The sequence below is a fragment of the Pteronotus mesoamericanus genome, unplaced genomic scaffold (assembly GCF_021234165.1).
Source record: "Pteronotus mesoamericanus isolate MK-2021 breed Mesoamerican mustached bat unplaced genomic scaffold, CSHL_Meso_final scaffold_85, whole genome shotgun sequence".
Lineage (NCBI taxonomy): Eukaryota > Metazoa > Chordata > Mammalia > Chiroptera > Mormoopidae > Pteronotus > Pteronotus mesoamericanus.
This window is the reverse complement of record NW_026555329.1, coordinates 9,802,641-10,090,998: the sequence shown is the minus strand read 5'-3', so window position 1 is coordinate 10,090,998 and position 288,358 is coordinate 9,802,641. Positions and strand designations below refer to the sequence as shown.

At 38.0% G+C, this 288,358-nt stretch overlaps 6 protein-coding genes, 1 long non-coding RNA gene and 1 other non-coding gene across 11 annotated transcripts; 4 read left to right on the top strand and 4 right to left on the bottom strand.

The window, feature by feature from the left end:
• Positions 1-9,832: 9,832 nt before the first annotated feature.
• On the bottom strand, positions 9,833-12,996 carry SOSTDC1 (sclerostin domain containing 1). Its single transcript, XM_054564165.1, has 2 exons — positions 12,699-12,996; positions 9,833-10,317 (listed from the first exon to the last, which is right to left on the bottom strand). Exons 1-2 carry the CDS (start codon positions 12,901-12,903, stop codon positions 9,902-9,904), a joined length of 621 nt encoding a protein of 206 aa, XP_054420140.1. The 5' UTR covers positions 12,904-12,996; the 3' UTR covers positions 9,833-9,901.
• Positions 12,997-58,503: 45,507 nt separating this feature from the next.
• Positions 58,504-96,258, top strand: LRRC72 (leucine rich repeat containing 72). The gene is made up of 9 exons (XM_054564073.1): positions 58,504-58,663; positions 64,020-64,143; positions 67,660-67,729; positions 80,216-80,297; positions 81,413-81,523; positions 90,836-90,925; positions 91,844-91,996; positions 94,979-95,006; positions 95,898-96,258. The coding sequence occupies exons 1-9, from the start codon at positions 58,504-58,506 to the stop codon at positions 96,061-96,063; spliced, it is 984 nt and encodes a 327-aa protein (XP_054420048.1). The 3' UTR covers positions 96,064-96,258.
• A 1,351-nt stretch (positions 96,259-97,609) lies between these two features.
• LOC129063545 (uncharacterized) lies at positions 97,610-109,150 on the top strand. Its single transcript, XR_008528345.1, has 3 exons — positions 97,610-97,770; positions 105,666-105,716; positions 109,062-109,150. It is a non-coding gene; the product is annotated as an uncharacterized LOC129063545 (long non-coding RNA).
• Positions 101,173-133,263, bottom strand: ANKMY2 (ankyrin repeat and MYND domain containing 2). Of its 2 annotated transcripts, none has more exons than XM_054564668.1 (10): positions 133,002-133,263; positions 125,783-125,847; positions 122,781-122,919; positions 120,775-120,873; positions 115,041-115,201; positions 110,506-110,720; positions 109,593-109,728; positions 105,620-105,748; positions 103,733-103,859; positions 101,173-102,320 (listed from the first exon to the last, which is right to left on the bottom strand). In XM_054564668.1, exons 1-10 carry the CDS (start codon positions 133,066-133,068, stop codon positions 102,136-102,138), a joined length of 1,323 nt encoding a protein of 440 aa, XP_054420643.1. In that variant the 5' UTR covers positions 133,069-133,263; the 3' UTR covers positions 101,173-102,135. The 2 variants fall into 2 exon arrangements, with proteins under 2 accessions (XP_054420643.1, XP_054420645.1); XM_054564670.1 differs by lacking the exon at positions 133,002-133,263 and adding an exon at positions 132,124-132,247.
• A 368-nt stretch (positions 133,264-133,631) lies between these two features.
• On the top strand, positions 133,632-190,723 carry BZW2 (basic leucine zipper and W2 domains 2). 2 transcript variants are annotated; one of them, XM_054564337.1, is made up of 12 exons: positions 133,632-133,777; positions 153,976-154,040; positions 161,810-161,986; positions 165,215-165,318; positions 168,211-168,276; positions 171,616-171,751; positions 174,888-174,997; positions 179,167-179,337; positions 181,235-181,381; positions 182,443-182,581; positions 189,456-189,578; positions 190,278-190,723. In XM_054564337.1, the coding sequence occupies exons 2-12, from the start codon at positions 153,983-153,985 to the stop codon at positions 190,304-190,306; spliced, it is 1,260 nt and encodes a 419-aa protein (XP_054420312.1). In that variant the 5' UTR covers positions 133,632-133,777; positions 153,976-153,982; the 3' UTR covers positions 190,307-190,723. The 2 variants fall into 2 exon arrangements, with proteins under 2 accessions (XP_054420312.1, XP_054420311.1); XM_054564336.1 differs by lacking the exon at positions 133,632-133,777 and adding an exon at positions 151,269-151,348.
• Positions 190,724-229,864: 39,141 nt separating this feature from the next.
• TSPAN13 (tetraspanin 13) lies at positions 229,865-263,974 on the top strand. Its single transcript, XM_054564512.1, has 6 exons — positions 229,865-230,111; positions 254,605-254,772; positions 255,425-255,505; positions 256,381-256,494; positions 257,812-257,925; positions 262,891-263,974. Exons 1-6 carry the CDS (start codon positions 230,049-230,051, stop codon positions 262,963-262,965), a joined length of 615 nt encoding a protein of 204 aa, XP_054420487.1. The 5' UTR covers positions 229,865-230,048; the 3' UTR covers positions 262,966-263,974.
• LOC129063572 (small nucleolar RNA SNORA36 family) lies at positions 260,101-260,227 on the bottom strand. The gene has a single exon (XR_008528360.1). It is a non-coding gene; the product is annotated as a small nucleolar RNA SNORA36 family (small nucleolar RNA).
• A 6,117-nt stretch (positions 263,975-270,091) lies between the features above and the next one.
• Positions 270,092-280,754, bottom strand: AGR2 (anterior gradient 2, protein disulphide isomerase family member). Of its 2 annotated transcripts, none has more exons than XM_054564526.1 (8): positions 280,696-280,754; positions 277,858-278,003; positions 277,535-277,598; positions 277,365-277,417; positions 275,938-276,011; positions 273,904-273,967; positions 271,541-271,624; positions 270,092-270,391 (listed from the first exon to the last, which is right to left on the bottom strand). In XM_054564526.1, the coding sequence occupies exons 2-8, from the start codon at positions 277,994-277,996 to the stop codon at positions 270,342-270,344; spliced, it is 528 nt and encodes a 175-aa protein (XP_054420501.1). In that variant the 5' UTR covers positions 277,997-278,003; positions 280,696-280,754; the 3' UTR covers positions 270,092-270,341. The 2 variants fall into 2 exon arrangements, with proteins under 2 accessions (XP_054420501.1, XP_054420500.1); XM_054564525.1 differs by having other exon boundaries at positions 280,714-280,754.
• Positions 280,755-288,358: the final 7,604 nt, after the last annotated feature.

Here is a 288,358-nt window from a genome sequence, read left to right as displayed (position 1 = left end):
CACTCTATTGGAGGCCATGGGATTGGGAACTGGTGAATGTAATCCATATCAGTCAGTTTGGGGCAAAGAACAGGGTGAAGGGTAGAGGCCGGATAAAAAGAGCCAGACATAAGCTGCCTGGCATGACCTCCTTCGGCATGCTTTTCTTTGCAGCATTTGGAACAGTGTATTGCATTGAATAGGCACTGAATTACTACACAACCTCTCTCTTTTTTTGGTTTCTAAAATGTAGACAGATGTTTAAGTTACTCTCAAGGTCCCTTTCAACATTAACCTTCCAATCTCATTATTTTATACTTGAGATGAGAATCCTAAAGAAACATTTGGGAGAAATTCTGAGAGCTTTTCATGTCCTATCTTAAGGTTAGCTATCATGTACCTCAAGAAACAAATCATTGTGTAAATGTATCAAGTTATGCAATGGAATCATGCTGCTCTCTGTGTGAGCAGATCTGAAGCTGCCCTCTTTCATGTGGCACTTTTCCCTATCGCTTCTACCACTTTGCCTTGCCCTACTCCCAACCTCTTGGTCCTCGTTAGCCATGAGGTTGCAAACTTTATTTTGATGTATTTTCTCTTCCAGAGATGTTTGTATATGAGAGAAATAAAAAATGTCAAATAATGGTGGAGTATTAGGCATGGGTAGTTACAAAAAGAGCTGGAGAGGAAATATTTTTTTGCTTGTTTGTTTGTTTGCTGTTTTCACGAAGAAAGGAGGGCAGTAGGGCTTCTCGTAGCCTGGAAGTTACAGTGTTTGAAGGCTCCTATTCTGGGCAGCCGTCCCCAGAGACCATGGCTTTTCAGAACTCATTCCAGAGCTATGCTATGGTGTTGACAGTGTGTCCTTACAAGCCTTTTCTCTCTGTCATCAGCCTTTTCCAGCTCTTCATTTCAGTTCATCATACAGCTGTTCTGGCATTGTGGTCATCTTCCCATTGAACACGCTTATCGTTACTACTGGTAATAAAAGAGGTAATAAAATGCAATAGAAAACCTTTAACCTGGAATGTCCAGGAACCACACCTGTTTCAGTTTAATAATATTACTGAATCATACATGTCTTAATTCTAAAAGAAGACAACGGTCGAAAAAGGGCCTTTTTCCAGCTCCAACATCTGCTGGAGGCATTCTCTTGGGCTTTTCCCATGTTGTATGGGTTAAGAAGTAGGGTTATAACATACACTTACACACATGCAATTTAAGTCTTTTGAAAATCATTAGCCTCAAACATAGGGTATTGACTGAGAACCAACTTAAGTTATGCAATATCAGCATGGGTTGAATGATATCACTGCGATCATCTGGTATAATCCATAAAATTCTCCATATTTCTGGAGAATGCTTTGCTGAAGCACGGCCGTACCCAGCCAGGAAATCACCCAGACACGCGCCCCTCTCCAGAGCAAGTTAATTGCAATGATGTTTTTCAGAAGTGTATAATGATTTTAAAATATCTATATAAACTCTGCATACAAGCAATATTTAGTGTCCTAAATGAAAAAATCTTTACATATTTTGTTTGCTGAAGCTGTCTATGGCTATTTCCTTTACTCATGCTATCATCAACAATAAAATGCTTTTACCTAATATGTTGAAACTCAGGAAACAGGAATCTTTATGTTAAAATCAAGCTTTAGAAGATGGACTGCAAAAAGCAACTGTTAAGTACAAGAATATTTAAATAATTAAATAGAAAAATCTATGTAAAATTTCTAACAACTTTATATAGAAGGTAGGTTCCTCTGAGGAATCTAATGCTAAGGTTATATCCTCTAAAAAAATAAAGGCTTCAGCTCATTTTGGCAGGCCAAAAGATCAGTTTTTTTCTAGTACATTTTTATTTAAAAAAATTTTAAACTTAAGCTGAGATACAATATTACGTTAGCTTTAGGTGTACAACATAGAGATTCAATATTTGTATACCTTATGATGTGATCACTATGTTAAATCTAGTAATTTCCTTTCATCATACAAAATTCTTATGACATTATTGACTCTACTTCCTGTGCTGTACATCATATCCCTGTGACTTATTTATTTTGCAATTGGAAGTTTGTACCTCCTATTTCCCTCTACCTTTTTCACTCATTCCTCTAACCTCTACTTCCTCTGGCAACTGTCATTTTATTCTCTGTATCTGTCTGTTTTCTTTTGTTTGTTAATTTATTTATTTTTTTAGATTTCACATAGAAGTAAAATAACACAGTATTTGCCTTTTCTTTGTCTAACTTATTTCATTTAGTATAATACCCTCTGGGTCTATCCATGTTGTTCTAATTAGCAAGATTTCATTCTTTTTATTCCTAAGTAATATTCCATCATGTATCAACAGCTCGATTTCTTTATCCACTCACCTATCGATGGATCCCTAGATTGCGCCCATATCTTGGTTATTGTAAATAATTGGGCAGTGAACAGAAAGGTCTATATATCTTTTCAAATTAGTGTTTTGTATTTCTTCATATAAATACCCAGAAGTGGAATTGCTGGATTTAATTGATCGTTTCATTTAATTTTTTGAGGAACCTCCATACTGTTTTTCATATTGGCTGCACCAATTTACAGTCCCACCAAAAGTGCTCAAGGGTTCCTTTTTCTTCATATCCTTGCCAATGCTTATTATTTGTTGACTGTTTGATAATAACCATTCTGACTGGAGTGAGGTGGTATCTTGTACTTTTTGTTTGCGTTTCCCTGATGATGAGTGATGATGAGCATGTTTTCTTATGTCTGTTAGCTTTCTGTGTTTATTCTTTGGAGAAATGTTTTGTCAAGTCCTCTGCACAGTTTTTGAGTGGATTATTTATTGACTTATTTTTATTGTTTCCATTTCTTTTTTGATTTTTGTTCAGTTGCAGTTGTCCCCATTTCTCCCCCCGTTGCTCTCCTCTGCCTTGTCTAACCCCTCCCCTTTTTTTTGTTACTGAGTTGTATGAGTTCCTTATATATTTTGGATATCAACCCTTTATTGGATGTACCATTTGTGAATATCTCTCATTCAGTAGGTTCTTTTTCTTTTGTTGATGATTTCCTTTGCTGTGCAAAAGTGTTTTCATTTGATATAGACCCATTTATTTATTTTTGTTTTTGTTATTGTTGCCTGGGGAGACATATCCAAAAATATATTGCTAAGATTAATGTTAAAAAGTTTACTGCTTATGCTTTCTTTTTCCAGTTTAATGGTTTCAGATCTTACACTTAAATCTTCAATACATTTTGAATATATTTTTTCTATATTTTGTTAAAAAGTGTTCCAGTTTTTTTGCATGTATCTGTCCAGTTTCCAGTATTGTTTGTAATAATTCACTTCAAATTTTTATGCCAATATTAACATGCCCTTCTGAGATATATATTTCTTGTTTTATGCCATATAGTACAATTTAGGTAATGTGTCATAGCAGTGATGTTTTTGTTCAAAAGTGAAATTATGTGTAATTACTTTTACATTTAGCAGTAGGGCATTTATTTTCTTAATTGGATTGCCATTTGTTCACTGATACACTCTTAAACATAACAGACACAGGCTTGATTTTCAATGTTACTTTAAAAATGAATAAATTAATAATGAATTTTACATATCATAAAATATTGACTAGAAATATCACTACCCCACTTATATGGCAATGTGTATGGTTATGATTTTCAAAATCATAAGTTATTTGCTTTTCAAATCAAAAGTTTTATTGAAAACTTTCAACAAAAACATTACATCATTACAATAAAATCCAATTCTTATTCTAGATCACAGCTGGTTTTTCTTATCATCTTCTGTAGAAATGAGTAGGTAATAGAGTAATAGTGGTTGGGGTGTTGTTTTTTTTTTGGAGAAAAAGGCATTAGAATTTACCCTGGTCCTTAACATCTTCCTGGTAGTTTCTCAAGTATGGACAAAATGTGGGAAATGGTCCAAAACAGGCTACTGTCTCAGCTCTCCTGGAGCTGGATTTCTAATTTCATTTTATATCATTTGCTTTAACCAGGTATTTGTTATGATGGAATATGTCTATTCCATCATACATCTGGACAAAACCTTATTCTGAAATTTCACGATCGAGTGAACTGGAAACATCATCAGAAGTGGACAGTAGCATTAGTCAGGTCTGCCCCTGTGGGTGTCAATGCGACTGAAAATACGGCCGTATTGCTTGGGATAACAGGACATGAGTATTTTAGTCAGGAAGATATTTTAAATACTATCTAATTCAACTCCCTTATTTCATGGATACAGTAATTGAGCCTTAGGAAGCTTTAGACACAAGTGTAATTGCACCCAAATAATTAGTAGCAGCACAGTCTAAACCATATCTCAGTTCTTGTTTTCAAGTTCATATTTTGAAGTCACTCGTATAAAATTGCTACATAAAAAAATTGCAGATGAGCCCTGGCCGGGTGGCTGAATTGGCTGGAGTGTCATCCTGTACACAAAGGGTTGTGAGTTCGATTCCGTCTCAGGGCACATACCTAGGCTGCAGATTCGATCCCTGGTCAGGGCTTGCCTGTTTGGTCACGGGTTCCAGCGCATTCAGGAGGCAACCGATTGATGTTTCTCTATCACATCAATGTTTCTCTTTCTCTTCCTTCAACTCTATAATCAGTAAACATATCCTCTAGTGAAGATTTAAAAGAAATTGCAGATGAGTCAAATTAAAAACTTTGTTATTACTCTTTTAAAATGTCAACTAAGTCACAAACTAAATATAAAATATTTATTAATTAGTATTCAAAGTGTATGCTAAGAATCAATTCTTAGGAAAGATAGTGTCAACAAGCAGGCACATTATTAAATGCATTTAGCAATTTTTGTCTTTGTTTTGTGATAAGGAAACTAGTGGCAGGAAAGAGTTGGGCGTTTTGTTGTTCTTATTGTTATTTAAGTTCTTGAAGCTTGAGGAACTAAAAAAAAATAACACAAACACACAAAGGAAATATTTTATCAACCACCTATGAAAAGTAAGAAAGCAAACAAATACACAGAAAGCTTCAGTTTGTAAAACTTTTCAACTATTTAATATAGTGTTGATCAAAGACTGTAAAGAGTTGTTAAAAAGACCTGGTTACTGGGCTGCTGGGGTCAGCGTTTTAGGCTGTTTTTGAATCCTGAATATAGGTTAACATCTCATTGAATAAAGGGCTCAAATGATGATTTTGTGAAAATCATCATATTATAATGTAAAAGATTTTTATATCTGTGTAAATTTAAGGGAAAATTTCAAAAAAGGGATATATTGCTACTAAAAAAATGATACATGTATTTTTATAATAAATTATGTTTAAGCCTATCAAACTCTTATTAGGCTTTAACAATAATGAACTTTGGCTTAGTATAGCTTTGTCACTGATTATGTCAATTTAGACATTCTCTCTTAGATTCGAGTACCTAATCCCGCCTCTGAAAAACAAAATCAATAATAATGCAAAGTAACTTTTCATTTGCAGTTACTAATATTCAAAGGAAAATATTTAAGTGCTTTTATAAATCTTACAGACTGTTTCAGTTTTTATTTGTAACAGAAGATAAATTGTTCAGCAGATCTACCTGTGCAAATGATAAACTATCACTCAGTCTAATTTGCACTGGAAATAATTATACAGTCAGCTTGGTATTAATTCATTTTAATCAGTTCTTGAACCTGGAAGTTGAAACATCTTCCCGTTGGGATTTCTATAGTAGTTGTTACTGTGTAGCTGTTACAGACAATTTGCAAACTATGTAGGCAAAAGGACCAATTGCCAAGTTAGCTCAGGAGACAGGAATGAAGAACAAATCAATAAAACTGAAAATGATAATTGGCTGAGACCCACCCAGAGACAGCAAAAAAAGAAAAAGAAAAAAAGTGTTACTGATGAGAAGAATGATTTGAGGGATCTCTATTCTTGTACATCTCTCCTGTGGCTGTAACAAAAATTTCTAGTGGTGAAATGTCTACTCAGTTCACAAATGTAGACTCATTTCAGTTCAACCTAGAGCTGTATTTTAATAGGTTCTGATGAAACCAAGATGGAAGTCGTGTGTATCTGCCCTTGAGGGAAGGAAACATTCAAACAAGAGAATGCACTCCAACACTGAGGGCCTTAAATCATTTCATACTGAACTCCTCCTGGTTTCTATAGGGATTCTGTCAAAGACTTGACATGCATTTCATTTTTATTACACTTATATGACTATAGGAAGCACATAAATGCTGAATGCAGGGTATGCAGTGAATTTCCACCTTACTGCCAAAAACATTTTCGAGAGTTAAGTCTAATCCAAATGATGCTTTAATTCCAAATATAATAAATTAGATTTTGATACCTAAATTTCATGGTGATTGCAAAAAAAAACACCAAAACTATTGCAACATATGAAATTTAAACTTTCAAAAGCCTTAATTTTAGTCAGCAATTTGGAAGTTTCCTGGTTTTGCTTTAGCATAATATTATTCTTTCTACTCATAATTGCCTAATGTACCCAGTCTACTGAGTGTCTATTAAAGTAAATATCATGCTAACTAGATAGATCATGTTATATAATAAAAAGAGAAATACTTCTAGTAGCATAGGGTGAATAAAACAGCTAGACCTTCCGGTAAAACCTTATTAATTTGATACAGACCCAGATTAAGATTGTCTTAATTTAAAAAGACTGAATCTTATTTTTTAAAAAAAACCCTAATTTTCTTTGCTTTTCAAAACTATTCAAAACCAGTAAAATAAACATGGCTAACAGAGTTTTGCCAATTAGTGATTACTTTTTAACTATAATGAATAATTATAAATGATTTGTAATTAAAATATTTTTGCAAAGAGATATTTCTGCAAGCCTCATGTTCATGTTTAGCTTATGTATAGCACATTATATGCACTAGGTATTTGTATACATGCTATTGATTTTTCTTTCATTCTTTTTATTAATATATATATCTATCTATATACCTAATACACCTAATATAGATATGCATATCAATATCTATCTCTATCGATCTATTTTCTATCTGTCAAGCCACTTGAAAAAGTCCTTTATCCATAGTGGCCAAAATAAATTTGATAAACAAATCCTTTATAGATAAATATTATGAATGTGAACTAGAGGTAACCGCTAAAATTATCACAATTCGCCATTTTGAAATGATGTTTACTAAGGTGAAAATAAAATTATGCAGAGTTTAAACAATTGGAACATGTGAGTTAAGCTGAAGAAAAAATGGAAATATCAACAATTCAGACACAAGTGCTTTTTAGAATTTTTAAATAGTAACCACAAAACTACCCTTTCTGTTGATTTTTAATTTATACTTCACTGAGAGCCTGATTTTATTCTAGCCTTTTTTTATTAATTGCTGACCTTTCTCTGTCATTTAATGTTAACTCCCGTGCCATAAATGAATCAGCAATGCAACATGGCCTGAAATAGATTAGTACATTGAGTGTGACCATGAGAAAGAGATCCAATTCTCACCTTCACAGATACTAAAGATGTCTTATTTATGAACTTCCTTTGTTCTTTTTCATTTTTTCTAGTACATTCATTTACTAAAACCACTATTAACAATCAAATCAGTGATGATTTTAACATTTTATTATCACTAAAAACTTTATTTCAATGTATAAGTAAAAGGCAACAAAATAGTCTTCTTGGTTGTGAAAAGCCTTTGGTCAAATCGTTTTTATGCCTCAGATCTTAGAACACGCTAACTTTTGAGATCGTCTCTAAGGCCCTCTATAGGAGGTGATATCTTATGGAGAAGGAACAAATAGCTAAACTGTCTTTAGTTTTCTATGTTATGTTAAACGTATGTATATTGTATTGAGCAATGACGAACAAATAAAATAGACATATGTAATTATATATTTTTGGTATATTCAACCTATGCTATAATTATCACAAATATTCCATGTATTAATATAGTGACATAATATGAAATAGTTTAAGACCTTATTGAGATTTGAAGATAAATCAATAGAAGACTATGAATCATTTTATTTGATGATACAAATAGTCAGCATTATTGTAAAATCTAGAGATATTTGCTTGTCTTTCTACATATTTCTACCTCACATAGCAAAGACAATATCAATGTCCTTATTTAGCTTATATTACCTGTAGTATGCTATAGGTAGTATATGTGTGACTCTTAGACTAGTATTTACAAAAACAATAATCTACTGCCAAAATGTGCGAAGGACTCCTCTATGCTCAGGACCCAAAATGAGAAAACCCAGATCTTATCATCACATAGCCAAGCCTCTTTGGTTGTCTTTATTTGGAGTGATGGGACCAATCATTTGATTTAATTGATACATGCCATTTACCTGTACAATCCACTTCAAGACTGTGATTACGTTACTTAATATAACAGTATATCAAAGTTGAAAAATTAGTTCTTGTTTTCTTTGTTGTTTTTATTTTATATTTTGGTTCGTGGGCCATGCAGTAGCATTCAAAGTTCCTCAACATATGATAGTGATTGCTTCATAATTTCTTTCTCAAACTTAGCTGCATAGTGGAATCACCTGGAAAACTTTAAAAACTGCCAATATTGAGTTTTACCCTCAGAAATTATGATGCATTTTGGATAGCAACCTAGGCATTGGGTCTCATAATATCTTCCCCAGGTGATTATAATGGGCAGCAGACTTGGCATCCCGGAGTGTATATAACTATAATATTCTTATGACAAGTCATTGCTTGATTGCCTCTCAACTTTTTCAATCATTCCATTTACTGAGAAGATGGTCTGCCTTTCCCTCTCTCCTCTCTTACTACAGAACTTTGTCAAAACTTGAATGTGCCTTATCAAAAACATCAATTGCTCTGACACATTTATTCTGTAATTTTTGTAAATATGTATTTTTATATATGTTAGAGACAAGAACAATGATTTTAGCAATGTTTATTTTTGTTAAATGAAACTGATGGAATTGAAGGTCAAATGGCCTTCTAATTGCACAGATTAAATGAGAAGGTATTTAATATTTTAGCTTTACAAAGCATCTTATTGATTTGAAAAGATCCATACTATTGATAAAGTTCATGATGAAACATATATGTAAGAAGACTAAAATATTTATTTTACATATCTACAACATGTATTCTCAAATTTCTAGGTCAACCACAAATCATACAGGAAAATATTTAGGTACAGGAAAAAGCTTCATAACATAAAAAAAATTACATTTTGAAAAAAAATCACATGTGAAAGCTCATTAAATAATAACAATGACAAATAAATAATTAACTTTACTTATTAGCTGCTGCCATGCATTTCTGGCATTCCATTCCAAGCGAGGGTCAGCATGCAGGGTATAATTTCAGACTATGAGACTGTAAAAAGCTACAGGGCTTATTTTTGAAGTGAAATGTCACAAGGTCTTTCACTCTTTCAAAGGAAGATCACTCAGGGCTGCTAAACTGTTCCATGAAGATTACCAAAAAAAAAAAACAAAAAAACAAAAAAACAAAAAAACCACCACCCTTCTGAAGTGTTACTGTCAAGATTCAAGGGAACAATTTTTTTTTAACTTTTCGGTTTTGGAGGAGTTTTATGTGAGAAGGGGGGTTGGGTTGGGGAGTGAAGGGTAACTGAGAAGCCCTTTTCTGTTTCAAAAAGTTAATTACTCAATAGATTGTATGTATATAGTATCCCCAGTCTTTCAGGAACCACAAGGAATTAAAACTACAGGATGCGTGGAATTTAAATACAAATTGCACTCATGGATATGTGTACATCTTTTAAAACCTGTAAAGGAAAAGCTATTCCCAAACACGGTCCTGATACTTAGAACAGATTGCTGAGTTTGATCAAAGCCGAAAGCATATATTTTCAAATAAGAAAATAGCAATGGCAGGCTTGAGTCTTCCAAGCAATCAAATCTGTAAAGCAGATGGTTACCACTCAGTCCAGTTTTGAGAGCCTGAGTTCTAACTCATGCTGTGCTTGCTGGGTTTGCTGGCTCTTTTCCGCTCTCTGTGATGCTGGGCTGGCTCGGCGGGCGACATGCTCTCGAAGTTATGACTGGATTCATTGTGCTGCCGAGTGTACCTCTTGCACTTGCAGGCGGTGACCACGGTGATTTTGTAGGTGCGTGTGCTGCCATCTTGGCACTGCAGCTGGATTCTCTGGGTACGTGTCTTGTCATTGACACACCTCCACTCCTGGGAGCTCCTCCTGCTCCAGTACTTTGTGCCATAGCCTCCTCCGATCCAGTTGGGGAGCAGCGGCAGGGGCAAGCACTCCCCAGCGCACACCAGCTCTTTCAGAGGGCTGATGCTGGTGCACTGGCCGTCAGAGATGTATTTGGTGGAACGCAGTTCCCGGCAACCCACTTGAACCCGAGCTGCAGGAAACAGAAAAGAAGGACTATCAGAGGCATAAGCAAATGGACATTTTTTACAAGTAATCTGCAATGACAAAAATTTGCAAATGATAGCAAATTGCCAAATACAAAAGGAATGCCTATTTTATCTCCACAATGCCAAAATCTGGTTGTAGAGATAATTTGATGAAAATTATCAATTTACATGGCTATAATTTTTTGGAATAAAGTAAAGTAGGCCTTTTTTTTTCATATATAACATTAGCTAATTGCTTACTGGTGTATTTGAAAATATGGTTTAAGCAACTCCTACACTTACGTGTAAAAAAGAGTATATTTCAATGTTCTTTTTCTCACAGATTGTATTTGTTTATGTCTACGATTGTTTTAATTAGTTATTTTAATCTATTGAAAAATATGGAAAGTAAATATTGTATACAATGCATATTATCTCTGTAATATTTTGTTTCAATTATAAAATTAAGCTGTAAAAGATTGTACATGCATATGTGTACAAAGTCTGACATTTTGCATATCAAACTAATAACTACATTTTAAACATAAATTCCCAAGCTATCTTCTAAAAGCACAAATATTAAAATGTTTTAACGCAAAACGTCACTACAACTGAAAATTTAAAGGATATAAAAGCCCCTAAATCAGGAACGTATGGTTGCCATAACAACTTGGCTACATTTCCATGAATTTTATGGCAGAAAAATGCCTAACATGTCTGATTTACAACTGCAAAAGGAACCACGGTGTTCATTTCCTGAATATTGGTCATGGCAAACTTTTTATTTATTTATTTTGAATTTAATAAGTATGTTTTCTAATTGGCTGTTTCTTGTTACCTTTATGTAATTAGAGCAAAAATTAATCTTGAAATATTTGTTTTCCTTTCCATTGCTTTGTTATCTAGACTTGAGGAAAATTGTAATAAGCTTGAAAAGAAAGCAAGGCTTGTTGACTGGGAAAAAATGTTTAAAAGTATAACTGCTGAAATTTAAAACATTAAAAATTACCAAGGACATTGAAGTGGCCTTGCATAAAATAGTGAAAGCTAATTTGAAGTGGAATAGTGAATGAGGAGTTTTATTTCATCTCTGGGCCCCAGCACTGAGGTGAGAGATATAGCCTAAAGGGATGGGGTAGTTGTGACAAATGTAGCTATATATACATATACTTGTATAGCCTTAGAGTGGGAGATTAAAATTAAAGGGTAAACTGGCTGGCTGGTCAGTGTGCACTCCTGTCTGACTCTCATTCCAGGTCACCTTCCTGCAGCTCCCTTAGGAATGCATCTGGAAGCAGCCGGGGATGATTTTGACTTGTCTAGCTTTTTGTTCCTGTATATATAGAGGTTCAGCATTTCTTTCATTGACAGTTCATTGACAATGAATACCCACCACATTGTTCAGTAATCTAATAATAATCAGATATTTCCTGTGTATGCAAAAACAACCATCTTCATGAAAGTTAAAGCACCTTTTTTAGACATTTGCAGTCATATGTGCTTTGACTTTCCAAAGGTCAAAACTACTTTTCACAGTTGAATGGAGTTGAGGAGGAGGAGCAAAAGATTCGTAAGGTTTCCTGGGCACTGTTTTCTCTCGATCCCTCTTAAAACCTGATTATTAGCATGTGAACTCTTCTAAATGAAGCAAAAGTTAGGAAAAGAAATTTAAATCATCCCAACTAGTGGTCAATTAGTGTCAATTAAGTACGCAGAAAAGGAAAATTTGCTCCCTGTATAATGTATTTTTGCATTGTTATTATTCTAAATCTTAGTCTTCCCCAGTCTCTCAGAGAAATATACAGTTACCTAAATTTTGCCCTGGTTAATAAGACATTATCTCTGAAAAATATGGTTCTCCAACATTCTTAGTTTTACTCCTCTTTTACATTGATTGTCATCAAAACTTTCAACTATTTCTCTAGGCATATTTTTGAAATTCACAGCGAGCAATTTTTTTTCCCAGAAAGTGTCTTTTCTTTCCTTGTGATTTCTTATACATACTTTGATTAGTTACCTTTATGCCAGAATTGGACATGTCCTGAAATAAACAGAAAACAGCCTGAATTTAAACTATCTAGAAAAACACCTTTAAAAAATCTCATTGTGCATGATATGAAGAAGCAACAGTTTAATTCCTGGAAACATTTTCTCTTTGGATGTTTGATAAAACTTAAGTCTGTGCCTGCATTATCAAATTACTGTTTCAGTTATGTTAACTTTATAGGAAAGAATGCCAATCTACACAGGCAGCAGATTACTCCCAGACTATGTAGCAAAGTATATACAGTTCAGGTCAGTTAGCAGCGAAACAGTTCTACGGGAATGTGAGCTAATTGCTACCAAAACAGAAAAGACAAAATCCATATAAGTAAAACACACTTACTGTTCCGATCCAGTCCAGTGTTACTGAAATGCCTGCCTCCATTTCTGGCTTGATTCATCGTGCTGTTGCTGCTGGGGTGTGCTGGAACAGGTTTAACCACATGTGAATAAAGGATTTCTGTGGCATCATTTTTAAAAGCCAAACAGCTTTTCATTAGGATGCATGCAAGGGGAATGAGATAGAAATGAATGGCAGGAGGAAGCATGGTGAGTAGAGGATTTGCTTGGCTGGAGAGCTGGTTAATTCCTTTCCTCTGCTTCTGCTCTGTAACTGTGAAATTCTTCCTCAAGGTTCCCTTTATATATCCTGAGGTTTGGCGTTCATTCAGGTGTAAAGTTGTGTAGAGCTTCAGAGTGAAAACACAGAGAAGGGGTGGGATCCCTACATGACCTGCAAAAGAATTTTACCAATGGAAGAGAAGACTACAGAAAAGGAGGAGCTTGATATACAAATTGCCTGAAATTTCAGAGTTGGACTTCATCAGTTGTCTGTGAGCTGAAGCAGCGCGGCACATTCTATAGCAACTACAGACTCTTTCTCTCTCTGCTGTTTCCCTCCCTGAATCTAGTTCACATTCGGGTTTAATTTCAATGAAAATATGCTGCTGTTCACTTGAAAAGATATACATTTCCAGAGTAGTTCTGCACTCCCCTAAGATTTTAGAGTATTTGGGTGGGAGGGGGGTTGTCCCACATAATAGGAGGAATTAAAATGAGTTTAAATGGTGTAAGACTTGCACGAAGCACCTATTTTAGTTAATCATATTTTGTTTCTCAAGAAGCAAAGCAATGTATATATTTTTTCTTTCTTTAAAGTGTAAGGCATGGAGCTAGAATCTGCCCCCTGGACACATTTAAATAATGCAGCTTTGATCTGCATGGACTGCTGCATGGCTAGGTAAATTATTGCCAGGGGTCTGTGCAGAGAATAATGAGCATAGCTCTGTCTGCATTAAAGTAATTAATATCAATTTTCATCTTAAAAATGTCACAAGCATTAACATTCATAGCATCATTTTACATGAAAGAAAGCCATTTCTGACAGTTTATTGTTTGGTAAATTCAAAATAATTTTTCCTAGCGTTCTACCTGTACTCGCTAAACATTTCTTGGTCTCTGCTACCCATGTAAGAAACGTTCTTTTATGAACTTCTCTATCCACACCTGAAACAGTGCACCAATAATTAACACTAGGCCATTTTCCTCCATCCTTAAGAAAAAAATCATGAAATTCCATCTGATTTATGGGACACTTGAATTGGAATAATTACATACTCTGAATCATCTTTCTGATAATAAATCCATTTTCCCCTTTGCATGGCTACTAACATGACCTTCTAGCAGGGACATATTGTATCTCTATAAGATTTTGACCATTTTAACTGCTATTCATATCTATCTATCTATCATCTGTCTGTCTGTCTATCTATCTATCTACCATATTTTTATTTCTCCACAATGATGCTGTTGAGATTTTAGAGTAGATAATTCTTGTTAGGAAGCACTGTTTTGCAGTGTATTTTGCAGCATACCTGGCTTCTACCCACTAGATGCCAGCAGCACCCCCCAGTTATAACCAAAAATGTCTTAAGACATTGACAGTTGTCCCCATGGGTGAAAATCTCCCCAGTTGAAAACTATTAATTATCTATCCATCTACCTACCTCACTATAAAAAGAAAGTTAAATTAAGAACAAAAGACTATTTAATAATACTAAGGAATTATTGTTCTTTTTATTTAGGAGTAAAATGGTACTGTGGTTTTGTTTAAAAACAAAGACTGCTTCTCATTTAAAGTTATATACTGAAATATTCCTAGATGAGATGATATGATATGATGTCTGGAATAAACTTCAAAAATAACATGGGAATGAATGGTTAGAGGTATGAGTGGAGTAAGATTGATTATAGCCTGGATGATAGATATTCTGTTCACTCTCGGTGATGTTCAAAATTACACATAGTCAAAAATTTAAAAACTAGGATAAAAATTTAATGTATACATATGGCCTAATAACAATCATATCCCTATCTGAAGGTTGTATGTAGTCATTTATTCTAATGTTATCCCTGGGAAACAATGCATCAGTTTATTTAGGACAGCAGGAGGTTATATGTCAGACATCCTTCTAAAGCACTAATTATGAAGAATTGTGTATCCTGCTTATCAGGGAAAATGACATTAATTATATGATATGTTAATATTAACCATTGTCCAGTAGATCCAATGCCTAAAGGAAGTAATAGGGTCAAGATAATCTAATCTCTTTCCCAGAACTGTTTCATTTTTGTGCCAGGAAGGGGAGAGATTTTAACTTGAAGTTTAATTATTAGGTTGGGGTAATCACATTGACCAAAATAAGCCATAATTGCTAAATCCGCCCAACACCTAGTATTCTGCAGGCTCAGCCTCAGGATCTTAGCTTAGGCTGAAGCAAAATTAGGAATGAAGGCCATGTCGTTGGTGCATGTGGACAGGAACAATGCTGAGCTCTTAGGCCAAATATATCTGGCAGGGCCAAATGAGAAAACTACTTCGATAAATCAGAAATAATGATAAGTTTGATATTTAATAGTTATTCTGATCAGGTTAAAACTACTTCATTAAGAACAATCACAAACTGTAATACTTTGATAAGATTACAGATACAGATATCTAATATCATAATCGATTTAGGACATATTCCCCTGAACCAGCTGTGTTCTTTTGTATCTCTAGGCCTCTGCATATACGTGTTTCTCCTTCTGCTTGGAACATTCTTCTCTCACCTTTTTCTCATTCCCTTCTTCATGGGCTACCTCCATTTCTCCTTTAACTCTCATTTTTGTGATGACACTAGGACTAAGAAAACTTCCCTTGCTCTCCACCCCCGCAGGTCAGCAGCCCATCCATATGTACCAGAGTGACGAGTTGCCTGATGGCGTTGAAAGCCTTATGATAGAACTATTTTTAGTCAGAGAAAGACAAGTACCATATGATTTCACTCCTATGTGGAATCCAATGAACAAACTGAACTAACAAGCAAAACAGAGGCAGAGTCACAGACAGAGCAGGCTGATAGCCCTGGGGTGAGGGGGTTGGGGGTGGGATTGAGCAAAAAAGAAAAAAGAGAACTTTTTATTGTATGAATATTATTGAATAAGTGAGTAAGTTAATTTAAGAAATATAGAAAGAATCAGAATACAGGTGGTAAATACAAACAAAATGTATTTATAGAATGCAACCATAAGCTGGCTCTCTATGGATTTAAACTATTTTCAGAAAGATCCAGTTAACAAGATAAAAATTGTAACGAGAAACGTAATTAACATTATTATTTTAGATGAAAAGATACTGTACAGCCCTGGCTGGTATGGCTCAGCAGATTGAGAGCCAGCCTGCAAACCCAAGGGTCCCCATTTAGATTCCCAGTCAGGGCACGTGCCCGGGTTGCGGGCCAGGTCCCCGGCAGGGGGCGCGCAAGAGGCAACCACACATTGATGTTTCTCTCCCTCTCTTTCTCCCTCCCTTCGCCTCTCTCTAAAAAACAGTCTTTAAAAAAGAAAAAGTACTATATAGTATCTTCATGCATAACACTACAGAATCTTCGTGCACCAAAATCCTTAAAAAGGGGACGAACTAACATCTTTAATTTATTCTATTTCTTTTCTTTCATCTACTTTATATCAATATATGTTGAGCCCAGTATGTGTCAAAGCTGTAGTCCAGAAACCGAAAAGTTGAATGAGACATGGGGCCTGCATTCTTAACTTTTCCAAATGTTCCTGTTTAGAATTCCACTCAAGGAGCTCCTTTAACCTGACCTTCCTTCATGATTTCCTTTCTCCCTCGAGACATTGATCAGTTGTCCTTTTATTTTTTGTTTAAATGTCTTTTTAATTTTATTTGTATAATAAATGTTCTTTTTATTGTAAGCTGCCTCAACATAGGTAACATTAATTTAAATAATGCTACTTATAATGCCCTGGGTAACCTGATACAACACCCAAGTGGAAAATCCATTCGATATCGTTCTAGACAGAGCGCCTCCTTCTCAGCACTAGCGGCCTGCTGGGCTGGATGGTTCTTTGTTGTGGGAGCCATCCTGTCTGTTGCAGAACCTTCAGCAGCATCCCTGGGCGCTCCCCACTAGATGTGGCCCCTGGGGTGCAAAGTCATCCTGGGTTATAAGTTACTAGTTTAGGCAAATTCTCCAGTAAACCTCCTAAAAATGCCAGCAAACTGCTATTAAGGAAAACCTGGCCTCCAACCCCTAGGGAGCAGGTTAGGACCACAGGGACAAGGCTGTCATCCGATTGCACAAGCTAGGGAGAAGAGGAGGTTGTCTTTTTCACCGGCATTGGCTACCTTGTGTGATAGGAATTGATGTCCTTACTCTGTGTATTCAGCCCACACAAGTTCCTAAACTAAATTTGACCGAGGCTGGCAGCACATTGAATATCCTGTCTCAATGGTGGGTGGGAGCTGGAATTAGTTTTGTTCCGCAAATCTGATAGTTGTCCTAAACCATGTCTTACTTGAGAAGCTTGTTATATCTGTACATTCTGGGCTTGGTAATCAGACCTGACATCAGACCTGAGTCAGGAACCCAGGAACCTGGGTTTTACCAAGCTCTCCACATCACTCTTATGCTTGCTGATGTTTGAGATGCACTGTTCTAGAATACACATGTGCCCTCCTGTGGCCTGTCCCACAGTCCCCATTACATTTGCCTCATTTATCTAACTGGGCCTCTGCTCCACATTCTTCCAGTTTGCATAATCGGCTGAAAGCCCTGCCTTAAGCTCAGCCTAATTGGCCAAAACCCAAACCAATTTCCTTTTTCCTCTATGTATTTCTCCCCAGGGACTGTATACTCTCGGTGCCCCCCTGTGACTGATTAATGCTTTGACCCACAGAAATGACCATAACAATACCTACAGTGGCATCATCACTCACTGGAAATTTAGGCAGCCATATCTGGTTTTCTCAGATATCAGTGTTGATCCAGATTTAGACAAAATGCTTTGGTTGTTGTGGTTTTGATTGTTGTCCACCAGCCTCAGGAGCATCCCACAGCTAAGTCAGGCTCCTAGCCCTGGAGGCACCCGGTCTTGCTTCATGATTTTCTGAAGAGCCTCTTACTCAAGTACAGCCAGTTTCGTCACCAAGACTAAATTTCTTATGAACTTATATCACCAACCGAGTCTTAACAGTTCACAGTTCCCTGGTATGTCAGAAAATTGGAGAACAAAAAGACTTTAGCTGAGGATTTGGCCCAACTATGCCACAGTTTTTTATGGGAAATAAAGTCATTGCAGAAATTTCTAATTACATTTCTGATATCTTTAGTGAAGTAATTTGTTCTAAGTTACATACAGATGGAAGCTGCAGAGAAGGGAACGTGATAGGAACCATGGGAAATAAGTTTGACTACATTGATTGGACAGGTACATTGGAGCAGGTCATTGATTACAATCCTGCTTTGTCGGTTTAGAAATTTGGACATAATTTGGTAGACAATGGAAAGCCATTTAAGGATCTACATGTGTGCCCATGTGTGTTTATTTTTATTTTCCCAAAGTGAAAACACCATGTAACATATACCTAGGTAAAGGGATAGAAAATTTCCAGTATCCAAAAGCTCTCCTTCTATCCTTTCCTGTTAATTACTTCCTCCTCCCTAAAATAACCCAGTATTTTGATTTCTGAAACCAGTTGTTTCACCTGTTTTAGAATTTGATATAAAAATGACTTTTTTCATTGTTATGTACCATTGCATTGCATGGACGCCCACAATTTATTTATCCATTCTAAATAAGATTGATTTCAGCTTTTGGCTTTTATGAATAATGCTGCTTTAAACACTCTTGTACCCGCCTTCTGGTGTGTATGGCATACGTTTTTGTTGGCTATATATGTAGTTGTGAAATGAACAGGATATAAGATGTGCGCTTGTTCAACTTTAGTAGATAATACTGAAGAGTTTTCCAAAGTGATTTTATGAAATGAAATTTCCACCAGCCCTGACAGACTTTAAACAGGGGAAGGACAAGATCAACATTATATTTTAGGGCACTGGATCTAGTTGCAATGTATGAGATGATTTAGATGGGGTTATACTGGAATACAGGAAGGGGGGATATTTTTGCAAGAGCTCAGATCCTGAACTTCAAGGAGAGAGACTAGACTAGGACACATATTAGACATACAATGGAGGTACGTGGGCAGGTGATTGGAAATGAAGGCAAAGGTGAAAATAAAGTTTTAAAATTGGGTAACTGGGGGGACTGAGGTGTCAGGAGATCCAGGGTTGACAGAGTTTAGAATTCATAATGGGTTTAGACTGTTTAGGATGAGGTTAGGATGCTGGTAGGAATCTAAGAGACAACTGGAATCAGAGCTCAGGAAATTTGTCCAGTGACGGACAGCAATTTCACTAGCATGCTTTCTTATGACATTATAATGATAGAGCTTATTTTAGAAACTTTTTGTCGAATAACACTGTCTAAGACTATCATTTGTATATCTTCTGTCATCTAATTGTGCTCCTAGATTTTTAAAAAATAGAACTCCCTACTTTAAGTAATTCCCAAATTGTATTAACTATTGTATAGATATATTTGTACAGTCTTATAAAATGTGTGCCCTTTATTTTATGTGGAACCATAAATAATATATCTCTCTCAATGTCTCTTCTCTTATTATCTATATAGCCAGTAGCTTTGTTCAAGTTTTCATCATTATTTGCCTGAAATGCTGTCATAACATTCTTAACTGATCTCTTGCCTTCCATTCTCATCACTCGAAAATGTATCTCTGCAATTAAATACAAAATGATCTTTTTAAAATGCTTATCTGAACATCTCATTTTAAAATGTCAGTTGTTCCTTTCACTTGCAGAATGAATACCTTCATGAGCAAGCTACCCCCATTTCTTGCCACTCTCCCAGTTATATGTCATGCTTCTATAGTAGTATTTTTTATGCTCACCATTTGATTTAATTGTTTTTATACCTTATATTCCTGTGAATGTTCTTTTCATAATTCAAAATCTGCTCTTTAAAGTCTTTCTTAAATATATAGACTTAATTATACAAACAATGAGAAATAAGAAAAAGGACAACTGGGGCAAAGGGGAGCTTCTCTGAACGCACAGGAGATGGATCTCTGAGAATTATGTACTATGATTTTAAATAATATAAATACCCTTAGTTTAATCTTAATAAATTTTGATATATATCTCCTGCCCCTATATAAAGCAAAACACATTTAGGATCCGTAAAATAATTTAATATGTAATAAAATGAAGTATAAAATAATAGAAAGGATATGCACACATTTTCAATATAAAATATTTACTGAATTGATGAAGCATAAAAAGAATGCTGCTTTAAATTCTCAAATTTTCTGAACAAGTATCCTCTCAATGCTTTCATAGTATTAACAAGAAAATTAACATGATTACTTAATAGTACTTAAGTTTATTTAAAAATGTATGAACAAATACAAAAATGGTTGTATTATGGAAAAGATTTACTCATCAGATATCTACTATTTTTTAAAAAACAGATTATTGGGAAACAAAATAAAATATAAACAAATGGGACTACATCAAACTAAAATGTTTTTGCACAGAAAAGGAAACCATCAACAGAATAAAAAGACAACCCACAAAATGGGAGAATATATTCACCAATGATACATCTGATAAATGGTTAATATCCAAAACTTATAAAGAACTTACAAAACTCAACACCAAAAGAAAACAATACAATAAAAAAATGGGCAAAGAACCTGAATAGACACTTCTCCAAAGAAGACCTACAAATGGCCAATAGACATATGAAAAGATGCTCAATGTCACTAATCATCAGAGAAATTAAAACTACAGTGAGATATTGCTTCACACCTGTCAGAATGGCTATGATCAATAAATCAACAAACAAGTGCTGGTGAGGATGTTATGAAAAGGGAACCCTCATTCACTGTTGGCAGAAATGCAGACTGGAGCAGCCACTGTGGAAAGCAGCATGGGGTTACCTCAAAAAATAAAAAATGGAACTGCCTTATGACCCAGAGATTCCACTTCTGGGTATTTATCCGAAGAAACTTGAAATACTAATTTGAAAGAATATATGCACCGCTATGTTCATTGCACCTAAATTTACAATGGCCAAGATGTGGAAGCAGCCCAAATGCCCATCAGTAAATAAGTGTATAAAACAACTATAGTGCACTTACACAATGAAATACTACTCAGCTGCAGAAAAGAAGAAAATTTTATCCTTTACAGCCACATGGATAGACCTGGAGAACGTTATGCTAAGTGAAATAAGCCAGTCGGAGAAAGACAAGTACCATATGATTTCATTCATATGTGGAATCTAATGAACAAACTGAACTAATAAACAAGATAGAGACAGACTCATAGAGAGCAGGCTGACAGCTCCAAGATGGGGGTGGAGGGGAGCAAAAAAGAAAAGGACCCCATGCACATGGATGTCAGGGTGGTGACTGAGGCAGGGAAGAGAGGGGTGGAAGTGGCAGAGCGTATAATGGAAATAAATGGTAATGGAAAAAATACAATAAAAAAGAAAACAGGTTATTATGAAAATAAAATATACATATTATAAAAATTATTAGTAGTTTACTAAATAGAAGGATAAAATCCACTTCTTCCAATACTTCCTCCAACCTCATTCTCCAGAGACAATCACAGTTAAGTGTTTCTTCGGATGTTTTTCAACACTGTCTGCGTTTACAAGCACAGCTCAGTATATGTGTAAGTGCAATTATGCACACATATATTTTTAAAATTTTTCTGAAGACTGGATCATGCTATACATATGATTTCTCGAATTAAATTTTAGGCTGAACTACCTATCTTGGACATTTTTTATATCAAAATGTACAGATTTACCTGATTGATTTCCATTTTTGCATTGGTCAGGTGAGTTGTACAGCTGTGACAAACTATTCTCCCATTTCTCTGTTCGTGCATACTCATATTGTTTTTAGATTCTCTCCTTTATAAAAGTGGCAGGATATTTGTTTTGAACAGCTGTTCTTAGTCCCCTGTGTTCCCCTTTTATCCCTTTTTGTCCTTCATCCAGGTGGTTGAGGAGAGGATAGGATTGGAAGGAGAAGAGTGAGTTTGGGTATGTGTGCTCCCTGGAAGTCCAGAAGCCAAACCCCACTCCCCTGATAGTACCCTAGACAGGTGGTCAGGCTTCAGAAAGGCATGATAACCACATTCATTAAAGATTCCAATGAGATATGTAACTCCAGAGTCTTTGGACCTGAAGGCACCATGTAGATTAGAAATGGATAGCTTAGTACTAGCCAGTAGGAAATGACTGCTGATGATCAATGCCTGGAGGAACCTCCCCTGGGACCTATAGAAGAAACTTTGTGAGGTCTTTGATGAGGGACAAGGGAAGGAGAGAAGAAAAACAGAGAGTCAGAATACTAAATTAAATTGATTTAAAAACATAAAGAAATGCGTATATATTTTGTGCCCATTTAAACTTCTAGACTAGAATTCATACCATCTTCATAAATATTTGCAGTTTCTAAGGTATCAAGATATTTTACATATCTTGATGTTTAAAGTTGCACTTTAATTTTAGAGCCTTTTTGTACTTAAGAGGATAATTCTTTTTCACTGATTAAAGAGAAAACTTTCATTTGAAATAGTGTTATCTTGACATAGTTACAAGTGGAATTTTGTGGTATCCATTGGTTCTTTTAAAATAGAATTCCAACAAAAATAAATCAATATCTTTACTACAATCTTAAGTTGTTAAGAATTTATTATATCATTCTGATTTTATAGTGACATCAAACATGGCTTGAAACATAATGTGAAGAGACATGATTTAACATTTTATTTTGAAGAGAAAAAATGAAAAACCGATACCTACATTATCACTAATTTTTATTTGCCATTGTCTTTACTTTTAATTGGTTCTTTTGCAGTCTTTATTGAAGGCTTCAGTCTGGTTTAAGGTCGGCATAAAGTTTAAGTCAATTAAAAGTCTCATGGAAACAATTTAAACATTATTCTCTGATTAAGAAGCATTGATTAAAATTGCTTTCAACAAGGAAAGACAGAGTGGATCCTTAAAATGTCTTATAGCTTGGAATTTTATGTCAACTAACAGTTTAGATTGTCTTCAGGCCTAATTCTCTAACATGTTTATATAGCAGTTCGGGGCTGTTGGCCTGACAAGTGCTTGGGGAGGTAAGACTCCACTGACAAACAGCCAAAGAAGAACTTAACACAGACTGAGGAAAGTTCCCTTCTGCCAGGACATTGCAAGCTGTTCAGTGACCATCTAAATGTTCTGCTGGTTTTGTTGCCATACTTGGTAGTCCCAGGAATCTGGCTAGCCTCAGAAGTTAAGCAAAACAAAATACAACTGTGCACAGCCACGCCCTAGGGTGACTGTCTCCAAATACCATACAAGTCCGAGGCTGAAGCACTTGAAAGGCTTGTATCCCTGAAGATCAAATCTTTATAAGATTGAGCCTTTAAAGACAACCCTTAAGCACATAAATGTTGTCATTTACAGCACTGTTTCAGTGCTATTTTACCTTTCCAATTATATAGGTGGCTAATGCACATGATAATTATAGTTCCTTAAAATTTATTCACTCTCAAGCAGATCAGCTCAGAAATGTTGGCAGAGTTTCAGGGTTCCTTAACAACTGCTTGCCAAACCACTCTTTGATCCAGTGAAATCATCATATGATTCAAAACAAGGCCTACAGCCTTTCAAGAATTCACATCTTTAAATCCTCATCTTCATCGCCCAACCTCCCCATGTTCAACCTAAAAACTGATTTTTCCTTATCAATGCCAAAGGAATGTTGTTTTTTTTTCTCTGTGGGATTTATTATGTGCTTTCTTTGTTCCCTCTCTTTTACTCACCATTTTTAACATATATTGAGTATTTACCAAGTACTAGAGATTGTGGCTTGCCCTGCAGTGATAGAACTAAACTACCTCCCCTAAATTCGCTGCATAAGGTGGAGACAGTCAGTTAAAAAGATACTTACAATAAAGGGTTGTAGGTCAGGGCAGGGTAGGAGAAAACTGGGGCTCAAAGACATTGGTAGAGGCCAGAAAGATTCCCAGGGAAAGTGAAGTCTTGAGAAGAGCATTAAGGTTAAATAGAAGTAGACAGATGATAAAAGCAAGAGGGTTAGGGTATCCTAGACAGTAGAAATAGTATGTAGATTGAGGTCTGGCAGTGAGAGGAAGCATGGCATATTTAAGAAACTAGAGGTGTTGCCCTAAGCTTGAAATGACTCATGGCATAGCTAGAAAAGAGGTGGGAGAAATAAGCACTGTGACAGTGTGAATGACCATGTTTTGCCCTCCGAAGGAGTTTTAATTTTATTCTAAAGCTTATAGAAACTAGAAAAATTCTGAGTAAAAAAGTGGTATGAGTAGCTTGGGATTTGGGGGAGATAACTGCAAGATTGTAGAAGACAGTTAAAGTCAGAAATATTTAGTATAACTCATAGAGTGAGCATGTCTCAAATCGAATGAAGGACTGAGGAAAGGATCTGGAACCAAAAACAATGCTGCCCAAGAAGCTAAAGTTTAAACCCTCACTCCTGTGTGTCAGGACTATTAGTAAGAAAGAGAAAACAATGGGGAAAAACTAAAAACTATGGGGAAGAAAAAAAAGTAGGGGACTGGAAAGCCAGAGGGAGAAGAGATAAAGAGAGAAAAAAGGAAAGTGGATGATTTGGAAGCAAGCTTTGCGGCTTAAATGATAGCTTTCCCATCAGGGATAAGAATGGGGCCAGGAGGACAGAGTAGGGATATTTTCAGAACATTCTGTTTCTTCAGAAATAGAGGTAAATCATTTTCTTTTGTTTTTAAAAAAATACTATGTGGAAGCATGTTTGACATACAAAAAGCAGTATATATGTAATGTACACAACTCGATGAATTTGAATATAAGTGCACACCCATGAATCCATCACCGCGATCAAGGCCGTCAACTTACCCATCACCTTCGAACTTTTTTTAAGTTTTTGACAAAACATTTTCTTATTCCCCTTAATATCCTAATAACATTGCCTCAGTCACTCATGGTAATCTGTCCTGTTCTGAGGATAATACAAAAAAATTCATGGAATTTTTTTTAAATCTTCCATTATTATGAATTGAATATCATGCCCAATTGATTTGGTCAAAAACTCCTTAATGGCACTTTTTCTATCACATGTGTTTCCAATTTACTAACAAATATTGTCAGTTCTTCCCTCAAGTTATATCCAGAATCCAGACACCATCTCAACTACAACTGCCTTAATCCAAGCCACCATCTTCTTTCACCAGGACAATTACAGAGCTTCCTGACTCTTTCCTACCAACATCCTGTGGTCATCACTCCTTTACTCATAACTCTGCAGTGGGGTCCATCACCTTATAAGGATCTAGAAACTGTGAGAGATCTGATCCCTTCCTATCTGTGTAGCCCCATCTCCTCCTCCTCTTCCCTCTTCTCACTCTGATCCAGCTACACTGAGCTCCTTTTGTCTCAAATGCAGTGTCGCAGGGCCCTTGAGTTAGCAGTGTCCCTCTGCCCAGAATGTTCCTCCTTCAGTTATCTTTTTCACATGTCACCATAACTGAAAGGGTCACGTAATTATCTTAAATTAACCCAGCACACATCATCACTCACAATTTACTTTGCTTACTTTGTATTATCTCCCCACCCCACTGCCAGAATGTAAGCTCCAGGAGGGGAGGGACTTTATTTTTTTTCGCTTTTGCCTCTCACATGCCTAGACTATACCTGGGACAAAGTTGGTGCTCAATATTTCTTGACTAAATTGATAAATGAATTAATGTGTAATTGTCCCCTGAATAGCGCTTGTTTTTGCTTGATGTTCCGCAACGTAACCGTTATTATTTACAATAGACTTACCACAGAGCTCAGTCTCTTCTCTTTGCCAGAATCCTAGAGTGTAAACATCTCTGGTTTGGAAATGAAAACGGCAGTTATGCGGTACTAGTTTTAAGCTAAAGGTTAGTAAATCGAAACAGAACTTGAAGTCTTTTCAGGATTCCCAAGTAATCTAGGAATGGGCCAAAGTTCTCTTCCACTAAAATGGAAATTTTCAAAGGAAATGACATCTTTGTGATGGGGCAACTTAGAAATATTTTAGGAAAAAGTAAATTTAAAAATCATCCTTACACGCTGAGAGATAGCCACTGTTATCATGTAGGTGCATCATTGATAATTTTATTGATATGATATTGAGTTGATAGATTAATTAGGAAAAGAGTGTTTAACTGGAACATTTACAATATATACTATTTATCCAATATTTTGTCCATGTATTTCACTTATTTTTGTCTTTTAGTCAAGTTTTGTGGTTTTCTTTACATTTGTCTATATTTATTAACTATAATAATAGGTATTTTACATTTTAGACTGCTGTTGAATTGGGATTTTCTTACATCATATTTTCTAAATGTTTATTTAAAGGCTATAGAATTTGATAATTGATCTTTCACTGACCACAGTACTAATACTGTTTAATACTTTTTTAGTTGATAATCTCAGCATTTCCTGGTAATTAGATCATCTGCCAAAAAAAATAACTGTTCCTGTCTTCTCAATGTTTAATATTTTGTTTCCATCATATATTCTTATTTATTTTTCTGACTTAAACTGGCACATCAATGTTAGTTTATAGCAATGATCATGAGAAATCTTGTATTGTTCCTGACTTAAACTGGAGTGATTCTAATACTTCCTTTTTAGCTTTGATGTTTGTACTTGTTTATCAAATAGACACTTTTCAGTTGTCTCTAATCCTGTGATAATTTAAACATATTGGAGCAAACATGTTGTATATAAATATTTGTACTTTTTATCATTTCCTTGAAAAGGATCCCATGATGTTTGATATATGATACCAAATTATTTCTAGAGCTTCGTGTATGAACTTACCTGTAGTCTGTAAGTCCTGCTCTTATCAGCATTTAGTATTGCCAATTTTTAAGATTCTCTCTCTTCACATTTCAGAGTTTTGGGAGAATTATAGATTATACAAGAGACTAATCCTCTTATTCTCATCTTTTCACACATACTATGATTATATCAACAGGCACGAGTAGACGTATCATAGGCAGATGCTCTTTGTTGGTTCCCTAAGTGGACTCCCAGGTGCTGGTGAGCCCACACACAGCGGCTGCCACAGCAGAGTGGACGGCCCGACTCCAGCTTCACCATAAGCCTTAAATGTTTGGGGGTCTGTAGCCTCATTTTGGAACAACTTACACCAACAATCTGTTTTCATTTATGGACTGTTTTATTAATATGAAATTATTCAGGGGACTTTTTTTGACAAACCTAATTATCAGCAAGGCCACAGCCACGCAAGGGTGAGCTGTGAGCTATAAGAACGGACAGTATCCTAGTAGTGCCTTAATCTTCTGAATGTCTTTAAAAGAAAAAAAATGTTGCCACAGTCATGCACTAAATATTTACGTATACAGGAGGTTAATTTTGATGTTCACATTTGTGTCATTGCTCAATCTATTCAGTCTATTCCTATGACAATACTACCAGGCATTAATGGGGCTTTTTAAATATGTTTTAACACCTGGCAGAGCAAATTCCTTTTCATTTTTCTTCTTTCTCAAGAATTTATTGGCTCTTCTTGTTTGCTTATTTTTCCAGTTGTACTTTAACAATTACTTTGTTGAGTTCTTCCAAAAATGTGGCAGACACAGGAATACATCACCCAGATGCCCGTGGCTAGGAATGGTTTGCTGCTCAGCTGCGAGGACTGCATAGACACATTCCAGCTGTCAGATCCTCTGGGGTCTCACTCTCCCAAAGGCCATTTCCATCTGGTAACTGGGATAAATGGTAATGAAAAAATCGGTCACCTCAGCTGTCCTGGGATGACACCGTGGGGTAGCCAGCTCCCAGATGTTTGGCAGAGGCTTTGCTGCATCTACATCCCAGCTCTTTTTTCCTCAGCCCTACTACTTTCCCCTTCTTTCCTCCAACATAAATCCCTAACTGGATGTGTTATACTCTGAATTCCATCTCAACCTCTTTCTTTGAAATACTCAACCTTCAATAAACTTAATTGGAATGTAGTGCCAAAACTGTCAATAAATTGGAAAGAAAAGGGTCTCTTTAACACTCACTTTTCCATTTGGGAACATAAAATGTCTCCAAACTTATTCAAGTCTTCTATATTCTTTACAATCCTCTTTTCATATAGGGTTTACATGTTTCTTTTTAAGGTTTTTCCTTGTTCTCTATTTCTAAACATTATGAATATAACTCTTCCAATATCTTCCATGTGATCCATAAAGTTATAAATTAATTTTTAAATAATCTTATAAATGCTGTAAATCTTCTTAGTTGTAACTTTACTAAATTTACTTATGAAGTATGCTTATTTAAAACATTGTCTACATTTCTCCTGCCAATTTCTCTTTTCACCTATTATAATTTTTACCTGGCTTAATGAAATTATAAGCATATATCAAAAAGATTTCATTTCAGTTTTCCATATGTTAAGAGTAATCTCAATAGTAATAGTATCTACTGAGAGCCTCTAATGTATCTGGTAATGCTACGTGAATGATGTGGTGACATTATCTACAATCCTTACAGCCATCCTACAAGTTTACCTTATAACTGATGCTTTTCAAAGACTCCATGTAACTTACTCATTAACTACTGCTAGCAAGTTATTGAACCAGAAGTCAAACCTAAGGTAAAAAAAAAAAAATCTAGACTTTTTTCCCGAGACAACATAAGCAAACCAAGCTTTCCTGAGTCTTCTCTTACCTTTGTCATATATAAATAGTTAACTACTTAATAAATGTATTTTATATATTCCAATTTCAATAATATATATTTAAATTTTAACATATATACACAGGGTTTCCTAACTTACAATGCTTTGACTTATGATTTTCAACTTTACAATGGTGTGGAAGTCATACATACACATTATAAGTTGCGTGAAATATTGCCATTTGTTGTAAAATAGGCTTTGTGTTAGATGATATTGCCCAACTCTAGGCTAATGTATGTGTTCTGAGCATAATGTTCAGTAGTTTAGATGTATTAAATGTATTTTTGACTTACAGTATTTTATACTTTTGATGGGTTTGTCAGGATGTAACCCTATGATAAGTCCAGAAGCATCTGTATATATAAAACTTCATGAGTAATTTCCGAATGCATATTCTTTATATAGTATTCGAACAGAAAGAAACATATGCACTAAAAAATTAAACTTCGCCTTTCCCTTACTCCCTTCCAAATGCTGCCCTTCCCCAGAGGCAACTGCTGTTAACAACTTTTTCTATATCCTTACAAAAACTTTCTATGAATTTCTACTTTTACATACACACACATAACCCTCACATGAGTTTGCATATATATAAATTTATTTTTTTTATCCTGGTTAATAGAATGGGTTTATGCTGTATGCATTATTTTGGAACTTACTTTTCTTAGCAATGTCTTTAAGTTAAGTATTTCCATGTCAGTACAAAAAAATAAACTTTATTCTCTTTAAGCCTCTCAGGATCACCTGTTCAGCACTCAAGTTCCTGAAAGGACTAGGCAAGCACTTAATACCTGAGAAAAATTGGAGCTCCAAAACCAAGTAGGGAATTGAGGCAAATTATTTCATAAGGTAGATCTTAACTATTATAATTAATATATACACACATGCGTGTGTGTGTGCGCGCATGCGCATGCCAAATATTTCCCCTTTATATTAATTTAGTTCACTGGAAAATTAATGGGTTTTTACCATATTATTGTCTCCAAAAACTTTCTATCCTGGGCATTGTTTTATTAGAATGAAGATTTGGCTCTATAAACTGTACATCTAAAATCACAGTGACTTGCATAAAATTTATTTTTATTCTCCTACCCTCAACAACACAATCTGAATTGTACACATCACTTCTGATCATATCTCGGTGTTTTAAAAATCTAGTCACTTGGCCTCACCTAGCTTCAAAAACGTTTGGGAAATTTAATCTGGGCAACCATGAACCCATCTGATTTTTTTTTCCCTCTGAGGATGAAGGGCAGAACTAGTAGGTTGCGGGTGGCCGTGCTCAATAACCTACTAGCTCAATAACCTCATGATCTAAAAAAAATGTTTGAAAACTAAATTGAAAATGCTAGTAATGCAAAACAGGAAATCTAGTTTTACGAAGTTTCTTTAAATAAATCTATTAGCTATTATAGGATGAGCCAACATCTTCATTAGAATGGTCATAATAATTTACTCATAAAGTCATTCATTCTAATAAATATTTATTGAGCAATTAATGTTTACATCAGTTCTGAAAAACACACGAGAATTAAAGTAACAAAGTCAACTCCCAGTAGTGTTTATCTGTATCATGTAATTTCACCCAAATCATCTTAACTGATAAATATTAATGAAGAAATACAAGCCAGTTTACCAATTTTATTTCTGTCCTGAAGAATTGTGTATTTAACATTTTATTATAAACTTAAGAATACAAGGATTTTACTTTTACAGTAATGAAATGAAACAAAAAGGAAGATTAATATTCCAACAGCCTTGTAGCCAAGAAATTCTTCACTTAGTTTATTTGAGTAATGCATCTGATGGAAATGTGTTAAACACCAAAACTAATCTGTCTTAAAAGTTAAAAACAAATTTTACTTGAAAAAATAACATGAGGCTAAAATAGCATGAACAATGGTTTTTGGAAATGAACTTCAAGAATACTGGATACCCTGTTCATCATGATGAATTTATACATTCCACCCCAACTGTGTAAGGGGGCATCTTTTTTATACTAATTCAGCCCGTGTATGTTGAGAGTGCATATTGATGAGAGGTCCCAGAGATTGTCCCTGGGAACCAGGTGACAAAGTACATCTCTCTATCAAGCTGAGTTTACAGCATAACGCAAATAGATAACTTAGCTCCTGAAAATGTTTCCAATAGAGATTTTTTTTCTTGTTCTGGATCATCATGATACAACATACTATGTCATGTGACTTCTGTCCTTAGGTTCTTTGCACCTAACAGGACAATGATGAATTTATACACGGGTTTCTTCTGCTTAGTCTCATGCAGCCTGCAAGCATGTTTCTTTGTGCATATGCATTTTCTGCTACTAGCGTTTACCTTCTTGGAAAAGAATATCCAGACAGTAAAGTACATGCCTTCCTTAGTTAAAAACAAACTCTTCCAACACATACCTCAACCAGATCATGTGAACTGTAGTAGTTTGCACAACATGCCTGTCTGCCCCATTTTTCCTTCCTCCAGCTGGCACATAGCATTTACTGACCCATGAAGACAGCATTCCAGCAGACCCATGATGTGTGGGAGTTTAGTAAGGCTCAAAGGGAGTACAAAGTGAACATGGCAATGTCTACTACAAGGTAACGGGTGGGGTGGGGGCACCGACAGCCCCTAGGGGCCACGCTTCCTCATTTAACCCAGAACTTGCTTTTAACACATAAAAAAAAGGCAATGTCATGCGAAGAAACACAGTCGTATCATAGCTTCCCTTACTCCTCTTACTCCTCTGTAGTAGCCCATGTCTTACACTGAAAATGATGACACAGAAGGAAAGAGAAAGTCAGGGCATCCTCAGCTTTCCTTCTCAGTTTTTCCCTGCTCATCAGCATACCAAAGGTAGAGAGTGTTGGGAGAATGCCCAAGTATCAAGGAGTGAGATTGAAACAGTGGAGTTAGTTTTGTGTGTTGTTTCTTCTCTCTGGTAAGAACAAAATGCGTAATGTGTGTACAAGCTATGATACATGAATTGTGTGATTTTGGTAATTCTGCATATAAGTTAAGTGGTCTTATATTTATATTTTGGACTGGCATTGTACACCCTAAAGGTGAATGGAAAATTCATACTAAAATGTTTAGATTTTAGTTGTTTACTTAAAATAACATCAAATAGCAAATAAAAAATGCCATATCAAGTTGCGAAAGAGACTGCAGAAAAAAAGGAAAGAGCTCTATATTTTAATTTATTAATGGAAATTTTTCTACTTTTTTAACAAGTAGCCCTATATTTTGATCTTACATTGGGCCCCACAGTTGTAATAGCTCCGGTGTGAGCCTCCAGTTTCTGTGTGCCTCAGCAGTCTCTACAAATGTCATGTGTAGTCACTTTCAAATGTGGTTCTCTGTCCCTTCTACTTCCAGAGTCTATGAACCACCTCATCTCCTTTAAGCAGTTTTGTTTCTGTTTAATCTAACTTAAACAGATGGGTGGGTTCTATTCTATGTATCTAAGCATACCAACTAATACTCATACTAACAATAAATAATAGTAATAGTAAAATTGATAGAGTCATACTCTATGCCTAGCACATATTCTTACAATAGTGAAAAATACTATTATTTATTTTATACAGATGAGAAAATCTAGGGTTAAAAAAATCAAATAAATTGGCTGAGTTCCACCAGCTCACATGGCCAAGGGCCAGGATTCAGACTCAAATAGTCTGATTCCAATTCTGTGTGGAGCCACATTCATATTACCATTTGTCCTTTTAAATATTGTTGATCCCTATGGCAAGAATTTGAGTCAGTTCTAAATAGGCATTGTGCCACCCAAACAAATAGCCATTGTTAGAAACCAAGAGAGTGAGTGTTTCAATCAAATCTTGTTGCTGAAAACATTATTCTTAGGGAAGCTCCAATAGACTGTCTTTTCTGAGAACCACATAGCTGGTGGTCAAGGATGTTCAATGGCTTTTATGTCAATGAGATTTGTTGTCCCTGTGTTTTATTTCCCCAGATTTTTATAATATTTTTCCAGCCTGTAATTACACTAATTAAGAAAGGCAGACAAAGTGAGAAATTTAGATGACTTTAAATATAAATATTCATCTTTTTTCCTGTTTATCAAAGGTGTTAAAATCACTTTCTCAGCAAGTTGTTGTCATCTTGCTGTGCTTGTTGTTCTTACTGAAGTTCACATAGACATCTTGGCAGAATACAACATTTGGCAATTACAACTGATTCTTGGAAGGCTCTGAACAAATCAATGAGGGACTGAAAAGGTTAAGACTGATGGAATTTGGGAGTTTGGGCAATGCCTATCTGTACGCAGTTTATCATTCTTCCAGGAGTCTCTCAGTCTATGAAAATTAAATCACTCTTAAGACGTATGTCATTTCAGTTTTTATATGTTTCCAATTTTTTCTAGTACAAGGTAGCATAGACATGGTACCTTTATAAAAAAGTTACAACTTACCATAAAAAAAAATAACGTAATGTGAGCTGAACTGTGCAAGTTAAAACACTACAAACCACAAAGGTGAGGATCATAGGACAAATATTTCTTTACCAACTATGGGTAGGATGGCATCTTTGTGATTTATTCTAAAATAACAAAACAATATGAAACAATGAGGTGTTTCTCTGTGCCTCATGAATATATATGAATTCAATTCATGACAGAACAAGTCATTGGCTGTTTCTGCCAAGCAGTCAAAGGGGGATGATTGATTGTTTTATGCAGAACCTCTCACAGTCTAAAGGTACTTGAAATCTGTGGTTGATGAAATGCAAAACACTGCCAAAAATGGATGTAAATCTTAAATAGTATCACAATATTTATGCTGATGGCCAGAAGTACTTGAGAGCTAATAATCTCAATCTTCCAAATCCACTGCAGATATCCTTATACAAACTACGTTTTTATTACTTCTTTGAATGAAATTCTTATTACCTTTAAATCATAAATACTAGAAAATAGATTTGATTGGCTTTAATTATTCCCTTCATCATACTTATGGGTTACTGATTTCATAACAAAAAATTTTTTTTACTGTAAGTTAATATGAGCAAGTGGTTTCTTTTGTTCACAAACAAGCAAAATGTCCCTTCCTGAAATGTAAATTACCTACTTTTTTATTTACTTAGAATCTAAAATTATATCTTCATGTAATTAAGGATCCGTTTATTACTTAAAACCAATTTTTGAAATTTCTGCCTATCTAATTATTTAGGGGAAAGGGATTGCTTATACTTGTCTCTATTGATGAAAATGTGGTCGTCATTTAGATTCCCCCAAACGTAGATACTGAGGCACACAACTAGATTTGTGTGAAGGGCAATCACAGGACGCAGGAGTGAAGGAGCAGGAGAGGCATGCATTTATGAGATTACTGCTGTGGGCAATAGACTCCACACGGCAGGGACCCCTGAGAAACAGAGTGCCCGCACTGCCCACTGGAAGAACAGATGCTTGCTGGGTGCTCTGACAGTCCTCCTCTGGTTGAGAGTTACTCTGGCTAAATCTGGCAACCCTACTCCTTGCACGTACTTGAGGTGGTCTGCTGTTGGCCTGAGGCGCGAGTCTGAACTCACCCAGCATGCCTCCGCTGTGCTGCTGCTAAAGTCAGGGGTGGGCTACAGGCTGTGAAGCAGGGCATCTAAAGTGTCTGCTACGTGTCAGTACTCTTCGTTTTGATAAAGAACGTATCTACCTAACTTCATCAGACAGAATGAATATGTCTCCACTTAACCTCCCCACAAATAATATTTTATTTGGTTCTGCACAGCACCAGCTTTTGTTTAACCAAGATTATACGATAGATTGCTTATCTCTTCAATCTTCTCAGGTCCTCTTAGGCTTGCTTATGCTACATTTTTATCACGCTGTGATCTTGGATGCTCCATGTACTACCAGTAAATGTTATCCCAGGACTTCTCAGAGGCAGGTACCAAAACAGGGCTCGCTATGCAAGACATTTATTAGCGGTAGTGGCACCTGTGAGAGGAACATGGGAAGCGACAGGCAGACAGGGATGCTGATTAGACCATGATGTAGGTTAGACCACTGGTAAATAAGAAAGATAAGGAAAAAGGATGGCAGGAGTATCTTAGACTGCAGTGCAGCTTTAAGAAATTTCAGTAGGGCCAATAGAGAGTCATCCTTCAGAAGAGTCCTGCGACCCTCATCAGTGACCCTGCCATACTCAGTCACTGCAGTCACTGACCAAGATCACATGGGACATATGGTCCCAGTGCAGACAGGTATGGCTGTTGGAAGCAAGCAGCTGGGGCCCATGGCAGGCCCTCCATCCAGCCCTTTGCAGTGCTACACCTTGAAGACCCAGTTCTATGGGCAGTTGCTACATAGTAGCTTTCACAGGAGGGAGTTACAACAAGTACCCTGTTTACCAATACTTTTGAAAAATACTTAAGGTGCATAGTCATGAAATTGAAGTTGCTGTAATATCTTATTTGCAGAGATATTTGGGAACAGGGAAATTTTGTGGGGTTTTCCTTTTTTTTTTTTCAAATCACATCTATTTGTGCATCAGCTTATGTCATCAGCTCCTTAAGAGCTTTCTTGCAGTGAGCAGGCAAAATATGATACCAATAGCTACCTGTTAAGGTTATTGTGAGAATTATATGATGATAACTCAGGTGGAGCTATTAGCTTAGTGCTGCCACATAGTAAAAGTTCAGTGACCATTAGCTATTGTTGAATGATCATTAAAAACCAATATGGCATGGAAAAAATAGGGCACATGTCCATGGTATAATGGTAAAACCACCCCGCTTTCACCATTATTCCCAGCTCCACATTCCTGAGGAAAGCCACAGTATCTTCCTTCCCATGGCCAAAGGAAATGAAAGGTTATGGGAGGTGATAGAACATGTTAACTAACATTACTGTGGTAATTGTTTCAGTGTATATGCATATATCAAATCATCATGTTGTACACTTTAATATCACACTTTGTTATATTGTAACTATATCCCAATAAAGCTGGCAAGAAATTTTAAAAGAAACTGAGAGGAGAGGGTGACGAGGGTCAGTTGTTCTGCTCTGCCTAAAGGACAGCAATCTGCCGTACGGACGTGTGGCTCTGAACCGATGGACTATTTGTCATGTCACCCATGCTGCCTAACTAATCACTTCTAAAACTGAGTGGCTTAAAACAATCATAAGTGTTAATTGCATCTCAAGTTTCTGTTGGTCAATAACTCAGGGAGGCCTGCTGAGGGCAGTTCTCAGAGTCTCTCCCTTACGGGCAGTCAGACACTGGCTGGTCTGAGGGCACCCGAAGGCTTGCCTGGGTCTGGAGAATCCATTCCCAAGCTGCCCACTCATTAGACTAGCGGACTGGTGCTGGCTGCTGTTGCAGGCCTTAGATCCCCTGCGCAGTGTTGTTTGCATGTCCTCTCAGCATGGCACTGCCTCCCTCCGGGCAAGTGACACAAGAGACAGAGGCGAATGCTGCAGTGATTTACATGACTTAGCATCAGATGTCACGTGCAATCACTTCACACTGCTGCTCACACAGAGTAACACACAAGGCAAGAACACCAGGAAGCAAGGATCATTAGGAGCCTTTTTGGAGCTAATGTATATGTTAAAACCTACTGCAGAATATATGTGTCCAGAAGAAGTTATTTTAACATAAGAGTTCTTATTGCACTAGAGAATACAGACAAGAAGTATCTTTCATCACAGCTAAACTAAGCTTTGGGTTTTCATTTGTAGACACAGGCAAATGCAACCAGACTATCACGCCCTACCCTTTTAGGAAAGGCCTAAAGCAAGGAGGCAAGTGGGCCCCTAAGTCATATTTGGCTTGGCCTAATCAGTGCATATAATGAATATATAATTAAATGTCTTCAGAGTAGCAGGGGTTCTTCACTTTACAACCTCTTCCTACAGTCTCAAATCCTGCAAGTTATACAAGGTTGGGCAAAAGTAGGCTTACAGTTTTTCGTATGGAAAATAATACAGTAATTAATAAATAACAATCCAAGAATAAACTCTGTATGTTGCATGCTCACAACTGTAAACCTACTTTTACCCCAACCTATATATTATCTGCTTGATCCCAAAAAGCCCATGCAATTCTTCCCTTAAAGGTGTGGAAATTTTAAGTGTGGAGAAAGAGTGCCAAGGGGGAATGAGGACAGACAGAGTTCCTGCAGCAAGCTCATTCGGCTGTCCTCCTCCCCTACAGAGGATATTATAAGAATAAATAAAAGTCTTGGCAGGATTATCAAAGATTTAACATAGGCAAGAGAGCAGTGTGCTTGAAAAGGAAGTCTGTTAAACACTAAAGTAAGGAAATGGAAACTCCTCCTCAGGAGGTCTTTAGAAATAGGAAAGATTCTAATCTGTCTGGAAGAATTTAGGTGTGGTTTTTCTTGGGGGTAAGTGGGTTGGTTTATATAACTCACAACGTTTCTTCTATGATTTTTTGACCCGCTTCTATGACTTTTTAAAAAGTTATTTCCCTTCCCTCCACCCGCCCCACACACAAAGGCCCCTTAGGTGCAGAGCACTCGTGACTTGATCATGAAGCTCAACAATTCCCTCTTCTGGGAAGTGGGAGACCACCCAGGCGAGCAATGATAGGCTGCTGCCTAAAATCTACATATTTGGCTGGCTGTAAATTGTCTGTCATTTCATTCTCCCATTTATAGAATTATTTTCAAAGCCTAGTTATTAGTATTATTAATTTGAAAGTTTCTTTCATATTTTTTATTTTTCCCCAAATAGCCACATGCAAAAATATTCTGATTTTTAGTATATTCAATAATATGTGCATATTTTTAAAGTTCAACACTTAAGTAAAGCAAAAAATAGTCTGTAATATAGGCTTCATCCAAACCTCATCATTTTCAATGTGTGTGTTCTTATGTGAAGAAATCCAATGCTTCCAACATAGTCTTTGAATGTTATGTTTTCTTTTCTAAACAAACAATGTGATGATCAATTTCAACCTTATGCCCAGGCTTCTATACAAGTGTGTTTCCCATTAAAGTCCATCATAACTTTTTCAAATGTGTTTCTCAAACAAATCAAGATTCTTTTATCCCTACATAACTAAATAATCTTGATTTAATTTGAGAACAATGTCACATATCAAAGGTCAACAGAAATTGTAGATGTCTGAGTGCCACTGTTAAAAATGTTATTGCACTAGGGAAATATATAATATATATCACCTTTTATACTCAAAATCTAGAAACTCTTTAACTCTTTTTTTCCCTGTGTGACGCTGTAACTTATAATGTGTTTACTCAGTGAGTCTCTTCTTAACTTTATTGAGGTAGAATTGACAAATAAAACTGTAAAACATTTAAAGTATACATCATGATAATTTGATATAAGTACACCTTTTGAAAGGATCCTTTCAAAAGTTAATTAGCATATTCATTACCTCACATGTTTATCCTTTTTTCCTTCGGTGAGAATATTTAAGTTCTACTCTCAGCAAATTTCAATTAGCATATTCATTACCTCACATGTTTATCTTTTTTAATTAGCATATTCATTACCTCACATGTTTATCTTTTTTTCCTTTGGTAAGAATATTTAAGTTCTACTCTCAGCAAATTTCAATTATACAGTACAATATTATCAACTATAGTCATCATGTTATACATTAAATCTTCAGACCTTATTATCTTATAGCTAAATGTTTACCTACCTTTTCCGATTTCCCCATCCCCTCCCTCAAACCCCAGCTCATGGTAACTATTTTCCTACTCTCTGTTTCTATGCACATATAAGTGATCCTACACAGTGTTTCTTTTTCTATGTCCGGCTTATTTCACTTAGCACAATGCCCTCAGTGTACATCCATGTTGTCACAAATGGCAGGTTTCCTTCTTTCTCATGGTTGAATAATATTTCTGTGTGTGTGTGTGTGTATGTGTACAGATGGATAGATATATGTATATATCATATCTTAATCTATTTTCATCTGTTGACCAACATTTAGGTTTTTTTTTTTTTACCTTGGCCATTGTGATATGAAAGTGCACATCTACCTTCAATGCTCTGTTTTCATTTCCTACAGATATATGCCCAGAAATAGGATTGCAGGATCATATGATAGTCCTATTTTTAATATTTTAAAGAATGTCCATAATGTTTTACATTGTGGCTGTACCAATTTATATTTCCCCAAAATTGCACAAGGGCTTTTTTTCTCCACATCCTTGCCAGCATCTGTTTTCTCCTGTCTTTTTGATGACAGCCATTCCAACAGATGTGAGGTGCTCATTCTGGTTTTGATTTCCATTTCCCTGATGATTAGCAATATTGAGCACCTTTTCATGTTCACTTTGTATCTGTCTTCTTTAGAAAAATTTCTGTTGAGTTCTTCTGCCCACATTTTAATTAGATTGTTTTGTGAGGTTTGTTGTTGTTGTTGTTGTTGTTGTTTGCTATTGGGTATGGTAAGTTCATTATATATTTTGAATAGTGACCCCTTATTGCAGATATAATTTGCAAATATTTTCTACTATTCGGTAGATTGCCTTTTTATTTTGTTCATGGTTTCCATTGCTGAGGAGAAGCTTTTTAGGATTCTACAGTCCCACTTGTTTATTTCAGCAATCTTTTAAAATCCAAGTTCTTTATTAATTGTAAAAAATTTCAAACTTAGCAAAGTTCAAAGAATTTTACAGTAAACATCCATATATACATCAACTTTTACTATAATCTTACCATTAATCTTTCACCATATTCCCAGGCCCATTTCAATAAATATAAAACAACTATCAATTCCTACTCCCCATAGTCTGACACACAGGTCACCTTGAGAATTTCTGCTCTTGTCACTAGACAAGAAAATTTGGAAAAGCTTTATGTTCTGTGATTTTAATTATAATGATAGTAGATTAAAAATAATAACTACAGTAGAATGAATACATGAGAATCTATGATTCATAACAAAACTTGAACAAAAATCCATTGATTGTCCTTGGAGGTTTCTAATACCAATCCACTATCCTGAAAATGAATTTTCCCTGTACAAAATGTATTTCTGGATAACTAAATCATTGACAAAAGATGTTATTTATAGAAGAATTACAGCAAATAAATGCAGAGTGATGGGAAGGAAAGTCACCATTTTGCAGGCCTTAATGAAATAAAGGAACTAGACAAATATCAAAGGCTGCTGAAAATCTTTAAGTGAGCAGAGACTATAAGATGTTATAATGAATAATCAGGCTGAAAACTCCTAAATCCACTGATTAATCTTAGTATCACCAAGGTAGGACAGAAGCTATTGTGGATCCTCTGAATAATGGAATAAGTATTTCTTTATAGTGCCACCTATAAAATATTTCACCCTAAAATAAAAGTGCACTGGAATCTAGATCAGGCCTCTGATTAGCTCTATCCTCCAATTTGTGGGAAAATACAGATGAAAGAAGCACAAGATAAATAATACTATGAGTAAGCAAGCAAACAAATGCAGAAGAGAGGACATTAAACAGGGCTAATGAGCTGGCTTATTCGACTCCTAAGGGATGTTGACATGGGGGAGGGTGATAAGTGGAAATAGATTAAATACATTTACAAAACTGATTGTGGACCTTGCTTAGATCCTGCTTGAAACAAGTTAATGGTAAAAAAAAGTCATTTTTAAGGCAGTTAAGGACACTTGAACATAGAATGAACTTTAGATGATGTTAAGCAATTATTAAAATTAGTTTAAATAGCATTGTGGTTATGTTTAAGTTTTTAAAAATCTTTCTCTCTTACAATTACATACCAAAGATGAAATGAGATCAACTATATCAATGAAATGATATATTTGAGATTTATTTTAGAACTCTAGGAAAAATATAGGAAGAGATAGATAAAACAAGATTAGCAAGATATTCTCTCTACATACACATGTATTTGATTTTTTATTAAAAGAACTCAAGAAAGAAGAGAAAAATGTCATTGGAAGTGGTGATGAGAAAGGAAGGCACAAAAAGAGGACAAATAGGGTGAGCAAAAGTTGATTAGCTTTAAAATACTATACTTAAAGAAATTAAGTCAGTATATAAGAATATGCTGAGAATTATGTTGGAGTCATATTGTGTGAGAGGGTGTCTTTAATAGCACATTAAGGATTTAATAATCTATTTTGCAATAAATGTAAACACAGTTAAGATGTCTATATTTGACAGAAGCATAATTAGCCTTGTTTTGAGGAAAAAAAGGTATCTTTAAATAATTGTGCAGTTAATCAATATGAAGTCACTTGAGCACAGCTTTTAAAAAGAGCAAATTCTTTCATTGTTTACCTTAAAATATACAATTATAATAGTCAAAATGTGTTTTTAAACTATTTCCCACCTTCAGAGATTCTGAGATGTCCTGTACTCCCTCCCACCCCACCCCCAGCATTGAGAGTCTGTGTTTAAAGGGGGTTTGGAGGGAAAGTAGCAGAGGACAGAGAAGCTAGAGGTCCCAGGACATCAAAGGGTGAGAAATGAATAAACGTGGGAGCCACCACCAACCTCCCCCACGCAAACCTTGCCATTTTCCCCCTGCAAGACATAGAAACACAGCATCAAGGGAATCGTGCCCAGACAGATTCCTGGCAGAGTCTGCCTTCAGCTGGAACAGATAGAACAAGGAGATGGTCTATTGGATCCAAAGCAAAAGGATCAAGGAGAGGAAACAATGAAACTCTCAGTTGGGGTTTGCAGACTCCGATTCAGAGCAGGAGCTTTCCCTAAACAGAGGGAGTTCAAGTGACTCATTTCTTGGGAACCCTAAACAAAGCTTTACTGGGTAAGTCGCTGAGAGGAGTCCTGGAGAGATTTGGCAGTAGCTGCTGGCTTCGCAGGGGGTCTTGTGGAGGCAGCAGGGAAATGAGGTCACGCAATTTAGGAAAAGCCTCCTCCTGATAGAGGCGACGACAGAGGCAAGGCAAAGATTAGAGGACGGACACAAGGGGCAAGAAAGGCTGGTGCTGATGAAATGGAATAAATGAGCAGGGCCAAGGGGACTGCCCAGTGCTGATCTGGTGGTGGAAGGGGTTGTGGCAGGCAGGAGATCTGCAGAAAATAAGGGAAATAATGAGAAGAGAAAGAGAGAGAGAGAGAGAAAGTTAGGGGAGAAAGAAAAAGAGAGCAAGCATGGAAGTGGACACTGAACCATCCTGCAGAGTACCTGTGTACAGCTTTTTTAGAAAGGTCTTATTTATTTCTTTTTAGAGAGAGAGGAAGGGAGGGAGAAAGAGAGGGAAAGAATACCAAACCTGCCACCCAGGCGTGCACCCTCACCAGGAATCGAACTGATGACCTTGTGCTTTGCAGGACGACACCCAGCCAACTGAGCCACGTCAGTCAGAGCTACTCCACACAACTTTAATGTGTAAAACATTTACACCTAACACATCTGAAAGAATAATATTGAGGTGCAATAACATGGTGAACCCAGGTTACCTTCTCCCTAAGATGTGGTATTTTTATGAGACATTGAACTACTTGGATTTTTTTGTCTCATAAATGAGCTATATTCTTTGCCTAAAGAAATTGTAATGTAGCCATCATCTATTATTCAAGAAGAATAAATATAAAAACAAGTTTGTTAGAAGTTCCTTTTTAATCACCAAGGCGGGGAAGACTTCCATAGATAAAGGATTCACCAACTGTATTGGGAATGATGTGACACCACTTCCTCAAATTGCTCCACAGGCCTCACCCGAATGAAGATCAAGTACAGATCCAGCCATAGACTATGCCCAATATCACATACTTAACTACAAATAGCCAAGTCAGCCTTAATTTAAAAAAAAAAAAAAAGAAGGGCAAAGAAAATGGACTTGCCCTCTGGGATATTGATCTTAATACATAGACTAATATTTCATGTTCCTGTGCCTGGATGGGAAGGCTTAATCATTTATATTGATCTCAATATTCCCTAAATTAATCCATAAATTTAGTGCAACCCCAATCAAAATTCCAGTTGACTTGTTTTCTCCACAACATTATTTCCATTTTAATTGTATCAAGTCCCTAACTTCCATAGGCCACGAAATTTTACCTGAAAATTCTTTGGCATTTGCTTAATAGCCAGATTAGTTTAGGAAATGCTCAAGACCACTGAAACCCTATGGTCAGTTTGCTAAGAAATAAAACCTCCTGACAATAACCACCATGCCATTTTGGGAGAAGACATGGGGCCCTGTCCTCTCCCACCCTGGAATCTACCCTGAGAGGATAGCAGTAAAGACTCCAAGCATGAGACCTCCCCGCTTTTAGCCCAAGGGTTCTCCTGCCTACGCCCTAGACCTAGTGACCAGTTAGAGAGAGCTGCCCCTGAGGGCCAGGCTGAGTCTTTCCTCTGATCCTGGGCACAGGGTCTGGGCTGCGTGGGGTCAGGATGTGGCCATTGTGCAGTTTGAGTCTAGCAGGGCAGACCAATGATACTGTAGGATAGAAAGTTATGTCATATGGTGACTGGTATGAAAATAGAAGAAGCCTTTACGACAGAAGGGGTTCAAGTCTCCTGGCCTTACCCAGCGGGCTCTGCATTCTGGATATTGGTCCTCATTCCTGGGCAGAGAGAAAACATGGCCTCTCAAATGGAATGACGCAAGGTTCAAAGACAGCAGACTAGCACAGCGACTTTCACCTTTTTCATCCCATGGCACACATAAACTGATTACTAAAATTCTGTAGCACATCAAAAACTTATACATTATAGTTTTTTGCCAATCTGACAAAAAAAAAAAAGAGGCATAATTTTGATTCATTCACACCAGACAGCTATTGTTGTGTTGGCTGTTGTCATGTTTTTATTTGACAATCTAAGGGAAAAGAGATCAGTGCCCCTGACTGAACAGTCAGGTATTACATGTTTTAAAAATTCTTGTGGCACATTGGCTGAACATTGCTGGACTAGCAGGTTAACCCTGGCCACTTACCTCCCCAGCCCAAGAGCTGAGTCTCATTCCTGTGTGCACGCCCAGCATCAGCTCCCTTCCTAGAATGTGATGGAGATGTCTGAGCTTCACCTGAAGGCAGTTAAACGGAAACCAGATTAGGATGTTCTGAGCAGCCCATTCATGACTGAGGGATGCTTAATGACCAACAGAAGCTCCTAAGGGACCTCTGAATCCCTTGGACCCCTTGGAGCTTTTTCTTCTAGTGAAGGACCTTCCATGTACTGAGTTCTGTCCAGCACTTACCTGGCATGAGCTGGTAGTCAGAGGGTACCTGTTAAACCTGAAAAGAAAAGGGCCCCCAGTAAACACACCTGGCCTGGGTGAACCTTACATCACCCTGGAGCTGGCCGGGGCAGCTGACCTTCCTGCCTGGACCTGAGGCGAGAGAGCGCCCGGCCTCTGGTCTCCGGGGTCTGCGGCCGTCCTCTGGGCACCGGGGCCTTCCTGGGCATTTGTCTCCCGCAGTTGGCCCGTCTGGCCTTCTTCTCTTCCTCTTCTGTGCTGACTTACCTCCACCCTCTGAGGTCCCTCTTTTCAAATCCCAAATTCTGCTTTCCTCACCAGACTGACACTGGGGACAACTTGCCTGGAATCTTTCTGGTCCTGCTTTGGGCACTTACAGGTTTATACCACCTCTCTATAATCTCTATGTGGTTCTGACTCAGTGTTTACAGCAAACATTGTATGATAAATTAAATATCACTCCTTATCAGTAAATGTTACTCAGTTGCATCTTTCTTGAACAACTGTTTAACTTCCACAGGACAGGTGATTCATAAATCCTTTCTCCTTTATGCTTATTTCCTAGTTTTCTCCTCCAGTGCTGCAGTTGTGCATGTGTCTCCCCCAGATCAGCACATACTAGGGAGTATAAAGGCATGGGGGGTGGGTCCTGCTTGTCCCTCTTATTAACTCTGTACCCTGGACCAGTTACTTAATTCTTTGCGCCTCAGCCTTGAAATTTGTAAAAGGAGCCAGCTGTGCAAATCCTGGAGCTCATACAGCAACTTAAAAGGTTTATGCCATGTTAAGTTGCCCTGTGGTGGCAAGAGTGGTGCAGTTGTGATAAGGACTGGCCAGAAGTGCCATGACATTGACTCTTACAAGCAACTATTCTACTTTAAATTGATTTCTGGCTAAATAGAGCCAGATTCTTATTTTTATATTTTCTTTGTTTGATTTTTTTTGTGGCAATGATAGCACAATTTTACTAAAATTATCAGATTAGATAGTTACATTGGCGGAATTTTTTTTCTCTCCAACAATTTTTTTATGGTAAATATGTTATATATATTTTTTACTGTTCAGATACATTTGTCGCCATTTTCCCACAAGAACTTTCGCCTGCCCAACCCACCCCTCCTCCCACCCTCAATCCTTCCCCGCTTTGGCTTTGTCCATGGGTCCTTTATACATGTTCCTTGACTTGAACCTTCCCCTTCTTTTCCCTGTTTATTTTTATACTTTCAATTGATAAGTATCACTACACAGTTTTAAAAGTTAAAATGTCATTTGAAATTGCTATTTTGTGTGTCTGTAACTTGACATATTACTGATGGGGTAGGAGAATAGTTACAGATTTTTTTAAATTTATGAAACCACACTTACTAGCTGTATGAACTATAGCAACAGTGTACATGTACCATCATAGCTTTCTACTGAGACAACTCCCTTTCTATGTCAATGTGGGGGGGAATCTCATAGCTTTAAAAAAAATTTTTTGCACATAGCCATATGTATATCAACTTGCTTCTTTAAGTAACTTCTATAAAAATTGCATCTGAACCCATTTTTAACTCTTGATGGAATAGACTGTTGCTGGGTAGGCAGTCAGTCTCCGTGGTGTGAAGGAAGCATGAGGATCAGAGCCTGAGCGGGTAGAGAAGACGTTCATGCATAGAGGGGGCCCCCACTGGGGGCTCAGGGTCTCCAGCACATTTCCAGAGCGTCCCAAGGCTGGTTGCGGGTGGGAGGACAACTGGGTGCCGTATCAGATTTCAAGCCAGGTGAGGACCCTGTCTGTGTGGAAGCCTGTGAGTGGTATAGGAGCTTTAGCAGGCAAAGGACAGCACCCATGAGGGAGTACAGGCAGACACGTGTCGACTGTCAGCTTCCTTGCCAAGTGGGTGAGGCAGTGCCCACCTAGTAGGGCAACCTGGTTTAGCACATCCAAGTGGATCCGGATTGTCTACCAGTCATAGCAGTACCACTCCCTTGCCAGTGAATTGGTCTTAGGTGGGCATGTGACTTCATTCAGGCCACAGATACATGAAGGGACACATTCAGGGAAAGCTTTCCCCTATGGCAGGAGGGAGACAGTGGAAAATAGGCCCTCTTCTTCCTCTCAATAGTGATGTGTCAGAATGTGAAACCTGGAACTGCTACCACTGTTTTGTGCTGGGGAAAGGCAGCCTGGAAAGAAAGCCAACTTAGAGGAGTGTAGGATTCAAAACTAACAGAGATCTAAGCTCTGGCCCCGACTCTGTGGAGCCTACAACTGCTCTCTCTGTGGACTTCTCATTAATGGAGGCAAGATACTTCTCTACTGTTTAAACAACTAGAGCTTAGTATCCTGATAACAACACTTTTACTCCAAAGTTAGCACCTATCATTGCCAATGAGTCTGCTAATGGTTCTGCACATGATGAATCAGATGGACTTATACTCTGGGTTATTGGAAGCAGCAACCAGTATCATTTATAGATAAATAATATATGATCCAGGGCTTAGACGCTGCCCTGGGAAAAAACAGACTTCATTATTCCCCAGCGGGTCTCTCCTCTGCAGAACTGCAGTCAAGAGCCTCAGGGTCATTCCACCAGTTAAGTGAAGTTTCTTAAATGTTCTTAATAAAAGTATGGACTTGTTATGTTACCATAGCTATACAGTTTAGGCGTGATCCATATCTAAGTAACAAAATGAAGTTATTAAGAAATAGTTTATTCAAATAAGAATAGTATATGAAAAAAATGAGGTAAGAGGAAAAATCGCTGTAGGGGAAGAAGTTAATCTATGGAAGCTATAATTTCTTAGCAAGGAAATGTCAAGTTTACCGATCCAATAATGTTTTTGGTAAATTTTCTTGTCAAGGGACTTCCGACAGGCAATTCCTGAATTTTTAGAGAAAATAGAACAAAAAAAATACCAAGAGATCATGTCAAAGAACAGAATAATTTTGATAGTAGAAATCATTTTCAGCATGGGCCACACCAAGATAAACAATTATGGGAGTGCACATGTAATACTTTAAGTCATTAATTTGTAAATAGCAAAGATCGGAAATAAGGGATTTTCTTCTCCCAAAAGACATCCTAGTTACTAAAGCTATGATACAAAATATATCAAAAGTCAACAAAAAAAAATTGAAAAGGAATGTATGTAATTGCTCTAAAGACAGGATGCATAATATTTTTCACCACCTAACATTACAATAGGTAGATGGATTAACTATTAGACCACTATACAAACTGTCTTAGAAAATATAGAAAAGATTATTTAAAGTAATGTCATATAAAGGGCTTAGTTGACTTCCTTTTGTCAAATGATACTCACACTTTAGTGACAGTATTTTAAAAGTTTATGAGGAAAAGTAAGAATGCAGTAAAAATAGTTTTAGACCACCTACATTTATCATACATTAAATTACACAATGCATTCCTTTTAGTAAATGCTCTTTTTGTAACATTCATTCCTGTAACAGATAGAAAATGCAAACAGCGTTATGATGTTTAAATTAATTCACAAAATGCAGCTGTACTTCAAGCTCTTGGCAGCTCTCCAATAATTTTAATGTAAATTTTTAGATAGAAAAGAATTCTACCAGAAATAATTTCAAATATTCCTATTAGTTCTTAGTTTGGGAGTTGGGGGTCAGGCAGGGAGGTCAGTAGACACAAACTCTAGGTAAGTGTTACAGTAAAAATTAGGATCAGCATGGGCAGGATGTAGGTACAAGAAATGATGTGTGTATTTGAAAATGCCACAGGAGTATGGGGTATCCCCTCAATAAAATGTTCTTACAGCAACTGACTTCGTCAGACTCCTGATTTAAAATAGACAGATCTAATGTACACCAGCTTAAACCAAAAAGAAGACATACTGACTTGCATAGCCAGCCTGCAGTGAAAGCCAAGTGTGGATGTAGCTAGAACCAAGACTCAAATACCATTTGACTCGGTCTCTTGCTCTATGTGTTAGTTTTATTTTCTTATACTATAGATCCACTTTCTATGTAGATAGAAATATGGCCGGTGTCAGCTTCTAGGTTCATACACTAACAACTTAGTGATAAGATAATGAAAAGCTTCTAGGGAAAGATTCTGACTGGCCTGGCTTGTGTGGCTGACAAGTTGTGACTAGGGCTGTGAGGTCTGCTTAAGCGTAGATACCCATCTTCAGACCAGAAACTGTTGCCAGAAAAGTGGTTCCTGCAGACCTTATTCTAACTCACCGGTTCTTTAACCAATGCTGCATTATATGGATAAGGCAAAGAAAATAATACTCAAATAGTAATACTTGTAGGATAAATTATAACAAGGGTCCAAAAAAGATTTGTAAATTAATACATGTAGCAGCACTAGTCTCAATAGCCAAAAGGTAGAAACAACCCAAGTGTTCATCAGTGGATGAGCGGATAGACAAAATGTGGTGTGCCCATGCGATGGAATATTGTTCAGCCTTAAAAAGGAACAAATTACTGATACATACTAAAACATATCGGAACCTCAAAAACATTCTAAGTGAAAGAGCAGGTAAATCCATAGACATACACACAGCAGATTAGTCATTGCCAGGGTCGGGGGAACGGAGGGATGGGGAACAGCTGCTTAATGAGTAAGGGGTCTTCTTTGGAGATGATGGAAGTGCTTTGGAACTAGATAGAAGTAATGGTACACAGCATTGTTAATGTACTAAATGCCACCAAATTGTACAATTTAAAGTGGTTAATTTCTATGTTATGTGAATTTCTCCTCAATATAAAAAAAATTTTTTTAAAGATCATCAGCATATAAACTTTAAAACTCTCTCATTTTCTAGACAGAAAAACTGTAGGTCTTCAAGAAGAATTTTAGTGCTTTTAAATATAAATACTACTTAAATACTACTTGATAGGTAATATTTAATTTCTTAATACTTGATTTTCTTAATAGGGGAGACTTTTAGGAAAGTGATATCTTCTTCCTATCCCACCACAGAATATGCCTTTTGTATCTTAAATTCTTTTCTTAATTACAAGAGAAAGTTTTTTAGAAAGTTATGAAGGTAGTAGAGGGGAGCCAACAGGGCTGTGTAGGCTCAGGAAACAAGTTCCAGAAGCAAGAGAAGGGCCCTTGGAACTGAGAACTTGTTCATGATATTAGACTATCACTAGTCTTCTATACATGTTCTATACTCTCTTATCTTAAACAGAATGTGTAAGTCACATAATTATATATTCACTAAATAAAAAGGCTATCAGTTTCAATTCAAATAAGGACCACCAAATATCATTGGTTTCACCAAGTAACACTGAGGTGACTGTTAGTGGTGGAAAGAAACTCTAATCATACTAGTAAGTGAGAGGGCGGGACCTGGGCAGTGTCTGTGGGAAAGGCAGAGCCTCAGTGGTGGTTGGAGCCAGGAACTAAGTCCTATGGTCTGGTTCTCTGTGTCTCCTCGCTCTGTGACCATGGGCTGGCTTCGTACCCTCAGCCCCGCTCCTTTGTGAGGCTGGAAGCATGCCTGGCAGCTGTCATTTTAAATCCTGGTTTCTTTTTTAAAAAAATCACCTCCTCTTCACCCTTTGGTAAGGGAGGAATTCCCACCATAGGCTTGTGGGGGCAACCAAATGCATGAGACCTGACACCGGAGAGAAGAGACTGACTGGCAGCAGGTTATCAGTCACCAGCACTCACAGCCCAGCCGAGGAGGACACTGCATACCATGCAGGACCACACAGGAGTTGCACTTGGGAACAAAGTGAACAGTCAGAGGCTTTGGAGGGAATAGCAAGCAGCTGTGGGAGGCAGGCTTTGCAGTAATGAGAGGGTGGGGTGTCTTGGTTCCCACACAAGGATGTGACTGGGTTGCTTGGATAATTCTGTGGGCTGGCAGGGATCTTAAACCTGCTACTCAGGGACGAGCATCAATTACATTTGGTGTGTCTGATAAGGAGGGGTGCCTGTCTAGGGGACCCTGTCTGTGGGAGCAAAGTTGGGAGGGGAACCTGCAGTTAGGTTTTTGAGGCCCTCCCAGTAGATATTAAGGCAGCACATAGCAAGAATTTTAGGCCTTAAACCACACAGCTTCACCACAAGGAAGAGACTCTTCCTTGCCTCTTAGGTCAAATTCGAAACATCTAGGAGAAATTATTCCATTTACTCTGGCATGGATCTAATGTTCACCCTTAATGCCAGGAGTCCAGAAAGTGATTGTCAGTGATTATCAGCCTCACCGGGCCACCGGATTGGGGATAAGGCAGTGCCCTCAAAGAATCACATCTGCTTTCAAAAGATGAGGTTGATCAAAGGCAACATAATCCCTAATCACAACGTGTCCCTTCCCTTTGTTTCTCTCCTTCCTGTCTTTCTTATCTGTTTTTCAGTGTTTTCCTCTTCCCTCTTTTCTTTACCTTCTGTCTCCCTTCTTCTTCTTTCTACTCTGCTTCTCTTTTTCTTCCCCTTTCCTCTTTCTCCTCCTCCCTTTGTTCTAGTGTCTCTCACTCTCCCTTCTCCCCGACCTGTTTTTAAATAGTCCCTGCCTTCCAAAGCCACCCACAGCCATAATCTATTCAAGTGGTAGGGATTTGGTGGGTCTTCAGCTTGATTTCTGCTTCTTAACAGCATTATCCAGAATACTGAGAAAAGGGTAAAGAATTGGGCAGAGCCTAAATTAGCTATTATTCTATCTTTTCTACCCAAATTTATGTAAAAATTTCCAAGCTTAGAAAGTGTAGTCTAATTGAGAAAACAAATTTTCTTTCTTTGTTATAATCTAAAATAGATTTATGGAACAAAAACTGATGTTTTTAAACTTCAGAAGCATTAAACTTGCAATGGAAAAACCCCTCAATGCCTTTGTACTTTTTCTGAGAATGATTTCTTCTGAACTACTTTTCAACATGTAGTGCCTCTAATTAAAATGATTATTGAATCTTTCCCTCCTATTTGCTTTGTCTGAAAAAGCAGTATTGAAAACATCATTAATAAAAACCTACTAGTTGAATAAAGGCTGTAAAGAGCACACAGTTAATGTGGTCAATAAGATAGTTTAGAATTATGTGGGAAGGTAATTGAAACACTTCAGGCTCTGAGGGAAAAAAGTTTTTAAAAAGTTAAAAAAAAAAAGAAAGTAACAACCTTAATGAACCATTTGAATGACAGCCAATATCAAGCAGAACCAAATACAATTAAATTATGCTTAAAGCAATGAGTACCCATGCTATTTGCTTCCTAATTCTCACTCCTTGAAGGATGTCTTGTTCGTATGCCCCAGTCCCTGGCAGAGTGTGTGGTTTGTGGTAGCAACTCAGTGAACTTCAGTGCTTGACTGACTGAATCAGTGAAGGCTGTTAAGTCATCTAAAAAAGCGTCCCCATGCATTGAGAAGAGCACTTTAAATGGCCTGGTGGCTCAAGACGGCCACACATGGAAACACAGGCTTCCTGGAGCTTGTTTGGGAGTCTCTCTCTCCCTGCCACTGAACTATGTGGATAAGAGCAACAAGGAATCAGTCCCCAAGATTCTTGGATGCCACCTCCAACAGTGATTGTCTGCAAAACTAATCAGAGCCCAAAAGAAAAAGACCTTAAGACCTAGTCTTCATTCTAAAATTTACCTACCTAAAAAATTATAGCAGTGTAAAGGAGAAAATCTCAGCAATTTCAGATGCTTCAGTTAGAAAGAGTCTCATAAGTGCAAGGCAGCCCCGAGATAACTGAAATTTGACAAAATAATAGTGCTTTATACCATCCCATTGTTTTTTTCAATATATAGCACAATTGGAAAAGTTTTCAAAAGAAATGAGAAAAATATATATTGGCTTGGTAATAGTATTCATTCTGGTAAATGATTATTTTAAAATCAACACTCAAATCAAGTTTGTAGTTTAGTAAAAATCTTTTTAAAGGTATTCTCCAACTAAATGATTGTCTATTACGAAAAAGAGTTGAGTTTATTTTTACATTTAAACATGCTGACTCACATGGCTATTGGCTAGCTTCAGGTCCTCTCTGGATGTTGGCCAGAGACATCCGCACCTTGCCACATGGGCCTCCTATAGGTCTGCTCACAACATGGTAACTGGTTGAGCTCAGAGTGGACTGGAGAACAAGAGAGAAGGTGTCCAAGCCAGACCATAGTCTTTTGTAACCTACTCTCAAGTGGTATCCCATCCTTCTGCCACATTCTGTTCATTAGAAATGAGTTCATAGGTCCAGCCCACATGCAAGGGGAGGGGACTGATTACACAAGCATGTGAAAACCAGGAGGTCGGGATCTCTGGGGAGTTTGCCTACTGTGTGTGTGCACGTGCATGCACACATTTATTTATGTGTGTACATGCATACATACATACATATACCCACATATTTATTGGAGAAATAATTTATGCTTCAGATGCCTGGTTGTCATATCATACGTGTGATAAAATGAAGTATTCCTGCTAGGGAAGCAAGACTTCTCTGCCAGCTTAGGATAAACTGCTCTTTATCAATAACTCATCAAGTCTAAACTGAGCAATGTGAGGGAAGAGTTAGTAATTTCAATGACAGTATGCAGTGAAATTCTATAATAAAAATTAATTTTTATATCTTATATTACTTTTCCACCCAGTGCCATCTCTAATTTCAGGTAACGGGTCTTCTGTCCCTGGCTTCATGATTTAGAGCTTCCTGTTGAGGCTTTTCTCTGGACTTCCTCCTCACCCACCACTACCACCCATCCCATGGGACACGCGGTCGTACCCCCCTGGAGTTCTTGCTCACCTCATCTTTTTCACATGCTATACCTAGAATTCTGATGGCCCAAGGGATAGTCAAAGAATAGCTGTTTGGGGTGATGGACAGAGCTTAGACATGGGAACCCATTGTTCTGAGGAGAAAGTGTAAAATAACAGTAAAGGAAACACAGGTTTGGAATTGAGATAGTATCATGCAGTTAAGCTGGGGTTCTGTCTAGAGGTTTCTAGCTATTCCAGACAGTATAGGAATGTTTCCAAACCTGAACCACTTCCAGTTCTTTTACAGGTAGCTGTTTGGGGATTGCGTGTGAATTTTGAGAGAAAACAAAGTATGTAAGGAGAAGTGGAAACGGCTGCTTTACTGAGACAATTTAAGAAATACTACATATGGGCAATGTTCCTTCAGAATCCTGATAACAACGTGTGCCATGGGGTTGGGGAGAGGCTTCTGCTTCCTCTGTTACCTCCGAACCCACCCCTACTCTGATAACTCAAAAAATGGCAAGACTTGGAGCATCAGGTGATAGCATCCTGGGCATGGATCCGAGAGCTCCATGAAATGGTACTGTAGAGCTAGAGTACCCTTTTTTTTTAATTTTCACAGTTGGAAGGGCAACAGGCATTAGCTAGGTATAAGAGAGCAAAGGAAGACAGCTTTATAAGATTCTATAAGACTCTTGAGGCAACCCATTTGTTGCCTAAAAAATATTCTGGGAAACTCTGTAAAGATCTAGCTTATAAGGCTTCAGTTATAGGTATTTCCATATTAAAACTTAATCAATTTTTATAAAGCAATAATTTATAGAAAAATACAAACAACCAATAAGCATCTGAAAAGATACTCAACTTCATTAAATACATACAATAAGAAAATTAGGATAAAGATATTTCTCCAAGATATTCCCCAATGATACACCTGAAAAGAAGTTAATATCCAAAATTTTTAAAGAACTCATACAACTCAACACCAAAAAAATAAACAATCCAATTAAAATAAAGGCAGAGGACCTGAATAGATACTTCTCTAGAGGACATTTAGATGGCAAATAGACATATGAAAAGATGTTCAATGTCTCTAATCATCCAAAAAATGCAAATTAAAGCCACATGAGATATCACCTCACACCTGTCTGAATCTCTATATATCATCAAAAAGTCAATAAACAGCAAGCATTTGCAAGGATATGGAGGAAAGGAAACCTGATGCATTGTTGGTAAAATTGCAAATTGGTTAGCCACTATGGAAAACGATATAGAGATTTCTCAAAAATTAAAAATAGGAGAGCATTATGCTAAGCAAAATAAGCCAGGTGGTGAAAGACAAATACCTTTATGATCTCACCTGTAAGTGGAACCTAATCAACATAACAACCAAGCAAGAAAAATATGACCAGCAACACTGAAAGAGAAAAACAAACCAACAGTAATGGGGGAAGGGGAGAGGGTGAGGGTAACAGGGAAAAGAAGGGGAAGGGTCAAGTCATGGAATGTGTATAAGGGACCCATGAACAAAGCCAAAGTGGGGAAGGATTGAGGGTGGGAGGTGGAGGTGGGTGAGCAGGGGATGCGGTGGTAGGAAAATGGAGACAACTGTACTTGAATGAAAAAAATATTTAAATAATGAAATCTATCCCATTTACAATTGCATCACAAAGAATAAAATACCTGGAATAAGTTAAATCAAGAAGGTGAAAGACCTGTACACTGAAAATTGTAAGAAACTAATGAAAGAAATTGAAGAAGACACAAATAAATGGAAAGTAGTCATATACACATGTAAAAGAATGAAGTTGGACCCTTGTTTAATACCATATATACAAAAATTAACTCAAAATGGATCAAGGGCCTAAATGTGACACCTGAAAAAAAAAATAAGCATATAAAAAATTCATAAAATAGCATAGGACAAAATGTTTTCTGGATTTAGCAATGATTTTTAAAAAATTAAAAATAGAGCTACCACTTATGACTGAGCAATTCTCACTTCTGGGTATATATCTGAAGAAATCCAAAACACTAATTTAAAAAGATATATGTACCCCTATGTTCACTGCGTTGTTTACAATAGCCAAGGTGTGGAAGCAACCCAAGAACCCATCAATAGACAATTGAATAAAGAGGATGTGGTACATATTGAAGTATATGCAATGGAATGTTACTCAGCCATAAAAAATGAAATCTTGCCATTTGTGACAACATGGATGGACCTAGAAGGTATTATGCTCAGTGAAACGAGTCAGAGAGAGAAAGACAAATACTATATGATTTCACTTATATGTAGACTCCAAAGAACAAAATAAATGAACAAACAAAACAGAAATAGACTAGACACAAAAAACAAACTAAGGGTTGCCAGATGGGAGGGGTATTAGGGGGATGGGTGAATTGTTAGGGAGTAAGGAGTACAAATTGGCAGTTACAAAATAGTCATGGGGGTGTAAAGTACAACATAGAGAATATAGTCAATAATATTTCAATAACTATATAAGATGTCAGATGAGTACAAGAATTATTGAGGTGATTACTTTGTAAATTATTTAACTGTCTAATTACTATGCTGTACATCTGAAACTAATACAAAATAACATTGAATGTCAACTGTAATTGAAAAATAAATAAAAAACATTGTTTCAACCAATTAGGGTGGCAAAGTTCAGCAAGATGGATATCATCCTATAGACAAAGGGACACATATATGACTCTTCAATATCATCAAGAAATTTCAGGAGCACAAAAGCACAAAGTCATTTATTACAGCATTGTTTATCATATCAAAAAACTGGCCCACATAAATGTTTATCAATAGAGTAATGAGTAAATAAACCATAAGACACATTACAATGGAACATAATGCAACAATTCAGTTTAGTAGCTGGATTTATAAAATGGAGGTTTATGAGATGGTAAGAAGAAATATGAAAGTTAAAGGACAAATTATATAGATGCATTCTGTTTAAAAAAAAATATAAAGCCTGCACAGGGCGAAGCAAAAGTTAGTCAGCCACTGTTTCATAGATGCTGGGTGGAGATACGAGAGTTTTGGGTCAGAAACTAAAGATCGTTATTACTCACAGTAACAGCGTAACCAGAGCATCAGTATTTGTTCCAATTCCCTGAGCCACAGTTCCCAGAGGGAAAGGCAATGCAGTCCAGGTGATGGGGCCGCATACAGCGAGCTGTGTATAGGGCAGAAACCCTGAGCTTAGGGAACCCTGATATTTCATATTCAACAATAAGCCTTTCTGACCTTATTTTTATTATAAAGGAGAAAGATATTATCTTTATTATGCTGCACGATAAACAACAAAATGCAAGAAAAGTCTGCCCTTTGCTCTGGAGGTAGACACTGTCTCAGCCTTCCAAGCCTATTCACCCCAAAAATATCCTAAAATATAGTCCTGAAAAAGGCAGTCAGTGCCTCATCTCGTAACATGCACAATAACATGAAGGACTCATGGAGAATTCTATTGTCATTTTCATTTTGTGTAAACAGACAAAAAGCCGATAGCTGTCAATTAAAAATGTTATTTTAATTAAACTTATAACAATGAAAATGTTGATGCTTTAGTCATCAAATCATAAAAAGATATATTTTTTATACATATAAGATTTTGTGACTGATATGTTGTTCATTCTGTGCTCATGCTACATGGTATAGAAAATCACTGATAATCATTTTATCTAATAAATATTTCTTATTCAGAAAAATAACATCCAGACTGATCGCTGGAATTGCTGACAAAATTAGGAAGAGAATTTTTAGAATTACATAGCTTTAATGATAGCCATCATAAACATAATTACCTTCCCTCACACATTTTTCACTGGGAAACTGTTCTTAAAAACAATTACATGTCAACATCTCAACAACAATCTTTTATTCTGTGAACAATACATATTACCCTTCTAGGAGAGTATAATTAAATAATAGATTTTTGGATCTAAAAGTCCAGCTTCTTCATTTTATTATTGAAGACACTGAGGACCAGAGACATTAAGTGACTCAAAGGTGGCCAACAACTAGTTAATGTCATAGCTGAGACTAAACCCCACATGCCCTGACTTGGAGCACAGGCTCTTTCTTCTTATCCAAATCCACATACATGATAGGATAGAGCTTTCAAACTGGGGTATGCAAACCGCTGCAGGCGCTGGCAGCGTGCCAGGGAGGCGAAGCCGCGGGATAAACACAGGGTGTCTTGCTTCAATGTAAATATCACTCAAAGATTTGAGGGGAGTTAAGGGGAACCACTTTATTTTTATATTAAAACAAGATTGATTGTAAAGGAGAATGTACATTTTACACAAATTTTTTAAATTTCAGGCGGGATTCCTCAGGCCATAATCCCACCACACAGAGGTAAAAACTTCTCTCTGCTCCCTCTGCCAGGGCTGCTTTTTCGGTAAAAATTTTGTACCACCAACGTGAGGATATCTAGAAAGGACCTTTCATCCAAGGAGTGCCTTTATTAACCTCCATCTTTCACATCCCGTAATTAAATTTGCATTATTTTAGTCCTCATGATCAGTTAAGTTGAAAATTTTGATTGAAGAAGGAACATAGTAAGACCTTATAATAAATGAGTTCTTTCCCTAAGAACATAGCTGGGTGTTGTTTTTTATTTTTAATTTTTTTTTGATCTTCTTAGTGTAAGTTTAAAGATTTTAAGTAGAAAGTCAAGGGTAAAAATTTTAATGTGATTTTAGCAGAAATTAGGTGGTTAGTAGTTTACTTCTGTAAAATGCTCTCTAAAAGCATTTTGTTTATGATTCTAAAACTCACTCTTGTATAATGTACAAAACTGACCAAGTGGTATACATTTACGTGTTTCTATGTAGCATATTTATGAATGATATCTAAAATGCCAGAACACAGATTAACAGCAAAAGTAGAAGACAAATGGTCAGTAAACTGTTTTCTAAGTGGACCATTCCTCTCATCTGGTTTTTATTTATGAGATAAAAACCATTTAAAAGTAATCAGATTACTGTCTCCACAATAACTTGGAGGACTTTTACCCACCCGGCCCCACCAGGCCCAAATACTTTTTAGAAGTACTAAAATAGTGTGTTTGATTTCTCCACTGATAACTTTTTAATGCTCTATTCCAACACCAGAATTTTTATGTTCAAGTACCCTTGACCCATTTCAAAAAACCTGTATTTAATTCCTAGATTTCAAGTTCAGACTTGGAGCCAAGAAACCCACTCATTCTATTAAGTCAGCATTTACTGAATGCAGCGTGTTAGTCCCTGACAGCAGATAGTGATGTTACAGACAGAATCCTGCCTCCGAAGTTTCCCAAGCTAGAGGGGAACCAAATGCCTATAAATATTATAATATCATAAGATAGTTTTGACAGAGGCACGAATAGAATTCGTGCTTTTTGTCTGTTTGGGGAGGCATCAAGTTCTAGCCAAATGGCTTATCTTACCCATTTTCTGCCAGAAGAAGCACTTCAAGCTACTGAGCCAATATGCACTTATTCTTGGCCAATCAAGTCAACGATGCGTTCCTTTTTTTCCGTGCACCTGGAACCGAGGGTGCCTTGATCCTGCCACCTGCCTCCATTCCAGGACTGGGTCTGGCGTGCGGCAGGTGAGGCGCTGGCCTTAGGACAAAAATGTAAAGTGGCACCCAAAACTCAGCAAAATGAATCTTAATGCAATATTTTTGCAAAGCATCCGTGATGAACGAAACTTTAAGATTTTATATCAACAGAACTTTTTTTTTTCTTTTTGTCTCAGGTGCCAATAATATTCCACAGGGCACTGCATCACCCCTGTCCTCGGCACATGACCAGTGGTCACCAGGCACATCTAATTTTAAGAAACCTAAATTTTCTGATATTGAGATCTCAAATCAATAAAATTAGTATTATTGGGTGACTACCGTCGGGATCCTCTGACCCACTCAGGCACAGCTGATAGATCACCTGCTTTACAGCAGAGTCACAAAAGCACCGCGTGCAGGCGAACGCTGGTGTGTCCGAGGTACCACGTGGTGGGTGCTGCGAGGGCCACAAGCGCAAACGTCACAGAAGTCAGGATTTGGCTTCAAATCTTCCCTGGTTTGGATTGGCTTTTAGTCGGCAAGATTGTGGTAGCTGTTGGTAACAGTCAGAACAATGAACCGCGGGCCAAACTGGGTCAATCGTAGGCGCCATTGGCTGTCCTGGTGTCCTGATGACCTGGGACCCGAACCATCTGCCCCGCGCCTTCCGACACACTACGAGCCTAGCGAGCCTAGCGAGGTCTCCTGGACCCGCCCTGGAGATCAGCCGCAGGGTAAGGGGCACCCCGTCTCCAGAACCAGGGCCTTTTGGGTCCCTGCCGGAAAGCCCCCACCGGCCTAAGGCTGCCCCTGGGGCCTGGGAACGAGAGGGTGAAGCAGTGGGGTCCCCAGACTTCTACGGGAGCTAGAGGCCTGTAACCTCCTCGCGGCGGGGGCGGGCGGGGGGAGCGGTATGGAGCCTGCCCCACTAATAGGCTTCTGACCTTTTATACCCTGTACTTACATCTGCGGCATTTGTAACTGGGGCAGTTTAGAGATTAGGTAACAAAGCCATAAATGTGGGCCTTGACTCTCCAACATTATATATGTAAATAATACATATATTTATTTACATAAATATATATTAAATCTCTGAAATGTTGTTCCCTTAAAGTGCAAAATGAGTAATACTTTTGAAAAATAATACAAACAGTTGAAGGCAGTTAAGATTATGGCTTAAGGGATATTGAGTGGGACAAACGTCAAAAAGATGGAGCCTCGGAGCTAGAAAAGTGTCCTAGCGGTCTGGGGCTTGTCTGGGAAGTCGTGGGACGGCCGTGATTCATCAAAGCTGAGGTTTCTGCCATGAATTGAAAGCTAAGTCCTGACTAACCCATGGTGCAGGCGTGTTGCATGAAAGCATAGGAATTTATCTATTATTGCAGTACACAAATCATCAGCGAAGACTATTTCTTCTGTAGATTTGAATACAGGCTTCATTCTTCTGGGATGTAATAAGCCCACGATTTTCAAACTCTGATTTCTGCTCTCTCTAGCTAGCACGTCATTGGGCCGTGGAGGCGGCTGCTGCTCTCCTCCCTGTGCTGGCAGTGTCCGCACTCCAATTCCGTGCTGGGGCTTTGGGGGGTTTTGTTTTGGTTTTGGGTTTTGGGGTTTTTTTTTTTTTTCATTTTCCTGGTTTATTAACCAATTAATTTGAAATAGGACTTTCCCTCCTCATCAGGTTACTGAAATTCCTCCCCAAATTCAATTCCTTTTCTGGGTTATATCCTCTCCCACCCTAAGCAACACTATAGATTCAAATTCTACCTCCGTGAAATTCACCCTCTCAGTTCCCACTGTCTTTTTCTTTCTCCTCCTAACTCTATACCCAGCCCTCCTCTGTCACCTTACCCAGACTGGTGCCCTCCTCCTCTTTCTAAAGGGAGTATGTGCCACAATCCCCTTACCTCCATCCCACTCTTCCCCCTGGGCTGGCCTGGCGTGGAAGGCTGCGCATCCCCACCCAGCATCTCTGGTGAGGCCCCCTCATCCACTTGCAGCTTTCTGCTCGTCATCTTGACCTGCTTGTTCCACCAGCACCTCCGTTGCTGCACTTCCAGGCTGAATTCATCCTCCCTAACAGTCACCTTTCTCATCATCATGTCATCACATTATCTTCATCACCTGTGACTTCCCTCGCCCTTACTCCCTGCCTCAGTCCCTTGCCAGGTCCCGTCTGCCCTCTCTGTCCACCCCGTGACACATCTGTTCACTGCTCATTCCCGCTTGCCACTATCCAAGGGCAGGCTCGCCGGCTCCCGCTTTGATTTTCCGGAGGCAGCCTTGCTTCCTGTCTGCAGTCTCCCTGCACCCCAGGCCACCAGACGTGTCGCTGCAAGTCACCTCCCTGAAGCCTAGTTCCTTTTCTCATCTTTTCTCCCGTTGAAAAATCCTGTCCTATTTCCCCACTGCCCCAGAATTTAGTCCAGTGATTTTAAAATAACTTGATAATGGTTATGATTTTAAAGCATTGATGTAGTTGTCGGGAAAAATTAGAACTTTGTTGGACTTAACACCGATTTTACTCTGCAGTTAATATATATATATATTTCATATACATGTACATAAATATGTCTCGTATATCATAAAAACAAATTAATTTTAAATTATAAATTATATAAACTATGTAATTTATGTAAACTATGTAAACTAAGTTAGAGTTCTTAGGCCTGTAAAAGTTTCCCTTATGACTAAGTGCACTCTTTGAGCCTAAATTTCAAAGTTAGAATGAATAATCGGACCTCAAGCCACCTTTATTAATTTGTTTCTCACAACTCCCTGCCATGTACCTTTCACTGTAGCCAAAGGCTGTACCGCCCTGCACTCCTCCAATTTCCTTCCCCTGTGCCTTCTCTTTTGTAGAGCTGCTCCCCTCTGACTAAAACACCGATCCATCAGTGCTCCCCTTCCAGTTTGTCCTCACCGTTCAGCCCACCCAGCTGGCAGCCCCGCCCTGAAATCTCGGAGTCCCCAGGCTCACTGTAATTCCTTCTTCCTCTAAATTCACCAGAGCATATTTTCTTTTTCTCATAGTCCTTAATACTTACAACCTTCTTTTACAGGATTGTTTGTCCCTCACGTCTCCTACTAAAAGGCCTGCTCCTGAAGAGCAGTCACCTTACCTAAGTCGTTGCTGCCTTTACCAGCTAGTCACAGACTAATCACAGCCTGAACTAAGCGCTCAATAGTTCAGTATCTGTTTGGACATACTATTTTCACAATGATCATCTGAAAAAAGTGCTGTTATTTGGAGTTGCTATGGAAAATGACATGGCAATTCCTCAATAAATTAAACATAGAATTACCATAGGATCCAGCAATTTCACTTCTGAGTATGTACTCAAACAAAGCCAAAGCAGGGATTCAAAGATGTTTGTACAGCCGTGATCATAGCAGCATGGTTCACAATAGGCAAAAGGTGGAAGCAACCCAAGTGCCCATTGATGGATAAGTGGACAAACAAGGTGTGGTGTATACAAACAGTGGAATATTATTCAGCCTTAAAAAAGGAAAGAAATTCCGACACACACTAAAACATAAATGATTCTTGAAGACATTATGCTAAGTGAAATAAGCCAGTCACACAGGAGAAAAACTTAAAATTCCAGTTATATGAGGTCCCCAGCGCAGTCAGATGCGTAGAGAGGAGGGTAGGAGTGTGGTTGCCAGGGGATGAGGAGCAGCGGGAAATGGGGAATTAATATTTAATGGGCGTAGAGCTTCATTTGGGGAAGATGACGGATTCCTGGAAATGGATGGTGGCGATGGTTGTATAACAATGTGAACATGCTCAATGCCACAGAACTGTCCAGTTAAAATAATAAAGTCTACATTACATATATTTTACCACAATTAAACAAAACTACTTCAGGGAAAGAATGCTTGTTGTGTTTCTTTAGATGAAAGGAAGATTCTGCTAGGGAGGTTGTGAGTTGATTGGAAACTGGAACTGCTCCACCTGGGATTCACTGAAACCTGAAACTTCTTGGCACAGCTTTGTGCTCTTTGGCACTTTGGCATTAATACTTGCTACCAGATTTATATGAAATTTTTGGTTGGAAAGAAATGTACCCTGATAAAAATCTGTATCAATAAACAATTGATTACACCAGTGGCTTACAAATTATACTGATAGTTTCAATTTCCCTTTTCATCTCTTATTTTTCAAAATTTGAAATCTTTAAGTAGCTAAATCATTCCATAGCTAAAATGTTGAAATTGTGTATTATTGTTACTGAATTAATATGTGCTTATTATGAAATATTCGAACATTACTAAAAAGTTTATTTTTTAGAAAGTGAAAGTACCCCATGATCTCCAGTGATAACTGTTGTTAACAATTTGGAGTGTGTGTATTTTGTGTACATATAAATGTCATTGGTAACAAAAATATTGTTACTCTTACACATATATTGCCAATGACATTTTTACTTAAAAATAGATTTCTGGTATCAGTATATGTCTATATATCCATCTCTTTAGATTTTTTAAGCTACTACACAGTATTCTATTGTGAAGCTATATTTTAATTTAACCCATATACCAATTAATGGATCATATTTCACAACCCTGATACTATATGCTGAAGTAAGCAATAATATTCATATGTTGTGTTTGTGTGTATGTACCACTGTTCTTCTGAGTGCTAGATGTGGAATGGTGGATCAGTTTAAAAGCACATTTATAATTTTAATAGCAAGCTGCAAAATTTTAATTCTACTTTGGCTGGACTTTAACATCTCAAATACTTTGGCCAAGTTGCAATTGACTATGTGTTTCTACTATACCATAGAAGTTCAGATGTTTCAGTTAAAATACCCAGATGAAGGTGTGTAAGCCTGATGTATTGGGTTTACCAAGCCCCAGATCCAGCTTGCCTGTCAGGGTAACACAGTACTTTGATGGAAATGCCTGTACCTGAGCCAATGAATTCTCCAAGCCTCAAGGTTCAGCTTGTGTAACAAGGTAACAAGGAAAGTTTGGGACTGCCAATTAGCAGCTGCTCCCCATCCCTAGGTTATCTACCTTCATCACTTCGTTAGATATTTGCTCATCTCATTAAATCTAACTCTTCCGAAGGTCCTCTACTAAATAACACAACCATTGTCAAAATTTCACATATCACTTACTGGCATTACAACCTCACCACCCACAACAAATCCCAGCTGAAATTTTGTGATTGTTTTGACTCTGATAATTACAATGTTTGTCAGATTCCAGAAGTACAATGATTATGCTATCCACTTTTGTTGTGTCTTGTGAGGTTTAGTCCTTCATGGAAGATTATGATTTATATTTTCAAAACAAAGCCTATAGGAATAAAAATTGCTGCTTCTTCATCAAAAATTCCCACGGTTCACGCATGTTAGTAATTCATGAAAACTGAAGACATGATTCCTTTGCAAAGAAAGGGAAAAGACATTTATTCACTCATTTATTCATTTGTCTGACATTTATTGAGAATTTACAGGGTGCCAAGCACCCATATGATAATGTACATTATATTGTATGTCCTTTACCTCCAACCTTGATGATGAGTATCTTCTGTCAATATGGAAAACCTACCAAATTTGAATTCTTTGTGTTTGAAGAAGCATTTAAGAATATTTAGCCCTAGCTATTGTGGCTCAGTGGATTGAGCACCAGACTGTGAACCAAAGGGTCACTGGTTCGATTCCCAGTGTAGGGCCATACCTGGGTTGCAAGACAGGTTCCCAGCAGGGAGCATGTGAGATGCAAACACACATTGATGTTTCTCTCCCTCTCTTTCTCCCTCCCCTACCCTCTCTAAAAATGAATAAATAAAATCTTTTTAAAAAAGAATATTTAAATACTAAATTACTCTACCTTGTAGAGAATCCAAAACTTGTTTTTGGAACATATGTACACATACACATTTTTTCTCTTTGATTAAAAATTATTTACCCATCTGTTCCCAGGATTAAGGATAATGAAATTCAACCGCAGAATGATTAAATAATATATAATTGTGGTATTGGAATTTATCAGTTTAGAGTGGTTGCCTCCATATTCACCTTTCCTTTGATCTCCTGTAGACGTTATTGTTATTGACTGCAAATGTCTCAGTATTTTTGCTCAGTGGAATGTGCCTTGACAGATTAATTATATGTTATCAGGCAGTTGAAGATCAGCTAAAGATATGTGGCCACAAGAGGGATGCTGATGTCTTCGAGCTGTTCCTTTCTCAAAAGTAAGTGTACTCTACACATGTAAGAAACAGAAGAGCATCAGTTATGATGTTTCACAGATTCAAATGTTCTTTTCCAGTCCCATTCCCCCAAGGACAGAATGGGTGAGTACCACACCCTAACTACTTTACCACTCCTTGGAGTCACAGTCTCTACTGGAGAGGCAGCATATTGGAATGGATATGCTAAGTTTGAATCCCAGCTTTCTCTCTTCCAGCTGGATGATCTCTGTCAGGTTTAGAAAATAAAAATATGGAATGTTCAGTTACACGGGAATTTCAGAGAAACTAATGAATATATATACACATAAGTATGTATCTTACCACTTATGTGTGTGTGTGTATTTATATATTTAGTATAAGTATTCCCCACACTGCATTTGTCGTCTCCGAAACTCACATTCTGGGCATCCTGTATTTTATCTGGAAATCCTATTGCCTGCTTACGTATAACAATACTACCTGTTTCACAAGGTTGTTGTGAGGATGAGTTAGTAGAGGGCCTTGGATGCAGTAAGCACTCAATGATCATTAGAGCAGTTAATATTATTACTTTTATTGGAGAGTAATGACTCATTATACCTCCATACTATAAAAATAACCCTCAGCTAATAACCCCTATACTAATTTTACTGTTAAGTAGGAAAAACCTCTCCTTTTTTTAACATCCTCCTTTGATTCTACTCCAACTCTCCAAGGTGGCACATAGCAAAGTCACCATGCCATGCAGGACAGTCACCATGCCTGCGAGAATTGAAGAGGAAGAGGAAGTTACAGGTTGGATTGGACTCGACAGCGTTTACTAGCCAAAAAGTGACATCTGTGCAGTCACAGTTGGCATTTTAATAACAATGACCCTATTCCTGCTCTTCTTTTCCTTCCTTGCTGTTGTTTGTCTCAGTGAATTATTCTATGTATTATTTTAAAATAAGTTTGATATACTTCTACTCATATGTAATCTATTGAACTCAGTTATTTTTTTAAAGAAAATGTTCTGCTTTATCAATGAAGTTAATAACTTTACCTCTGGTAATTGGAGAAAATCCTTTATTGATTAACATGTATCTTTTGTTGTATATAAATATTTCTTGGTTTATGACTGCAAAGAAAAATACTTATCTTTGTGTTGGCCCTGAATGTCTTGGGAGCAAGGGAATAAATAGCTGGCCAAGTTAAGATTTTTAAAAGAATATACTTTAGAATGGAACAGGTATAGTATGTAATTCTGACATGCTTCATGCTTCAACCTTTCTATAGATCACTTGGTTTTGTAATAACAAATATTTTATATGGCCAAAAGATTGCACCTCAGCCTTTTATGGTTTTTAACAACTGTGTGCTATGGACCTAAAGAGTGAGTAGACTACCAAAAAAAAGATTTGTTACACTAGAAAAAAATTAGAAATGTTGATCTTCTGACAGTGGGTAAGTAGTGTCTTCTCAACTAAAGGACAACACATTTTATATCCCAAGAATAATAAGTTATCATTTAATCCATCTGTGTCCAAAAAAAATATTTTTCACAGTCCAGAGACCAGTAAACTGGGTTCTTTGCCTGTCTCTGTTGCCCTTAGAAAATGGAAAGCATCTTACCAATGACTTCTTGAGTAATGACTGAGAACATGTACTGTGGCAGATCTTCTTTACAGAATGCCAGGTAATCAATGTGAAAAGGAAAGCACTAGAAGGCACTCCTTATAAAACTGAATCTACAAGTTCAGGTAAAGGTCCTCCATAGCAGCTAAGGCTACTGACTCTATAGCTATTGGGTATGAAATACACACATAGTCTCCGAGTTTTGCCCCACATATTATATATCAGTGATCAAAGTCATACTTGTTATACTTTTTATAATGGAGAGAACTGGCAGATACAGCCTTAACCATGGGACTAAATTTAGCTTCACCAAGAGTGGGTCAAAATACTGCCATTTGTCTCCTGATGTGATACAGTAATTATCACCTTTGTAATTGAAAATGATCTACCTTGAATTTAATCATGAGAAAGCAATCAGACAAATCAATAATGTGAGACATTCTATTGTACAACTGTCCTGGATTCTTCAAAAAGTCAAAGTCAAGGGGGAAAATGGAGAGACTGTGACTATGCTAAATTTAAGACTAAGGGATTATACCAACTGAAAAAGCAATGCATGAATGTCAATGGGATTATGTATTTAAACAAACAAACTATGAAATAGAGAGGCAACAGGGACAATTTGAATAATGGTAATATATTAGATTATATTAATGAATTCAATTTAATTTTCTTAGGTGTGATAATGCTATCATGGTTATGCAGGAGAATGTCCTTATTTAAGGGATGTGCAGGAAGTATTTAGGAGTGAAAACCCTGCAATAATAAGTTTGCAACTTATTTTCAAGTGATTCCCCCAGGAAATTATCAACTTATAAATAGATATATGGGTAAAAAGAAAGTGAGTATAAGTGTGGCAAAACATTAAAAATTATATGTGCTATTCAAGCATTCATTGTACTATCTTTCAACTTTTCTTAGATTTAAAATTTTTCAATATAAAAATTTGGTGAGAGAGGTTTCTTTTGTTTAGAAATGTTTGCATGATTTAAAAAAATATATTTGCTTAAAACAGTAGGAAAATAATTAGTCCCTCAGTGACTCAGGTTAAATAAATATAAATGTGAAAGGATGTTGCCACAAATGAGTTAATATAGGTAATAGTAGTTATCATTAGTATTTTTAAATTGCTTAGGAAAGCACTGGCACACAGCATGTGCCCTGTGTTTAACAAATGGAGCCATATATGTACGCGTACTCAGCCTGGGCCCACAAGTCCTGCCCTGAGAAATGAAAGAGATTTGAATACTCCAGCCCAAAGCAGTGACTCAGAGGCTTTGCCCTCTTTGCTGACAGCTCCCCTTCCCCATACGCCTGTCCCTTTGCAGAATGAGCTGCATCAGCACAAGGCTCAGGGCCACTTAGACAGCTAGCGTCCTGCACAGTGCAAGAAGGATGGGCAATATTTTGACCCTTTATTTAATGAACAACAAAGGGAAAATAAAACACTTTATTCCGTCTGTATCTCTTGGTGCACTGCAATCTTCATGTCTTAAACCCAGTCTGGCCAAGATCTGGACAACCCCAAACTAAGAACCCTGCACACACTGTTGAAGCAGGAGCTAATAGCATTTCCCACTTGTGATTCAGGGTCTTCTGCACCTACTTTTTTCTCTCTGTCCTCTCCTAGTGAAATCTTTTTTTTTTTTTACATAATCCCAACACATTCAGTCATAATGACATATAAATTTCTACTCATGTGATAAAATATTCCCCTTTAAATATTTGTTTCAACTGGCTAACAAAAGCTTAATCCAAATGAAGTTTTAAGAGCGTAATTTTGGAAATAAGCATGTAAGTGTGCCAGCAATTTTGAAAGGACAAAGAGAGATTTTTACAGTTACTCCAAAGTCATACTATATATCCTGCCTTACCCATACTGAACTAATCATTGCTAATGTTTACTTTCTTTTTCTTTTTCAGGGAACTGACAGATGTCATTGATCTTTCTAGGTTTAAAAATTTAAAATATTTATGGCTATATCATAACAAGGTAATATTATATTTTATCTTTAAATGGCTCTATAATTAAGTTGCTATCTTAATATTTTTTAATAGAGCTAATCTTTTAAAATTATATTTTATTGATTATGCTATTACAGTTGTCCTGATTTTTCCTCTTTGCCCACCACCACCCAGCACCCCTACTCCGTCAGGCAATCCCCCTATCTCTGTTCATGTCCATGGGTAACGAGTCTAAGTTCTTTGGCTACTCCATTTCCTGTACTGTATTTTACATCCCCATGGCTATTCTGTAACTGCCTATTTGCACTTCTTACTTCCCTCACCTCTTCACCCATTCTCTCCCTCCCCCTCCCACCTGACAACCTTCCAGTCACTAACTACTTTTCTCTTGCTTTTAAGAGTCTCTTTTTCTCTTTAACCTTTGGCATTTTAATAATGATGTATTTTGGAGCGAGCCTCTTTGCATCCATCATAGTTAGGATTCTCTGTACTTCCTGGACCTGCATGTCTATTTCTTTCACCAAATTAGGGAATTTTTCTTTCATTGTTTTTTCAGATAGATTCCCAATTTCTTGCTCTTTCTCTTCTCGTTCCAGCACCCCTGTGAGGTGAATGTTGGACTTCTTGAAGTTGTCCTAGAGGTTGCATATAGTATCTTCATTTTTTTGGATTTTTTTTCTTCTTGTTGTTCTGACTGGTTGTCTTTTGCTTCTTTATGTTCCAAATCATTGATTTGATTCTCAGATTCATCCACTCTACTGTTGTTTCCCTGCAAATTGTTCTTTATTTCAATTAGTGTGGCCTTCATTTCTGACTGGATCTTTTTTATGCTGCTGAAGTCCTCACTAAGTTCCTTGAGCATCCTTATAAACAGTGTTTTGAACTCTGCATCTAATAGATTGCTTATCTCCATTTTGTTTACCTTTTCCTGGAGTTTTGATCTCTTCTTTCATTGAGACCATGTTTCTTTTTCTCCTCATTTTGGCAGCCTCCCTGTGTTTGTTTCTATGTATTAGTCTGAACTGCTTTGACTCTGTGTCTTGGTAGTAGGTGTCCTGTAGGGTCCAGTGGCACAGCTTCCCCTATCTCCCAAGCTGGTTCCAAGAAATGCGCCCTTTGTGTAGGCTGACTATACCCACTTCTTACAGTGAACCTTGGTTGCTGTTGGAAGATCAATGGGAGGGATTTATCCAGGCCAGTCAGCTGCAAGGACTGACTGTGATCACTGAACACAAACCTCTGCCCTCCATGGAGGATTAGCTGTGCAGGGGTAGGGTGGTGGTGCTCCAGCATGTTCTGAAGCTGTCTACTGGGTGCATTGGCCCTGGAGTTTCAGGGAGGAGGGGCGGCGGTGGTGTAGGCCAAGGTCAGCCCCGACCTGTGTTTTGCTTGGAGCGCCCTTCCTAAGATGTAAAGCAATCTGAGATGGCTGCTATTTATGCTGTACTTGGAGATTCCCAGGTGAAGCCAAGCTGTGACTCTAATCTGGCTACCACTAGGGCTCAGTGAAGCCAGCTGTTGCTTGTTTGATAGGATTTAGGAGCCAAGACCAGCCATTCTTATGAAAAAGCAGCACAGTTGGGCCTATAATTTGGGTGTGGTAGAGCCTCTGGGGATCTCCAAGGTGAGTCAAACAGTGTTAGCCAGGTTGATGGAATCTCAGATATGGCACTAGCCTACTGGCTCTGTGGGGGGAGGGCTCAGTAAAGGGAAAATGGCCTCTGCTTGCCCCAATGCCAGTCTCCCCCTGTATACTACCAGTGCCCTTCAAGTTGCTACCCTGGTGCTGGAACTCAGAGGGAGTGAGTCTGAGTAGGTAAGTCCATGTGTGCGGTCCCCAAGGGGAACTGCTTAAGGCTGCAGCAGCCTACTCCACCAACTCAATCCCTGCTGCCAGAAGGTGTGGGGACTTATCTTTCTGGCACTGGAATCCTGGGCTGCAGGGCCTCATGTGGGTCTGGGACCCCTCGCTCCTGAGATGTCCCTCCCAAATTTTTATCCATATGGATTTGGGGGCAGCCCACTCCACATCCTCTCCCTCCTACCAGTCTGGATGTATATGGTTTCTTCAGTTCCGTAGTTGTCAGACTTCCATTCAACTCAATTTCTGATGTGTCTGAGAGATGGTTGTTGTATATTTTAGTTGTCATTTTGATGTGGTTGTGTGAAGTGAGCAATGTCTGCCTACATTACCATCCTGACCAGAAGCTTCAATGGGGCTAATCTTAAAAGTATTATTTCATATATTTAATTTAAACTTAGGTAAGAAAATTTATATGTATATTGAATAGAACAATTGGTGAGATATTACCATACTGCAGTTACTTTTGTCTCCCGCATCCTGCAAAAGCTTCTCAGAGGAGGCTATTCCTTTCCAGACTCCTGGAAGAAAACTTGGAGAGTCTCAGGATTGTTCTCATCTCTCCTATGTCACTCAAAGTCTTACAGTTCATCTGAGTTATAGTCATTGTTCAGAAATGACAGTGTCTAAGAGAACATATTAATCAATTTTCAATTTTCATTTATAAATGAGATGCCCCCACCTCCCCTCCCATATCCAGCTAGGTCTGATGGCAGATGGCTGCCTCCTTCCCTCTTGCCTTCACCCCAGTCTTCTCCAGGATTGGTATAGAACAGGGAGATGCGGAGGTAGGAGAAAGGCAAGGGAGAAACAGCTATTTGATTTGCACTCTCTGGTATTAACAAATGTTCAAAATTGAATTATTTTCTTCTAATGGGTTATTTGGAAGCTCCCCTACTAGGTTAACCCAACTGTTAATTCCTCTTTGCCAGCCACTTCTGACCACCTCTCACATTTTATCCTATTGGTACTTACAACTGAGCATCTCCTGGCCTTGGCAAAGTACCTTCTTGGGCAGAATCCCTTATGAAATGCCCCAGATCAACCTTCCTACAAGGGCCCCGCATGCCATGACACACACACCTTTGTCCTGCTATCAGAGGTAGAGGGGGTTTGTTACCTTCCAGTTGCTACCCAAGCTCATCTAGCTTCCTCAGGAAGGACCAGGCACTAAATCATTCCTGTTACCAATTGCAGGAACACCCTTCAAGGTCACTGAGTGTGGCCCTTGAAGCTTCTCTTAGAGATTGGTGTTTAGGAGGCCACTGTGCCACCCCCACAGCGGGAGCCTGAGCGGGGCGCCGAGCTCGCTCCAAGTCAAAGAGCAGGACCAAACTAAAATACAAACCCAGCCACTGGTACAGTTAGCTAGTCAGGAACTTATTCTCAGTTTTCAAAATTTAACTTCCCAACAACTTTAATTTTGCACACTGTAAATCCAGGCCTAATATTTTGAATTTAGACTTTCAAACACCAGCCAAATTTAAAAAAAAAAAATTTTTTTTTGAGTTTTCAGCAATAGTATGCTTGTCAAGCAGTAGTCCAGATTCACAGTGTTGAATCTTTAAGCAACCATGTTTATGAAAGCATTTCAATATCATATTGCATTTTCAGTCTTTTTTAACCAACTAAATAAAAAATGAAAGTGCTTCTAGTATTAAGTGTGCGCATAAGTCTCATACGCTTGAAATAATTTCTGGGAGAACAAACAAACAGCTCTGAGACCCAGCCAGCTCATGACTGAAATGGAAAGTACATGCACCACTTAAGGGCATGCAAATTGAAAACTCTTTTAAACACTTGGCCAAAAATTATCCTGGGTCACAGTGTGCGACCTCTGATTAGAAAAAGATGGGAATCAGAAGGCATGGAGAAAGTGACTAATCTTTGTTTTTTATGTGTGCTCTGTGTGGTGTTCAGTGGTCAGTTTTGAAGGAAAGAATATGTGCAAATGTTGGTGGTAGGTCTAAAGGAAGAGGTATAATTAGGGATTTTGTAATTTTTATTTTTATTTTTTTGCATTCTGGTAGCGGATACCGTCCCACCTCCAACCAGTCCTTGAATGTTCATACAGTTGACCAGCAGATATTCAATACATGATGTACAAATGAGGGCACTGAGTAAACTGTCAACTATTTTACTTTCTTTTGTTTTAGAAGGGAGGTTGGTGGGAAAGGGATGCAACAGGCGGAACTCACTTCTTGTGCTTGGTTCTTTGCATTCAACAAAGCATATTTTTTCCAAAATCACCATCACTTAACTTTGTTCTTTAAAAAAAGACTTACTTAGTCCACATAACACTGAAAAGATAGCATACCCAAAATAAGTTTTAAGTAGTCATGAGGTAAGCGGATAAACTGTTGTGAGTTTTCCTATTGATGAATAATTGACTGGTTGCTAAGGTACCTTACTATTCACTCTGCATGAAAAATGAATATTCTTTTTCAAGATCCAAAACTCTAAGGGGCATATTAGCCATGATAGTACTTCCTCAGAGGTTCCTTGTTTCCTCTGGATACTTTCCTGTCTGGATATGAAGTCAAGAATTATTCTACCAACTTGAGAGTGGATCCAGCATTTACAGAAAAACAGCGCCCAGAGAATCCCTGAGACACTCCGACTTGCTGCTCTCACATTCTCGGGACTCCTCGGTGTGTGACGTAATAAATGTTCTAACGTATGTACTAGTTTGATTTGAGTGTAGAAGTTGCATGGAGCCAGCAGCATCCTATCTGATATGTCTTATTCAGTCCTTGCGTTTAGGCTACTGATAGAATATAGCAATAAATGTGAGGGTGCCTCCTCTAGTGATAGAGATAGGAAGCGCAGCGGGAGTGGGTATGCTCCTGGTGAGGACATTGCATTTGCAAACTGCCTGGAATGGAATGAGAGAAAGCAGTAGCCTTGGGAGGCAATGAACGCAGGCTGGTGTGTTTGCAGCCCTGCATGCTAGCAAGGTGAGCACTTCTCCCCTTTGTTATCTGGTGGATAATAAAACTGAAACTTATGGTCTGAACGTTAGAATAGCAAACTAAATAGGTACAGCTTGTTTCTAAGGACCTTCAATGCCTCAGCTTTCCCAGGTTTACTCAAGGAACTCTGGTACCTTCCTTATACTCTCTGAGGGCTGGTTTTCTCCTTGTACTGCATGGATATTCACTAGTTCTGCTTCTCCTCCCTGTATGGATCACCTTTTTTCTAATCTCACCTGCCATAATAAGGGGGAGGCAGCTGCACTTAGATACACATTAACCGAGGCCTTCTAGACTCCCTTCCACGTCTCATCTTCCAGCGAGCCTGAGCGAGGGAATTAGCAGTTCACAGTTTATCCCTTCCAGCTTCTCATGAGAAGTTGAGTCTGCTTAGATAAGTGATCTACATGATTTGTTTTTCAAACTACAATTAATTTGAGTTTTGGCTGATTACCTCAAAAAAGTTTTTTACAGATATTTAATAGTAAGTCTTAATATTGGTACCCCAATGCTAGTGTTCTATTTCTGGAGCAATGAGCAGTGTTTTGGTAGTTTAATTTACCTCAGACTAGAATGAGCATTTGATAAAAAACCTGCATAATGCCTCGTGGAGCAGCCGTCCAAAATGGAATCTGAGTTTCTTCCATGTAGCAAAATGTTACAACTTCTACAAACTAAATTTGAATAAAAATACCTCCGTTGGCAAAGCCATTGTTTATAAACTTCATCATCTAAAAAAATAATTGAAATACTTATTTATAATAACATTTTCCATACAAGCTGACTAGAGAACGGTTAGATTAAAATAAACAAAACTGCTTTAAGAAAGGCCCTGAGCTCATTCTTCTATGATGTTGTTTGTTACCTCCCAGGCCTTAGCACGTATTGGAAATTTGATGAATAGCAGAAAGTTATATGTTTGCAGAAGGAATATTGGTGTACAAGATTAGCAAACCACAATTTAAAAATGGAAATGCTTATTTGTAACATGCTGTTTTAAATGTTTGTAAAGAAGCCTGTGATTGGCAATACTTGTTTTCAATAGTTTACAAGCTTTGTGTCATGGGCTCTAGTTGGTTCCTTCAATCAGGTGTGGGAACAGGTGTTTTATTTATTATTCATTTGTACATACCCTACCTCATTCCAAAAAAACAACTGAGAACAGCGCAAACCTTGTGGTAGAGCAGAAGGACTGTCACAGAATAGAACAAACTAGCAGGCATTCCATACAATTTGGGCTCTTGAGAGTTTCTCTTACCTCGGGGCCACATTAATTGCATCCCTCATGTCAACTTTGCTGAAAGAATCATATTTTGTCAAATATTTAAAACTTCCTCAAAAAAGTAAGTCAACATAAATAACCTGAATAAGACGTCAGTGCATGGTTGTGAAATTCACAGATATGTATACTGTATATCTGGTTATGCTTTAAAATGACTTAGCCAAGAAAGGTAACTGATTTTTGGAAAAGAGCATATGCAAAAAAACTTAGTAACAGGGAATAAAGAGGAGAAAACATGAGAATAAAATCTGTTTATACTAGATAAAATAGAATTTTTTAATATTTTTAAAGTATAGATTACATTTGAAGTATTGTATATACTTTAAACTAAGCTACACATGAATGCTTTTTTTCATTTATTGAATAGGAACACCATAAAAATGAATTTAGGAATCTTGGCACTATATTGCAATTTTTCTTTTTTCTCCTATATAATTCAGTGTATGTTATTAAAATTTTCCACAACTAATATTTAGTTTTATGTAAATTTAGGAAATATTGTGATTTCAGCATTCAAATGTATAATAATATACCCTTTTTTGTGAAATTTTTTAACTTTGTTTTTATTGTTGGCACATTGCAAATGACCCCATTCCCCACCCCCTTTGCCCACCTCCACCAAACTCCTGTCCCCGCTTCTCTCTGGCTATCCCCACGCTGTTGTCTGTGTCTATGGGTTATGTATATAGGTTCTTTGGCCAATATACCCTTTTATATAACACAAATTAGAGAGTTTTCCAGCATTTCGTCATGTTGTTTAATCATTTATTTATAGGTCTTTGCCCCTAGGTTTTTAACCTCGGTACTTCTGACTTTTTGAAATGGAAGATTCTTGGTTGTGAGGGCTCTTCTGTGCATTTTTCTATGTTTAGTAGCATCCCTGGCCTCTACCCACTACATACCAGAAGATTTCCCCTCAGGAGGGACAATTTAAAATATTTCTAGGCATTGTCAAATGCCCTCTGGGGGGAAACTGCCCCCCACTGAGAGTCACTCAATCCAATCGCCATAATGATCTAAAGAAACCTAAGTCAAAACATGTCATTCCTCTGCTCAAAACCTCCAATGATTTACTGTTAATTTCAGCCAACTTCTTACACTAACCCTATAAGGCCCTGCACAAGCAGACCCCTGATCACCTGTCTGACCTCATTCCCCACCTTCACTCTCTGGCTCACTCTCATCCAGCCACGCCAGGAGCCATCCTGTCCTTGTCCTATGCACTGACCTGAGTCCCCAGGTGCTCCTCCTGCATATCCCAGTGACCCAGCCCCGCCCCTTCATCAAGAGTTTCTTCAATTATTGCCTCCTCTGTGAGGCCCACTCTAACCAGTCCGTTTAAACATAACACTGCCTCCCTCCTGGCCCAAAGTCCATGCTCTCTTTCCCATATCACTTCTTAACTGATGCCATAATATATAGTTTACTTATGGTACATTGTTTATTCTCTCTTTCCCTGCTAGGAAAAAAAGGTAGGGATTTTTGTCTATTTTGTTCACAGCTATCCCCTCAGAACTTAGCATAGTGTCTGCCACATAGCAGCTGCTCAACAAATACGTATTAAATGGAAAAGTGAGTAAATAAAAATTCTAATATTTTCAGCCAAGTTGAACTTTTCTTTGCATGTGTCCTATTAAGGTAATGGCAGTTCACTTACAGAAGCATGCTTTGTCTGAGTGAAGCAGAAAAATAATATATTGAAAAAACATTGGGTAAATACTAGGTTGCTTATGAATCAAGTGTAAAATACTCTCAGGATCAAAGTGAGCCATGGTCAAAACCATGTCCTGAACTGGTTTCCGCACTGTTGACTTACGAATCAACACCAGAATCACTTGGATGAGCCAAGCCTTGAGCTAAAAAGATAGATTTGTAAAATGTCACCTTAAAAATAAATCCTATGGCAATCCTTAGAGTCTACAGTGTCCATTATTTTAAAGGATAATTATAATAACATTTTATTTTAACGATGGCTGGAGTATCAGGAAAATCAACATGTCCTCCAATTCCATTCTTAGATCTTTTCTTTTTAAATTGACTTTATTGTGATGGCATTGGTTAATAGGGTCATATAGGTTTTACGTGTACACTAGCTAAATTGAAATGTCTATTATGTCCTCCACATTTTACCTTGGAACTGTCTCTCACTTTTCTCCCACTGCCATCACTCTACCCTGGGCCAGCATATATTCTTCCGAATCAGTATTTAACACCCTTCCTATTCATCCCTTGCCATTAAACTTATTATCCCTTCTAAACTATGTTCTACTCTGCCATTTTATGTCTAAAATAAAATTAGACAGTAACACTCTTCTGTGCAAAAAAATTTTAATAGCACCCCAAGATCCTTATGATCTGGCTTTATTTCTTTCCACTTCACTCCCTCCACCCCAACAAACAGTGGAATATTAAAATACCAGTAACTATGGGCCAAGGATGTTAATGCTCTTGGGAAAATTGTGGTTCTATAATCAAGATGAACTATTGACTTCATTAGTATTCTACTTAAGTTAATGTGTAATGCAAGAGAAACTAAACCCACAACTAATTAGTAATGCTGTTAAAGTGTGGTCAGGTAGGCAACTGGAAAAGGAGAGGAAAAAAGTCATGGTTTCCACTGATTTTCTTTTTCTATAGTGATGTCAGATGTGGCTATATTTATTGTTTTTAAAGGTTTTATTGTATTTTTCCATTACAGTTTAACCCCTTTATTCCCCTTTCCCCCTGAAATCACTACACTGTTGTCCATGTCCATGACTCCTTTATCCTTTTGCTCGATCCTCTCCCCACCCAACCCTCTGCCATCCACTCTCTATCTAAATAGAGTCTCCCTCTATTTTGCTTGTTAGTTCAGTTTGTTCGTTAGCCTCCACATATGAGTGAAATCATATGGTATTTGTCTTTCTCTGATTGGCTTATTTCACTCAGCATAATATTCTCCAGGTCCATGCATGCAGTCAAAAAGGGTAAACTTTTCTTTTTTATGACCAAGTAGTATTCCATTGTGTAGATGTCCCATAGTTGCTTTATCTTCTTATCTACTGATGGACACTTGGGCTGCTTCCATATCTTGGCATTTGTAAATAGCACTGCAATGAACAAAGGATACTTATGTTCTTTGAAATTAGTGTTTCAGGTTTCTTCAGATATATTCCCAGAAGCAGGATCACTGGGTCAAAAGGCAGGTCCATTGCCTTCCACAGTAGCTGCACCAGTCTGCATTCCCACCAACAGTGCAAAAGGGTTCCCCTTTCTCGTTTGCTGATTTGCTGATGGTGACCATTCTGACAGCTGTGAGGTGATATTTCATTGTGGTTTTAATTTGCATTTCTCTGATGATTAATGCCATTGAACATCTTTTCAAATGTCTATTGACCATCTGTATGTCCTCTCTGGAGAAGTGTCTATTCAGGTCCTTTGCCTGCTATTTAATCAGATTGGGGGTTTTTTTGGTGTCAAATTTTGTAAGTTTTTTGTAAATTTTAAATAACCCTTTATCAAATGTATTGGCGAATATGTTCTCACATTCCATGAGTTATCTATTTATTTTGTTGATGTTTTCCTTTGCTATTCAAAAACTTTTTAGTTTTATATACCCCATTTGTTTATTTTTTTCTTTTGTTTCCCTTGCCTAGGGTTAATATCATATAAAATATTGCTATGAGTACTGTCCAAGATTTTACTGCCTATGTTTTCTTCTTGGATTTTTATGGTTGAAGGTCTAATATTTAAATCTTTAATCCATTTAGAATTTATTCTTGTGTGTGGTGAAAGAAGGTGGTCTAGTTTCATTTTTCTGCAGGTATCTATCCAATTTCCCTAACATCATTTATTGAATAAACTTTCTTTAGTCCATTGTATGTGCCTGCTTCCTCTGTCAAATATTAATTGACCATAAAGGTGTGGGTTTATTTCTGGGATCTCTAGTCTCTCCCATTGATCTATGTGTCTGTTTTTATGCCAGTACCAGGCTGTTTTGATGACTCTGGACTTATAGTATAGTTTGATATCAGGTAGTGTGATTCCTCCAACTTTGTTCTTCTTTCTCAGGATTGCTGTTGCTATGCAGGGCCTTCTGTGGTTCCATATAAATTTTTGAAGTATTTGTTTTAGTTCTATGAAATATGACATTGGAATCTTGATAGGAATTGTGTTGAATCTATAGATTGGTTTGGGTAGTATGGACATTTTAATGATGTTAATTCTTCCTATCCATGAACACAGTATCTGCTTCGACTTGAGTGTTTTTTTTCCTATCTTGTCTCCAAATATTTCACTGATTTGATGTTTCATCTATGTTCCTGTTTGTTCCTTCCAGTTTATCATTTATTTCCAATTGCATTCTTTATTTCTGACTGGTCCATTTTTATGGTTTCTGTGTCTTTTTTCATACTATTGAATATCCTTATAATCATTACTCTAAACTCTCTTTGATAAATTGCTTGCCTCCCATTTAGTTCTTTTGGAGGATTCTCTTATTCTTTCACTTGAGGTCTGTTTCTTTGTCTTCTCGTCTTACCTGCCTCTTTGTGTTTGTTTCTATGTATTAGATAGATCTGCAAAGACTCTGGTGCGAGCCTATGTGAGATGCTGCCTGTGACCAGCCCTAGGCAACCTGTTTGGAGCTATCAGCAATCCACAGCTTGTGGCTCCCTCTCCTGGGCCTGTTTGTGTGCAGAAAGAACCAGGCTGTGCACTAAGGCCAGCTTTTACCAGCCTGGAGGAGGGACAGCTAAAGTCTCAGAGCTCCCAGAGATCTGCCTTAGATATTAAACTTAATCACTAACATAGCCTCAGGCTGTACTCAGTAGCCTGGCTTAAGCTCTACAGTGTTGGGTGAGTCTATTGCTTCCCCCCAGACTGATGTCACTTGGAAGAGAGTGCTCTGCCTGAGAAAGATGGCCTCTACAGTATGGGGAATGACAGCACAGGGATCCTGGTGGCTGTTCCTTCGGTTCTCTCCCCAGAGCCACCATCCCCAGACTCTGCTCACACATCTCTAGTCCGCTCTGCCCCTGCTCTGCTAGAGCCTAAGATAAGTGGCTGCAAAGGGAATTTTGTTCCTTGGCCCTTTAAGAGGCTTTCTGCATCTCCAGCTGTCCCCTGCTGCTTTTCACAACTGGATGTTACCTGGGTTCCTTTCCCAGCTCTGGTGCTGTAGGCAGCAAAGCCCAGCTTGGGGTTTAGACCCAACACTTCTTGGGGAAACCCCAGTTGCTGAAATATCCCTTCAGAACTTCAGCTGCCACTGGTGGGAGCACAACGAGCCCTCTTGTGCCTCCTTTGCACTCCTTACCAGTCACGTTGCAGTGAGATGTTTTCTTCTGTCTGTCCTTGGTTATAAGGCTTCTCTCCAGCTAATGTTCAGTTGGCTACTCAGGATGATTTCTCTACAATTTAGTTGCAATTCCAGTTTGGTCCTGGGAGGAGGTATATGCAGCGTCCACCTACTCCTCTGCCATCTTGGGTCTCCAGATGCGGCTATATTTAGATTTGGGAATGGTGAGGAGGTTAGAAGGTAGTGCTGTCAGGAGGCTGGTAGAAAAAGTAGAAGGGATTAGGAAGTCAGCCATGAACCACTCTTCATTACTGTGAATGGTTTCTCCTAACGGGGGAAAACATGGTTCCTCTCATGACTTATCAAAGCTGTGGTGAAATTATTTGTCTTCCTTCTACATGAGTGCTGACATCATTTGATGCAGATGAATTTGAAATGATGAATTGAGCAGCACACATGCCTTTTATAGCTTCAAAATTTGTAAATGGTGCAAACATTAAAAAAAGTAAAGAAAATTCATTAAAAAAAGTTTTAAAACAGTAGCCTTTTTGAGATGTGAGAGGACATAGTAAAATACCAATAAATCCTCACTAAGTCAGATAGGTTGGCATCTTTCTGTCTGTATCAGTCCAACAAAGACCAAAATAATTCCATGTAACTGTTAATAATAGTTCCCATGACAAGCTTTAAAAAACATACAACACTAATTTACAATCTTGAGCATATATTTCTATGGAATACTAAGTGCTTGATTAATAATATGTGACGGTGAATGAGTTGATTTTGTGGAAGCCAGATCAAATGAGCCTATAAGGAGCAGAATTGTGTGGAATGTTGTTAGAGCAAAAGGTCTAGGCGCTTTTTCAGTGGCTCTGTAAACCATACAAGGGAGTTCGGTTACAATGTGGTAAGATGGGTTTATATTAAGTTAGCCGAAAACATCCTTTTTACCACACTGTCCTCAAAGATAATCCAGATGTAAATTCATAGCCCAGGCCAAAGATTACAAATAATTAAAAATAACAGCAAACATCAAACTTTAAAGATCTTACTATAGTTTTATATAGATATGTACATATAATTTTGTAGAAAGTGAATTGTTCTCCAACTCTTATTTTCAGCTACATGGAATAACATTTCTAACTAGAAACTATTGTCTGACAGAACTGTATCTAAACAACAATGCAATAATTGACATAGAAGGTATGTCTAAATTTTCTCTGTTGATTGAATGAATTTTCAATTAAATAATAACATTTAACTATGTGATTATTAATGGCATGCAAAAATCTGTTTTAACATTTATGTTGAAAATATGTGATGGAATCTATTATTTTCTAATGTTATTATGTACATTTCATTCTAAGAAATGTGCTTTTGATTACAGTTTTAATGCAATCTTGTCTTGTGTCATGATATTCAAAAAGTGAGTGAATCATTTTTTATTATAGAAATTTTCCCATTCTACTGCATAGTTGCACATAAACTAGATACTGCAGAAGCAAATTTAACAATATTTGGGAACATTCATAAACCTAACAACTTTGTAAATAGTCTTAATGTTTTTACTGGCTGTAATTTTTGCCAATCAAATTCTTTCACTCTGAATTAATTTTGTATGTGCAAAAATCTCTAAACTGACAATTTCAAACCATATATAAAAATACATGGTGTACTATGATCATGAAATATGAAGAGGTATAACACAAAACATTTTTCTTTATATTATATATCATAGAATCAAAGTGTTATAATTTTAAGATCTACCATAATTTCATGTACCATGAAGAAAGACATTTTTGCTGGTTAAACTATGATGTGGCTATTACAAAGATACAACCCACTTTCACTTATGTTAAAAATGTGGGAAAATTTTCAATTTAGAATCCATAAAAATGATATTAGTATTTGGCTTTGTGTGGTATAAAGAAAATGTTTAGTTGAGCAATTTGAGGGGAGGTATTGAACTGAATGAGTCATTATTCCCTTGATTGGCATTATAAATCTAAGTGACATTGGCAAAACAGAACAAAACAAAGAAAAAGAATGAATAAAATAACCCTTCTAAAATCAAACAAAAAGATCATTGCTATGGGGAAAAAACTGTAAAACAAAAACAGTGAAAAGAAATTGACTCTACATTCCCACACTATACTCAATTAATTGAATTCTTATGCTTTCCTCTATTCTTAATAATTGTCAATATTATTGATAATAATTCTTTCTTTCACTAGCTGTAATATATTCTGTACTTTTGTTTAGTTAGTGTGTTTAGTCAACATTAAAAAGTGTCTAAAATCTTGTAAAACTTTTTTTAGGCCTGCACTATTTGCCTTCGTTGCATATACTCCTACTGCACCACAATGAGTTAACAAACATTGACGCGACAGTGAAGGAGTTAAAGGGAATGTTAAATCTGAAGACCCTAAGTATTAATTTGCACTTTTGTATAGCCATAAGTCAAAATAGTAAAACACAGAACTTTTTTGTTTTTTAAATTGAAAGTAGATCAATAACTAAAATACTTAGATATTCCTGAGAAAAAGGCTAGATCTATTCCTTTTGAAAATGTTTCGAAAAGAACATGTAGGAAAAAAATGTTTGTGGAATGATATGACATGCTAATGAAAATGAAGGAAAATGACAAAAGTGACATAGATAATTTATTTACATGTTTAAATCGGGGGTTTTGGTTTAACCTTAGAAGTAAATTTTAGCACATATAATATGATTCCATTATATGACACATCCAGAATAGGTGCATCTATCATGGGAGCAACACTGAGAGATAGTAGCCACTTTTAAATATGTCAGTGCTACCCCAGGGCCAGGGGGATGAGGGGACTGGGGTGTACAGCCTGGGGGAAAGGGGTTTCTTTTGGGGGTGATGAAAATATAAAATTGACTGTGGTGTTGGTTGTCCAACTCTGTGACTGTACTAAAAACCACAGATTGTACACTTGAAATGGATGAGTTGTGTGGTATATGAGTTATATTAATAAAGCTGACATCAAAAAATAAATTTTTATTTAAGTTTTTATTGGATGAACTACAAACCTTTTTCATGAATACTGAACCGCACCCAACAAGGAACTGGCCTCAGTATTGGAAGGAAGTATGAGATAGATTGAAAAAATAAATAATACATGGTTCCTACTCAATAGGCTTGTAGTATTGAAGGGTGAATAAACCCACACACAGTCTCAATGCAGGACAAATGGTTCTAGGTGTACCAAGGAAAAAGATGCTTAGATCAATGAGTGGGTTATCAATAGAGTTTGGAAACTTCTTTGTATAATGTCATAAAGTGGATTTTTTTTCCTATTCATTTTTTAGCTAGATCCAGAACTCTCACTTATCTTCAATTTTCTATAAAATGGGTTAATAGCTGTCTCTCAGGATTGCTTCAGATATTAAGCTGTTTCTGCAAAAAAAAAAAAATTAAAGCAATTCTTGACACTAATGCTATTTTAAAGTAGCAACAAAAAAATTATTGTAGATTTGTAAATGAGATAATGATTTAAGATGCACAGTCTAGAAATTCTGCTAAGTAATAAAGAGATTTAAAAATATAACTGACATTTTAAATAATCATAATAGTACATTTGAATATTTTTCCTATTGAGAAAATGCTTTCTGATAATATTCTCATTCAAATCTTACAGCAATCCTTTGACAATTAAAATTATTTCCTCTTTATTGGTGGAAATACAAGGCTTAGAGCTTTAACCAAATTACTAAGAAATGTTGAAACTTGTAGTTATGCCTTGTTTCTTTTAGTTATCATTCATTCATTCATTCAATAAATATTTATCATTTACTCATTCAACAAAATTTCATCGTGTATTCACTATGTGACATTCTACTACATGGGGACAAAAAAGTGACCAGGAAAGACCCTCTCTGGACTTCTATGGTTTTATAACTCTCAGGCTAAATATTTCTTAGTGTTGAAGGGGCTTGATTCAAAACTAATTGGATAATTTGCTAATTGTAAGGACTCAATTTAAACAAATTTATTTTACAATACAAAATTTGGAGGCTTGCAATCAAGGTTTCCCCAATCATAGCCAACAGTATTCTGTGCCTGCCCCTGGAAAGAGGGGAGCGTCAAACCCACGCTGTGCCCCACTGCCCTGTCAAGTGTGTGTGTGAACACAGAATTGCATCATCCCTGAGTGTGGTGCAGGAGTGCCTTTTCTAGTTTTCTGAAAGCCAGTTAGGACAACTTAGTAATATAATGTCTATAGTATTACCTATCACAACGGTTTGAGTGACCTGTACTTAAAATCATAGTGATGTAACTCAAGTTATAGAACTATAATTGTTCCAACTGAAATCTTGCAGAGATATCATATTTTGAAATGGAGAAAATGCTGTATCCAATTACAAAAATAAGAGTTTTCTGAAAATTTTTGGTAGCAAATATGCACATTTTGACACTTGGCCCCATTTCATTAAAAAAATTATATGGAAGTGGTATCTCATTGTGGTTTTAATTTGCTTCTCTCTGGTGGCTAGTGATGTTGAGCATGCTTTCATATGTCTATGTGGCCTCTGCAGGTCCTCCTTGGAAAAGTGTCTGTTCAGGTTCTTTGCCCATTTTTTAATTGGATTCTTTTTCTTCTTGGTGTTGAGTCATATGAGATCAGACCGTTGTCTGAGGTATCATTAGCAAACATATTTTCCCATATAATTGGCTCCCCTTTCATTCTGCTACTGTTGTCTTTAGCCATGCTGAAGCTTTTTACTTTGATGTAGTCCCATTTGTTTATTCTTTCCTTTATATCCCTCACCCTAGGAGATATATCAGCGAAGATATTGCTGCATGAGATACCTGACATATGTTTCTGGTCTCTTTTGCTCATTCGTTTTTTTGTTGTTGTTGTTCAATAGATTCACTTATAGGTGAGATAATATGGTATTTGTCTTTTGCCACCTGGCTTATTTCACTTAGCATAATAGTCTTCAGTTCCATCCATGCTGTCACTAAGGGTAGGAGTTCTTTCTTTCTGCTGTGTAGTATTCTATTGTGTAAATGTACCACATCTTTTTGATTCATTCATTTACTGATGGGCACTTAGGCTGTTTTGGCCCTTGGCTATTGTAAATAGTGCTGCTATGAACATTGGGGTGCATAGGTTCTTTTGAATTGGTGTTTCAGGCTTCTTAGGGTATTGGTGTTTCAGCAACAGGATTGCTGGATCAAAAGGCAATTCCATCTTTAGTTTTTTGGGGAAATGCCATACTGTTTCCCACAGTGGCTGCACCAGTCTGCATTCCCACCAACAGTGTGCTAGGGTTCCCTTTTCCCCACAGCCATAACAGCACTTATTGTTTGTTGATTTGTTAATGAAGGCTATTCTGATCAGTGGGAAGGAACCATTTGACAGTGACCAGAGGGGAGGGGGAAGAGGAAAAATGGAGGAAAGAAGGAGAAGGGTCTGGTCAAGGAACATGTATAAAGGACCCCTGGACATGGACAACAGAGTGGGGACTGCCCGAGGGAGTGGGGGAGGGTGGGCGGGCCAGGGGAGGGCAACAGCAGCACGGGGGGGGGGGCGGGAATTGGGACAACTGTAATTGGGCAACAATAAAAATAAATAAATAAATACATACATAATTATATAGAAAAATATTTGCATTTACTAAACTACTGATTGTATTTGGGCAGTGAGGCAAAAGCCATGGCAAACACGATGAGTTTCTATGAGCCTCATTTGCAATCACAGATTAGATTCTGCTCATTCAAATGAGAAATTCATATATTTTAAAATGTTAAAAATTGTTGTGTGTTCACGTTGTCCAATCATATAAAATGCTGAAGTGTTATTATTCCACTTCGGTGGCAAGTCCTTCAGAGGGTGAGAGAATTTCCTGGAGGCGAACCCCTAACCCATTTCAGCACACACCCTCCACTGGCATCTATGAGAGTTGCCAAGAGGTTGCCCAGGAGACACATGCCTGGGAGCTTCAGGGAGATATCAAACCAGCTGCAGAGTGTGGGGTACTGGACACTGGACGTCCTGACTTCCAGGCTGAGTCAGGATGGTGGCCTACCTTTCCACACCTCTCCGGGTGGCCTACCTTTCCACACCTTCCTTCTCCAACTCCATTTTCTTCTTCCCTTCACACCTCCAAACTCTTTCTATATCGGGATCTCCATGTGTCAAAGACGTACTTCCTGGCTGATGACATCCACGAACCTTTGGCCCCTTGCCTTTTTTCCCAGCACAGAGGAGGTAAAACACCACCAACAGCAACAAAATACTTAACACTTTCCTGCTTCTAAACTTTTAGTCTCCACATGTCAAATTTTCTTTCATTAGCTTCACTATTGGAAAGTGTACTTAGACTCCTACATTCCATATTTTTTAAGACTCGCTTCTTAGAAGAGCTATAAGGATAACCATTGGAGATGGTGAGTCCTTTACAACAGGGGGCCTTCACTTTCTGCAGGTTCTACTCCTAAACGTTTCCTATCCGTCCTCATTGGGCCTTAGGCCCCTGCTGAAGACAAACAGCCATGGAGTGCAGAGGGTTGCTGAGAGATCAGGGTGGGGCCATGATCTGGGTGGTCTCTTCATTTGCAACTCTTCACCTGGAAAGTCCCTCAAGGTGGGACCACAGAACAGAACAATCCCCCAGTCAGAAGAGTCAGCTAGGTCTTTTTCACTGCTGTTTGTCCTGGAGAAGAGAATATTCTGACCCCTCTACTCTGTTCATCCCCTATTTTAGAGGTGTGCAGTGGCCCACAGATTTCAGTTAAAATAAGATGGTAATATTTCTGGAGGTGCTGACCTTACCAAGTAACCTTGAGCCAGAACCTTAAAATCTTGATGCCTGATCATTGGGATCTACACTTCCTCTCACAGGCTGTCCTGTGTAGATAGGCACAGGATATAACTGCTTCTAGCTTCTCTGCATCATTTTCCCCATGTATCAAAATGGATATATTGGTACGTTATTAATTACATCAAGTCTCTTCTGTGGTGGCCTTGAAAACATTTAGGTTCATGTACATTATGATTTTATTTATTGCTTTAAAAGTTCAAACGAAATTAACCGAAGCCAATTATTTAGATGACTAATTTTTTCTCTTCTGTTTCAATAATAAGTAGATTCACACATGTGACTCATATAACTCAAGCATGTGCAGTAAGGTAGTAGAGACATTCTGATATATTATTGGGTGAATGTAAATTGCTTAGACTCAGAATCCCAAATTAAGATAAGCAAGACAGTGCTGGCGCCACTGAGGTGTTCTCTATAAGTAGCCCAGAGGGAAGGTGGATTAAACAGTATTAACCTATTAAAAGTGAAAGTGTAAGCAGTTGTGCTTCATAGTTTCTAAAGGAATGTACCCCATACATCATGGAAGGCTTTCAGAACTTTCAGACACAGGAAACCGGTTTCATATCTTAAAAACTTAATTTATGGTAATTTTTTTAGCATCAATCCAAAACTCATAAATCCAAAATGTAAAATGCTTAATAGTATAGAAGGAGAAAAAAAGACAGTTAAAAATAAGATTGCTTCCTTCTAAATTTTTTTCTTTTTCTAAAATATATTTCATTGATTACGCTACTACAATTGTCCCATTTTTTCTCCCCTTTATCCTTCTCTGCCCTACACCCCCTTAGTTCATGTCCATGGGTCCAAATATAAGTTCTTTGGCTTCTCCATCTCCTGTACTACTCGTGTCTTCCCCCTGTCTATTTTGTACCTACCAATTATGCTGCTTATTCCCTGCAGCTTTTCCCCCATTCTCCTCCTTCCCCCTCCCTGCTGATAACCCTCCATGTGATCTCCATTTCTGCGATTCTGTTCCTGTTCTAGTTGTTTGCTGAGTTTGTTTTTGTTTTTGTTTTTTAGGTTTAGCTGTTGATAGTTGTAAGTTTGTTGTCATTTTACTGTTCATGATTTTGATCTTTTTCTTAGGTAAGTCCCTTTAACATTTATCATAAGGGCTTGGTGACAGTGAACTCCTTCAATGTCACCTTATCTGGGAAGCGCTTTATCTGCCCTTCCATTCTAAATGACAGCTTTGCTGGATAGAGCAATCTTGGATGTAGGTCCTTGCCTTTGATGACTTTGAATATTTCTTTCCAGCCCTTTCTTTCCAGTAAGGTTTCTTTTGAGAACTCAGCTTATAGTCCTATGGGAACTCCTTTGTAGGTTACTCTCTCCTATTCTCTTGGTGCTTTTAAGATTCTCTCCTTATATTTAATCTTGGGTAATTTAATTATGATATGTCTCGGTGTGTTCCTCCTTGGGTCCAATGAGCTTCTGGGACTCCCTGGAAGTCTATTTCCTTCGCCAGATTGGGGAACTTTTCCTTCATTATTTTCTCCAATAAGTTTTCAATTTCTTGCTCTTCCTCTTCTCTTTATGACACCCCTATGGTTCAGATGTTGGAACATTTAAAGTTGTCCTGGAGGTTCCTAAGCCTCTCCTCATTTTTCTGAATTCTTGTTTCTTCTTTCTGTTCCAGGTGAATGTTTGTTTCTTCCTTCTGTTCCCAGTCATTGATTTGAGTCCCAGTTTCCTTCCCTTCACTGTCGATTCCCTGTATATTTTTCTTTATTTCATTTTACGTAGCCTTCATTTTTCCCTCCATTTTGTGTCCGAACTCAATCATTTCTGTGAGCGTCCTGATTACCAGTGTTTTGAATTGTGCATCAGATAGGTTGGCTATCTCTTCATCACTTAGTTCTTTTTCTGGAGTTTTGATCTGTTCTCTCATTTGGGCCATATTTCTTTATCTTGGTGTTCCTGTTATGTTGCAAGGGGCAGAGCCTTAGGTATGGGGAGGTGACCCATGTCACTGCATTGTGGCACTGTGTGTGGGCAGGAGGGGGTGGTCAGAGAGGGAACAATGTCGCTTGCTTGGCTCTCGGCTGCCTTTCAGTCACTTCGTCCGCTACCCACGAGCTAATTGGGCCCTTCTGATGCTGATTCCTGGGTGCGTGGGTTTGTGTACATTCTAGGACCCTGTTGGTTCCTCCAATAGACTCTCCTGTGAGGCTGGGGTCTCTCCCACTGCCACAACACCCCCAGGTTTTTTCCGCCAGAGGTTTTGAGTCTTTAGTTTCCTGTGCTGGAACCCTGGGTTGCACAGCCTGTCTCGCTCCCCAGTTGTTCCTCCCGGCTTATCCACAAGTGAATGTGGGACCATCAGGTCTGCCAGCCGGACACCCGGCCTGCCAGACGCCACCTATCCCACGTGGCCCACTGACTTGCTGCATCCTTTCTGCCCTGGCTGCCCACCTGCACCCGTCCTACTGGTCTAGATGAATGTTTCTTCTTTAAGTACTTGGTTGTTGGACTTCCATACAGTTTGATTTTTCTGGCAGTTCTGGTTGATTTTTGTTTTTAAATGTGTTGTTGTCCTTTTGGATGTGAGAGGAGGCAAAGCGTATCTACCTACACCTCTATCATGGCCAGACTGCTTCCTTCTAAAATTTAAGAGCTAAGGAAAAAGTGAAGAATAATAAAAATTAAATGCCTTTCAAATTATTTAATTCTGTTTATTTATTTAAGTTAATTCAGGCATAGGCTGGGCACAGTCTTCAGATTTGCTGTCACTTAGATTTTACTTTATGATGAAATGAATGTTGAACCATAATAAGCACGTTGGGTTTTTAGTATTGAGACATTTTAATAACTAATATAATAGCAGTAAATCCAAATCTGAAGCTAGACTTTTTTATTTATGTAAAGATATTACTTAACTAAACACTAGGAGAAAAGGTCAAGAAAAAAATGAAATAGTGATGTTCTCAGAGGGAAAAGAGACTATGAAGGGTGTGCAGAGAAGTAAATGTCACTGAAAGGTGTTGGTGTATTTTCCATTAACATCATGTGCAAAGGCAGGCCCAGGTCTCACCTGCTGTAGTGAATGATAGGGTTATGAGGCTTCAGATGTGATTCTCCAAGATAGTAACCAGGGCAGACTGTGGCACTAAAGAATATGTGACTTCTTTCTCCCCCATAAACTCTTGTTAAAACAATTGTGTTTTGCTTTTATATCCTTGAAGGTTGTCCGTTTCTCTTCTCTCTCTGGCTCAGACTACAATGCATGATCCCTGTGGATCTTTTTAAATCTGTCCTTATTACTGGTTTAATATACATCTGTCCTATTCCCTGTCCTGTAGTTACAATTATTTGTTACCATTTTAAATGCCTCTTTTTTTAAGATTAAAATTCAAACCAGTTTTGCCCTTACTTAAGAAATCTTGAAAACTATCCATTTCATTTTTCCCCTCATTAACCCCCAATACATACATATTTTCTTTCTTTTATCTTTTTTTTTTTTTGGGTTGCTCCTGGCTCTACATTTCCTTTTATGCCTTTCTTCAGTCAAAACTTTTGTTTATGATGCACCAGGCGTCTCCCATTGCCTCCCTTAAATCCCCCTAAAACTCATGTTTTCCACAGGGAACAGCTATATATAACAATTTTATTAGCCAGGAAAGCTTGTGTTTATACAAGAAATATTAGAACATTTTATTAACTACAGAGAAAACAACCAGATGATTAACTTTTTCAGTTTTTATCTAAATAGTTTGTTGTTGTTTAAGCATGTTCTCCATGTTCAGGTTTTTTATAAATGTTAATCAGCTTTTTCTGGGCTTTTAATGCTTAATATTTTCATGATTTTATCAAGTCTGTTTGTATTTTATAAACAGTCAAATACTACAGCAGTACTGCTAAATTTAACATGTACATTGAAAGAGCCTCATTGTTGCAAGAGTAATGGAGCTGTACAATAGCTGGAGCTCTTTCTGCTACTGCCATCTAGTGGTCCTCACTAGATGTATTTCTTCAGAAATCGCATGTAGGATGAATCCAATAGCTGAAGATATCCAACTGGAAATCGTAAAGGTTTTATTTCACATTGTATTGAAAAAAAAAAAAGAACACCTGTTTAACATTACCTAAAGAAGACTAGAGAAAATACTTTACCTTTTTCGTGAAAATAAAAACCTCACAATTTCTTGTTGAAGACTAAAAAATGTTTCACATGCTGGTGCATAAGGGATGTCCATCAGAAGCATCAGGAGCTCTTCTACACCCACACGCCTCTCACCTCCAGCCACGGTATTAGCCAGCATGGTTCCTTAGGTATCCCGGCACCTGTGCACCTGACCAGAGGTAGGCAAGATGCAACATCATTCCTGCTCAAGCTCTGTTCCTGCTGAGTTCTGAAGCTGCTCCTGCCATTTACCTCTTCTGAACTATGTGCAGTGGTATGAAGTGGAGAAAGAAAATGGTACTAGGACAGTGCACTGCATCTTTGCCCATCTCTACACAAATATCCTGTGACCTCTGAGATGGGGAGAAGAGAACCAAGTGATTAAAACTTTGATAAAGAGCTGCATCAAGAGCCCCCTAGAGATCATATCTAGTTTGTCCTTACTCATTAATTTATGGACATATTAAAATTTTTCTCATTTGTGGCAAATTTCAGTCAAAGATATATCCCTAGCATGTAGCACAGTTCCAAGTAGACAGTAAGCCCTTAAAATATTTGTTGAATGAATGAATTTAACAGACAGGAAGAGTAAGTGCTGCTCTGAATAAATAAGCGTTTACTGAGGCTGTTGGTTTGACCTGTGAAGCAGCACTTTGCCTGTCCTTATATTTCATATTAATCCTGCAATTGTACATATTTTATCAAGTGATAAATGAAACTATTTTTGAAATATGACATCTTAGTTTGGATTCTTTCTTTGCAGGTCTATACCAAAACCCTTTTTGCCAATATAATCTGTATCGTTTGTATATAATCTACCATCTTCCAGGAGTGGAGTTGCTTGACCGAAACCGTAAGGACACTTTTTCTTGCAGAGAAATATTTGAGAGGAATTCTTATAATTCAGTGGTTTATAAAGGTTGACTATCTTTGAAAATAATTTTTGTATAAATGAAAGTTTTTTAATTATTATTGAAATGTTTGCTCTATGAAAATTGCCCTGCTTTAGGAATTTATGCTTCTTGACCACTCTCTTGTAAGGGTCACCTCATGTGAGTGTGAGGATAGGTCTCCAGATTCTGATTTAGACACTAATGTGTTGAATGCCAAAGTCATTTACCCCTGGTACCTTAGTTTCTTATTTCAAAAATGTAAGAATTGGACTAAATCTCTTAAGGTCTATTTAAGTTCTAAAAAGCACCTTCTTTGATATTATGTAAATATATATTAAAATGTGTATAATCAATACCTTCTTTATAAACATATATCTTTAGACATTGTAGATAAACTAGTATGTCTGATTCATATAAGTTACAAAAACAGTGCATTATATTTTACACTTTCTGAGGTCTGCTTTATTACCCATCTATCTACTTACCTTTATATGTCTAGGTTTGAACATTCTTGATAATTATTAAGTACCTTCTTAATAAGGATACATCAAAACCTTATGTTTATGCCACCTCTTCCTTACAGCCTTGAGGAAATGAGGGCTGTATCATAGTTGTGATGTCAGTCACCCGCGGTGATGTTAAAAGGGCCTGGGAGACCTTAGGATCGATCCGTGCCTGTGCCGTGAGGGGCATATACTGGGCACTTGTAAGATTATGGGAATAACTGTGATAGCCCCTCACAAGTTAGTTTTGACAGGATGTTTATATATACCATAATTCAGATAAGTATATTTTTGAAGATGTTCAGTTCTCTTTTGAATTACTCTGCATATCTATTTATAATGCTATGCAACAACATTACTTTTTGCATTTATCAGAAGTTACAGAAAAAGAAAGAAGATCAATGATTACAATTTTTAACCACAAAAAGGCTCATGTTGTTCAATCAATAGCATTCAGAGGAAAAGTAGATGCCTCATGGAATCCTAGATCACCATTTAAGCAAAAACCAGCCCAGAGAGTACCTTCAGGTATTTTGAAAAAAGAAAAAAATAAAATTACAATCTCTCAAACTTTTGGGTAATTTGATAACAATAACTGCAATGTATAATAAGCTAAGTACCTACATAGTGAAATAAATATCCTTTAATTTTACTAGTCAAATTACAATGATATGCAGTTCTCATCTTTATTTACATATATTAAATTAAATGAGGTAATGTGATGATAATGCGATGTTACACTGAAGTCCTTACCCCAGTAACTAGCACAATATAAAGGGATTAGTAAGGAAACTACAGTTGTTATTATACCATATCACTGGACAATTTCACCCATGAAGGCTATAAGTTTTTGAATAATATAGAAAACATATTCAGAAGAAACAAAGATCGTCTACAATTTCTCCACCCAGAAATAAGCACTGTTAATATTTTGGTCATTATATGCAAATGTAAGTTGAATATATTCAGATGTTTCATTAATTGGGATTAATTTCTTTCATGTCACTGAAATCCAACTGCAGTGACTTACATTAATATAGGTTTATGTTTGTCACATAATAAAGAAGTACAGAGGTAGGGTTCCAGGGTTAGTGTGAAGGTCATTGATGTCATTACTATTACACATATCTTTTTTTCTGCTACTCTTAATGTGTTTTATGGTTATAAGTTGGCTGCTGCATTGCACCATCAAGATCACAAAGAGGGATTTAAAGATACAAAAACAAAAACTTTTTCCTTGTGACACTTTTGCAAACATACGTTTGAAAATGAAAATACATCCAAGGACAGATTTCCTGGAAATGAAGGGAAAAATATTAAAATGGAAAATGCTTTTGAAAAAATTGCCCAGAATACAACATAGAGAAAGCAGGATACAGAAAATTTTATTAGCTGTTGCGGTAAGGAGATATTAGAAAGATACGGTTGAGTGTAAGTTTAGTAATCCTGAAGGGAAAAAATAGAGAAATTAGGCAGCAGATGATGTTTGAAGTAAAAATGTCTGGAAATTTTCCAAATTTGGTAAATGATATAAATCCTTAGATTCACCAGACAAAATTAACCCAAAGACATAAAAGACTGGTAACAACAAAGATCCACACCAAAGGCAAAATTATCTTAAAATAGACAGAAAATATGAATTTACCTACAAAAGAATAGTGTATAGATTCACAACAAACTTTCCAACTGCAATTATGGAAGTCAGAAAACAGTGATCTAATGTCTTTAAGATACTAAGGAAAAGTAATAGTCAACCAAGAATTTTACAACCAGCTAAACTATTATTCGAGACAGAGCAAGAGAAAAAAGAGGGCAAAATCAGGACTTTTCCCTTAACTTTTTATTGTGAAATTTTTCTAACATAGAAAAAGTTGAAAGAATATTAAATACCTGTATATGCCCATGTATATTTAATAATAATATTCTGCCATATTCACCACACTTCACTGAGATGTTGCCTTATGTAAACTGGAAAACCTGATGGCATTGCTGAACCATTTAAATACTTCAGTAGCAGTCATCATGACACTTTGCTCCTAAGTAATTTGCCCTGTAAATTTAAAAATGACATTCTCCTGTGGAGCCACAGTGCCATTATCACACCTAAGAAAAATAACATTTATATTATTGAATATGTAGTTCATATTCAAAGTTTCTCTGCTATTCCAAGATGGCTTCCATAGCTACTTTTTCAAACCAGAATCCAGTCAAGTTCCTAATTACATTTTGCTGTTATGGCTCTTAAATTTCTTTTAATTTAGAATAGATCTTCAAATTGTTCCCATGACTTTTTGAAGAGACCAAGCCAGTTATAATAATGTAGAATTTGTATGATTGTTTCCACAAAGTGTCATATAATTTGTTCTTTTACTTCTGTATGTCCCATAGAATAGAAGTAATGTCTGGAGGGCATGTTCTGGGTGCAGAAAAGTATAGTATAGAGAAAGGATTCTCAGAGTGTGGTCTCCAAACCAGCAGCTGCAGCACTGAGTAATTTGTTACAAATACAAGTTCTTGCCCCAAAGGAGATCTACTAAATTAGAAACTCAAGGGTCAGACCCAGGAAGCTGTGTCTTAACAAGGCTTTCAAGTGATCTGTGCATATTTCAATTAGAGAACAACCAGTGTAGAGGCAAGAGCACAAGCTTTGAGATCAGATTCCCCTGGGTTTGAAAACCATCTCGACTAGTAAGGAAAAGTTTTACTGTGGACATTAATGTACTTCAACTTTGTGGTTTGTGGGAGACTTGAGTCGGCCACTTGTGAAGAGAAGGATGCCATCAACTCCTCTCTTAAGGCAGAGGCTGTGTGCTCCCTGCTGCTTATGGATTAGCAAGAGCTCACACTGCGGGCTTTGGTGGCCCAACAGGTGCTTTTGCATTCCTTCTGTAGCCTGGCGCTGGGCCCTCTGAAGAGGAATAAACAAAGCAATGACGGTCTCTGCAAGATACCATAAGAAATCCAAGCTTTGAGGACTAGCCTTTGAGCTCCAAAGCTAGGGAAGATGTAGATTCTTGTGATCTAGGATTTGTTTATTCCATTTCTTTGAAGTTAATGCCAAGAATCCAAATGGTTTAAACTACTTTATATATTTCTCCTCATTTGGCCTATTATTCCATTTATAGATACATGTGCCAATCTTTAAAAAAAAAAAAAGGATCAGATTCTGCACATGAGACTCAGTATCTCAACTATAAAATAAAAATTCCCACTTGAATTTCATTGGTAACTAAGTTGATTAAGCATTCAATTCTGAGAGGTTTGAAATGTGTATTGTATTTAAAGATTTGCCTCAAAACATAAGACAAACCTAAAACACTATATGTTAGAGAAAATTTCAATTTGGGGTTTGGAATCAAAGCTTTTTTGATGGATTAAATTATTCATCTAAATGCATGCTCAAAAACCAGATAGCTATGCTCTAGACATTTCCTTTACAACATTGTTCCATTGTTTTAAAATGCTAAATAAACATTTGAAAGATACTAATTTAGCAATGTATTTTTTTAGATTTTGCATTTGCGAATAATGTAGACAAGTAAGTGATTTTAACTTTACTTATTATCAAATTATTTAATAATTGCGCTGACCCCTAAATTATTCCCATTTCCCAAAGTAGATTTTAATGAGTTTAAACAAATGGCTAACTCTTCAATAGAAAAAATTGCTATGTCTTTCTTTGATTAATGAATTCAAGGTATTTATTCATTTTTGACATATTTAAATTTTTAATGTTATTATTATAACCTAAAATAAATAAAAGCGTGATTTAATGCATAAAAAATTAAGAATTATTAGCTATTACAAATGAGGGTCTTTATCTTTCTTGTTTACTGTTCCCCTAAATATGCCCAGTGAGAGCAATTATTAACATTTTATATTCACTGGAATTTACATTTTCAAAAGCAAATACTTCATTAAACTATGAAATACATTTCAGGTTCATGAATATTAATGAATTTAAAAGCCATTACTCTTTTTTAATTTTGAACTTAGGAATTCTTTTTGTATTCAGTGTTGAAAAATATTATCCCCAAGCACATTTAGAAAAAATATGAGCATGAGTTTTAGGATCAAGGCATCATGTAGAAAATAATTTCCCAATGAAGTGTATGTAGGATAATAATATGACTGAGGTCTAGAAATATTTTAATCATTTCATTTAACTCTGGTTTAAAACATGAATGTATAAATATGTGAGACCTAAACTGTAACAGCTGATCCAAAATTTTGTCAAAACTCTATTATTAAAATAAACAATATATAGAATAAAAATAGCATTACTTCTCCTGAGAGTCATTTGTCAATAGAGCCCAAAATTAGTGGTACTGTACTACCAATACCATAGAAAAACATGGCATTGATACATCAAAATTAAAATTTCATTTTGGTCTACTTTTTTTTTCTGACATAATTGCCCTTTTTGCAGAACTGTGTTTGATGACCCAGAAGATGCTGTATTTGTAAGGTCCATGAAGAGATCAGTGATGGCTCTTACCTCTCTGAACTGGGACACAGTTCCGACACGAGAGGAAAGATACCTTGAAGAGAAAGGCACAGAACCTGCTCAAATGCTCACAGTTACACTGAGATAACCCCTGGTATTTCTAGGAATCCTAGTGGTTTTCAGTTGTATATTAAACTTTTCTGTGGTTTAGCATATTGTATATTTATTATTATATTATTTGAAATATTTAAATATTAAAAAAACACCAATAATGAAAAATAACTCCTACATTTTTTTAATCCTCACCCAAGGACATTTTTTTAATTGATTTTAGAGAGGAAGAGGGAGAGAGAAAAACATCGATGTGAGAAACATTGATCCGTTACCTCCTATATGCGCACTGACCAAGGATTGAACCCCCAGTCCCTCAGCACACGGGATGACACTCCAACCAAGCCACCCAGCCAGGGCAATAATTCCCACATTTTATGTTATATTTTTGTTGAAATAAAACATACATGGAAATAGACACAAATTTTAAGTGCTCAGCTCAACAAATTTTCAAACAATGAACATTCATGTAACTGGCATTCTCAAGAAATAGGACGTGTCACCAGCACTCTAAAAGTCTCTTCATTCTTGTCACTAATCCTATTACTTGTTACTACCCACACTGCAGCAGTAATCACAGTCCTGATTTCCAAACCATACATTAATTATGTCTGTTTTGAGAGGCATATAAATAGAATCATAGGAGTTGAATTATATGTATTTAATTCAACCATGTTGTCGCTAACAGCTGTAATTCTGCTGTTCTCATTGCTGTATAGTGTTCCATTGTATGACTATACCACAATTCATTAGTCTAGTCTATTGTTTTGGAGTCATTTGTCATTTGTATGTGGACGAATAGTCTGAGCTTAGTCTAGCCAAAAGGATACTGCTAGAGGAAAGAGAAACCAGAAAAGCTTCCAGCAGTAGCTTGGTAGCGAGACACAGAACTGGGCAGTTACGGTAGTGCAAACACATTGCTGGTTTCCTCCAGCTGAGCTAAAGAGCTAGATCAGAAGCTTATAAAAAGCAGGGTGGCATTTCCCCCTCTCTGATGGGGCTTAGAACTGCTACACAGACACACAGGGTGGGGCAACAGCAGGGTTATAGCTCTTCATATGGGAAAGAACACAATGATTAGTAAATAATAATACAAGAAGAAACTCTGTTTTGTGTGCTCAAAACTGTAAACCTACTTTTCCTACGCTTTACTGTAGAAGTGGGGCTGAAATCAAAACAGGCAAGAGATGAAAGCCCTGGAGGGAGTAGCAAACTGTCCCTGAGAATCTGTGATCAACTTTTCCCGGTGGGCACAGCCAGAGTCTGAAATTCAGGTACGGTCCCTGGCAGAAGGTTATAGTTGAGAGGGAGAAAAAGAAAAAGAGTTTGGCACTGATGTGGGCACATGGCTGATACCAAGGGAAAAGCAACGTTGTGTGGCTTCCAAGACGAGGTCACAGAGAGAATCAAAATGTTCTCTCGCTGTCTCTCCTGGATTGCTAACTTTGCAGGACACCAGCTGCCGTGCTGTGAGCGCACGTAAGCAGTCCCTTGGAGAGGTCTGCGTGGCGAGCAACGGAGTCTCCTTCCCAAGCCAGGGAGGCGCTGAGGCCTTCTGCCAACAACCGCGCGGGTCGCAGGTCATCCTCCAGAGCCAGCTAAAGCCTCAGATGACAGCAGCCCTGGCCGAAAGCTTCATGCACCCTCCTAAGAGACCCCAAGCCAGAGCCACCCAGTTAAACTGCTCCTGTATTTCTGGCCTGAGGAAGCAGTATGAGATAATGCTCATTGATACTTCAAGCTGGTAAGTTTTGGGGATAACTGGTTACACAGTAATAGATAAACAATACAGCAACCCAGCATAATCCGTGGTGCTAGAAATATTTGTTGTAGGTAAGGTTGCCTTGTGAAGTCTCTGGAAAACTCTGAGAGTCACAGTCCAGTCTTCGGCGGTTTTTTATAAGGCCACACCATCAGCAGCAGAGAACTAGCTAGTCACTGTTCAGTTAGTTCTTGGCATGATGCTGCCATTCGTTCTAGAACTCAGAGCCTGACAGTTGACCATCAAGTAATAGTTTGATTGAAGCTACTCATCATGAGCTGAGTATATCAGACCCACCAAACAATAATGTTGACTGGGTATAGCAACACTCGGTTTACTGATGGGAATGAGATCAGGTTTAAGCTGCCTGATCTCATTAAGTTGCATAAAAAGTGTTGATTTTTAATTCGATTGTAATAAGGATGGGATAGTGTAATCTCCAGGTTAATCACTCAAAGAGTAGTAAAAGAATGTGTAGTCTGGTGTTTTTTAAGCCTACAATGACTGAAAATATTGCAAAAATGTATTCCAATTACAAAAATATGGCTAGGAAATTTTACTTAATCTCCCTTTTAGAAAACTAATGGAAATGTTTCATTTTATGAAAAGATTTGCTTTAAAACACACACAATACTGAACATTTTTATTCAATAATGAAGCGCTACGAAGTGTCTGAGATTGAAAAACACAGTAGTAAATACCGTTTGGGGAGAAGCACAAAATAGAGAAGGCATAATCCTTACTGTGTAACCCAAAACTCTACCAAAATGGAAGACACAATTGAGAGGGTGCTTTCAATTATTTGTTTTAAACAACAGAGACCCATTTATGCTGGCTTAAGTGAAAGCATATTTATTTCAGGATCCACCTGGAGATTTCATGACTAGGAAACAAAAGGAACGTGACATAAAGGTCCTACAGGGTAGTGGCTACAAGCTGGGGCTCTGGAATACATCACTCGGACTAGTTAACTTCTCTAGGCTTTAATTTCCTATTATTTAAAATAATAATTGCGGCTATCTTATGGACTTCCAAGGATTAAGTTAGACACTGCATGTAAAGTGGTAGGTAAAGTGGCTTTGTCAAAGTAAATGCTTAATACTGTATTTTAGCTAATCCTGTTATTCTCATCCCAAGAGCAATTATGCCGCTTAGGGGATATCACTGTTGTCATAGACTGAATGTTTGTATCCTCCCCACCTCCCCAAATTTATATGTTGCAGTCTAATCCCCAATGAGATGGCACTTGGGGGAAAGGTCTTTCGGAGGTAATTGGTCATGAGGGTGAAACTTTGATGAATGTTTCATGGGGTCGGTGCCCTTACAGGGCAGCAAGATAACCCCCTGTCAGCCAGGAAGAGGGCACTCACCCCGAACCCGACGGTGCCGGCACCCAGATCTCGGGCTCCAGCCTGCACATCTGTGAGAAATACGTGTTTGCGGTACGGCCAGGCCGCTTTAGTCTAGTGATTTGTGATAGCAGCCCAAACTAGGACACCTGGTCTATGTCAGGTTCTTCAGAGAAACAGAACCAACCAGGTACGTGCATATAGAGAAAGCAATTTATTTTACGAAATTGGTTCATGCCATGGTGGGGGCTGACAAGGCCAGAATTTGTCAAAGGGTGGGCTGGGGCAGGTTGGCAATTCAGGCACGGGTTGATGGTTCAGTCTTGAGTCTGAAATCCACGGGGCAGGAGAGCAGACCGGCAGGAGTTTGTCAGGGCTTATTTTTGTCTGTAGCTGTGTGGATGTTGCCCGCTTCTTCAGCACCAAGACTGGGGCATAGGAGGCAAAAGAAACCCCAGAGAACAAACTGAGTATCATTGCGAGACCTGGAGGTCTCCAGCAGGTCTGCCTCTTTGTTTTACATGTCAGGGTTTCTAGTTTTACTTAGTGAGAGAAATACATCTACCCCATCTTTGCGGAAGTGTTCAGATTTTTTTTAAATGTAGCTGAATGTTTTCTTCTGTGGCTTTTGGGCTGTTACCATCTTGCCAACCAACAGTTCTAATGTTTTCTTCTAGGAATGATAATTTTTTTCACATTTAAATCTTACCCATTTGGAATTGTCCTGTGATTAAGTAGTTTTATGAATTTACGAATTAGCTGGCAACATTGCCCTGAATTTGCCAATTATGCACCTCCCTGAATTACTCTAGACAAGCGCTCACCATTTAAAAAGATGCCTCCATCTATTTATAAACTAGAATTTTGTCCTTAAAGGATATAGAAATTATGCTAGAGCTAAGTTATGGGGGGAAAAATCTCCTAGCTACTGAAGTAATTATTAGAAGAAATTTGCATTTTACTAAATGAAGATCTTATTTTTTTATCTATGCAATGATGCCTTAATAGTACAAGATGTATTAGAATAGTATGACTATGCTAACCCTTTAGGTCCTACTTTCAAGAAGTTTCTTAATACCATACTGAAAATAATTCAACGTAGTAAAAAAAATAACTGGATGACCACCAGTTTTGATGGTGTTGTAATGGTAACATCTATTTTAGGTTACTTGTGACAAAAGAAGGAATTATACCCAGAACCAACCTCATTTTCTCTTATACATCCTTTTTTGACCACCCCTTTCCTGAAATACATTCATGGAAAATTTTGATATTGTCAGTTTATCTTTGAAGTCCTCTTTGTCCGATGTAAAAGTTCCTATTTATGTCGCTTACAGCTGTGTTAGAGTTGTGATTCATATCAACATTTATTTCAATGCAGGGGAAAATTACCTCTACATTGCCACAATGAAGGGGAAAATTACCTCTACATTACCTCTAAATTTCCTATTTCCTTTTTTTTTCTTTTTAAATAACTGTACATGGTATCCAAAGACAGGGACCATGATATTACAGAATAACATCAACACAAATACAAAAAAAAACCCCAACAATTAAAAATCAAGGAACTCAGGTAAAAAACATATTTCTGGGCAAGGGTAGTCTGCAAGGACTACTGTATTGTATACTACCCAAAAATTGATGTTTATATATGTGTGCAAATGAGATACCTTAATGAAGGAAGGTTTTTCATGAATGACAGGTTCAGATAAAACCCTGCCTGAGCATTCCTAAACAGGTATCGAATTTATTCACATGCAGTCTTCCTAAAGCGGCAGGTATGGGGTGTTCATATGTATGTGTTTGGGACTGCGTGAAAAGTAATTTTTCTCTCCTTTTCAGGAAAAAGAGAATCAGCGAGATAGAATAATTGATTAGTGAGGTGAGAATTCTAGTTATTTTGATTTGCGATTGTAAATATTAATTACTTTGTTCTCAAATATTTGCCAAGTTTCCTAAGTTTTCTTATATTTACCACCCCTGACAGCAATAAGGTATGAAACAAGATGAGAGTTGGTTATATTAATAGGTACAATTTATTTTACAATCAACACAAACTATGAAACACAGCACTATCTTCAGCTATCTATCATACACTGTTTAATACTGCACGCTCTAAAAACTGATGCCAGAACATTCTACAAATGACTGTTATAAATCAGTTTCTGAACAGGAAGGATCCCATGAAAATCATATAGAAAGATAAAAGTCAGCCTTTCAAGCGGAATATGGCACATGAATTAGTTGTACAATGATTGTGGAAACAGTATGCTTAGACATATTTAATCAAAAATGTCATGACACGTTTCTTTTAATGCACATGCTGAGATAACTCTGGCAATGCCTAGTTCCTTCTGGAGGATTTGGTATTTCTGAAGGTACGAATACTGAATGTAGATAAAACATCACTGCAGGAAGTACATAAAGTTTAGATTGTTTGAGATCATTTCTATACAAAATTATAATTAGCTGAGCTATGGCAAAGATCCTTAAACACATAACCTTTCTTCACTTCGTTACATCCTAGTAAGTAGAACTTCACTATTGTAAATGCTATTTATATGCATTTTATTCACACATAAGTTATTTTTTTAACTACCCATCTCTGTAGCTATAACATTTTTCTTTCTTGAAAATCTCCTCTTTCCTACACCTGTTATACTTGTCCCTTTGTTCCCTAGAGCCCATATTACTTTTCTAAGGGGAATTTTTTTTTCCCTTTGAAAACAATTGCTGGAAAGTTGGCCTCAGAAAGTAAATAGAAATGTTTCTCCTGTTTTTTGAAAAATAATTTTTTCCCGTAGTAATATCTGTCCAATTATAGAAGAGAAGTCAGTGGAAATCAGGGTATGGTAGACACGGCTTTGCTGGAAAGCATCTCTTCTACGAAGTCCTGCCACGGTGCCATGCGGGCGTCACAAGGCAATGCAGACATAGTCACGTGTTTTCCGGCCACTGTCAGGGCGAGGACCGTCCACGCTGGCACGTGCTCTGGCTTTTACTCCTCCGAGGCCAGTGGGCCTGCAGTAGTACCCTGTGAGCACTCCAACCCAGCATCGCACTGCAGAGATTCCTTCTCCCCTTCCGCAGACTCCCTCGGGTCGTGATCCTCCTCGGAGACGGCTGTTTCAGCCTCTGGTTGCTCTTCATTAACACAATTAGAATTGACATCGAGCTTGACGTCTGATGATATAAAGGAAAAAAAAAAAGCCATTTTGTTTTTATCATGTGCCAGACACTCTTCTAAGTGCTTTCCATTATTATTTCATCTTTGTAACAACCACAAGAGTTGTTGGAAAAGTAAATTATCTCTATTATCATTGTTTTACAATCTGAGAAAAGAGGGGTTTGTGAACTTGCTCAAAGTTTCACAGATGGTAAAGCACCAAAATTGGCATTTGCACTCAGGCCTCTGGCTCCAAAGCCAGGCCTTGAGGTCAGGACTGTTGTCTGGGATCTGACACAGTTCGTGTTCAATATAGCTTTACCATGCACTAGCTTCATGTCCGTGGGTTAACTGTCTGTACAGAGTTGATTCCTTACCTGCAACGTGGGAGATAATAAAATTTATTCTACACCTGTGGCAGATAAAGGTGTTTGTAACACTTAGAATAGTGTTTGGCATATGCTGATGTTGAGCAAACAGGAGTTCCCACTCTACCGCCAATCCTGTTTTCTTTCACATGACTTGTATAGAACATGACCAGCTGTTATTTGCTGCCCTCAACACACAAGATAAAAGTTTTGTCCAGAAAACAGGAGAAAACATGGCTGCCAGAAAGCCTGACCTATTCTCTGAACAGTTTACTTATACAAATTAGGTTTGATTTTGTACAAATTATCCAATCCCACTAACAGCGTTTCTCGACCAAGTGGTGAAAGAGACATGGTCCCTAGAGGGGTGAAAACGTAAGTGCTTAGTATCAAAGTCATCTGGGCAACTTTTTCTAACTACAAGCACTTCGCAGAATGTATGATATGAACTCTGCAGCGCGGCATCCCCGCGCCCCCCCCCCCCGCCGCCAAACATGCAAATCACTGCTGAAGTAGCTCACTGTTGGACCAAAATGAGTCATCATATACTTTATGAGGAAGGGAGAGGGAAAATGCTACAGAATTCACTGCTCTGACACTTGCAGAAATATAATCTGTGCATTATTAGATCTGCAATTTAGCTGGAATTCATAAATCTGCTCCAATTTCACCTGTACTGTTTTAGTTAAGAAATTTAAAAGCTACACAACCTCAAAATCTTTGGGTAGCCATTAGGGGAAATTTAATTATTCCCTTATTCAAAGACCTCAAAATCCTCTGTAAGCAGAATATAAGTAAATACTCTGTAAGAGTCCCACAGTCCTAGGGCAGTCAGAAAGCTGGATGTGAAATAAAACCACAACTTTGTCTTTTGTTTTCCAGCAACAGCCAGGCTGACTAGGGCCATATCTGAGATCACACAGAAGTGTGATCCTTATGTCAGTCACCCCCAGGCTTCGTCAGTCCCCAGAGAAGACTCCATTTCTGGGGCCTGTGTTAGTGTCAGCCATCACTCCTCTCCCCACTACGAAGCAGTACCAGCTTGGTTTTTATATACATACTCTTCTCCTCTTCACTCTTTTCTTTCGCAGCTTCCAATTGTTTCTCATAAATGTCCTTGAGGTTCTTACAGATTTTCTTATGTGCAAACCAGTGTGTCTTCTGGCAGGCTTGATCGCAATATATTACCTGAAAGCAACAGTAGGTTTATTTTCATTTTGAGAGCTGTGATTACAGGATTTTTCAAAGTATGACATTAGATCAAGAACTATGCCATCAAAATGTTAACCTTTCTATACTTTATTCTGAAACCATGACGTGTGTATGTGTATTAATTTATAATTGTAATTTTTAGACTTGCACTTTATAAAAATAATGGATATATAACAATGGTCTACCAAAAACTCTGAACAAATGATTTATCTAAGAACCTACTATGTGCCAGGATTGATACAGTGCCAACTGCTGTCCCAGAGGAAGCTGGGGCTGAGAAAGAGAGGATGGGGCAGCACACAGGGAGTCAAACACGTGTCCTGGTGTGGGACGTAACAGCGACGGGAACACACAGGAAGCAGTGACCCACTCTCGCTGGAGGAGTCAGTGGGCACAAAACTGGAAAAGCATTCCAAGTGCAGGGAGTATCTTGTACAAAAATGCAGGAAAGGGGACGTGAATGACAGGTTCAAGGACAGCAAAAAGTTCTGTGTAAATGAAGACCAGACTTCTGTGAGATTATATGCCAAGCATTTATGGTAGCCCCTTACACATTAATGGTGCTGTAGAGATTGTATTATGGGCCCAATTCTTATTCTTCCCTGCATTCATACACCTTTCCATGGGATTGTAAAGAGGTCTTTTTACTAAAGGGGAGGAAAACTGGCTTTAAATTTGGCCATGTGGCTTGTTTTGGCCAAAGGAATGAGATATAACATGGCAGTTTCAAGGCTAGACCTGAAGAGGTCTCATATGTGTTCCTAATAGTGGACTCACGCTTCTGCCATCGCCATGAGAACATGCTCGGCCAGGCCTGCTGGTCCGAGGAGCATGAGAGACACCGGGAGACCTGACACCTGGAGACCAAAGTGCCCTGGCTCAGCCACAGACATGGGAAAATAATGATGATTTAAATACTGACTTTTGGAGTGTTTTTATATTCAGCAATACTTAACCTGTGCAGGTGGTCTCTTTTAATCCTTACAGCTCTAGCCCCGTTTCACATGTAAAGAAACTGAGACTCAGAGAAGTAAGTAATTAAAGGAGATAAAACTGGAGAAGTAGGTTAGAGCAAAATGGGATGGGTCACAGAAGAATATGCTGAAGAACGACAACCTTAAAAACAAGAAGAAATTAACTATCTGTAGAGTAAAGCAAATGTCCAGACACATGCATATGTGCAATATCTGAATGTAAGAAAAACAACAGGCAAATGCTATTGTAAAGAGTTATCTTTGTGAAGATAATTCTGGCAGAAGTAGGTGGTATAGTCCAGAGAGCTTAAAGCCTGTGACAGTCAGAAGCAGTTACAACGCTTCAAGAAAGAGTTGATGAAGAGACTGTAAAGTCAGTGTCAGAGTGTTTAAGATTGTATATTTATAAATTGTCCTGTCCTAGGTTCTCATTTCTGCACTAGTCTCCGCCCCCTATGTATGATCTTTCTCTTATTTCTCATGTTCATTCATTTATTCACATCCTTTCTTTATTTGGGGTGGTCAGCACAAAAGTTGGGACAGCCTGGACGTTTGGCCAAAGGTTGGGTACAGAACTACACTTATCCTTACTTCTCTTCCAAATTACTTTTCAATATTAGATGCAATACTTTATATATAATGTATTAGAATTTATTAAAAACTAATGTCAACCATTATATTTACAGAATATTAAAACTCAGTTATCAACTTGGATGAAATCTAAACCAGATGTTAATGAACTTCAAAGAACTTCATTCTTACCATTTTGCATACTGAGCATCTTTTACTTGCTCCCTTTTCTCCACAGGTGGTGCAAAATTCGACATCCACAAAACCCACCTGACCAGTGATGGCTTGAGTAAGTACAGAGAACGCAGTGGGATCAGAACCCTACAGTGAGCATAAAGAGATAAAAAACACTCAAAAATCACATGAAGTTCTACTCAGATGACACTCCATGAACAATGTTGTCTAGAAGCAGACACACAAGAGACAAAATCATTAAGGCTAGAGATTACACAGACTTTATCTACGACAAAATGACAAATAGCATTTTGAGTATTTTTCTACACAAAGTATACGAGAGGTAAGTCGTGGCTCCAAATATTCAAAGATAAAGGGTTGGCCTTCTTCTAGAATAGAAGTATTTTTCAATTAGGATTATCCCATAAGCCCCACAGATTTCTGATACAGAACAAGGAACTCTGAGTGCGATTTTCTTATTAGAACATTGCTTTCTACTGTTCTGTATGCTCAAGATATTCAAACAAAATATTCAAATGATTTAAGAAGTGTTTTAAAAGTAGCACTTATTTTGAAATTGTTATGCTCCTCCAGAAAACAAATATAATGACTGGGTTTCCCTTTATATTAAAGTGCTAAGAATTCTCTTTTGGAATAAAGATAGTATAATGGTGAAAAAAGAATTGGTGAAATGAAACCTCAGATACTGGATATTCAAGTCACTATATTTTAGCAGGAATGAAGCAGTGTGCTCACATGATGTGTGCATCAGAGAGCTTGTTTAAAATTCAGATCAATCCATCATCCCATACCTTCTAAGTTTGAATCTCTAAGGATGTGGTGGTCCATGTACCTGTTGTGTTACAGATAACTCTGAAACATACTAAAAGTTTGAGAATTACCAGTACTTAATGTTACACTAAATACTTATTAATCTATATAAATTTTTATTTTTTTGGCCTCAAAAGTAGAGTGCTGGATAAGACGATTATCTGGTCCACAAATCAAGAGATTACCATACATTCAACAGATTCCTAACAATTACACTTTAATGTTCAAGTATTTTTTCACAAAAGTGACTGAGACATATTCAAAATCCCCCCCACAAAATGGGACTTTTGTGGGAGTCAGAATACATTAACATTCTCACAGATGTAGCCAAAGATAATACTAAAGGCTATTTTGCTGGAAGCACAGCTGTTAATATGAACTATTGCTTCAGAAAGAAAATTGATGACACAGCTAGGTAGCCACATGGAATCTTCTTGTCCCTACTGGATGATGAGAACTCTTTCTTGCTATATAAAATCCTGTCACCTACTTTACTAAATAAGAATCCCTTTAGGTACTAAAGCTCCGCCCATGGAAGACATTCAGCCTAAAATCAAACAAGACACTGTATTCACTGTATCCTATAAAATCAGAGACATTACCTAGCCTTCCACAAGTTAAAATATGCACTGTGAATTGATAAAGCAAAACAGCTTTAACAGTATAATCTGTTATAAGGTTGAAGCAAGATTTCTAAAGTGTATCCATGCCCCACACTTCCTGCTGAACTTTGTGACAGAAGCCAGAATTCCGCACTACACGGGGGAATCAAAACCTCTGCAGCAGCTCTGGCCAGGTGGCTCAGCTGGTTGGAGCACTGACCTATACACCAAAAGGTTGTGGGTTTGATCCCCGGTCAGGGCAGATACCTAGGTTGCCGGTTTGATCCCCAGTTGGGTGCATATGAGAGGCAACAGATTGATGTTTCTCTCTCACATTGACATGTCTCTCTCTGACTCTCACTCTCTCCTTTTTTCTCTCTCTCTAAAAAAAAAAAGAAAAATCAATAAATATCCTCAGGTGAGGATTAAAAAAAAAAATTTTTAATAAAAAAATTAAAAAAAAAAAAAATACCCTCTGCAGCAGGCCCTGGCACCAGCACTGTGAGACGGGGCCCGCAGTGGTCCTCGTGGGAGCCAGCCAGAGAACCCCCTTGTGCTGGGAAAAGGTTAGCACTGCTTCAAGGCTTATCAGCTTGCGGTATCACAAAACCCATCGGAAAGTAAACAGCGGCCACAGGCATTCCAAATAGAGTTTTCCAGAGAACAGAGTATGTGACTCTGAAAGAACAAAAATTTTTAAAGAGAAATTCTTCTAAAATGCCTTAAATCCTACTTTATCTTTGTTAATAAAGCTCTTCTCAATGACTCAGATCACTAGGATGAAGAATCGTTATACTCCATAAACTCCAACTACATTATTCTATGATAAAGGGCTAAAATGATGAATTTCTGACCTCTACACCGACCTGCTTTAACTTTTTAAAAAGGACTCTGGGCTGCTATTTTTAGTTCTTCTGTTTTCCCCTTGACTACAGAATGTCAACTACTGCTTGTTAATGCTGGAAATACCCCATAGCAGCCTTTGCTAGCTGGTTCTTTGATAGCCGTTTCCCCTACATCCTTACTAATAGAAGCATAATTTTGTTCAGAACAGTAGTGTTAAAACCAGTCAAAAACACTCACTTGCCCAGATGCCTGTGCAGCTAAGAGCGGTCATGCAGCACAGGCAGTGGGCTTCTGGGACAGCTCAGGTTTCCCAGCTGTAGACCCTTTCCCTCTCCGCCCGCCTCGGGTAGCAGTGTGAGCTCGGAGGAAGTGCAGCAGGTGCCTTGTCGCCATGAGGCCATAAGCCTGAGGAGGAGAGTCTACACGGCAAGAGAGTATTGAGTGGGAGAATGTGGGGTCCCCAATCTATCTATTTTTGAGCCACTGTGCCAGATCTGGTCTGCTTATTTGGGAGCTTCTGAGTATAAGTAAATAAATAAACCCTTATTTATCTAATTCATGGTTGGCTGGACTTCGACATGTACAGCCAAAACACATTCATAATTAATAAACCAGCCTTACAATTTGCTAACTAATCTTCCAAAAGCTTAAACACTAAGTAGCCAAGTATATTAAAAGGGGTAACACATCTCTGTGGGAAAGCATGGAGAGTTCTCATGCATAAATCAATGGAGGAACTTGGTGAGATCATCTTGTCTGCTCAGGTCTTTCGTAGTTCATGGTTCTGAACAGGTGATGTGTTAATGTACAGAGAAGCACCTGGAGCCCACATCTACTGCTGATTTTCACACAGTGGGATACAACACCCTAGGGATGGCAGAGAAAAGCCAACACTGCCAGAGGAAGGGAGGAAGCCATGGGCAGGATTAGTGTCAGGATCGATTTCGAGCCTTATAGACGAAGGCTGATAAAGGATTTGACTGCTATTTACAAAAGCATAACTTCTACAGAGAAGGCGAACAGAAAACTATTCAAAATAGTGAAGGCAGGGAGTGTTTTATGAAATGCTGCTTCAATATACAGGACAAAAGGGCAATAAGCAATTTAAAGAACAGAAAATAAAGTTAAAATTTACTTCCCACGGCTGCAAAGTATAAGCAGATTTTTTTTTTCCTTTTAAGAATGGAAAATGCATAAAGCCAGAGGCAGTGAGGTAGAGCCTAAGAAGCTGGAAGGCACTTTGAGACTGTTCATCGGGACATACGGTGAGCCTCGACTCCTCCCTTCACATCTCCGCTGCCCAAAACCCAGCCACCTAGGAGACCAGGACCTGTCTGCATCTAGGTTTTTCACAAGCTACACGTGAACACGTGTGCATCTGTATTCCATAGCAGATGTGTTCCCGCCTTCACAGGTTCACACAGGTATTTAAAAGTGCCAGTTTTCACTGGAACCATCGACATTCCGACATAGGGAAACATTGTTTCTTAAACCACAAGCTACATAAATGGAAGGAAAGGAGGGGAATGGACAAACAGAAACAGGGTTAACAGGCAGACCTAACTCCGCATTTGTTCCTGAAATTTTTCTAAAATAATAATTAATCCCTTCCCTAAATAATTAGTTAGTACTAAAGAGAACGTGCCTTTAACTGCACTCAGTCTGCTAACCAGGTCTCCCCACCAGCGGTCACTGAGCTACTGAGAGCTTACAATTTCCACGGGAGCGATGCTGCGCACCAGCTGCTGCAGGAGGGTGGCTTCGCAGTAGGGAAACTTCCTGATGCTCTCTCTGATGAGCTTCTCTTGGCACACGGGAAAGCCGTCAGAGGGCCGGCCTTTCAGCAGGCTGCAAGGCAGTTTTTAAAACACAAGTGGAATTGAATCACTACGTATTTCCTCCCTGTGAACCCATGAACTTTTAGTAGTTTCTTGGGTATTTAAGAGTTTCATTGTCTCTTCAAATCATGATGATTAGGCTCAATTCAAACTGCTGTTCTCCGCCCATGTTATGTGAGGCATTATCAGGTTTAGGGCCCGGAGAGGTAGTTATAAAAGTGACCCCTGCCATGAAACACACTAATCTATTATCAGATTAGCTAGTTAATTATTACCACGTCGGTTATTTGTACAATGAATGACAATTCACATCAAGTCACACCCTTCCAACTTAGTTAACTTTTCTCCATAAAACTGTATGAGAATTTGATCCCTGATGGTTAGACAACAAAGGTAATAAATACACAGCTGTCCCAGGTACAGCAATGGAGACATGCTGAGTGCCATTATGAATCTAGAACAGCCACCTGTAGCGTGGCATTCCTGTCCTCACACTTGGCCGTGGGCCACTCTCTAGCTGTTTGAGCTTATGCATCGCGCTTCACCTCTCCAAACCTGACTCCTCACCTGTCACTTGGGCTAACAAAAACATTACAAAGGGTAGAGAACAAAATAATCAGTCTACAGTCTAAGTATAAAATTGTCCCTATTTCTTACAGACTAAATGTGATCCCAACTGTCACAACAGCTGCTAAAATGCTTAAATTTTTAATCTATAACGAAGCTTCATCTAATGAAATATTACCCATTTGAGTGTATTTTATACATGACATGGTAAAAACAGTACCTTTTGATCAGAGTGTCCAGTTTATTCTCTCCATCCTTTAGGAAGCTAATACATTTCTGAAAGATACAGCTGATGTAATGCATTTTCACGGCTAATACTTCATTCATGTCTCTTTGCTTCATACATTTCTCACAAATCAAATCCATCACCTTGTAGCATTTATTCAGAGCTGCCTCTTCTGCCAGCAGAGGATTCTCATTTATAAGCATCACGATCTAGAAGAAATTCTAGTGAGCTTAGGAATTCCATGAGGGACTTTTCCATGTAAAAATTAGGTAGTCAGTTTTAGTTGATTTCAAAAGATTACCAAATATTACTATGTTAATTCAAATTAGAATGCAAATGGCCTTGACCAAAGTTATAAAAAAATACAAAGGGACCCTGATACTGTGGAATCTCTGGGAACTCTATATGTCAGAGTTAGCATGTGATCTGCCATCTAGCTAAACCAGGGTATTAGTTGGCTACTCAGAGTCATGGTTTTAGTACCTCCATTAGAAGTGCTTTTACTCAAGATAAAGATGGCATATTTGCATACCCTTTATATAGTGAATCAAATCAACGAGCAATCACTATTTTAACATTACTGAGCTTTAGAATTTCATGGCTAGAAGAACTACAACTCTCATTAATTCTTATTAATTATAAGGAAATGAGATTTTTATAGAAATAAGTCTAAAAATAAAAGGTGTATTACTTTCTGATTAACTACATTTCTCTGTGGAAATTTTCCTAATATGTTCTAATCATCCAGAGTAATGAAAATAGATCAAAGAGGAAAGCAAAAATAGCTTTAAAGGGAAGAATATTAGACTATTAAATGTGAAGCATTATGAGTCCTAAACTTTCCATATATGTACAAATTTAGCTAGTGGGTGGGTGGGGGTGGGGTATGTGTGTGTGTGTGTGTGGTTTTTTTTTTTTTACTGGCTTTGTTATAGGGTAGATTACCTACAGTAGGTCTGCACAGGGCAGCTATTAAAATCCCATGACATAACAGTAATGTAAACATGTATGTAACCTAGACATGACTGTATGCACAGAGCAGAAAGCCAGTGTTTGTTATCCATGTTACAGCTAAACACTTATCCTTGGTAATGTAAATGTTGGGGCACCCCAGGTAGCAGAGTGCGTGAATTAGATCCTTTTCTTTAGACATAAAAAAAAGAAAATGTGTTAATTTAAGAAAAACACAGACCTAGTCTCCTACTTGGAAGTTTTATATAGACTAAGTGTTCTTGTGAAGTTAAAATATGAGTTTTACTTATTTTTGACACTACTAGGTTGATATATAATCTTGTCTTTTACTTAAAATATGACACTCAATAATAAATAGACTTCATAAACTAAGTATAATCAGAATCACCGGAGGTAAATTTGTTGACAACTTTCCCTTCCATAACATATCAAAAATTAATCGTGGTAGTGAAGACTCATTAATAGGCCATTTATATTTCTGCAGTTAATTATAATCACTTGAAGCTGTTTGTTCAGTATTTTTGTATACAGCATTTATAATCAAAGCATAGGATCTTAAACTTTTAAGTTTAACATCTTCAAAAAAATCTCAAGTAGAACTCAGATTAATGACTTTTTGTTAACACATTAGGCTCTATTTCTTTTATAATATATAAAAATACATACAAAACGAAATGTTACATCAACACAGCTATACCATGAGCTTACAAAAACATTTACATAGCTGCACACAAAATTATAATACTTGACCTACTTTCCTTCCTTTAATCTCTGCAACATTATAAAGTAATATAATATAAAGAAAATCATTATTAATTATTGAGGAGAAATAAATATATTCCTGTAGATATAAAAGCCAGATACATCTCATCTCCCAGAGAACAGCTACCTTAGAATATATTTACACTGTGGCATTTTGGATTCTTTTTATTTTTTTTTAATTACTAAATCAACAATGCTTGGCTTAAAAATCATGTAAACAATTAAAAATAGGATCGTTCCGGTACATCTGCCTCCTGACCACTTGGAGGCCCTCTGTCATCGTGTGTGTGTGAGTGTGAGTATGAATGTGGTTTTCTCCTTTCTAACCTCTGTATTCTGGGCAGCAGCACAATTCCCCAAGTCCCTGTTTAAAACAAACATTCTTATTGCTATAGCAGCCACTTAACCTCGACTCAAATGTAGCTGTGTCAGGTGCACTGCAGGAAAAGATGAATTGTGTATTGAGGAGGACTCCTGTGTGCATTTTTAAACGTCTTCAGCTGTATAGAATGGCTGTTAACTACATTTTTCATAATGCTCCCTATGAAGACCAATGCCAGCTTGAAAAGGGGTAAAGTAATGAAAATGGTCCACCACAAAAGCTACTGGGCAGCTTTTAACCGAAGTGTGAATAAAAGAAAGGTTTTCAAGTGAATAGACCATTTATGCCCACAAAAATGAAGGGCTGTTCCTAAAGAAAGTTACTATAACTGTAGAATAGCAGCTCTTGTGAGGCCAAGTGCTCTAAAAACTATAATGTAGGCTATTTCAGTTTATATGCCTTTATAATGTATTGCCTGTATAAACATGCCCTTAATGTGATTTACTCAAAATAATTGAAGGTACCATAATTGTTAGACATTTAATCCTGAGAAACTAGGTTCCATGCAAACCTCAAAAATTACTCTACAGACTCAAATACTGCAATAATTGAGATTATTGCAATCTCAAGGGGTAGAAACACAGATATAAAAGACAGTGAATCAGAAAAATGCAGGGAACATCTTCAAATCAATCTAAACCAGAATATCCAGTAGTGCTCTGGCTACACGGGTAACAACGAGGGCTTTGTAAAACCACACACACACTCTGCGCTGAGAAATACTGTATCCCTAGGAAAAGCCCTGACTTCTCACCCCTGCCCACCCCCTCCTAAGCAACAGTGCCATGGAGGTGCGGTTACTGCTATTTATAGCGGTCCTGTTTTTCCCTCTGTGCTGGGTGGACAAGAATCACTGATACAGAAGAGGCTCAATATTTTCTAAAGGTTAAATTCTAAGCCCCATATAATCTCCACTAGAAATACAAACATGTGATTCACAGCTGAATTTCCTGCCTGCTTAGGATCACAAGTTTGCCTCTAGCGGTTTTTTTTGGAATGTTAAGTGAAACACTGGAGTTTTGAAAAATAAAAACAGCATAGGCTCATCTGTCTTATGGGAAAGATCTGCTAGTTTTTCATCTATCTCTCTTGATAGCCCAGAAAATTAATTTGGGTGAAGGGCCACATGGCAGGTCCGGTATTTTGCTGTGTATAATGCACTCCTGTGTACAACGTATACCTGCATTTTTGGCTCAAACTTTTAGAAAGAAGACTTAACTTTTTAATTCAATTTTTTACTTATTTATATTTAGAAACAAAACTGATTATCGTATTCCAGGTTATTATTTTGCAGATATCATTACTGCTTTCTATAGTTACACTTTTAACTCATAAGCATAAATTAAAGAATTAAAAACATATAGATACAGAATTACTACTACCCATGTATAAGGCATGTCCTTATTTTTCTCTCAAATATTTGGGCAAAAAAGTATGCACTATACATGGCAAAATGCAGTGATTTTTTGTTCATTGTTTGGATTTTTTTTGAGCTTCAAAGACTATGGAAAGGAATGCATCTATAAAGTAGTAAGATTACATACAATTTACAACTTTATGTTTTCAAATGAGTGTGCACTGTCAAAGGAGTTTATGAGAATTGTCCACTTACTTTAATGGTGTTCAGTATACTCCACAGATTCTTTTTTCTAATAGCCTTCTAAGGAACTCTATTTCGCTACATTATAGTAACACCTTGTTTTAAAGGAAAACTCTCAATTTTTGATCCAACTTACTTTCCTGCTCACCAAACAGCTCTGAATTACTATCAAATCTATACATTATGAATGAATACTAGAACAGACATTGAGATCTGATAAAGGACAGCATTATTGTAGTACACATAGTTTTCTGTAATTACTCATTAAAGACATTATAGTCACTTGGCCTGATTAAAATTTATTTTACAAACAAAAAGGCTGCATATAAAATATGAACTAAATAGCTGTGAAAATAGTTCAGAAGAGCTCTTAAAGTTTCCCAGTTAAGCCGTCTGAACTTCTGGGTTACTCTACAAAGTTTAAAAATCTGTGTGATTTGACTAATTCCTGGAAAAACTGTATTGTTTAAGGTCCTCAAATAGCTATTTACATTTAAAAATGAAGCCTGGCTCCCTTGCCTCCCTGGGGCCACCAACAGGGCAGGTCTCCCTGTGAAATCCCATGGAGGTGAGGCTGCAGCTGAACCCTCCTCTTGGCCTAGCTTTTCCTCCTCTCTAGTCTGTGTCCCGTCTCTGTTCCAGGTTTCCAATGCGAGCACTCCTTCACTGTATCACCTGAATTAAGAGCGCTCACTGCAAGCTCTGCACTTACAGAACCCAACCAAGACAGTTATAACCCTATATAGTAAGAGCAGTTTAGACTCTGAAGCAATATTTAAATAAAAAGCAAATGCCATTAAAACACTATACTACCTTAACAGGGTGAAGATTTGTTGTAGTGATAATTTTGTGCAGTGGGCCCGCCAACTTTGGGGGCAGTTTCGGCTCTTTATCCAGTCCCTGGGGTTTAGTGTAATAATCCAGTCTCTCTCGAGGAAAGAAATTGTTGATTACAGTTACACAATCATGTTGACCTTTTAGCAAAAAACAAAACAAAACCCAGGAAATCGGTTATTTTGTTATTCACAATAAGATATTTTCCATTTTTTTTCAAAAAATTGATTATGTTGCTCTGATTATGTTGCTGTTTTCCTGTGAAGTAAACATGCATCAACAGTTTTCATTTTCAAGAAAGCAGAGTAGAAGAGGAAGAGAGGTAAAGGTTTTGGGGAACATTTATAGCATGCTTTGTGAAGTCCAGAAATAATCTCTTCTTAAAGATGCAGAATTCTAATATGTATGAAGACTATGTGGATTACAAAAAAAAAAAGTATTGTACAACTTACAATTTTTTTACCCTAAATATTTTACAAAGGTTGCTTATAATTTAAGTGTTTCTTCTTCCACCCCTATATAAATGATGGTCATTATTCTTTAATCACAGCTGGCTTTCTTTATACAGAATTTCAATTCTATAGAACTTTTTTTCATCATTATATTTAGTATTCATATTAGTAAACTAATCTCCACTCCCATGGAATTTGAGAAAAGCTTCTGCTCCCATAAGCCTGGAATCCACATTATGGCTTCTCGTGGATCCCTATGAAACTTCTCTAAGCCATATCTAGTGATAAAAATGGTTCTAAAAGAAAGGTGTAAAAGAGCTCCTAAAAATAATTTATATTGAGATATATATATTTAAAGTTTATCATTATAAATACAAATTTTTACTTAATTTATATTTAAGTTTATATAATCAAAACTATTAGATTTATTGGTTTTTAACTTAGAAATTCTGAATACATACTAATAAAGCAATACTATTAAATGTAGAAAATAAATGTTGGGAGCGGGGAGAACCAGTGTGGCATTTTGCTCCAGTATTGCTATCACCTGGACTTGAATCTTGTACATCGAATGGTCTGCCTGAGTCAGTCAGACCTGGGTAAGATTAATGAGAACACATACAGAACTAGACAGGGCCTAGAAAATGTTTTTTCTTTACTTTCCTGGATAAACTGAAGTTGAAACAGGCTTCCACAATGGGAATTGAAAAATTTATAAAGAAAAATAACATCAAATTCTATTTGCAAAACCAGGGTGAGGAAAACTGTGGAGTAACTCCTACATGTGACTGCAAAAAAAAAACAATGATACATAAACCATGAAACGAGCCAAGATATGACTCACATTCTCCCGAGAGAAAGACAGTTTTGGTTATGATGAGTTTCTAACAATATACAACCTACATACCATCTGAGAAGGTCCTGTCACTAAAATCTAAATGAGAACAGAGATCTCAAGATGGAGCGAGGGAAAAGAGGAAGCAATGGAGAACAGCAGCCCTTGGGCACAGAGGTAATGGGACCCATGGAGGCGGCATGACAAGGAACTACACTATTGACCATGAGAATTCCTGAAAGAGAATACATCATGAGGTACACCGAATAACATATTGTTACTAAATACGCTAAACTCTCTCCACAGAGTCCACAGCTAGCGGTAGTGACGGAGGAGGAAAGAAAAGCCTGTTGCCTAAAAATCCAAAACAGAGGATGTGAAGAAATCAATGAGTTAGAAGGTTTTCCTCTCGCTGGGGGCGCTAACTGGGCAAATGCAGGGCTTTCGGGTTGGGGCACAAGGTATGGTTTTGTTCTTGTTTTTAGATGATAACTGAGAACTGTGGTTTTAATTGGGAGTATTGTGAATAGGAAAGTAAGCACTGGTGGAATGGGAAAACATTCTTGATTGTTCAAGTTAATAAAAGGAGAAATAAAATGTACCCGAACATGACCAGGCCAATCACATTGAGGAAACAAACACACACACACACACACACACACACCCACCCACCCACCCACCCACCCACCCACCAAGTAAAATAAAGAGTAAAAAACTGAAGTAAAAGAGAAGGAGTGCAATCAAGTCTACTGGTAATTATGTGGAATGGGCAAAAGCTGAATGAATACCTTTTAAAAGAGAGAATATCTTTTGGGTTATAAAACAAAACCCACCTATATGTTTATAAATATATAGGTATAAAGTAGTTACACTACAAAAATGAAATGATTAAAACTGAGAGCAAAGGGCAAAGATATTACTGACAAAATGCTGAAAACAGAAATCAGTAATGGATATAATATCAAAAAAAACAGAACTCTAAATTAAGACAAAGACTGGATTATACAATGATAAAACCAAGAACAGTATCATAATAAGTGGAAAGCTAAAAATATTTCCATTAAAAAGATAATGCATGCCAATTATCACTATTATTATTTCTTGTTACTTTGAAGCCTGGAGCTAATTCAAATAGAAAATAAAACTGAATAGCTATAAAACCCAGGAGACTCTAATTAAAATGACAAGAAAAGAAAAAGAAATCAATAGCTTTCTCTTTATTACCCATACCAGCTGGAAATGATGGCGGGGGTGGGGGGGGCCGGGGTGGTGGTGGGAATTCTTCTTATAATATGGACAATAACTACAATTACTTAGAAATACATTTTTAAAGATGGTAGTTTTATTTAAATAAATTTTAAAGGAAAAAACAGATTTAAAGGAATGCAATAAATATTGAAGGACCAAAAACAAGTTTAAAAAAAAACATAAAGGCATACCATGTGATTGGATGGGAAGTCTTAACATCATACAGATGTCAATTCTCTGTATATAATTACATATTCATTTAATAAGTCTCACAAGAACTGAAAGGATTTGGGAAAGGCAGGATTGCATTCAAAGAGGAATAACTGAAAGGACACCTGCTTTACTTTAAAGCCAGTGAGATCAAAACAACATGGCATCACTGCACAGAAAGGGACAAACATCTGCAGAAGAGAATATTGGATCCGGAAATAGATCCCAGTGTATAAAACAATTTAACCCACCACAAAAGTGGTATCTCAATTCTGTGGGAAAATGCTGTGTGGTTTAACAAATGGTGCTATCACAATTAACTAAATATCCTTCAGAAAATGAACTCTAAAATAATAAATTTTAGAAGTACAAAAAAATAGGATTTTTTGGTAATTTGAAGGCTACTTCGGAAGATATTATTGAACTCATAGTCAAGAAGATCTCTTTTAACAAGAAACAGATTCTATAAAAAGAAAAACTATGACTACTTAACAATAAATTTTCTATGGCAAAAAATCCTGTAAAACCAAAAGAAAAAGACTGACATGAAACATTTAAGACACATTTGATAAACAAAGGGGTAGCACCCATAATTTGCATAAAGCTCCTCAAATCAATAAAAGAAACAACCAAAAGAAAAAATCAGTAACAAACAGGAGCAGAAATGCACAGAAAAGAAAATGCAAAGGACCAACAACAGAAGCTCAATTCCACTAATAATGAGAAAGCAAATTCACAATGTAGCATCTTTTCAACTAGCAGGTTGGCCAAAAATGAAACCATGAAACTGCCCAGTTTCAATGAGGAGGTTAATGGCAACGTGAATTGCTCTGCTCTTTTATAAAGCCACAGGCTTACATTAAAATTAAAAATACCCTGTGTCTCAGCCAGTTTTCATCTTGGAGCATGTCTTGCAGATATTAACGCATGACCATGCACAAACATAAGATCAAGGATCTTTATTACATTATTTTAGTGAAGTGATTCTTAAAGAACTGTAAAATCTAGGGGACAGCTAAGTGAACTGTAGTACATCTACGTCATGGAATATTAGGCAGCTGTTGAAATAAATGAATTTATACCAGTAAGATGGGAGGAACTTCTATAGCATACTGGTAAGTAAAGAAAACTAGTTGCAAAGAATATATCCATATGATCACATTTTTAAAAGATAAAAATCTTACACATGGGTGCACATGTGTACACACTGTTCAGCTTGAAGAAATGAGAAGGCTGAGTTTTAAAGAGGCTACGTTACAAAAGATAATGTGAAATGAAAGGATGTAATTTTCTATGAAATTAGTCCAAGCAGATTAAAATGCAATGAAAACATTACTTATTTTAGGTTGGGACTGTCGATAATTTCTACCTTAGATTTTTATTAATACAGTCCTGTTAGGGAAAAGAAAAGAGCACTGTGCTAATGGTTGAAAGCCCTCCACTGCCAGCCCCGTGATCTGGGGAAAGGTACCTCACCGCTCTCTGAGCTCTATTTTGTTACATCGTGGACTTGATGAAAACTGGCAGTCACGCAGAGCTTCAGATCACCTTGTTCACAGGCTCCGTGGCACAGACCAGAAAACTGAGCCGCCTGAAAGTGAAGGGCTCTATCTGCCTATGACCTCGGAACTAACTAGCAGCAGGCATGAACTAAAATGCAAACTGCAAGATTCCCAGTTTCGAGTTCTTTTCGCGCTGTACTGCTATCCTTGAGGTGTGCTGAGGGCAACCAGGGAACCCCAATAACTATGGGAGATAAATATTTCTCTGAGGTTTACACAGGAAGGCCACACCTTTTCTGAAATCCTCCTGAACATGAGTTAAAATAATACTCACAAAGTGACTCAGTGACTGACATAATCAATGGCAGCTACTAGCAGTAGTTTTAAGGTAACTTGATAGTAAAAGTTAACAAAATATAGTTACAATAATCTGTATCTGACTAATTTGCACTTTATCTCAGGTGAAATGTTATTTTTCTCAAAATCCCCTTGGAATAAGGATAGAAGATCCCTCTCTGATGGATTTCTATGGCACTCTTAAGCAGTCCCTTAGGGTGTACTGTTTCACAATGTCCATCGCTGCTATTAGCCTCAAGTGCCAGGAACACATGAAGAGCCTGTCTTGTTCACCTCTGTGACAAAGCAGCTAGAGTGATGCTTGGTATACAGGTTGTGAACATCAAGTATTTTTCTAATGAATTATTAGTCCCCACAAGCCCACTTACTGCTCTCCCAATATATCAGCTTATTATAGCTTTTCTATCAATGGACTCTGCTAACTGCCAATTTAGTGCGGCCAAAATGATCAAGTATTCACTCCCACTCTCTTCCAGACGCTCTACATTATGTACAGTAACAGGATTAATACATTAAGAAATATTGGGCACACACAATAGATATTTGCGGTTGATGACGAGGATAATGAAGCAGCTGTATATTATTAATGCTCCTTCCCATGAAAGAATTGCATTATAGTAATTATTATTAACAACAATAACTGATGGCATTTATTTGGTGTAGTTGTAAAGCCTGTCATCTCATTTAATCCTTTCAATAACCATGTGAACACATTACCACGAGGAAACTACAGGTCAGAATCATTAACATGCTCTTGAGTAGCACAACCAGAATTTAAACGGAGGACTGCTGACTCCACAGTTCATGTACTTAAACATGAGGTTAAACTACTTCTCATAGGGAAGTAAAATATACTCATACAAAGCATCCGACTGTAACTAAAATAGCCCCGCCATTTGTTGTATCTCACACAATGGACATTCAAAACAGCTCGTTCATTTTCTCCGAAGTGTCTGAGTATTTCATTAAGTTAGACAAGACCTGGTGGATTGTAAACATTTTTTAAGAAATAAACATGACAGTATTTATTCTTTGAGAAGCAAAGTGGTATTCTTTCCACTGAGAAAAGTTTGGCTATAATCTGATGTAAAACTACCATAAAAACTCACCCACAAAGGCTGCCATCTGAGCTGCTGTTCTTCCTACTGAATTGACAACATCTGTCTCGGCACCAGCTTCCAACATTACCCATGTGATGTCTTTATTACCTAGGTTTTTAAAGGGAACATATTTGTTAATATTAAGGAATGTTCAAATACCTCCTATGAAATTATCTGTACCCCTTTTCCCTTACAAACTTTCATCTTATGGATATTTTCACTTTTTGTAAAATATAAATCATAACTATAGCAAAGAGTAAAATGCTAAAAGAACCCACTAGAAATTAAACTTCTGTAAACACCAAGCAATACAAAAATTGAGTGGGAATATCATTTTTTAACAGAATGAAATACATTTTTCCTAATGATAATGCTTAGTACAAAGTCAAAACAAACCAAAAATATCAAAACAAAGACAGATAAAATGAATATGTCTTTACCTAGTATCTACTAACCCATCCCATCCTTCACACCTTCAGGCCCTGGGACAACTATTAATGGTTGGGGGTCTACCTTTCTACACTTTTCTCTCTAACCATCCATTTGCATTTATTCTATTTGCATTGTATCACTAATGGACACATTACAGATATTTAGCTATTATATGAATAAACTGTACTCAGTAGATAGCATTTTCCATTAATTTTTGCAATTTGAACTACAACTTCCTTAGGAACAATTCCTGGAAAACACTGTGGGATTAAAGGTTATGCATATTTTAAATGCATATCTCCAGGCACCACCTTCTAGCAAGGTTGGGTTGATGTACACGCCCCAAAACAGTGCAAAGAAACTCCTGTGCCAATGCTGGGCATATTATCAGTCTTATCTTAACCTGTGCCAATGTGGTAAGAAATTATCACTAATTGTTCTAATTTGCATTTCTCTGATTACTGGTGAAAGTGTTTTCTGTTTGTTAGCTAGCTGTATGTCTTTTGTTCTTTTCAATTTTCTATTTAATTTTCTACTGCAGTATTTGCCATTTCTAATTGATTTTAAAGAACTTTTCATATGTAATAATATGACCCTTTAAGGTATATAATAAGTATTTTCCTTAGTTTTTCATTTGTATTTTAACTCTAAATATGGTATGTCCTCCATATCAAAATGTTAAGATTATATGTAATCAGATTGGTCAATGTTGTCCTGTTTTAATTCTGTGTTTTACATCATGCTTAGAAATGCTTTCCTGTTCCAGGATTATGACAATATAAATTAGTGCTTTTAAATTATGATATTACATTACATCTTCATTTCCTTAGATTTTAATAGTTATATATAACTTGACTTAATTTTAGATTAATATTTCCCAACTCCTTATTCAGCAAATCATAAGCAACATGAATCGAAGTAAATTTCTAAATAGGCCCTTGCCAGTGCGGATCAGTTGCTTGGGCGTCATCCCATAAACCTAAAGGTCTTGGGTTCAGTTTCTGGTCAGGGCACATGCCTGGGTTGTGGGTTCAGTTCCTCGTGGTGATGCATGAGGCAACTGATCAATATTTCTCTCTCATATCTATGTTTCCCTCCCTCCCTTTCCCAAGAACAAAAAGGAAGTCTTCATGTTACTTCAATATATAAAGAACATCAAAGCAACCAACTTGAAAGTATAATTGATCTAGCTCCCCAATCTACACAAAAATCCAGGGTGGGGAAAAAGTAGGTTTACAGTTGTTCATATGGAAAATAATACAATCATTAATAAATAATAATATAAGAGTAAACATTGTTTCGCATACTCACAACTGTAAACCTACTTTTGCCCCACACTGTATACTGTCAATACAAAGAATCAATTGATTTAAATAACTAAAAAAATCACCAAATTAATTATATAACATTTCATACATAATAACTTTTCAAACACCAATTCTCACGGTCATTTTCCATTAGAATTCAACTTAAAATTAGTATAAATAAAAATGCATTTCATTTAAAAGTATATATGAACTTACAATAAATTTGTGTAGGTAATTAATAATAATAATATATTAGAAGGAATGCTAAAACTTCACCAGAAAGTGCAGCGAACATGAGGGCTGTGTATCCATGTTCATGTTGATGACAATTTACATCGGCTCCATGTCGCAAAAGTAATTTGCACATATCAAGTTTTCCTTTATACGCAGCATGCATTAGAGGAGTCATTCCATTCTTTAACAGAAAGGAAAAAAGTATTAATTTTACTTATTTGCCTTTTCACCCAACTATGAGCAACTCCTGCAATTATATTAAAAACATAAAATGACAAGAATTAATAAAGTCATCTTTATAATCAATAAAGTATTTTTGTATTCACTTCCCCACTTGGATCTTCCATGAACTGCTGAGGAAAAAAAATGGTCTATTACCTTATTTAAAATATATATATATTAGCAAACAGTCAGAGAAGACTAGCTCAGCCTCACATAACTAGTCAAACAGCCAGGGCAGGGAACAGAACCTAGATTACCAGGGCTCTCATCTCTACCACACACACTTAGTTCCTGGCGAAACAGATGAACAAACACATACAAATGCATTCAAAAAAAGAAAAGAAAAAAACCTCAAAACAAACAGAATGCCTACCAAGGGAAAACCTGAATAAATATGGTATATCCATAACAAAATGTCACAAAACTATTGACTGAATTCATCTGTATCTATTGAATTGGAGAAATGTTCATGAATTACTGCCAATGAGAAAAGCAAGATGCAGGCAATGTACATTATAATGGTATCATTTTTAAAACAATGCTCTCTCAAACTACTTTATATTTTGATCATGTACATGAGTTGATTATCTATATGTTATATAAATATGGAGAAATGGTTGGTAGTATTTACACTAGGCTACATTGTTAGTCTCTGTAAGTTTTGTGCATATCCAATGAAACATCCAACCTAATACTATTTGGTAGGTCAGTGAACAAGTTGTTCCCTTCCAAGTTAATTTTCGCAGTATCCACAATTATGTTCTGTAAATGCTGGAATTTCAAAGTTGTTTTGGATGAAAACCTCTCTAAAACATATAATCTCTTACTTTAGTAAATCTTAGCATGCTAACATAACTTGAATTGTTCCTGATGATTCCAGACTATTATTTTGAACATAAGCCATAATATTCTCAGAAGGCTGTTTATGTGAGAATTATAGGGAAGCTGGGACCTTTCAGGTGGTTGTACAGGAGGCAACTTAATGGGCGTAGTAATGGAAAAATGGTAAGAAGATTATAACTTTAAGACTCCCCTAGCTGGGTGTGTCTACAAGGAGGTGGTATTTAAATGTTGGGAGTGGTTTAGGTGGGTGTGGGTAACCAGGATCTCATTGTACAGAAGCACTTTTAAGAGAGTGGGAATGAACTCTGTGGTCATTACCCTTTGAATGAGGCTAAAATGTATGGAGAGCATGACTAGGGTGATTGCCCCTAGAGGATGACGTAATCTGTACACCAGAGGCTAGTGTGCCGCCTGGGGGCAAAGAAAGGACACAGCACAGGTCGGCAGTCAGTCACCAAGCAATCCCACCCTACGGTGACACGTTGTCTGACTCAGAGTGAATAATCCCAAAACGACAGAACTGTAATTAAAAAAAAATTTAAATCAGCTTTTGATACAATGTGATAACATGCTTACAAGCAGAGAAGATGTGCAAAGCTCTTGCATCCTACATTACAAAGCATCCTCATTTTATTTTGTCTGCTTGTGTTTTAACTGCCATCTGCATTAAGCACATAAGTCCATGTCTGCTTTCCTGTTTCTGATACTCCTTTTCTTATTAAATAAAAAGTTGTGTGTGTTTTTTTTTTTTTTTTTTTTTTGCTTTTCTCTGGGGTGTTTCTTGTTTACCAGCTGTTTTCTTAGCAGGGATTGGTTTTCAGAGTCAACCAATGAGAGAGTTTCTTTCCAAAAGGGTAACGAGCCATTCCAATTGTACCATTTGCTGTGCAATCTCTGAAACTGTTTTTGTCATGTTTATAACACAATGTATTTTTTTCCCCACATCAATTTTTTGATAAATGTTTTTTCAGGTCTAAATAGTAGGTAATTTCTACCTCTATTTCTTCCTTTATCCAACAGTTATTTTGAGTTTCTTAAAAATTTCAAGATAGATGTTTTATTATTTGGATATTTTTGTTCATTTTCAATGTATTCTATTACATTTGGTGAGTTTGTCTGAAATTAGCTATAATTTCCCATAAAATAGTTTAACACTGAAGACTATCAATGTTTCATGTAAAAAGATGTACTGTTTTTTTTATGTCCTATACACAGCACAGGGTTAATTAGGTTATCTGAATTTTCTGTCCCCTGAATTATTTTTCTCTACTTAATCTGTAGGTTTCTGAAAGGTACTATTGTGGTCTCACAAATTTCTCCTATTCTATCTTTTTTATGAAAATCAAAGCTTATAAGTGAAGGCTTAAGACTCACATGTTCTCATTGGATTATTAATTTAATCTATTAGAGTCTTGATCTATTAAATTTTTCTGCTTTAAACTTTATTTTGTCTGATACTAAATTCGCTATACATATGTGGATAAAGGGTTAACAAAACCCATTTGCCATTCACAGATAGTGGCTGATACTAGACAGCTCAGAATAGACATTGCTGACATCTCAGAGAGTTATCTGGGATAACAAGTGCTCTAGAAAGCTGAGTTTAGGTTTAGTTAACTTTTCCCTAGAAATAGAGTTGCTTGATCAAAGGTACATACACTTAAAAATAACACAAATTCTAAAATTTTCTCCAGAATGTAATGCCAATTTCCACCTAATCTATTAGCATATAAAAGTCCAATGTTTCCCGCATTTCATAAGAGATGATACAATTTTGGTTTAATTTCACTTACTTGATTACCAATAAAATTATACATGTTCTTACATGCTTCTTTGTCTTTTGAAACCTATCTGCTTACATTTGGTTTAGATATTAGTATAACTTGAGCACAAATTCTAGAAAAACGACTCATTAGATTTTATATATCGTTCATTCTCACAGGCAGTAAAACACTTCATTAAACTTCTAAAAATTTTACCTCATCCAAACAGTTGACACGAACACTCTTGCTGGCTAACAGTGTTCCAGCTTCTTGGACAGTACCTAAAAAAATTTTAAAAAGCAAAGTAAGATTATTTATCATTAGAGTAGAAAAAAATCTAATAACAAGGAAACAAGTGAAAGGCTCATCTGTAAAACTAAAACTAGTCAGGTTAGATTGTTAGGAAATAGAGTATCAATCACATACTATTTATTCCACAAAGAAATTATCCAGAATAAAAGATTTATAGAAACTAAAATAGCTCCATCTTGTTCTTATTTCCACTGACCTTAGAGTATATTAAATCAGCCACTTTTCCCCTTTGGCAGTAATGCAATAACCACAAAGCATAGGACTCTTAATACTGAAACAAACCTTAAAGGGCATCTAGTCTAACCCATCATCTAAAGCTTAAATATCATTCAATGTAATAATTGGAATTCAAAATATAGTCAGTATTTATATACTTTGTCACCACTGGGCCCACAAACCGATGGCATGCTTGTAAGAGAGTCCTTGGTTTGGAAATGCTTAGGTACACATAGCCTTAAAGCCAGGTACCATATAAAAGTGCCCTATGGTCAGTATTCAGGCTCTCATACCAAGAGCCCTCTAATATGATCCGGAAGGTCAGTCCTCTGTCCATTTGAAAATAAGCTGTCACTGGGCCACAACTGTCAGGTTTTTCCAGTCTTCTGTGTGGCATACTGATAGGAGCAAGTAGTTGCAGGAGAGAATGTTGCTATTATCATCATTAACAAGAGTCAGCCACACATTCTGCCAAAACAATTCTGGTTTGACAAGGAAGAGAACAATGAAATTGAATGTTCTCAGGGAGAAAGGATGAGATAAGCCTCTCCTCTACAGGACATAAGAGAATAGGAGCACCCCCAACTAGCAGTTATTTCTTCTCTTCAAATTTAGAATTATAGTTCAAGAATGTGCTAAATTCGCCCTGGCTTGGTGGTTCAGTTGGTTGGAGCACCATCCCATCCAACAAAAGGATGTGGGTTCAATTCGGGTCAGGGCACATTCCTAGGTTCCGCGTTCAGGGCGCATATGGGAGGTAACCAATCAATGTTTCTCTCTCACATCTATGATTCTCTCTCTCCCTCTCTCTCTAAAGTCAATAAAAACATATCCCTCTGGTGAGGAATAAAAAAAATTTTTTCTTTTTAAAGAATGTGCTAAATTCTGCTAGTCTTCCAGTTAAAGATGGAATGCAGAATAAAGATAAGCATGCTTTTCTCTCCCTGACCTACTTCTTATAAGCAAGTCACCTGGTTGCTTCCTACCAACCTGGAAGAGACAAAGAAATGTCTCCACGATTGACAGAGAAATAGCTCTGCTGGAGAAATGTCAAGTGAATGACCGCTAAGCCCCTGGATTATGACAGCAGTTATTTTGCAAACAGTACATTGTCTGACCGTGTACTCCATCTGAATTGCCACAGAATGAGAGGGGAAAGCCTTCAAGCATGGAAGCAGCATGGGACCTTACCCATACCTGTGACTTCTTATCAGAGACTTTCTCAAACATCTTGAGAGAGGAATTAAAACAGAACAAAAATTCCCACAGCCCAGTTGCACTCGAAGAAGATGCTTCAACTGAATCCCATTGTCCTCCGAGGAATAACTTATTTTCCATCTGATCAAGAGATGATTATGCAGTAGAAGAATACTACAGGGGTTATGAGCGTGTCAAGGGCTGCTACTTGTTCAGGGAGGATAAAGATTACAGTCATAAACATTTGGCTCACACGTAAGAACAGACCAATAATTCTATTAAAATGTTTAACCCAATGGCCAACAATCTAAGTTACCTCTGTCCTGTTAGGGAGCAATTAAAAATAAATAAATAAAAGGTGGGGCAGGCACACAACTTCCCACAGCATACCAGTTAGCCTTGTGAAATGCAGAGACCAGGATGAGAATTTTTTTTCTGAAATGGTTTTGGATTGTAGAGAATGAAAACATAGCTTGGAAAATAGATGAGCAAAATATCCAAAGAGGAAAAACTTGTGATGATTTCTAATTTGATGTTCCTAATTTAATGACAGTAGTAGGCATCTACTGATAGCCTAGAATAGCAAAGAATGTGAAACAGGGCTCATGAAGGATTTTTATTTTTTGTCATACCTTTCTGTCCATACTAGACTCTTAAACACTCTTTTGGAATTAAGTGTAAAATATTCATTGCTTTACTCTGGGAAAGATATACATTAAATCTGATTTAACATTCTCTTAAGATGGGGGGATATGGTACTATAAGGGGAATGTCAAATGAGCCAACATTTATCTTCAAAGGAGACAGAAATGAACAGACTTATAACTGATAAAGGTATTTTTAATGATTTGTTTTCCTTTTGAGAATTTCTCCAAGTTGCTCAACCAAAGAACAAAACACAACCCAACCTACCTCATTAGGATGGGATTGATCAACTTATCCGGAGAGATCAGCATTTCAGCAGAGAAGAAATGACACTAATGGAGTTCTCACTGTACTTGCCCTCTCTTCTCCCACACTGCAGGGCCACGGGGAAACTGAACAGGTCCTGTGAAACCCTCAGCTTCCTCATCTGTGAAGGATGCTACTTTCAGAGATAGTCGTATCCATCCCGTAGGGGACAGGGGACAACTAAGGTCCTGTCCTAATACAGGGCCCAGAGTAAGCCCTCAGTGCATATTAAATGCTCCTGTTATTTTATATTCAGAGCAGCGCAATATAATTTGCTGTGACATTTCTAATACCTAGGTGGGGACCGATGATTTTTTACTGCAGCCAAGAAAGGGAACAAACAAAAAAACTTTTGACATTACTGTTTCCAGCAATCCACCAGATAACCACGAGATTCAGGTTTGGATGGTTTTAAATCATTTAGTGGGATCCCCAAAAGGGTATTTTAAGAAATCTATATTCAAGTTAAGTATTTAAAAGACTATTCATCTTGTTAGTTGCTTTAATGTGTGTGTGTGTATACATGTCAAATCACTTATAAAATATTTAAAGTGTCTAAATTTTTAAAATAATATGCATTTAATTATATATAGCTATAAATATATTTTAAAAGTGGAGACTTTTAATTATAACATGTATCTTGAAATAGTAAATTTGTTTAAGTGTGAAGTTTCTAAAAGTTCTCCTACTCATATCTATTTTTAGACTAACAAAATAGCCTTAAGTTGGATTATGAATCACTGCCTAAAATCAGTGCATGTAAAGAACTTTTGTTTTGTAAATGAAGACAAAACAAAGCCCACAGAGGCTGCATAACCTGTTCAGTCATTGAGTTAACAGTAACTATATCTATAAATTAATGTTTTCTTTGAACTCTACACTATAATTATTAGTAGACCTGAATCTTTCTAAACCGTAAAGGTACTAGAAATATTCTTAACTACAAAGGAACTTAGAACAGGATCTTCTTTTCATAGTCCCAAACTGGGAACAACTGAAATGTCCATCAAAGCGAATGTATAAGCAAATGAAAATAAGACACAGACTATTGGTGCAGCATAGATGAACCTTACAATCATGATTCTAAGTGAAAGAAGTCATGTTAAAAAAAAAAGGATTATTTATTGTATAGTTCCACTTACACAAAATTCTAGAATAGAAAAAGGAGACAGAAACCTATCAGTGGCTGCCTGGAGACAATGGTGGATAAAATGAAAAATTATAAAAGGGCATAAAGAACCTTTTGGGGTGATGGAACTGTTCATTATCTGGACTGTAGTAATGGTTTCATGGGCGTATACTTAAGTCAAAAACTGATTTAAGAAAGTATACACTGTAAGTGTACACCATTTATCATACTTCAATCATACCTCCATGAAGTTGGTAGAATTATCCAAGCCTGTTTATAGCTGCTTTTACACAAATAATGAAAAAAAAATAGTGAAAACATTACTCTCTTGTTAAGTCAGCAACAGTGATTCCAGTGATTTAAAGTGCTAAACAATTTAAGTAAATGGAAGATCTCTGGTTTATATCCTTAAGAAGGTTTATTTTAATATAGTGCTTCCTCAGTGTTTAAGGAAAAAAATAACAAATTAGAAGAATGGGTCAATCTACGAGTTATACAAGACAGTTGAATGAGATTCAGTGATTTCAATTTTCCTTTCTTAAATGCTGTGAAATGGATGCTGTCATTAACTGTGATTTAAACGGGTACCTAGCAAACAGCTTCTGTTTCATCTGGAACTTCTTGGCATGCTAACAAACAGAGTCTGCAGAATACCTAGCATGTGAATTCACTCAGAAGAAGGAACTGTTTTAAAAGTGCCTGGTCCTGGCTGGTGTGGATCAGTGGACTGAGCACAGGCCTGCAAACCAGGAGTGGAGGTCGCCGGTTCAGTTCCCTGTCAGGGCACATGCCAGGGTTGCAGGCCAGGTCCCAGGTTGGGGGGGTGTGAGAGGCAACCGTTGATGTATCTCTCACACACAGATGTTTTTCTCCCTCTCTTTCTCCCTTCCTTCCCAGCCCTCTAAAAATAAATAAATAAAATCTTTACTTATAAATAAATGTGTCCAGAAGCACTGTGCGTATTCTCTGCTGTAAGTCCCACTTACAGTCTGCTTAACTTCTGGAGAGTAGTGACTGGCAGAAAGAAGACACTGAAAACTTTGCTGAGTTTATTTCGCATTGCCCAAGATGCGAGCTTGCACTTGGCTAAAGTTATATTGTTAGTTCCAGGTACCAGTACTTACTAATCTAGGGCTTCTCAAAGTTGAGAAATGTAGTAAAGGGGAAAAAATTGCAAAAACCCACCTCCTTAATGCTTTGAGTGAGTACTAATATAAATTTTGCTCGTAGCCTTTATTCAACTATTAATCAAAAAATTATAAATTAAATGCACTAAAAACTACAAAAACAGTAATATTTAAAATTAACTTCACAGATTATAATGTTTTGCTTAAATCAAACTGTCTCTCAAAGTGAATATGGTATGGACTGCTATGCTATGGTGCTGGTTTCAGTTGCTGTTTAGTTTATTTTCAAGTCCAGCATATTTCTGGGCCCTGTGATATTTCTGCTCCAGCACTTATTACTTACATGACACTGGGCAAGTTATCTAATTTCTCAATTCCTTGCTTTTCTTGTCTATAAAGTGGAGATCACCATACTCACCACATTAACACCCAACAAAAATTGTATTTTAACATCTTTCAAACAGAGAGCCTGATGCTCAAAAACAGTGACCTGCCCAAGGCCACAGCACCCTCCCATGACTGAGGTGGGATTCCACACCAGACCTGCACTGTTAACCACCGTCCACGCTGTCTCTTGTAATGTTGTAATTTAAAAATAATTCCTACCTCTTCAAAATGAAGTGCATCAATACACGCAGTGTCAACCATTCCGACTGACTCATTAACATTCAATAGCAGCTGTCTACAGTTGTCGTTTTCTCCTATCCCTCATAACTTCTCTTTGAGAGTACAGTAACGTCCCAGGGACCTTCGCGTGACAAGAATGCATCACACACCAAGTCCATCTCAGTTCTTTTCTCATCCACTTGGGCCAACAGAATCGGTGAAACAGCGTCTGCGCACTGGGTTCAACTTGACGCAAATGAGGAAATACCACAGTACTAACCCGACTAAATTCACATTTATTCTCTCATTAAATCTTTAAGATAAAAACCGGTGGACACCTAAGAATATATCCAGGGATCCCCCCGCACCCACCACTACCACCACTTGCCCTTTTCAGAGTCCAGTTTATAAAACTGCTCACTTGTCTAGACTTTGAAGAGAACGTGATAGCTCTGGATTGCTTAAAAACACAAGTTGCATCTCCGCTGGACCGTGAGTTGACCCTTTGTCTCCTTAATGCCCAGCACAGTACCTGGCACCTAGTGGGAACTCACATGTTTGCTGAATGGGGTCCCAGAGCAGAAAGGCAGGGAGAAATGACCCAGAGACAGGCAGAACAGAGAGGCCGCAGTGCCAAATAGGTCAGTGAGAACGGTGAAAAACAAAAAATAAAAATAACTCCCAAGTCCCGTAATTCCAGACAAAGAACATTTATGATAAATACAGCTGTGACTAACGTAAAATTGATATCGGATGGGGTGGGCTCGTCTCATCGGCACCAGTTGGGTTCAAATCAGAATTTTTTTTTCCCCTCTTTTACATTTAGATTTTCCTTGTCAGTATGAAGAATAATTCACCATGCCCTCTGGGGAAGCAGAGTTGAGCCTGGCTACCTAGAAGACTGTAACCTGGGAAGCCTTTAAACTGCTATGACTGGCCTCTCTGCCGTTCGAGGGCACACGTGGCTTTCTCATTCTTTAAGTTAAAACCACATTAACTATGCCCGCAGTCCCACGCACCTCATCCCCGCGCCTTGACTTTGCAGAAAGAGGCCACACAGTCACAGTGATGTCACCTGCTAGGCAACGGGACTTAGCTGAGAACTCTTCTGGGACCCTCTGGGGATTCAGGGGAAAACATGGCTTCTGGCCCGTCCCCCGGGCCTGCGTCTCCCTCCCTACAACACCGAGCAGCGGAGGCAGGACACGCGTTGGGAGAGTGGAAGGGAAAGCGCGAAAGAGCGCGATGATCGCAGCCGAGCTGAGTGCGCTGAGAGGTGGGGACGCCTAGCCAAACTCTTCGCTCCTCTAAAGGTTCCGGCGGCGGCCGGGGGTCTCTGGAAGGAAGCCCGCAAGGCCCTAGACGCCGAAACCTCAAAGGGGCAAATTACAGAACTTGCTCTGCGCCCTAATAACCCTTCTCCGTAGGAGCTCCCGCCTCCCACAGGCGGGGGCGGGGACAGCCAAGGAATCCAGATCTTTCGGCCTCCGGAAGTCGAAACGGCCCTTGAGACACCGGCATAAGAACCTTAAACTACCAGGCCACAGTCGCCAAGGCGGACCGCGGTCAAAATCACCTTAGCAATGTCGAAGAATGCACACCCTGCAGCCCACACCCCGGGATCGCTCATTATAATCTGAGCAGGGGCCTGGAAATGTGTACCTTGCCAAATGCTGGTTTAGAGGACGGACCTCTGCAACCTCTACTACCGCCCCAGAGGTGCTTGTCCCTCCCACCTCTCCGCCCCCTCCACCGGCCTCACACCAAAAGGAGGAACGCTATCTCCTGGTCCCCGCAGGACCGCGACCCGGGGTCAGCAGGGCCCGGGCGCCTCCCGGGCTCCGCCACGCCCCCGGGCCAGGCTGGCGGCGCCTCCGTCGGAACCCAGCACCCATACCTTTTCCGATGACTTCCAGCAGAGCCTTTTCCTCCTGGGTCAGCTCGCCTTTCTCTATGTGAACCATTGCTCCCGCCAGCTTGAAGGTTATTTTGTTTCTTTGGAAGTATGAGAAAGAAACGCTGTGTCTGCCTTAGGAACGCTGGCCGCAACGGGGCAGTTCCAGACCAGAACACCGCGGAAGCGTTCGAATTCTCTCCGCTCTTCGCGGGCTGGCGAGCAGCAGGCGAGCTCGAGCGAGCCGGGCGGGCCGTCTCCGCAGGCCCAGCGGCAGTCACCGCCCCCCGCGCGTCATTGGCCCAGCCCGTGGGGGAGCTTCAGAAGGCGGCAGCCAAAGCCCCTCATTGGAGCAGCCAGGGAAGGAAAAAACAAATGGCAAAAACCAGAGGGGGAAGTTAAATTCCTCTTACATGTATCCCACCTCCATCCTGTCCGCCTCACATATTTAGGGACACGCAATATTTAAACTCTCTCCCTGTAACTCCGGCGTCCGGCGATGGTGGCATGGGGCATGGAGAGGTGCCCGGCACTCGCTAGCCCCCTTCCATTTTCTCGGGAGTGGAGCGGCCCGAGCCAGGGGCGGGCTGGGAGGCGGGGCGGGGCGGGGCGAAAGGCGGGGCTGCGCCAGGCTCCGTGTGTCGATGTCAATGTGTCTGTCCTTCACTCCTCCATTGTCTGCGGCCGCCACTGCTGCCGCTGCCGCTGCCGCTGCCACAGCCGCTGCCGGATTCGCCGCAGCTCCTAGTCTCGCGCGTCGCCGCTACCTTCTTGGACAGGTGAGAAGGTACCCAGGTGGGGCAGGGGGAGCAGGGAGGGTTGCGGGAACCGCGTCCGTCGCTCCTCCAGGGGCTTCCACTCGGGCCGTGCTGGCCGGGAGGAAGCATGTGCCTGCTGGGGCAGCTTCCTGCCTCTCGGTGGGGCAGCATCCCCTTGACCACATTAACCTCCCCTACCGCTTATCAGTGCCTCTGAGTAAAGACCCGCTACTCGCCACATTTGGCCGCCCTGGGAGACCGTGGGACCGCGAAGGGGTGGGGGCCCGCCACGCGGTGGGAAGTGGCGGGTGCACATCGTCTCGTGCGTGGCACCGCCAGATGCGGCTCGCGGAGGCGGGGGCTGAGGCTCCGAGCTGGGGGTAGGGTGGGGTGGGGTGGGGAGAGGGAAGGAAGTTACCTTTTGGCAAGCCTCCCCCTCAACACCACCGTACACGCGCACACTTCTTGTCATCTCCTCTGTCCTCTGTGCAAGCTGTAGAAGAAAACCGGATCTGATTCACCTTATGGTGCCTGTTAAGGATATTTGGAAGCAATTTACATTTGCACTAATACTTCGTTTCTGAGAGAACCTGGTGGTAGCGGCGAGCAAGGGCCTCGCGGCTCTGCTAGAGTTCCCAGTCTCTTTGTAACTCTTATCTTGAGATTTATGGAAATAGGGAGGGGAGAGGAAGGGGACGGCGATTAAATAGGTGTTCCTTCTATATATAACTGTTGATGGACCTCTTAATCCAGTCTTCATTCAACTGTAATACGTAGTAACCTGGAGCTTTGACCGTAGGGTAGCTAGGTTGTAAATACTAGTGTGTACCTTCTTGTGCTCAAAAGCACGACTTGCTGGCTGGTATGAAGGCAGTCATCCCTCCACAGCGCACATCCGTAACATATTTACAACATCAATAAAAGCTCCCTTAGAAATCAGTGTGTACGTTCCATCGTTGTTTTTCCACAGACTAGTATTGATGTTTCTCCCAAGACCCATCTGCTTCAAAGAGAAATATTTGAATAATTATCTGGGTGGTGTTTGTTAAGCATCCCCACCACTCTTCTCCCCACAGTGCTGTGTATGAAGCGAAATGCATTTTCCTCTGGCCTTACGCTTTTTTTTTTTTTTTTTTTTTCTGGACGCATTCACCATTTCCGAGATCCTGGAAGATGTTCATCATTATTTTCTGCCTTTCACAAATGTCTTTCTTAAACCCCAGCTATCTTCTTTTCGAAACCGTCTTAATCTTTACAGGATGGGGCAGCTCTGAGCCAGAACATCTCACATGAAAACGCTTTGAAATTATTCATCGCAATGTATAACAAAGAAACTTTTGTTTGATGATGCTTTAATAATGATGTGACTGTTCAAACAACATGTAGTAAGACTTGAGAGTGACCAGTCTTTTGTAACACTTGGAATACTGTTACTGCCACAATGTCAGTTGATTTAAAACATAGTATCATCAAGAAGAAACCCATCTAAAAAAATGCTTGCAGAGTAACTTTCCCTAACATGTGACTTAACATCTTACAGTAAATGTATGGCCAGAATTGGGTACTTCATTGCTAGTGTTTCCATCTCTTGTGCCAAATCTGGGCCATGGTTACTTGAAGGTCACACCTGTTTGTCTCACTGAGGTTGTCATTTTTTTTGAGGATAGCAACTTAGTATTGTTTCTTGGTGCTTTATGGCACCTGGTTTGTATGTAGGAGTCCTCTGTGAATACATGACTTAAGTAAATTTAGAAGGAGAACGAGAGGGAGAGAAACATCAATGGGTTGCCTCTCATAGCGCCTGAACCAGAGACAGAACACACGGCCCAGACAGATGCCCTGACTGGGAATCCAAACAGCAGTCCTTCACTTTTCGAAACAAATGCCAAACCAACTGAGCCACACGATCAGGGCCTAGAGTCAATGTCATTTAAAGACAAAAACTAACATCTGCCTAGAAATGCAAATAATATGTTAAGTTTAAATTTCTAGAAACAGATATGTGATGGCTAGTGTTCATCAGGTAGATTACATTGATCGTTTTGTACAGTGTAAATAATTAATGTAGGAATAAGATTAGCAAATGAGCATACCTTAAACTCAATCAAGGAAGTTTTCTTATACTAGGAATATACTCCCATCAAAGAAATTTTGTTGATAATAGAATAGCACCTACTTATTGAGTATTTAGTTTCTGTCAGGTTTTCTACCAGATGCTTTGTGTAGGATTCTTTTAATTATTGTTGTAGCGACCCAGGAATTAGCTGATATTATCTCTGTTTCTGCAAATAAGAGGACAGAAATTAAAAGAAATTAATTTGTTCATGCCCTATAGTTAGGAAGAGTCAGAGCTAAATGGAACCTAGATCTTTCTCTAAAACTTTTTTTTTCCCCAATTTTCTGTCTATATGGGTGACAGTAAGGAAGAATTCACACATTCTTTTAACCAGCTAATAGGTAATCATGTGGTTCGGCATCCCAAAGGGACAGAAGTTTCTTTCCTACCTTCAGCTCTCCCAATCCCTTCAACTATGCCCTACAACCAATGGTATCTATGTGTATTTATCTCATATCCTTCCTGCGATATTTTGTGTTTATAGCTTATATGTATATTTTCCTTTTTTTGTTTTGTTTTGTTTCTTACAGAAATGGGAGCACACTAATGCTATTCCACCCAGTGTAATAGAATTTGGGTGATGCTTTGGTCTCTCTTATGTTTCCCTCTTCACCTTTTTAAAAATATTGGTTTCTAAATTTTCTGAAATGTCCCCTTGTGTCTTCACTACTGTCATTCTAGACCTCCCCTGGCCTGTTGCAGTTGGTCCCTAAGTAGCCTGCTTCTTGCTCACCTCACCCCATCCAGCTAATTGAAGGCCCCACCAGTTCACTAAACATGGGGCACCCATCATCCACCCCAGAGTGAGACATACTCTGTAAAGACAAAACTGATTCATTTTAAATGTGTCGATGGCTTTTCTCTGGACACAGAACAGAGGCTCAGTTCTGGCCTGGAAGGCTCCAACTTCTGGTCCCAGCAGGCATTTCCAGTCAGCCAGCTCCTCCCACACACTCTGCTGTAAGGTCACCACACTGCTTGCTGGTTCCCTAACATGCCAGTAATTTCCACCCATTTGTTCCTGCTCTTCTCTTCCTGGAATGGCCTCCCTTCCCTCTTCACCATTTCTCCTCCCCAGATATGAAGCACTGTTCAATTCCCAAAACACTACTCACTTGTAATCTCTTCTCTCCACTTTCATGATCACCTCTCCTACCCCATCCAGGGAGGAGGGACAGACCCCAGTGATCGCATGTATTCCTGTCCCTCAGCTAGGGGGACAAGGAAAATCTTTAGACATGTGTTCATGGCACAGTTATTGACATCTTCTACAATTCTATCTTAAGACCCTGGTGTTCCCCCCCCCCCACCCCACCATGTAAATCATTGCTTTTTCATATGGATCCCCATAAAAATAGCTAAAGCAGGCACTTTTTTTAAACCCTCCACCAAAGACATGTTTTCATTGATTTAAGAGAGAGAGAAACATCATTGTGAGAGAGAAACATGGATCAGCTGCCTCTCATATGCACCTTGACTGTCAGTCAAACCCACAACCTCAGTATGTGCCCTGACTGGGAATTGAACCCACAGCTTTTTGGTTGGTGCATGGGGTGATGCTCCAACCAACTGAGCCACCAGCCAGGGCTAAAGCAAGCACTTTTTAAATAACATTCTATTACAGCTACATTACTCTGTTTGACCCCTATAGACTATAAATTAACTAGGACTAATTTACCTTTGTTATCAGAAATGTCACCCATTGTCTTGCATCTACTGTATGCTCAGTAAATGCTGAGTTGGATTCAGTTTGATCTCTTAAATTATTTTATGTGGATTTGTTTCCGTACTTGACTAATTCTTCCTGGCAGTTTGAGGTGATTGTGGCAGAAGTTCTTTAAATGTTTTTAGTCTCAATCTGTTTGGCATTCTGATAAATGCTATCAACCAGGAAAAAAATTTTTTCATATGCACATGTTACAAATTTTGCATGCCACTTTTGGATTTCCCCCTAAGAGCCCCTGACCTCCAGCTCTCTGCTGTAAGAGAATGTTTCCTTTTTAGTGAAGGGAAATAGCTCATTTTTGAGTACTGTATCTTTTGGAGTAATGTTTTTCTTGACATTTCATTTTCTTTTCTTCTATTTAGGTAATAAATTTTTTGAGTGATTGGATATATGATGATTTTAAGTAATTTTATCTCCTTTTAGATGTGAATAATATTACACTTTTAAAAGATCTTTTATCTTTTAGAGATATGTACTGGATTATTGAATTGTTTAAGGAAGGAATGACATGACATCTGAGATTTGCTTCAAAATAATTCTGTGGCAGCAGGGGACAGGGACTGAGTATAAATGAGGCACCACTAACGATTGAAGCTAGACAATGAATACATTGGCTTCATTATACTGTTCTATCTACATTTGGCTATGGTTGAAATTTCCCATAATGAAATTTTTGAAGTAAAATTTGGAAGTATTACAGCCTCTAAAAAATTGTTGTTGTGTTTTTTTTTAACAAAACATAAAGTAATTTCTCTGTACTTGGAGTTAAGCTTATGCAATTATTCATTTAAGTGCTAAAACGTTTACACCATATATACAAGAGACTGTCTTGTGAACAGTGCATTTCCATAAACTGTTCACATCACATTTTATCTTCTCCACAAAACTAAAGGTAGGTGGCATTACTCAGTGCTATGGCACAGGCTTATGAATATCTTACTGGCAGCTAATCTTCATCTTTTTTGGAAACTGACAAAGTAATTTTCAGACAAGTCTGAACAAGGGGTGCAAATACATTTAGTTTAACTGAGAAAAATCAAGATGTGAATGAAGTGGAGATACTGATTTTTTTTTTTCTCTCTCTCATAAAGCAACTCAGAAGGCATATCCTAAAAAAAAAAAAAGTACCAAACTGATTGTGAGCAGCATTGTTAGGAAAAGTATATTAATATAGGGAAATCAGGACCAGATTCAGGACAGGTGTGCCCATTGTAGCCTTACTCAGGCTTTGCTTAATTAAATGCTTATTTTGTCACCCACTTGCTGGATTTTTGCACCTTCATAACTTACACTTCTTGATGTTTAAGTTTCTGTTATTAGGCTTGGACTTATTAAATGTCAGTGTTTCCAAAGGCCAAAGTGTAAATTTTTTACATCATTTATAACATGTCTTCGCAGGCTTTGTTTGAAGTATTTTTAGAGAATATTTCATTAAGCTTCAAAGCCCAGTCTTTACTATGTCTGAGGACAATGTAGCCAATCCAGTATCACCACCAGGTAATACTGAAACACACATGATTCGGTATCCAACTTAGACCCATGTTTATATTAAATATGTCGCTGTGGAGTTTAAAACTCTAGGCTGGTGGCTCTTGTTTCTGTGTATGAAACACTGTTCTAGTAATTAAAAACAGAAAACTACATCTGCATCAGAAGGAATAAGGTAGCCTTCACCTTCCCAGTAGATGTGTTTACGCTAGGAAGTTGAAGCTTTTCTCTCTCATCATTTGGTGATTTATTGTAGGGTTATGTTAGAGTCTGCAGCCCTTAAAACAACATTCATCAGCCTCCGAGTAAAATGTCTTCCTGGTCTGTTGATTTGTAGAGTAAAGCGGTCCCATTATGAAGCCTCTTCTGACGTGGTAGGAAGTGAGTATGGATGGGCGGGAATTGGAGTGGGAAAATCCAGGCTCTTACCTCCCAGGCTGAGGTTTATGTTCCAAAGCAATCTCTCTTGCTTTCAGTTTCTTCATATATAGCACAGGGATATTAGCTATATTTACAGGGTGACTGAGAATCCTTGAGGATACCCTGTGGACTATAAAATGTTACGTAAACGTGAATTGTTATTTTTAGGACCAATTCTGTCTGTTTTTGCAGTTGGGAAATATATGAGTAGCATAATTATGGGCCAACTTGATCAATCATTTCAAAGTAAAATTGTATAGACATTAGTATTTGTCATGAGCATTCCTACATTTTGGAAGATAAACATTATTTTTAAAATTAAAGAGAGACTTTCATAGAAGATATAATTCTAGTCATTATATTTCAGGATTGACACTATTTTTTTACATTAATAATAAACTTGGTGTGCATCTATTATATTCAGTGAATCACAAAAACTAAGACATGCTCTTTGTCCCTAGAGACTTACGCTGTCCTCCAAAAGACAGGCTAGCCCCCTGAGACGACAAGGACTAAGGGAATCATCCTGCAGTTTACCTGTTGGGTCAGCCTACAGGTTAGGCACCTTTGAGGACTTCCCTTTCATATTTAAGTGGCTGTCTGGCTCCTGCCAATCTTCCAGCTCTAATTTCAACTATGTTGTTACTCTTCTACCCACCCACCCTGCTTCTTGCTACTGGAATGCCCTCCTCCACCCATTTCTGCAATTCACATTTTACACAAATCCTTCTCAGCTCAAACGACCGCCCCTCCTCAGAGCCTTCTGCAGTTTCCAGCCAAAGCAAAGCACAGCAAGGGTGGAGAGCCCAGTGGAAGGGCTGATTCCTAGAGAAAGTGACACTGTGAAGTGAGTCTGAAAGGACTGGTGAGTTAAGAGGCAAGCCAGAGAATGGAGAACATTCAAGGGAGAACACCCCCCCCCCCCGCCGCCGCCCCCCCTGCCAAGAAAACTGTAGAAGATTATAACATAAATATTTTAGAAGCAAATATTGGCTGTAATTTTATGGCCAACTATCCTGGAAATAGAAATGATTTCATTCACAGGCATGTTTCCCTCAACATGTCAACTTTTAAAATCATAAAAGTGGCCGAGTGTATTTTAAAGAACACTGGGATAGGATGTTCTTGTTCTCAAGTGATGTATAAAATGTGACGTCACAAGTTCAAGGCTACATTGAAATGTATAAACCGGTGTCTTCAGAATTGATGGAATTAGGAAAGTTGGTAATGGACATCATAAAAAGAAACAATGAAAGGGGAAAATATATCCTTATTAGGATATTTTGCCCTTGAATACAGTGACAAGAAATTATCCAAAAATACCTGGCATATAAATAGCCAAAACAGCTATAAAATGAGTAGGAAATTTTTTGTGAAGTTTATTTTGCAAATGAAGCATCTGTATAGATATTCAGACAAGAAACCTGATGTTTACCTTAAAGGAATTTCAGGGCTTATTTTGTTCCTCTCTTAATTTGATTTTTTTCCAGGTGGACTTTTTCCCTTTTTTCCCCATTTTGTGGATGAATGTAATAAAGACATTGCTGAAGCAGTTAAACCTGAGAGATACAACTCAAAGATTTAATAATCAGATTAATATTAATTATTTTAATGCAGGATTGTGGTTTTCATTAGTTTCCACAGCACTTTTTCTTTGTATCTGTTAGGGGCGAAAAAAAGAACAATGATGATTTAGAATAATTTCTAATTCTTTTTTTTAATAAAAAACCTGCCAAGATTAGCAGAGTATACACAAGACTACTTTTCATTGGTAGCTCACTCCAGTGTCTATATCGAAGCCATGGGTCTGTCTTTGGCAAATATCTTTTGGGCCATTAAATGCCAAGCGAAGTGATTTGGCCTGTTCTAAGTTTGGCATGTGTTAAGTGAAGAATGCCAAAAAATGTTCTGATAGTCGTATTTGTAAACTATCTTCTTTGAAAATAAAGGTTTGAGTAACTCATTGAATGATCCATTCTTTTGGCAGATGCCAAGGGGACAGTGTACCCATTATTCCTTCTTGATTTTTAGTATCAGGTGCATTCTTTTTTTTTTTTTTTTTTTTAAGTTTATGTCCAAAAAGAAAGAAAACAATGCAATGATTACATAGAAGGAAGAAGAATACTGTCATACTGCTATTACGGACTGTAATCCTTTGGCAAGCTCTAATGCTCTTAATTATGAAAATAATATTTTATTCAATAGGAGGGAAACAGTAATTACTTAAATCTGTGAAAGATTAAAGAATTCTATTTTCGTATTTCAACTTATTTTGACATTAGATTACGACTTAAAAAATAATGGTTAGATGCACTGCTAGCTTGGAGAACTTCTGAATCAATCTCATGGACACCACCGGGCTCTGGTGAGTAATAATAAGGGATGCTGACTCTTGGCGCTGCGTGGGCCAGATCATAAGCCGCTGGCTGTGCAGTTTTATACTACTCTGTCACCCTCTCTCTGTATACTCACACAAAGGACTTTAATGCTTTTCAAACGAACCTTGATGGCTTCCTGGGTTTGTGATTATTTCTAAGGAAAGAAAAAAGAACATGGCATGTCTTTCTCAGTATACATGGGAATAGAGTGGAGTTATTTTAAACAGGAAGGAGAACCCCAAGTTGGTGGTACAGAGGGAGCTGCTGGCAAAAGTGGGGGACGCGGCAGTGGTGTTCTGGGGTGGAAGGCTGTGTTTGTGTTAGAGCTGGGCTTCTGTAGGAAACAGTTTGATCAGTGCCCCCTGTAGTGCTGCTACAGTTTCCTCCTATTTATGTGTCCCCTTACAGGCAGGATTTTTGCTAAATCCTCTCACTAAAGACTTTTTTTATTTCAATAGAGAGTCATGTAAAACTATTGAGCATTTTGGAGGTAATATACCTAGGATAATCCAGTTTATCAAGTGCCGAATAGATACTAAAATTAACATCTGTGCTCTACTCTAATTCTCCATCATAAAATCTATGAGCCAAGTAAGGAAAAGCTGCCTTTTCCTTACTTGGAAGAGAATCATGTAAATAATTACCTAAGACACCGCAACAAACTTAGGTTGGCTTTTGGGGGAGTAGAGACAAAGATGATCAGAATCTGGCCCTGACTATTGTAGATGCTGAAAAAAGATGTCTGTCAGCCCCTGAGGGACAGGGATGTTTCGGCTTTTATCTCTGCTGTATCACCAGTGCAATGAATGTGTAATCTCAAGCCGGGCCTAAGTCCCAGAACCTCATTGGAGAGTTAGATGAGGGTCTGGGTTAGGTTCGTGGTTTTCAGTCATGGATAACAAGAGTAAGTCAAAAAGTAAAAAACAAAACAAAAAAACCCAGTTATTAAAATATTAATAAACAACTACAACGCAGGGCATCCTCTGATGTACTTTAACATACTGGAGACTATCAGTGCTTGTTAACTCACATTGCCAGGTGCTCTGGTGCAGTGCTTAGATCAAACCTTCACTTGCTAGAAAGTGAGCACCGTACAACTTACCTGGTTGGTCCCTGCTGCATCCCTATAGATTAGTACCCGCTGTATGTTTGCTAAAGTAATACAAGTGAATGATTCTCTGTATGTTTGAATTTTTTTCAAAAGTATACTTGAGTGTGTAGTGCTGTGCTGTTTGAGGTTGTTTGTTTGTTTTGTTTTGTTCTCTTTTAATTTACATTTGTGTGGTCCACTCCCATACATTTGTGTCAGGGAGTACAGTCCCATACCATCAGTGTGCTGTGTCCCATTAAACCCTAGGCTAGGCTTTCATATTTCTATCCAGTTCATGCTCTCTTCATTGTGAAAGAGGCTTGTGTATGGTAAGTAACTTTTTGGTATGTAAAAATGTTAAAATAAACTTTGTCAGCTAGACACTTGGGCAACTTCCCTCCTGGGAGAATGGAGGGGGGCGGGGGGCTTGGTTGAGAGAACTCTTAAGTGAGGGAATGTTTGGACACCTGCCTACCGCCACCTTTTAGCATCCCAAAGGTCAGTTGCCATGTTTCTTGAGCAATTGCTCCAAAGCAAATTATCTCACTAGTTAGCAGTCTAGAGTGTGGTTTTCCGCTCCCCGCCGCCAGAAGATTCTGTTTTCCTCTCCTGTTTGATTAAAATGCTGAGAGCAAAGGAATATACCTCAATCATTCTTGCCTTAATAACTTCTGACTTCCCATTTGAACTAGCAGTCATAAACACGCCCATCAGTTTTGGGTCACAAAGTTAGCCTCAGTAAACTGACTGGAGGGCAGTTTTAGGTTCACATCAAAATTAAGAGGAAGATAGAGAGATTTCCCATATACCCTCTGGCCCTATGTATAGTATACATTGCCTTCTCTCTCATTATCAACCCCCACCAGAATGGTACGTTTGTTACAATTAATAAATTTATGGATTGTTTGCTAGCACATGGTCTTACACATATCAGGTGTCTGATATAAATGTTCAATTCATTTTCTATACACACATGTGTATTTATTGTCATGTATGCATAAACATTTTCTTAAAGGGTACATAAGACAGCGTTAAAGGATTAAATATATTATTACTTTCATGGAATGGGACTCCATTCCATGAACATTAGATCAGGAGTGAAAGGTTGGGAAGTAGACTTTATATTTCATACTCCTTCATATTGTGTTAGTTGTTTTGTTGTTACTGTTTGTTTGGTTTTTTGCCATCAGCATATCAGTACTTCAAAATGTCAATGAGACAATTAAAATAAAATAATATAGAGAGACCATCTTGTTTTTTATAAGCATAAAACTACAATGTGTAACAAATTTCAAAGACATTTCCCCTTTTAAGAAAGGTTTCTGATTATCCTAACGTGATGCATGGAACACATGACTTTGAAAGTAGAGATGCTGAAAGATACCATTGACTCAAGTCACATAACTGCACATTCAAACACAAGACATGTTTTAAGAGTTGTGCTTTGGTGTTGTATTGGAAAAGGTGATAGAATTGGATTAATTTTTTTTCTGTATGTATGCATCCAAAAGAAAAAATGGAGGATTATATGGTTAAAATATGCACAGTAGTCATTACTGAAAATTAGAATACAGATACTTTTTGTCCATTTTTTCCTAAATTTTCAACATTATACAGAATGAGCCGATTTTATAAATCACTGAGTATAAGGAATTATTTTCTCTACAGCAAGTGTTCTTTATTTCACATCCTTATAAAGTAATCCAGTAGTGAGCTAAACAAACATAATGGATAAGATAAAACCATATCTTGATAGATATGGACCTTCCAAATCCTCACCTTGTAGAATTTTATATTTACTCTGCTGATAATTGATCAATATATATTTTAAATTACTCTATGAAAAGTATATTCATCACCTTGGAACACTGTGGTTCATAAAAATAATCACAGGAATTTTGATTAATGGAAGCATTATTGATTTAATTTATAATTATCCTGTATTGAAGAAATTAATTTGATCAGTAAATTCTGGAATATGTTTTTAATCAGTTACTATATAACATATTGCACTTGTATGTGTTTTTGCTTTGATAAGTACTTTTTAAATACATAGAAAAATAACAGTCAATTTTATTTAAGAATTTAAAAATCTTCATAACTTTGTCTTTCCGTATTTGTTTTGGATTAGTAGAGGTTACAACTGCTAATCTTTAAAAATCTCCCATCATATTTTGCATGCACACACATTTTTTCATTGCTCACTTTATTCTTTCCCTGCTTCTAATCTTTAATAATATCCAATTCCATTTTATGTACTTCTGAATCTCTCCTCAGTCAGGACTATGACATAGAAGAGTGTTTCCGTGGTAGAATTAATAGAGGTAATGCCTGGCGTGGTCACGCAGTTCACAGTTCGCTTATGCCAACGTGTAGCCTTTATTAGCAGCAGGAAAAAGAATCCCCTCTTCCGATGTAGCAGTAAGGGCATTTTTTAAAATGAAATACCTTTTTGTACACAGAGCAGTCGAATAGAAGGAACATATTAACCAGAGTAATGTATTAAAAGCATCTTGAAATCAAGAGTTGAGGGGTTTTTGTTTTTTGGTTTTTTCCTGGAAAGTGCAATTACTACAGCAGGGTTATTTATTTCTTCACAGATGGGCAGACCTGAAGGATTTGAAAGTTATGGTGTCTCTCTCTCTATGGCAAGCCTTATTGCTAAGCAGTTTCAGATTATACAAAATCCCTGTGGTGTTTAGGGTCCTGGACTTTTTCAGCTCCCTTAACTGTTCCATTTGCCCAAGTTCATTTACCCCATGGTTCTACACGTACCCTTTAACTTTTTTTTGTGAACCATTTGACAGTAGGTTGCATACACTATTACCCCCTATTAATTCACTGTGTGTCTTCTAAGAATGAGATACTTCTCTTACAGAACCACAGTACAATAATACAATTCAGTGAATTTAGTATAGATACCATACTTAACGACTGTGGTCAATCTAATATCATCAATTACCCCAATAACGTTATGTATGTATCCCTACATATATATGTAGGTGTCTCTCCCTGCCCTCTCACACCCTCCAAGACTGCATGCTTCATTTAGTAATGTCCTAATGGTTCTCTTTTAATCTACAACAGTTTTTAAGTCCTTTTTTTTTTTTAAAGACAGTGACATTTTTTAAGAATATGGGCAAGTTATTTTGGAGAGTGTCTCTGGGTATATATTTGTCTCCTTGTGCTTAAGTTCAGGTCATGTGTTTTGTTTGTGATACCACATAAACAATATCCTGTCCTAAGTGTAAAATACCTAGAGACATTGGATGGCTGTTGTCTCTTGGTTAAGGTATCTTAATTCTCCACTCTGTGTAGTCGTTGTTTTTCCTTTTGTAATTTATGTGAAGATGCTTTGAGGCTGTGTGAGTATCCTGTTGATCATCAGGTACCCCTGCACACAGAGACACGTGTGTGTGTGTGTCGGTACATTTAGCACACATTGATGACTCTTGCATGAATCAATTTTTGATATAGTGATTGAGAAATGGTGATTGTCTAACTCCGTATTTCCTTCTCCACGTATTAATTGGCAGTCTACTGAAAGAAAAGCTTTTCCTTCTGCCCAGTTGTTCCCCTTTGCCGTGTGCACTGATCAATGTGCTCTCTTTGAAATGAATGGTTATGAGTCTGGATCTGTAGATTTTTATTTTATTCATTGAGTTGTGATCCCTTGCTGTCCTTAACTGTTTTGGTGCTCAAATTGCCCCAGGATATGCCAGTTAAATTGCCTTCAAGATGGTTCCTATGTTGTTTGATCTATTTTGATTTTTTTAAAGCAATTCCGTATCTTCTAATACAAAATATCCCTAGGATCATGTTGAATCTTCCCTGCTCCAATCTTGGCATCAGCCATTTATCCAAGAAACCTTGGTTTCTATAAGTAGGCAATGATATTTAGATCCGATGACATAATTCTTCTTATGCAGAAATAATATTATTACTTACAACTTTTGGAATTGGTTTGAGCTTAAGAAGATGCTAAAGGATTTCTTAAAATTTAAATGTACATAATTTTCTAATTATAAAAGTTATATATCCTTACAGAAAATATGAACAAGTAAAATACGAGGAATAAAATGTCTCCTGAGCCCACTGTTCATGATGACTGATGTTGAGTGCTAGTGTATTTATTTAACTAAGATCATATCATATATTTGGAATTTGGTTTTTTTCCTGTTTCTACTTTGCATGATTTCTTTCTCCAAGTCATAAAAATTATATTTTTTCAATCAGATATTGCATATTAAAGTTTATTTTTTTCCTTGTCTTTTTATCACTACTGCAGTATCTGGAAGTAGGAAAAGTTTGTCTGTGGTATTCAGCTCCTTTCTCTCCTTCCCTCTCTAAATCCCAGATTGTTGCCCATTTTCCATCCTCCCCCTGAATATCAGAGGATCTAAAATTATCAGTGTGGAAGTACATGAATTAGTATCAAAGACTGTGGGAAGGATTTATTTTGTATTCTAAATATACTTTTGATTTTAGTTATGACAAGCTGCCCAGTGATAAATTTGTGTTCTTTAAAATTGACGTCAATGTTTGGCAAACAGAAACAAGTCATTCAAGGAAGTATCTGCCTGTTTACTGCTCTGAGATGCTTAGACCTGTGCGTACAACTTTTAACTCTTGAGAGCAAGGCTCATCCCTGATTTTGTTCCACATCATTTCCTCTTTCGTGTGGACGGTTTTCCAACTTTGGCACTATTGAAACTTCTGAGCTGATAACCCTTATTGTTGGGGGCTGCCCTATGCGTTGTATACTGTTTAGCAACATCTCTGCCCTCTGCCCATTAGATTCCAGTAGACATTGCCAAATGCTCCATGGGGAACAAAATAACCCTCAAGTGAGACTACTGCTCAAGTGCAATGCCTGACACACAATAAACACCACCCCCCTAAATACTTGATAGATTGATAAATATACTTGAACCACAGCTGGACGTTTCCTTGTATTGTACCACCATTTCCTCTAAATTATCAGTATTTACAATTTGACATATTGTAGGTATGCAGTCACTATCAAAATTCCATTGTCTTGTAGCCGGAAATTCTAAGGGTCTTATCTAGAAGAGAGGCTTTAGAGCATTTTGCTATTAAAATACCCCAAAGCATTCTACTTGAGGGATGGGTTTTCCAAAAGCCAAAGTATGCTATAGTGTGTGTAGTGTATGTGTGTCTGTGTCTTTCACGGTGAGAAACATGGAATGACATGGAGAAAGCGGGCAGGCCACCTGGAAGTTGAGTGAGCCTAGTCAAATGTTGCGGGAAGGAAGGATCTGGAGAGATTCCACCTGGGGCTAGTCGTAGAGCCCAGAGAAAGGAATGTGCGAGCCCTCTAGGGGACTTCTATTTCTATGAGGAGGTTGTACATAAATATTTAAAATGTAATTTGGGGGATATTTCTATTTTTATTTAAAGGGAAGCAAAAAATCATTCAGAAATAAGAAGACTAATAAATTTAAGATGTGATATAGTTTTGGAAATATTATAATGAAAACTTTATCATGATGGTCTTCTATCTTCTTAAGGAAGATGTAGATGAACATAGTTAACTCTTAGTGGTCTCTTTTTCACAACATAATTCCTGAGCTTTGATCATTCTTTCCTTATAAGGTAGTTGCACACAATTTGTTTCCACTCTTAATGTCTCTCACTGGAAAATACAATTATAAATTTTTGAGGAGAGAGCTGTTATATTTCATGGTTTTTAAGAATCAATAAGGATAAGAATGAAGGGGATAAGAATATACCAGTTATATTTTTGTATTAAAAGGAATATATGATTTTATTTAGAACTACTTTTCTATAGGATATGTTATTTTAAAATTTTAATTTTTTTCAATTATAAATACTAAAACTTTCATAGAATTTGCTAGGAGATAATAAAGATTTTGTAGAGGCTGGATGATATTGATTATATGAGAGGTCATTTGTAACAAAATCTTGATAAGGATATTAAACAAGCCAGTGTTTTCTGGGCAAGAAACTATGTAGTTATTCTAGGCATATATGTAGTTTATTGCTATCGAGTGTTAATAATATAACTTTGTAGATTGCAATTTAATTATTTTTGCTTCTGAAAGAATTGATGTGACAGTGTTATCAACCTAAATGATTCCTGGATATATCAACCTTCCATAAAAGGTGTTTTATGATGTTTGTTCTTACAGTTTTAGCTTTAATGGAAAAGAAAGTAGTTTATAATTATGGGGATTTTTTTTTTTAAGTTTGTTCTTCTGGTGAATCATTTCACTCATTTGGAATACAGAATAAAAAGTAATTCTTGAAACACAACTAAACACAAACTACTTCCTGAGAATGTTGCAGTGAAGTGGCTGAATTATATTACCAGTTCTGTGTGCTGGTGGTAATATATCTTCATGAAACACTTTATACGTTGGGGATGATATTGCTGCCCCGTAATTTTGGTACCTTAGAATCAATGTCTTTCCTCTGCTGTTGTCTTAGTAATATTGATTCCACACACAGAGTTTCCCTTTGAAGTTTGCTCTGTCTTTTCATGCTATAGCCATGTGTTTTTGAAATTTGGGCAAAATGCTCCTTAGAGCTACTTTTGTAGAAAACTATTAACTAAAATTTTCTGGTGTCGGATGTATTCTCACCTTTATTTTAAAAATCAAACTGAAGTGTGTTGGACCCTAAGGAATGCTTTAGAACTGACTTGCCCAATGTGATAGCCACTAGCCACTAGCCACATTGGTTATTCCTTTTTTAACTTTAATTAGTGAAAATTAAATAGAACTAACCATTTAGTTTTTCAGTCACTCTAGGTCACATTTCAACAGCTCCGTAGCCACCTGTGTCTAGTAGCTACCGCGTGAGACAGCGCAGACATAGCACACCTCCCACAGTTCCCTCCCACAGAACCGTCCCTCAGTTCTGTCGGCCACCTGCTCTAGACAGGGGTAGCACACCGTGAGCTGGGGGCTCGGTCTAATCCACTGCTTCTTTTGTAAATAAAATTTTACTGAAATACAGCCAGTTGTCTCCATGTTGTCCATGGCTGCTTTCAGGCTATAACAGCAGAATTGAGTAGTTGGAATACGGACTATGTGACTCACAGAGTCTAAGATACTTCCTAGCCCTTTGTAGAAAAAGATTGTGACCTCACTTTAGAGTATACATAATTCATAAAGTTGAGGTTGCTTGAGTAGTACAGTTATTTTATATACATATATATAAAACATATATTAGTAGTGTAATAGGTTATATAAGGCAAGTTATCATAATTCAGAGACGAGCCAGGTCAGAAGACTATCAGCAGAAGAGTTAGCAAGCCAGCCCTCTGGATTACTCTCTCAGGAGAGTCAGAGCAACTAGAACACAAATCTTTCTCTGGTAGATCAGATTCATTCCGAAAAGGAGAGAATTAAAGAATATCAGGCAAGACACCATGAAAATGGGTAGCTTGCTCAAGGTGGGCCGGACAGTCTCCAGTTGCCAGGAGGCCCACCTGTGCTGCGGATGCATTGTCACCCTTGGACCCGGAGTCTGATTGGACATAAGTGATGGAACCTGCACTTATGTCCAATCAGGACACAAGGACAGTCAGGAAATTAAGAATGAAATTGGATGACATTTGATCTGTTAGACCTGAAAACATTTCAATTAAATCTTTCAATTTAGACTTAAATGGGAATTTATTTAAGAAAGTTTATTTCATTAATGGAGTACCTGTTTTCTATAATTTTTTACTGATTGGCTCATTCTATCACATAGTATTTTTGAGGTCTTCCTTTATCTTGTAGAATATCCAAGTTATATTCTCCTGGATAACATGTAAAATACTTAAGTCCATTTTGGTTTAATGTTTTGCATACAATTTTTAAAAATAATGTTTTAACTTGTAGCTTTTCCATTTCAGTGGGACATGGGCTTATTTTGCCTATGTGTGTTCAGCTTATAGTTTTGTTTTATTATTTTTTAATGGAAGCCAAATCATGACGTATAAGTTGTACTGCAGATGAAGTTGTCTTTGAAGATTCTGTTAAACTCTGATTTAAAATATATACATATGTATTTTTAGTTAGTTGATTTTAAATTGTAAATTGTAATGCAATCTAATAAAAGTAAGCTTTTGGCATTGGCTTAGTAGTCTTTCCTACTTTCTCTTTGTTACTTTCTCAGGTTGAAGGGAACTCAGTTTCTTATTGAAAATGCCCTTGCTCCTCTGAGGCCAGGGCTTCAGTGAGCGCCTTATAAAGGCTGACCTTCACTGGTGCAGATTATAATGTAGCAGGGAGAGCTAAATTTAGAGGGAACGCAAGCCTCTGCTCCAAATAGTAACGGCTTAAATGATAGAGACTCCTGGTGAACAGAATATCTCCATTTAGTCTTTCAATACCAGTAGGTGAGTCCCTGTGTTTGTTTGTTTGTTTTAATTTTTGGTGTTCTGTACATCAGAATCTTTCCATCTTTTTTTATGTTTACATGTTACTGTGTTCTTTCCCTCATAAGAATATATTGAGAGTGTGAAACAGAAGCCCACATAATTAGGCTATGAAGAAACAAACATTTGCTTATAGAACTGAAAAAAGTATAAACGATTTTTAAAACAGAGTAATTCCCCCATAGGTAGGCTGTGTTTAGTGGTAGTTCTCCATTAGCAGCAACATAGAAACAAAGTATAAAGGTAGAGCTAATAGGGGGATCCTATGTGTTTATATTGTGGATCCTAAAGTGAAACTTTTAGAGAAGGCTCACACTTTTAAAATACTTTTTAATTCCAAAATAAAAACGCCTTTGGCAAAGAGTAGTTCTTTCCTGCTGGAGAAGTTTCAGGCCAGTTGTGCCCTATTTTTTCTATTTTTGTTTTTGCATCTCAGTGTAAGATGCCAAGTCTTTAACAGGTACTTCTCTTCACTAACATAAGAAAACATTTTAATATTTGTTGTTTTGGGGGAGGTGTGGACACAAAGACAATATGCACATGTACATAAACATAAATGTGTGTGTGTGAGATATATATATGTGTATATATATCCACATATATATATATATGTGGATATATATACACATATATGCATTACTTGTTCCCCGATGAAGTTTTTGCTGATCCGGAGTAAATCCATTGACAATGCCAATGGGGAAACTTCTGAATGAAATAGTTTTGCAGGGAATTATAAATAATGCATTAGAAGCTCTATTTCTGACATCTATCAAATAAAAGAGATTTCACTGATTGAGTCTATTACATTTATAACTGCTGCGGTATGTAGCTGCTTCCCCATACACAAACAGGAGCCAGCACTTCTTGTTCTAGAACTGCACTGCTGTCGTTTCATGCATCTTACGGTATTGTAAACATTGAGATTTTATCTCCAGGGCTCTGTGCTTTTTGAGGGCAGGAAACCTGCCTTAGTCACCTTTATTTTGCAAAGCATTATGTATTAAGTTCAATTGACTATAGGATTGATAAAATGTTGTCTCTACTTAAGCCATATTGCTGTTTGGGTTTGTTACCTTATTTTTAATTAGTTTCAATTTTTGAGTTATTATTAAAGTTTTCAATGATAAACAGATTACTTTCTACATGAAGACAGAAGTTTCTCTTCTTTAGTGGGTGGGAAGAAAGCTTGTTAATAAATTGAACAATAATTTTTCCATGCTTAAGATTTTTTTTAAACTTTGAGATAAATAATTTACTTGAATACTTCAACACTACAAACTTTCTTAAATGTTTACTGGTGTAAGTAATGAAGGAAATCTAGACATTTTCAAGTCAACAATTTTTAAAAACTTTGAAAGATAAATAATTTGACGTTTTCTTAATTGTTTGGTCTTCAAAATTTAGGCAATCTAAACATATTTTCAGATTATAATATTTATGCTAGCAAACTTCTCAATTTATAAAAGGTCTTATTTTTTCATGTTTTTAATGATAACTGATTATATTTTTAATTGTATATTAAATCCAACAGAAGAATATAGTATATCCAAATCTTTGCCCTCTGAGGAACACAAACAAATGAAAGACCTTCTAGCAGTTACTTAGATCTTTCTAAAATTTTTCTCGCAGGGGAGATGTATGTGCCCTTTTCGACCAAAAAATTACATTCTACACTCTTTTCTACTTGCTTTCTCCACTAGCAATGCCTTGATCATTTTTCCATGTCAGTGCCACAGCTTCGTTGACAATTACTTATTAAACACTTACTTTTTACTGAGCATTATTTTAGGTGCTAAAGACACTCTGTCAGGTAAAACCTAGAAGTCCTTACATGGGGGTTATACTGTCATGGGAGAAGCAGACCATAGGCAGACGGAGGGTAACAGAATGGCAGACGCTGCTTAGCTCTATGCAGAGAAGGAAACCCTCCCTGCAAAGGAGGTGTTTGATCGGAGGGAGAGAGAGCGAGCCAAGAGGATGGCAGGGCTAAGCTCCCCCCCAGAGGCGCGGTGACCACCTTCGGCACACCGGAAGAAGAAAGAGGGTGGTGTGGCCGGAGCGCAGTGAGTGATGGGAAGGGCTAATTCTCTCATTTGTAAAGCTTCATCAAATTCCATTCGATGGCTTATTATAATTTATTAACTAGCTTCCTGTTTATGAGCATTTAAGTTTCCATTTTTTTATGCATCCAGCACATTCAGCTGAATTTTTTAATGCACACAGTCACAGAGGTATGTTTGCATACTTGAATGGGTATAACTGTAGACAAATTCCTAGTACAGGAATTGCCAGAACACAGGTTATGCACGTGTAAATATTTATGGCTATTCAACCAATGCTTCCCAAAAATACTGCGTGAAGTTAATCCCTTATGCTAAAGTTTATGTCTTAGGTGGCTTCCCCAATGTCTTTTGTCAACACCAGATATTTATTAAACTTTTAAAACTTTCTAGGTCAGTAGTTAAAATTATATCTCATTTTAAAAAGTATATTCCGTATGGGCAAGATTAAACATATACTTACTAGTCATACATTTTTATATGAACTGCTTAATTGAAATGTATAATCTTTATTTTCTTTGTTTTCAGAAATTTTATGAATAAGCATCAGAAGCCAGTGCTAACAGGCCAGCGGTTCAAAACTCGGAAAAGGGGTAAGTTGTAGTGTGTGTGTGTGTGTGTGTGTGTGTGTGTGCTTAAAGTTCTAATCAAAATATAAAGTTGGACAAGAATTAGAATCATATCCTTACTTCCAGCTAACCTCACTAATTCTACTCTTTTGAACACTTGGGTAGAGAATTTCTAGTCATTTAGGTGTTTGATTTTGGACAGGTCATTTAACTTGTCTGAGCTTTGTGCCATATCTACAAAATGAGAGATAATTATATCTTTTTGGGTTGCCTCACTCTTGTGTGACGCTATGAAAACAGTTGATTAATGTTAGTGTTTTGGTATCAGCACTTGTATTTGGTTTTTGCTCTCTCTGTTTTTTGGATCTTTTAAAACTTTATAGCAAAGATGCTATAATTAAGAGAAAAAGTAAATTAGGGAATGTTTACCTTTTCAGAATTTAGGGAGTCAAATTAGACTTACTGTAAATATCTTTAAAATGCAGGATATGTTTAAGTAACTTTTATTGTGGGAAGAGTAGTTTGAGGATAACTGGTAAAATTTCTATTTATGTGAGTGACTTCTTCTTTATGTTATGTTCATCTTACCATCCTTTCTGTGTAAAGAATTTTTTTTTTTTCAATACTCACCCAAGGTCATGCTTACTGATTTTAGAGAGAGGAGAAGAGAGGGAGAAAGAGCAGGAAAGAAACATCAGTGTAAGAGAGGAACATCAATTGGTTGCTTCTTTGCGGGCACCCCTCCAGGAAGCCAAACTAGCAACCTAGGCATGTGCCCTGACTGGGAATCGAACTCTTGCCCTTTCGGTTTGCAGATGATACCCAACCAACTGAGCCACACTGCCCAGAGCAAGAATGTTTTCAAATGTTTGTATTTAATCAGTTTTGCATAATTATGTAGAGATCCTCTTAGATTTAAGAATAGTTGAGCCAATACTTGATAGGAAAACTTTTTTAAAAAAGAAGCAAATGAAATTATTGTGTTGACTAACACTGAGGAAAGTGAAAAATATTTAAGGAAAATATCATATACAAAGATAAATGATGGCTGAATGTCTTTCTGAAGGCCTCATTGCTGATTATGAAGCATAATACCATATAATGATCATCAAGTGCTAAATTGTTGAATTGATAACCCATATTATATGCCTTTGGTATGTCCAGTTGAGGTGTAGAGACAGCACCTGCTGCAGATGTTCCCTGGCAGTGCTGTGTCTGTAAGTAGCGAGTCTAGTCTTAGAGAAAGAAAAGAAGCCTCAGTACAATAGATCATTTAGATTAGAAGCGTTTCTAAGAGTCACCATGTAGCACTAAGGCTGAATTTAACTTTAAATGCCGCCTGCTGGAAAGCCTCATGTTTCCACTAACCAGTAAAATTTTCAAATGTTAAAGTAACCAAATGGTTATTTTGTTCAGTATTTCTGTTTTTTACTCTCCTTCTTTGAGTGTTGTTTTTTGTTTTTTGAATCCCTGACTCATCCCCATAAACAAAGAAACACAGCCCAAGCGACTGCCCTCTATTTAGCCCTCTAACAAAGTGATTTCCCCATTGAAATCTGGACGCTGGCACCAAGACAAGGCCCTGCAACCACCATGCATTCATTGTCTTATTCTTCAAAGCAGTCTTGGGAGGGGAGGGGGGGAATCTCTAAAAAAGTTATCATAGTTGATTTCCAAAGGACTAATCAATAAGGAATGGTATAGTTCAGTTAAGGTGTTACTGGGCCTAGTAATGTGATAATAGTTAATATGTGCCCAGCCGTGAGGTGCAGAAAGGCTTGCCATCCCCTGCCCGCTGAGGGAGCGTGTTAATCTCAGACTGGATCTCCAGCTCTAGCAGCTTTATTAGTGTGATGCTGATTCACACACAGGAACTGAGCTCCAGAGCCAAGAGCCAGCCCAAGAACGTGTTGCACAACAGCAGGCGTGATGCGACAAGTAAACTGGCCATAACGTCTTCGGTTTTAAACCGGAAAGGTCTTCTCTAATTCTGAGCTGGCCTGCCTTGTTCGTTGTTGTTCGTTGGGTGGGCAAGATTGGACCTGCATCGCAGTGCTGCTGGAGCCCTCAGAGCCCAGGAATCTCTTACGCGTCGTTTCTCGGTTGATCTGGATTTCCATAACCCAGGGCTGTTGGAGATTTAAGCAGCACTCGAGCCATTTTGTACCAGATGCTGACGGGGAAAAAATAGAGTCAACTTCATTTTCTGCTCATCGTAATAGTGAATTGCCTCCCAACGATTTATTGTGCTTTGGCTTTTCTTTTGCTGTTCTGTAGGAGCCGACTTCAGATAAATGGTTGGCAGTTTTGTTAAGCGGAGAAAAATCTGTTGAGCCTCTTTCAAGGTCATTTTGATAGACTATCTTCTGAAGATCTGTCTTCAATTTGCAACTTTTTTCAACAAAGCTAATGCCCTTCCCTGGGCAAGTGAGCACAAAATATATGTCTTATTTATTCTTAACATTGAACTGTAACATTATGGTAGGACGCATCACAAAGAACTCCTTTTAGACTGTCTTTTCCTTTATGAAATATGCATACCTTATTTATGATATTTTCTCCAAAGAAGTTATGTTTTCCAGTGTGGCTTGTGAGAATCTCAAAGGATGAAAAATTCTACCCTGAACCATTGTTATGCTTAGTGAAATGGAATATTTAATAATGAAACTGACCTCCCTGTAAATTTTATAGGGAAATTGGATTAAAAGTAGTGAAAATAGGAGAGGAAATAAATGACCAAACTGCAGGCTTCCAGAGTGACCATGTACTCAGGTTTCTCCCTGAGACTTTGGATCTGTGCTAGTGGTTTCGAATCTCTTAGATTTACAGTAAGAGGTGTGAGCAACTAATCAAGGAAAGCTGTAAATGTGTAAGAGAGAGAGTGTATGTGTGTGTGTGTGCGTGTAGAGTTGGAAAACCCATAGTAGTTACTCACTTACTACATACCTCAAGTGACCTTCAGAAAGGAATGTGGGTTACATTATTTATCACTTAATTAACAGGTTGGGAAAATGCTGCATTAGCCAGTTCCTTTAACTCCCAGAGAGAGCCATGTATTTAGATAATGTACAGGCATATTTGCGTGTCAGAAATAGGCCCACTGCTGCATGTCAGTATAGGGGCCGTTATGACTAACTCTTTTCAGTGCCGCACTTGTGATTCACCAACACAATGTAAGTTTGAGACCCTAATTAAATATTCTCATTTCAAGGGAGGCTTGACTTGCCAAATGCAAACTCAAGGAAGCCATGGCATATTTTCCTAAGTATTTGTTAGCATTTCTGCTAGACTGTCCTCAAATGAAATAATGAAATTACGTATATATTGTTTCAGATGAAAAAGAGCCTTTCAGTAAAATGTCATTTCCCTAAACTTCCATTCATGTTCTTGCCATGTTCCTGTACAGAAGTTTTGTATTCCTCTGCATGGACACTTATCTTAGCAGGGGGCAGTTTGGTTTCTCAGCCCGCAAAAGAAGTATTAATCGCATCACACATCCTGCCTTTTTAAGATTCCTAAGCTGTAAGTGATCATTTTGAGCTAATGCATTATTGCTCACTGTTGCGATATCTCTGGCGAAGATACATTGTTTCCTCCTTTTCCTTTTCCTCTTCCTTGGCAAATCTTTTGGAAAGTATAACTGGAAGATGAAGAAATTTTTACACACAGCAGTTTTTCAAGTTGTCTCTGAGATTCAAAACAAAGTCCTCTGCATGAATTGGTGGGCAAGAGGTAGTCTGGGTTTTACCTTGCTTACCAGCTCATGTTTTTCCATTGCCTTGAATTTATAATTTTCAAATGATCATCATCTATTCCACCACCTGAGTCAACATCCAAGCATGTTGTGGTGCAGCGGGAACAGCCTCCATGGATTTTGGAAGCTGATCATAATACTTAATAAACAGCTTGTGGTCTCTACTTCTTTACTTCTTGTGATCTTTACTATTTATGTTCTCCTAGTACAGCAAAAGGCCCTTTTCTCCGTGGGGGAAGGAGAATCACCCTTTGGCTAGACCCTGAGTAGGGGGTGCAGTTTCCTTTTGCTGCCCATGAGTCCTCCTCAGACTCATTCAGTTACCCTCCCCCTCATTCCTGGAGCTCCTCACAATCTGTCCTCTGAGGTTCCCATTCTTTCTCCCCCTCTACACAATAAGACCCTCATTATATTTTTCCTGCAGTCAACATTTGCATGTTCGTGGCTGCATAATGTTTTGCATATGGCATCAAAAGGACTTTTATCTCTTGTTAGTGAGGAATAGTGTTCCAGTTCATTTACGTCTGACTTTGTGGTATCTCATGCTGCTTGAGGCTCATTGGTACTGGCACTGTCCTCTGGCTCTGAGGCCGAGGCATTAACCCTTAATGAACCAACTGTAAGTGGTCAGTCTGTGCAAACCAGGCGGGTGTTGTCTGGTTACTAATCGTATCAGTTATATGTGCTCATGGTTTAAATAGTCACACTTCTACAAGACATGTTAGGACAAGTCTGCCCCCCAGGAGAACTCTTTCTACTTTTTAACTGAGTCTTTTAATATTTACATTCATATAGCCAAATAACGTTCTTAAATGGCTATTTCTTGATTTTCTGTTAGAGGTATTACGTGTGCACTTCCTGCTGTGGAAGATGAGGATTCGGCTCTTTCACTGCCCACCCCCCCCCCACCCCCGCCCCGTCTGCCTGCAAACCCCCCTTCTCTAACCTTTCATTACATCACAGTGTTAGCCAGACCACCGCTTAGGGCTAACATTATTGTGACTTTGTACATGCTACTCATAGCTGAACTCTTACTTGATCACTTTTCTCTTGCTGAGCATCATTTTATCTTTGGATTTAATAAGTTTAATGATTTCTCTTGTTTTGCTTTCTTTTCTATGCCTTAAACCTAGTCACCCCTAACCTCCCCCTTTGTTATGTAAATCTCTTAATTCAAACACTAGCCATTCTAACACTATTATATTGAAGGAATTCTTATATTATTATATTGAAAAAAGCTCTTCCTGTCGCTTTGCTCTCTAGGCCAACAGTATGGCTGTCAACGTACAATGCTTGACCTGCCTTTCCATTGCTGTCCTGAAGAGTACTATTGCCTGTCTCCTGTATTTTTTTTCTCTTTCCTGAGATCTTATTCATAATTTAAGATCATGACTGCAGTGTCTGCTTCAATAGCTTTAAAAAAAAAAAAAGCCTGAAAAACATAACTTTAGGCCTTGACTAAACACCAGAATTTTAGCTTGGAAATAGTTTTCCCTCAGAATTTTGAAGAAATTTATCTGGTTTATGGTATTTCTGTTGAGCAATTCATTGTTGTTCTGTTTCTTGATACTTAATAGGTGCTTTGTTCTTTTGCACCTGAAACTTCACATAGTTGCCTTATTCCCTGTATACTGAGATATCACGGTAAGGAATACACCTTCCTATGGATCCACTTTCAATCCTTGTGCTGGGTGCCCAGAGAGTGCTTTACATTTTTTGGTGCTGTAAAACTTTCTTGAAATGTTTAAATAATTTCCTTTCATTTTTTATTTCCATTTTTACTCTACATATTATTTCTATTTATGAAATATTTCCTTTTTTTCATAGCGTTCTCTTCTTCTCTTCCTCCTCCCCTTCCTCCTCCTCCAACTTTTTTTTTAGTTTTAATATCTACATAGCTCTCTAAAGATATATTTTTTTCATTCTTATTTACTGTATTACAACCGTCCCAGTTTTTCCCCCTTTGTCCTCCGCTGCCCAGCCTCCCCCCGGCTCCCACAGTCCGTCCCCCGCACCGTTGTCCGTGTCTGTGGGTCATTCATACATGTTTTGTGACTAATCCCTTCCCCTTCTTTCCACGATCCCCCCACCCCTCTTTCCTCTTGGCAGCTCTTTAAAGATACTGATGATTGTTCATTTGTTTTGAAGTTGTGAGTTCATACCTTGTCCTTCTCTCCCCACCTCCAGACACATTCTGCGTACGTTTGAATCTTAGATTTAATCTAGTCTAATTTTTCTATGTCTCATCTGACCTCTATTTTGTCATCTATACTTCTTTTCAACAGTAAATATGATCCTTAACTTTGTCCAAGATCTGGCTCCAAAGTGACCTTCAACAAGAAGTCTGTCTAGAGTCTGCTGAGATAGAAAGCTGTATTATGTGTATGTTCCTACATCCTCTGAAACCCTTTCAGGGGATCTACAAAATCAAAACTATTTTCAAAATAATACTGAGGTATTACTCGCCCCTTTCACGTATTTTCATGGGCATGTGCAGGGGAGTGTTCCAGAGGCTGGAGGATGTCAGACAGCACAGCACACCGCATGGAGCGCCCACGCAGATGGTCTGCCCGCTGCTGGGCCAGGCCTTAAAGAGTTTTGCAACAATGTAAAACAGTGCCTCTCCTAATTTTTTCTTTAATTTGATAAGTTACCTGTTTTAATTACTATAAAGTAGGTAACCTCTTCAAAATCCTCAGTACTTTTTAAGGGTGTCAAGGATTGAGGACATCTGCTCTGAAGCTATGTATTTATTATATACACATAGAGCTCCTGACAGATAGTACCTATCTAAGTACCCTAGAATAATGTATCTTGTAAACAGATGTCCCTCCAAGAAATAACCAAGTGTTGATGAGACTGTAAGAAAAGGGAACCCTTTTACACTGTTGGTGAGAATGCAGATTAGCTCAGCCACTAGGGAAAACAGTATGGCGGTTCCTCAATAGTTAAAAAATAGAACTACCGAATGACCCATTGATTCCACCTCTGGATTGTTATCTGAAGAAAACAAAAACACTAACTCAAAACATATGCACTCCCATGTTTACTGCAGCACTATTTATAATAGCCAGGATATGGAAGCAATCTAAATGCTCATCAGTGGGCATTGATGTATGTCCATGTACACACACACACACACACACATACACACAATGGAATATTATTCAGCCATAAAAAGAAGGACATCCTGCCATGTGTGACAACATGAGTGGACTTTGAAAGCATTAAACAAACCCATAGATACAGAGAACAGATGGGTGAATGCTAGAGGCAGGGGGTGGTGGATGGGCAAAATGGGTCAAAGTGGTCAAAAGGTGCAGACTTCCAGGTATAAAACAAGTAAGTCACGGAGATACAATGTACAGCATGGTGACTATTGTATATTTGAAACCTAAAGAGAGTAGATCTTAAAAGTTAGCATAAGAAAAAATTTTTTAACTATCTGTGGTGGTAGGTGTTAATTGATTAGACTTACTGTGTTAATTATTTCACTATATATAAATATCAATTCATTTTGGTATATACGTAAAACTAATATATGTCGCTTATGTCTCAATTGAAAAAACAAAAAAGAAATGTCCTTCTTTATTTCCTCCCTCCCAATCTTTATTTTCTCCCTCCCAATCTTTATTTTGTTTTTTATATATTCTCCTTTATTTTTAGGTGATTCTCCCTGGATCATTTTTTCTGTCTTAGATGAGACAACCTTTTAAGTTTTGAGTGTTATACTCTATTTTTTTCTCTGATGGTTAGGGTAGTGGATTACATTGGTCCGTTCTATGAATGACATAAATGATCAACTACCACTTTTTTTATATATTAGAGTCAGCATATTTTTGTGGCCACTTTAAACAGGAGTAAATTATTTGCTTGAATAAATGTTTGAACAAGGAAATCTAGCAGAAAAACTTAAGAGCCCTCCAACTTTTAAATAATTACACTGTCAAATATAGAACAGTGAATGAAGGAAATATATGGTTGCATTTGGGAATGTATATGTAACTAAAGGAATAATTTTGTAATTTTTAAATTTCAGATGAAAAAGAGAAATTCGAACCCACAGTCTTCAGGGATACACTTGTCCAGGGGCTTAATGAAGCTGGTGATGACCTTGAAGCTGTAGCCAAGTTTCTGGACTCTACAGGCTCAAGATTAGATTATCGTCGCTATGCAGACACGCTCTTCGATATCCTGGTAGCTGGCAGTATGCTTGGTAAGCCTTGCATTATAGCATCTTCTTGTCATGTATGTACTTCTAATTCAATTGGAATATTTTCTCACGAGATAGAATCTTTTCTAAGTTTACATTTGTGGGAGTCTCAACAATTTTTACCTAGAGTACAATTTGGAATGATATTAATGTGGCTATGAAAAGATTATTAATTAAAAGAAGCATAGAATGGAGCATTTTTGTTGACATTACAACACAATTGGCCACTTTCCTTAACTAGAAGCCAACTTTGCCATGTGTTCCTAATCTTTAAATGTTACTGGAGCATTTAACACAGGGGAATGATTTTTTTTTCAGTACAGTGTAACTTTGTGAATGTCATATAGATCCTTCTGGTATATTTATTTAACCCCCCACTGCCATGCCAACTTTTTCTTTTGAATCCTACCTTTTTTATTATTTTATTTTTATTTAGATGGGTGTATACATTTCTCTATTTTGAGGCAGAGCCACCCTTTAATTTCTCCCTCTGAGCTCTTATATTTATTTTTTTCCTTGGCCCCATTTATTTCAGGTCCCTTCTGATCTGTACTGCTATTTTTCACTATGTAACAAATTAATTTTGTTGTTATTGTATATAAAAATATTTCACAGCATCACTGTAGGTAATTCAAGCATAAAAGCTATAGTGCATTCAAACTCAAAGGTAACCATTTTTAATATTTTGGTTTATTTCCCTTCTCTTTACCTAAATACAGAAACTTTTGAGAATGGGATAGTATATATATATGATACTCTACGTGTATTTACTCTGTATATATTGTTGCCTTTTAGGCTGATGAGTGTTACCTTAATTATTCTAGAGAGAATTAAAACCATACTGATATTGAAAGATACGTAAGTTGTTTCCAGTTTCGTTATTATAAACTACAATGTAATAAGTGTCTGCATATACGTATATTTGTGCTTTATTCGGTTATATCTTCATGTATTTAGCAAGGGATTAATGAATTAAAGAATGGCAATATCTATCAGTCTATGTTTATCAGTCTATCTGAGAGAGAAAACCAGCCCCCAGAAGAAATGTTAGCATTTTATCAAAAGTCATGTGTTCCTAAATACCTATACTTTAGCAATGTTAGGGACCTTCAATTTTGTTAGGTTCTTAAATCCTTGTCAATTAGGTGAGTGAAAAATATTTTTACTTAAAAGTTTTAAGTTAATGAAGTGGAACATTTTCTGATGTGATTACTGGGTTTTTTAATTGCATTGATGCACTGGTAAATTCCATGCAAAAATAGTCTTCAGTGAATTTTTGCTCTTGCCAAACATGAGCTGATTAGTCATTGCCATGGACCCTTTTTCAGGTCTTCGTGTCCTCCTGGCAGCAGTGGCGACTTTCGGTCGCATTTGAAATTCTTTACTGCCTTATTTTGCACGAGACCATTTAGACTTCCTCCTACACCTGGGTGTCACTTCTTACATGACTGCTGGGTTTCCGTACTTACTCTCCCTGCATATGTGTTAAGTTATCTGTGCGCTCTGCACTGATTACCTCAAGGCTTCATTTACCATCTGAATAATGATGATCAGCAAATTTCTATCTGCAGCCCAGGTTTCACTCCTTCACTCCACATCCATGCAGTGAAGAAGAAGGTAGGGCACAAAGTTTGGTACAAGAGTGAGCCCAAGCCACACAGCCCCAAACGACCTCCAGAGACTAGACCTGCAGCGTAAGAAATGAAGCCAGTCAGGTGGCTTCTTTTTATGTAAACACTTGGTTTACTTGTCAGCTGCAGGAGAATTTTCTTACACCCCCAAAAATATTTACCTACTCTCTTTGTTATTGAAACAGCAATGATCTTGGTTTTTCGCTTGTACCCTTTGAAGAGTAAATTCAAGAAATATTTTTATTTTTTTCTTTTTTTTTACTTACAAAACCAGGCTGGCCAAAATCTTTAGAAATAGCGATTAATGCTGCTTGTTCCCAATATCAGGGGGAAAAAATAATGTGTAACAAATGTTTTGTCTTGTAAAAATACAAAGACTGTAGTTTCAAAATAAGACTTTTCAGTTATATAACTTCTGTCAGATTAGAATCATTAGCCCAGAGTATTTAGAAGAGTATCATCTTAATAAAATTTTGGTCTAGGTAGTTGAATTCATTAGAGAGCTAATTAAATCTTATGCATACATTATTTGAATGAAAATAGACTCCTGAAGGAGCTGACTTTTCTAAAAACTAATTTACTTATAAAACTGTGTGCTGGAGTCAGGAAAGAGTTGGCTATGTGCAGACCTTTTTATTCAAAGATCTGAAATCACAAGTTAAATCAAGGCAGTTACACTTAAACAAAGCGGCTGGCACAAGTATAACTCTATTAATATTTGTTGAGTTATATGAAAGATACTAATCTAACTTGGCTTGTTCAAACTTTTTACTCTAATTAAAATTAAGTAGAATCAGAAAACAAAAATACCTACTGTTCTGCTTCTTCTAATCAACCGATGTTTTAATGGGCACATTAAACTTACAGGAGGAGATTTTGTGGAAAGTTGAGTCATAGAAAAATGACGTTCTTTCTTTCTATTCACTTCATGATACCATATAGCCCACGGGGGAAAAGATGAGGGCAAATAAAATACACTTTTTACTAGCTAAAGCATCTACTTAACGATTAAATACAAATGACAAGGAGTCAGAGTATATACTGTCCAACCCTGCATGGATAACTGGGTTGATGGAGGAGGGAACAGTTTTAATATTTACTCCATCAGAAACCAACAAGATCTACTATGAAAGCCAGGTCTGGTCCATGCCAGTGTTGGTGAACTAGAGTCCAATAAAACACTATCAAACCTGAAGAGTAAACCATGTCCTGATACAAAAAACATCAGAAACTGCACTGAGAATAATTGAATTAACTTCACTGGATAAATGTTTACTTCCATACTTAAGGATATAGTTTGGAAAGAACCAGACTTACAGAGACTTACAGTGGTAGGATCTAGTGAAGGCAACGATGTAGAACAAGAATCTCGTACACTATGGTGGGAATATCAAATGGAACAACTAATTTGCATTGTATTAGAAACATAAACAAATATATAACACCATGTGCACACCTACACATGCACATCGTTCTATTAAATTTTGTTACTCTTAAATTATACATCTACTTTTATTGTTTTCCTTGAGGGTTGATCTATTCTGCATATGATCTTCCCATTTCGGTGTTGTCCTAACTGTAATTTCCTTTCTCTTTTCAGCCCCTGGAGGGACACGGATAGATGATGGTGACAAGACCAAGATGACCAACCACTGTGTGTTTTCAGCAAAAGAAGATCACGAAACCATCCGAAACCATGCTCAGGTAGAGCCGATCATTGAGAAATTGTTTTGTAAGAAGAGAAACATTTGAACAGGATTTAGGGAAACGTGTGGTTCAGGAATTCTATAGGCCACTTTTTAATAGGAATTGTATTTGGCTCATGACATTGAAGAGATACTCAGTTGCATTCATAAGATGACAACGGGCGTTAAAACGTTATGAAGGTAAGAGATTTTTACCTCTTACCTGTAACGGATGCAGAGAATTAGATACTCATATATTTTCGGTGAGAGTATAAATTGGCCCAACCTTTAAGGAGAGCAATTTGACACTATCTTTCAAAACTAAAACTACGTACTTTCTTGACCGAGGAATTCCACTTCTAGGGCTTTATCCTGTAGATATGCGTACATATCTAGTGTTAATTATCGTAGTGTTGTTTGTAATAATCTCAAGGAATCAAAAACAATATAAAATCCAACCAATAGAGTATTAAGTAAAGTTTGGTAATTTATATTGAGATTGTCATGCAGCTGTTAAAAAGGAGGAACAAGAAGATATTTGTGATACATAAAACCTATAAAGTATTCATATCCAGATTAAATAAGGAACTGCAAGTCAAATAGAAAAAAGGCAAGCAACCTATTGGGAAAAGACACCCAGGCATTTCAAAGAAAGGGAAATATATTAATAATTCCCCACTCCCCAAAACAGATGAAGTCATGTTCCAATACACTAGTAATTAAGGAAATTTCAATTAAAATAATGAAATATCCTTTTGTATTCATTAGATTGGTAAAAATTAAGAAGTCTTTAGGTCCTGGTGAAGGTCAGGAAGTGGTGGAAGTCTAAGGAACTACATTACCTTTTAAAGCTGAATACAGCATAACCAGCCAGTTTAGGATTGGCGTGTTTCTATTCCAGGTCTATCACCGACTCTTCTTAAAAGTTAGTTATCATTCCCAACTAAACTTTGCAGGCAAGTCTTAGCTCAACAAATCTTGTTGTACACATTTCAGTATATATGAAAAAAGGCCATAGGACTTACTGGCAGCTAAGTGATTGAATTTCAGATGCTAGAAACTGTCTTTACTTTGGCTATTAAAATGTGTAAGGCATGCTAAGCCAACTAAGTAATGTGAGGTATGTGGCGATGAAGAATTTTAACTTCAAAAAATTATTTTAATTGCATGGCATTTTTGCAAAGGTATTTCTTTCCCTTTTATGTATAAGAATTAAAACAGAGGAAATCTTTAAAAAGAGACCAAATGATTAAGCACATGGGATTGACTGGGCCAGGTTCTAACTTATCCTCTATAAATCTTTGCTTCTATTCTGCATGTAAATGGCCACAAAGCCCTTGAGTAGGTGTGTGCTGAAGCAAGGGTACTTAATTCAAAAGCTTGACTTAAAATCCCCACTAACCTTTTGGTATATCAGATAAATACAGTGTTCACTAAGGATCAGAATTCCTGAGTTCGGTTCCTGTTCTGAAAGTTAGAAGCACTTACCAGATCTTTCAAATAATCATATTAATGCCTGCCTTGTCTTCTTCACATAATTTTTGTTGGAATTAAATTAACACAAATAACAAGGTGTATTATTTGCTCTTTAAGTTCCACTGGGAAAGAAAGGTAAGAAGGCCTGGAAGAAAAATCAGTACTCATCAATCAATTCCTTGCCCGGGTCTTCATTCTTTCCCCATAGAGGACAACACTGTAATTTTTACTCTGGAACCCCACTTGATTGCATTAAGGAATAAACACTTAAAAGTGTTAGATGAGGGTATATCATGTGGACGTAAGAGAAAGGAATTAGATGCAGAAATCATTTCCACAATTATTAAAACCATGTTTATAAAATCCCTACTTAAATAAGAACATTCTACAGCTGTTTTAGGCTATCATGACAAAATGCCACAGATTGGGTGGCTTAAGGAACAGAGTTTTATTTCTCAGTTCCAGAACCTGGGAAGTCCAAGATCAAGGTGCCAGCTGACATGCCTTTTGGTGAGGGTGCTCCTCCTGGCTCCTCTTCTAATGACAGGCTGCACCCTCAGGACCTCATTTAACCACCTCCTAAAGTTCCTAAATGCACTCAAAATTAAAGGTTAGAGCTTCAACATGTGACTTCGGCAGGAACACATTCAGTCTATACAAACATCTTTCCACGGAAGAAACAGGCCAGAACTCCGCGGACACCATTGCAGACCTAGCTTTAGAGTTCGAACTGGATTGTGGCAACCACTCATCCTTCATCGCCATTAAGCAGTGTCAGTTTTTGCTTATCTGCTAGGAACATGTTTGTGTCTGCATAAAGGATAATCTTCCCCTGAACTCTGATCTCCCCTTCATCATACCTACCTTCTGTGTGATTACATCTGTAACTCCCTTTGTTTCAGTTATTAATTTTACTAAAAAATAGCTATATTTATATTCCACCGTTTGCTCCAATACTGGTTTCCTTAACAAATTTCTGTAGGATGTTTTTAAGCAAATTCTTCACTTAGTGTCTTAGTGACTATGACTTAACGGAATTTCAGGGAAATAGTTTTGTGTGTGTTTATAGCTTAATTTGTACTAAAGGGATCACATGTTAATCCCACATGGATGGCATTTTTCAGTTATTTTCAATCTCTGCATGTCACAGCTTTAAAATTATATTAATTTTATTTTCATCAGTTATTTTTGGTTGCTCACTTGTTATATTCTTGAGTAAATTTATTTTGTTCAATATATGCATTTTGGTGCTGTTTTTCCCCAGGGTCAGAATAACTCCTGAAATGCTTATAGTTCTGGTATCACAGCATGAGCCTGTTTAACTACATGTATTTTACTGTAGATCCATGTTGTGGTTTGGGTGCATTTTTACACCTCCTTCTGCTATCTTTTAAAATTGTTGACATAATATTAAATGGTTCTCTTTTATGTTAAGGTCTTCAATAAACTCATCAGGAGATATAAGTATTTGGAAAAGGCATTTGAGGACGCAATGAAAAAGGTAAAAGTTCAAATATAATGCCTCATCTATTTTAAGTTTTTTTTTAATGTTTTTTGAATGAATGAATGACTATAACAGATCACTAGCTAATACATATAATAAAAAATACATGACAGCATGCTGTATTCAATAGGAATAGTCTTATAAAATATCACTAATCTTGCAGAGCTTAAAATAAAAATCAGAAATATGCAAGAAAAATAAATGTATCAGAGGAACAATCCAGATAAGATGATTTAATTATCTGAGGCATGTGAAATTGTGCAGCAGCTAATACTCAATAAAATTCCTTTAGAAAATACAGTTTAGCAAAATGGATAAAAAACACATCTTTGGAGATAATGTATAGTGTAAACCTCAGTGGTCTTTCTCATCTGTAAAGTAGCTATAATAAGATGACATACCTTATAGTAATTGTGGCAATAAATGATATAACATATAAGGTACTTAAGTTAGTAACTGGCCTCCAGTAAGCCAGGGAATAAATAGTAGCCCCTTATTAAAGGAGACCTCTTTGCAGTAATTGCAGCATGTTGCCTCTTCCAATTTGTAGTTCCTCTGTGTTTATATATAGCAGTTACTATATTAACTTGTTACAGATTTGTGTGTTTCTTTGTCATCATTTCCAATTTTAGATATCTGCCTAAATTATAAAAGAACCATAACATTTACTTTGCTATGTACTTACTTGCTCCATCTCATTCAGAGCGGTTCCATATATAATGAAAAACAATTTGGCTGTAAAATCATTTTTAAAAATTCACATTCTTTATGACCTGACTTTCCATTTACAAGAGTCCTTAAACAAGGATGTGTATATACACACATACACACACACATATACACACACATAAAAATATGTATATGTTAAATATAATATATATTTACTTCATTAAATATAATAAAATATATTTAATATATTTATATATTAGTGTTTACATATTAAATATATTTACTTTATTGTTAAATATAATAAAATATATTTAACATATGAATATACATATATATTTAAGGGTGTTCATCACAGTATTGAGAAATTACCTCCGTGTATATCGGTGAGAGACTGATTAATTAAATTATGGTCTCTCCATACAGTGGAATACTATACAGTCTTTTAAAGAATGAGGCATAGCCACATGAATTGATTAGAGAAAATGTCCATGATGAATTGTTAAGTGAAGTAGCAAGGTGTAGAGCAACCATTTGGTAGCAGTTTAACCTTCAGCAAGTTTCTTAATTTCTTTGTACCTCAGTTTTCCTTTCTGTAAAGTGAAGATCAAGGCTGTCGTAGGTATTACTACAAATAGAGTGTTCTGAAGAGCATCTGGTCTACTTGACAAGTTTTGGCTATTATCATGGTTTAATTCAGTAAAATCCACCTGTGCTATTTGTATAGTTATTTGTTATATGTAGACATTTTAAAATCTGGAAGGACACATGTCAAAGTTAATGTTAATTCTAAGGGAGTAGTAATCTAGAGGAGGTTTTTTACATTTTCGTGTTATTCTGTATTCTTAGACTTTATTCTACTAGCATGTATTACTTTTTTAATATGGAAAAATTTAAATGGAAAAAATGTGATCCTTATATTGCTAGATGCTTAGAAAATAGAGTGCTTGATTAGAGAAATGGATATGATGAAAACATTATGTAAAGCAGTCAAATAAATTAAACATCTAACTGCTTTGTCTAATAATATCACTCATGCTTTTACTTCTCTTAGCTCATGTCAACTGAAAACTTTTTTAACTACTGCGTTCATGTGATGAACATGCTTTCTGGAATTATTTATTTTTTGCTGTATTCCATTTTTTTAATGAAAGTGCTGTTGCTATACAAGTAGCATCTGATTTTAATGTTGATTAATAGACTTGAGCAATGTAAATATTAACATTAAGAGAATGATCTAACTTTTGCACCATTTTGTTCTAATGGAATATCTTAATGTCTTTAAACAAGTAATGTTAAAATTTTTATTTTGGAAGCCAGTTTTCATGATTCACTTGAATCTTACTCATTTTTATGCTCAGAAGAGAGGGGCAGATTGATCTGAAATATCTCTGATTCTGTCCATTTTTCCTCTGCCCCATTTCGGGTGGTCCCTGGAGTTTTAACCATTGATGCTCTCATTCCCTCACTCCTGTTTTCTTGTGCACTTAGAAGGTGACTTCATTTTAATTCATCGAAACTTGAATAGGCTTCAGTTGGGAGTGACATGGACTGGTTTGATTCCATTTCAGCCACTTGTTCATAATATAAATATTTGGAGAGTCACGTAACCTCTCTGTAATGTAATAATCCTTTAACTGTTGGGGATAGTAAATTAATAGTGCCAAACCCATTGCAGAGAATTAATGGAATTTCATTGGCACTAGAGCACATAAGCCTACATTGGTGCCAGCAACTTTTCATTGGTGCCTAGTAATGAAAAAGCCAGCAGGGCCCCCGATAGTGATATTGAGCCCTGGGGATCTCAGGAGCATGCCTAAAGACTGATGAAACCGAGAAATAGCATGGGATATAGTCAGAGCTCTAGGCAGAGAGGGTTAGGAAAGAAGAGAGTGTATTCCACAAGACTGGATAGTCTTACAACTCAAAATGAGGAGTGGTGTCTAATCCACTTTGCTTTGGCTTCCCTTCAACCTTTCTGGGCTTGTTATTTTTTCAATTACCTCTCCAAAACTGCTCTTTCCAACTAACATGAGAAGCCTTTCCTCTGCTAAGAACTTTTCTTTATCACATACCCTCCATTACCTCATCACCGGGGCGGGTGGTAACCCTGCATAATCCAGGAAATACCAAGTTTGAATCTTGCTATTTTTAATAGAGCAGCAAGGCTTAGGAAACCCCTTTTTCACTCAACAGTCTTCTTTTAAAGAGTTGTGTGTGCTGTGAACGCATAAGTGTATGCTTATTGACTCTTTCCTGTTTTTTTATTGATTTGTTTTGCTTTAACAAACCCCAAAAAGTAGGCACCCAAAGAAGTGAGGAAATGTGAAAAACAATAATATATTTCAGGAAACTTAATGCTCATTATGTAACACCCTTGTCATGTACAGAGTCAAATGTGAACTATTTATGTAGCCTATTCACACTGTTCTGCAAATGTCCCTTCTTCCCGTGAATGGTATCGTGGTTATATATAAGTGAACTTGAAAGAAAAGAACTATGCCTGATAAATATACTTTTTATAGTATGCAATTTATAATCAAACATATGGATGTGTTTCCAATGCATATGAACTACACCTTGCATATGGCCCGCTAGCTGTGTGCCACAGATGTGCTACTCGCCTACTTTAGTCCTTTATAGACATGGTTTCTTTTGTTTGACCCACAGCTTCTCCTCTTCCTTAAAGCCTTTACTGAAACAGAGCAGACAAAGTTGGCAATGCTGTCGGGGATCCTGCTCGGCAACGGCACCCTTCCTGCCACCATCCTCACCAGTCTCTTCACCGACAGCTTGGTCAAAGAAGGTAATGACTCTTGCATTTTCTTACCTGTCAGTTCCAAGAAGAAAAGTCAAGCCACCAATAGTTAGAAAAATACCTGTACCTCTTCATAGTGTCCTCCACTATCCTCCCTTTCACCATGTAGGGTGGGGGGAGAGAGAGAGAGAGAGAGAGAGAATGGACCTGTTTATTGTAGAAAATTAGATGAAAAATATGCACACCTATATCGAGAAAAATAAAGACTACTAAGAAACTAGACTTTTTGATGTGACACTGAATGGCTAGGTCAAACACCCTGAAATTGATTGGGCCCAAACCACTTCTCTCAATTTATACACCATTGGCATATTTTGTTGGGACAACACTTCATTTTGCAGGACTCATTTGTGCTTTGTGGGATCTTTAACGTTTTGCCTTCAGGCACAAAGAGCCAGCACGTAGCCCCCGCTTCCATTCAGTGTAACAACCAAAAATGCCCCCCCATGCTGTTTGTTTCCCTGGTAAGGACCATTCTTCTAAACTGTTACCTCTCAAGGGTTTGTGCTCAGATGTTCGTGTTGATCACATTTTTAAGACATTTATTGTGTTTGTTTTAAAAGTCCAGATGGCTGCTTCAGAACTTCGCTTTAATTTTAAGGCATTAAGAGTTTGATAGGCATACATATAATTGCTAGGTTATAGAATAAAACAAAAGTAGACTTTTTTCTTGTAGGAGGATAATGATATTCAAGTTATAATAGAGCACAAAACAAAGTCGTTTTGTTCTTAAAAATAAATTAACAGAGCTTTTATGAAAACATCTGTTTCTTCTTAGAATTTAAAGTTTTTCTCTCATAAACATAAAATCCCAGCCTCATTCATGCCTGCAGTGAAAAGATTCATAGTTTCCAAGGAAAAAATAGTAAATCAAGAGTCAAATGATGTTATTTAGAGATTATAGTTTTCATCTTAAAATAGTTCAGATTTATGACACTTCAGACTATAATTGCTAGTACTGTCTTGTTAATATATTATTTTAAAGTAGTTTCCTAAAAAATTCATGATACTTCACAGGAGTCATTTATGTTATTGCCATTTTACACTAGAAAAACAAGGTAAAATGTAAACAGTAAACATTAATTACATCAGATTATTTAGCCTTTATAGCCGAAAATGATTGCCTAAAAACCCACAGTTGTGGAATCTAGATGGTCAGTATATGAATTTTACTGTTCAAGTTGTTCAACTTTTCTGTATGTTTGGAAATTTTTATATTAAAACGCTAGGGGGTAGGGAAGGAGAAGAAAAACACCTTTGTTATAGAAGTGTCATGGTTTTTCTTTGTACTCCACCATCTTTAGAAACTAAAGGGTGAAACTCTTGCTTTCCAAATAAGGAAAGGATTAAGAAATAGCACCTTTTCTTCAGCCTCCCACCTAATGAATGGCTAAAGGGTATGGCATCATCCCAACCAGTGGAGCCTCTAATGTAAAGAAATTTCTCCAACCTTTCCACCAAGAGCCACTTTTAATGCAGAATAATAGGCTCGAGCCAGGATTTTAGACTCCTGGTTTCAAGCATACTTTGTTTTTCTTACAAAACAGATCACACCATCTGCCATTTTTTTAAATTTAATTACATAAATTTATATTAAATTTTATATTGATTTTATAAACTAATCGAAGTGTTAAAAATCAATGTCAGTAAGTTTAGAACATAAAATTCTCCAGCTTACAAGACGTATGTTATTGTCATAGTCATAACTGGGGTCGGGGGAGCTCCATTACTCTGCCATTCAAATGAAGAAAATTTAATAGAGTTGGTGTCTGTATAAATGATGGATTAAGTGACTGTATTTACCAGCAAGTCCGGAAGATGGGGTTTGAGTTAGTATATAAGGACACTTATTTTTTATGTAACAATAAATATAAAAGTAGGGCAGACTTCAGGGTGAACAGCAATAACCCTCAGGTCTCAGTTATTTTCCTTCATTTTTCCCCCATTACTCTTCATAGCATCAATTTCACCCCAAGGATGGTTTCCTGGTCATTCAAAGAGGTCTGCTGGTATAGTTAGAGCACATACTTTCTCATTCAGTTTCAGTGGATACAGGATACATGAAATAATTTATCTTGCCTTCACGTGATTGGCTGAAATCAGACACGTGACCAGTTTCAGCCCAGTCATGGTTGCCAGGGCGGGTACCATGGGCAGATGAACTTAAGCTGAGGTTACTAAACAAATCATTTCAGGGGAAGGTAGTGCCAGAACATAGACTAACTAGAAGTTACCTGACCTGAGCAAAATGGAATTCTTGTAGGAATGGGAATTGAGGCTGTTTAGACCACCAACAGCAGTGAAACCTTCAATTCAGAAACATCTGTTTAATATTTCAACTACACCTTAATTCTTCATTAAAAGAATGGAACATTAATTTAGAAATTTGAAGTGTTTACAGAAGAGCTATCTAAGTTACCTGATTATTTATATTTGGAAATGAATCCTAATGTAAGTATGGATGTGTAATTGAGTGGTTTCCTAATTAACATAGCTATTTTAATAATCTCTTTCAAAATACCCAGAAGAGTTCAACTTAAAACAGCATCAATATTTTTATAGCATAATTTATGAATATTTTTAAATGCCTTTCACAGAAAGTAAAACTGTAAAGTAAATGATGCATGTTCATCTATACCTTTATTTATGTCTGCCACTGTTAATGTTCCTTTACTGGTATCATTTATCAGCAAATTGGTCGACATGTTGAAATTTTAGTTTTATGTCTCATGATTTATTTGTTGAACCTCAGGATCACTCTTAGAAACATGAAATACTGGTGAACCACAAGGTGACGTTGGGGCAAAAACACTGGAAAATATTTGGCTTTAAGTCTGTTTTTGACCAAGGTAAAAATAAATAAATTTATAGTTAAACTAGGTTGGAATTAAGAAGACCAACTTGGAAAAATAGTGTAACTTTTAAAGTTCAAAAATGAAAATGGTCCCTTTTGAGTAATGCGCCTAGAGAGGTATCCATTTTTCCTTTGTACCAAATCAAGTCATGGCGTTATTTACTCATTTCTGGATTTCTAGTGGGAAATGATGACTTGTGCCTCCTCACAAGTGGTTTTACTTATAAAAGCAATGAAATTCTTTTTTCTTTTTTTTTTTTAAAAAAACAGGCATTGCCGCCTCATTTGCTGTCAAGCTTTTTAAAGCCTGGATGGCAGAAAAAGATGCCAACTCTGTTACCTCTTCTTTGAGAAAAGCCAACTTAGACAAGAGGCTTCTTGTAAGTACTGTCTGGACAAGGGGGGCGGCACCCTCCCCCCTCCCTCGTGGCTCTGCCCGCGGCCGCCCTGCAGCCTGTGGCCCGAAGGCCTGGGCCCGTGCGGCAGTGAAGCTTGGTTCCTCTCCTCTCTACATTATGGTGGCGGGAAGTGATTCCAACTTAATCTTTCTTTTATAAAAGGGATGATTAAAGGAAAGGCTTATAAGGTGTACAGAGACTTTCAGATTTGGAAGTGTGTTGATAGAGTGTTAATATTTATCAGAATTAACACTTTCTTTCTTAACTGGTAAGAATAGAAATTTGATTTTTTCATATGGTAGAGTCATATGGGTCCCACCTAATTAGACATTTGTAATATCTTGGATCATAATTGAATCTGAAATACATGTTATTTCGTTAACAAAATAAAAGTTTAAACATGATTCTTTGTTTATACCAGGATTCATTGGAAATATCAAGCTGTTTAAGAAAGCAAACAATTGTAGTTGATTTGAAGCTCCCATTATCACAGTCGCTGGATTGTTCTTTTATTTCTCTATCTTAATACACTTCAAAGAAAATCAAGAAAAATATTTGTCCTCATAATTTCTATCTGCTCCCTGTGATTTCTTTCTGCTAGAAGCTACAGCTATGCAAGTGACAGGAATTTCTGCAAGTGAAATTGCATTTACACTTTTAGGATAAAGTCTAAAATTAAAGGCAGCCCTACCATCTTCTCTTACCTACTCTCTTACCTGGTTTTCTCTTCCAGTGTGTCTAGCATGCCAAGGTGCTGGTTCATGGAATAATGCAAAAACTGCCTCATTGCATTTTCCCAATGACTTAGAATTCCTTTGGCTCTTGAAATTTAGTTTAAAATAGCCCTATTTGTGCCTGTAAAGTCTTGAGAATAAGATAAGGTAGAAAAATTAAGACTCTAGTTAGTTTCTGGTTAATTTCTGCCACTGATAATAATTTTCATGAAGCATATAGTTCTTGAGTGCTTGCTCTGTGCCAGGTGCATCCTGGACGCTATGGAGCCATAGAAATTTCCCGGCCCTCATGGAACCTGCTGTCTAGTGACTTAGTATATAGTAGGAAAAGTCGTTCGAGACAGTGAATAGGTTGCTGAGCAGGTTGGAAGTTCATATGAAGGAGCATCTTCTTGTCTCCAGGTCTGTGGATTAGCTTCATCTTGGCCAGGCTCCTCAGGGGATCTATATGCCTCTTTTTTTGTGATGCAGGCTGTAAGAGCACTTCCCGCCTAGGCCACTCTGTCCTCTTAGCAAAGGACAGGACACAGGGGACTGAAGGGAACTCTTCCAGGGCATTGAAAGCTCACCTTCCATTGGCCAAAAGAAGTCACTGAGAAGCCTGGCAGTGGGGTAGGAAAATGTAGTCCATGCATAGGCATCTTCTCCACCCCTGCAGACAGACACAGCAAGGGAGCTTCTCTTCATGCTTGTTCAAAAGAGAGGGTGAATGATCAAGAACAAAGACACAGTCTATGACAGCTTGCCACAAAACACTTGGCTATTTCTTAAAGCATGATTCTTAAGATACCAGTAGTCAGAAGGTCACGTCATAAAAATTTTTTTAAATATATTTCCTTTTTGAAAAACACGCATCATTGAGCTGCTCCTACTGGCTTCCTATGTCTACATATATTTTGAATATGAGTAGCATAGGTTGCAGCTTCTTCCAAAAACACTGCGCACTCTGTGAGGGGCAGGGCAGTAGTCTATGCGCAAGAACCATGCCTTCCCGTGTGCTGACTCTGCAAATGAATGAGGAACTGGAGGGTCAGTTCCAGTGTCAAGAAGCTTTAGTTTCATTAATACGTATGAGAACATTCTCTTTGGCTTTGTGCTAGTACATTTTAGGAAAAAAATAGCGTATTCGAGTGGAGCAGTTACTTCTGTAGTACAAATGAAAGAGAAATTTACAGCAACTCAGAGGAGAGAGGGCACGTGAAATATAATTCCCTCATCACTGGGAAAAAGGAACAGTGGACAGGCTATTGGCTCAACTTTTCTGGAGCTGGGAATCAAACAAACAGAGCCTTACCTTTACGAGGCTGCCGTTTGATTGCAGGGAAGCAAGCAACAAACTGAACAATTCGAGTATTTAATATAATAAAAAATGAAAGGTGCTATGAGGAAAAAATTAAGCAGAGAGGAGTTAAGGAGTGTTAGAGTGGAGGACACAACCTTCAATGGTAGGACCTCTTGATAAAGTGAAATCTGTGTGAAGACTTGGAGTTGAGGGAGTGAGCTGCAGAGATCTCTCCAGGGAGAAGAGTATTCTTGGCAAACGGAACAGGCTGTGCAAAGGCTTCAAAGCATGGGGTTTGGGGACTGCAAGAAAGGACATTTGGTAAGAGCCAGAGCACAAGGGACCAACTGAGAAAAGTTTCAGGGCCCATATCATCTAGGGACTTGGGCTTTTATTCGGAATGAGAGAGGGTGCTTTTGGAAAATTCTCTGCAGATTTGTGCATAATGGGACTTAGGCACCTAACAAGACGACTCTGTTGCATTGAGAATAGACTCAGGAGCGAGGGCAGAAGAAGGATGAGGTGATGGAGGTTTGTACCAGGTTAGGGTCTGTGAACAAGTACAAACCATGTACCAAGCCAGTATATGATATGATTTAGGACAGACTTTGCCTCATTTTAACCTGAATGCTGATTTTGAATATATTATGTAACATTCATGAGGACTTTGGGTAGAATTCACATATAAACTATGAGTAATATGTTTAACATACTGCTCTGAACATAATTTTAGGTCAAACTTTTTAGTCACATTCTTTCTAAATATTGATACAGTATTAAATGCCTGAAGGTCACACAGCTCTGTCCTTAAATACTTATGGCTGCATAATTTGGGTCAAGCTGTTTAACCTCATTGGCTCCGTTTATCATCTCTAAAAGTTTCTACGGTACAGTTATGAGCAATGGGCCCACCACATCTTGATTTGTAGCAGAAACTCAATTAGTTCCCTGCCCCCAAATTTGGAGGAGCTCCTGAAAGCCAGAACAAATGTCAGCGACAAAATTTCGGTCTGGTATGAAATACTTGCTTTAACGTGAATGTGTGTTTGATACTGCTCCCACCAACTCTGTTCTGACATTTTGAAACTCATGACTCAACAGGGGGAATTATGGGATGATGATATAAGAATATTGAAAACTGAGTCATGGCTTAGAAGCCATCTGGCTATATCCCTCTACCTGGTGACAGTCCAGATCTTTCTACTGAGCTTTTCATTGGAGCCACATGCCATTGACCATATATATGCAAATCTAACACCAACATAAAAGTTTAGATCTGATTTTTAGACTGCAACAGTCTGAAAAATGTGAGAGCTTTGAAAATTGCCTTAATCCCTTTGCTGGGTGTTAAAGTCACACAGGATTAGAACATGACTCAGTGTTACTGAGACTCTGCCAAACTGTGTAAGGTAAAATGGAAATGAGGTAAAAATAAGAGTAGCCATGGTGTATTGCTCTTTTTAAATTTCCCAACAAAATTATGTAATGAACTGAAAAGTTGGTTGAGAGTGGGTTGAGATTAGATCTCGCCATGAACTTAAGAGCCGCCATCTTTAACAGATTTAACAAAATTCTCTTTAGCTCCCGACCTAGTATTTTAGAATAATAGCAGCATTTGTTCAGAATGTGAATAGGGGGCTTTGAGATGATAATAGTCAGTGCTGTTTTTCTAATATTATCTCAGATCATCTCAACATTATGAAAACTGACTTGTCTATTAACTCATAGTTAAGGAAACTGGTTATCTAATGATGTAAATTTTTTCTTGTTCAAAACCATCTTATTTGCATTTCATTTAGCAAATTTAGTTCTGTATTTACACATGCTATATTTTGATTAAAGTAAAAGAAAAATAAATAATATTTGAAAAGGACTGGAGCTAGTTTAAGCTGCTTAGCATTTTTCTCTTTCTTTGGAAAACTGCTTAATTTTAGAAAGTGCTTAGCAAATACTCAAGAAAAATAACCTGAGATTTCTTCTTTTTAAAATCAGTCCTTGTTGTTTTCTCCCAAATATGAGATAGTCTAAGCGCTGTTTTAATATTAAAATGTCCTTTATGTTGGCTGAAATTTGAATGGCTTCTGGTATAAAATTTGAATAGCTTCTGGTGTAACAGTCTCTTTTTTGTGTCTCAGGAACTCTTTCCAGTCAACAGACAGAGTGTGGATCATTTTGCTAAATACTTCACTGACGCAGGACTGAAGGAGCTTTCCGACTTCCTGCGCGTCCAGCAGTCCCTGGGCACCAGGAAGGAGCTGCAGAAGGAGCTCCAGGAGCGTCTTTCTCAGGAATGCCCCATCAAGGAGGTGAGAAGCCGCAGGCCGACATCGCCCCAAAACACACGAGTCTGAGGAATAACGTAGACTATGTAGCACAGGCTTTACCTTCCTGAAGGAGACCTCGCTTCGTTTACTGCCATGAGCTTTATGCACTTGTCCATACCACTTAAATTAGTTCGGTTTCGAAGTATTGATTCAGAATCCTCTAAACTGTTCCAGGACTGAATGGTCATTTCTACACAAATAACTTACTTTACAGAGCTGCTATGATTATCAAAATATTTCTTTTGTCAAGTAGATGTACTACTCACTGTCAGTGTACCTCATTAAATGGTAGTTTTTCCACTTTGTTGTGGGTTATTACGTTAAGCGTTTGGTTGTGTTTGAAATCACCTTGGTATTCTGTGTCACTGAGTGTGAATATGTATGGCTGTCTCGTTTTTTAATTTGAAGGGGAAAGGTCAACAATTGTGAATTTATAGCATGGGAAAAGACCAGTTGGACCAATGGCTTGTTTGGTCCCACTCACAATAGCTGTACTTTCCCATTATGTCTCTACTACATTTTTGTGTAGCTAGGTATAAAAATAGTTCGTATAGCTATAGTTCATACGGCTATGACTGTATCTGAAAAAATTCAGGCCAGGAAAAAACTTCCTGTTTGAACTGAAACACATTTTACATGATCATGCAAAAACGAAAAGAAAGTTCCTTCCCTTTTGCCACTCGCCCCCGGGTCCCTCACCCTCCCCGCCCTGCGTGCTCAGCCCTGCCAGGCCCGCACGTAGCTGCGGCACGCCGGCCGGGTCCTGTGCCGCAGGTGGAGGTGGGGGGACACTGAGCAGTACCAGGTCTCACGGCATTCGGGTCGGCGTTCTTATTGGTTGCCATTTCTCCAAGCAGGAACTGGAACACGATTTTCTGTGGGGGGGGGGAAGCAAAACCAAATACATGGTCATGATTATCATTGCAGAGATGTCACCTTTCTTTACGATGTCCCCAGCCAGCTCTGAGACTGGGACTCCCCAGGCCCCTGTCTTCTCGGAGCCTGCTCAACCCATGGTGGGGAGCTCTGCAAGCAGGTCAGCAAGGAAGAGAACAAGATATTTTTACCGAAAAAGAAGGGGGAGGGCTGCACTGCTCCCAAAGGAGCGTGCTGGAGACGTGTTATGGTTTCATCATCCCCTCTGAGGCTCTAACCTCCATTTGTGATTTTATTTTAAAAGGAAAAAAGATTTTTCCAAACAAGTTTGATATACCATGAAATTAGGCAGACCTGTATTTCGTACCGTGAGAGCTGAGGATAAATTTACATATTTAGACTTAATACTTAGGGAAAAATAACCCACGGAAGGGTGCTGCAATGGTATGTAGCATTAAAAAATTGTCTCACACTGTACGTGTTATTTACAAATTAACATTTCCCTGAGATGGGGCATAAAGACCATCAAAAGTAATCATTAAAGTATGAATTGTGGAGAATGGACTTATATAAACCCAACACATTACCCATCACGAGCTGTAAAGGTGAGGGTCGGAGATAAAAAGTGACGGCTTGGTTGTCTTTTTTCAGCCCCAGGACAGTGAACCTGGCTCAAGTAAACCCGTACTCCACTGGGCCCCCGGGGTTCCTGTATGGAAAAGAATAACTTCTAAGAAACAAAGATTCTCTCTTATTTTCTATTATCCAGGAGCTCCTGGCCAGAGCTAAGCCTATTAATTTTTGGACTAAAAATAAATCTGCTTTGAGAACAAATCATTGTGTTTTTTTGGCCCCTTTGTAATCTGAGAATATGTACCAGGAAGGGAGGGACTGAGTGGAACATACCCGTGTATCTGCCCCAAACCTTTTACTAATCAGGACAGTGAGAGGGTGCACCCCGCCTGCCTGTTATTCTCTGACACCTTTTTCCATGAAATTTTAGGTGGTGCTCTACGTGAAAGAGGAAATGAAGAGGAACGATCTTCCAGAAACAGCAGTGATCGGACTCCTGTGGACCTGCATCATGAATGCTGTTGAATGGAACAAGAAGGAAGAACTCGTCGCAGAGCAGGCCCTTAAGCACCTGAAGGTACAGGGTGTCAGTAGAAACAGCCTGATAGAGGCCAGCTGCAGTGCTTAGCAGGGTGACCGATGAGTTCCAACCTCGATTTGCCCAGACTCAGGCCAAACATGTGTTTCCTAGTTTTTTCTTTTCAAATTGACCACTACCTGAAATGTTTCAGATGTAAGAGCCTATGAAATACCCAAGGGTAAAGTTCTTACTAAAACCAGTGTCAAAAATTCCACAGAATAGTCAGATACTCAGAGAAATACTGTCTAACTCTTCGTTTTCTTTCTGTTCTACATGATGGAAACCGTTAGTGAATATTTCTGTTTAAATAAACTACAAATCGACTTTAGAATTTGCAAAGTATCTGAGTGGTAGAAGAAATCAACTGGTTCCGTAAATTGTATATTTTTGTGCACAAATACATATGTTTTTACCTCTATGAATTTGTCTTCTCACTCTAAAACTGCATTAAGACAAGCGGAAGACTTAGATCCTGCCTTCAGAGTTTACATACTTGCACTGGGAAGTCAAAGACTTCCTGGTATAAACTTGGTTAGAATATAAATTAGCGAGTCCGCAGTATTTATGAGAACAGAGCAGTGAATCAGCTATGCAGGTTCTGCTGATCAGGGAAGTTCCTAGGAGGAGATCATTGTTGAACTGAGTAGGTCTTAGAAAAGACAATGGCTGTACACCAGTGACTGGAAGCCAAGGACATTTGAGGCGGAGGGAACCATGTGAACAAAACCGTGAAGATAACTGTGAGGGGACCTGCGTGTCTGGGGAAGGAGAACCTCTCTCTTTGTCTCATTTTCACAATACCCGATAGACAGGCAAAGTAGCACAACAGTTGTCTTTAGTATAGTCAGAAGTTCATATTTGGCCTCCTTTTAGTAGGTGCACTGAGAGAAATCTGGTAAGATGCCAGGATGGAAAATTCATTTGGATTAGACACACTATAATAAGAAGATAATCCTAACAGTGAACGCTTTTTAAGCAAATCTCCAGATGACTGTTGTGATCCGAGCACCCTGTCCCTCCCAGGAAGGTTAACGGCTTTGCTCCCGCTTCCCTTCCAGCAATACGCTCCCCTGCTGGCCGTGTTCAGCTCCCAAGGCCAATCAGAGCTGATCCTCCTCCAGAAAGTGCAGGAGTACTGTTACGACAACATCCACTTCATGAAAGCGTTTCAGAAGATTGTGGTTCTCTTTTATAAAGGTATCCGTCCGCGTTGTTGTTCCGCCACTGTGTTTCCCTGTTCTGTTGCAGCTCTGTGAAAAGCAGAGCAGGGGCTCAGGCAGAGGGCGCCATGGGGTTCACACTCATTTTTGCCAGTGTCTGTGAGGCAGCCATAGTAGAGAGAGAGAAAAGGTACCCACGCCATGCTTGCCTGCCCTCCTGGCTGGGACTTCCTGGAAGACTGTGATGAACTGGTTAGTATTTGGGGAGTAGTAGGAGGGAACGTGAAAAAATGTAATTACATAAAGCAATTAGATCTGTTTCTGAATTATAAAGATTAGCTCTCATAGGAATGATTATCAGATTGCTATGGAAAGATACATTCAGACCTTCTCAGGTACCATAAAGCTGACTTTAAAATTACTGAAATAGCCTTTTTACTTTCTATTTTGGTTATTTGTCCCAGCCATTCTCCTGTTTTCCAAGGAAATGGTTATTTTTAGATTCTCACATTTACTGTCTTTTCATTGTATTTTTAAGGATTAAGTTGCCATGACAACTGGCACAGCCTTTAGTAAATGAATGCTGTTAAATCTAAACCTATCTACAGCATATAAAAAAATGATCTTGGACTATCCTTTGATCTGTGTTTATGTAGTTTATGAGGGAGGAAAGGGAGACTTAAGAAATGATATACTTTGAACATTATATAGTGCTTATTAGAAGTTACTGTGACCTTAAATGGTATAATATCAGAAAAACAAACATAAATTAATAGCAGTCAAATTGTTTTCTTTTTGATGTATTCTTAAATTTGTGTGTTTTAAGTGAAAATGTGGTATTTAGAATATATAAATGTTAAATTTTTAAATAATAGCTATTTTTAAAGTGTTTAATAGCATTTCACAAAAAGAAATGCATACATCTTGCCCACAAGTTTTTGGGTGATATTTTACATTCACAGCACCAAGGCATTTGGCACAATTTTTTAATTGAGTTTATTGAGGTGGCATTAGTTAATAAAATTTAGGTTTCAGGTGTACAATTCTATAGTACATCATCTATATATCGTATTGTGTGTTCACCACCCCAAGTCAAGTCTCCGTCCATCACCATTTATCCCTCCTTTACCTTCTTCTGCCTCTGCCTACCCTCCTGCCCTCTGACAGTCAGCATAGTGTTGCCTCAGAAGAAGAATATGGTAACTGCCAAGTCCCATTTGAAGTTCAGGAATTGGTGTTTTTCTCTGGCTGTGTCTGAATTATGTCCCCTTGGGTGTGGTCATGAGATAACAGTGTCCTGAAACTAGGGCTTAAATGATACCCAAGGTGACCCATCAGAGCCAAACCTATAGGTTTTAGCACCAGCCCACCTACAGTACCCAGCAAGCCAAGAAAGAGAAGGAGGGCCCATCCCCCCCACCATACCCGCCCAGTGGGCATTCTGTCCTCACCAGCCACCACTGGCTCCTTTTCCAAATTGGTAAAGAGACCTGGGGGGATAGGTTTCATTTTTGCATTGCAGGTGGACAATATATTCTGCTGCAGAATAAAAGGCAAACTGTTTATAAATTAGTAGCCTAGATGCACATTTCCCTTTCTTGCTGTTTACTTAGCTAAGCTATCCAGACAGTGCCTCTAACCAAATCTTTAAGATTTATTTATTTATTTTTAGAGAGAAGGGAACAGAGGGAGAAAGAAAGGGAGAGAAATATCGATGTGTGGTTGCCTCTCGCATACCCCCAACCAGGGACCTGGCCTGCAACCCAGGCATGTGCCCTGACTAGGAATCAAACCAGCAACCTTTCAGTTCGCAGGCTGACACTCAATCCACTGGACCCCACGAGCCAGGGCCAAATCTTTTTTTAACTGAGACATGGTCGTTTGAGCCTCATCTGAAAAGCATCTAATTTTATTACGGTATTTAATTAACAAAAGAATAAACAAATTACTTTTTATCAGTGTGGCATCTACGATAGTATACACAGACCCAGGGGAGAGCCCCAAGACTGAAAAATCTACCTTCATAAGCAGAGGGCAGGGAAAGCCCAAAGAAAGAAGCAGGCCACTCCGGTCTGGCAACTAACAGCATATTAAGGGAAACTTATTTAGGAGTAAGTTGGGCCACTGCAAGACAAAGTGGATTTCCCCCCTGCCATTTGACCGGCACCAAAGAATTATATGGAGGGGAGAGAGGCAGTCATGGGTACTAGTACATGAATGCTACCACAGACGGGAGATTACTTTACCTGCTTGACCAGGTTAGAACAACAGTCTGTTCCAGGAAGGTGCAGAGGGGTGCTGATTTTTTTGTCAGAATGCACATTGATTACAATCCAGTAGTTTCTAGGGTGGGGCTTGTAGTAAGCAGTCTCCATTCTGGCCTGGCTCCATCTCATGTGACAGACATTGGACATGGTCTGTCCACCAAAGGTATGAACATACAATCCTTCAGATTTCTCATTTTAACCATTAATGCCAACGTCTGTCCCCATTATGCTCCTTCTAAGTAATCTAAAGTTAGAAAGGTCTGGAGCTCGTACGAGCAGGCTCAAGGGGACACAGGAAGGTATTAACATCATTTTGTTCTGGCTTCATTATTTTCAGAAATTAAATCAGGAAACTTTAAAAATGAAAACCTAAAATATATCACTGAGGCGTTTAAACTAAATGTCTTTTTTTTGTAGGTAATTGCATAATTCTTCAAAAATTACACACACAGTCTGTTTTTCTGGATAAAATAATTACGTTTTCTCCTGAGGAATGATTGTTCCATACCACTGTTAAGAGAGTTACTGTGTTTACCTTATCTTTTTTGAATAGTGGTTTTTATTCTGTCCTCATTGCATCCCACAAATACTTGTGCACCAAGGGACGTGTATTTTTTGTTTTTATAAGAACTTGGAAGCTTTTTTAATGTTATTTTCATGTCTAGAAAGGCTTGGTGAACAGTGCGTATTAAAGCACTTTTTCCCAGCCCTGCTTTGCAAATGGATCACCTGGCGAGGTTGTCACAGCCAGGGCACCGGGGGTTCCCATCCCCAGGGGTCGGGCCTGAGGATTTGCACTGGAATGGTTTCCCGGTGACTCTGTGACTGCTGGTCCAGGACCACTGGTCTGAAGGGTATTTGATGCCAGAGGGGAAATTTTCATGAACTATGTGTAAGGTTATACTTACCACTAATTCCATGTACACATAGGCATTTTACAAATATCAAATTGTGTCACGTTTGCTTCTTTCCTCTAGTGATATGGGTTCCTTATTATTTATTATAAGGAATATTTTCACTTCACTGCAGGTTTTCAAATAAGGGAAATCCTTTCTTTTCTATTTTAACCTCTCTCGTTACACACACGCGCGCGCACTCATGCACACACACAAATTCACACTCAGTTTGCCCGTATATCTAGGACAAGGGGACAACAACAGTTTGGGGGTGTAGTTACTCTTGTCCCTTTTGATAAACCCAGTTACTTTAATGAATGTCATCATTGAAAGATTTTTAAATATTTTATATAAATAAAAGTGAATAAACTATAATAATGCTTTTCAGCAATGAAAAAAGAAAGTGGTAATTGTTCATTTAGAGAAAATTCACTTTCTTTTTTAAAATCTTGATTTTTGTATTTTGAAGACAATAAGGAAAAATAGTAAATTCATCATTAATTAATTTCAAACATTGCATTATTCATTTCTAAAAATAATTTCTTTTCCTGAAGCTAAGTATCACATTCTCAGCACATAGGTCTGAAAAATAGAATACTACCTTCTCAAGTACTATTAGTATTTCTGCCGTGGGCTTTATTGTTTGCAGAAATATCTTAGGTTAAATTCTGTTCCTCGTACAAGTTTTTCTAAAATAAGTTTCTTATTCTTGTTCTAAAAAGAGGTGAGGGGCCTTCTCACCATATATTCCCAAAAGTTTTAAGATGAATTGTTTTTTACTCTGTCCCCATGTAACATCTCTAATAAAATTACTGAATGTCCTAAGTTCCAAGTGGCATAGTATTCACCTTTAATATCTAAATAACTAATGTCACCTAAGCTGTGCAATTTTCAAACCACTTTTACAATGATATCTCTTTGGTCCTCGTGGAAACGTAAATTTTAAGTTAAAACTCTGTAAACTGAGAATTACTTAGTTTTTCTCGAGTAAATGAATTTGTTCATTGTACGTTGAATGAATGTAATCCTAGATGACAGTTGTTATGCTAAATGCTGGAAATTAAATAGTCTCTGACTTCCTGAACTTCAGAGTGTGGAAGAAAACCAGGAAATAGAGTCACCATGTCAATGGCTGAAATAGGCCTCCTACAGAGAGTGATGAGGAGAGGCAGGCTGGTCTTGAGAGGGTCACTGCACTCACAGGTGAAGCTAATTTGGAGGGAAAAGGGGTGCAAGTATCTCACCACAGATAATGAAGCTGGCCAGAATGAAGGTGAAGAATGTGTTTTAAAAATCTTAGGAACTCTCTGTGCAATTGGAAAATGTCTTCCTTTCTTAGTACTTATATATATTCTTAGTTGGCATTTCTGGGAGATCCTAACAAATACTTTGTAGTGTCCAGTTTTTTATTAACTCTTCTATCCTTGTCCTTAGAGAAAAAAAATTCTCTTTTTCTCTCATTCCTGAATAAGGAGTCCGTTGCTTTTTCAGTTCGACTTTTCACTAAACAAAAGTTGAATTTCTTCTTAAACTTTCTAATGTTCATGCTTTTTGTCTCATAATTCACCCTGTGTGATTGCTTCTGTCCCTTGTGTATTACTTATTCCCAGATGCTAGAAATTTGATCTTGCAACAAGCATTTAATACTAAATTAGGTTCTTCTAAAAACTCAACTTTGCACAGTCTGTCTGCTTTTTGGTGGACAATGCACCTGGTAAGTTTTGCTTATCGTTTAGTGTCCTTTGCACAAGAACTGAACTCGTCGGGCATTTTAGTAGTCGCATGACCTCTTTCAGCCTCTGGGGGGCAGTAAAACACAAGAATGAGCTCAACCTTCAGAAGGAAACACCCAGACCAATACGCAATCTAAATCAGCTTTCCAACATGTACATTGTATCATATGCAATTCATTAAGATGAGAAATAGAATGTCCCTTTACACATGTTTGCCATATTTTTAACTCTATTTTTTGTTTCATGACATTAAGAATATTAATTCTATAGAACATACATATAATTTACCAACCAAAAATATACATATCTTGGGTATATGTGCTCAAAATTGTTTATAGGGGAGCATTATCCAAACAGTTGGGAGATTGCTAATCTAAATCTCAAGCATCTTAAAAATGTCATAAATTATATAATAGACTTTTAAAATCAATGTTTAAGCTCATGAGCTGAGAAATCTCGGTAAAGCAGTCTTGCATAGTAACGAGTCACTTTCTCGGGCTGTAAACTGCCTGCTCTCACCTCTATAAAAATTGCACTTTGGGCCCTGGCTGATGTGGCTCCATTGGTTGTAGCATCGTCATGTAACCAAAAGGTTGCAGGTTCAATCCTGGGTCCAGGTGTGTATAGGAGGCAACCAGTCAATATTTCTCACATTGATGCTTCTCTCTGTCTCTCCCTTCCTCTGTCTCTAAAAGCAATGAAAAAATGTCCCCAGGTGAGGATTCAAAAGGAAGCAAAACTGGATTTGATGGCAAGGGGGTGGGAAAGTTCTTTCATCCTTGTGAGTGGAGAGTGTGGAGCTGGAAACAGAGAAGATGAAAACTAGAAGCTAAGTAATTCTATAAGATTCTTGATTAAATCTCTTATATCCAGTTTTAGAAATAAATACGTCCAGACTTCCTCCTTTTCTTTGCAAAATGTAGTATATTTAATGATTAAAATAAACAAAAACTTATATTCTCTAAAAGGGTCAGTGATATTTTAAATGAAGAATATCAAATCATTTCTCTTGTCACAATTATATTTTAACTGCAAATACTTCATTAGAGTGGTTTATCAGTATTATAATGGATTGGATAGTCACTGGTGACAATAATAAATACTATTTATTGATTTTGCATCTCATTTCCCACTCCAAAATCCCAAAAGACAATCCATTAGAACATTAGCAATGTATGTATGCTGTTACTTTGATATTCCCCTTCCTGTTCTTAACATTAAATATTCTAAATGATAACTTACTTGATGATCTCAAGGCATATTTGTGGAATTTAGAGTTAGGTAATCAATAGATAATACATTTGTTGGAAACCTGCAGGGAGTTGGTTTAATATATCTCTGTTTTTCTTTTAACAGAGTACAAGGAAAACATTACTCATACAGTTTAGAATATGATGCCCTAGGAAAATAAATTAGTGAGTCAGTGGTAGAGTAAGTGTAGAGTAACTTTGGGTTATATGTGTATTGGTTCCATGATTCACCCAGGAAGCTCATCTGTATATCTAATTGTTAACATCATTATTGTATCCTGTCTACATTTTTTTTATTTGCTCTTCTCTCCTAAAATAATAAATACCCTTAAAAGGCCAGCCATTTAAGGTCGCTCCTTAATCAAGATGTGTTTGAAGTTGACAGGACACAGAGTGTTCTGAAATGCTGGAATTGCTGACTCATTTGCAAAATTACAAAATAACCCCATTTCCTACCAGCAAACCAGGACTGTAAGAGGTTTCGAAGTCGCAGGGTGACTTGCATATAGGCTTGCAGTATATTATGCCTGAGGAGAGATATCATCATCATCGTCATCACTACTTACTAAGCTAAATATTAAAATATGCCACTGTTCTTATGGAAATGAGCTTGGCTCCTGTCCTCTGATAACTTTCGGGTATGGATTTCTTTCATAACAGCTTTTAATGTTAAAAATGATTGCTTTCTATTAAACTCTAAGACGAAGTTGCTGTAAAAGATGACATTTGTGTAGTAACTTTGAAATGTTTGATTTGAAATTGCAGCCGATGTGCTGAGTGAAGAAGCGATATTGAAATGGTACAAAGAAGCACACGTGGCTAAAGGCAAAAGTGTTTTTCTTGACCAGATGAAGAAATTTGTTGAGTGGTTACAAAATGCAGAAGAAGGTATGATTCCATTTAACAACGTCAGTAGCCATTTGGCACATACTTTCTCAGTTCAAGAAAGCTCCATATTCTGCATCTGTTTCTTGCTTTCTTAAAACTAAAGTTCTTGAAGTGTCTTCCATATCAAATATTCAGCTTATATCTTAGCCTTCCTTTCTGAAATCAAGGCAATAAAAATTTCTACATGGCTAAAAAAAAAATAGAAAGAAAGAAAACTCTCTTAGGTTATCCCCCCTGCCAATGGAAAACAAAGAGGAAGAAATAATTAGATCTGAAAGGGGAAAAAATACATTTGCCTTTATCACATATTATGGAGCTACATAGATTTTTTATAAGCATCTTTACCAGTTGACTGATGTTTAAAATGGCAACAGGAAGTAAGAGAGTAATAATAGATGAAAGTAAATACAACTAAGAATGAAAAGTTTATTTTAGGAGAGTCGAAGAATAAAAGTAGTTATATTCTCTAAAAGTATTTATAAGGATGTTGCATTTTTTAGAAAGGCCAAGTTCATTAAAAGCAAAGGGAACGAAAGTTTGCCGTCTGCCCTTCTATGTAACTATCTTACCTAGCAAATGGATACCTAGGACAGAAATGTCTTTGGGGGCAGTGGTGGGGAGTGGATTAGAAACTCTTTCATGACCTTATTTAATAAGAAAAAACAACAACAATCCTGACTTTTCTTTCTTCTCTCCTAGAATCTGAATCCGAAGGCGAGGAGAATTAGATGGCTGAAGAAGCACAATACCTAGGTCACCACACAACACTTTGGGAATGCTGAACCATTCGAGAAGAGAAAATTGGCTTCTGTTTTCACAAAGGAAAAAACATAGGATAGGATTCCCTTGTGCAGAGGGGGAAAATGGTTTTCGTTTTTTGTTTTGTTTTTAAATGGAGCCCTGAGGCATCAGCTATTATACTTGGGACTCTACCTCTCACTCACTATATGCTAACTTAAAGCCATTCAACGAGGAGTCAAGTAGGAATCAAATTACTCGACAGACTCCTTTTTTAGCTGTATTTTTCAGGTACGTGTGGTGAACACCCCACTGGTGTCTATTACAGGGCCACTTTGGTAGTTGTGTTTCTGCTCGTGTATGTGATTTGACAAACCAGTTTTTTAAAATAAATGGCTTTATAAAAATCTGGGCCTATATTCTCAGAGCTTTTATTTCTTTACTGTACATGACTTCTTACACAGATGACATTTCGGTGTTACACTTTATTATTTCCCATCCAGAATTTTTAACTTCCATTTGTTGTCAGCTATGAAAACAGCACTGTTCCTTTGAGCATCATACGTAATCAATTTAATTTATCTTCATCATGAAACAAAAAGTGAAAAAAGTGACCCAAAATTACATTTGCCTTTAGCCCTGATACAGTTGAGTGATATTATTAATTATGTACTTTCATACTTCTCATTTTCCTCAGCTCTGTTTCCTCTGTATTTAGAGATGAGCTAAAATACATACGTAAATAGATCTTTGTTTATGTTTATTTGTAACTAGGTGATTTTATTCTTTAAGTTATCCTATTCTCAATAGTAGCAATGTGAAACATACCACTGTTTGGAAAACTCATAGTTTATTACATAAGCCTTCCTTAACTCTTGAAAAACTTAAGGACCGCCCCATTGCCAATAGGGGCAGTGGTAAAAGTGAGGTCGGAAACCAAAGGGTGAGACGGAGGTAAGAGGTTTTCTAGTTTCCGAGTTGCCTAGGAGACAAAAAAAATTTTTTTTTTTCCTGTGATTTGACCATATACCTAAATCTTTAACATGGTGGACTCCTTCCAGTTTTTAAAATACTAAGTCTCTGATAAATGCTTTTTTTCCCCCTGTGTAGTTAGAGCACTAGCAAGTGCTTGTCCAATAATGGACAGAGAAATACCACTTTGAATAGATGTTTTGGAAAAATGATATGAGAATGTTATTTTCATTACATTGGAAATAATAAAGGTAAGACAAAGGGCCAGAAATAATTGTAAGTCATAGAATAAAGAGCTGTATGGGACCTAAAGTACTTAGCATGGCCCTGGATGTACTTATATATTCACTAAAATCTATATACTCTTCCTCTTTCATACTGGTTTTCCTTTCCAGTGTGTCCTTTCGCAATTGCCCTTCTGTCTTACACAAAAGGAACTAATTCCTTCAAGCCAATATGGTACACTGTCCTGGAGATGAAAACCGCATGGTACTAGACAGAGGGACACTTGTAGAATGCGTTGTTCTTACAGGAAATTTCCCTGAGAGAAGAGCAGAAAACTGAAAGAAGTGTCTGGTTTCTTCTAGAGCATCGTCTCCTGGTAAGTCTCATTATCTATCTGCTCTTCCTCTTATTTTAAAAATTAGAATTGTGAACTTAAGTGGTAGTTACATTATAGATTGCATATTAATGTATTTGTTTGAATTGAAATCAATGAAAATGTTTATTTTAAAAATAAATTTGGCCAACGAATTGAATAAGTGCTGGCTGCCAGTTAGGATAGATGGTAGACATTCCATAAACTAAATTAAATCTGCATCTCTAATATTTTGACAAAAATATATTTAAAGATAAAATATTGAAAATTTAGTTTATGATAATTTCATGTAAACATTTGTTTTCTATTTTTGTATTTCATTTTATATGCCAATATGTATATATTTATTTTAGAGGGTCATGAGTTAAAAGTAAGGAGACCACTGCATAGAGGATATTTGACTTTGCTTTAATTTCTAAGGTAATCAAAGCAAGACACACAAAAGCACAGAGTTGTCCAAGGTCATAGAGTTAGTAACCAAGATGAACTAAATTTCCTGTCTTTAGAGTCTCATACCTATGCTTTTTACCCTGTATTCTGCTGTCAAATTATTTATGATGAGAATGTAATTTTCTGCAGTTTAAGCAAAAGTTTCTAAAACTGGCACTTCCATTGAATAAACATCTGGAAAATCTATTCTCTAATCTGTAAACTGGAGCAATTACAGAACAGTAAATATTTAACATTTTCTAGCACAGTATTTTTCCCAAACAGACCTTGAGATAGTGATCTTAAGGTAAGGGAGCATGCGGTCCAGGGAGGAGGTGTTCAAATAGCGAGGATTTAATGAATCCTCAAACCAAAAGCAATTTCTTTTTCTGAAAGACACATGTCTGTTTTCTTTTTCTTTTTAAAAATATTTTATTTTATAGAGCGGGGAGGGGAAAGAGAGGGAGAGAAACATTGGTGATTGAGAGAATCAACCAGTTGCCCATCTCACCTCCCCAACCAGGTACCAGGCCTGCAACCCAGGCATTCGCCCTCACTGGGAATCGAACCGGCAACCTTTCTGTCTGCAGGCCAGTGCTCAATCCACTGAGCCACACCAGCCAAAGCAAGAATGTAATTTTCTACAATTTAAACAAAAGTTTCTAAAGCTAGCCCTTCCATTGAATAAACATCTAAAAAATCTATTTTCCAATCTGTAAACTGGAGCAATTACGGAATAGTAAATATTTAACATTTTCTAGCACAGAGTATTTTTCCCAAACAGAACTTGTGATAGTGATCTTAAGCGAGCATGGGGTGGAGGGAGGAAGCGTTCAAACAGCAAGGACTTAATGAATCCTCAAACCAAAAGCATTTTCTTTCTCTGAAAGACAGTGTCTCTCTTCTTTTTGAAAATAAAACCTGTTTATATCTCTTGCTGCATAACAGATTATTCCCAAATTTAGCAGTTTACAGCAAACTTATTACATTGCAGTTCCTGTGGCTTAACTGGTTAATTTTAGCTGAGAGCTTCTCTGGGGGCTGTAGGAGCTGCTTCCCTGCCAGCTGGTGATTTGTAGTCCTCAGTTCCTTGCTGACTTGTCGCCAGAGGGTTCAGTTTCTCCACACAGGGCCTTCCACTTAGGCTGTGCCCTTGTGTTCATGACATAACAGGTGGCTTCCCCCAGAACGAATTGCCTGAGAAAAGGGATCCCAGGAAGGAAGCCATCTTTAATAACCTAGTACTGGGAGCGATATGACATCTCTGCCACATTCTATTGCTGTTGCTATTCTATTCTATTGCTGATCAACCCTGGTTCAACGTACACAGGGACTCCGTGAGATGTGAATGCTGGGAGGTGGACATAATTATATGAGGCCTCCTGGGGGCTGGCTACCACAGTAGCACCTGCACACATACTAAAATAGTTCCTGGAGAGAGTAAAAGTCTTCTAAGGTTAAAACAATGAAAACACTAAAAGAAAATGTAGGCAATACCTCGATAACCTTGGCATGGTAAAAGTAGGACATAAAAGCCAAAGAAAAGTTACATTTTCTTCCATATAGGGAGATACATATATGAAAAATACCAAATGCATGTGGAATCAATAGAACTTCAACAGATTAAAGGAAAATATTTTTGATAAAAATAACATATACAATACAAAGTGGGGCAAAAGTAGGTTTACCATTGTATGGAAAATAATGCAATAATTAATAATAGAAAAATAAACTATTATACAACTGTAAACCTACTTTTGCCCCACCCTCTATAAACATATAAAGAGCACCTGTAAATCAATTAAGAAAGACAATTGAAAATGCAAAAGAATGAAGAGTCCACTCAAATGGGCAGTTAACATGAAAAGATGCTTATAGTTAGTAAGATTGTGTGAAACAAAATCAATGGTATTCTTAAACGATTCTTTTATACATGGGCTTTAGAGCTACAGTTTGGCAATAAATATTCATATTTTTAAAATGCCTATTTTTGGACTCAGCACTTCCATTTCTGAAATCATTCCCCAGGTGCACCCTCAGATATATGTGCAATGATCGCTCTACTAATGATAAAACTGGAATGGCTAAGACAACTGGTAAATATAATATCTTTATGAGAAGTCAACCAGTTAAATAAATTGTGATAAATCCATATTATGGAATGACAGGGACTCAGAAGGTTGTTCATGTTATCATTAAAGGGAAAATGCAAATTTAAAATAATGTATTTTTCTCCACTAATTAAACCTATGTGTGTATATAATATACCTTTATAAATACACAAGGAATATTCTCTAATAACTGTTTAAAATTATTATTTTTGTATAAATCTTGGGCAGGGCTGGGAGGAAGAAAAAGGAAGGAGAATTTTCTCTATTCTTTCTACTTCCTTGAATTTCTTCAGAAAGAGAATGCAAAATCCTCAGAATTTAAAAAATTAATATATGTTTACATATATAAAAGCTCCTGGAAGAAACTAGATATTACATAACATTCTGCCACAGAGATAAACACTTCTAATGTTTTTATATTTTTATAAATAAAATGTGCTAAATATTTAAAAATTAAGCCCATTCTATTAAAGTTTTATATCCTGCATTAAATAATATTCTATAACATTTTACCGTATCAAAAACTTCTTCAAAAGCATGATTTTAAAATACATTTAATTGTTCCTAGTATTGCTGAGACATAATCTCTATTACTCTGTTGTTCAATAGGAGATATTTTATAATTTTTGCTTTTAACAATAACCACTTAAAATACTACCTAAATCTTTATTCACCTATAATTATTTAGAAAAAAATAAAAATAGGATTTGGGTCGAAAGATTTGAATACTTTTAATACGGTATAATTTTCTGAATTTACATATTTACGTTTGAATGCATTTTATACCTATTTGGGATATAGTTCAAGACAATACCAGTTCCATAAGAAATTTAAAAAATTATCCATTAGTGTCTAAAAATATGAAAGTTTAAACTTCTGCAATTCAGCAGATCCAATTTGTAAAATTGAAGGGACAAAGAAAATTAAAATACTTCATTGTCAAGCCAAGAAAACCAGCAGTCTGGAAGCACATCAGGCCCTCGTGGTGTAGAATCATCTGGTTTGAGCCAGCGTGGTTTGGCTCAGCGGATTCCGCGCCTCTGACCTCACCTTCTCCAAGCTAACAGCAATTATTTCTCCGTACTTTTGAAAATGGTAGGCTTTGAAGTCTGTCTTGATAGATGCCCCTACACTGCTATGCCCTCTGCTTGTGGGAAAAGGTGTGAGAAAAATATTACTTCCATGCAAAAGACCTTTTTACAGCTAGACTATGCACACTTAAAATCTCTACACCTTGGTTTTGTGTGTGTATGTTTTAGCTGTTTATTGATACAAAGCGGAGAAAAATGCCCAGTCTGTGTCTACGGCTTGAATAGAAATAGCACACCTGCACAACCGGCAATCAAATGACAGCGAACATTAGCAGAGTCTCGGAGGCCCCCCTTTGGTAACTCATGAGCCCGAGTTGTGACAGCATAGATTCATTTTGCCTCTGTTTGACACAGCTCCTGCCCAGGTTTGTTTATACCTTCTTTTACTTAAGTTTGCTTCACCTGTTTTGTTGTTCTTTGTGTTTAGTTTGTTTCCGGTAAGTAGTTAAATTTAGACACAGTCAGTCTACCAACAATAATAATCAGCTCTTTTCAGCAAGAACAAGTGAAAGATAAGAGCGTTATTTCTTAATGAGCCAAAATGTCGTACTGTTCTCTTTTGGCACAGAAGATAATTCCTAGGCACATATTTGTTTTTCAGAGATAGTTTTGGAACACATGCCATTTCCTCATAGCATTCATTACAAAACAGAAAATCATTCCCTGCCTTCTCTTTTATGTGAGCAATATAGATTTTGTAAAATTAAATCATAATTACTGTGGCTTCTGTTGTTTGTACTTCCCCATTTTGTTTGTTTTTTTAGTCAGCCATGTGAGTGGAGAAATGCACTTAGCTTGAGCTTGCAGGCACCATTCTGCCATTAATTAGCCATTTAACTAATTAGCATGTCACTTAACTCTTAGTATTTACTATGCTTAATTGTAAAATAAGGGCCTGGACAAGACCAGTACTTAAACTTGGACTTCTCTGTTTGCAACACCCAAAATTAAATAGATTCAAGACTGTTTTCATCAGAGTCTGTTCTGTCTGTGACCTAAGAGAGGTAAAATAATTAGCCTAGATTGCTGGTTTAAAACCCAGGCATTCATCAGGATCACCGAGTGCTGAAACATGGCTGGTGGAACCTCCCCTCTTTGTATATGTTTATATGTCTGAGTGTCTGACTCACTAGTTCCAGACCGAGGTCTGAGGACAAGTTTGCAGGTGATGGCGGATCCTGCTGGTATCAAGACTGCACAGAGTCATTGGGCCAGGTAGTTACGAAAATCCATTATTCCTGTGCTGACTTTCTACAGTCCATTATGTCTCCAGTAAAGGAAGTGGGCTGTATTTTCCTCATAGTTGTTTCTTTGATTGCCATTCAGCACAATACATAGCTTGGCAAAAATGGGTGTTCTGTGAATGGGAGTGAATGTGCATTAAGAATTCCTTGCGAAAGGCTGATTATAAATTCGTCTAATATACAGGGTCTGGTACAAATGATGCCCCATTTTGATTACAAAATCCTAAGCATGTAATTCTGTAACATAACAATATCCCACTCAAGCACACTATGCGATCGGTGGAATGTTAATTATTATACCCATGTTATTACCCTACCAATCACACTCACGCAGGCCTGCCTTCTGCCAGACCCTGTATTTCTGTACCTTCTCTGAACTTCAGGACTGGGACCACAGCCTCACTGCTAATAAGAATTTAGATTAATGCACTAAGTAGAAATGTATCACAAAAGTGTCATTCTCTGAAACAGCCAGCAAATTGTGGACCCTAATTTATAAAGCGATCCTGATACCATTCCTTATTTGTTTCCAAAAGAAACAAAAATACTCTCCTGAAGACTGTCTCATAGGACTCTGTAACAGCGAATTGTGGGTGTTGACCATACAATGTTGACTAGCTAGGATCCCCTTAGTCTCCCCGACTCCATCCTATGACAGGTCTCTGAAAAAGGTAAAATATCGCTGGGCTAGTTTACTAGTTCTCAGACTTGAGTGTGATTGGCTTCCCCTGGAGGGCTTGTTAATCACAGATTGCTGACAGTAGCTCCAGTTTGTGACTCAGCACGTCTAGGGTGAGGCAGGAGGATTTGTATTTCCAACAAGTTCCCAGGTCCTGTTGCTACTGCTGCTGGTCTAGTGACTACATATTGATAGTCACTGGGGTTGACAGTTTCTAATCCCTTAGTAGCAGGCATGTTGAAGCAGCCCAGTCCTGGAGAATGGCACCTTGATTTAGACTAGCTTGAAAGCTATTGATGCTTTTGTTGGGAATGCAGTACCCAAGAAAAGAAAAGATGCTGAATTTCTATAATTTCTTCCTTAGCTCTCAAACTCCTATTCCTTCTGAAACCCTAAAATACTCTTAAGAGGTATATGAGAGTTTGAGGGATCTCAATTCAGACAGTTTTGATTTCTTAAAATAGAAAAAAACCCTTTTGAGTAAATCCTGGAATCTTCCTCAACAGCCCCTTTCCTCTTTAAGAGGAAAACCCAACAGTTTTGTAAATGTAGACCCAGAGCAGGCCCATCAGCATCAGCTGGAAGCTAGCCGGAAGCGCACATCGTCAGGAACTGCCCCAGACCTGCTCAATCAGGAACGCTGTGGGTACGCCCAGCAATGTATTTGAACAAGCCCCTCTGGTGATTCTGATGCACGCTCAGGCACAAGAACCACTGGCCTAACCTAAGCATCTGGTGTCAGACCATCTTGGAACACATGCCTAAAATGACGAGATGGTGGGAGGACAGCTGGAACAGGGGGAGGACCAGGCTTTGATGTCAGTGATTTCAGATTTCAGTGGTGTGCAGGGCCGGGGAAAGGTAACGTGGCAGCCTTCCATGGTTTCCACCTAATGTGGGGGAACAGATGATGTCATGTTCGGTAGCTCTGTGACTCAGCTCAAGCTATGGAAGTGGCTGGCAGATCACAAAGCACTCTTCCCCAACTGCGCAGGAATGCTTTCTAAAAAGTAATCGTTCTTCTGGAAGCTGGTTCCTCTCCATTTGTTCCTTCTCACTGAGTAGTGAAATGAACACGTATTTGGGTTTTTATTTCTTCTTTCCAGTATGCTCATTAACAAGCACAACAGCAGGTTTCATGGTAACAAGCAGCAGCTTTTCTAAATACAATGGAATCTGGAGTATGAGTATTCTCAACATATCTCCAAACAGGCTTCTGGGTAATCGAAACATAAAGGCAACAAAGTGAAAATGAATTTTTTGTGTACATGCATATAGGAGTTCATGCAAGGCTAACTAGCTTGTGATAAAGGGTTTTAAAATTCGGATGGCTTGAATGCTGGGAATAAAATAGCACATGAAATACCTGATAATTTCTATTTTGGAGCCAGACCTCCAAGCTTTTCCACAAATTGTTGAAAGGCTGTTTACGTCTGTCGGATGTCCTCTACTCTTTCGTTCACATCAAAACATGTTATATAGCATAGCACGTGAAGGCTAAATGGTTCCTGAAATACTATGAACAACGCCAGTGACCCATGGGTAAGTACATTTTTCAGTTTCTAGATATTTGAATTTTTCTAAGATATTGTTAGTGCTTTCTAGTTTCTTTGTGGTCAAAGAACATACACAGCATGATTTCAAAGCTTTTATGTTTACTGAGATTTGTTTTATAGCCTATCATATGATCTATCTTTGTGAATGCACCAGGTGTGCTCTGCGTTTGTTGGGTAGAGTGTTCTATAAATATTGATGAGGTCATGGTGGTTGATAATGTTGTTCAAAGGTTCTGTCTTTAATGATTTCTTTGCCCAGTAGTTGTCAATTTCTGGGATATTAATTTCTTCAACTCAGATTATAGACTGTCCATTTCTCTTTTTAATTTGACCAGTTTTGCTTCATGTATCTGGAACTTATTAGATACATATGCATTTATGATTATTATGTCTTTCTCATGATTAGCCAATTTTTCATTATGAAATATCTCTTTTTAACTCTATTAATAATCTTTGTCTTGAAGTCTACTTTATCTGATGATATAGCCACTCCATCCTTTTTAGGCATATTGTTTGTATGGTATATTGTTTTTCATCCACATACTTTCAACCTGTGCCTTTATACAGGGTGGGGACAAAAGTAGGTTTACAGTTATATCCACTTTAGAATACAAGAATATTATTTATTAGTTATTGTATTCAAAAGTGGATACAACTGTAAACCTATTTTTGCCCCACCCTGCATTTAAAGTATGACTCTAGTATACAACATATAATTGAGTCTTTTTTTAAAAAGCCAGACTTCTGGTCAAGGTGGGGGTGTAGATAAACACAGTACTTGCATCGTCCCACAACCACATCAAAATTACAACTAAAAGACAGAACAACCTTCATTTAGTACTGCCTGAAATCTACCTAATGGGAGTCCTACAGCTAGGAATTTAAATAAAAACCCGTCTTCTAAGAGTGAACAACTCCCATTCTTTGCCTTCCAACCACTATCTACCTGATTTTTTTAATCACTCTCCAGTGCCTTAAAGTAATTGTTTTTCCTATTTTGTTTAGAGTTTATAGTTGTTACCTGTTAGGAGTTTGGTCTTACAGAAACTACTCAGCCATCACCAGCGCAGGACCTTGAACAATGGATTCTTTTAGGGATCTTACTGACTAGCCCATCATTCCAGCTTGAAGCTATATACAACCCCCATACCTGTCATTGTTTATTAAAGTATTTATTAGATGTGAGCTTTTCTTTTTATCAGCTATGCTACATTTGTCTCATCAAAACCCCTGGAAAAAATTCTGTTGCTTCCACATCTTGGAGAGCCAACTCTAGGAACAATTTATCATGTTATTGTGAATGGCATAAAATGGGGTTTAATTTATCTTAAAAGTCAAGGAACATAAGAGATAACAAAGGAGAGACTGTTTGCTATGAACTTGACATTGGACTCTACCACTCTCAGACAGTAATTGACATTCTATACCATGCCAAGATCCTAGTCAGAAATGAAAGTTAGTTAATTCACATTCAACTTGATTGCTTATAGTTCCAAACAGAAGGCTCTGGTTCCAGAAATCCTTCACCTCAGATTACCATCTCTATCAGGGATTAGTTACCTTGGCAACAGCAAGAAGAACCTGATTTTTTTTTTTTAAATCATTGTAGGTTCCATAGGACAAACACCTCTAATAAAATTTAATCAAGAAGGCAGCTATGCTCCTTACTATAAAATAATTAATCAGGGACTAGAAATGTATGCTGTTGTGGAGAAGAGAGAATTCTTTGAGTTTTTTATTATAGTATGATAACAAGATGTAAGTGTACTGAAATCTGTATTGTTCAGAGTTCTACCAGAGAAAGAGAACCAGTAGGATATATAGACACATACATATACTTAAAGACAGAGATACATCTACTTTTGCATGGGAGCAACATAGAATAAAAAGCTATATTATTTAACCTCATTTTAAAGTACTGCAAATATCAAGTTTTTCTTCAGAGCAAAATAATACCCTTCAAACTGTCAAGGAAAACCTCTGAAACAAATATTATAAACTTTTTGTTCTTACAGTCATTTTTGGAGAACTACATTTGTGTTCAGTGTCTGAAGGAACAGTTTTGGGGACAAGTACATCAGATTGGGATTCAAGGGACCACAGTCTCCTTTTCTTTTTAATTTAAAAAAAGATAGACCATAGTCTATATTCTTCATTCTCAACTTCTCTTGACTTGAGTTTCTTCTCTTGCAAAATCATATGATTAGTCATGACTCAAAGAGCACATGCATGTCTTTCTATCGTTATGATTCCATAACTATACATAGCACCTAAGAGTTGGAGATGCTCCAGAACTGCCGTCTGACCTCTTTGAACTCTATTAATATTCTCCCAGAAAGCCCTTAGAAAATTGTTTATAATAGAAAGGTTTAAAGATTTGCTAAAGCTACAAATCACAAATTTTTTTTTTAATGTTCAATAAAATTCATCCAGGAAAATGGAGACAACTATATTTGAACAACAATTTTAAAAAATGGGGGAAAAAATTCACAGAGGTCTAGTAAGTTTCTTCACCATCCTGTGGTTAAAAATAATCACAAGTCAAATGTTAATTCTTAATATTGTTTTAGTTAGATGGAGTCCAAAGGTTTGTTTATTTTTCCTCCTGTGTGTGTATTTTTAAAAAAAAATTTCCATATACATTGACCAAGAAAATTTCAAGGAAACAAATGAACTCCCCAGAGGTATTTAGGATTTGTACATTGTTTTAGATGTGGTGAAAATATTCTTGTTCTTAAAATCATGCTCAAAATAATGATTCTAATAATGAGAAATCTGCAAGAAAATGTATGACTCCATTAGATGCCTCTGAAGATTAGACTGCAAAATATGTTAGAAATGTGTGCATTCAGGAAAATTATATAGAACTCATGAAAGAATATTCTACTTCTTAAAAAAAAAATTGCAATAGCAGCCAGATGACAAGGACTTGCCAAAGAGTGGTATGAAGGTAAATTATGTCAGATAGTTACAGCCTGACTCCCACATGGAATGTCTGTAACATTGTCATCATCAGAGTCTCCTCCTAACATCTTATTTTTGTCCTGGGGGCCATTCTTCCTTCCTTGACATATTGTCACAATAGAAAAGTGAAGAGGAAACAGAACTTGGGGGTACAGAGAATTGAAGGGGGCTGATTTAATGGCCCACTTACTTTTTATTCACCTCTCCTAGGAGTTGGCCTTAGAATGCTACCGGGTACTGTTTCAAAGAAAAGTAGTAGCACATTTTCCAGGAAACGTGGAGTAGTTTAGATAACTTTCTATACACTTCTGGTTTTTAAACCTCGGGTAATAAACTCGAACAACACAATAGCCAATTTAGAAGTGAATGGCCTGTTAGCGTCTGTTTTGAAAGGCAGCTGTATCAACACTCTGCCCTCAACACTGCACATATTAGTGTTTGTTTCTGATTAATTAGTTTTGTTTTTGCCCTTTGCTTTATAAAAGCAAACTGAAAGAAACTTTACAAGTAAAACACTTGGTGCAAAAGTTCTAATTTTTAAAACTGGATTGGAATGTTTAGAGGTGGTACCAGCCCCCAGAATTGCAATAACTGATGTGAACTAAATGTAACCACATGCCTTACCTTTATAAAAAGTGTATCTCTTGCCGGCAATCTTTCAGGAGGATATTGGCAGAAAATGTTGGAGGGCATAGACACACAGACACACAGAGCAACTCTGAGGCTGTTATCTTGGAAGGTAAATGAGAGATAAGATGAAAAAGCAATCACGGAATCCAGCCCAGGAGAATGAAGGGAGAAAAATAATATTTCTTAATTCTTTGTGGAAGCAGACACAAGCCATAGGCAGTCTGGACTCTGAACCAAATACAGGAGACGATAATCAGAAAACAAACAAACAAAAAAACAAAGATCAATATTTAATTAAGGAGAATAAAAGTATTGCAGTTGGAAAACATTTTTCTTATCAATTTGGTCTGATAGTTATAGACTTATTTCAAAACGATAAAACTGGTGGTGAGGAGGCAGGGGGTGGAGGGATTGAGCAAAAAGGAAAAAGGACTCATGGGCATGGACAACAGTGTCGTGATTGCTGAGAGGAGGGGGTTTTAAAGGGGACTAAATGGTAGTGGAAAATAAAATAATAAAGATTAAATCAGGCAAAAACAATAAAGGTTCAAGATGAGTTTATTCCACTCAAATTCACAGGAAACGCAGATCGAACAATGAAGAAGAACTGTTAAAACTTACTCATTAGAGTCACTGATTGGGCATAGGTGTTAGCATTTCCTTGAATCTTCTTCAAGGTTGTTTGTTACAGTGAATAGTCTTTTAATCTATATCGTAGGCAGTCACTTGTAGCAAAAGTCCAGCTGTCTTCTTATATGGCACCGTTCACCTAGGGTTTCAACCACCTGAGAGGCCGGAATCTTGAGGCTCTGCCCTGAGCAGGGCCAGTCTTGTGTAACCATGCAGACACCATTTTTTTTCATCTGACCTCTTACTGTGATTTTTTCTTTTGACTCACCCTGGCCTCACCTAGTGCCCTAACTCACCCACTTCCCTCTCCCTTGCTTAATCATTAAACCCTCAGGACAATGAAGTTCTTTCTGGTCAGCCTCCTGGGTCTATTTACTATTGAGACAGAATTTTCAAACTAAAAATACTCTCGGCCTCAGTTGTGTATTAACTCCAGACCCAGGAAAGCAAAACAATCCCGCAGAACAAATCCTTGCAAAATTAGACAGAACAACTCCACGGCTGACATCAGAACCAAATGCAAATTTCAATTACCCCCTATCCTAGAACCAACCAATCAAAAGAGACCATGACCCTCGCTTTTACCATGATTAATGACTTTTTTCCTTATGTAGTCCATTCCTTGAAAACCATCCGGGAGCCAGGTCTTTGAGCACAAGTTACCTGTGAATCCAGGCAAGGTGCTATCTCCTCAAGAAGACCTTCGTTGGCTGCAAACTCCTGTTTGTCTGTTACTGGGCTTTGATGCACAGAGGCAAACAGATCCTTCAGTCCAGTAACTTTCGAACACACAGAAATGCAACAGCACAGACAATGCTGTATGTACATGTCCCACAAAGGCGATGAGGGAAAGCCGCTTATAGACCATTGTCATATTAGTTTCCTATTGACACTGTAACATATCACAACAAATGTGGTAGATAAAAACCACACAAACTTAATATCTTACTGTTCTGCAGGTCAGAAATCTAAAATGGGTCAGCAGGCTCTGGGCGGAGTGGTTGAAGAGTCATCATGAAAACTGAAAGGTCATGGGTTTGATTCCCAATCAGGGTGCATGCCTACGTTGCGGGTTCAGTCCCTAGTCAGCATGTGAACAAGAGGCAACCAATCCATGTTTCCGTCCCTCCCTTCCCCTCTAAAGTCAATGACCATGTCCTCAGGCAAGGACAAAAAATAAATTAAATAATAAAACAGCAGAGCTGTGTTTTTGTTCAGGCTTTAGGGAAGAATCTATGTCCTTGTCTTTTGCAGCTTCTAGAAGCTGCCCACACTCCTTGGCTTGTGGCCCCTTCCTCCATCTTTGAAACCAGCAGCATAGCCTCTGCTTCTGTTCCTGGCCATTCTCTGTCTTACAGGAACGACTCTTATGATTATATTTGTATTACATTATGCCTGGATAAGTCAGGATAATATCCCCATCTCAAATACCTTAATTTAATCACATCTACAAAATCCTTTTGCAATATGAAGTAACATATTCACAGGTTTTGGAGATTAGGGCATGAGTGTCTTTTGGGGGTGGGGAGCATTATCCAATTTTCAAAATGCCAATCAGAATATAGAGAAGCTCAGTTATAATGCTCATTCACAATAAATTATTATAAGAGAGAAAGGAAATCATTAGCCAGCATACTTTAATTCACCCTTGATTTAAGTTACAACTATTCTAAAATACGCATTTGAAGTTATATTTTAGGATCTATTGGCACATCGCTTCTTTCCCTGCCAAATGCAATATTGAAATTTCTGTGATAATGCAAATGATTTTCAAATCCATACGAACTTTTAAAGTATCAAGTATTTTAAAATAATATTGATGCTTGTATTTACAACTTGGATTTTAGAGTAGAAACACTTCAGCTAACCTAAACCTAAGAGTGCACACCATCAGCCATAAATGGAGGCAAGACCCAAAACATAGGGTATCTCAAAAGTGTTAATGAAGTTTTAATAATCTCAGCAGAAGTATCAATGCTTCAAAATACAAAAATATATGAAAATAATTATTTACACTTATTACATTTTTTTTATTGTTCAAATACATTTATCTCCACCTTTCCACCACCACTTTCCCCTGCCCCCTCCCCCACCTCCCTTCCTCAATCCTTTCCTACTTTGGCTCAACCCTTTCCCACTTTGGCTTCGTCCATGGGTCCTCCACACATGTTCCTTCACTTGACCCTTCCTTTCCCTTTCCCCACCGCCCCCTCCCTCCTTCCCTCTTGATTCTGTTGATTTCCTTTTTCTTTCAATGTTGCTGGTTATATTTTCCTTGCTTGTTTTATTTGTTAGGTTCCACTTATAGAAGAGATCATATGGTATTTGTCTTTCACCCCTTGGCTTATTTTACTTAGCACAATGCTCTCCAGTTCCATCCATGCTGTTGCGAAGGGCAGTAGCTCTTTCTTTCTTTCTGCTGCATAGTATTCCATTGTGTAAATGTACCAAGTTTTTTGATCCACTCATTTACTGATGGGCACTTAGCTTGCTTCTAGCACTTGGCTATTGTAAATTGTGTTGCTATGAAAATTGGGGTGCATACGTTCTTTTGAATTGGTGTTTTGAGATTCTTAGGGTATAATCCCAGCAGTGGAATCACTGGGTCAAAAGTCAGTTCCATTTTTAGCTCTTTGAGGAAATTCCAAACTGTTTTCCACAGTGTCTACACCAGTCTGCATTCCCACCAACAGTGTACTAGTGTTCCCTTTTCTCCGCAGCCTTGCCAGTACCTGTTGTTTGTTGATTTGTTTATGACGGCCAATCTGACCGGTGTGAGGTGGTATCTCATTGTGGTTTTAATTTGCATTTCTCTGATGGCTAGTGATGCTGAGCAAAAGTTTGCATAATGATTTTCTTATTGTGGTAGAAAACCAAGAACGTAAAATGTACTGCCTTAACCATTCTTTTAAAATTTCTTAGTGAATTCATAGCAGTGACATTGATTAATAAAATTATATAGGTTTCAGATGTACAATTCTATCATACATCATCTGTATATTGTATTGTCTGTTCACCACCCGAAGTCAAGTCTCCTTCCGTCACCATTTATCCCTCCTTTACCATCTCCTACCTCCCTCTGCCCCACTTTCCCTCTGGTAAGCACCACACTGTTGCCTGTGTCTATGAGGGTTTTGTTGTTGCTGTTGTTTGTTTTTTTAATTGTCTTACCTTTTTGTTTTTTACCCAGTCCTCCAAACCCTCTCCCCTCTGACAGCTGTCAGTCTGTTCTCTGTATCTATAGTCTGTTTCTATTTTGTTAGTTTATTTTGTTCATTAGATTCCACATCTAAGTGAAATCATATGGTACATGTCTCTCTCTGACTGGCTTATTTCACTTAACATAACACTCTCCTTACAGGTCCATCGATGCTGTGGCAAGAGGTAAGGTTTCCTTCTTCTTTAAGGCTGAGTAGTATTCCATTGTTGTGTTATCCCCTCATCCACTAACAGATACTTGGGCTGTTTCCAAATCTTAGCTATTGTAAATAATGCTGCAATAGACATAGGGGTGCTTATGTTCTTTCAAATTAGTGTTTCGATATATTCCCAAAAGAGAATCACTGGGTCATAAGGCAGTTCCATTTTCAATTTTTTGAGGAGATTTCCATACTGCTTTCCACAGTGGCTGCACCAGTCTGCATTGCCACCAATAGTGCATGAGGGTCCTTGCTCCACATCCTAGCCAATGTTTGTTGTTTGTTGATTTATTGATAATAGCCATTCTGATAGGTGTAAGGCAACATCTCATTGTGGTTTTAATTTGCATGTCTTTGGTGACATGTCTTTTGGCCCTCTGTATGTCCTCTTTGGATTAACCATTTCTTTTTTTTTTTTAGTTTTTAAGTTTTATTTTTGATTTTAGAGAGAGGGTAAGGGAAGGAGGAAGAGAGGGAGAGAAACGCTGATGTGAGAGAAACATCAATTAGTTGCACTCCGACTGGGAATCAAACCGGCAACCTTTCGGTTTGTGGGACTACTCCCAACCAACTGCGCCACTCTTGCCAGGACTGGATTAACCATTTCTTAATGTACAGTTACGTAGTATTAAGTATATTAACATTGTTGTGCAATTTTCAGAACTTTTTCATCTTGTAAAACTGAAACTCTTATGTGCATTAAACACTAATTGCCCTTTACCCCTGCCCCCGGGCCCTGGAAACCATACTTTTACCTTCTATTTCTATGAATTTGACAACACTAGATACTTCATAAAGTGGAATCATACAGTATTTGCCTCTTTGTGGCTGGCTTTATTTCACTTAGCATTATGTTCTTGAGATTCATCCATGTAGTAGCATGTGTCAGAATTTCCTTCCCTTTTAAGGATGAATAATATTTCATTGTATGTATATATGTCACATTTCATTTATTAATTCCACTTCCTGGCTATTGTGAATAATGCTGCCAAGAACATGGGTGTGCAAATATCTCTTAGAAGCCCTGCTTTTAGTTCTTTGGGATACATATCAAGAAATGAGGTTGCTGGATCATATGGTCATTTTATATTTATTTTTTTGAGAAACTACCATCTTGTTTTCCACAGCAAGTGCACCATTTTACATGCCCACCAATAATGAACAAAGTTTCTAATTTCTCCACATCTTTTCCAACTCTCTTTCCCTCCCCGTCCTCCCTCCCTTCCATCCTTCCTTTCCTTTCTGCTCCTTTCCTTCCTTTCTTCTTCCTTCCTTCCTTCCTGATAGCATCCACCCTAATGGGTGTGAGGTAGTATACCACTGTGCATTTTGACTGCACCCTCCTAATAATTCATAATATTGAGGATTTTTTTCATATACTTGTTTGCCAAATAATACATTTTTAATTTACTATTCTGTTTTAGTGTTTGCCATCTTCAGAGGGACTGAAACAAAAAAAAAAATAAACATTTTTTAATATTTCAAAACTAAACAAGAGCAGAGAAATTAAATAGTTTCCCAAATGATGCTCATTTTGTAAGTTTGTAACATCGATACTACTGAAAATATTAACACTTAAAACTGAACGAAGGCTTTTGGGACACTGTGTATGTGAAAACAAAGATTCAGGTTGGCTGTCTGAAGCTATGACTGGCCAGAGCCCTCACTGAGCTTCCACCTGAAATACAACAACTCTGGCTCCTCCTTGGGCAGCCTGTCCATGATGGGCAGTGTCACCCTCTGTCGCTGTCCACTACAATAGGCGTCCGGGTGGCAGAAAGCTTCTTGGACATCCTCAAGGTATGAAAGAGGAGCAGTGAGGACCCATGTCGCTCGTTTTGCTCATTGTTCTGAGGGACTGCGGGGATGCCCTTAAACTTTTCTCACGTTCAGACGCCCTAAGGTGACCGCAGAGGCCTGGAGGCCACTCAGTTAAGGACTCCAGCACCCCCAGAGTTGCGAGGAGCTGCAGCTGTCCTCCTCCATTAAATAACTGAGTCTTCTTTCCTTTAGTCTGATGATTGCTTCGCTCTTACAGATTTGTTTGTACTATCAACCTAATTGTTCTCCTGTGGGCTGGTAAAACTTTTAGAGCTTCTAATTTATCTGGACTTTTAAGGGAATATTCAGGATACTTCCAGTATCTTCTTGGCTTTTGATCTCTTCAGAGACCTGATAAGCTTCCAGCTTTTTCTGAAGACTACTAGGTAAAAAAGCAAAAAAGTAAAGTCGGATTAGTAGTTTGAATTTACCTTGAGTGTTGTGTACCATTAGGCCCAAGTCTGTAGGATGACACTTGCTAGTCCTTTGTAAATCATTTCAATGCACTGAGTGGTACATAAATAATTGAATAGTGACTTTTAATTAAGGCTCTGTAGGGAAAGCTGCTTTATGCAAAATTAAATGCTTTTTAATAGCTAATTTAGAAACCACTTTTAAATACCGCAAGTACTATAGCAAGAAACTCAGCAAACGTCAAATTTAATTTGGCAAAGTGTTCTCACATGACATGTAGGATTCTAGTTTCGGGTTTGTGGTTTGTTTGCATTTTGTTTGTTTGTTTTTATAAATGAATGTTTCTTTTGCTTCACAAAGCTTGGAATTTAATTTCCATATTGCCAATACTTTTCACAGAGAAGATATCAAGTAAAAAAACATAGACCACATAATATATTAAATATTTTATATTAATTTGAAAAAATAATGTAGCCTATGAAAACTTGGGAGCTAAATAATGTTTCATATCCATATCTGAGCTTTATAGACATTAAGGGTATTATGAATTGAATCACACCCCAATACAAATTCCTATGTTGATGTCCTAAACCCCAATATATTAGGATGTGGCCTTATTTGGAAATAGGATCATTGCAGATCTAATTAGTAAAGACGAGGTCACTCTGGAGTAGGATGGGCTCCTAATTCAATACAGTGACTGCCCTTTATTAAAAGGAGAAGCTCAGACACAGACAGAGGGAAACACCTGTGAAGATGAGGGCAGAGGTCCGGGGGAGCAGCAGAAGCCAAGGGACACCAGTGGCCACCAGCAACCACCAGAAGCTGAGAGAGTGGCATGGAACAGATTCTCCTACACGGCTCTCAGCAGGAGCCAACCCTCCCGACGTGCTGACTTCAGACTTCCAGCCTCCACAGTTGTGAGACACTAAGTTTCTATTATGGAAGCAACCCAGTAGGTTGTGATTTGTCAAGGTAGCTCTAACCAAATAGTATGGACTGAATGTTTGTGTCCTCCAAATGCGTAGGTGGAAGTCCTTACCCCCAGTGTGATGGTATTTGGAAATAGGTCTTTGGGAGGTAATTAGGTTAGGTTGGGCCCCCATGATGTGATTAGTAAGTATAGAAAGACACCAAGAGCCTGCATTCTCTCTCTGCCTTGCAGGGACACAGTGAGAAGGCAAATACCAGCCAGGAAGAGAGATTTCAACGGAGCCCAACTATGCAGACACCCTGATCTTGGACTTCCCATCCTCCAACCTGTGGGAAATAAATGTCTATTCGTTAAGCCACCCTGTCCATGATATTTTGTTATAGCAGCCTGAGCTGATCTAGACACCAATACACTAGGTAACCCACATAGAACTCCAAGTTGAACACAAAGCACAAACAGCTCTGCTGGTGGTCTGAAATCAAGTGAGCATAAACATTCCTTTTAAAATATTTAAGGTAATTATGACTAAATGGCAAATTTATGAACATCCTAAAAGTGATCATTAATTGCTTTTAGAAACAGAAGACTATAACAAATACTATTAAGTATGCATTGTAATACTATGTTCTAAAGTTCTTCCGTATTGGGGATCTTGCCACCCGGAGTTAATTTAAACATTTGCCAAATTAAAGCACAGTATTCAAATAAGTGCACAGGCTTCTGTAAATGTGACTGGGCAAACATCATTGTCACTTCAGTAATTATACTTAATTCCCTAAGGCCAAATAAACAATTCCCTTTTTATCTACAAGACAACCCTCTAGGGTAGAGCTATTATTAGGCTGATCTACAGCTGATGAACCAGCTTAGCAAAGCTGAGCTATTTATCCATATTTTTATAGATCACAAGTCCTGGAAGGGACTTCTAGAAATAGGTACTTAAATAAATGCTATTCCACCCTTAAAGAAAATGCATGAATTTCAAAATACAGATTCTAGTAAGTTTAATTTACAGGGCTATTATTATTTTAAAAACAAACTTGAAAATAGAAACTATCCTTGGAATTTACCATCTCTGAAAGTGAAAGCTGGCTTTTTGAAGTACGTGATTATATTAAAGTATATTTAAATATACTGTCTCAATGAGATGACGTTTCTTAAGTGGAAAACTAAAGGAAAACTTTAAACTCATTTTCTTGTGAATTCTTTGACTCTTAATTAAAATATCTTCCTTAATTTTCCTTCTATTATTTTAAAAATTATATAAAATGGAACTAAAATATATTTTGTAAGTATAAATTGATACTTACATTGACTGATAAAATAGAATGGGTGTCATCTTAATATAGAAGTCGCTAATCTTATGTTCCATGTAAGATCTGCTGCCCCGCCCTACCAAGTTCATGGAAAACAAACTCTCCTTCCCTTCTTTATCTAAGGTTTTACCACAATTATTACTTTTCCACAAATGTTCCCCAAACCTCCCTTTATAAATATTGTTATAGTTCCTATTACAAAAGTTTGTCAACTTCTCACAGGATTGCTATCGCAGTTGAATAAGATGAAAGCTATTTTATAATACAAGTCATGACATATGCAAGATTATACAAGTTACTAGCTTCTCACAAAATTATAGTCACAATTAGATGAGATAATGCACATAATATTCCTCGCATATTGTCAGGCACAGAGTAAGTACTCATTACATATAAGTTGTTACTAATACTAATAATAAGACAAGAGTCTTTTAAAAATGAATGTAGAGATTTATGTTATATTAAGGGGTCATCATCATGTATTCTCTGAAAATAGTTAATAAAAATGATTTTTAAAAAGAATGGGAAATAAATTTCTTGCCTATGTGCAATAAATTAAAACAAAAAGGTATTTTCTTCTTTCCCTTTGTACCTGTATACCTCTACACTTTTACTTATTTACCTGTAGGGATATCCAGATTGCTCATACTGAACTTGGAGGATAAAAACAGTGCCTGGACTGTTGTTTCACTTGGTGCCTACAGGTACTTTATGACTCGAGTCTCATTCTCGAGACCTCCCCTGGGACCAGAAAATTTGCCCGTAAGCTATGGATGGCTTTATTGGGTGACTGCTCTATTGGTTGACTACTTCTTGTGAAATACTTGCCGAATGCAGGTGCTAAATAAATTGAAATGGGCAGTTCCTCCTGCAGCTGACTGAGCTCATGATATTACATGGCTGGAACACGGATGTGATGGGTACCTCTGCCAGAGAATGCCTTCAGAAGTCCCCAGAAGTTTCCTTGGTGAGTTCTAGAGCGAGTTAACTCTGTCAATGCCAGGAAGCTAGCACCAGCGATATAGGAAATGATGCTGTGGTATCTTCCTTCATAGTTCTAGGCCCTATGATCTCACTTTTTTTTGACTGATTGCCATAAAAAAAAGCAGATTGTTTTTTGATTAGTGATTATATGATTGCCAAAAAAGAGAGTAGATTGCTCTTTGAAAATTTTAATATCTGGCATATATTCTTGAGCCAGAACAAGACTGGAAAAGCATTTTCTATTTCTATAAGTAGCCTCTGAAACAGAAATGATTCAACCACTCAAATTAAATAGAAACTTTTAATTTAAAAGCTGATATAGTACTGGAGGAACTTTAGAAATATCCATGTGGTGAAAGGTAAAGATAACTCTGAACTGCATAGCTACTCATGAAGAGAGATTTATCGATGTTGCTTGACCACAGGATAGAATCGCTGAGGCGTGTTAGTGATTGGAAATCTCTGGTTCAACAGATGTCAGTGGGAGATGCAGGTGGCATTCCAAGCTGTCATGCCTCCCCCACTGCATGTCCCACGATCTACATCACACCCTGCACGCCACCCTAACCCTGTTTTAACATAACACTGCAGCAGTGATGCGCCGGGACCCCTTGGGCAAGCAAGAGCACGCTTTCATCAAGGAAGAGTCTGTCAAACAGGTGGAGTGAAAGGGTCCAGATTGTTAGGAAACCCCAACGCTGCACCAACCCAATGAGGATCCTATCCCAAGTTTCTAATTATCCCATCCTCAGCTCCTCTCTGTGCGAGCCGCCTGGGACTCATGAGTCCTCACCAGTCTCTCAGAGTCAAGAAAATCCCATGGAAAAAGTTCCTATTTTAATCATTTGTTCAATAAATATTAAGTGTCCGAGGGCCCCAAGACCCACATTGTCATACATGGTGGGCATTTCACACTAACAAGAGAGATCTATTCCACGACTTTGTGGAATTTACTGAGGAACAAAAATACATCAATATACAAATAAAAGTTTCATTGCAATTACTGGCCGTGGTTTGAAGGAACCATACAGTGTATTAAAGCAGGGGTCCCCAACCCCGGACCGCAGACCGGTACTGGTCTACAGCCTATTAGGAACCTGGCCTCCAGCGAAGCTTGCCCCAGCGCCACTTGCTGTCTCTGCCCCCACAACGCCCTCCCCCCGCCCCCCGCTGCACAGCAAGAGGTGAGCGAGGCCGGCCTGAGCTCTGCCTCCTGCCCCACTTCCCGCCCGAGCTCTGCTTCCTGGGCCCCTCCCCAGCGCGCCCTGCCCCCATCCGTGGAAAACGGGCCCCTGGTGCCAAAAAGGTTGGGGACCGCTGTGGCAGAGCATTGATTAGGTGGACCTAATTTATAATGAGGGCAGTGTGTAACTTGAGAGATACAGAGTGAATCGAATGTATTCAGGCCAAAAGGGCAAGGCAGTGGTGTGGGAACGGGGTTGAGCGGGGCAGGGTAGTGTTCAGGGAAGAAAGATGTGAGGATGGCCAGTTCAGGCAGAAAGCACGATGATGCTGCAGGAGGCCCCTCAGGAGCCCAGACAGAGATTTGATGTGGCCTAGAAACGAAAAAAGAAAAAGGTCAGTGAAGACATGGAAGCAGGATGAGTGAGGAGAGGGGAGGGGGAAATGAGACTGTAGGAGATGCAGTTGAACAGCTTGGATTTTATCCTTAGAGCAAAAGAGAGATTTTTTTCCCTTCAGCTTTATTAGAATATAATTGACATATAACATTGTGTAAGTTTAAGGTGTGCAGCGTGTTGATGTGCTATCTTTATATATTGCAAAAGGATTATCACCACAGCATTAGCGAAGACCTACATCCTATCACATAACTTCCATTTCTTTCTTGTGGTGAGAGCATTTAAGATCTATTCCCTTAACAACTTTCCAAGTATAGAATGCAATATTACTGCTGTAATCACCATGCTGTGCATTTGATCCCCAAGAACGTGTTAATCTTACAACTGGAAGTTTGTACCTTTTGACCACCTTCTCCCCCTTTCCTCCACCCAGTCCCCTGGGAACCACCATTCTAAGAAAGATCTTGAAAGCTCTTCAGCAAAATATCATAAACGCTTTTATGTGGAGCATGCGTTGTAGAACGAGAGTGGAAGAAGAGAAACCGGCTCAGAGACCATTTCTAGTAACTCAGGGGAACTATCACAAGGGAGGCCTGGGGGCCCTGGGAAAGCAGAGCAAATACAGAGAAATCAGCAGGACACGATGGCCGAGCGTGAGGGTTGTGTGAGGCACACCAGGTGTCAGCAGGTTCCTCCCACGAGTCAGGTGTGACGTTGCTTGTTGGCAGTGTTGGAGGACAGGACTGGGAGAAGGAGAACGCTGACGAAGAATGACGTTGGATCTGTGGGGGGGAGGGCGTACAAATCAAGCATTAAGTTTGAAGTAAAACAACACATGAAGCTACCAGTTGTGTCAATGAGAAAAGCACTGTGGCCATGGAGGTAGTATATTTAATACAACAGGAGACTAGCCGATCACCTAGGGCGGAGAGACTCAGTTCTGGATTTTCCTTAAAGTCACCCAGAAAGAGGTGGTTGTTTGTGTTTAATAGGGATGTCCGGGACCCACTCTGAAGCAACTGAATCAAAATATGGGGAGCAAGGCCAAGAAATCAGTATTTTAAAACACTTTCTCAGGTGATTCTAATGAGCAACCAAGATTAAGACTTACTGGCTAACTGTTTGCAACAGCATGGATAGACCTAGAGGGTTTATGCAGAGAGAAATAAATTAGACAGAGAAAGATAAGTACCATACAATTTCACTTACATGTAGAATTCTAAAGAACAAAACAAGCAAACAAACAAATAGAAATAGACTCATAGATACAGAGAACAGACAGTTGTCAGAGGGGAGGGAGGTTGGGGGCGCTGGGTGAAAAAGGCGAAGGGATTAAGAAGTACAAATTGGTAGTTACAGAATAGTCATGGGGATGTAAATCACAACCTAGGGAGTATAGTTACTAATATTGTGATAACTACGCATGGGGCCAGGTGGGCACTTGAACTATCGGGGGGACCACTCTGCAAAGTACATGGTTGTCTGACCACTGTGCTGTACACCTGAAACTCATACTGAATGATAATGAATGTAAACTGTAATGAAAAATAAAAAGAATTTATTTTTTTATTAAAGATAAAAAGAATATAAAAAGGACTAAGCTAAAATTAAATTGTTGCTGTTCACCCAATCGTCAAATTTTCTCTTGTTCTTCTGAATCTTAGTGTAACATCCTTAACTGACAGAACATTCCTTTTGACTTTATTATCCCTATACCTAGGGCCTTGCTCTTCTCGGTTGCCAGACTCAATTACCTCAGGTCAAAGGAAAACGACAAAATTTTACAATGAAAAAAATCAAACAGGGAGACATCTTCAAAGGAATATCGTAAAGGTCAAGTGAACCTCTGAATAATTTAATATTCAGAGGTCTCCTTAGAGAATGAATGACTGTGGATGACATTACCAAACAAAAAGAATCGTGAAAAACAATAATGTTAGTGTAATACTGCCTAACACGTCTTCTCACGGGCAGACATCTCGTGCTGGGTATCTTTTGCTTACCCTGAAGAAAGGGCGGGCAGCCTCAGAGGCCGGCAGGAACTCACCCCATCACCCAGGCTCTTCCGGCACTGTCAGCGCAGCCGAAGAGTCATGTCCCGCCTGGTGAGCCGTCCTGACCTGAAAATTTATGTATAAATAATAAGTGGTGGGAAGTCTTTAATCAGTGAATTAGCATTTCAAATATCAAAGATAATAGACCTCTGAAGTCTCTCTCAGCTTTACAGAGCTGGCTAACTGGCTAACCAGGATACTGTTCAAAAACTCCTGGCCGCTCTCTTTCTTGTCTTTCTCTTGCTATCTGTTCTCTGGTTTAGTGCACTTCCTGGAGCTCTCTGTGTGTCTCTCTATTTCTCTGTCTCTCTGTCTCTATCTCTCTCTCTCTTCTCCAGTTTTAGGAATATAGTGTCTGTTCCTTTTCCCTTGGGCGTTAGTCCATGATTGTGGTTTTTGTTTTCTGTGCTTGTCCAGCTATTCGGTCTCCTGTATCTCTCCTTAGACAAGTATTTGTTGAGCTACTTCTTTGTATGAGGCTATGAGTTATAATTTGGATATTTAACAGAAAATGAAACAAATACCATTCTTGCCCTGTCTCTGTATATATACTAAGCTTGCATTTTCTCTTTCCTCCAGTCTGTCTACTTTTTCTTTTTTTTCTATTTCTTTGAACTCCGTTACATTAACCGGCTATAAGATAGAGTGCTCAGCTAATTTTAACTCCTTCCTACTATAATTTTTGTTTGTTAATGATAAATTTCAGTTAATGTTAAATTAACTCTGCATAAAATATGAAGTAATGGGCAGTTGGTAGAAGTCACTTGTAAAAGTAATCTGTGTACTTCTTAAATATTGCTGCATAAGACAGAGGCTGCTGGGAAGGAAGAATATTTGAAGAATTTAAAAGAAATGATAAGGATATATTCTAAAGTCAACAGCAAAAGCTAAAGAGAGTAAGAAAAGGCATGGGAACTAAACTGAGTTTGAGGGATTATTTTATTTATGGTTGTGATGATTAATTTAACCAGTCAACTTGATTGGTCTGATTCCTAGGTAGGTGGTACGAACAACATTATTTCTGGATGTGTCTTTTCTGGGTGTTTCCAGAAAAGATCATCATTTGAATTGGTAGAGCCAGTAAAGGAAAGACTCAAGAATGTGGGTAGGCCTCATTCAATCTGTTAAGGGCCTGAATAAAACAAAAATGCAGAGGAAGGATTAATTTGCTCCTTTTGCTTGTGCTCAAACATCTGCTTTCTGCCTTTGGACATCGTTGCTCCTGGGTCTCTGGCTTTCGGACTTGGACCTGGTCTTAAACCATGGGTCCCCACCCCTGCCCCCTGATTTTTGGACCTTTGAGCCCAGACTTACACCATTGGTTCTGGTTCTCAGGCCTTCAAACTCAAACTGGATTATACCACTGGCTTTCCTGGGTCTCTAGCTCACAGAGAGCAGATGGCAGGACTTCTCAGTTTCCATAATTGTGTGAACCAATCCCTATAAATAAACTTAGTATCTATCTATCACCTATCTCCTATTTATTTGTTTTTCTGTAGAGTCCTAACACAATGGGGCTCATTACAACATTCTTGTAGAGTCATCAGTTTTAACTCATTTAAGATCACAAATGCATGTGCTGTCATGCAAACAGTTTTATCCAGACCTTTGAGAGTAGTTTCATGGGTCACCTCCCTGCATGTATGTATTTGTACTTGTTATAAGTGTTGAGGATCTGCAGGTATTTTTGGAATATAGATATTTAATTTGTTAAAATGTCTTTCACTGCACCTAAGGGAATATGTGACTCAATGGCCTTTATTAAGGTAGGTGTTCATTCCTCTGCTGCAAGCTTAGAGCAAGGACAGGCCTTCACGAGTAGTTAAATCCAGTCGCCCTGACTCTGTCTCTCTTTTTGTGTCGTCTGTACCTTCTTTGTGTTATCACTATCCTCAGGCTGCTTTCCTTATGGTAGTGTATTCCATGTTTTCATCTATCTGTTACAAGAGGAAGCTTTTGCCCCAGTATTTCAGGTGAGACTCCTGAGATTCCCCTTAATCAGACCACTTAGTTTACAAGTTAGGCTTTTAAGTACAAAGCTCATGGAAAAGTATTCAGGTCCCAACTATAGAAGCGTACACTTAAAAGCAGAGTTTAACAGCACAAATGAGCTACGTTGTAAATAAAGCTTTGTTGCCACTAGGTTGAGGATGTATAATGTTTTACATTCACATGCAACTAATGTTTCCAGATGTTTTTCATATGCGTGATCTCTTTTCCTCCTCACTCTGATTTAATGAGTTACTGAAGGAAGGATTATTGTTGTAAGTTATAGATGAGTAAACTAAGGATCAGATTAACCTAAGGGCTAATCCATGACTAAAACAGAATTTACTGATGACCAAATCACAGCATTTCCATCATGCCACATGTCAAAACCATTTCTCTGAATAAATACAATAGTTGTATTTCCTAGGATTTTCTAAAAAGATGAGATGATAATAGCAAAAACTTAATTTACTGTATTTTGCCTTAAGATAATTGGTTAGTGCTGGTATTTACTCGATGCTTTCCAAGAAATGTAAGGATGATTTTTAAACTCCCTTATTTGTGCTACTTAATGAGTTGGGGCTTTTTTGTTGTTGTTTGTTTGTTTTTTAAACAACCTCCAAATCTAAAGCTATGTGTCTCTGGAAAATAGCATGGGAATGTTTTATTGTAAAGAAGCTAATTATAAAAAGCATTAATTTCCCAAATGAAAACCTAAGTTTACAACATATTTTAGGACCTGGCAAAGTAGGTACTATGGTATATTAGAATATTGGTTTGGGGTTCAACATGTCCACTCTTGGGCTTGATGAGGCATTAGAAGGGCTCAAAAGCTGTTACACGCACAGTTTATTTCAATCTAAGGACACAGATTAAAATAAGCAAAGGGGAAATACGCATGGGGAGAGGCCCAGGAGTAATCAGGTGCCAGCTTCCAGGTGTCCCCTCCCAGTGAGTGTAGTTGCGCAGGGACACTCTTAGTTCTCTCAGCAATGACGTGTGACAATACATGCAAAGTGAGGCAGACCGGGGAGGATCCTCTAGCCTCGATGTCCACGGTTTTTACTGGGGGTCAGTCATGGAGGCAGGGAGACCAGGGTGAGTGACCACTACTCGGACTCCAGTTCTCCAATGCCCTCCCCCCAACCTGTGCCAAAGCCGAAAAAGCATTCCCTAGACTCCTTCTGGCCAAGGTACGGTCAACAGAAAGTGCGTGGATCCCCTTGACTGGAAGCTGTAAGACCAGGGGTGTGTTCCCCAGTCTCTCTGATGAGCTAAGATAAAAGCCGCCTGCGCTGCAGGGTCCCCGCATGGAGGACAGCTGTTCTGACTTTCAATTTTGCATGTGTGAGGAATAAACATTTGGAGGGTTAAATCTGTATTGCAGAATGGTCTACCGTAGCTGACTAATACAGTACCTAATCCAGATCTAGGAGTTGGGAAAGCCCAGAGTGAAGAGAATATCAGGGAATTACAATAATTCAAAGAATCGGATTAAAGAGCGCTTGAAGGTCAGGGAGAAAAATTAGGATAAAATATAGGTATGGTTCAGGCTTTGAAAAGCCTAGTAAACCATGTTATAAAATTGACAGATGGCAAAGGGTCATCGAGGATTTTAAGCTAGAATGACAAGCAGGTCACATCTGTGTTTTGGAATAATTACTCATGTTTCAGGATACAGAATAGACTGAAGCAGGCCAAAATCTGAGGAAAAGAAGCTAGCTATAGAGGCATAGCAGCAAGCCAGAGGAAAGCTATCCTGAACTGATGGGGAAACTGGGGTGAAGGGCAGGCAGGGAGGGAAGAGAAGAGTATAAACAGGCCTCTTCAAAGGCCTTAGAAGGGACTCTACCAATGTGTTTGAATGCTTTCTGTAATGTTTCTGTAAAATTTGTAAACCTAAAATATTGAAACCCTGATCAGCTGACTCTCTACTCCAACTTCCCCCTGACACTCTTCTCTCTCCAGTCACATGGCTTTATAGAGGCTGTCAACTTATTTGGATTTACTTAGCGGGAGTTGAGTTGGGGATATATTTAGTTTGGGTTTGGTGTAAATAGTTCTATAGCGTGCAGTCACTTTCATATATAGTTTAGTTATTCCACATATATTCCATATATAATTTAGTTAGTGCACATAGGAATGGCTTCCAGAAGAAGTCACACTGCCACTGTGTTCACTCATCCCACAAAACATGAAGGTGCGGTGCCAGAAGTCATATGTGTTATAAATTTACTGTATAGAGTTCAGCACAAAAAGAATTAGGGGGAGAAAGAATGTTTGTGATTTACAAGGTCAGAAGGAGTCTGTAGAAAATTCCTTCAATTATGAGATGTGTAAAACGTAAATGGGAAATGCTGTCTTAACTACAGCTTATCAAAATAGAAGTTTTCTCATATTAAGCAGAATTACATAAAACACATATCACTACACAGGGACACCAATGAGAATTTATCAAGTGTTGTCAACTCAAGGGCATTTAAGATTATAAAATGTCTTGAAAAGAAGAGTATACAGTAAAAAATAAAGTTATTAGGGTATCACAGCTGACATCAAAGATAGACTTCCTGGTATTCAATTCATGTTATTGTGTACTTTCATCCACTTAAATCGGGGTTGGCCATATTACATGGCTTTCACCAATAAAATATGGTAGACGTGATGTGGGTAATGGATGAGAAAAAGTCCTGAAATCCTTGCAGGTTCTGCTCAGCTTTCTTATAACATGCCCTCTCGGGGAAGTAACATATCATGTAAGAAGTCCAATTATACTGAGATCACCATACTGTGAGGAAGTTCAAGATCCTTATGTAGAGAGAAAATCCCCCACCCTTAAAACCATCCCAGCTGAACGTCCAGGCATGTGGTAAGGAAGTGTTCTTGTATATGAAGCCTTCAGATGACTCTAAAATAGCCTCCAGCTGATTGCAACAGAATGGGAAGTCTCAAGTGAGAAATGTCAAGCTGACACCCCAGCCAGGTAGCTCAGTTTGTTGGAGCATTGTTCCAATACACCAAGCTTGTGGGTTGGAGCTCAGGTCAGGGCCCATACAAGAGGCAACCAATGAATGCACAAATGAGTGGAACAAAAATTGATGTTTCTCTCTCTGCCTCCCTCTCCCCCACTCTCTCCCTCTCTCCCTTCCTTTCTATCTCTTACATCAATAAATAATTTTTTTCAATTTTAAATATTTCATAATATTGATAATAGCTTGGAAAACACTAAAAATTGTAAAGAAAAAAAGTCACTCATTGTTTATCGAAGGAAGGAAGGAAGGAAGAGAAAGAAGTCAAGCTGAGTCCAGACTATTCAGAGAACCATGAGAGATGGTAGTTTATTGTTGTTCTAAGCCTCTATGTTTTGTGGGTGGTTTGTTAAGCAGCAATAGATAACTGAAATAGAAGCACTGTGGTATGATAGAGGCAGCCACAAAATCTGTGCCACAACGCCTGTCAGGAGATTGGGTCTGTTTACTTTCCTTGAATCAGGCCCGGCCTGTGACTGCCCTGAAGCACAGCAGGAGCGGTGCCGCGCCAGCCCTGAGGCCTACCTTTAAGAAGACTGTCAGCTGCCCCGTTGTGTCTTAAAGCTCTGAGTCGCTCTATGGTAAATTCACACAGAGACCACCTGCAGTGGCCCTGAGTCTGCAAAGACAGAGAAAAAGCCCCAGCTGAATGCCGGCATGTGGGGATGAACCCTCGAAAACCAACCAGGCCACCACCTGATATGACCAAATGATGCTGTCGATACCATATGGATACAGTGGAAAAATGGCCAGTCAAGCTCTACTCAAATTCATGACCTATAAAACTGAGATACAGCAACATGGCTATAGTTTTAAGCAACCAAATTTAAGGATGATGTATTATGCAGAAATAGATAATAAGGATTAAGGGTGTACCCAAATTTATATAACATTGCAAATTATGAATTGTGAGTATAAGTTTTAAAGCAGAAAAAAGAATCTAAATTATTGATAGTAAAAGATAAATTTCAATTAACTATGCTAGAGGAAAGGCAAGTATCTTTCTATTCTCTCTGTAGAAACTGTTACAACATTGTTGTCATGGAAAGAAGAGATCAAAGAGTAAGAAGACAAAAAAGTAGGAAAAATATGTGATAGTGTTAAATCAGGTAGTTAATTAATACAAACTATATGATTGTTTTCATCACTTTGTGAGGTTTGTAGTACTTATCATTATTTTAAAAATTTATAATTTGTTGTGTTTTCTTAATGCATTTTAGATAAATATTTACTTTTGTACCTTGTTTTGTTTTTTGCACACTGATGTTCCTTTTCTTAAAGAGCTCCTCCAAAATTTCAAAACACTGAGGTCAACAGAAGGTTTTACAAGTTTTCAAAAAGAGGAACAAAAACCACAAATTCTCATAAACAAAGTATCTGGAATCGAAATGACTTTGGGCTTTTTAACAATACTGCTAGATAAAATTTAATAGAGAAAGGCCTTCAAACTTCTAAGGAAAAATCATTTCCAACCTAGAATTTAGTATACTGGGAAACCATCAGTAAAATGAAAGAGAAGAATAAAAATATTTTTCTGACTAATGTATAAAGTCAAAATATTTACCATGCTCTTTATTTCAGGAAAGTGCTCAACAGTGTGTTCTAGTATACTTAAACTTGTGTAAACAGGATATGACTTAGCTCAGATACTCTTTTATGTCTAAAAACTGTCTTTTTGCCCTAAAATGTACCTGGTAGACTTTGCCAAAAAAAAAAAAAAATCATGAAGACATAATTGGCACTTTATGGCAGTAACAGCCAATATACAAAGCCTTCTAAAGTGAAATGACAAAGGTCACCTTCTTAGCCACATTTCCTAATAAACAATTACTCTTCTAAAGAAAACTTTGTGCAAGAAAATAAGTTCTAAAAATATATGGTTTTATTATTTTTTCTGTAATAACTTTAATAATGGAAAATCTTAGATTACAGGTATTTAGGCTTTAAATATATCCCCCCCCCAACTCTGACAATTTAATCACAAAGTAATCATCAGGGAACATCTATACCCCAAGAGTCCCTCACTCAGCCTTTCGATGCAAGTCCCCGCATACATGACAATCCTGACCTTTATGGTTATCAGTCCCTCATCTTCTTTCATAGTTGTATTCTTTAACATTCATCCTAAATACTGTCATTAAATTTTATGTTTTGAGTTTTATGTAAATGGAATCATACAATATACATTCATGTATTTCTGTTTTCTTTTACTCAATTCCATGTTTGTAAGACATCCATATTGTGAGGTAGCTGTATTTTGTTCATTTTGCTCCTGGACAGGTTTCCATTATGTGAAATGTACCATGATTTAGTTATCCATTTCAGTGGTGATGGATATCTGAGTTGTTTCCAGCTTGGATGATTTCCAGTGCACCAGGAGCTGCATTAGACTGTATCAATCTCACTTTTAGAATTAATAAACTGTTTATAGGCAAGAGACAGAAGAATACATTTTTATAAAATTTAAGAACGTTTAGTCACCTGATAAATGCCACATTTTCTTTCATTTCCTCAGACATAATGATGGCTTGTTTAAATAAACTCAGTTGACCACTCTAATTGCTCCTTGTCCTGCCTATTCTGATATATTTGGATTAATTAAAACAACATTAGTAGCTTTCCCCTGTATATGCTGAAGTAGTCATTGGACTAAATAAGTACAATACGTACTGATCTACAATACTCAAAAGGAAAAGAATCAGGACTCAGAATCAAAATAGGGTAGATTTCCAGAAAGTGTTTTTACATGTCATATAACTAGTTAGAGTAAATTAAAACTGTTGTCAATTCTCTACATTGTAACCTCATTCGCACATTGTTAACAGAGTTAATAAAGAAAAAATGGAAGGCAGGATGTGGAGAAAAAAGAGGCAAAGAGTAAGCGGATCACCACATCATTAAAGCTATTGTCACCCCTCATTAAAGTCAGCTGATTAGTGGTCAGGTTAGATTTATCTGGCCATCAAGCTGGATTTGCCCGTTAGGCCTTGGTATTGTATACAATGCTGTAAGAGCTGAATATGCCACTAAAAATAGTCACAAGAATTCAGAATGGAGATTCTAGTGCAGTATTATATAAGATAGTTATAAATATATATACATGCATATTTTCACCCCATTGGCATTATATGGAAGAGGGAAAAAGCTAGTAAAAGCAAGAGAAAACTTCGAGTTTAATTTGTGATAAAAGAAACATGTTTTCTAAAATTGAATTATGACTTGAAGACCTTTGGCATAAATAGTGAAACGTCTTGCGTAGCAAAAGAGAGACTGAATATTATTGTAGGAGGGAAAAAGGGTGTTGCATTTAATTGCTAAAGGTGGCAAAACATCAAAAACAAAAAACAGAAAACAGAGCAAGAGATAGACTTGGAAGGAGAGAGGTGGCTATTGATCAACTTCTTTGTCTTATTCTTGGCCAAGAAACTCCCTTCTCATGATTCACTAAATTTGAAAGATGGCAGATCATTGCAAAGGAAAGTTTGTGCAGCTCTTTCCTTTATTTGTCCAGGAGACAGAAAAATATCAAAAGAATAATGGACAAAAAAATGTTGTGATAAAAAAATCTATCATTAGAAATAATTTAACTGGGTCAATTTTAGTTAAAACTCTGACAAACATTGCACAAATTGGTATTTATTTTATTTATTAATAATATTTCATTGGTTAAGGAAATACACTGGGGGTTAGCTATAGCAAGGTATACTGCAGTTGAAGTGATTTAAAATTTGCTGTATCTCTGACATTTTATGTTACTATAAATTGCACGTGAACAATTTTATGTTTATTTAATTTCACATTTATATTTCTGAGACATCTAGAAAGTCTTTGGTAGGGTAGTTAACAGTTCCATACAGTGGCTTAGGAGTAATTTTGCGTAGGATTTATTGAACACAATCAAGTCCTGGTGCTGAATTACTTAAACTTGAATGATAAGAATTTAAAAATTTTTAGGTAATATCAAACTAAATCTAAGCCATGAAGAGTTTTTAAATAAAGATCGTTATAACCTGAAATGGATTACTCACATGATTAGAAAATTTCCTTCCCTGATAAAATGATGAGAACTGAAAATTTGAAAGATGGTTTGCAATGGGGCTAGAGAAATGATTTTAGGACATAAAGAAAAATTTAGTTAGGATTATTTTTCAAGAAAATGGACCTCTCCAATCTGTTGGGGGGAACATGATTGAAACCCCCACAATGTTACACTCTGACACCCGTTACAGCGTTGGTACTGCTGTTTCCAGCCAATGACTGAGCAGGGATTCTAAAGCAGGCTCAGTACAGGGAGGTGTGTTGGATGTCTCTGATATTATATCTGACTTTGGCTCAGACTCCCTGCTGGGCTTGCCAAATTTTCTTAAAACTGTACTGCAGTCTAAGACCTTTTTCCCTCCCTCCCTATTTCTCTCTCTCTCTTCTTTCCTTCCTTCCCTCTCTCCTTCTCAGAGGTCAGACCTGAAGTGTGTTCTTTTAGCTCTCCCAGCCTCCCTACAGCTCTTTCCCTATTTTCCCACAGAGATGTTTCTCCCGATAAACCTCTTGCACATCTAATCCAGTCTTGCTATCTACTTCTCAGAGCACCTGGACTAATACACAAGAATTCTGTTTGCCTTGGCTTAAAAAAAAAAAAGCGAAGAAGGAGAAATGAGTGTAGAAATTTCCTATATTGTTATGTATAAATTAAATCTAAGAAATACATGTAAAACTGATTAGGTTTAGTTTGTTATTCTTATTTAAAAACTATTCAAAGGAACAGTTTGCTTAAGGACCTATTTAAAAAATAAATTTCAATTATCCATTATATTGGTTTTATGGACATATTTATTGTATAAACATAAAAGTTCCTCCTCCGCTTAACGAAATACACAATCTTTTAGCTTAGTCTCCATGTAACTCTCTGAGAAGAACTACAGTCCAATGTTCTATTTTCTGTCTCACATAAAAAAAGGCAATTTTTCAGCAAAGGGGCAATATGGAGACATAATATGAAAAAAGGGCATTACCTGTAATAGATTTTATTTTCCAAAAATACAGTATATCCTGTCCTATAGGCTCCTCTGCAACGTGGCCTGTAACGTGCCCATCAAGCGGTGATGTTGTGTGCTCAACTTGTGTGTTCCTTGGACCAGTAGAGAATAATAGAGGTGACCATTCTTGGATTCTGTGAATTGATATTTCATATTAACTTTGGAAGATTCCTTACTATTATTTCTTTACATATTTCTTCTGCCCCATTTTCTTTCTCTTCTTCTGGGACTCCAATCACACATGTTACTTGATTGTGTCCCATGGATATCAGATGCTTTAATCCACTTTTCACTCTTTTTTTCTTTGTGTTTTAGTTTGAGTAATTTCTGTTGAACTACTATAAAGTTCACATTTTTTTCTGCTGTGCCCAGTCTATTGAAATGACATTAAAAAAAAAAACAACTCTGTATTTCTCGTTTCATTTTTTTCTAATATGTTGACCTTTCTGCTGAAATCCTCATATGTTCCTGTGTGTTTCACATTAAGCCCTTTAACACATTGATCATGTTGAGTCTTCAGAACCTGTCTGATAATTCTAACATCGGGGTCATTTCTGGGTCTGCTTCTGTTGACCATTTCTTCTCTTGACTCTTATTTTTTCTTGGTCATCCAATTCTTCCATAATTTTTGATGTGTATCAGATAATGTATAAAAAAGTTGAGACTGAAGTAAATAACATTTACCCTCAGAAAGTAATAAATACTTCTTTTAATAAATTCTGTCAGGCGGTTACTGTGGGTGCCTAAGTCAATCCAAGCTGTAGTTGAGCTGGCTCGGGATTTGTTAAAGGCTTAGTTAGATTCAATTCATTCAATTGGTTTCAAATATTTCTGAGGGCACTATCAAGACTTTCCTCTTACAGGAGGGAGGTCTGCATAGAAATCTCTGTGCTTTATACCTCAGCCACCAACTTTCTGAGCCTTGGGAGGTTTCTGTGCTTTACAACCTGGTTGTTACCTTTTTATTCTCTAGGGAGTATTCTTTGATCTCTATTTTTGTCCTTGGCTCTAGTCCTCTCTTGTGAGGTCTTTTCATATCCCCAGCCTTGAAGGGCTCTTGCAGTATGCCATAGAGGAATTTTTCTCTTCTGCAATTCCCTTAGCCTTTGGCAGCCACTGCCTTAGGTACAGACCAGGTTAAAGTCCCAGACTGCTTTGTAGGAGTTTTCTCATCTTTCCTGCGCTGAACCCAGCTTTTAGCTACTGTTGTGTACTTGAAGAAGGCCTGTGTGCACCTTCTTCAAGTTGTGGAGGGAGCACTCTTGCTTGGGGAGCACAGCCTTGGGGTTTATAACCCTTGCACTGAGTGAAGGCCCATGAATTAGAGTTGACAAGTAGTTGTAAACTCCCTTTGTAGCTGGGGCTCTTCGTGTAACAAAATCCTTTGTCTCTCTGATTCCATCTTGTTCAGTCCTGCTTCTTCTTAGTCTTCCATATAGACTTGCTGCTTGAGGCTTGAGGAGATATGAAAGTATGTATCGTTTATCAAAGATTTGCAAAGACTTCCTGATTAGACTCACATCAACTAGCACAATAGTCCTAGGACACCTGCTTGGCCCCTATAGATATCTGATCTATAGTCAATCACCTCTTGCTCCTCCCATTTCCCATTCCTTTGACATAAAAGAAGCCTAAACTCTGTACTTTCTTAAGATAGATTTGGGGGTATCACTAGGGCCCCCATCTCCTCAGTTGGAGCCTTCTGGATCAATAAAACTTTTTTACTTCAAACTCTGACATTTTGAGTTTCGGCCTTTTGAAGTGTCAGATTGGTTAACACTTGGGTTATAAACTGTCACACTTGTCCACATGTGAGACGGCTAAATGGTCAACTAGTTTCTTTTTATCTCTTTCTGTGGCAATCTTCCTCCTACAGCCAATCCACAAGAGATGAAAGCAACTGTCGGCTTTCTCTTCCTAAGAATGTCTCATTACTTCCTGGACGTTAGGTCCTTTAGATGTCTTTGGGGCCTCAGTTCTCTGAAAGGCTTTTTAAAAAGCTATGATTTTGTAGTTTATCTAGCTCCTTTTTAAAAACCTTTTTTCCAAAGATTTTATTTATTTATTTCAGAGGGGGGAAGGGAGGGAGAAAGAGAGCAAGAGAAACAGTGTGTGGTGGCCTCTCACGTACTCCCAACTGGGGACCTGGCCTGCAACGTAGGCATGTGCCCTAGACTGGGAATCGAACTGGGGACCCTTTGGTTCGCAAGCTGACACACAGTTCACTGAGCCACACCAGCCAGGGCAAGCTCCTCATTAGCATAAGTTAAATAGTCTTTTGTGAAATTCTACATCCCAATCCTAAGGAGAAATCCACTGTGTTCATTTGTTTTCTTCCCCCTCAATTTGTTGTAGTTTCTGTTTTCTCTATTAAAGGCTACAACTCCTATCCACTAAAGGTCCTGGCTTCTATAACTGCTCCCTTAAGTTGCCCCTCAGTCTTAAGGGAAATTCTAAGTACCTGCTTTTGCTAGGTATGAGCAGCTTCACCATCTGTTGTTTGCTTCCTTTAACCTTGTTGATACTTTTGAAAAGAGTCCCTTTATTAGGCTCTTCTTAATTATGCTATTTGATGAGCCATCTCCTTCCTGCTGGATCCCTGACTGAAAGGTGGCATTTCTTTGAGAAAAAGAGTGAGATTAAACCCGCAGGGAGATGGTTGAGAGTATTCGAAGAAGACAGAAAAGAAATTGCCATAGTTGGTTGAATATGTTGAAGTGATAGCAATGTTGGTGACATCCAGAAATGGGAAAGGGAAGAATAGATCTCCCTGCTAATACTTCTTTAGTAAGCCTTTGGCTTTTAAAATGGAAATCAAAGCACCAAACTATTGTTTGGGATAGAGGGTCATTTCCCAGATGTATAGTTCCTCTTGGTGTATAGGATATACACCAAGGTATATAGGAAAGGTTAACGTGGAATACAAAAGCTAACGAGTGAATAGGGCCTTCTTAATATGGTAGGGTTTTGAGAGGTTAAGGAGAGGTAAGAAGAGGGCATAGAGAATTCCGAGGAGACGAATTATTTTAATCAGCTGCTATATTTTATATAACATATATTTAGTATTTGCTATCATAGTTTACTCAACATGAATTCTTAGGTTCCATGTATCCATGAAAATGCCTTTCAAAAAACTTTTTTTTTTTTTTTTAGTAGAAGGTACTTTGAAATAACAAAACCTTTATTGGTTTATTTTAATGCCTGGAACATTTGTAGGTATTCAAAATTGTTAGATCTACTAATGATAGATGTCATTATTTGAGCACTTACCTTGTGCCAGGTGCTGTGCAAAAAGCTTGACACAGTTTTAATAACTCAATTTATAGACCAGGAATCTGAGGATACTAGACGCATTTCTACAGTAGACAATAAAGTGATAATGAATTGATTGAGGTGAAGGCTGTCATTTAAAAATTTTCAGTTGCTTGTGAAAAAAATCATTGAAATTCAGGATTGGAAGACATGAATAATCTCTCTTGATTTTCTTTTGTATGCACGTATTCATAAGTTTATTAATATTTTGCAAATCCCTGTAGGATAAATCTGGCCTGACAGGAGTCACAACTACCTTTCCTATTTTCTGAGAGATTTTATACTCTCCTTTTATCCTTTCACTGATTACTTTCTTTTCATTTGTGTACACTTCATTTGCTGCTTTAAATATCTGACATTCATTCATTTATTGATTTATTTATGACTTCCTTCCTTCATTAATTCAAACAAGGATTGGTGCTTCATTTTAAAATCTCATTCAAAATGGTGCCACGTCATCCACCAGGGCCGACAACTGCTAGGTGCTGTCCGGTTTTCTCCTAGCCAGCGCGGATCTCCATCGAGCTCCGCCCTCTTCTCCTCACCTGCTTCCTGGAAAACCACAGAGAGACCAAGTCACACGCTTTGGCCTGCGGCTTCCTCCCCCTCGCCCCAGGGCTGCCCCGCCCCTCCCGGATCCCAACTGGCTGAGCTCATTTATTTGCATATTTCTACCTTTGTTCCCTGCTGGCGGCCAATCAGCGCGCGGGGCGAGGCGGGGGTGCTGGGCGGGGCTCTGGCTCCAGCTGCAGCGGTCGCAGGTTCCCGAGCAAGTCAGAGTCGCCGCGGGCGCGTCGCGCGCTGCTACCCCAGCCTCGGGCCCCCCACTGGTGTCCGCGCTGCCTCTAGGGCTCGCCCAGGCCCCGAAGGGAAAGACAAAGAGGCTGTCCGGGAGCGTCCCCCGGAGCCAGATTTACCTGCAGTGCCCGGAACCACAGGCTTCAAGATGGTTTGCGGGGGCTTTGCGTGTTCCAAGAACTGCCTGTGCGCACTCAACCTGCTCTACACTGTGAGTATCCCGAGCTCGTTCTGGGTTCGGGGGCTTTGCACCTGCTCGATCGGTGCTCCTTGGCTTGCCTGCCTGGCCAGTGACTGTCTTCATCCCGCGCCCCCTTCACGTCTTCCCACGCTTTGCGCGTCCCGGGCCTCGCCATCAGCCCCCAACGACGACCAGGAGCCGGCGCTTGTCGCAGTATCTTCCTTTCCCTTATTGTTGAAGCCTCCGTCTTTCTGGCTTGCTAGCTTGTCTCTGCCACATTGCTCTACCCCGCCCCCTCACCCACTGCCTTGTCTTTCAGTTATTTGACCAGTCCTTCCCACTTTCCTCTTGCTGCCTCTTCTAGTACTCGGCTCTTGGCTTTCAAATCCATCTGGGGCGGGTTAGGAGGCTGGAGAGCCACTTTAGGTCTGAGGACAGTTTTTCAAAATAGCGTAATCTGAAACTGACAAGGTGGCATGTGGACCCTGTGCATCTAGGTTAGCTCTACGTGCTGCTGTGATTTTAATTGAGGCCACAGAGGAGGTTCACAGGATATCCGCAGCTTCCGAAGTTTGTTTTGCACTTACATAAAGGGATGCCTTTTTTGTTTTCTCGCCAGTTTTGCTCATACTGGATGCTTTTTCCATATGTCTCCTCTCTTATCAATAGCCTAACTCCATTTTAAACGAAATCTTCCAGTAAATACGCGAGCCTCCACCCAAGTTATTTCTTTCCCTGCCAACCAGCTTGTCTTTTAGTTTTAACGCTGCAGTCTCTCTCTGATTTTTGAGGCGCAATTCTGGGTGAACAGGAGGATGCGAGGGCAGGTTGCCTTTTATTGATTGCCTACCACATCTCAGACTTGACATACGAGATTTTCGTTCGTCATACTGACATCCATCCCAGGCAAGGGGCATTGTTTGAATCCATAAGATAACAGACCAAAATGGGTCTTAATAAGTTTACATAGCTGGTAGCTGGTGAGTCAGGAGTAGAACCCAGGCCGTGAAATACAGATCTGTCCACAGGCTTCTCTACCAAATGAAACTACGTCTTCTGTCATCATCCCTCCATCATATAGCCTTGCCTCCTTCTATAAATACACCTGGCGTTTTGCAGCAGCCACCCCTAAAACAAACCCAGCTCTCTTGCAATAGCAGAGAGCTAGGCCATCTGTGCAGGCTTAGGTTACATCTTTGGAATGGAGAGGCTGCCTTGTGGTCACCAACAGGAGAGAGAGGCTGGGTCAGTTTACCATTACTTGTCCTTTGTGTGTGAACAGGGATGCAAAGCTTTGAAGGCAAGAGAGAAGCTGGAATAAAGTATGCTTTTCTTGGTGGATAGGAATCTAAACAACATGGTCACCGATGGTAGACTTGGGGAAAACAATTCTAGAATAGCTACCTTGTGATACAGCTTCTTGTAATTGGAGAAACACGACAAGCCTCAGATTAAAATCCACCTTTGTCTTACCTGTAGCATGCTTATCACATTGATTATTTATTAAGTAAATGCTGACCAGTACTCCAGGTCTTTCCTTTTATTAGCATGAATGATCTGCTTAGAACTTCAGATTCTTCATTTTGTGCTCTGACCTTTGCCATCCCACGATGACTTAGTCACCTGTTCACCAGATACTTAACCTTGTAGTGTCTGTTTATACACAGTAGAAGGTCTACTTTCCATAGTTACTTGACTGAGGTGTCTGTATTTATGTGTAATATGTATATTTTTAAAAAGTTGACTATTTTTAAATCTAGTTCTCTTGCTTTCAAATGATACCCTTTCTAGTTGTATTTGTTGTGTATCAGGAAAGCAAGTAGAAAGGTGATTCTAAAGTAACATCAAGGCTTTTATATCGGTTCTAAATTATTGAACTTCAAAGTATATTCTATTGATTTAAGAGCTATGCAGTAAAGAATAATTGGGAATTCACAGGACTATAGAAATGGTTAGCCTTTTAAGTCCTAGACTTTGTAGCAAAAGGATATTTCTTAAAATGAATTAGTGTCTACTTCTTAAACATTGTGAACAAGGTAAAATAATTTCAGCAATTTAAGTTGGAGATGAACAAAAGGTAAAAGTAGGACCAGGTCTTAAATAGATGCTGAAAATGTGCCATGGCTATTATTACGATTTTGTATTTTTCCTGCTGTCTCCCTCCATATTTTAATGAGAAATGTGAGGTGGTCGAGGGGGCTGTGAGGTTGAAGACTTGGGAGACATTTCTTTTTCAGGCAAGAATAGGAGGACCCTTGATAGGTTCCAGTCCTACTTGAGTCACTACCGCTAAATTAGGCTCAAAATTGCAGGATTAGAACTGGTCATTTCTAAAAGTGGTTAGTAAAACCAAAATTGCATACGGAGTGGCAGGGGTAAAGGCAATGGCCTGCCGCATCATCTCTCTCTGGTGTTGAAGCATTTTCTTGAGGAATTTAGGACTCTGACTCAACCAGTCAACCTGTCCCTGTACTCCGACGGCCTGCTAATAAGCCTGAGATTACGGCAGAAATTCTGATCAGTCCAGAAAGCATGTCGCTAAAATAGGTTGGAAGGAACGTTCCCCAAACTTCTCATGGACATTTGATTACTAGAAAAAGGTGCAGTTGTTTTTTGTTGTCATTTTGGTGGTTTTAATGAATAGGATCCTTAGTACTGAGCAACTTTAAATGCAGTGAATACAAACAGCTTTAAGTATGGGAAGGAGGGGAGAAGCTAATCTCATTGTGCACCTTCATGGTGTTATAAGGAAGTCAGTGATTTGCTTCAGAATGTCGAACATTTAAAGGAACTGAAAATTTCTTCTTGAGTACCGACTATGTGCTAAGCACAGCTCTCAGTCTAGGAGTACAACAGTGAACCAAACAGGGCTTTAAAAGCAGTATGTTTTATTAAGCTTCTCTTTTCTTTACTGTATTTCCTACATATGATCTCAAGAGCTTTATTCAGTCTATAAACATTTGCTACTGGGTGCAGTTTGCTGAGAACTGTGGGAAAGAACAAATGATATCAATACATAGGCGAATACCTATCCTGTGAAGACAAGGTCTAGATGAGATGCAGGGAGTGGGAAAATTAAATGCTGTATATGGGAGGGACTGCCCCAGGTGACATAACATTTAGGGTAGATCGTGGGTTAGAGAAATGAAGAAATGTAGAAATAACATGAGTCCTTTTTTCTTTTTTTTACAATGTTGGATAGAAATACAAATTAAAACTATTTTGGGAAAATGGTTTATTTTATTTTTAATTGTTTATTTTAAAGTAATTTTGGTGTAAAATATTTTGACTAATAGTGAAAAACAACTTTTTAAAATTATACTTAGTGATTTGTGGGGAATTTTAGGAAATATGAAATAAATGAGGTATTATAGTATGTATAAAATTTTGAAGATTTATAACATCTCCTTGTGTTTCTTAAGCAGAGAAAAGACTTTTAGGAATTGCACTATTGAAGTTATATGTAGATTATATATGTAGTTTTAATTAAGAATGTAAGGAACAGAAAAGTTAAAATGCGCTCTTAAAACTAGGAAGGCAATTTCAGGTTTGTATTTTTGTGTCCTTTTCCATATTAATTCTGACTAATAAAATTTTTCTGTTTGTTTCTGTTGATTTTTTTCTTTTCCATTTTTTCCATACCTTTGAGTGCTTTGATAAAAATCAACATGCAGATCAAAAGTTATACTGATTTCTATTCATTCTAAGATACATATTGTAATATCTCTGACATTGGGATTGACTTAAAATAGCTAATCATGCCATCTTTATCAGATAAAAATATATATCTGTGCAATCTACAGGGAGAAATAGTACTGGATTCGAGAAGAAAACTCAAGTTTGAATGCTAACTCTACAACTTGCTTGAAATGTAACCTTGGACAAACAGGTTATTTGAGCTTGGTTTTATTTATTTGTTTATTTTCCGTTATAAACTGGTGATTTTTTTTACTCTTCCCTTAGGGGGTTGTAGTGAGGATAAAATGGGAGAATATGGAAAAATGCTTTGGGTGGACTACAGAAAAGAAAATTACATTGTTACATCTTAAGCTGGAAAAGTTCAATTATTTTAAATTTTTAAATTTAAAGCTTGCATGTTATCATAAAGAAAATTTAAAACTGAGGATTTCTAACACACTAAGGCTAGTGTTAACTCATGTGGGCTCTAGGGAGACGAGTTTATACACTTGAAATGTTAATATTAATCTTTCAGCTGTTAAAAAAAGGACTGAGATGTGGTAGGTATAAAGTTGCAATGATTCACCTGATTTTTTTTTTTTTCTGAGAACTGTTCTGGTTATTAGAATGTTCTGATTTTGTTCAATCTCAACTGCAAAATAAATGAAAAATCCTAGTACCTAAGCCAAAGAAAAACTTATTCCTTTTCAGGACTTATTTATTGCAGTTGCTTTTAAATTTTTGCATTTAGCATTTCTCAAAATTCTAATCATCATCTTCCAAATTATTCTTGTTTGATATTTTAGTATGTAGTTAGGTTTATGTTACTTCTCTGTGTTCAAACTACTGAATGAATTTAAAATATGTAAGTGGTTACTGAATATATACTTGCATTTTGAATTTTAAAGTGATTTATTATTTTCACAAGATGTTGTGCTGATATTTATAGTCTAACTCTGTGCCAATTATGTTTGAAAATTTCCCAATTTTGATTTAAACACACACTAAAAAAAATGTGCCATTTATGCCATTTCTCATTTGAAATGCTATCGACTTTTCACAAAGTTTAACTACATAATTAAGAGGCATTTCCAAAGAAACAATTTTGGGAAAAATTGTATTTCAGCCCATGTTTGGAAAGTGAGATATGAATATCTTAGTGGCTTAATTTTACAAACAGTTTCAGGTGGTTTAAAAGTGGGCCATTGTGTGCCCTGACTGGGTGGATCAGTTGGTTGAAGGGTCCTTCTGTAAACCAGAAGGTCGCAGGTTCAATTTCTGGTCAGGGCACATGCCTGGGTTGTGGGTTTGAAGAGGTGCCGATCAATATTTCTCTCTTATATTGATATTTTTTCTCCCTCTCTCTCTCCCTCCCTCCCTTCTCCTCTCTCTAAAATCAGTGAGCCTGTCCTTGGGTGAGGATTAAAAAACAATTCAAACATATTTGAATTGCTGGAGAGAAAAGGCTGAGTTTCTCTCCCACCCCTTTTTTTAAATCACATTTCACCTGAATTCATCCTCTAGGCTGTCTTATCATGGTAAAATGAATAATCCAAACCCACTTGTAATAATGGATGAAACTCTTCGAAAATACACCTGAATTCTTTAGCATGCCATTCAGGATCTGTCACCATCTGCTCCTCCCATCTGCATCCCTTTATAGATTTCAGCCACAGAGGATTCCCACGCATTTTGCCCTTCCTTGCCTTTCTGTCTTTGCTGATTCTCTGCCACAGCCTATAATGCCTTGCTCTGTCTTTGTAAAGTTACTCAAATAGAGCCTTTTCTTTCTTCAGTCAGAATTGTTTCCTTAAATTTTCATTTGAGAATCTTAATCCTTGAATACAACCCCAGACTATTTAATCAGGATTCAGGGAAAGGGGAAGAGCAGGTAATGTTTTTTTGAAGCTTTTTTTTTTTTTTTTAATAGCTTCCTAGCTAGCTATAAATTACAGCAAGGATAGAGAGCCTGTGTTGTAAGATTTTGTTTTATTTTGGCTTTGCCATTGACTGCACCAAACTCTCTCTATTGTAGATAGCTGTGTGCTTGCTCTCCCTCCAGCTAGACTACTGACTTTTTGTCAGCAGAAATCACAGCTTCCTCTTTGTTGCATCCTTCAATGAGTAGTGTTTTTTTCTTTTTTTGTTTGTTTGTTTTTTGTTTGCTCGTTTTTTAATGCAGGCTCTATACTCTCTGTAAATACTTCTTGAAATGAATTTGCAGAATTGGCAACCCCCGTATCTAATATAAATGTATTATCAGATGAACCCAAATAATTTTCTTTTATTCAGCCTAATAGTAAATGTTAATAGAGCATCAACAGCAGTGAACAAAACCAGACATCCTGCCTTCATGGATCTTCCGTTTATTGGCAGGAAGGGGAAATATATGATAACTGATAAGTAACTAAATTTAATATCACAGTAGAAGGGAAAAAAGCGCTGGGGAGATCATTGGAGTCAGGAGAATGAAGAGTGGTGGGGCCAGGGGCGGGATGAGGACACAGTTTCCTAGACGGTGTGGTCAGGGTTAGCCTGCCTGGATCAAAGACATGGAGGAGAGGAAGGACAAGTCTCTGGGAAAGGATTTAAGGTAGAGGGTATGGCCTGTGAAAAGAGCCTGAAGGAGGAGTATTCCTGGTGTATGCCAGGGACAAAGAGGAGTCCAGCGTGACTGGGACAGAGTGAGCTCGGGGTGGAGGGGCAGGGAATGAGTCGGAGAAGCTCTGGGACTCAGATTAGAAGGGTCTTCGGAGTGCTCTAAGGACCTTGTGCTTCATACCGAGTGAAATTGGACCTGATTTTCATTTAACAGATTGTCTGGCTAGTGAATCGTAGATGGCGAACGTGGAGGCGGTGAATCACTTAGGAGGCTGTTGCAGTAATTGAGGCAAGAGGTGCTGGCAGCTCGGACCAGGATGATAGCAGTGGTAGTAAGAGAAGTAGTCAGATTTTGGATATCTTTTGAAGATGGGCTAACATAATTTCCTAATGGATTGGAATGCAACATCAGAGAAAAAGACAAGTCACACATTACTCATGATTTATGGCCTAAGCCACTGGCAGGCTAGATCTGCTATTAACGAGAATGGGGAAGACCGTGAGTGGAGCAGGTTTAGGGAGGAAAATGAAGGGTCCGGTTTTTGATGGGATGCCAATCAGTTACCCAAGTGGAGATCTTAAGTAGCAGTTAGACTAACAACAATGGAGGTCGGGCAGAGGAATAGCCGGAGGCATAAATTCATGGAGCCATCAATATACAGAGTGGTATTTAGGGTTGAGACGGGATGAAATGAGCAAGTTTGTGAGGATAGATGGAGAAGGGCAGTGGTCTACGGATTGAACAAAGGATGCTTTTATCATAAGGGCTTTGGGAGACGAGGAGGAGCCAGCAAAGGAACCTGAGAAGGAATGGTTGGTCAGGTAAGAGGAAAGCCTGGTAGAGTTTGGTGTTCTAGAAGCCAAGTGCAAATTGTTTTAAGGAGACAGAATTGAACGTCTGTGTCAAATGCTGCTAAGTAAGATGAGGACTAAGACTTGATACTTGAATTGATCAGTGAAGAAGCCATTGAAAAGAGCAATTACCCTTTTATTTTTCATATTATAGACTATGTGCCTTTCAACAATAAAGGCTCTACCTGAGTGCCCAGCGCAGCCCTGGCATATGGTTGGCGTTTAGTTACTTGAATGAAGGAATCTCTGCAGGGCTCTTCTGCCCGTAAGTCCACTTGTCACCCATACTGCTCCGGAGACAGAGATAGAGTAGGTGGGGAGTTTGTTGGCAGCTGTGGATGCCACCTCACACTGGTTATCCTTGGAAAACGAGAGGTCAAATTCCCTTACTTTCGACTCCCTTTGTATCATTTCCTCTCAACACTTACTATGTTCCATGTATTTTGGGCCTATGAGTATAAAATAATCTGCTTGGCACCACAGAGAACATAAGAAAAATGTGTGACAGAGGCATGGTAGGCCTCCAGTGTCATTTGGAGAATGAAAATGAAATGAAGAACTAAGGTCTTGGCATAAACACTAAATTTCTGGATGTTTAGCAATATCTAGATTTATTTATAAAATTTTCAAATTGCCAGCCATCCAGACGTTTGGCACTGTAGAAACACATGCTTGATCTTCACTGAACTTTTCTCCCGTATTCCAATTAGGCAGAAGTTCAGAGGGACAGTTCAGTGTTCAAGTATAATTCCTCGTTAGGAATGTTGAACCATTTAGAGGGCAGATCGTCTGTGGCCGTGTTTTCTTTATATGTCTGTGGATGCTGTTACATTTTGGTCGGGTAGTCCTTCCAAATCTTACTACTGTTTTAAATCTCTTATCCTCCACTACCACCAGAATATCTCTCTTGCCTATGTGCTGACAAACCTTTTTTTAAAAATCCTCACCTGAGGAAATCTTTTTCATTGCCTTTTTTTAGAGAGGAAGGGAGAGAGAGAAACATCAATGCAAGAGAGATGCATCGATTGGTTGCCTCTTGTATGCACCCGGACGGGGGATTGAACCCACTACCTAGGTACGTGCCCTGACCGGGAATCAAACCCTCAACCTTTTGGTTATGGAACGATGCTCCAACCAACTGAGCCATACTGGCCAGGGCTGACAAAACATTTTTGACTCATTTAATGACAGAATCAGCTCCAGTGTTTTCCAATGTTCTAGATTCCTCTTTCATCCTCAAAGTAATTCACTTACCCTAGAGGAATTTGTACGTTCAGGAAAAAGAAATGTAGCTGTTGTAGAAATAATTCAAGTCTTTCTTTGCTTTTGTTTTGAAATGTGGATATTTGATGAAGTAATGAAACTCCCATTTATAGGTTACGTAGAGAAAGAATAATCTGGAAGGAAAATCATTAGGTTGGATTTCTTCCCCGCAAATATTGTGTAAGTTAGTGAATAAATATTTGCCGGTCCTTAAAGCATGGTGAGTGATCCAGCATATATTTTGAGTACCTCTCCTGTACCAGGCACTTAGCCAGGTGCTAGGAATATCAGGTCAACACGTGCCTTGGTTGTGTGGCACTTAAAGCGTAGAATTTGAAGAATGCCTGGAGGGGCAGAAGAGTGACTCAGGAATTACCTCAGAGGTAACCTGGGCCCTTTGCACTCTTGGATTTGTCAGCCTGGGGTTGGACTTTGTGCTAAGATTAGAAACAAAAGGTAGCCAGTGTGGATATGTCCTGATGTTATTGGCTTTAAGAAAAAGACCATCAAAGATCATGATATGAGGAATAGAGTCCAGCTGCAGGAAACAGAAACCCAGTTATTGCTGCTGGAAATACTAAGCTTTGTTATTTTCATATAGCAACATGTCCAAAAGTAGGTAGTCCAGAGCAAGTGCACAGTTCAAACATGTTATCTAGTCCTAGTCTGCATCTCTTTTCCTGCGCCATCATCCTTGGCATGTGACTTTCTTCCTTGTCACCAAATTACATCTGTAACTCTAGGCATCATGATTTGTTCTATACTGCAAGAAAGATGATGCTATAAGAGGCTTTCCTTTAGGAAGTTGAGTCTTTTGAGCGGGGAGGGGGAGACAGTTTAACTGAGGTATTACTGACATGACAATAAGTTGCCCATTAAGGTATACATTTGATGAACTTTGACATACATATATACCTGTGAACCCATCACTGCATTCGAGACCTTGAAAATATCCATCACCCTGCAAAGTTGAGTTATCCTCCGTTTAATCCCTCTCTCTGCTCCCAGTCTGCAGTCAACCACTGACCTGCTTAGCGGTAAAATTTAGGCTGGAGTTTAATTTGGTAAGATAGGGAGGATGTTTGCAGAAAGAAGGTGGCCTAGGACATTTCTGCGGCTCATTGGTTCCCTCGTTGTTTTGTCCTTAAAGTAAGGGGTTTTAGGGAGGTCTTTTCAGCTAAAAGGGAGTGCTTCTATTTTTAAAAAGCCCCTTGACGAGGTGAAGGATTTAGAGTTAGTTAGGAAGGTGGTCACAAGGGGGAAGGTAAACAGAGTCAAAGCAAATTGGCAGGTATTAAAAAATTCATGGTAAGTGCTTGCAAAATAGAACTTATATTAACCAGGCTTCTTCATGGGTTATAGATGAGTTTAAAAAAAAAAAGTACCAGAAAGGCAGCACAAAATCTTAAATATGATTGGACATCCAGTAGTTGGATCATAAAGTATGACTGGATCAAGGGGCTCAGGAAAGGTCCAGACTCTCTTGCTCCTATTGTTTTCAGCTCGCCTTGTCTCTGCTTAGATTATTTTTGAGCCTAGATCTTTACATGTGCGAGATGGCAGAATCAATTTTAATTGTCCTTACAGCTTGCTATGCCAGAGGACCCCATTTAAAAAAGTCCCTCTGTGTCCCTGTATCATCATATGGGACGCACTGATTGACCCTGTCGGTTTAGAGACCCGTCCCGTGGATCGGTCCGTCCTCATGGCTTGGAGGATGGGCGCCCACACCTGATTAGGCCTAACTCTTGCGACTTGTTGCCAGTTGTGATGGGAGGGCCCAGTAAGACACCGTGATTAAGAATTTGACAAGAAATGTGTGTGCTGGCTTGTAAAAGCAACTGATGTCTGCCACAGAGGTCGCTTTTCTGGGCAGCAGTTGGTTCTTCTATTCCTAAATCTGAAATATTCTGGCAACTTCTTTATTATTTGAAAGTGTTATTATAGCGGTTTAATATTTCAACACCTACTGAAGCTGGATTATAAAGAACATTATGCACAACATACAGAGTCCGGCAGAAGTAAGGCCTGCTTAAGTGTGGTTGGTAGGGTAATAATATGGGTGTAAAAATTTATAGTTTTAATTTAAACATTTCATCTAAAGTGTCATATGGTGCGGTTGAGTATGAAATTGTTATGGTACAGAATTACATACATGCTTATGATTTTGTAATAAAGATTTTGTAATAATCAAGGGCATCATTTATGCCGGACCCTGTATTTTTTTTTTCTTTGTTCTGTAATGGCATTGCATATATAAACCCAAAAGGTGCATACATACATGTTTCTTAGTTTTAAACAATTCTGTTTGCTATTGTGAGCTCAAGGATAAAGGCTCTTTATGCTGAGTAGAATTTCTTGCCCTACCACAGGCAATGCATGGCACTTGTGTGTAAATGAAGGCATATGTAACAATTTCTAGGTCAGGTAGAAGACAAATAAAAAGCACAAAATAAATATGGTAGTTGACTAATGGAAAAGTCGTGTGAGTTAGAGGGGTTTATTGTCCTTTGATCCATGACTGGGCAACCAGGTCTAATAAGGAGTAAGTTAAAGAGATACTATTCAACTGCATCTCAGTCTGGTGACAGAGAAAACACTATGATTTCTTACTCAGTATAATAATTGTCTTTAGTATTATATATCTCAATGTTTAAAAATATTTAACTATATTACAAAACCCCAAAAAGCCACAGTTCTGCTTCTGTGTCATTGGGCATGTTTATTCTGATTTATCACCTATAAAGTGACGGGAATCGATGAAGGTCAATGGCTGTAGCTTTGTGCCTTGCTGTCCTGCTCTCTCAGGAGCCTTGACTGACAGTTGCTCTGTCCTCCCTTCCAGGGTCCTCGTTGTTTCTCTGCCCTCATCAGGATCCATAATCTTGCTCTGATTTGATTATAGGTCCTGTAATCTGTCTTTTAAAAGCTCTTTTTATGATTCACTTTTCCTTGTTTTAAAGAGAAAACAGGAAAGGTCGCCACTTCCTGCTCGTAAAAACTTTGCTATCAACTAGTTAACAGATCCATAATCTGTTTTTATCAGTATTCAGTCTGAAAGGAAGGAAACTATTTGTCATAGGTCTAAATTTATTTTCCATTACAATAGTCTAAGGAAACTCTTGTTACTATTGAACAAAAGATTCTTGTAGTTTCTTTGTCTACCAAGTTCTAGTGATAAACAGAGGCTTTTAAATTACACACTTAGAATTAATTTTGTTGGAATTAATTGGAATTAATGATGTTTAAATCACTAGTTTGGGAGACTTCATTTTAATCCCTTTCTCTTCAAAATTACAAACCAACCATAACATATAATTATCACTACTCAGAAATAGTTTCATTATTATCTATAAAAGGTTCCTTCATAGTAAAAGTTAAAGAGACACTGATAATTAAATGTACTGAAAAGCATATCATAAATCTTCAGGTTTTACTTCTAATTTAAAAAGTGAATTATGACTACTTGGGGGATTTTTGTTACAACGTGTTGGAAACACCAGCCCCATATAAGAAAATATTTATGTTGTTTTCATTTTTTAAGTTAAAAAAAAAAATCTAACATTGTGGAGGGGAGCTTATCAGAAGATTATTAGCTCAAATAAATTTATATTTGGCCAGTTTCACTGTTGTAGTAATAAATTCAAAATTTGTTTTGGATTGGTCATTTAAATCTACCTTCTCTCCCACCTTACAAATGAGAATGTATATTTGTGTGTGCGTGTGTCCTTGGGAATATGAGAAGGGGGTGTTAGGGTGGTATATTGTTCCCCATGTAAAAGCACCCAAGTGTGATCGACCTAGAGCTTTGCTTACTGTCTCAAACAAGTGGAGATTCAACAAATCGTTGCTAACGGACTGCAGGTATATACTACCTTCATTTGAAAGCCTTCCTTTTTCCTAGAACAAATTATAGGAGAGAATGTGAACAGTTGAAGATGCACAGATAGGAATTAATGTGAAATATTTGAGAGCCCAGTAAGATCTTATTTTAAGTAGCTGTGTTTGGGGAACAGTGAAAACGAAGGCTTGAGGAGGAACGCTGGACCAGTTTACAGTGGAACGCAAAGCAGAAGAATTTAGAATCGCTGCCCTAGTAAGAAAGGGCTGTTACATTTTCAAGGCTAGTTTCAGGCAGAAAATGTTTCGTAAGCACAGAAAATGGTACGGTAGACTCTTGTGAACAGAACAGCGTAATTTCACAGATTCCAGTGTTGTGCTGCATCTCTTTTTTAAGAAGTTAAGTGTTATGGTTAAAGGTGCGCTGTCGTTCCCATTTCCCATTTTTTCCTCTCTGCAAAGTAGTCACTGTCCTGAAATCAACATCTGTCATTTCCATGCATGTGTATAGATTTATGACAATTTGACCTAGTAATAAGCCACAAAGAATATATAGTATTGATTTTTGTGTTTGAAAATTATGTATCATCAGTATTATACAATTTGTTTCATTTCTTTTATGTTTGAAATTTATCAACTTAATAGAAATGGAACCGAATCATTTGTATTCTACTATATGATCACACCAGAGTTTATGAATTCCCTAGTTGTGGTGTTTGACGTTTTCAGTTTTTGCTCTTACAAACAAGGCTGCAGAAATCCTGGTATGTGTCTTGTTGGGACATGGTGTTCCACTTGGGTATTAACCTAGAAGCAGAAATGCTTATTTAATAAGGGATACATGTCTTTAATTTTTCTAGGTGCTGCCAAATTGTTCTGTAAAGTGGCTACAGCAGTTTACAGTTCTACGGGAATTTGAGGTCTAGATTCTCTGCGTCCTTGCTGTAATCAGACTTAATTTTTTCCCAGTCAAATACATGTGACATGGTATCTCATTATTCTAAAGTTTGTTTTAACATCTTTCATTTGTTGAGTGGCCTTTTGGGTTCTTTTTCCATGAATTGCCTCTTACATTAACTTTGACCACTTTTTAGTGTGCTTTCTGTGTTTTAAAATTGATTAATAGATGTTCTTTAATATATATGTGTGCTGGAAATATCTGTAGTCGTAGGCCTAGCCTATGTTTGTCTATTGTATAGAACTTAAAATTTTTAGTGTGAGGTATAGTGTGTAGGTAAGAACACAGGGTCTGCAGCCAGATAGCCTGGGTTCATACCCCAGTTTTGTCCCTTCCTTGCTGTGTAGCCTTGGGCAAGTTATTAATACATTTGCGCAAGACTTTTCCCCATCTGGAAAATGGAGGCAATATTACTACCTACTTGTAGTGACGATTAGTTCAGAAATGTAAAGCACTTAGAATACTTCCTTGCACATAGTAAATGCAAAGTTGGTATTATACATGTTTTTTGTGGGTTCTTATTTAAGAAATTCTGGGACAGACTGAGTTATGTGGCTTTAGGATGGGAGAAATTTTTCTCTCACTTGTCTGCCTCATGCAGGGCCTTCCCTTCACGTGGCCAAATCTTTGTCTGTTTGGGCCTGATAAACTCTGCTGGCCTCACCCCGACAACTCCCTGAGACCCCACCCTACCACAGTAGCATGTGAGCACCCAGACAGTGGCAGCTAGACTGGGGACACCCTGGGACATTTGCTGAGTGATCTCAGGTGCGGCACTAGCACTGGGTTTAAACCTATACTGATCTGGTGAGCACCCCTTGCCCCTACCTGGTGACTCATTGAGAGCCTATCTCATGCAGCTTAAACACCGCCAGAGAGGATCATGCAGTGACTAACAGGCAGCTGTCAGATGGAGGCAGGTAGAGGCTGATCTCAGGGTTCCTTGGGACTTTAGCTGTCCTGCCCCTGAGTGTGGTGCTGGTTAAAGCCAGCCTCGGTGCACGGCTTGATCCTTCCTGCACACACCCAGGTCCAGCAGAGGCAGTCACAAACTGTGGGTCACTTTGTAGCTCCGGACAGGTTGCCCAGGGCCAGGTGTGGGCAGTAGCAGAGTCCCTTCCAAGAGGCCTTAGAACCAACACTCAGTGGCCAGCTTCAGACAACATCAGAGCAGGATCCAAATAGCTTCACAAGCAGCATGTCTAGAGGGAGATTTCAGCAGGCACCACGTCCTGCTGAGGCAAATTCCACGCTGTGTGGTCAGCACCTGCACAGCAGCTCATACACTGGAGTTGGGGTTGATTCGTGCAGTCAGCCAGCCGTAGGGTCTACTCCCCACCGCCAACACACACAAATGAGTCAATAGCAATTGAGATTCATTTACAACAGGAGGGTCCTCATAACCCATGCTGGGGTCATTCCTGGAGCAACTGGTACAGGTAATCAAGGAGACTATGCTGTGGGGTCCCACAGGACACCTACTACAAAAGGCCATTCCACGAAGACTGGGAATCGTAGCAGATCTGTACAGAAACAAACACAAAGAGAAAGTCACAGTGGAGAGACAAGGCAGCATGCCTCAAATGAAACAGAAGAAATCGCCAGGAAAAAGAGTAAATGAAATGGAGGCAAGCAATGAATCAGATATGGAGTTCAAAATGATGTTTATAAAGTATGCTTAAGGGACTTAATGAGAATGACAAGGAACTTAGTGAGAACTACAGCAACATGAAAAAGGACATAGGAACCATAAAAAAAGAACGAGTCAGAAATGAAGACTACAGTATTGGAAATGAAGAATAATACACTAGAAAGAATGAGCAGTATGAGGAACAAAGCAGAGGATGGAATCAGCAATTTGGAAGACAAGGTAGCAGAACGACCCAATCAGACCAGCAAAAAGAAAAAATAATTTAAAAAAAATGAGCTTATTTAGTTTAAGGGTCCTTTAGGACAACATGTAGTGAACCTACATCCGCATCATAGGGGTACTAAACGGGCAAGAGAGGCAAACATGGGATCAAAAACTTATTTGAAGAAATTATGACTGAAAGCTTCCTAGACTTAGTGAAGGAAAAAGACACACAGGTCCAGGAAACAGAGTCCCAATCAAGATGAGCCCAAAGAGGCCCACACCAAGACACATCATAATTACAATGGCAAATATTAAAGACAAAGAGAGAATCTTAAAAGCTACAAGAGAAAGACAGTGAGTTACCTACAAGGTGCTTCCATAAGACTGTCAGCTGACTTCTCAACAGAAACATTTCAGGCATGAAATATTCAAAGTGATGAAAAGCAAAGACCTACAACTAAGGCTACTTTACCTAGCAAGGCTAGCATTTAAAATTCAAGGAAAAATAAAGAGCTTCCCAGGCCAGAAAAAGCTAAAGGAGTTTGTTACCACCGAAGCAGTTAAAGGGTCTTCTTTATGAAGAAGGAGGAAAAAAAATCAAAAACAGAAAAACATGGTTTAAAAGAATAAAATGACAATAAATACAAACCTATCAATATTACTTTAAAAATAAATGGCTTAAATGTTCCAATAAAAGACATAGGGTAACTGATTAGATAAGGAAACAAGACCCTCTACATGTTGTCTATAGGAGACCCATCTCAAAACAAAAGATAGACACAGACTAAAAGTAAAGGGATGGAAAAAGATATTTCATGCTAATGGAAATGAAAGAAGAGCTAGAGTAGCAATACTTACCTCTGACAAAATAGACTTTAAAACAATGGTTATATTAAGAGACAAAGAAGGACAATACGTAATGATAAAGGGAGCAATCCAACAAGAGGATGTAACCCTTGTAAACATTTATGAATCAACATAGGGGCACCTACATACATAAAGCCAGTGTTGATGGACATGAAGGGAGAGATTGACAGTAATGCCGTCATAGTAGGGGGCTTTATCACCCCTCTGACAGCAGTGGATAGATCTTTCAGATAGAAAGTCACCGAGGAAACAGCAACCTTGAATGACACACTAGACCAAATGGATTTAATTGATATCTTCAGAGTATTTCAACCCAAAACAGCAGAATATATACTCTTTTCTATTGCACCTGGAACATTTTCTAGGATAGGTCAGATGTTAGGACACAAAACAGGTCTTAAAAAATTTAAGGAGATTGAAATCATATCAACTGTCTTTTTTGACCATACAAGTATGAAACTATTGGGTTAGTCAGAAAGCTTTTTTTTTTTTTACCCATATATAGGCTCTTGTAGCATTCAATTGTCTGTAACTTCATTTGAAACAATTTTGTTCGATTGTATTGTGACAGCTGTCACATCAGCATGCATTTTAAAAAACTTACCAAAATTGGTAAATTTTTGTGTAGCTGTTTTAATACTGAAGATGGAAGAAAATACACAACATTTTTGGCATATTATGCTTTATTGTTTCAAGAAAGATAAAAATACAACTGAAACAACAAAAAAGATTTGTGCAGTGTATGGAGAAGGTGCTGTGACTGATCACACATCTCAGAAGTGGTGTATGAAATTTTGTGCTGGAGATTTCTTGTGGGATGATGCTCCATAGTAGGGTAGACCAGTTGAAGTTAATAGCGATCAAACTGAGACATCAGTCGTGAACAATCAATGTTATACCACATGGGAGATAGCCAACATACTCAAAATATCCAAATCAATAAAGCTATTGGCGAAAATGAAAACTGTGTCTTTTATTTTATGGAAATAAACTTTCTGTAAAATAGGCTTTTTGGCTACATAGGCTTTTTGGCCAACCCAATAGAAAGCAATCACAAGAAAAAAACTGAGAACACACAAAGACATGGAGGCTAAATAACATTTTAATAAACAATGAATGGGTTAACAGTAAGATCAAGGAAGAAATCAAAAGATACCTTGAAACAGGTAAAAATGAGAGCACAACAGCCCCTAATCTATGGGGCACGGTGAAAGCAGCCCTTAGGTGAACATTCATAGCATTACACGCCTAACTCAAGAAACATGAAAAATGTTTGCCCTGCTCAAGTGGCTCAGTTGGTTTGGAGCATCACCCTGTACACCAAAATGTTGCGGGTCCGATTCCTGATCAGGGTACATGCCTAGGTGGCGGGTTTGATCCCCAGTAAGGGGGTGTATGGGAGGCAACTGATTGATGTTTTTCTCTTGCATAGATGTTTCTTTATCTCTCTTTCAATTTAACTTGGTGTGGTGAACACACAATATACTATATGGATGATGTTATAGAATTGTACCCTGAAACCTTTATATTTTTATTAGTCAGTGTTACCCCAACAAATTCAATAAAAGAAATAAATTGCTCTTCTTTCTATGGATAATGGTCTAGATTCTCTTGCTTGTTTTTATTGTCATTGTAAAAAAAAAAATTCTTCTTTTAAACACAAAGGACATTTTTCTGTACTTTTTTCCTAAAAGTTTAAATTTCCTTTTTAAAATTAGGGTTTAAATTTATGGTGTGAGGTAGCGACTACTGTTACTCATTTTGAAAATGATATGGTAATTGTTACAGAGGTATTAAGTAAAGCTCGCTGTGTCCCTGCTAATTTAGAATTCCATCCCTCTCCAACCCTACACTGTTGGTTTATTTAGATCTGTGTCATTTCTTTGATTTTAATTATTGAAACATTAAAATAAGTTCTGATACTGATTTGGATGATTTTTCATTTCTTTAGTTCTTCTAGTTTTATTTACGTATTTATTAGTTTTAAAAATTAAACATGTCCAAAAGATGGAGAGTCAGGTTCAGGTTTTGTAGAATATGGTGAGAAGAACAACAGAGACAGTTTGAGACAGTTTGCTGGTGATGGTGTATATGAACTGAGAAAAAGTGCAGCAAATAATATCCCCTTCTTTTTAATCTTAAAAATGTTTATAGCTCTCTGGTGATATTTGTTCTTCCATGTAAATTAATGGATCATTGTATAAAGTTTCACCCAAAACCCTACTGAGACTTTGACTAGAAATTGAAGTTGTAGGCTAAATTGGAGATGAATTCATGCTTTATTATTACGAGAGTTCTCACCCAGGAACATGGTATATCTCTTCATTTAATTTAAGTCTTTTTCATGTTCTTCAGTTCATTTCACACTTTTCTCCCTGGAGCTCTTTTGTTAGATTTAGTTATAAGTACCTTATATTTTGGGGCCTATTGCAAATTGCAGCCTTAAAAAACTGCATTAAAAATATTTTTTGATGCATCACTATGCTGTTGGCTTTGTATATTCCTATTCCTAGCAAATTTTCTGGTTCTTACAAGTTTTAATATTTGCATTCTCTTGGATTTCCTCCATAGATACTACTATTAATTTGAATAATGACCATTTTGTTCTCCCCTCAGCTTTGTTTTACGTTCACTCTTACTCATTTTTCTGAGCCCTCCACTGTAATGTAACTAGAAATGTTGAGAGCTCTGGTACTCTTGTCTCACTCCTGAATTTTGAAAGACAGATTTCTCAGGTTTCAGTATTAAGTATGATTTTTGCTTTGGGTTTTTTATAGACATTATTCATCAGTTAAGGAAATTTTGGGGGATTTACCTTTGTTTTTTTCCTTACAAAATAATTTTGCTAAAGGCTGTCAATTTTTTCTTTTACAGTGAAGCTTTATTTATCCTTCCTATTGCGTGTTTCTCTTTTTTCTGTTTTCATTGGATTTAGCCTGTTTGGCTCTTTTTTGGGTCTGCATTTTTAAATATAGTTTTGGTGTTGTTCCCTCCCGCGCCCCCCCCTCCCCCCATGTTGTTGTTAGTCCTTTTACCTTTGTAGTGAGTTGGATTTTAGTCTCATTTATTTGGTGCTAATACCTCAGGTCCTTAGTAATGCTAATTCTTGTTTTGCATCTCTGTCATGGTAGATATTTTTTCTTATGCATTTTTGTGATTTTTGGTTGACAACAACATTTTTCTTTTTTTCTTTGGGAGCAGTATCTGGGCCGGGCGGGGTTCAGAAATGCCTTTTCTGAGTCATTTTGAATTTGTTTCTGTGTTTTTCTCTTCTGAAGTCCTCACATCCTGCGCTCAGCTTTTCTGTAACTTGTGTGGCTTGAGGATTGACGCGTGCCTGGGTAGTGTACATTTAGACTCCAGACAGCGGCATGGTATAGTCTTGATGGTTCTCCTTCTTGCTGAAGGCTTTTCAGAGACTCAGAAATCTTTGCTGTCTTCCTACGTGCAGTGGTGTAATTTTTCCTGTAATCCCTGACACTGAAATGACAGCTTTCTGGAGGTCCAAGCTTAGTTCCACTTCCCAGTTCTGCCTGGTTTTAACTCAAGTCCTTCCCCCTGTAGGGACTATTCCGATTCAGAAGCATTTCCCACCCTTCCCTAGGCCCGCACAGCACCAGTTACATGCTTTCAGTTCTGATTTTCTGTTCTCCCTTCCTTTCTGGCCTGTGGGAATGACCTATAGTTCCTCTGTGCTCAGCTATGTATTTAAATGTCACAGCAGTTTTAAATATTTTAATGTATTTGTAGCAGGAAGGATTCTATATAACTTGTTTGCCATGAGCCCATGAGCCACAACCCTCTATGGGTGGCTGACTAATTCCCCTCTCCCCGGCCTGCTGCACATCCCAATTCCCAATCCTTGGGACCTATGAATTTGTTATTTCACGTAGCCAAAGGGACTTGGTGTGATTAAATTAAGCATCTTGAGATAGAGCGATTATTCTGGATGAGCTGGGGGAGGCCTGTGTAATCATAAAGGTCTTTACAAGGGGGGTACAGGAGGATTTATGCAGAGAAGGAGGTGTGCTTAGATAAGCCCATTGTAGTCAGAGAGATTTGAAGATGCTACACTCCTGGCTTTGGAGATGGAATAGGGGGGCTGCAGGCCAAGGCCTACAAGTGGCTTCTAGAAGCTACAAAAAACAAACCAACCAACCAACAAACAAACAAATGGGTTCTTCCCTGGAGCTTCCAGAAGGAATGCAGCCTTATCATGATTTCAGCTCAGTGAGATCTTGTCCTGTGTTGGACTCTGACCTCCAGAATTGCAAGAGAATTTGTGTTGTTTTAAGCCACTAAGCTTGTGGTGACTTGTTAAAGCAACAACAGGAAACTGATAACCTCTTCACTGGTTTTGAAGGCGGGTGCCTGGTATTAGCGGTGAGTATAGACTGAAAATTGTATTGGAGACACAGCAGAGTGAACTGGATGAGGAATACTCTTGATTGAGAGATGTAGAAGAGGGTAGCCTCTTTCTTCCCTTACCTAGAAAAAAGATCATAACAGAAATACTTGTGAATGTTCTAGCTAATGTTTTCAGTAACAGCCCAGCCTCAGACCTGAAACTTCTAAAAGGGATAAAGTGCCCCCCACCCCAATCCCCACCCTTGAGTAATAGACCTTATTTTTCAAAGGGGAAAAGATTCCCGTCATGAGTGAGCCTGTAAGTTGGTAGCTGAGAGAGCAGAGAGCAGTTTTCTCATGTTGCTGAAATGCTGCTCGTGAAATGAAGGGTTCGTTCTACCAGGAGGGCGCTGACAGGATCCCTAGTACACGTCGCAGTTACATGTAGGGACAGGGATGCCACTGATGGTAAAATATTTATACCAGTCAGCTTTCCATGACAGTTAGAGGTTCCCGACTTGTCTGACTCCAGATGCCTGTATTGTTCTTTGTTAGTTTCTTAGGGCTGCTGTGGCACATTACTACGAATGTGGTAGCTTAGAGACAACAGAAATTTACTCTCACAGTTTGAGAGACCAGAAGTTTGAAATCACGGTGGTAACAAGGTTGCAACCCCCGTGGAAGGCCCTGGGAGCAGATCTGTTCAGGCCTCTCCTGTCTCCTGTCTTCTGGTGGCTGCCGGTGTTCCTTGGCTTGTGGCCACGCCTGCCTTTGCCTATCTGCGCTGCTGGCTCTTCTCTGCATATCTAACCTCCCTCTGCCTCTCTTGCATAGGGCACTTGCGATGACATGTGATGCCCACCTGATACTCCAGGATAAACTCCTTCTTTCAAGATCCTTAATTTAGCCACAGCTTTTTACCATATAAGATACTATTCATTTTTTTTGCTGTGCAAGGTAACATTCACAGTGTGACCATTTTTTTAGCCTCCTACCTGCCCCTTTACTGCATTTTTGCAGCTTTGGGCCTATTTTAATTATCGATATTTTGGATGATTGTTCTGTACTCTGACCCACCCTCAGAAAATCTCTGACATAGCCATTATTTGTAGGGACTCGTAAGTTCTCATTCTTACCTACACTGACTTCTAGAACAGGAGTCAGCAAACTACAGCTCATGGGCCACATCCATTCCACTGCATATTATTGAAAAGCCTGCCAACTGAGAATGGCTTTACGTTTTTAAATGGTTGGGGGAAAAAAATCAAAGGAAGAATATTTTTGTTACACATGAAAATTATATGAATTTAAATTTCATGTCTAAGTGAAGTGTTATTGGGACTCTGCCCCAATTGCTCATGTGCATATTTTCTGTCACTGCTTTCCTGTTACCATTGAAGAGCTGAGGCAGAGGCCATGGGATCCGCGAAACCAGATAGGGAATATCTGGCCCTTTACAAAGAAAGTTGCCAACCTTTCTTCTAGTCAGGATACCTTGTCTTTGGCTTTAGTGCATAGTGGACACCAACCATTTATTGATAGATATTTAACTCATGGTAAGATTTCATTAATGTGGTAAGATTTTGGTTACGAGTTCCAAAAGGATTCTTTAAAACTAGTGTTAGAAGAATTTTATGCATCATATTATCACACTTCAGAACTTTGTGGCTCTGAGACTCAAATAAAGCAATAGAGTCTTGTGCCTGAATTTAATTGAATTAAGAAATAGAGATCATATCCAGGACTTGAAGTTGGCATGTTTTTTTGTCAATTTGGCTAGGATATGAGGTTCAGGTGTTTGTTCAAACACTAGTCTAAATGTTGCTATGAAGGTATTTTTTTAGATGTGATTAGCATTTACACTCGATTGACTTTAAGTAAAGCAATTACCCTCCATATTGTGGTCCTCGTCCACAGTATAAAAAGTGGAAACATTAGGAACAAAGACTGAGGTTTCCTAAGGAGGAAGAAATTCTGTCTAAAGACTATCAGACGTCCTGCCTGAATTTCCAACCTGCTACCCAGCCGTACAAATTCCAGACTTGCTAGGCCCCACAACTTCATGAGCCAAGTCCTTAGACCAAATCTCTCTCTGTCTAAATATATATCCTATTGGTTCTGTTTCCCTGGAGTCCCTGACTGATAGAGCAGGTCACTCTGATGAGTTGGAAGTGTGGACCGTCTTCAGTGTTGGTACCATGATGCAGTAAGGATGCTAGGCATAACCTCTCTCCTCACTGCGGCGAGGCCTATCCCTGCAGTATCTTATCCTTCTCACTTCACACCTCGTTCAGGCTTCTGCCTTTTACACCTCGTAAAAGAAACGTGTTATGTTTGGATACCACAGGGTCAGAAAGAAGCTTACTTGTCATGGGACAGAGAGGACTTCCCAATCCAAGGTTGTTCGAAGTTGAGAGAAGATTGTGAGATGATAAGAAAGAGGCAGAAGCAAGTGGTCTTGCTGATAAAAAGCCTGTGAGAAAACGAGAGGGACGAGGCAAACTTCTGGGTGGCAAAATCTGTGAGAATTTTTTCCGTCCCCCTGTCCCTCTAAAAATAAAAGCTTTCTGTGTATTCAAACTGTACAGGAGAACACCAAGTCCATATAGCTCTATAACTTTGTTCTGTCATGCTACAGTTAGTTCTTGTCATTCTCAAGTTTTGCTTCTTTATAATAAATGAATAAAAATACAAGTAGGTACAGTATTTGTCAATATTTAGTAGTGGGACTTGGATCTCTCCATGAATATGAAGTTTTATATGCCAAGACATTTGAAATTTGTATGTAATAACCTGTGATTACATGTATAAAAAATTACACATTTGAGTATAAAAGATTCACCGGGATGAATGGTAATTTATTTTTTATTTTGAAACAAAGCTGTTATTCAGCCTTGAAATGGTGCTAAAAATATATTTTAAACATTTTGATTTCTCCCACCTGGGTGTTATATTGTCAGCTTGCTCCAGGAAATGGTTGACTCCATTGAATTGAAGATACTATCTCCTTATTCTTCCTTCCCCATCCCTTCCACATACCTGTTTGAGCTATATTTTCTGTCAACTAATTATAATCTTTATATGCAATGCTATTTTGTAAGTGCTGTTTTAAAGAAATAATTGTAACTTGGAGTTTTATAGGAGTTTTATAGGTAATGGCCAATGCTATATCTTCAACTTGCTTTAGTTTTATAAATATATAAATAAAATTATTGGAATATAAATAAAATGATTTCTTACTCAGAATGCCATTTTTACTCTGAAAATCAAAAGTCTCTTACACTCTTATCATCCTCACGGGTCTGATGGTCTTTCTCTGCACAGTGGGCCCTTGAACAGTGCAGGGGTTGGGGCGTCGCTCGCCACACCGATGAAAATACACAGGTAACTTTTAAGTCCCCAGAACTTAACTAGTGACAGCCTACTGTTGACCAGAAGCTTCATTTGGTAACATAAACAGTTGATTCACATATATTTGGTATGTTATGTGTATTTATATACTGTATTCTTAAAATAAATTTAGAGAAAAGAAAATGTTATTAAGAATATTGTAAGGAAAAGAAAATACATTTACAACATCGTAGGTGTTTATTGAGAAAATTCTGCTTATACGTGGACCCACACAGTTCAAACCTGTGTTGCTCAAGGATCAAGTATATGGGAATTCTGATACAATGCATAATGACACCTAACGCAGTTTATTTCAGCAGCAACTCCATGAGAAATTTTTTACTGTTCCCAGTGACCAGGTTCTGTGATAGGTTCTGGGGAGATAAATGAAAAGATGGCAGCGAGGGAGTCCTTACTCTCAAGTTGCCCAGAGAAAGGCGAGATTATTTCAGTATGTTGGGGAGTAGGAAGGCATCGCAGAGAATGTTACAGTCCAACTGGACTTTGAAGGAAGTGATTTTCATGTGAAGAAGTCATTATGTGGGACTGAGATGTATTGGAGTCTAGACGTTTTACATATGCTGTTATTTCAAAAACTTAAGTAGAACTCAGACTTAGTATAAACCAGAGGACCTCGGAGACTCCATAATAATTTTAGAGGTTATTGTTATTTTTTTTTAAAAGCATGCCTGAGGATTGATATAATTTGTTAAAACAATGCTGTCTGCTGAGAATCTTTTGTGTAGTCTAGTGTTGAGTATTAGCGATCTATTGTATGATACTAAGCGGCTGCCTGAAAAATGTTCTTGACATGATTTTTATCCAAGTGACGCTTTTCCCTCTCCTCCCTCCCTTTTTGTTTGTTTTTGCAGCTGGTTAGTCTGTTGCTGATTGGAATTGCCGCCTGGGGCATTGGCTTTGGACTGATTTCCAGTCTCCGGGTGGTGGGCGTGGTCATCGCCGTGGGCATCTTCTTGTTCTTGATCGCCTTGGTGGGGCTGATTGGAGCCGTGAAGCACCACCAGGTGTTGCTTTTCTTTGTATCCTTTTCAGAAAGGGGATTTTTACCCCAATTGAGGTATTTCTTTTTATTGATTACTCTACAACTGCAGCTAATTTAATAACTACAACTAATTTAAAATCATCATTAGGAAATTGTCAGAAACTCCTAGCAAGCCCTGCGTGCATGTATTCAACCAGCGTTAGGAACATTCTTAAGGAGAAGTTATTGTGTGTTTACTACATATTCCTACTCTCTGCTTTATACATCATGAAGAATGTATTTTGCAAGTTCGGATTAGTTCTGTTTACATATTGCAAGTTCAGTTACATTGAACTGACTCAGTAGCTTCTTGGCCCTTTCCAATGTGTTCAATTTTGGTTGAGTTTTATAGTGATATGTACATTTATCTCTTCTTATTTCCTATTTTATATATGTAAGAATTTTAAGCTAAATGAAATTCTAATATGTCAGCTTTTAGTTAATTATCGTTGTCAATATTTTTCTATATGAACTTACAGCTACAGAGTATTATCAAAATAACAATTATGTGTATTCTTTTTGAACTTCCTCTAAGTGCCATTGGTTGTGTTTTCCTGGTGAATTCCTTATAGTGCACTACAGCGTTGTCACTGACCCTGTTTTATTCTATTTTAAGAGTGTCGAGAAATAACCTTAACTGTAATTCTCAGTACATGATCATTCTCTTACTTGTATTTATTGTTCAGTTTTCTGTATCATGTGCTTGTTTAGCCCTGAACGAGGAACAACGGGTAAGCAAAGACTTTTTCTTCAAAGATTTTATTCATTTATTTTTAGGGGAAGGGAGGGAGAAAGGAGGGAGGGAGAAAGGAAGGGAGGGAAACATCAATGTGTGGTTGCCTCTCACGCGCCCCCTACTGGGGACCTGGCCCGAAATCCAGGCATGAGCCCGGATTGGGAATCAAACTGGTGACCCTTTGGTTTGCAGACTGGCACTCAATCTACTGAGCCACACAAGACAAGGCAGACTTTTTCATTCTACTTCATAATGCCACATTGTATCCCTAGGAAAAAAAGGAGAAGAAATAATTGGAATATAAAATAATCCTGTCCTGGGCAGAATGTCATTTATGCTAGGTAGCTAAACTTGTTTGTTCCTGATTGCATTAATGGGGCTGAGTGGAGCCCTAAACCTGTTGCTGTATTTTTGCATCTTTTATGTAGGCTTTTGCCTGCACTGGGTAAAAAGTGATAATGCTAACAGATGTTCAGCAGCCTTTCCTCACCATTATGCAATGAAACATTTACTCCAGGATGTTTTTAGTTCCATTCTAGCAGTTAATCTTTTTCAAACTAATTTGTGGAAGCATATGGGTCACAGTCTTGGGGCAATGGAAAATTTTTCTTGTTACTCTCGGACGATTATGCCTTTCAGCAAAGTAGTGCTTTTAAATTGCATGTAAAATGTAAGACTTTTTAGTCTTGGGATGTAAACAGTGACTTAATTTTTGTTGCAGATTGATGGATAACCCTTTGAAAAGTTTTAATGCTATTAAAAAGAGTATTTTCTTTAGATATATGTGGTATTAAAAAATGCAGGTTGTGAGTTTATACATTTTGTCCAGGGATGACACATTTTAATGTTGATGTTACATGTATTTCTTAGGGTCAGCTTCTGGAAGTTGGTTGGAACAATACAGCAAGTGCTCATAATGACATCCAGAGAAATTTAAACTGCTGTGGGTTCCGAAGTTTTAACCCAAATGATACCTGTCTGGCTGTAAGTACAAAGTATAAAATATTTATTTTTTGGAGATGTATTATATACAGATGAATAATGATGAACATATAAGAAATGGACTTCCTCATGCTGAATTGTATTTGTCAAGTGTTTTACATATTCCATGTACGCTACTGTATCGTTTTTACTCAGATATCTACTTCTGAGAGGGCTGAATATTCCAGGGTCCAGCCGAACAAAGATGCTTTCGGTTCTTTGCCCCTTAACTCTTTCCCATTCAGCTCCTCCTAGAACAAGTTGTGAAAGAGAAGTAACAGCAGATCTGCTTTAGAGATAGATCAGAGGAGGCATCTACCTACATACCTTGTTTTGAGACATCAGGGCGGTAGGTGCTCTGTACTCAGTTGGGCTTCTTAACTAGTGAACACTCCCAGGGGAGAGGACACATGAAACTAGTGTTTTTCCTGTCTCCCTTCTTCCCCATCACAACTTCTTGCTCTTTCTTTTTGGGAGCTGAGCTGGTAATGGACCAATGAGAGCCATCCTTTTGTCCTGGGCTAGACCTGTGACCCTCCAGTTCCAGCCTGATTGTGCATGAGGATGGACTTGGAGTTTGGCTCTCCTAGGAAGTTCTGACGTGTTTATATTTTGGGGAAGCTCCTATTACCACCTCTCTGAGCCCTGAGCTGGATATGTCCTCAATCAGGTTTCTTCGTGGGATTATTTTTCTGTTGCTGTATAATATGTTATCACAAATGTAGTGGCTTACAATGACATCCATTTCTTGGATCTAAGTTTCAATGAGTCAGAAGTCTGGGTATGGCTTAACTGGGTCCTCTGCTCAGTATCTTACCAGGATGAAACTAAGGAGGTGGCTAGAGCTGCACACTCATCCGAGGCTTGCGGCACTCTGCCAGGCTCAGTAGTGATTGGTAGAATTCAGTTCCTCGTGATCGTAGCACTGAGGTCTTGTTTTCTGGCTGGGTGTGTCTCGGCTCCTAGAGGCTACTCTCAGGTCTGATCTCTGCAGCCGTCTCACACCGTGGCGGCAGCTAAGCCAGCATGTTAATGTCCCCGTTCTGTAAAGACAGTTTCTAATGCAGTCCAACATAAACATACACGTGACTGCCCACAGTATTCAAAACTCCCAGCCACACTCAAGAGGCTGATCGTTCAGGACGTGGGTGCTGGGAGTGGGAATCTTGAGAGCCGTCTTAGAATTCTGGACACTCTGAATAACCAAGGCCCCAGACTGGATATAATACTCCAGACCTTAATTTTTATGTGGGTGCAATTTCTATCTGCTCTTTATAAAAGTACTTTGAAATAAAAGCTTTTTTTCTTTCATTGATTCAGAGGTGTATGGAAAGTGACCACCACTGCGCACTGTGTGCTCCGATAATAGGAAACTATGCAGAACAGGTTTTGAGATTTGTCGGGGGCATCGGCCTCTTCTTCAGCTTTACAGAGGTATGGTATAAACAACTCAGTGTCTCTCTTCCATTTTCATAGGGATGCTGTTGTATATGGCATTTTACCTTAGCATGTCACTTAACTTTTAGAATGTATAGGTGGATGTTTTCATTGAGAACTACTATTGTAATAGGAGGCGCCCTGGCTTGGAACCAGAATACCTCATAGACCTAGCATGAACTTTACGCAGGGTGAAATGCTTGATCATTAAATTACGTAAAATTTAATGAACCAATGAAATGAAGAGATTAGATTGAGTTATCTTTAAGATCTTTTGTGTTTTTAGAGTTTCTTAATAAATGATCATTTTATTTTTTTCTTTTAAAAATGTTTTATTTAATTTCTTAGTGTATAATATTATATTAGTTATACTCGTTTTGGTTGTACAATGTAGTGATTTGACATATTTATTTCTTACAGTGTTTTCACCCCAGTAATTCTAGTAATCATCTGTCACCATGCAAACTTATCACAATATTATTGACCATATTCCCCTTCACTTTTTTCCCTCATTCCCCTACCTCTCCCTCCTGGTAACCATCCTTTTGGTCTGTCTTCTATTCCTTTTTTTTTTTTTAACTTCACCTGAGGACGTGCCTATTGAGTTTTTTGGAAAGGGGGAAAGAAGAGAGAGTGGGAAGGAAACATCGACTAGTTGCTTCTTGTACACACCCCAGCCAGGGACTGAACCCACAACCTAGCTACGTGCCCTGACTGGGAATCGAACCTGCAACTTTATGGTTTATGGGATGACATAAATTATAATTTTAAATTGGATTTTGGAATAGGTAGGCCATTCACATTGTTTAATATATGTGCTAATATATAATACATGTACATATACAGGGTGTGGCAAAAGTAGGTTTACAGTTGTGAGTATATGAAACACAGTTTATTCTTGTATTATTTATTATTGTATTATTTTCCATATGAACAGCTGTCAACCTACTTTTGCCACACCCTGTATATAAAGGTCCACTTTGAAAAGTTGCCTTGCAAACCATGCGTCATTCCCCTTAGTTCCTAGCTGACAATGTGCAGGTAACCATAGAGAATTTCTTTTCTATATGACATTTATACTGTCCTATATTTATTATATTTATATATATTATATAATTCTGTAAGCCAAACCATATATATTATTTGATAATTTTTGAGGAATGCTAATTCCTTATATTAAACTCTCAATAGCCATGGACTTTTTTGATGGATTGGAGTTGGCAGTATGTATCAAAATTAACATTTTTTCCTTCAACTATCAATTCTACTGAGAGCGCTTTATTTCATAGAGCTAATCAGATAACTATGTAAAATGTACATACACAAGAATGTTTGTTATTTATAACAACAAACCTTTGGGCCAGCTTGTGTTCTTCAATAACGAGCTGATTAAATTCGGGTGTATTAGGCAGGAACAAATAGTTAAAAGTTGGATACCTAGTTCCACTACTTATTAATTGCTTGGCCTTGGGCAAGTTACTTTACCTTTCTCTGCTTCCATTTCCTTATTTTTAAAAAACAGGCATAATAATGGAAAGCCCCTTCGAGTTGTGATAACTAGAGTCAGTGTATGTAAAACATGTTAACCCTGGTACATGGCAGGTGCTGTGTGTTAGCTGTCATTTTATAGCTACTGTTCGTAAATTATTGATGTATGAGCCACCATATTATGATGCATTAAAAGGAGATGGTGGGGCCCCAATGATTGTCATGGTAGCTGCCCATGTGACACCCCTCTTTTAAACAGATCATAGAATAGCATGTGCAGAATAATGCTATTAAGATTGTGTATATAACAATAGCAATATGTGGTAGGCTATTGTAAGAAGGATCATATATCTTTAAAAGAAAATCAGAAAAATCCTAAGTGTTTTTTATGGTTGAAGTTCAATGTGTTCATTTACTCTCTTGGACATTAAATTGCCCCCTTCATATGTCACTATAATAAATAATGGTCATACATGGTCATCTTCCTTATAATGTAACTTTTTCTGATGTATTCTCATGTTCCCCCCTTAGGCTACATCTCTAAAAATAAAATGACATACTCAGTATATGGACATTTTAAAAGAGTTTGATAAATATTGTTTACTTGCCTTTTGGGGAGATTTTATCAAATTTTGATTCAACCATTAATTCTAGATATTTCCTTTCTTTTTTCTTTTCTTTTTTTTTTGTAGGCTGTGAGGTAAATGAATAGATTAACACTTTCTGGCCAGCCATCTCCCCTAGCCTGTGTTTCAATGTCCCAAAGTTTAGTTAACAGAACAGGGGCGCTGTAGATATTTTCATTTTAAAAAATGTATTTCAGTTTGATAGGTAAAAATAGTATTACCATTCTGTCTGTTCTTTTGAAAATGTTCTAGTGAATTTGACAATATATTTATGCATTTTGACCGTTTGCATTTCTTTTGTGAGTTGACCACTTTTGTCTTGGCGGAGGCCCTTTGAATTGCATGTAACAAACTCAAAGTCAGGAACACACAAAAGGGGAATTCAGTGTGAGAACACCTGGGTGGGCCTCAGGCCTGCAGCTGCAAAGCGAGCACACAGCTGGGGTTCCTAAGTGGGTCTCAGAAACCTGGGCGCATAGGAACGCTGCCCACTCCTCCTTTTATTCCCTCCATACCTTCTTTCTCCCTGTTCCTTTCATTCCTCACTTTACTTGGCTTTTTTTATTCTGCTTTCAATGTCTTTGGCATTTATTTAACTTTTTTAATGACCTTTAAATAAAATTGATAGAGGATTTTAGTTTTCATGAAGTTAAATTTCTTTATTTCCTCTGTGGTTTATCCAGTTGATTTGTATGTCCAGGAAGGCCTTTCTTATTTTGATTACATATGTTCAGAAATGATTAATGAAGAAAATATAGGTATTTAGAAACTGTAATACCTCATGAAAAGGACAGTCTCCTTTAGGGGACCTCAAAATGGGGCAGAAGATAATAAGTTTTATAGGATAAGAAATAAAGAACTAGGAAGATAAAGAAAATCAGTGATTGACTGGGGCCACATCGTCAGCCTTGTTTGGGGTGAGAAGGGAGGGAGTTGTTTGGGGACTGGCTGACTGAATGTGCCACGTTAAAAGTGGAACATTTACCGGGAGAGGACGTTACTTAACCCGAAGCTCCCTGCACGGCAGCATTTCTGAGGTAGGGTCAGCGAAAGGATGCTCGGGTGTGTTGGGGTGTCAGAGAAGTAGCTGTTTGACAGTGGGAGGTGTAAGTATGTCAGTATATTAATGACCAGCATAGCTGAAATATAGGTGAAGGGTTAGCCGGAGAATGGCCAGTAAGTAACACATTGGATTCTCACGTAAAATCACAAAAGCAATTAAGAGCGTGGACTTCAGATTTGAACCCCAGTTCTGCCTCTTAGGGCCTGAGTGACTGTTACCCAGTTATTTAACCTCTTCACACCTTGGTTCCCTCACTGCTAAGATGAGGATAATGACGGTGCCTGTCACGAAGGGGTGTTTGGAGAGTTGTATGAATTTGTAAAGTGCACAGAACAGAGCCTCTGTCCTGCACATACTCTGTGTGTTTCAGTAAATTCCTTTTGCCCCAGTCATAGAGACTCCACTTCCTGAAATCAAGCTTTTTTTTCTTGATTCAGTTCACAAACCATAGTTTCATAAACCCTCATGTGTTGTAGCTATAAATGTTGCCAGTCATGAATTATACAGTAACTCCGCGATTATCATTATGGTAAGTAGAGAAAATTTGGGACTTACCATAATTCTCAAGAAGTGTAAGGAATTAATGAGTGGTTATGAAGTCAAAATAAAATTTGGAGTAAAAGTTGGTGTAGGTCAAAAGTGAAAATATAATTTGAAATTCGTTTTGTTCCATTAGAATTTTGTATCTTTTCAAAGAATTTTTTTATTAAGTAAATTAACTGAGGTAACAGAAACAGAATGAATATATTTTTTAATTAAAAAAGTAATAGGGGGGATAGATGGTGACGGAAGGAGCCTTGGGGTGGTGAACACATATTCAGTATACAGATGATGTATTATAGAATTGTAGACCTGGAAACTATATAATTTTACCTAATAAATTCAATTTTAAAAAAATTATATTGGTTAAGTCTTTAGTGAACCTGGTGGGGCATGGCACAATGACAACTTATTTTCTAAAATTATAGGCCTCTGACCCCATCACCCTTGGAAAGATAGGAATTACAACATTTTTATGATCTGTGTTAGAAAATTTATTTACCATGGAAATTTTATTATTGCATAATTGTTACTGAGCCCAGTTTGTCTCTTAATTATCAAAATCTGTGATATTTTAGCAATTCAGACAATTCAGTGTCTGTGTTAGTTTTCTGTTGCTGCTCTATCAAATAAACACAAATGTAGCAGCTTGAAGCAACACACATTTATTATCTCACACTTCTGGAGTCAGAAGCTTAAAATGGAGGCTCAGGAGAGAGCCTGTTTCCTCATCTTTGCCACCTGCCAGAGGGACCTGCACTCCTTGGCTTGTGGTCTGTTCCTCCATCTTCAAAGCCAGCAGCGTAGCATCATCTCTCCCTAACTCTGCCTCTAGCTGCTCCTGGAAGTCGTCACATCACCTTTTCTTGTCTCTGATTTTATCCTTCCTGTTTCTATCTTATAAGGAGCCTTGTGATTATTACCGCTGAGCCCACAAAGACAATTTCCCAACCTCAACATCTGTAACTCAGCCACATCTGTAGAGTCCCTGTTTATGTAAGGTGACACCCACAGGTTCTGGCGATTGTGATCTGGATACCCTGGGAGGGCCATATTCAGTCTACCACAATGTTTGTGGTAATTTTTCCTTAGGGCCTTTCTTTTGGGTTACTTGACTACATTTTAAAAAGCAAAATGTCTTCCTTTTCAAAAAATAATGTTAAGTGCTTCCGAGGTTCCAGTTTATTTTACTGGATAAACTGGATAAATATATACAACTGTTACTTTTTTTTTCTTTCATTCCAGATCCTGGGTGTTTGGCTGACCTACAGATACAGGAACCAGAAAGATCCTCGTGCTAATCCTAGTGCATTCCTTTGATGAGAAAACAAGGAAAAAATTTCACATTCTGATCTTGTTCACAGCTACTTTAAGTTACACTAATTTGCCTGTTCAAGAAAACAGTATCTGAAAAATTACATTATCGACAGTGGAACTATATATTTTTACTCTTATGTTTCCCTAAGTGTTTTTCTTTTTCCATTGCTGAAAAAAGAAATAGAAACTTGTGGTCTCCTCTGAACCTCAGTGGTACCTGTAATCTACTGTACTCACAGTGTCTGGCACTGTCCACTGTGGCCTTTCTTAGCATTTTTACCTGCAGAAAAACTTTGTATGGCACTACTGTGTTGATCATATTGTGATTCTAAATCTACATCTCACTGGAATAACTCAGTGTATGTAACACTGTGCTGTGTAGATAGTTCCTACCAGAAAAAAGAGTTCAAGTTTATGAAAGCCAGTAAGTATGAGATTCTATTATGTGAAGTTCAGAACGGGAAATCAAATTCCCAATTTTTTCCTTTTTAGGAAGTATGTATTATGGTGAAAATTAATGTAAAAGTGATACTGTAGTTCTAGTAGTCCTTTATGATTACACTAATGTATTCTAGAAGTAGCTATGTGTTTAGGAAAGTGTGGTTTAATTTTTTATTTTTACAGGTAAGTGCAAAGGAGAAATGGTCTTATAAATGGTCTGATATGTGACATTTGCCTTCAGCCTTCAAATGGAATGAGTTTGAGAAATTCAGAAAGTGTATCTGTATATTCCTGATATTCTTTTATAATAATTTGAAGTCCAAAAGACTGCATTTTAAACAAGTTACTATTAATGCATTGGCCCATGTAGCAAAAAGATATTTATCATACAAATTGTTAAATACCTTTTTCATAAAATTTCTCAGTGTTATAACAGCAGCTTGTTAAATCCAAGCATATTTGAATGTGACCTCCCATAATTTGAATTTGAAATAGTATGTGGTTCTGTATATTATGTTAAAAAAATTAAAGGATGGTAACCTTTCTTCGTGTATGGGTGTTTGTATTAAAAGAAAGTAATAGAAGAATTGACATGTGAGTTAAGTGAAATGAAATTATTTTTGTGTTGGGTTCTCATTGATCTAGAACTGAGTATTGCTACTTTAATGTATAATCCAGCTATAGGAATGAACTAGGGCTAATCTACTGGTAGTCATCCCCAAAATCCTTTCTTAAAATGTTTCAGTGTTTAATATCTTCTTCATAGTGAGAATTGTTTTTAAAAAAGGAGTCATTCCTATTTATTTGAGAAAAATATGTTGTTTTCTGTTACCAATAATCACTCATTTCTTGTCTTGCGTTTCTGTTTATGGTATTTTACTGGCAATTGTCTTGATGGATTTTAGACCAAGCAAGAGAGTAAATGGTTGATTTATAGAATTTTAGAGTATTGTGTGTGTGACTGTGTGTATGAGGGGAACCTACCAAAAACTGGGAATTATCATCTGGAGGGCAGGCCTTTTGTAGTACAGGCTGCCCCTACTATGTGAGTGTTCTAGGAACCCACATGTATGAGAGTACCAACTGGTGGTGTTGTGAGAGGCTGCGTTTGGTTTCAGTGAACTTTTTTTTTACTCTTTCAGTCTGTTTGCCCATTTCATGGTGGGTGATTTATGAGCACACATGTCCACTCTGTGCTTCGTGTTCAGCAGTTTTTGACCAAAAATGGCATAACTCCCATTCCCCACCCCCCTGTTCACCCTCTCTTGCCCCAAGTGACCTTTTTTTGTGTGTCCCTGGATGAAAAAAACCCTAAAAGGGAAATATTTTGCCAGTGTGGAAGAAGTAAAGAAAATGGCAGAAGCATAAAGGGCATCAAAATTGATCAGTTCAGAAACTGTTTTGCATTAAATGGGGAGTACTTTGAAAGTGACTGAAGTTTAAACATGGAAGAACAAATACACATTTTTTTATAAATAAATTCCAGTTTTTGGGGGGCCCTCCCCTGTGTGTGTGTGTGTGTGTGTGTGTGTGTGTGTGCGCGCGCGCGCGCGCACGCCAGTTACGGGACTGTGGGATGAGGGGGGGGCGGGTACCAGGAACAGCACAGTAAACAAAGGTAAGGCTTACTATGTAGAACTAAGTCAGTGACTTACACATTGATGGGAGTGTCTTGAGATTTAGAGTCATCCTTCTCTTCCTGGTACAGAGAAGGAGACAACCTAGAAGTAGAGATTTCCTTTGTAAGTGTAAATTTCTCCTATAGAAGGATAAGATTCCCTGTTTTCAGAGCTTCTATGTCTGCTGTTTGTCAAAAATGATCAGCTCAAAATAATCTTTATGCCTAAGAGGCATATCATGGGGTTGCGTATTCTGTTACCCTTCAGTGTCATGCTGAGCACTGGCCAGCCCTAACAAACCTCCCGCTGATACCCTACGATGAGATTGAGTGCCACATGAAGGAAGTGAAATTTTTGAACTGTATCTTCTTCTAAGGGATTTTGTTTGCTTTGTGCCGTATTTGCTTTGTGACATTTTGAACTTCACATGAGTTACTGGAATCTTCTCTATATTAATTTCCTTGGTACAAATGATTATATGTGAAAAGGCTATTTCAGAGAGAGAAACAAAACCATAACCTTGGTTTGTGCTGTAATTGCAAAGGCCTTTAATTGGGTCAACCTAATGACACATCAGAGCCTGGGAAGCCTGCCTCTTTAGGGCTCAAAACTATAGAATTATAAGAGTGGGTAGTAGCTAGTGGTTAGCCATTCAAGAAATAAATGCACTTGTAAGTACCAAGAGCAGCCTTGTCAGGTTAATGGGAGCTTTCTGCTCCCTTGGGAAGACCTAAGGGTGGTAGATCATCAAGCGTCCTCTAGGAGTTCTCCTGTGACCTTTGTGTCTGGTGCAGAAATACAGCTCCTGGTCTGCCGTGTATCACCATGCCTGCTGGAAACGGCCTCTGCAGAGGCCTGCCCTGCACCCCCATGGCCGCCGGTGGGCCTGGGGGAGGCAGGCTGGTGCCGCGATTCTGGGAGGGCCACTGCTGTGTGCACAGAAATGCCGCTGCAAATGCGGTGTCAAAGGAGGGTGAGTTTCCGATCAGCCTGTCTTCAAATTACAATGAATGGCTGTAAGGAGCTCCTTCTAAACCTAGCATTTATTTTAAAGAACAAGCTATACTACCTTTATACATTTCTCTTATGTCCTTTGTATGCATTCCATTTAGAGGAATATTATGTCGAACATTTGCCCAGGCAGCCTTGATGTTAAAGGTGAAATTTTAGAGAATATAATGGAATACAAAGGAAAAACGTTAGACTGTAAATTCTAAAATCTGAGCTCATGTGGCATAAATTCATCCCAGATACTCTTTTTTTTTTAAGCAGCAATGAGTCTGGTTTGAAAACCAGTTGTGCGTGTTCAACCTTAGTAACATGCTGCTGGAGGGAACCTTTCAGAGACGAAGAGAAACCAGAGTGGCTTTCAGGTCTTGGGGTCCTTAGACCAAAATCCTCCTCCTACATTTTCCATAAATATTTGGTGAACCCTATTAAAGTTTGTTCATCCTTTTGAAAAGCCCTGAGTAACTTTATGAAACTACTTTACTTTTTAGCTGGTATGGAAAAAGTTAAAAATCACATTTTTACATAACATTTCCTAGGAGAAAACGGCTTTCCGGCATTGTGATCATACAAATGTCATCATTCACATGTTCATTGTTTTATTAGAGGTGATCATAACGTGAAAGACCAAGTTACATAGTTTCAGGTAAGTGAGGTGATTTGTGCAGAGCTGTCCTGCACTCAGTGTGTTTGAGGCAGGCAGTTAATGTTTACTCCTGACTCAATGCCAAGTGCAATTACAAGACGTGTCATTGGTGGATGTTTTCTAAACTGTTTTAAGGGAGCAGTGAATGATAGCTGCACCTGACACCAGGGAGACAGAGAGACAGAAAAAAAGAGAACAGAACTCTTCACATTGAAGTTTACCTGGAATGACAGATCATAACCTGGCAATTGCAGTCATCGAAGTACCTCTTGAGACGGTGGAAAAGGGGGGAATCAGACCCCTCCTGCCATGTGCCAGGCTTCTTTTCATCTACTCGGGAAAGTCAGCTTTGGGGATTCATTTTTCAAATGAGGCCTTGAGGAAGTTGCCTGTGAATTAAAAATATATCTCAAAGAATGGACTTTAATACCACTTGGAGGGTGAACACACTTGTTTACTTTCATATCTTGCTTTTTACAGGTAGATGATGTCACAACTTGACAAGTGGCTTGTTAATAGGTTAGGATGACTCAACTTGGACTTTGAAGTCCACCTTGTTCGTGAGGCATCGAAGAAAGTTCCATTCTTGCCTTTGAGCTTTTTCTGTTCTCTCAGCTCCCATTCTCAGCAGTGATTGCTAAATATAAGGACCTCTGTAGCTATGCAGCTTACTGAATGCATAAAACAAGCAAAAAAAACTAATGCAGAGAGAGTCATAAATGATTGTTGGGAAACGACTGAGGCTCTAAAACGGGTAAAAATGGCTTAATCAAACATGTTGATCCATGTAAAAGACTTTTACAGATGATTTGTTAAAGCAACTCTTCTTTAAGTTTCTTTTTCCCCTAAGTGGTGGGACCTCAGATAAAACTGATGCTTTTTTCTTTAATGTGGAAAAACATACGTAAAACTTACCATTGTAACCATTTTTAAGTGTATAATTCAGTGTCATTAAGTACAGTCACATTGTTCCACAACCATCACCGCCATCCGATTCTGTAATCGTCCCGAACTGAAAATCTACACCCGCTAATCAGAATCTCCCCCATTCCTCCTCTCCCTTCAGACCCTGGAAACCGCCAGTCTACTTTCTGTCTGTGGCTGCATTAGGCACCTCATAAGACTGGAATCATACGGTATTTGTCCCTTGTTACTGGTCTACTTCCTATAGAGTCCTCAAGATTCATCCATGTAACATGTGAGAATTCCTTTTAAAGGCCGGATAATATTCCGTTCTATGTATGTAGTACATTTTATTTATCCATTCATCCATTGGTGGATATTTGGGTTACCCACCTCCTGGCTATTCTCCCACCTCTTGGCTATTCTGAATAATGCTGTTGTGAACCTGAGTGTGCAAATACCTTTTCCTTGCTTTCAGTGTTTGGGTACATATTTGGAAGTGGAATTGCTGAATTGTATGGTCATTCTGTATGTAAGTTTTTGAGAAACAGTCATACTGTTTTTCTATGGTGGCTGCACCATTTTACATTTCCATTATGTTGCCAACATTTTTTTAGCATTCTTTCACTCCTTTGTACTCAGAGAAATAGTCAAGAAATGCTTTCATTTAAATTTATTTAAACATGGAGGAAAGATTGTGAGACGACTAAAGGATTTGATAGAACAGACCTTGCTAATGCTTCATGAGCTTAAAACAACAGTTTTGATGTTTCCATCTTCACTTCTCTAACTTGTTTATGTACACATTTCTTGGAGTTGCAAAAAGCATAAAAATTCTTAAATTTTTTTTCCTTTATTCTTTTTTCTTTATCCCTTGTTTCGCCCTAATGTGTATTGCATTTATAGATGACAACATCCTGCATTATGTATTAATAAACATTTGTAATCATTATATTTGGATCTGTTCAATTTTTTTTAAATTTTTAATATGTTTAATGTTGCCATTGGCATCTTCACAGAACTCTTTCTCTTGAATGATTGATTTTCATAGGACAAATTCTCAGAATTTGAGGAGACTGGGTCAAAGTCAATCAGTTTTTTTTCAATGTCTTGCTCTGTGTTTAATACTTTTCTAAGGGAGATTTATTTTTCTTGCAACCTTGACATTTGACTTCCCAAACATTTATTTATATTTTAAAATTCATATGTGTTAAAATAATATTTTGCCATTCAATAAATTTTAAAGACTTAATCTCATTTAACATCAGCCTAATAAAAAAGTAAACATTATTTTGTTGTTATAGATGAAACCTGAATAACTTGAGTTGTCATTCAAAATATTTTTTATGCAAGTGAAAACTATTCCTCTCAACCCTCAGAGAACTTTCTAAATGAAATATTTGACCTCTTTAAGCACATGTAGGTTGCTACTTAGTGAAGGGAACCCAATACCTCTGTTGACATTTTTGCTGAGGATTTGTATGTCATTAAACCAACCATATATTCACAGAACCTATTAATGAATAGCTCTGTCAGAGTACTGTGAGCGAGAAAAGTACTTAAAACATATTATCTGCCCTGGAGTTAATGCATAATGCCAAAGACTATTCAGAAAAGGGCCTATCTTTAACAAGTTATTCAAGACAAGCGATAGATAATCAATGTGCAAAGCATTGTACAGACCACCACAGCCATTCAGGGTCTAAAGAAGTCAGGGGGCTGGGTTATAAAAAGAATTCCATATGATAGTGAAATAATTCACACTCTTTGAAATTACGTAGTGAAGAAATTAATAACAGTTCTAATTTTTGTCAAGCAGAATAGAGTTAAAAGTGGCTAACTCTGCTTTCCTGTTACCACATCCGCCCAACTTTTCCAATGATAAAGAGTGACTTCTGATCTCTACCTCATATACAGGATATCACTGTCCTTTGCTCTACCTTTTGGTGTGAAAAATGAAAACAATTCAACTGACTTTATTCCAGGCAACGACTCTTAAGACCTTGAGAGACCCGATGTATCACAAGGCTACTTTTCAGGATTTCTTGAGCATGTGTTCATGGATACAGATATTTTTTGAGTGAGCTCTTCACAAAATTAGTCTTCTGAAGGAGAAAACCGAAAAGCACACTCCAGACGCCTTCGCTGAGAGCGTTGAGTTAAGCAAAATCTAATGACAATTGAATTACTAAAATAACGTATGTACATTGGAGTTTCTGGTTACTGCTGGGGGGGATGTTGTTTTCCATTTAGGAACCTGATTTTCTTGGGATGCCTTTCTATGTGTTTTTTCACACTAATGCATATTCTGTTTGATGCTGCTGTTGATTAAACTAATGCCTACTTCATTCACCCAGTGAGAAAAGGTAGCAAGATGAGAAAACTTTGGCCTTCATTGCTTGAACTTTTTCTGTATTGCCCTCACGCCCTCTTTGAACATTCTGTATGTGGAAAGGTCCTATTCGGTGAATGAACCCAATCGCTTTTCTGTGAAAAACCAAGTTAGGAAAAAAATAGCAATTTAACGCCCCCAAAGGATTTATTTTATTTTTTTAAAAAGTATGGCTTACTATGGTAGTTTACAATATTGTTTTCATACATGTATACTTGAAAACAACAAAAAAATAGCTGTTGTAACATTAAACTGTGATCTAATGAGCATGTCCACCCGTGCTCCTGCCTTCTCCAGTCTTCTGAAATCCCTCTGGTTCCAGGTATCATGGCCCAATTAGAGGGAAGAGCTTGCAAATTTTGTTTTTTCTCTACAATTCAGTCTTCAGCAACTTGAGCGCTTTCTTCATGTTGTCGAGAACTAATGGGCAAAAAAATTATGAGTCAAGACGTGACCAGAAATTATATTAATAGATACAGTAAGCCCCCAATCTTGGGTATTCTATTTATTGTTTATTGGGGTGCTATTGTATCATAAGGTAAGAATTTGGTAATCTTACTGTAACTTTTTTTCTAAAATTATGCAACTGGCTTTTATTTGTACAACCCAGTTCTCTTAACAATATTTATTAAATGCCTTTTCTACAACATACTGTGATATTACCCATGCAGGATACCTGCTTGAAGGAACCTAAAGTCTTAGTAAGGTACATGCTGTTATCTCGAGAGCAGTCAATTCTTGGCATGTGCTTCCCCTGGCTCCCTTAGCGCCCGCTGAAGGCATTGCTAATGGACCATGCTAATCTTTCTGCTGCCCAGGCACTGCCTCAAATCCTTCCAAAATAGAATTTTTATGTGCCATCCAGTGAGAATTTCTGTGGTAATGAAAATGTGATTAGTGTGACTGAGGAACTGAATCTTAAATTTTAAGGGATTGAAATTAACTATTAAACAGCCACATGTGGCTAAAGGCTAACACACGAGGTAGTGAGTGCAGACCTAGGCAACCACTACTGAGCAGATTGGTTCCTAGGACAGAACCCAATTTTCTTCCCAGAAGGACTAATTAAATGTCACAAGTCGGTACCGTCTCTCATTGAGGTATCTCATGTTCCTTGAGTCCCCCCCAACCCCGCCTCCTCGCCTCTAGGGAAATGAGTCTCTCGGCAACTATTTGGAGCCGTCTTTCCTACTGATCTTTAAATCCGAACTTGAATTCAATGTCACCAAGCTAGACTAAATTATTTCACTATCATTATTTGAAAAAAATTTTTTTAACAGAGCATGCAGATGTACTACAACTATTGTATTCAATTCTCTGATACGAGGAGTTGTATGTTAGTGTGCCCAAGAGAAAAACCTGAAAAACAGATAATTCGGTCATAGAACCTACATCGAAATTAAGTTATTGATCTTTAACTACAACTTTTAGAGAATGAGATCGAAGTGACGAGACTAGTCAAGCTGATTCTCCAGGGTCCATGAGCAGCCCTCCCTGCCTGCGTCATAGTCACGTGGCCACTACGCCCACAGCACCTCAGGAGAGACGTTCAAAGGAGGTAACACTTACGCAGAGCTGTGTCTGAAGGTTCATAAGCATAGAGACGATTCGAGTATCTTCCGGTGATGTCGGCTCTGACCGTCAGGGATGGGTCTACAAAGGAAACGTGAAAGGGGATGGAGTGCTATGTTCACAACAGCACTATTGCGGGACAAAGTCCATGCATTGGCCCAAGTCCTGTGGAAAGAATGCAGCGCGGGTCCCGCCGGGTCCGGTCCGGCATCAGCATCCCGCAATCAGAACCCTGAGCAGCAGCCAGGACCCGGAGCCGGGCTGGGCGTCGTCAGCGGCTGTGCACACTATTTGTGCAAAAGGTTATGGACCCTGCTGTCCTATCTAGAGCAACCTGAAAACAGGATTAATACATATCGTTGGGCTGGTCTTTTTGTTTTGGGTGAAAACATTGGCATTCTCTACAAAGGAATTATTTTAAGCTTTTGAAACGATCATGCCGTGATTGAAATGTATGGCTACCAAGGGCAACCTAGATAATTAGAAACCCACATCTGATGCCATATATATATACTTTAACTTGAAATTAACAATGAGACAGAAAGGTATTTTTAAAAAAGTCGTATCCAAAAAGGAGGTAGTACTGGGATGCACAGGGGCCTAGAAACCTTACCTTTACAGAAGTGACTGGGGAGCCTAAGGTATATGTCCTGAAATCTAGGTGAAGAGGACATGGGAGAAGCACCCGTACGTTTGCAACTTCTGTCTCCAATATTTGAATGGACAGACTCTGTCATTTCAGAATACTGGACTAGGACCAACACAAGCTGCAAGAAGCAGACGTCCTTTTGTTCAGCAAAGACTTGGACCTGCTGCTGCTTGGTGCGGGGGATGCAAGCACCTGTTTTGATCTTGGTACTAAATTAACATAAAGGCTTTTCAACACCCAGCCATTGGCTCATAATCCTGGCTGCACAATGGAATCACCTGGAAAGCTTAAAAAAATCATGGATGCCTGCTTCCCACCCCCATACATTGTTTAATTGGTTTGAGGTGTGGCCTGGGCAGCTTGTTTTTAAAACTCTTCCAGGTGATTCTAACGTGCAGGGATGTGGAGAACTACTGAGCTGGAGAGCACGCTGCCTCAGAGCTGGAGTTGGTTCTTATACAACTGAGGAGACCAAATGAACGTGGGTGAAAATGCCCTTTGCTGGGAATACTGTGAACACAATTTGTGTACAAGGTAGGGCTGGATGACCTGCAAAGCGTCTTCCAATTTCAAGGGTTCTAAATTTTCTAAATCCTAACCAAATCCAATCTATAAAGCTCTAGTTCAGGCTTCCTCCATTCCTCCTTCACTTTTTTCTCTCCCCTCTTTTGTACAGTTAATATGAACATGGAGGAATTACAGAGGTAAACTACTGGATTAGAGTGGGCTCTTTTTTGTGTGATGGATTTCATCGTGGACTGCCTTTAAATCATATGATATTGATCGGAGCCAAACTCAATTAATGTGTTCAGTTTTCTAAGAAATATTTATTGTGAGCCTACCACAGGTTCATGCTGAAAATATTACAATGGTGAGCAGAAACAGACGTAGTCCGTGTGACATGGAGCTTAAAGTCAGTCCCATGGGGGAAAATACTGATTGAACAACTACCTAATAATTATAAAATTATTACTGCGGAAAATACAGCCATTGAAAGAAACATGGCGCCACAAAAGCATGTATCTGTGGGGCTGTGGCCAGGTCTGGAAAGACAGTGACGTTTGGGGTGTTAACTAGGTGACATGCCGTTTCAGGCAGGAAGCTGGAGGAGCTCTCCAGCAGCGGAACAGCATATAAAACGTCCCAGTGGCAGGAAGGAGCATGGCAACTCCAATTATTTTTTAAACTCATATTCTTAACTTTCCTAAAATAATTATCAACAATATCAGAAAGAAATAGCCAACACACAAATTGAAAGTTTGCCTGATTAAATAAGTATCTACAGGCCTGATGTACAGGAGTGGGCAAACGTAGGTTTACAGTTGGGAGTATGTGAAACAGTTTATACTTGGATTATTATTTATTAATGGTTGTACTATTATTATTATTTACCTACTTTTGCTCATCCCTGTATTTAGGAAAGTGATCAATACATTTAATCAGTTAACAGGGTGCTTCCTTCTCAGATGTATTTGTGGCGGAAGATGAAACGTTAACATTAGCATGTGAGGAAAAAATGTCATCTGTGGCAATAGCGGGAAGCTCACATTTTCCTAATGAAAATACTTTGTGAAACTTCAGGGACTGTTATACCCCTACTAGAACACGGTGGAGAGACCGATGAGGGTGGGGGGGAGGGGCGGAGGAGGGCGTATGGCAGCGCTTGTGTCACTGTCTGAGTGTGTTTCATGTCACTGTCACTTTCACTTACCAACAAACATAATCCTGGGGACATATTGGCCGTCAGGAGAGAGGTGCTTGTCTGTCGTTTCATACTAAAATTAAAAAAGAAAACAAAAACCAGCGTTTAGTTTGTTTACTCTTTAATTATTTTCGAACTTATTACTATAAAAATGTATCCATTACTGGGCTACTCATCTCAAGATCTTGTAAGACCCATCTCTTCCACAAAGAGTGATAATACAGACACAGAGACAAGCTATGTGCGTGAAATAGGAAGTGCAAAATGGGATGCAGAACAGGAGGTAAAGAGCTGAATGTATGTGATAAAGAGCAAAACAAGTTCATGAAGGAGAATTTGAAAAGACTTATTATGTCTGGCAAAGACATCTTTTATGAGGTAGGAGGAAATAGATTAATGAAAAAGCAGAAATCATTTTTGGAGAAATTACAGAAATAAACAGGATTATCTTGAGCACTCATCTATTCATTTATCACACTTTTATTTAGAAAGTGGTGGTTTTTTTTTTTCATTTAGCAATATATAGCACTTATTGTAGATGCACAATCCATTGGGAGCTACAGGTAGGTAAATGGATCCTGGGGACCCAGTGGCTGCAATGTTATCATGGAGGATATAGAGCTGCCCCGGGCGCCCAGAGGAGGACATTTAACCCCGTATGCAAGTTCTATTTGGACGTTATGAAGTGAGTAAGGAGGAATCTTGAAAAAAGTGGAAGAAGTCAGTTACATGGAACAGGAGGTCATTCCAGGCAGAGGGGAGAGATTGCGCAAGGTAGAGGAAACGCATAGCACTTTCTGGTATGACCAAGTGTCTGGAAGAGGCTGATATATAGGGTCCGTAGGAGACGGTGGGGAGAGAAGATGCTGAAGACCGGCTTCATGGCTGGTTTGCAGTGGCGGGATGTGAGAGGAGGTACCGTGATCCCAATATGGTCTTCAAAGTAACCAGCCTGATGGCATGTGGCATTAGATGGAATTTATCTGGTGGGCATGGAGCCGTTTAGTAATAGAGCAGGAAGCTAAGTGAAGTGAACAAGTCTTACACTAAAACGATTACCCTCAATTTATAGGGAAGGGACCAATAACAAAAATATTTAAGGGGTAGAACCACAGGTCTTCTTGACTACAGGAGGTGAGGAGGGGAGTCTGATCTAGAATAACACTTTAGATGAGATAGGGAATAGAGAAAGAAATACAATTTGAAAAGCCGAGAAGTTCAGTTGAACATGTTGAGTTTAAGTTAATTAGGGGATACCTGGAACATGGTTGTGTATACCAGTTGGAAATTGTAGCCCGTTTGGGTAAGATGTGGAATTATCAGTGTGTGGACGTTGATTAAAGACGGATGAAGACAATGTTGTCCATAGAGAATATACAATATGAAAACAAGAGTAGGTTAAATAGAGATTCACAAAGTCACTTAATATTTCGGGATAGGAAGAGGAAGTACAGCCTGTGGAAGGGATATGAAGAACTACTGCTGTGGATGCTCTTTGGGGAAGCCAACCTGTCAACCTTTGAGGAGAACGAGAGGCAGCGACTGACTTGAGGGTTGAGAGAGTTAGGCAGAAATCTTTGAACATCAGGACGGGTGGCAATGGTGAAGTCAGTGGGAACGCAGGAGGCTAAGGCACAGTGCAGGGTGCGATCTGGACAACCAGAGAGCTGTCTCTTCCAGGGAGAGAGGAGACAAGGACCAAGAATGGGCGTAGAGCAGCCAAGAAGGACTGCAGGAAGGGGCATGGGAGGAAATGTGCAAAATACAAAAGCCTTCCAATTATTGTAGCAGCAAAGAAACTCCTAACCACACGAGAGTACTTTTCAGGCATTCTAAAGTTATTCATTACTTAATAAAAACATTAATATGAAAGGTAGATTATTAATAAAATAAAGTACCGTTTTTCTCTCAGTCTCTGAGATGAGTGTTTGGAACAGATCCCAGTGCACCCTATACGTGGTTAAGGGGTATCGGGAAAATGACTCATCCATGTTGAATAGTGAGCCCTGGAGAAATGTCAGCGATGATGAAAAGGCAACTTACAACGAGATTGATGAGGACAAACTGCTCTGCCAGTTTCTGGATTTCTTTGTTTTCAGCAAATGCTTTCTTTAGAGCTATGGTATAAAGAAAAATCATTAAGCATCCCTCTCAGCACCAGTTAAAACCATTGTTCTCTGTTACATTTTAAGTGGAACCATATTTTCAACACAGTGTTCAACTTTACCCTTTCAGCAAATGATTAGTGTGGTAATATCTAGGCTATTGACTACCTTTGCTTCTTGCCATTCACTCATTCCTTCATCCACCATCCATCCATTCATTTATGTTTTTCAGCCTATATTTATTGAGTGGCTACTCTCTGGTAGGCACTGTTTTATGCCCTGGAAATAGAACAGTGAAAAAAAAAGTAATGTGCTTTCTTCATGGAGCTCAAATGTCTGTGTAGGAGCAGACCATAAGTAAGTAAACCAATACATGTCTAGTAATTTCATGTGGAGATATGTACTTTGAAGAAAAATAAAGCCAAGCAAGGGGTTTAAGGGCTTCAGAGTGGTCAGGATAGCTCTCTCTGAGGAGGTGACACTGAAGTGAGAGAGTGACCCATTCAAAGACTGTGGAGGTGTGATACACAAGGTGGAAGGGACTCTAAGAGCAGTAGTCCCAAGGCAGAAATGAGCTCAGATGTTTGAGGCAAAGCACAAAGGCCAGGCCCAGTGGACTGGACAGTAAACAAGAGGAAGGAAAGAAGGAACCAGAGGCCAGATCGTGTTCAGCCTTGTAGGCCATGGTCAGGAGTCTGGATTTAACTCTACCTGTGGGTAGAAGCTGCAAGAGCACATGACCAATAGGATCTGATTCATGCTTAATAGCTTCATTCGGGCTTCTGTATGCAGAACTGACTACAGGGTGACCAGCTATGTGGCTGTTTAGAGTACTCTAGATCTTGTTTTGGATCCAGGCAGTAGCAATGGGACAGCAGGATGAGTTTGGATTTGAGCAGGACCTACATAATATATTGAGCCCAGTGCAACATAAAAATATGGAGCCCCTGCTTAAAAAATTATTAGGAATTTGAAGACAATGACTATAGAACTTTAAACCAAGCATGGGAACTTCCTAAGTACTCGGTCTAGTACAAAGCACAGGTAGGTTGCATGTCCCTGAAGCTGCCCCTGGCTTTGGGATGTATTTTGGAGGCAAAGTCAATGTTATATGCAGATGTACTGGATGTGGGATAAAAAAGAAAGATGTCAAGGATGAATCCCAGAGCTTGTTTTTTCAGAATATGCATGCGTGGTTAACGCACAACATGGCACTATTTGAAGTTACTTTACATACCTTTTTACTACACGAAATATCATTTTTTATTCCACTGTGACAATTGCTAAGGCTCTTAAGATAAGTGAGCCAAACGTTGGCCCGAAAGCCAAAGCCTATAAAGGAAATTATTTGGAAGGATAAATTACCTTGACTGTGTGGGCATTCATCCAAGTGATGAATAATCATCAAAGGTTTGTTGCTTTAAAAGAAAAAGAGAGATTGGATAATTTTTACTGAGTAGGATTTCATGTATAGCTAGTATCACTAGGTGGTGCTCTTGAGAGCTTTGAGATTGCTATGAAATCATCATCTTTACCTTGACTTCGATTTGTATAAAGCTTCTTCATATGTCTGAGTCCAGATGAGTTGATCACCCCAACCTAGGACAAAATGAACTGGTATGTTTAAAACTATTTAATTTCAGACCCAAAGATGTTGAAAAGCAATGATAATGACTGGGTTATATAGTTGATATTAAAGAAGAAAAACCTCTACAGAAAGCAGAAAATAATTATACATTTTGATAAACCAAGAAGGAACACACACACACACACACACACACACACACATCTGTTGAGTGCGCAAGTCTCAGCTTCCCAGTGAAGCAGCGTTGGAAGCTGATGAGAAGCTGACTCCTACCTCTGGAGAGGGTCTGGGGCAGCTTGGGTGGAGAAAGCTTTGAGTCCTTCTTAGCTCCAGGTTTGACGGTGGTGTCTTTGGCCAGAGTGTAGGAGAGGGCCACAAGGAGTAAGAATGTTGACACTGAAATCTTCTCCATGGCAGATCTGAAAATGGAAAACAAACAAATAAGCAAAAGGTTAATAACACAAAAGGGAATTAGCAGCCTTCAATATCTTCGGACTTCATTACAGTTGCGGATTACGACAGGAATTGAGGCATAGCTGAGAGTGAAAACATGCAGCTGGAGCGAAAAAATGACTTGCCACAGAATTTCTTAAGAATACATGCGTGAATGTCTTTGTTTGTTTCTCTTTCCATACAGATATAAATATAGAGATGTAGATCTCATAGAAATCTACAATGTAGGTATAGATATATTTTAAGAGAAGAAGTAGATGTATATACTCTTAGAGCTAAGGGAATCTACACTTAAAATTTATATTTAAAACATTTAGTACTGGAAGGTACATTATTAGTTACCTCATCTTTTCCTACCTCCCCAATGCCTCATTTTATAGATAAAGAATCCAAAATTCAGAGAGATAAAGATTTATGAGATTGTTGCTGAACCAAGGCTCCTGGATCTTGTCCCTGGTTGCCCTGGCTTCTGTTTTCCCATCCTGAAACAATTACCCTAATCATACATGCTTCTTTAGCATTCTCTTAAAATGCAGACATTGCCATTGAAGTAGAAGATCTGAGTAAGATTCCTTATTTAATTTAAAATCTGTTAACTTTGTCACTTATCTGAAAACTTCCACCAACATAACTCTTTCCCCAGTGTAATGTTTATTCAAAATCTATATGTAGCTCTGAATTGACTGAAAAATTTCGGTGCAAGTGCCTTCTACTAAAACAACTCTGATGCCTGCAATGAGACTGAATAGGTAGGTGGTTGAGGGCATGCACTTGTGCGCGCAGCAGTATTTTATGGGACTCAGGACACTGAGAAAGCCTCCCCACGGCTGTCTCTTTGTTGGTTGTGTGTGTGTGTGCGTGTGTGTGTGTGTGTGTGTGTGTGTGTGTGTGTCCCAGTATTCCACAGTAAATTCGTAGGGAAGGTTACACTGCTGTGAAGCAAATGCCCAATGGACAGGAGAATGAATGACAAGGTCTGGAGGGAGTGAGGGAGAGAGCAAGCTAGCAAAGTGAGCGGCACTAGCAAATCACTGTGGTTATCCAGGGAGCATAACATGCAAAGCTGGAGACGTGGGATTTTAGTAAAGCCAAAGATTGAAATTGCTTGAAAAGAAATATCCATCTCTAATACCTATACTGGTACAGACCTGGAATTAAATAAATTACAAAAAAAGCATGATGGGCTATCAAGGCTTAGAGTTTTTAAGGGGGAAAGTTTTTTACATTCTGGTAGCTTGAACGGGAACCTTTGCTGATTTAAAAAAAAAAAAAGTGTTGCTAAATTACCAAATCCAGACGATATCTTATATTAAACTGGCCAATTATTATGCAAGTAGTCCATGTAACCACAAAATGTCTTACCCAAAAAGACATAAACAAAAAACAAGGATACATTTTCTTCCTTTTCTACACTGTTGAAGATGTGGAAATGCCAATAAAAACTGATATGTCTTAGCCTTCTGCAGAAACAACTAAATGTCCTACAGATCAACAGTCCCCAGCCCTTTTAGTACAAAAACTTATTTTCAATATTTAAAAATACCAGGAACTTTTGTGAGAATAAGTGTACTTTCTGAATACTAGCTGCTTTAGAAACATCATGGCAAATAGCTACTTTGAATTTATGAGCACGCATTTGATTTTGTATTTTATTTAGACCAACAGAGCCTGTATATTAAAAAAGAATCATAAACTGGCAATGACCCATTTTTACCTCTTTAGTCCATTGACAATTGCTGCCTTGCAGGTGGCTATTAAGAGCACTTGTGGTAGTGCCACAGCTTCCAGGTTGATATATTTACACGTGCTTTATGGCAGGATGCCTCCCGTTTGCCTAATTCAACTCCTGCTGCCCAAACATCCTGCTGTGGGCTGACTCTCTGAGATCCTTTCTATTGAGTTTCTATAATATGAATAGCCTCTGCTCTGCAAACTTCCTGCACACCATCTTCAAACAGAAGGCTAACTGTGGGAGACGGTGGCCGCTTGGACACACACACACACACACACACACACACACTCGCGCGCGCGCACACACACATACTGAAATCAATGCTTTTTATTGTTCACTCTATCTCTGTCATCTTTACCAAGGAATAAACTGGCAGGAGGTGTCCGTGCCTTTCCTCATAAATGCTTCAGGAAAGCACCCCGATTTCTCTCAAAGCTTATCCCAGGAATTTAAAGATACAACAGGAATCTCTTTACATCAGACAAAGAGAACTGCTTTTCTGATTTGCAATAAAATTCTGAATTGCAATTGCAAATGGCAGTTGGAGCTGAAGTTTCCCAGAGCTGCAGGCCTTTGCTTTAGGCAGAGGGAGAGAAGCAGAGCATTCATTGGATGGTACACAGTGCACTGTGCACGGTGACAAAAGACTCTGAGCCTGTCCCACACTTGAAAATATCTAGAGTTCACCCACTCTCAAACCTCCTGTTTTTAAGAGAGAAAGCATTACCTTGAACCAGCTTAGGCACATAGCTCTCTGCCACCTCAGGCCAAAGAAAGGCCTCAGTAAACCTTGGGTGAAAACTCCATTGACTCCCTCTCCAAATCCCATTTCATTGCTCTTGAAACTATCTTTCACACCGTAATCCGAGGCCAGAACTTACTCTAGTGAGTGCCCTTCCAAGAAACACTATTGTCAGGAGCCTTACCTGGCTTTCCCCACCCACCTGTCTGAGGAGCCAGATGGCCTTGTTGCGTCCAAGCTTCCTAGTGTGCTGGCTCAGCCCAGCCTCTATTTATGTACCAGAGCACTTCTCAATCCCACCCACTGATGTTGGATATACGTGTTGCAAACTCAGAAAGGAACTTTCCTTTTCCCAAGTGATTGCTTGTCTTTCCTGGACTAAAGAGTTCCTTGTTTTAAAAAATAACGTTGCTAAGGGTATGCTGTTTTAGTATGCATGTTTTTAACTGTTTGTGAAAGTATATTGTTAAAGGATTTGAAAAAGATGGGCAGAGTGCCAAATCCAGGTAAGCTTTAAAAGAAGACATTTGATTTGCCTGAAGGCTGATTTGTCTTTATGTGATTGGATGGAGTGTGTGGTTTGCAGATTTTTTTCTCCCCCCTTGGGCAGACTGCCTTTACTTAGTTAAAAAGCACCCAAGAAATAATTCACAACTCTAACCCCTGCAGGCATAGAAACTGTTGTCCTCTGCTGTGGTACAAATTATTTTCCATGATATAAGCCTTTCTTCCTGGCAAACAAAATATACATTCATTATAGATATGTGCAGCATGCAAATCAAGCACTCACTAATATTTTGAAACTGAGGAAGTTATTGAAAAAAGATGCCCTGACACTATGAGTTTTTAATAATTGCCTTCCAGTTGACTATGTGCAGCAACATCCCTACAAAGTTGAAAGATGATTTCAGTTACTCTCATGCATTTAATGGTGAACTTCCAGCCACGCAGGGAGTGATTTTGCACCATTTCTCAGACTTACAAACTGAGGTCTGCAACCACTTTTTTTTTCTTCAATCAAGATTATACAATTATTCACTAAAGATATTAAGTCTGCATTCAGATTTTCTGTTAAAAAAAAGATCACTCTTGTGTTTGTTCATGGAGCTATGTGCAATTCTTAAAAGTTCAGAATGCAGAAATATTTAAAAACATAAATTAACTAATGGGATGCAAGCCCTATCTATAAAAATTACTTTTAAAAATGAATTAAGTTCATACTATTTCAAATCATTTTTTAAGTATCTATGTTTTTTGATAGAGATAATTTCTGTGGGCAAAACAGTAAGTAATTTCCAAAATACTGAATTTTCTTTCAATTCTAAATGAGTTTACAGAGACAATTTCTTTAGGAGTTTGGAAACCATGACATAAGATAAATTTTTAAGACTGGGCATTTATATAGACCTTTAGTCTATTTAACCCTTAGAATATTTAATTCAACCTCCTCATTTTGCAGATGAAAAAAAAACCAAAGATGTTTAAAAAATGAATAACTCTGAAGGTCCCACAACTGGTTCAGGGTGCTGTTCGGGTGTCCTGCCGTCCAGCTCCCACTGAAAGTCGAAAGTCAGCAGGATTCGGGGACAGGAGATTCTACTCCGAGTCCTGCGCCTGCTGCTTGCTCAGTGGATGATCGCAGAGACAGTGTTTGATACCTTTGAAATGTCAGTTTGCCTATCTATAAAATGGGGAAAATATTACCATACTTGATTGTTTTGAGTATTAAATTAGATTTTAATGAATTAAGATATGAGAAGGTACTTGGTATATTAATTAGTGTGGTAGGTCTTCTGTAACAAAGTGCCACAGACTGAATAGACACAGGAATTTATTTTCTCACAATCCTGGAAGATAGAAGTTTGAGGTTAAGGTGTCTGCAAGTTTGATTTCTTCTGAGGCCTCTCTCCTTCGCTTCTGTTGAACAGGTGCCATCTTCTCTCTCTGTCCTCACACTGTCTTCCTCTGCCCTTACCTGTGTCCAGATTTCCCCCTATGAGGATACCAGTCTTCTTGGATTCGGCCCCATCCTAATGCTTTATTTTAACTTAATTACCTCTTTAAAGATTCTTATCTCCAAATACAGTCATATCCAATGATACTGAAGGTTAGCATTTCAGAATGTGAGTTTTGGAGGGATACAACTTAACCTATAGCACTTGGTAATTAAAAACATCTTGGGCCTATTATAATTAGCTATAATTAGTTATAATTTTCTACTCTATCTCTGTACCTACTCCCAGGTTAGTAAAAACCCAGTATTTGTCTTAGTGGCTCAAGTATGGCAGGGAGGGAGGAATAATTAGAATATACCCTCCATGTTCTATGGTGACCGTGGCATCCTTGATGTCTGCAACTGTTTCGGTGTGAAACAATTAGGGTTTTGTAGATGGTAAAAGTTTCTCCTGTATTTTATTAAACATCACTATTTTTAACCGTGATGTCATAGGATCAGTCTTTGGGATTTGCCTGCTGTTGTAAAAATCTGTCTTTATTAAATAGCTATTTTTGATGATTTTTCCTACTGAGTAGGATTTGAAAATCTGACATATAAAATAATATTTGATAGTGAAACTAAGCATAGTACTCACAACCCTGAGTAGCCTAATTAAGTGGATGCTATGTCTTTGTGTTTTCTGTATTTGTGTCACTGTCATTTTAGAGGCTTTTATTCAAGCACATTTTAAAGTAGATTTTCTTTATTTGAATAAAGTTTAAAGATTTATAGTCATAAGAACTTGCAAATATTACTAAATACGTTTTTTTACTCATTCTTTTTCTTTTTTTTTTTTACTAACTATCCATTGAACCTTTCTGTGTAGCAAATATTACCCCAGGCATTAAAGATACAACAGTCAGTCACTGAGGTAGCCAGACACATACAGAGATAATTTCAGTTCAAGGGATAAGCCATACCTTGGAAAAATACAAAGGAGTTGAAGTCCTTGTTCCTGCCCTGGGGCTACTTACAGCCTGATAGAAGAATTAAGATACAACCACACTAAAAAACTAACCATTCACATGAGGAGAACATGCCTAGGAGTCAGGTAAGTGGTATAGACATCAGCTGCTATTATTTTTCAGAGGAACCGGAAACAGACATCCACTAGAATGCTCAAACTGGTAGTAGAAGGTAAGATTTTCAGATGGAGACAGTGATTTAGAATTTGCAAAACATTTTTGTTGGATATTTAGTGGAATTGGCTTAGCTGCAGTGAGAACCACCTGGGTAATTTATAAATATGATGGGAAAAGCATTTGGAGGGGGAGTTTTGCCTGGGGCCTTGAATGCCATTCTAAATTTCAACTTCAGTCTCAAGGAAGTGTTGTTTGTGGTTAAGACGACGAGGTATAGATTCCAACTGGTTGAAATTTACATCTAGGTTTACAACTTTTCCATACTCTCCTAACCTCTTACACTTCCTCGCTATGCTGGTGTTGTCTCACTTGTAAAGTGGGGATAGCTAAGGCCTACTGTGTAGGATTTGTGGAAGATTATATAAGATAATAGAGGTGGAGTGCTTAGACTGGTACATAGCACTAAAAAATATTAGTTATTATTACAGAATGTGTCATTTGCCTCTCTGTCAAATTGGTCTCAGTCCGTTAATTATCTAATATTAAGTCTGTCAACTCCAGGACAACAGAATCATTGATTCCTCTTTGTATATAGCCTATTGTAAGACTTAACTTGTCAACACATATTCTTGAAAAAAATTAATTTGTCATCATAACAACCTCCAAAGACATCATTATTTTCTTTTAAAAATAATGAGATAAACTCAAATGGTTGGGCATTACTGGCCCAGAAACACAAAACTGTTGAGAGTAGAGAGAGGATCTGAAGTCTCCCATAATTGCTGATAATTAATTTAGTATCCCTTCCAGTCTCCCAAGCTGCACTCTGATGTTACAAAGTAAAGACATAAACCTGTAAGCAAATGTTAACCTCACAAAAATGAGTAATGATGAGCATTATGAAGGGGAAAATGAGAATAGCTCCTAAGTACTCAAGGACCTTGCCCCTAAAAGAGCTCTTTCAAAAGCAAACCATCAAAGTACTTAAAACTCAACATCAAAAAAAAATTAAAATTAATAAATGGACAAGGGACCTGAGTAGACACTTCTCCAAAGAGATCATACTAATGGCCCATAGACATATGAAAAGTTGCTCAATGTCAGTAATCTTCACAGAAATGCAAATTAAAGTCATGATGAGATAACATCTCACACCTGTCAGAATGGCTATCATCAATAAATCAACAAACAAGTGCTGGTAAGGACAAAGAGAAAGGGGAACGCTTTGCACTGTTGATGGGAATGCAGACTGGTGCAGCCACTGTGGAAGGCAGTGTGGAGATACCTCAAAAAATTAAAAATGGATCTGCCCTTTGTCTCAGTGATCCTACTTCTGGGAATATATCCAAAGAAGCCCAAAAGACTAATTAAAAAGAACATAAGCACCCTATGTTCATTGCAGTATTATTTACAATTGCCAAGATATGGAAGTGTCCATAAGTAGACGAGTGGATAAAACACTATGGGACATTTACACAATGGAATTTTACTTGGCCGTGAAAAAGAAGAAAATTTTATCCTTTGCAGCAGTTTGGAGGGACCTGGAGAACATTATGCTAAGGGAAATAAGTCAGTCAGAGAAAGACAAATATCACACGATTTCACGCATATGTGGAATCCAATGAACAAACTGAGCTAACAAGCAAGACAGGCAGACGTGTAGATGGAGACCAGATGACAGCGAGAGGGGCAGGTGCTGGTTAGCGGGCAGAGGGATTGAGCCAAAAGGAAAAAGGATTCAAGGACATGGACAACAGTGTGGTGACTGTTGCGGGGAAGAAGGTATAAGGGAACTAAATGGTAATGGAAAAAATGCAATAAAAATTAAATTAAAAAATCAAAACAAAACAAAACAAAATTAAAAAAATGCTATCAGCCCTTCATATCTGGAGGTTCTATATCTGTGGATTCAACCAACCACAGATGGAAAATATTTGAAAAAAAGGGTTACATTTACATTGTTGTCGATATGTAATATGTAGTAAGACCCATGATAGTTGCATCTGTACTAAACACGTAAACGGTTTTTGTTTTGTCATTGTTCACTAAACAGTACAACTATTTACATAGCGTTTACATTGTATTAGGTATTATACATAATCCAGAGATGACTTAAAGTACATGGGAGGATACACATAGGTTATATGTAAATACTACACCATTTTATATAAGGGCTTGAACACCCTTGGCCCAACTCCTGCAGATACTGAGGAATGACTAAATATCTATCTGCAAACCAAGTCACTGAATAAATAATTTCTCCTTAAACTCTAGCTTAGAGAAATAAACAGATAGGATTTGTGTCTGACATAGAGGAAGAGTTGATTGCCATTTGAGTTTATCTTAATGTCTGATGGGGGCTTTTGTGTACAAAAGTAATTGGTGCCTGCTTCTTGGGGTTTAATTGTTATTCATTGTGTTAAAGGTAAAGCTGTAAAATGTAATTCTCCTAGATCTACAAGTTTGAGTTTAAAAATACACAGATTTTGTATATTTGTATGAAATATACAAAAGCATTTTTCTGAAGATAGTAAATTGATATAAAATTAAAAATCTATTTTAACTTGTTTCTTTTTATCATTTTTAGTGTGGTAAGGACAGATAACATGAGATTTACCATCTTAACAAATTTTAAAGTGTGCAATTTGGTATTATACACAATGTTGTACATAAGGTCTCTTACAACTTGTTTCTTGATGTTAAAGTAAATTTCAATAGATTGAATTTACCTAAATTAAAAAGATTTCAATAGATTAAATTCAATCAGTTAAAAAGCCACTTTACAAACTTTGTTAATAAAATTCCCTTAAATATTTCAAACTGCATTTATAGGTTTAATATCAATACATTTAATTCTCTTAAACTTTTTAAATGCTCAAGAGTACAGATTTATAAATTTCATTAGCAACACCTTTCTAAGCACTTTAGCAATTCTTATAAATATAAGTAATAACTACTGAATAACTTGAGTTCTATTATTCATATAAATACTGCTCACAAACCATGAAAAATACTTTTCAAGTTAAAATCCTAATTTTAGTAACATTTTTAGAGTCACAGACTAATACTTAGATTCTCTAAAATTTAAGCTTCTCTTATATCTTAGAAACACATAAATGTTATGCCAACCTTTTAAAAACTTCCTGCTCAACTTTACATAGAAGTCTTAATATTATGAATTTGAGTAACATCATCAGCTTATTTCTCAGGTGGACCAAGCTTCCTGGGTCTAGTTTGGGACTCTGATGTGGATCAAAGGCTGTGAACTAGTCATTGATACAGTCTATTAAAAGTTGTATAATTAGATCCATTTCTCAAGGGAAAGTGTAGAGCAGAAGGCTCAGCTCCAAACCTTGGTAATACTCATTTATTTAGGAGGATGAAGAAAAGAAGTGCTTGTAAAGCACAAAAGAATCATAGAAAAAAGTAGGAGGACATCCAGGCAAGTGCCATGCGCTGAATCCAAGCTGAGTGGCAACTGCAAAGCACAGGGTGACTATGAGCATCATGTGTAAGTGAGAGAGCCTAGGGCAGGAGAAGAATACTTGTAGGCTTAGAAGCTTTGGGATCGTTTCCAAAAGCTGACTGGTATGTCCTAGACACTTGGAGAGTACATCTGATCATGTAAAAATCAATCATCATAAATGAAAATTCACGAATGGCTCTTGAGCTGAAATAATGAAAAGCCAATACCCTGGTACAGTAGTGTATTACCTTCATGGGTTATTGATAAAGTGACTATACTTTCCCATATCACCTAGAAAATCCTTGTTTTCTCATTAAAATGTATTTATAAATTTAATATTTATAAATATAATTTTTAATTTATAAATATAATATTAAATAATATTAAATAATATTATCAAATTATTAAGAGGAAAAGCCTCTTGCTGAGCATAATAATTGAGAATATTCCATTTTACTTTCAACAGTATTATAGTTTGAACAATAAATTATATGGTCTAGATGATGAGATCTATTAATGTTTCCTTCAGGCACATGCACACACACAATTTGACAATTATTTTACAGGGCTCATTTATATACTGAACCTAATCCAAGCAGTCCTTTGAGGGATCTATAGATCCAGGTTGAAAAACTCTTGCTTGAGCATTCAGGCCCACATGCTCAGCCCATCTCAAGGAGACCACAGCTTTAGAACCTGGCATTTAGCTCTCTGTACTTGTTTTAGAGGACAATCTAGTATTTCTTCCTGGCTATGGGGAATATTGTACCTTGTCGAAAGCTTAGGAATCCTAGCGTCACAGCCGTTCACATCTCTTGGTTTACCTGAATAAAGACCCACGTTCAGCAATCCTTTTAGATCATGGGGTTGGGAGGCTTTATAGGGAAGGAGGAATCGAAAGTGACATAAACTGTTTCAACATCCAAAGTGGTTAAGTAATTTCTCTAGGAACTCTCATCTTTTTGAAGATAAATATTTATAAAGGACATATTAACATTCTTTTGGAATTTGGAGTGACTATCTCATACATATCTAGAACTTCCCATTGAAGTGACATTCTACTAATGAGTTTGGATAGGCTATAAATAGGTGTCATTTAAAAAATGTAACTGGATCTATCCCTGCCTGGTGTGGCTCCGTGGATTGAGGGCAGGCCTGTGAACCAGAGTGTTACTGGTTCAATGCCCAGTCAGGGCACACGCCTGGGTTGCGGGCCAGGTCCCCCGTTGCGGGTGCATGAAAGGCAGCCACACTTTGAAATTTCTCTCCCTTTCTTTCTCCCTCCCTTCTCTTCTCTCTAGAA

What these genes read in the sequence shown, in the direction of transcription:
- LRRC72 (XM_054564073.1), top strand. Translation starts at nt 58,504, where the DNA reads ATGAACCGCGGGCCAAACTGGGTCAATCGTAGGCGCCATTGGCTGTCC. An exon ending in TGCAATAATTGACATAGAAG is followed by an intron (nt 80,298 to 81,412) that starts GTATGTCTAAAT and finishes AACTTTTTTTAG; the next exon opens with GCCTGCACTATTTGCCTTCG. An exon ending in GTTAAATCTGAAGACCCTAA is followed by an intron (nt 81,524 to 90,835) that starts GTATTAATTTGC and finishes CTTTCTTTGCAG; the next exon opens with GTCTATACCAAAACCCTTTT.
- SOSTDC1 (XM_054564165.1), bottom strand. Translation starts at nt 12,903, where the DNA reads ATGCTTCCTCCTGCCATTCATTTCTATCTCATTCCCCTTGCATGCATC. An exon ending in CACTGGACTGGATCGGAACA is followed by an intron (nt 10,318 to 12,698) that starts GTAAGTGTGTTT and finishes TGTTTCCTGCAG; the next exon opens with CTCGGGTTCAAGTGGGTTGC.
- ANKMY2 (XM_054564668.1), bottom strand. Translation starts at nt 133,068, where the DNA reads ATGGTTCACATAGAGAAAGGCGAGCTGACCCAGGAGGAAAAGGCTCTG. An exon ending in TCAGATGGCAGCCTTTGTGG is followed by an intron (nt 115,202 to 120,774) that starts GTGAGTTTTTAT and finishes TTTTGCTAAAAG; the next exon opens with GTCAACATGATTGTGTAACT. An exon ending in CTGGACACTCTGATCAAAAG is followed by an intron (nt 109,729 to 110,505) that starts GTACTGTTTTTA and finishes ACTGCCTTGCAG; the next exon opens with CCTGCTGAAAGGCCGGCCCT.
- AGR2 (XM_054564526.1), bottom strand. Translation starts at nt 277,996, where the DNA reads ATGGAGAAGATTTCAGTGTCAACATTCTTACTCCTTGTGGCCCTCTCC. An exon ending in GCCCCAGACCCTCTCCAGAG is followed by an intron (nt 277,599 to 277,857) that starts GTAGGAGTCAGC and finishes ATTTTGTCCTAG; the next exon opens with GTTGGGGTGATCAACTCATC. An exon ending in TTGTCCTCATCAATCTCGTT is followed by an intron (nt 273,968 to 275,937) that starts GTAAGTTGCCTT and finishes TTTTAATTTTAG; the next exon opens with TATGAAACGACAGACAAGCA.
- BZW2 (XM_054564337.1), top strand. Translation starts at nt 153,983, where the DNA reads ATGAATAAGCATCAGAAGCCAGTGCTAACAGGCCAGCGGTTCAAAACT. An exon ending in TTGAGGACGCAATGAAAAAG is followed by an intron (nt 168,277 to 171,615) that starts GTAAAAGTTCAA and finishes TTTGACCCACAG; the next exon opens with CTTCTCCTCTTCCTTAAAGC. An exon ending in ACTTAGACAAGAGGCTTCTT is followed by an intron (nt 174,998 to 179,166) that starts GTAAGTACTGTC and finishes TTTGTGTCTCAG; the next exon opens with GAACTCTTTCCAGTCAACAG.
- TSPAN13 (XM_054564512.1), top strand. Translation starts at nt 230,049, where the DNA reads ATGGTTTGCGGGGGCTTTGCGTGTTCCAAGAACTGCCTGTGCGCACTC. An exon ending in ACCAGGTGTTGCTTTTCTTT is followed by an intron (nt 254,773 to 255,424) that starts GTATCCTTTTCA and finishes TGTAATTCTCAG; the next exon opens with TACATGATCATTCTCTTACT. An exon ending in TCTTCTTCAGCTTTACAGAG is followed by an intron (nt 257,926 to 262,890) that starts GTATGGTATAAA and finishes CTTTCATTCCAG; the next exon opens with ATCCTGGGTGTTTGGCTGAC.